The sequence below is a fragment of the Salvelinus namaycush genome, chromosome 17 (assembly GCF_016432855.1).
Source record: "Salvelinus namaycush isolate Seneca chromosome 17, SaNama_1.0, whole genome shotgun sequence".
NCBI classification, from domain to species: domain Eukaryota; kingdom Metazoa; phylum Chordata; class Actinopteri; order Salmoniformes; family Salmonidae; genus Salvelinus; species Salvelinus namaycush.
In genome coordinates, this window is record NC_052323.1 from 2073988 (window position 1) to 2304099 (window position 230112).

At 42.3% G+C, this 230112-nt stretch overlaps 1 pseudogene; it reads left to right on the plus strand.

Annotated features, from left to right (window-relative positions):
* Positions 1–94745: 94745 nt before the first annotated feature.
* On the plus strand, positions 94746–218826 carry LOC120061861 (annotated as a pseudogene).
* The last annotated feature ends 11286 nt before the right edge of the window (positions 218827–230112 follow it).

Consider the following 230112-nt stretch of genomic DNA (forward strand, 5'->3'; position numbering starts at 1 on the left):
ACTAGAAATCAGACAGCAATAGTAGGTCTGTGTAATGCTACAGAGCTTTGTTATCATTATTTTCTGATCTGTGTGCGTGTAGAAGCAAGGCCATATGAGATGTGGGGTATATGCTATTTTACTGATAATCCTGAGCATGCCATGGATAAATAGTGGTGTTGTGTGCAGTCTGAAGGCTTACTCAAATAAATACAGGTTAACTCAAATTGCAAATGCTGGGAGAGCTAATGAGGGTAGGGGTCGAGTTATAGCCATTGATTGAAGTGGGCCAAAAAATTACTGAAACAATGATTTCTGAAGCATCTATATAGGATGTTGAAATGTTTATGTCGGTTTTGGGAAGACTTTATTCAGCCTTACAATTTGTAGTTTCAGATGGGAGCAGAACTGTTCCGAAATAGGTACTTTTGATTTAAGGGAGATGCACTACTTTAATTCACCCAAATAGAATGCATTACAGATTTCAAATGAGCAATTTGAGGCTTTCTGAAACTAAATTAAGTCAAGCTGAAACAAAACAAGTATTTTTCATTGTCCCTCTTTCTAGACTAATATCATTACTGTTGATTCACAGTTGCAATGTGAACTAAAAACCCAAATTGCATTTAGGCAACATAGATATGATGCACATTAAATTTACATTTAAGGATTACTCTGGTGGCATCCAAATATTTGTGAGAGATACCATTCAAAAACACATTATACAAAGTCTAAATTATAAATAAGTGAGTCAATCTCAGAAAAAAAAATGAATGTCTCAGAAGAATATAATTAACATTTATTGAAATGCGATGTGTTTCACACCCTGTAACTTTTTGGAGTGGCTTGAAATTGCTGTTCTGGTGTCTCGCCGCTAAATCATTTATTTATGCATTATGTTTTCACGGTGAGGTTCTAAGAACGTGTTGGCGATCCCCAAATAGTTAACCCTATCAGTCCCGAGATCCCAGCAAAAATCGTCTTTTCATTTCTTTGGCTTTCATTTATTTTCATGTCCATACCTAATATTTAGTCTCCCAATTAAGTATTTTACCATTGTAATTTTTTGGTACAACCAGGGCGACAAGTACAACGCAAAACAATTTGACATAAACAGTTGCATTGACATTGACAAAGGTCAATAATAAAATATCTGCCAAAGCAAAAACCTGATAAAAATTATGTTTAAAGAACACTGTAAGTACAGACATTTTTGCTCACTGGGAAATGAATATCCAACTAGTCAGTGACTACTGTGTAGAGTTTGGAGTTTGTGACAGCAAATATGAGATTATTACCGTATTATAGACACTATGTCCTGGGATTTCCAATGATCTTCTATGTAGAAAAAACACTTACCTTCTAATGAATCTTGTGTAGCTTGTGAGCGTCATAGAGAAAAACAACAACTCCGTGTCCGTGAGAGTCTCAGCTTTTCATAGATAGCTTTTAATAGTTTGTAGCTCAAACAATTCGGACTTCGACAGACGTTTTTGTATAAAAGACCCAGCCCCTGCAGAATCCGCACTTGTCTCACAAACACCACTTTAGCTCAGCCACTGTAAATTACATAGGCAAATGGTTGGTATCTACGCATGTAGAAGAAATAAACCAAATCTGTAGCTCAAACATACAGTCTTTGAAAGGGTTAGAAGTCCAAAACATGCCAGCGATACGGTGGGACTCATTGGGTTAATTCCACTATCATTGGCATCAGCCTATGAGGCACATAGCTGATTCCTCTGCAATTTGATAGACCATTTTGTGTGTGATTTGCTTCCTGTGTTAATGGATCTGCAGGTAATGGATGTGTCAGTTAGCATTTAAAAAATAATTTATTTCATTTGGGCTGTGGAATTTCTCCCTCACAAATGGGCACAATATATTTCATCACAAGGTTAAAACATTCCAAATTACTTTGATGTTTTGTCAAGCACCTAGCACTGCCAATAAAATGTTCTTTGTATTATAGCAATGGCACGCCATGTGAGTGAATGTAAATCATTTTATAAACTTGTTTTTCTTCTCTAACTGACTGTGAAGACCTATCATACTGTTTATTAAACAGTTGGGGCGTGAATCCTTCACTGTCTGAGGCCATTAAAGGGGCAATATGTGACCCGTTTCAGGAAGCTAGGCAAATGTCAGGGGCGGCAGCTAGCCTAGAGGTTAGAGTGCTGGGCTAGTAACTGAAAGGTTGCTAGATTGAATCCCCGAGCTGACAAGGTAAAATAAAATGGTACTTCCCCTGAACAAGGCAGTTAACCCACTGTTCCTAGGCTGTCATTGTAAATAAGAGTTTGTTCTTAACTGACTTGCCTAGTTAAATAAAACAATAAAATGTTGCACATCAATACTCACAGGAGAGGCATTTGCATGTCTTTTTGGGGCAAGGGGGTCAGAAATGCAATCTGGAACATGCGAACTTTCATGTGCCTTAAAATAACACACTGTATTCCGTCTGTACATACAAGTACAATTGTTAAATTACAAGCCTAGTTGGTTTAGTCACAGAAAAAACAGGAACCTTCCCACTCGCTATGATTGGCTGAGAGAATGGATGGGCTGGACATGCCGGGAGATGAGATTGGATTGGTCTTCCATGAAGCATGCTTCTATAATGTGAGCTGCTCAGAATGTGTTGATAATCCTTTGTATTGCAGCTTTTTTGAAAGATAAAACTTTAGCCATTGAGAACTACAAGTGTTTTGCTACTTTTCTCAAGAACATTGATGCCCTGAATTTAGCAGGCACTATCGACAGATCAGCTGGGAAATGTTGTGTTGGGCTACTTTCTGCACACACCACGGAGTGACTTGACACAATGCTGGCCAAACAAGATGTATCTACAAACAAAATGGAGTTAAATGGTTCCAATCTTCCATGAAGCGCTCATCCATGTATACAGGTAAGAGTCTAGCTACATTTTCAGAATTATACGTTTCTAATTTTGTCAAAGTCATTTTCATTGCAAGTAAAAGCGTACTGTTCGCTAGCTGGTGAACGTTAGCTTTCTGGCTTCCTAGCTAATGTTACATGTATGATTGGAATCAGAAATCCAATTGCATTGCTAGCTATTGCCTAATGTTATCAAGCTAGCTAACATTGAACGTAGTTGGTTTGCTTTAGCTACATGCAGATTCATACTACAGCTATGACAAATAGTTTGTATCAGTAGTAGTATGATTTAGGATTATGCCGATTCATTGTGGGTAAGCGTCATCTAATAGTTATAAAATATTTGTATTTGGAAACTTTGTTTTTGATATTGCTACTATGCAAATATGCAAGTAACCATTTCATTGTACTGTATAAACCTTCTGTATCATGTGCATGTGACACACTTTATTTGATATAGTATGTGTTTACCAGTTATGGTAATGTAAAGAACAACATGATCTGCACCAAAGTCAGATTAGGATATAGGCCAATGACTAGATAAAGTGCTGAATGGGTGTAGAAAAAAGAAGAGCTCTCCAGTAGGTGTACCAAAACATTCAAGGGCCTTAAAAAAATGGAGGTTACAAATGTATCAACTTTCAAAGCAGATGTCACGTTCTTTCAAGATCGAACCCAGAAGCAGACCAGGACAAGGAGCGTAGGAAGAAGGTGAGTATTTATTTACAATTAAATGTGAACGGGTAGATATATCCAGATGGCGTAGCGGGCAGCGGTGGTGAATTGATGAGAGGAAATAGGTGAATCCAATGGAGTAGCGGAATCCTCCGTCAACCAGGCGGGAATGGGGTGAATGATCCGGGTGAGTAACTGAAGGCAAAACAAACGGAGGTAAGTTCAAGGCAAGCAATACGTAAACAAAAACAACAAAACAAATACTATCCAACTTGAGTCTGGTACTATGGCACAACATACTGTTCATGGCTAACGATCCGGCAGGGAATGGAAGTCAGGTCAGAGCTTTTGAAGGGGAGAGATGATGATCAGGACAGGTGTGCAGAATACTGATGGGACACAGGTGCGGGTGAACATCAATCTCCCAACAAGCTAATTCGCCCGGCAACCAGACAGGGTGCGTTCCAGGACACCTGAAACACACTCCAGGACAGACACACAGGCAAACCCAGACTCAGGAAGCGGGATTCGTGACAGCAGAATTACTTTCCCATTGTTCCTCAACTGTAATGTGTGAACTACCATTCTTTAGCTCTGAGTCTCTACTTTAATCCAATGTAGAAAACACCATTTCAAATTTTGCTACAGGTCACATAATGGGATTGATGCATAACTTTGACTTTTAGATTAATTACATTGTATTCGGAAAATATTCAGACCCCTTGACTTTTTCCATATTTTGTTATGTTACAGCCTTATTCTAAAATTTATAAAATAAAAATCCTCATTAATCTACAAAGAATACACCATAATGACATATTGAAAACAAGTTTTTAGAAAATGTCTCACATTTATAATTACTATATATACAGTACCAGTCAAAAGTTTGGACACAACTACCGATTCACGGGTTTTTATTTATTTTGACTATTTTATACATTGTAGAATAATAGTGAAGACATCAAAACTATGAAATAACATACATGGAATCATGCAGTAACAAAATAATTGTTAAACAAATCAAAATATGTTGTATAATTTAGATCCATCAAAGTAGCCACCCTTTGCCTTGATGATAGCATTGCACACTGGGCATTCTCTCACCAGCTTCATGAGGAATGCTTTTCCAACAGTCTTGAATGTGTTCCCAAATATGCTGAGCAATTGTTGGATGATTTTCCTTCACTCTGCAGTCCAACTCATCCCAAACCATCTCAATTGGGGATTGGGTGATTGTGGAAGCCAGGTCATCTGATGCACCACTCCATCTCTCTCCTTGGTCAAATAGCCCTTACACAGCTTGGAGGTGTGTTTTAGGTCATTGTCCTGTTGAAAAACAAATGATAGTCCCACTAAGCGCAAACCAGATGGGATGGTGTATTGCTGCAGAATGTTGTGGTAGCAATGGTGGTTAAGTGTGCCTTGAATTCTAAATAAACACCTTCTCCTCCATGCTTCATGGTGGGAAACACACACATGGAGATCATCCGTTGACCTACTCTGTGTCTCACAAAAACACTGTGGTTGGAACCAATAATCTCAAATTTGTACTCATCAGACCAAGGATAGATTTCCACCGGTCTAATGTCCATTGCTCGTGTTTCTTGGCCGAAACAAGTCTGTTCTTCTTGTTGGTGTACTTTAGTAGTCATACTTTGCAGCAATTCGACCATGAAGGCCTGATTCACGCAGTCTCCTCTGAACAGATGATGTTGAGATGTGTCTGTTACTTGAACTCTATGAAGCATGTATTCGGGATGCAATTTCTGAGGCTGGTAACTCTAATGAACTTATCCTCTGCAGCAGAAATAACTCTTGGTCTTCCTTTCTTGTGGCGATCCTCATGAGAGCCAGTTTCATCATAGTGCTTGATGGTTTTTGCGACTTCACTTGAAGAAACTTTCAAAAAGTTATTGAAATGTTACGGATTGACTGACCTTCATGTCTTAAAGTAATGTTGGACTGCTGTTTCTTTTTGCTTATTTGAGCTGTTCTTGCCATAATATGAACTTGGTCTTTAACCAAATAGGGCTATCTTCTGTATACCACCCTTACCTTGTCACAGCACAACTGATAGCTCAAACACACAAATTAACTTTTAACAAGGCACACCTGTTAATTGAAATGCATTTCTGGTCCTCATGAAACTGATTGAGAGAACGCCAGAAGTGTGCAAAGCTGTCATCAAGGCAAAGGGTGGCTATTTGAAGAATCTCAAATATACTTTGATTTGTTTAACACTTTGTTGGTTACTACATGATTCCATATGTGTTATTTCATAGTTTTGATTTCTTCACTTTTATTCTACATTGTAGAAAATAGTAATAATAAATAAAAACCCTGGAATTAATAGGTGTGACCAAACTTTTGACTGGTACTGTACATAAAAATAAAAATTTTAAAAGCCATGAGGTTGAAGGAATTGTCCATAGATCTCCGAGGCCGAATTGTGTCGAGGCACAGATCTGGGGACGGGTACCAAAACATTCAGCTTTGAAGATCCCCAAGAACACAGTGGCTTCCATCATTCTTAAATGGAAGAAGTTTGGAAGCACCAAGACTCTTCCTAGAGCTGGCTGCCCGGCGAAACTGAGCAATCGGCGGAGAAGGGCCTTGGTTAGGAAGGTGACCAAGAACCCGATGGTCACTCTGATGGAGCTCCAGAGTTCCTCTGTGGAGATGGGAGAACCTTCCAGAAGGACAACCATCTCTGCAGGACTTCACCAATCAGCCCTTTATGGTAGAGTGGCCAGACGGAAGCCACTCCTCCTTAAAAGGAACATGACAGCCCACTTGGAGTTTGCCAAAAGGTCCCTAAAGGACTCTCAGACCACGTGCAACAAAATTATCTTCTCTGATGAAACCGAGAATGAATTATTTAGCCTGAATGCCAAACGTCATGACTAGAGGAAACCTGGCACCATCCCTACGGTGAAGCATGGTGGTGGCAGCATCATGCTGTGGGGATGTTTTTCAGTGGCAGGGACTGGGAGACCAGTCAGGATCGAGGGAAAGATGAACAGAGCAAAGTATAGAGAGATCCTTGATGAAAACCTGTTCCAGAGCACTCAGGAACTCAGACTGGGACAAAGGTTCACCTTCCAACAGTACAACGACCCTAAGCACACAGTCAATACAATGCAGGAGTGGCTCCAGGACAAATCTCTGAATGTCCTTGAGTGGCCAAGCCAGGGCCCGGACTTGAACCCAAACATCTCTGGAGGGACCTGAAAATAGCTGTGCAGCGACGCTCCCCATCCAACCTGACAGAGCTTGAGAGGATCTGCAGAGAAGAATGGGACAAACTCTCCAAATACCGGTGTGCCAAGCTTGTAGCATCATACCCAAGAAAACTCATGGCTGTAATAGTTGCCAAAGGTGCTTTAACAAAGTACTGAGGAAAGGGTCTGAATTGTTATGTTAATGTGATTTTTCAGTTTGAATTTTATTTATAAATTTGCCAACATTTCTTAAAACCTCTTTTTGCTTTGTCATTATGGTGTATTGTGTGTACACGTTTGAGGGGACACAATGATTTAATCCATTTTAGAATAAGGCTAACTTAACAAGGTATAAAAAGTTAAGTGATCTAAATACAGTCTGAATGCACAGTATATATAATCATTGATTTTTAAAGAATATAACTTATAAAAGCCTAATCAGCTTAGTTCGACTGTCTTACTCCATCACAACCTCAAATATATGCTTGTTTTACTCCAAATCTTTACAATATGGTTAAAAACATGACTTTGATCATCTCATGGATGGTCAGGCCTTGCATCCATAGCTCCATTTATGCATTTGAGTAGTTACATTTCTCCAGCCCCATCCTTTAGCTGTTTACCAAAAACGTGATGGGATTACTGCTATGTTATTGTTTGAATCCCACATTGCCAAATTAAGAGATCACTTTACTATTTACAAAACATATAACATTAGATTCATGAGATTCATAGTTTTGTCATATTTCGTTGGAAAGAAAGGGCCTTTATTTTGAATCAGTAACTAGCACGCTTGCCGTCAGACACTTGCTATTCTATCACGTTTAGGTAAGACCCAGATGCAGACTGTGTCAAAGTAACAAAAGTTTATTACAACCACAGGGGCAGGCGATCGACAGGTCAAGGCAGGCAGGGGTCAATAATCTAGAGAGGGTGTAAAGGGTCCAGAACGGCAGGCAGTCTCAGGGTCAGGGCAGGCAAGGGTCAATAATCCAGAACAGTGGGGTAAGGTACAAAACAGCAGGCAGGGTCAGGGCAGGCAGAAGGGTCAAAACTGGGAAGGACTAGAAAACAGGAGCAAAAAACAGGCAGGAGCAGGGGAACAAACGCAGGAAGGTTTTACAAACAAGACAAACAGGTATAAATACACAGGGGATAATGGGGAAGATGGGTGACACCTGGAGGGGGGTGGAGACAAGCACAAAGACAGGTGAAACAGATCAGGGTGTGACACTATTCTAAATCATATCCGTTAACGTTTCAACACCTAGCAACCACGTCAAGAGGTTCTGATCTCTTGGTGTAATGGCTAAGGTGTTTGACTAAATGTTTGAGTGGCAGTCAGACTACCCTGCTGAATTTGCTGCAATATCATCCAGGTTAATGCCTATATTATATTAGAGCAGGTGTGTCCAATCAGAGGCTGAACGTCCGAGTTTGGATGCAAAGCATGTGGCTCTAGTGCAGAACGTGGATGGCTTAGTCCTATGTGCACTCCTCTCTGCTTAGACCATCAATGTAAGGTCTTACTCAGTCCTACTCAAATACGCACCATGGGTCCCCAGACACCCAAAATCTACTGGATTTAACAGATAAGCAGGGAAGGCAGCTGCTGACACTTATGTTAAATTAATAAAGCTTGCATATTTGGGTAAAGTCAATGTGATTTTGGCCCTGAAAAGACCTTGCTTAACGTTTCTGACCAGATGAATAGCATTAGCCAGGGGGAGCTTAGGCTGAGTTTACACAGAAAGCCCAATTCTGATCTTTTGCCCAATTATTGGTAAAATATTTGATCTGATAACTGGGCAAAATAAAAGTAAACGCTGCCTAACACTTCAGCTCCACTATAAGCTTTGTGTTGCTTTGCCATCAGCAACATTCTACCTGCTACACAGAGCACTTGTTTTGAGAGTGGAGAGAAGCAGATCATGCGTAAGTACAATAGCTTTGGTCCAGTTTTTGCAGTACTCATTCAATTGTTGCTTCTGGTTGTACTAAATGTAAACACGTTGCTTTTGTTTACATTGTGAACCCTAGCTAGTCAATGTAGCTAGCTAGCTTGTATTAGTAGCTTCTTGACTCCATAAATGTCAGTAAAATAACACGTGGAGTATGGTCGAGACAAATGTTTTTCGTCGGAATGAATACACCCCTGATCATATGCAAACAGAGTTCACTTTCATAGCAGCCACATACAAACAGCATGATCGCTTTGCTCACTGTGATTCCTTCTTGTATCTATGCGCTCTCTTCCTCTCTCACCTTTTCCCTTCACTTGTGGACTTCAGTGCACAACACATCAGCTGTCTGTGAGCAGGCGAAAAATCCTTTCCAAGCCAAACCTTCATATCATAACCACTAACCGCTACATACGGCCTACATCGTCACCATATCAGCTTTCATTTCAGAGTCAACATAGCTACTAGAACTAATGCATTAGTAAACCCGCTACAATCATGCAGTCCAGAGTCCAGTCAGCAAGCAGTTTAGCAGTTACACCGGTGTGCCCCAGTGGCAATACATTTATGAATGAAGGAGAAACTCTCATTTCTCCTTCATTTTTGAAGAAATGTATTTGTTCAAAACTGTTCAACTATTGTTTTTCTCTCTCTTTGAGTCAACAACTCACCACATGTTGTGCACTGCACTGCTAGCTAGCTGTAGCTTATGTTTTCAGTACTAGATTCATTCTCTGATCCTTTGATTGGGTGGACAAAATGTCAGCTCATGTTGCAAGAGCTCTTATGTGTTGGAGGACATCCTCCGGAAGTTGTCATAATTACTTTGTAAGTCTATGGAAGGGGATCAGAACCATGAGCCTCCTAGGTTGTGTATTAAAGTCAATGTACCCAGAGGAGAAAGAAAACTATGGTGCACCTACAGAGTGCTGTTGAAGCTGCTATAGACAGACCTGCATTGAAAAACAATGTGTTTAAATCAATTATTTGGTGACGTGAATACAATTAGTATGGTTTTATCTAAAAAAATGTAAACGAATTTCACTGAGGAGGATGGTCCTCCCCTTCCTCCTCTGCGGAGCCTCCACTGCTCAACAGTGTTATCACATCCGTATCAACATTTTCAGATGTGTGTGTGTGTGTGTGTGCACGGTGCGTGCGTGCATGGTGCCAGGGGCCTCCCATCTGTTTGGACTCCAACAGAGTTAGAGAGGGCTCCATCTCTCCACAGTTACAGTCACAGCTGTTCTCTGGATTTCAGAGATGGCACGTACAACCAAAGAGCAACCTCAAACCTTGTTCAAAAACCTATTTCAATTATGTCAGGATCATTTTTTATTTTCTTTGAGAGGTACTTTGAGAAGACAGCCCAAACTCCGGTAGATTACATGCTGTCCGAAGGTAAGGAATGGCTTGTTGTTTTATTGCCATTTCAATTTCCAACTGGCCACTAGAGGCAACATGAGTGCCTGTTACCTAAACTTAACCAAAATCTTGAAAATAATACCTGAACTTAATGTTGAGGTTTCAGTTGAACTTTTGCTCAGTTAACAGATGGAAACATACTCCGTAATTAAAACGGCAACATACATCGTAATCTACAGATGGCACCACACTCCGTAATTGACAGGGCAACACACTCCATAATCTCTGTTGCCTGCAGTTACAACAACTGTCTCCATTTGCCTTGCAAGAACATGTCTCATTTGCCCTACTGCACATCTTGCAAAGTAACATCTATTTATGATTATAAGAAGAAAAGGAAGTACATCCTTGAAGAAAAACATCTTATGACTGTATGATAGGGGACAAATCTAGAGGCTAGTTGTATAGCGCATTGAAAGCCCCAATGGCTTTGTAAAAGCAGTGGTGTGGGAAGCTCAAGATCCCACATGTGTAATGATTTCATAAGCGTAGACTGGACACGACTCAAATGATTTGGAGTTAAATTACTTATCTTCTGGGATCATGATTTTGTGCAATACTGCAACTACAACTTACACTGAGTATACAAAACATTAGGAACACCTGTTCTGTCCATGACATAGCTTTAACCTGGATTTCCCTGGTCTGTCTATGATCCCTTATTGATGTCACTTGTTAAATCCACTTCAGTCAGTGTAGACGAAGGGGAGGAAACAGGTTATTAAAGAATGATTTTTAAGCCTTGAGACAAGGTTTGTGTAAATGTGCCATTCAGAGGGTGAATGGGCAAGACAAAAAATGTAAGTGCCTTTCAACGGAGTATGGTAGTAAGTGCCAGGCACACCGGTTTGTGTCAAGAATTGCAAAGCTGCTGGCTTTTTCACACTCACAAATCAAGTATTAAGAATGGCCCACCACCCAAAGGACATCCAGTCAACTTGACACAACTGTGGGAAGCATTGGAGTCAACATGGGCCAGCATCCATGTGGAACACTTTCAACAGCTTGTAGAGTTCATGCACAGACAAATGTAGTTTTTGTTTTAGGGCAAAAGTAGGGGGGTGCAACTCTATTAGGAAGGTGTTGTCAAATAATTCATTAATTTATAGCGGACAATACACATTAATCAACATCAATATTACAATAATGCAACAGCCATGTAAACGTGCCGGGGTTAGCCAAAAGATAATTTGCACCCGTAGTTCCTGGACAGGTAAGGGCCTTCACAGAGCCACTAGACAAATGCTCACTAAAACAATACAAAATACAAATACATTACATCCACTGATACATCATTCTAACAACAACAACAACACTATCATCAACTGTTGTCTTGCATAGGAGGAACCACAGATAACTGTGTAGATTTGAGCCTTGTTTTCAATTTAAATTTGAAAATACAATAATCAGTGCAGCTTCCATTATATTGTAGCTCTAACAGAGAAGGCAGAATGACCGATTTTACTGTCGAAAAGGGACAAAGCACCTGGTGGTGCTTTCCTTGAGCATGATATACCGGCATAGGGGTGGAGGGACAAGACCATGCAGGTTCTTAAAGACCAGGCTTGCATCTACATACTGCTTAAAGCTATCCAGACTAAATCAATTATGTTTGTAAAGGTATCCTAGTGGTTAGAGCATTGGACTAGTAACCAAAAGGTTGCAAGATCAAATCCCCAAGCTGACAAGGTAAAGGTAAAAATCTGTCGTTCTGCCCCAGAACAAGGCAGTTAACCCACTGTCCCTAGGCCGTCATTGAAAATAAGAATTTGTTCTTAACTGACTTGCCTAGTTAAATAAAGGTAAAAATATATATATGCCAATGGCGGTAACTGTGTTTGGTTTGTTATCAAAAGTCTGTGAGTGATTGAATTGGTTTCAGAATAGTAGCTCCTTCTTGTGACCAGCATGTGAGGCAATATCTCAGATGTCAGAAGATCATAGCATGCATATATAGTTTGGCGGCCTCCAGAGGAAGGTCTTATAAACCTAAAGTTGGGCCTCCCGAGTGTGCAGTGGTCTAAGGCACTGCATCGCAGTTGCTAACTGTGCCACCAGAGATCCTTGTTCGAGTCCAGGCTCTGTCACAGCCGGCCGCGACCGGGACACCCATGGGGCGGGGCACAATTGGCCCAGCGTCGTCTGGGTTAGGGGAGGGTTTGGCCAGCAGGGATGTTGAGTTTATTTTTATAGGGACAGTGCACATTAATCAACGTTTCAGTAAAAGTGCCGGTTTTAGCCAGCGGGCTAATTTTAAACCGCAATCCCTGGGCAGGTTATTAAAAACAATTACAATAACAATACAGACAATCATTGAGCAGTGAGCACACACAGAGCAACGTAGGATAAAAAGCAACAAGACAAAATCCATAAAAGCAACAAAGTGTTTCCATACCTCACAAGCTACAGACAACATGGAAAGCAGCAACTAGGGATTATGTTCACAAATCTGATTGACCTTTAGCCATGTCATGTTTTTGGTGAAAGCGTGATAGGTGGTGCAGTTATGTGTGTCTGATGGCAAAGTATTCCAAACATGGGGAGCTCTCACAGAGAAAGCAGATTGACTAAAGGTGCTTTTCCTTAAGGGAACTATACAGTCACCTCATGGCAGACCATGTGGATCTGCTGCCATATGTTTGGGTTTTCTGTTTAACAAAAGTACTGAGTGGAGGGGGAGCCAGGCCATTTAGGATCTTGAATACAAGACATTCGTCGATGTATTGCACAAGATTTTTCCAACTCAGGAGCTCATGCTTTCTGAGGATGTAACGTGATGATGGCTATTGGCTTCCTATCAAGCACTTTGAGAGCCTGTTTGTAGACAGACTGAATGGGTTTTAATGTTGTCCAACTAGTCAAGCAGTATGTTAAGTGGGGGAGTATCATAGATTTGAAGTACAGTTTTGCTACCTCTGTAGTCAAACAATTCCGTATAAATCGAAAATTAGCTTGGTTGTATTTGGTTATTTTAATTACCTTTTTCACCTGCTTTTTAAAAGAGAGGTTGGAATCAAGTATGATGCCAAAGTACTTAAAATCAGATACCACCTGGAACTTCTCCCCTGACACACAGACATCTGGCTCAGTAGCATCAGTTGTCCTCTTTGTGAAGAACATGCAGGTTTTTCACATTGAGATGCAAACACGAGTCACTGAGCCACTTTGTAACCTGGACCATTACAGTAGTGAGTTCTTGCGCAGCTTGCTGTTTGCTCTTTGCATGCACATATATCACTCTATCATCTGCATACATTTGAACTTCAGACCCAGGACAGACAGAAGGCACATCATTAATGTACAGGCTGAACAGGAGAGGCCCCATTATTGACCCATGGGGCACGCCCACATCATAGCTAAGAGTGGGCGACAGCTCATTGCTCACTCTGACACACTGAGTTCTGCCTTATTAAAGGTATGATTTCATCCATTTTAAAGCATGTTCTTGCCCCATCACGCCCAGCGACTCCTGTGGCGGGCCAGGCGCAATGTACGCTGACACGGTCGCCTGGTACACAGTGTTTCCTCTGACACATAGGTATGGCTGGCAATTTCCGCCTGACTTACGTGCCCAAAGTAAACTGTCTGTTTCTCAGGCCCTGAAGCCATGGTATGCATATAATTGGTAACATTGGAAAGAAAACACTTTAAAGTTTGTACAAATGTTTAAACAACGTAGGAGACTATAACACAATAGATATGGTAGGAGAAAATCCAAAGAAAAACCAACTGGAGATATTTGTTTTAGATACCATGCTCTTACAATGGAAAGTATAGGGGCATACTGAATTCTAGCTCCCAGCATGCAATTCCTATGGCTTACACATGGTGTCAGCAGTCTATGTTCAAGGTTTCAGGCTTGTAACTTCCAAAACGAATAAGAAATATGAGTTTTAGTACAGGGACACAGTTTTGGAAATTCGTGTTTGGGCGCGCAATGAAGACAAGACGCACCTGCTAAAATCGGTTTCCTATTGAACATAATTCTTTCCATTAGAAATATTATAGTTTGATTATATTTTAGGGTATCTGAGGAGTAAATAGAAACATATTTTGACTTGATGAAACAAAGTTTAGCGGTAGATTCTCGGATTCCTTTCTCTGCACGTTGAACGAGTGAATTACTCAAATCGATGGTGCCAACTAAACTGACTTTTTGGGATATAAAGAAGGATTTTATCTAACAAAATGACACTACATGTTATATCTGGGACCCTTTGGATGACAAATCAGAGGAAGATTTTCAAAAAGTAAGTGAATATTTAATTGCTATTTGTGAAGTTATGAAACCTGTGCCGTTGGAAAAATATTTTGATGTGGGGCGCCGTCCTCAAACAATCGCATGGCATGCTTTCGCTGTAATGGCTACTGTAAATCGGACAGTCTAGTTAGATTAACAAGAATTGAACTTAAGGATCCGCCCCTTTTTTTCAAATTTCGCCTAAAATGACATCCCCAAATTTAACTGCCTGTAGCTCAGGCACTGAAGGAAGGATATGCATATTCTCGGTACCATTTGAAAGGAAACACGTTGAAGTTTGTGGAAATTTGAAAGGAATGTAGCATAATATAACGCAATAGATCTGGTAAAAGATAATACAAATAAAAAACCAACCGTTCTTTTGTATATTTTTTGTGCCATCATCTTTGAAATGCAAGAGAAAGGCATTATTCCAGCCCAGGTGTAATTTAGATTTTGGGCACTATATGGCAGCAGTGTACGTGCAAAGTTTTATACTGATCCAATGAACCATTGCATTTCTGTTAAAAATGTTGTATCAAGACTGCCCAAATGTGCCTATGTCTATGTCCTGGGAAATGTTCTTGTTACTTACAACCTTATGCTACTCGCATTAGCCTACGCTAGCTCAACCGTCCCGTGGAAGGGACACCGATCCCAAAGAAGGCATTCAACTGATATAAGACACTTGTATGTACCTAAATGTTTAATATCCATAATTTCTATGAATATTTATTTGAATTGCACGCCCTCCAGTTCCACCGGAAGTTCTCCCGCTAGCGGGATGCCTAGCCCAAACAGGTTTTAACAAGAACAGCTGGTTGGGAAGAATCAATGGATTTATTAGAGAAGTACATACAAACAGTCTTGTCAATATTTAAATGCAGGCAATAATTAGTCATCAATTGAGAAACATCACCATTGCTTCAGTTAACTTGTTAACATCTAGTTGTCTATTTTTTGACTGTACATACAGAACTGTATCGTCTGCATACATCTGCATGTTAACTTGTGGGCAAGCACGTGAGAGATGATTTATATGTATGGTAAACAGAAGGGGGCCTGATATTGACCCTTGTGGGACCCCAATGTTGTATTAAAGAGTCCAACTGAGTGTCCCCCAAACAAACCCTTTGACTTCTGTTGTCAGATAGGAATACATCCAACTAATAACTTCAGTGGACATTAAGGGAGGATAGTTTGGATAGGAGGTCTCAATGATTCACATTATCAAAGGCGTTTTTAAGATCCAAAAATACTGTGCCGACTTCACCACTCCAGAAAATAGCAATTGGCTGTTTCGGTAGAATGGTCAGTACTGAATCCAAATTTCATTTAATTTATGTCATTGCCCTGAATGAGGTAATCAGTCAGATAATCAGCCATCCATCTTTCAGCTACTTTGATAGCACTGGAAGAATGATTATAGGTCGGTAATTTTCCACCAGTGTTGGGTCACCAAATTTTAAAACGGGTATCACCGCAACAGTATTTAATGGACAGATTAACTAGATGTACAAAAGGGACAATCAGAGCATATTTCAGGAGTACAGTGTCTAGACCAAAAACAGGTTATGTTCTAGAGCTCCTTAAGAAGCTAATAATACTGTCCACTGATGACACTGAGATTTCAGGAATTCTGAATATTGGTTTATTATTATACAGTTGAAGTCGGAAGTTTACATACACTTAGGTTGGAGTCATTAAAAATAGTTTTTCAACCACTCCAAAAATGTCTTTTTAACAAACAATAGTTTTGGCAAGTCAGTTAGGACATCTACTTTGTGCATGACACAAGTCATTGGTACAACAATTGATATACAGACAGATTATTTCACTTATAATTCACTGTATCACAATTCCAGTGGGTTAGACGTTAACATACACTAAGTGCCTTTAAAAGGCTTGGAAAATTCCAGAAAATTATGTAATGGCTTTAGAAGCTTCTGATAGACTAATTGACATAATTTGAGTCAATTGGAGGTGTACCTGTGGAAGTATTTCAAGGCCTACCTTCAAACTCAGTGCCTCTTTGCTTGACAACATGGGAAAATCAAAAGAAATCAGCCAATACCTCAGAAAAAACATTGTAGACCTCTACCAGTCTGGTTCATCCTTGGGAGCAATTTCCAAACACCTGAAGGTACCCCGTTCATCTGTACAAACAATAGTACGCAAGTATAAACACCATGGGACCACGCAGCCGTCATACTGCTCAGGAAGGAGACACGCTCTGTCTCCTAGAGATGAACGTACTTTTGTGAGAAGTGCAAATCAATCCCAGAACAACAGCAAAGGACCTTGTGAAGACGCTGGAGGAAACATGTACAAAAGTATCTATATCCACAGTAAAACGAGTCCTCTATCGACATAACCTGAAGGCCGCTCAGCAAAGAAGAAGCCACTGCTCCAAAACCGCCATAAAAAAAGACAGACTTCGGTTTGCAACTGCACATGGGGACAAAGATCGTACTTTTTGGAGAAATGTCCTCTGGTTTGATGAAACAAAAATAGAACTGTTTGGCCATAATGACCATTGTTATGTTCGGAGGAAAAAGGGGGAGGCTTGCAAGCCAAAGAACACCATCCCAAGCACGGGGGTGGCAGCATCATGTTGTGGGGGTGCTTTGCTGCAGGTGCACTTCACAAAATAGATGGCATCATGAGGGAGGAAAATTATGTGGATATATTGAAGCAACATCTCAAGACATCGGTCAGGAAGATAAAGCTTGGTCTCAAATGAGTCTTCCAAATGGACAATGACACCAAGCATACTTCCAAAGTTGTGGCAAAACGGCTTAAGGACAACAAAGTCAAGATATTGGAGTGGCCATCCCAAAGCTCTGACCTCAATCCTATAGAAAATGTGTGGGCAGAATTGAAAAGGCGTGTGCGAACAAGGAGGCCTACAAACCTGAATCAGTTACACCAGCTCTGTCAGGATGAATGGGCCAAAAACTACTCAACTTATTGTGGGAAGCTTGTGGCTTATGTTGATGTTTTCTAGAAAAATAGGTATACTCTTTGTCAATAGCTGACAGAAATGTTCTGTATCCAGACTCTGGGTCTTCATTGCTAAACAGATCAGACCAGTCAATTTGACTTATAGCTGCATCGTAGTTACTCTGCTCACTTTTCAGGATTTTTTTTTATCATACTGTTGCACATTAATATGATTCTTAAATCTCTTTTTAGTGAGCTTTCTAACAACCAATGTGGCCAGATATGCAAGTTAGTAAGTTAGTGGACTTAGTTATTCAATCAGGTCTGTTTGTAAACACAAGATAAATGTAAGTCTGGGATGACTGTGTTACTCTGGTTGGACGTTGTATTATTTGAGTCAGGTTGAAATAGTTTGATCTCTTTAGGTTTTTTCCTGCAAGTTGTTTTCCCAGTTTATATTGAAATTTTCCATGAAGATGATCTTCGTCTTATTCTTCTTTATTCTTTAAGCATGGCATTTAGATGGTCACAAAACGAGATATCAGATGTTGGTGGTCAATACAATCCAATAATAGTGAGAGACATGAAGGGAGAGGAAGACATTCTGCCCCATGCATTCAAGGTCAATTATTTAACTTATCTAGGGTAGGGGGCAGTATTTTGACATCCGGATAAAAAGCGTGTCCAAAGTAAACTGCCCGTTACTCAGGCCCAGAAGCTAGGATATGCATATAATTGGATAGAAAACACTCTTAAGTTTCCAAAACTGTTAAAATAATGTCTGTGAGTATAACAGAACTGATATGGCAGGCGAAAACCTGAGAAAAATCCATCCAGGAAGTGGGATTTTTTTCTATTTGTAGTTTTCCATTGACTGCCTATACAGTATGCAATAACTTAGGACTCAGATTGCGCTTCCTATGGCTTTCACTAGATGTCAACAGTCTTTAGAAATTGTTTCTGGCTTGTATTCTGAAAAAATTAGAGAGTAAGAGTGAGTGGACCCTGGGAAGTCCCAGAGCTGTTATCTGCGCACGACCGAGAGCGCGCCTTTCTTGTTTTTCTTTTATATTGACGAAGCTATTGTCCGGTTGAAATATTATTGATTATTATGACTAAAAACAACATGAGGATTGATTATAAACATCGTTTGACACGTTTCTACGAACTTTACTGATTCTATTTGGATTATTCGTCTGCCTGTTGTGACTGCCTTTGAGCCAATGGATTACTGAACAAAACGCGCCAACAAAATTGAGGTTTTTGGATATAAAGAGGGACTTTATCGAACAAAATGAACATTTATTGTGTAACTGGGAGTCTTGTGAGTGCAACCATATGAAGATCATCAGGTAAGTGATTAATTAATTTTATCGCTATTTCTGACCTTTTTACTCCTCTACTTGGCTGTAATGTTTGTGTGCTGGGCACTGTCCTCAGATAACCGCATGTTATGCTTTCGCCGTAAAGCCTTCTTGAAATCTGACACAACAGTTGGATTAGGTTGGCCAGGTGGAACGGTAGCGTCCCACATACCCTTTAAACAGGTAGGCTAGTTGAGAACAAGTTCTCATTTACAACTGCGACCTGGCCAAGATAAAGCAAAGCAGTTCGACACATACAACAACACAGAGTTACACATGGAATAAGCAAACATACAGTCAATAATACAGTAGAAAAAGTCTATATACAATGTGTGAAAATTAAGTAGGATAATGGAGGTAAGGCAATAAATAGGCCATTTTGGCAAAGTAATTACAATATAGCAATTAAACACTGGAATGGTAGATGTGCAGAAGATGAATGTGCAAGTAGAGATACTTTGGTACAAAGGAGCAAGATAAATAAATAAATAAATACAGTTTGGGGATGAGGTAGTTGGATGGGCTATGCATGTAAAGTTATATTTCATGTACATAAGCAATCCACCCCCTCTGCCCTCTCCCCTGTCCCTCCTGAATATGGAATATCCAGGGACATTAAAGGCAGAAATAGGAGAAGATTTCTTCAGCAATGTCTCAGAGAAACAGAAAAAATATAGATTAGAGTCATTCAATAAATGTTGTACCTTTTCACTCTTAGAAATAATGCTTGGAATATTCAGATGACCTCCCAATATTCCTCTAGTCTTGGAACAAGGGTCCCAGAGCATTTTAGCCTTATTAACAGTTAGAAAAAGTTTCATAGTAGAATGTTTTGTAATAACTGGGTTAAGGAAACTGAGTTTCTGTCTCGAAGGCGGGTTTTGTTTGGGACATTTATAAAGAGTTGGCATTAAAATGTAATTGTCTGTATTCTCTTGAAAAGCCATGTTAGCAACAGAGATTATGCTCACATACACAGATGTCCTTCTCTGAACCAGATAATATAAGCTACTCAAATATTAATTATTTCAGTCATTCATGTTCCACCATTCATCAATGATTTCGGTCTGGATGGCTAATGTTTGGTATACTCCGTGTAGAAGTGGAGATGTTGAGTGAACCTTGCCCCGTAGATAAATTGCACAATAATTGGTTACTCAGGGAGTCCTCATCTCAGAGAGGATGTAATGTAGTTTACGAAAGTTCAATCACGAAGGCCGGTCTGAATGCCAATCTAACTTAACCCAGTAAGCATAGAGTAATTTCACTTTGTTTCCTATTCTAAGGGCATAGTGGGAATGAAAAAGGGTGAAGTGCTGCAGCAGCACTCCTTGTTTTCTCTCTTTGGGTGGCAAGAATGATGAAGACCTATAGGCTACGTGTGTGCACTGCGGATGCTAGTCAGAGGCTTGACCACTTTGGCCAATCAGAACGTTGAAAAAAAAATGTCTTGATGTTCATAAAATTCTACGGACCCCTCTTGCAGTGAAACCCAGAATGATATGTGACCACGGCAACACTGTTCTGCCGAGGACACCCAAACTTGAGTAGCCACCGCAAAGCCCAAAGATCGTGACTCTCTCTGGAAGTTGCTGTAAACCTGCTTGGGATATTTAACCTACATCGGCTATTGGTTGAGAAACAGTGCCCATTCTAGCTTGGCATGTCAGGGTGGGCAATTGGAAATATGAATTGGGCCAAGTTTGAGGTAGTAATGCATGTAGGTTATAGTTTATGGCGATGCATGAATACGCCATACCAAAAGCTTGTTTTATGACTGTTTATAAAACAAATATCCTGCAATTCTACATAGTAATCATTTATGTTCACTACTTGGTCTTGATTTGATAGCATGTTTTATCTATGCAAATAAATTCTATGAATTGATCTTACACCTCTCTGTTTTCTTGTATTTAGTAATATGGTTTATTGTAACCATGTGTTCAAGCTAATCAAATCAACATTTATTTATGATACCGAGTGTAAGCTACACCATACAATGAAATGCCTACTCGAAGTAAAGCTCTCCTCGCAATCAGTGCAATGATATTATGGAGTTGGTTCCCCTTTGCTGCTCTAACAGCCTCCACTCTTCTGGGAAGGCTTTCCACTAGATGTTGAAACATTGCTGCAGGGACTTGCTTCCATTCAGCCATGAGCATTAGTGAGGTTGGGCACTGATGTTGGGTGGTTAGGCCTGGCTCGCAGTCAGCGTTCCAATTCATCCCAAAGATGTTCGATGGGGTTGAGGTCAGGGCTCTGTGCAGGCCAGTCAAGTTCTTCAAAACCGATCTCGACAAGCCGTTTCTGTATGGACCTCGTTTTGTGCACGGCGGCATTGTCATGCAATGTCAAACAAGAAATGGCCTTCCCCAAACTGTTGCCACAAAGTTGGAAGCACAGAATCATCTAGAATGTAATTGTATGCTGAAACATTAAGATTTTCCTTCACTAGAACTAAGGGGCCAAGCCCAAACCATGAAAAACAGCCCCAGACCATTATTCCTCCTCCACCAAACTTTACAGTTGGCACTATGCATTCTGGCAGGTAGCATTTTCCTGGCATCCGCCAACCCCAGATTCGTCCATCAGACTGCCAGATGGTGAAGCCTGATTCATCACTCCAGAGAACACTTTTCCACTGCTCCTGATTCCAATGGCGGCAGGTTTTACACCACTCCAGCCGACACTTGGCATGGAGCATGGTGATCTTAGGCTTGTGAGCGACTGCTTGGCCATGGAAACCCATTTCATGAAGCTCCCGACGAACAGTTATTTTGCTGATGTTGCTTCCAGAGGCAGTTTGGAACTAGGTAGTGAGTATTGCAACCGAGGACATGTGATTTTTTTTACATGCTACGTGCTTCAGCACTCGGCCGTACCGTTATGTGAGCTTGTGTGGCCTACCATTGTTGCTCCTAGACGTTTTTACTTCACAATAACAGCACTTACAGATAACCGGGGCAGCTCTAGCTGGGTAGAAATATGACGAACTGACTTGTTGGAAAGGTGGCATCCTATGAAGGTGCCACATTGAAAGTCACTGAGCTATTCAGTAACGCCATTCTACTGCCAATGTTTGTCTATGGAGATTTCATGGCTGTGTGCTCGATTTTATACACCTGTCAACAACGGGTGTGGCTGAAATAGCAGAGTCCACCAATTTGAAGGGGTTTCCACACACTTTTGTGTATATATAGTGTACATGTATTTCTATTTACATTAGGTTATACCACATAGTCATTGACCTATTAGGCTGTAGACCTACTGCACATTATTGTAACGGGTGTCGTCGTCTGATGAGGAAGAATCGGACCAAAGCGCAGCGTGGTAAGTGTTCATGACTTTTATTGAACTGAACACTGAAACAAAAATAACAAAGTGAATAACGAAACCGAAACAGTCCTGTCAGGTGCAGAAAACACGAAACAGAAAATAACTACCCACCAAAACACAGGTGGGAAAATGCTACCCAAGTATGGTTCCCAATCAGAGACAACGATAGACAGCTGTCCCTGATTGAGAACCATACCCGGCCAAAACAAAGAAATACAACACGTAGAAAAATGAACATAGAATGCCCACCCAAATCACACCCTGACCAAACCAAAATAGAGACATAAAAAGCTCTCTAATGTCAGGGCGTGACAATTATTGTTGTTTGTTTCTGAACGGGCTGAATGGCAGAGCTATCCATCAGCACCACAAGTTGGTTCAACTTCTTTAACGTCATTGCATGATCCTGACGCTGTCCTTTCAACGCCAGAAAGGGCACTACGATCACTTAAAATTACATCTCATCAAGATTTGTTGCCTACCCTAATAGTCATACTCATCACTTATTATTATTATTATTATTACAAATAGAAGATTATGACTTCTCACAAGGATACTTGTTTAGTAAAGTTAGATCAAGGCTGAATCAATGTCTTGCAAGATCACATTATGATTGCTTAGCATTAACATAAGAGTATAATACCATAGCATAGTAGGCCTATAACGTTACTTTTATATCAAAAACACCTAATTTCTAATTAGATTTTAGAATGGTTGGCCCAAAACTCAACAGGAGCGCCACTAGTCAGGATATATGCACTGATTGAAACAGAATACCAGAAAGGCTAATAGTTTGTCAACACCATACACTCTAATTCGCTCACAAAACCATAGTTCAAGAAGATCTTAATGCATATTCCCCTGAAACTGATTGAGATCAATCAAATGATTGTCATGGAGATGCTGCTTGGACATTTCACTGGTAAAATGTGAAGAATTATCATTCACGATTGACAGTGATGGCCTATTTTGAAATGAGTTAGCCTATGCCTAACTTAGTGTTTGAGGGTATTAAACATTTAAAATCTTCTTCAGAGAATATGTGTGGGCTGGGGCTGACCCCAATTAGTCGACTGGTCGATTCCTTTGTCGTAAGGCTGTTTTAGTCGAGCAGTAATATAAATATATATAAATATTTGCACACTTCTCAGTGAACTAATCCATTGCGGAGCCCTAGACTAAAAACCAATCTGTGATTCGAAAATGTGGTCGGAGGCTCCATGTAGAGGGTGTGACGCAATTGCAGAGCCTCCAGGAGCAGGCAGAGTCGAAATCGAGCTCTGTACCACATAGCAATGCGCCTCCCAAATTTTGTTCCAAATACGGAGGGTGCTGTATAGCTCCGCATTGACATGATTGGTTAACGGTAGGTGGGGACGGTACATCCTGTATAAACACAAATTCACTCCCTTGTCAACAGATCTGCACTGCTCCATGAAGTGCAAGAAGTATGAATGCCCTGACTTCATCTGAGGCCTTTCTTGCCCTGACTTGTGAGGCCATATCACCATGAATGCTGCACGGCCAATGCAGTCAGATTGACCATGCGCCAATAGTTGCTACAATGTTTCAAGTTCTTTGCATATAAGCCATGTGTAGCCAATGTGATTTATAGGATATTTATTCTCTACCTGCAGGCTGCAATGTTTTTATTTGTTGGCTTTATTTAGGTAATTTGTTACACACAGTGCCATCGGAAAGTACTCAGAACCCTTGACTTATTCCACATTTTGTTACTTTACAGCCTTATTCTAAAGTTGATTAAATATTTTTTAAATCCTCAGCAATCTACACACAATACCCCATAATAACAATGCAAAAAACAGATTTTTAGAAATCTTTTAAAATGTATAAAAAAACAGAACTACCTTATTTACATACTGTAAGTATTCAGACCCTTTACAATGAACCTCGAAATTGAGCTCAGGTGCATCCTGTTTCCATTGATCATCCTTGAGATCTTTTTACAACTTAATTGGAGTCCGCCTGTGGTAAATTAAATTGATTGTACATGATTTATATATAAGGTCCCACACTTGACACGACAGCCCGCTTTGAGTTTGCCAAAAGCACCTAAAGACTCTCAGACCATGAGAAACACGATTCCCTAGTCTGATGAAACCAAGATTGAACTCTTTGGCCTGAATGCCAAGCGTCACATCTGGAGGAAACCTGGAATAGTCAGGGAGAAAAGGTGTAGATTCACGCGCAGAGCGCGGCAGGTGTTTATTTCTCCTTCGCAGAAGGCAGGAATCGTGGTCACAGGCAGGCAATGGTCAAACACAGGTAGGCAAACAGACAGGTGAATCCAAACTATGACTGAAGGCTATCACTGGTTCTCACAAACGAGCTAGGAAAAGGCTTGGTAGAGTCAAAACGAACAATACCTCACAAAGGCACAAACAGAATGAACTGAACTAAGGAGCTGATGAGACCAGGTGAGTAACTAACACAGGTGAAATCAATGAACAAAAATGAAAGACAGGGCTACATTCAAGAACACAAAGAAACAAGGCTACGTTCAAGAACACAACGAAACAGAACACAAGGTTGACTAAGAAAATAAATACAGAACCATACAATGGTGGTGGCAGCATCATGCTGTGGGGATGTTTATCAGCGGCAGGGACTGGGAGACTAGTCAGGATCGAGTGAAAGATGAACGGAATAAAGTACAGAGAGATCGTGGATGAAAACCTGCTCCAGAGCGCTCAGGACCTCAGACTGGGGCAACGACCCTAAGCACATAGCCAAGACAACACAGCAGTGGCATGGGACAAGTCTCTGAATGTCCTTGAGTGGCTCAGCCAGAGCCTGGACCCGATCGAACATCTCTGGAGACCTGAAAATAGCTGTGCAGCACCGCTCCCCATCCAACCTGACAGAGCTTGAGAGGATCTGCAGAGAAGAATGGGAGAAACTCCCCAAATACAGGTCTGCCAAGCTTGTAGTGTCATACCCAAGAAGACTCGATGCTGTAATCACTGCAAAGGGTTTTCAAGAAAGTACCAGGTAAAAAGTCTGAATACTTACGTAAATGTGATTTTATTTTTGTAATAAATTAGCAGCCATTTCTAAAAACCTTTTTTTGCTTTGTCATTATGGGGTATTGTGTGTAATCAATTTAAGAATAAGGCTGTAATGTAACAAAATGTGGAAAAACTCAAGGGACTTGAATACTTTCCGAAGGCACTGTAGTTGGCAATGGCAAAATAAGTTACTTTTTAGGTTTGTATAATTTTAATTTAGATTTGAATTGAATTTTGATGAACCACATTACAATGATTTTGAGATATGAAGACGTTGGTAGATTGATAGAAATGGTAAGATACATTGGCATTCCACATGACAAAGGTTGCCAATTCCTCATGTAGTCTATTACCTGTCATGATTCCACCTGTCACCAGAGGGTGGCAGAGACCATCATAGAGACATTAACGACACTCAGGTGTGTCCTATTTACTCATTATGATTTCCCTGTTAAAAGAGGTGTGTTTTCTGTTGTGCTTTGCTGAAGCTTGAATTACGTGCTGTGTGTGTTTGTCACCTGAGTGAGTTTTCGAGACTTAGTGTTTGTTGGTTTCCCAGTGTTACTGTGATCTTTCCATTACTGTTTCTCAGTAAAGTATTATGTTTATTCTTAACCGCTGATTCTTTGTCTGGTCTCTCTGCACCTGGGTCCAACCTCACCATGTCACAATACCGGCAACTTCAGGAGGGTAATGGCAGAATCTAAGAAAGCCAGCAGGAGTGGGAGGAGAATTGCCGAGTTAAGTTTCTTTTTTCTTTATCTAGATCTCTTGCGCTCAATGCACATAGTTGATTCCCTATTAGCCATGTGCGGAATTTCATTCAGCTATTTACCTTATAGTAGCACTCTGGGCTCCTTTTAACACCGGATTTACTTAACAAAAGGCACATCTCAATAGGTGGTCCAGGTAAATCATGACATCGCATAGCACCGTCACACCATCTGGCTCCGAGCAGCTTCCCTTGGAGACAAGGCCATTCACCAAACAATTGAATCAAATGTAATATTCCATTTCTTTGATGTTCATTCAGTTAAGCCTGTACACTGGGCAAAATGGTCTGAGGTAGAACCTCCAGAATAAGCTTGCCTGTGGCTTTAATAACACTTATCTCCTATTAGAGAGCCAAGGCAACCTCTAGAGTATTCCAAACAGAGGACTTTTTGGACATATTACAGATGGGAATGGTCTAAAATGGAATAGAAACATGCAATGAAGATATGATACATACAAGATACATGTAATGGATATATTAATGGAATAATACAATAGCAGTAGGCAGTAACAATAACATGGACAGCAAAGGGACTATACATACACTGCAACAGTGAATGGCAGGCTATTACACAGTCACAGGCAATAACAAAGGACTGTATGAAAGGGATAACAAATAGATATAACAGGAAATACTGGCTAATTGTTACTGAAAATAAGTAATAACACAATATTAATGAGATGAACAAACTAAGCAACGCCAGCTATACTAGTGCTAGTATAGCAGGCAGGCTTGGGGTCAGGACAGGCAGAGGTTCGTAAACTGTTCAGAGTCATGCAGGTAAAGAACGGCAGGCAGGCTCGGGGTCAGGGCAGGCAGAATGGTCAAAACAGGGGAAACAGCACTTGCCCATGCTCTGAGTATGCAGTGCTTCTGGGTTGTGATTGGACAGCCAGCCCAGCCCATGCTCTCACAAGGGCATAAGTAAATCCCATCTTGGATGGTCTTTTTCCTTCCTACGGTAATTCACGGTGAGAGAGCGTGGTTGAATTTATGGCTTATCTCCTCCGGGTCACTCACAATACCACTCCCATCAACCTAAGAGTGTCAGGGAACCACAGCGAGGCAATCCAATTTATGCTGATTTAAGTCTCCTCAGGTTCCAGTGGTATTGGGATTCTCTTTGCTCCAGCGACACAATCCCCCCATAGACTGGACTGCTGGTGCCTTTATGGGCTAGAGCCCGTTCTGCCACGGCCATTGTCGGAAGTCAGCGCAGCCTGCAATGGGACATCTTCCTTTGGGCTCGGAAGCTGCCCCGCACCTATCTGCCGTTCCCGCGGAGTACCAGGACCTCCGGGAGGTTTCAGTAAAGCCCGGCCACTTCCGCACTGACCCTATGACTGCGGGATCGATCTTCTCCCAGGCGCCACACCGGCCCGGGGACGACGGTACTCTCTGTCGGGTGTAGAGACCAAGGCTATGGAGACCTACACTACCAGTCAAAAGTTTTAGAACACCTACTCATTCAAGGGTTTTTCTTTATTTTTACATTGTAGAATAATAGTGAAGACATAAAAACTATGACATAACACATATGGATTTAAAAAGTGTTAAACAAATTGAAATATATTTTATATTTGAGATTCTTCAAATAGCCACCCTTTGCCTTGATGACAGCTTTGCACACTCTTGGCTATCTCTCAACCAGCTTCAGCTGGAATGCTTTTCCAACAGTCTTGAAGGAGTTTCCACATATGCTGAGCACTTGTTGGCTGCTTTTCCTTCACTCTGCGGTCTGATTCATCCCAAACCATTTCAATTTGGTTGGGGGATTGGGGAGGCCAGGTCATCTGATGCAGCACTCCATCACCCTCCTTCTTGGTAAAATAGCCCTTACACAGCCTGGAGGTGTGTTGGGTCATTGCCCTGTTGAAAAACAAATGATAGTCCCACTAAGCCCAAACCAGATGGGATGGCATATCCCTGCAGCCATGTTACCACAGCATTCTAAATAAATCACAGACAGTGTCACAAGCAAAGCACCCCCAAACCATAACACCTCCTCCTCCATGCTATACGGTGGGAAATACACATGCTGAGATCATCTGTTCACCCACACCGGGTCTCACAAAGACACTGCGGTTGGAACCAAAAATCTCCAATTTGGACTCCAGATCAAAGGACAAATTTCCACCAGTCTAATGTCCATTGCTTGTGTTTCTTGGCCAAAGCAAGTCTCTTCTTTATTATTGGTTTCTTTGCAGCAATTCGACCATGAAGGCCTGATTCACACAGTCTCCTCTGAACAGTTGATGTTAACATTCTCTGAAGCATTTATTTGGCCTGCAATTTCTGAAGCTGGTAACTCTAATGAACGTATCCTCTGCAGCAGAGGTAACTCTGGGTCTTCCATTCCTGTTGCGGTCCTCATGAGAGCCAGTTTCGTCATAGCTCTTGATGGTTTTTGCGACTGCACTTGAAGAAATTCAGTTCTTGAAATGTTCCGTATTGACTGACCTTCATTTTATAAAAATAAAAAATTGTTCTCAAGTTCTCATTTACAACTGCGACCTGGCCAAGATAAAGCAAAGCAGTGCGACACAAACAACAATACAGAGTTACACATGGAATAAACAAGTGTACAGTCAATAACACAATAGAAAAAAATAAAGTCTATATACAGTGTTTGCAAATGGCGTGATGAGGTAGGCAATAAATAGGCCCTAGTAGCGAAGTAATTACAATATAGCAAATTAACATTGGAGATGTGCAGATGATGATGTGCAAGTAGAAATACTGGTGTGCAAAAGAGCAGAAAAGTAAATAATAACAATATGGGGATGAGGTAGGTAGATTGGACGGGCTATTTACAAATGGGCTTTGTATAGCTGCAGCGATCGGTTAGCTGCTCAGGTAGATGGTGTTTAAAGTTAGTGAGGGAAATATAAGTCTCCAGCTTCAGCGATTTTTGCAATTCGTTGGCAGCAGAGAACTGGAAGGAAAGGCAGCCAAATAGGTGTTGGCTTTGGGGATGACCAGTGAGATATACCTTCTGGAGCGTGTGCTACGGGTGGGTGTTGTTATCGTGACCAGTGAGCTGAGATAAGGCAGAGCTTTACCTAGCAAAGACGTATAGATGTGGGTCTGGCGGCGAATATGTAGCGAGGGCCAGCCGACGAGAGCATACAGGTCGCAGTGGTGGGTGGTGCAAGGGGCTTTGGTGACAAAACGGATGGCACTGTGATAGACTGCATCCAGTTTGCTGAGTAGAGTGTTGGAGACTATTTTGTAAATGACATCGCCGAAGTCGAGGATCGGTAGGATAGTCAGTTTTGCGGCGTGAGTGAAGGAGGCTTTGTTGAAAAATAGGAAGCCGATTCTAGATTTAATTTTGGATTGGAGATGTTTATGTAATATGTGTAATATGAGTCTGGAAGGAGAGTTTACAGTCTAGCCAGACACCTAGGTATTTGTAATTGTCCACATATTCTAAGTCAGAACCGTCCAGAGTAGTGATGCTAGTCGGGCGGGCGGGTGCGGGCAGCGAGCGGTTGAAAAGCCTGCATTTTGTTTTACTAGCGTTTAAGAGCAGTTGGAGGCCACGGAAGGAGTGTTGTATGGCAATGAAGTTCGTTTGGACTTTTGTTCATGTCTTAAAGTAATGATTGACTGTTGTGTCTCTTTGCTTATTTGAGTGGTTCTTGACATAATACGGACTTGGTCTTTTACCAAATAGAATAAAATCCCTACCTTGTCATAACACAACTGATTGGCTCAAACACATTAAGCAGGAAAGAAATTCCACAAATTAACTTTTAAGAAGGCACACCTGTTAATTGACATGCATTCCATCTCATGAAGCTGTTTAAGAGAATGCCAAGAGTATGCAAAGCAGTCAAGGCAAAGGGTGGCTATTTGAAGAATCTCAATTATAAAATATATTTCAAATTTTTTTTAACAGTTTTTTGGTTACTACATGTATGTTTTATGTCATAGTTTTCATTATTCTACAAAGTAGAAAATAGTAAAAATAAAGAAAAACACTTGAATAAGTAGGTGTTCTACAACTCTTGTGTTTATCGAGGACTCCCTACAGTGGTTGCTCAACTAAAAGTTTTGCAATTATGCTGCGGGATTTAGAGGTAATTTGTGGTTTAGTACGATACCCTTCGTCACTACTTCATTGCTCCAGGCCAGCACAAGGGTGAGTTAGAGCACTGATTATGCTTTTGGGTCCCAAAGCAGTACTGTGTCTCTGACAATGAATGGGCGACATAAACCAAATAGAATCTGATTATTGTGCACGACTTCAAAATTAAATTTAACTGAATGATGAGGATGAAGACGGTGATTGAATTTAGAACAATCATGTAAGAATTGCTATTCCTCTGTCCTGCATGTGCACACTCTGAAAAATACACTTTTTGTTTCTACTCGTCAGTATTACTTACTAAAACTGTTGTTACACTAAGGTTTTTATTCTAAGAGAAAATTAGATTACTATTAAGGTGTGGAAATGTTAGGTTTATTTTGCTCTTACTGTAGTACTGTATTATTTAGGTATTAGGGTACCTAAGGTTTGATTATAAACGTTGTTTGACTTGTTTGGAAAAGTTTATTAGTAACGTTTGGGATTCATTTTGTATGCATTTTGATGGAGGGAAACTGGATGGATTATTGACTGAAGCGTGCCAGCTAAACTGAGTTTTTATGGATATAAAGAAGGATATTGTCGAACAAAAGGACCATTTGTGATGTAACTGGGACCTTTTGGAGTGCCAACAGAAGAAGATCATCAAAGGTAAGGCATTTTTTATTTAGCTATTTCTGACTTTCGTGTCGCACCTGCCTGGTTGAAATATTTTTTCATGCGTTTGTAGCGGGGAGCTGTTCTCAGATAATTGCATGGTTTGCTTTCGCCATAAAGCCTTTTTGAAATCTGACACAGAGGCTGGATTAACAAGAAGTTAAGCTTTGTTTTGATGTATTACACTTGTGATTTTATGAAAGATAAATATTTATAATACTGTCGTTTGAATTTCGCACTCTGCAATTTCACCGGATGTTGGCCAGGTGGTACGCTACCGTCCCTCCTGCCCATAAGAAGTTAATTGATCTACCGTTTCTATCATAGGCCACTGTAATCGATGGGGGCACTGGGCGGTCCCATTCTGCTCATCAGATGAAGGTGCACATGGATCATATGGAAACTTTGAAGACCGAGATCGAGTCATTGAAGGCAGACCAGCAGAAAGATAAACATTACCTGAGATACGGGCAGAGATACGGGCGACAGCTGATGCATTGGTCCAGAGCCAGGCGGTATTGGCAGAGGGTAACTCGTCATTGGCAGAGAGTCAGGTGGCATTGGCGGAGAGTCAGGTAGAGAATGACGCGTTGAGGAGGGAGAGCATCGAGATGGAGTCATAATCCATGCCAGGCACACCTGTGAGCTCTGGAACTCCACCTCCGAAAGGCAGAGTCAACATACCTGGCAGGTTCGTCAGGTCGTCAGTTCACCCTGACATTTCCATTCCTCTTCTGACAACAGAACTTGACCAACTGCTCACCAGGCACAGCAAGGGCCGTCCGGACCGCTATGCTGTTCTGCTCTTCCAAGGATGTGTAAACAAAGAGCAATACCACGAGTGGACACAGAATACCAACTGGGATGGATCCCGAGGCAAATGTGGCTTACGAGTGAACCTCCCGGGTGTTCATCATTAATTCTGTGTCTCAGAAGTTTCTGTCCATGACTGATGCAACCAGAAAAAACATTAAAAACATAGTTAATGAGTACTTGAGGTCACGGAGAAAGTCTGGACAGGGCCTGCTCTCCCATTTGTAAGGAATTAGGCACTTTACCATGTTTACTACAGTATGTACTGTAGGCTATGTTTACTTGTCAGAATGCACAGTGGCCTAATAAACAAATGCAGGCGGCTTCTGTCTTCAAAATGCTTTATTATACAAATGTTTAACGTGCATGTGGGCGACCTCATGCAACCGCAAAATGTCGGATAAAGCTTATACTGTACAGTACTGTATTTCTTCATCAGCATCTTTATGCTTTCGTTCATAAAATAATGATAAAAATACTCTTTCAAAATGCAGATGTTTATTTCCTTATGGATCCATAATGAATTACTATGGGAATAAATATCACTGAATGACAGAAATATTGGAACAAAGTAGGCTAATGAAGGTAAACAAATTGTTGCTTACTGGAAATAATATTTCTAAATTAATGGAAGCGAGAGCATTCAGAGGTCAAGACAGCGCTGCTCTTAGACAAGCATGGGGACTGGTCTTGATAAATCAACAAGATTTTTATTACACTGAATCTCTATTTGCGTATTGGTTAGACTACAATTAGGGTGTGGAAATTTTAGGATTATTTTGCTCTTACTGTAGTACTGTAGCCTACTCCCGACCGGTCACGTTGTAGAGCGCCATTATGGGCTATTAGCCTGACAATAAACTCTTGCCAAGAAGGAGGGTAGTGGGAGAATTTTATCGTCAAATGTATTTCTTAGATAGGTTGGCTGTATAACAACCGGGTGTGATTGGTTGCAATTTTTGTTTAATCAACCAGAAAAGACAGAACAAATAACAGATATTGTGGTTAAACTCAAAAATACTAATTAACAAAAAAATGTCTAAATTGGAACCTTTAACATGTGGAAGAGGGAAAAGGTATTACTGTTATTAACCCTGTTTTTCACAAGCGTAGCAGGCTGTGAATTCTGCAAATAACGTTTCTAGGATGGGCTATTAGCAGGACAATATATGTTGGTCATGGCTCCAGAGTGGCGCAGTGGTCTAAGGCACTGACTCTCAGTACAAAAAGGATCACTGCAGTCCTTGGTTCAAATCCAGGCTGTATCACATCTGACTGTGATTGGGAGTCCCATATGGAGGCGCACAATTATTATTATCAATTCATTTAGAATTATATAAAAGCCCCTTAGATATTCTCACAGATCAGATTTGCCCTAATGAAACATTTACTTTAGATATTAATTTAGAATCCTCCAATCCTCTAAATGTAATTATTGTGAGAGTCACGTCATTGAAAAAAATATTTGTAGATATTCTGTAGGCTTACCGTAGGTGACATGAGTCTCACTAGTGTTGAGACAAGTGGTGTAGGTCTTATTTATTTAAAAAGCATATTGAATTTAGAAGCAATAGGATTTAAAGCAATAGCCTACCCGCGTATGGTCAACTAGTACTATAGTCTACTCCCGACCGTCACGTTGTACAGCGCCATATTTTCCGTTCCAGCGCCAAGGCGGAAACCCTGAGGGTCTTATTTTTTTTCAACATTTTTCTTTGAATAGAAACACCATAATATTAATCAAATTAATTAAGCTACATTTCTTAAAATCAATCCCAAATACTATGTTCTCACAAAAAAAGGTTTCAAATTCTCTAGTACAGCTAATATTGAAGGCTATCAAATGCCCTCTGGTGGTCAAACTAACACTAACTAGCATTAATGGTAACAATGGCTGACAATGAAATAACGTGCCATAGAATTTGGGGCAGCCCGTAAGGTGTGCTGCAGTATGACGCAACTTTTAAAGGAATAACCACTGTAGCTGCCGGGTGTATCCGTCCTTCTGCCTCCCCTGCCGGTGCAGGGTTCTTCTTTTTTATGAATCTCTGCCTGTCCTGAACCCGAGCCTGCCTGCTGTTCTATACTTGATTAACTCTGCCCTGGATTACGGATCTCTGCCTGCCTTTGACCTGTTTTTTGACTTTCCCCTGTTTGGGTCAATAAACATCTGTGACTCTAGCTGTCTGCATCTGGTTCTTATCCTGAGTTCTCATAAGGTGAGGTAGCTCCTGCTCCCAGAAGCCACATGATGAGCAAGAGCGGATAAGGATGGGTGAGACCTAGACAACTTGGCACCAGCCAAATGAGGTAAACAAGTTGTAATTTTATAGTAAGATCCAGGAGGGGGAATTCTTTACAGGGTCCATGCTTTTGATATTCTAGAGAATCCAGACCATTTCCAATGCACATTGAGGGTTTTTTGGATTTTATCCTGACAAATTCTGAATCCAAATGTGTCTTTTAGACATATATTATTTTCGGATTACTCCGAGTATCACACATGGACATTTTCTATGGCTTGATATGGACTCATTCAATATCCTGAGATATGTGACATCCTATTTTCTCTTCAAGTTGACAAATACTGACTGAACACAGATATGTGATGTGTATTCTCAGCACAGTCCTATATGAAGCAACAGCATATTGATTACAGATATGCTTCTCTAGGCTGAGGTCCCTATTTGGATCTTGATATGCTTTTTGATATGCCTAAACTAATGAATTTAGTTCCTTTCTGAGTTCAGCACATGCTCAATAATTATAACTTTTGTATTCCCTCTGCATAAATGAGCGTGCAAGTTGCATGCAAAAAGTGCTGAAATTGATAGTCTAGCAACAAGAATAACGTATTTTCTGCTTCGGAGTTCCAAAAGTTATTTTTGAATTTGGGTGCCACAAATGAGTGTGTAAATGGTGTGTGTTTGAACTAACAACAGGAGAAACAAAGAAGTGTGAAGCTGTTCAGAAAATATCGCTTCCTTGCAGGCCTAAGAGCACAAACTGTTTAGTATGCTTAGATGGAAGATATGGCAAATAGGAGTGGCAATCTCGTCCACTATTACCCTCAGTTATTTTACAACCAAGTTGTCAGACCCCGGTGGCTTGTCATTGTTGATAGACAGCAATAATTGTTTCACCTCTTCTACACTCACTTTACGAAATTCAAAAGGATAATGCTTTTCTTTCATAATTTGGTCAGTTATACTTGGATGTGTAGTGTTGGCATTTGTTGCATGTCATGCCTAAATTTGCTAATCTTGCCAATGAAAAAATCATTAAAGTGTTTGGAAATACCAATGGGTTTTGTGATGAATGAGCCTTCTGATACAATGACCGATGGAGCTGAGTTTCCCTTTTTGCCCAAAATTTTATTTCAGGTGCTCCAAAGCTTTCACTATCATTCTTTATAGAATTTATCATTGTTTCATTTTATAGTTCTTCTTTTTATTCAGTTTAGTCACATGATTTCTCTATTTGCAGTACGTTTGCAAATCAGTTGTGCTACCAGACTTATGTGCCATACCTTTTATCTCATCCCTCTCAACCATACCATACCACATATTTTAAATTCCTCATCAATCCAAGGGGATTTAACAGTTTTTACAGTCATTTTCTTAATGGGTGCATGCTTATTAGTAACTAGAATAAGCAACCTCATTACACACCATAGACCACCAAATATAATTCACATCATCAACATAAGACTCACTACAAAACGTATTGTATTACATCTTATACACTATATTAGGCCCAGCCTTTGAAACGTTGGTATTCCTAGATATGGCTACTAGATTGTGATCACTAAATCCGGTGGATTTGGAGACTGCTTTAAAAAACAATTGTACAACATCAGTAAAAATGCGATCAATGATGATTTCATTCCTGTGCTGTTTGTAACTACCCTAGTAGGTTCATTGATAACCTGAACCAGGTGGCAGGCACTGGTTACGGTGTTAAGCTTTTTCTTGAGTGGGCAGCTTGATGAAAGTCAATATTGAAATCATATACATTATCAAGCATTTCACACATATTTTCCAGATACTGACTGTTAGCACTTGGTGGTCTATAGCAGCTTCCCACAATAATGGGCTTTAGGGGAGGCAGATGAACCTGTAGCCATATGACTTCAACTGTATTTAACATGAGATCCTCTCTAAGCTTTACAGGAATGTGGTCTGTATTTTCTGTATCATCAAAGGTATTATTTAAGTGAGTTTCAGAATATGAACGTCATCTGTTACTAGCTGGTTATTGACTTCATGAAGCTTGTTTCTTAGTCACTTCACCCCTACCTCCATGTACAAATTACCTCGACTAACCTGTAGCTCCGCACATTGACTCAGTACCAGTACCCCCTGTATATAGCCTCATTATTGTTATTTTTTGTGTATCAGGTGCGTGTCTTGAACGTATCTCAACCCAGATATCTACCTGGACTCATATGGTAGCACGGACATTTCTGAGGCCCGGATTGGAGAAATGTAGAAACTGTCCCATTACGAAGAATATCCTAGCTCCTTATATGAAATTAAGAACATGTGTATCTGGACCATGTCTACTCCTTATATATACTAAAATGTCAGATGTCCGGAAATATATAGATAAAGATATCCCCTGATTTTGACCTTTTTTGCACATTGGTACTCGATTGAACTAGGGTTTTCACGACTCCCCTTCCTCCTCCTAATTGCTAGTCTCTGTCAAGTCCCCTTGTAGAGGCACGGCCTAGTATTGTACATGAATTCAAGTGGTTCTGCAATGTTCCGCTCCAAAGTTGAATAAGCTGTTTGATACCATTAAAACAACATACTTTCAAGTATTATTGTATGCAGAACTTTCCCTCTTTACATTGTAATGAATTGTTGTGAATTAATGGGAAAGTAATGGTGACTGCAATGAAAATACCTTTCTGGCAAATTTTTCAGGTAGTGAGGGGGAAAAGCTTTTGAAAGCATTCAGAATACATACAACATTTTACTTAACCCTGTCACATGGGGGAGGTAAGGAAGCCCATAAAACCTCACACATACCCTGTCAAAGAGGGCCGCACGGCAGGCCAAGTGACATAGACACCCTTCTGATCGCTAAGTAAAAAGGGTGAGGTGTGTCATACCTTACAGTAGAGAGCATATAGGTTGGGCTTCCCATATCACACTCAAATGAAGACGCAAAGATACTCATAATCATAGGTGGTCTGGACGTGGCAGAGGAAAGAGGAGTGGGGAGAGAATACAATCCTGAGTAACCCCTAAGGTGGCACAACTCCAGTGCGCTAGATAGATAGACTGGTGTGATGCCTCCAGGGGAGAAACCATAGCTGTCAAACACAGGCTTTGGGAAACCTTGATGGGTGAAAACACAGCTTAGATGTGATCTGTAATATTGTACAGTATTAACAACGGGATAGGATGCTATTCACTCCAAACTATTTGTATTATCTCCCGTTAGGCTGGGATTTGCAGTTGACAGTATTGTGAGTGTTTTGAAGTGTCATTCTTTTTCTTACCGCAAGAGGCTCTCTTCCATAATTCCTTTAATACGGGAAGTGTGAGAGACACCATGATGAATATTTATGAAAAATTTGCTTGTTTTTGCACCTGGCTGGCTGGGCATTAATTCATAGTTGTTCCAGTTGTCTGCCCTTCAAGGACTGACGATGCCTCAATTCAAAGCTTTCCAACTGTATCGACCTACAGAAACTAGCTACAGTTGTAGCCATATTCACATTATTAAAAGTAAATGGTGGTACTTTTTCAAAAGTCTTGAACAGCTGTGCAATTAGTGACCAACCGCCTTGATTTGGTGTTTTTTACATTGGATAAAAGCAGAGACAAAGAGCTACAAAATGGTATATCATACAGTGCATTTGAGGAACAATGGGAAAGTAATTCTGCTTTGAAAGTTGATCAACTTTGAATGTTTTGGTACCTACTGGAGACCTCTTCTTTGTCTAGACCCATTCTGCATCGTTCACACCCTCTGAAGATTTAGCCCCACCCATCTCTTTAAGGGTAATCCGAGAATTCTGTCCTAACAACTACAGTCAAGCACTCAAGCTAACGAGAGAGAACCTTTCACTGACCATTTTACTCGCCCTAGCAGAGCTGGTTAGGCTGTTTTTATGTTATCCAGAGCGTTGGTGACTGCAACTGTGCTGCTGGTAAATATTTACGCTTTTTTGCCAACGTTTGCTGACACCGGCCATATATAACGGGTGTTGAGCGTTTGTAAATTTGTCAGTTATTCTGCACTCTGGCACACTCAGACAAGAGTGCTCTGAAATCGGAGTAGAAAGCCAGAGCGAATTTACCAGCTACATCTATCAAGAGTTGTCGCAGTGATATTCTATTGAAATGGTTACTTGCATAGTGGAGTCTTTTGTTAAGACATGTAGCTAGCTAGCTAGGTAAACAATGAACCATAATCGCAACTCATGACATTACTACCCTGCATGAATCTGCAGGTATGTAACCAACCAGGTTCAATGTTAGCTAGCTAACATTAGGCTATAACTAGCAAAGAAAATGGCTCTGACATATGAATAATAAGATCATACACTTAACGTTAGCTTGCTAGCCATTCAGCTAATGTTAGTTAGCTAGCTACACTTTAACTTGAAATGAAAACAACTTTGTCAAAATTTAAAATGTGTAATATCTGAAAATGTAGCTGGCTACACTATCTTACCCATATACATCATGGATGGACGCCTCTCCCTGTCACAGATGCCATGGTTGCCCTTAGTTTGAAGATGTAATCCGGAGACAGGTGTTTTCTCTATCTCCTTAGCTATCATACTCTAATTCCACTGATTTCAAAACTTTGTCCTCCAGAAAGTGGAGAGCAACACTTATGCATTTCTACTACGAGATACTTTAGACAGGATTACCTACATATACTGACCAGCTCAAATAGACAGAAGCGTGCTATATGGCAGACCAATCCGAACTCATCTCTCGGCATATCCAGCCCACTCATCATCTCAGCCAATCATCGCTAGTGGGAAGGTTGCTGACTTTTTCTACGGCTAAACCAACTGAACTCGTAATTTAACAATTGTATTCATATTTATTTAAAGTCCGTTAATAAGGCACATGAAAGTTCACATGTTCGAGAAGGCATTTCTGCCAAAAAATGCATTTTGGATTCAAAAATGCATTCAAATGACTCTCCTGTGTGACCCGCGGCATATGCCTAGCTTCCCGAAACTAGTCACAATTAAAGGTATGAAACCATTGTCTTAATTTTCTTTGTACCTGATCAAAAAAACACCTGTGCTTTCCAATATTTTATAACGCCTACTAATAGCCATTGCTTATAATCAGTGAGTATTGGTTGACATAGTACCCAGCACTTCTGTATGCTAGAATGCTTGCTGGCCATATCTAGCCAAGAATGTGCTTCTTCGTACCCATTTTACTTGGATATGGTTAATTTCATGCTAGCCTTTTGCTATGACATGCACCCCTCCTTCACTGATGCCTCTAATGTGAATGAGGATAGTGTAAATCAAGTGTGTCAATCCACCATGCGCAGCACATCGCTAACGGAGGAGAAGCATTTTGGCAATGCAGATAATTCCACAGTTACAGGCTAGAGACTCGTAGCATGGCTGACACGTCCCACGTGACTCACTGGTATGGACAGGAGGCCATGTAAAATGCAATATTTGCTCAGAATCTGAGCAAACATTTTGATTGGTTTGTTGGTCATACTTGAAGTATTGTGATCTTTTTGGGCCAGACCATGATCTATTAATGTTTAGGGTACATCATGCATTGCCAAAATTGGGGGGCAGGGAGGAAACTTGCCAGAAGTGAACATAGGTAGTACAGTAGTAGCTAGCTAAAAGGCATGGGTGAGTCACATTGCCCTACGTAAACAAAGGACATCCAAGAAGTGAATAACTTCAAATGAAATGAATAACTTCATTGGGGTAAGGAAATGTTCAGCCTATTATTAGCTAGCGAAGTAGTTAATTTATAACTAAAACATACATTTGATTAGCTAGCCAATTTCGAGTTCATAGCTAGCAAACTATTGGCTTCACTATACGCTGAACAATTTCTAAATCTTTTCTGGCTCAGGAATGAAAACAAATTATACTGAACAACATTAGTTGCTACTTGCTAGCCGCAAGATACATAACATTTTAGAGGTTGCAGTTGTCTAACATGTCACTTGTTTTAATGTATTGGGTTGTTATAACATAAAATATTTGATAATACACACCAATACATATGGGCTGGCTGCTTGGGAATTTCATGTTTTACATTCACAGCTGCACACAGGCAAATTGGGACATACAGCTTTGCATTTCTAATTAACATGGAATGTAATGAAGAAAATGCATTACAACTATAATGTGCCAGATTTGATTGGAAATTATACAAACACTGTTCCTTCTGTGAATTAAAAAAATTAAGATTGAAATACTTAACATCATTATAAGGCTGTACTGTATAGAAGCAGATCTAGGACTGTTACTTCCAGAGCAATGCTTTTAATCTTCACCTTTCTCATTCCCCACCTATACCCTAGAGTGCCATCCACGCTTGGCAGCAGGTGTGTGTTCCCATGCACATACAGCCCTGCTGATGTGGCTCAATCATATCTAATCAATGACTGGCATTTACACCCAGAGATATTATATTTGCCTTCTCTGTTTGGCCAGTATATAATCAAGCCCCTTCGGCCTTGAGCCCACTCTGGCCGAAAGGCTATTGCCATGGCGACCAGCCATTGTACCAATAGCCTTTGTGAGTTCTGCACAAAGTCTCCACATTAACCATAAAACGTCATAATAATGCTCATTTAGGCTTCATTAAATAAGCCTCGACAGCATTTTTGTCTATCACTACATCTTTACTGTCTTTTGGTAACAATGTCATTTTCTGGCCATAGAATGCAAGGATGACATCTTTTCAGGTCAAAAAGAAAAGAAGAATCATTGTTACAATGGCTGACTGCAAGCAACACAAGCTACTGACATGGCTTTTGTAAGTTATTTCCTGGATCAGAAATTAAAACAAATGATACAGACATGAAGGGACATATTTTCTTTATAAATGGATCCGCCTCTGTCAATAGAAGCACAAGGCTGTTTTTTTAATCATAAGTTGCAGCTCAATGTGTTCATCTACACTGAGTGTACAAAACATTAGGAACACACAATTCGTTAAGGCATGGACTCTACAAGGTGTCGAAAGTATTCCACAGGGATGCTGGCCCATATTGACTCCAATGCTTCCCACAGTTGTGTCAAGTTGGCTGGATACCTTTTGGGTGGTGGACCAATCTTGATTCACACGGGAAACCGTTGAGCTTGAAAAACCCAGCAGTGTTGCATTTCTTGACACACTCAAACCGGTGCGCCTGGCATCTACTACCATACCCTGTTCAAAGGCACTTAAGTATTTTGTCTTGCCCATTCATCCTTAACCTGTCTCCTCCCATTAATCTACACTGATTGAAGTGGATTTAACAGGTGACATCAATAAGGGATCATAGCTGTCATTTGGATTCACCTGCTCAGTCTACAGTACGTCATGGAAAGAGCAGGTGTTCCTAATGTTTTATACACTCAATGTATAGCTCCATCTATAGCTGGAGTTACCTAGTTAATCATTGCTGTCTGAACTGTTAATTTTTCACTACTTGTGCTGTGGTTGGATTTACAGTCTGACTTGGATAAGTTTCAGGGCAATTGGTGTAGTAATCTCTGGTTAATAGTGGGTGTGTCGTGGTGACCTATCTGTCTTGAGTATAAATTGAGCCCCTAGGCCCTAGTCCTACTGTGCTCCATCTACTGTATAGCTGAATGTCATTTTAATTGCTTGGTCAATTGAAGTAAAGTGCTGTCTCACCACTGTCTCACGACATCTTGACTGGCTGCATCGCCGCTTGATGTGGCAACTGAATAGCATCTGACCACAGGACACTACAGAGGGTTGTGTGTAGGGCCCAGTACATCACTGGGGCTGAGTTCCCTGCCATCCAATACTTCTATACCAGGTGGTGTCAGAAGAAAGAAATTGTCAAAGACTCCAGCCACCCAGTATGAAAAAGTATGAAAATATATACACTCACTACTCTGGATAAGAGCGTCTGCTAAATTATTATTATCTTTTATTTTAAAATGGACTGTTCTACTACTGATACACTAAGTCTGGAACCAACAGGACCCTGAACAGCTTCTACCCCCAAGCCATAAGACTGCTAAATAGTTAACCAAATAGCTACCTGCATTAAACTTTTTTGACTCATCACATATGCTGCTGCTACTGTTTAATCTATCCTGTTGCCTAGTCACTTTACCCCAACCTATATGTACAGTGTCATCAGAAAGTATTCACACCCCTTGACTTTTTCCACATTTTGGTGTGTTACCGCCTGAATTTAAAATTAATTAAATTGAGATGTTTTGTCACTGGCCTACACACAATAACCCATAATGTCAAAGTGGAATTATGTTTTTAAAATGTTTACAAATTAATTAACAATGAACGGCTGAAATAGCTTGAGTCAATAAGTATTCAACCCATTTGTTATGGCAACCTTAAGTAGGTTCAGTTGTAAAAATGTGCTTAACAAGTCACATAATAAGTGGCACGGACTCACTCTGTGTGCATTAATAGTGTTTAAAACCTGTTTGGGATAGGGGTTCCACTAGCGGAACGTTTCGACAACATCCGGTGAAGCTGCAGAGCGCGAAATTCAAAAAAATTATTAAAATATTTAACTTCGGTGCAATAGACCAAATTAAAGCTTAACTTCTTGTTAATCTAGCCACCATGTCAGATTTCAAAAAGGCTTTACGGCGAAAGCAAAACATGCGATTATCTGAGGACAGCACCCCATCAAACAAACACATTTCAACCCGTCAGGCGTGACACAAAACTCAGAAATAACGATATAATTAATGCCTTACCTTTGAAGAACTTCTTCTGTTGGCACTCCAATATGTCCCATAAACATCACAAATGGTCCTTTTTGTTTGATTAATTCCATCGTTATATCTCCAAAATGTGCATTTATTTGGCGCGTTTGATTGAGGAAAAACACCGGTTCCAACTCGCCCAGCATGACTACAAAATATCTAATAAGTTACCTGTAAACGCTATCCAAACATTTCAAACAACTTTCCTAATCCAACTTTAGGTATTTTAAAACGTAAATAATCGATAAAATTTAAGACGGGATAAAAACAACGTAAAGCGCGTGACCTGGAGCGTGCATCAAAACAGTATAGTCCACTCGGCTGGACCCTCGTTCTGAAAAGCCGTTCTTCTTCATTTCTATAAAGAAAAACATCAACCAATTTCTAAAGACTGTTGACATCTCGTGGAAGCAATAGGAACTGCCACAGAAATCTAGGTTCCCATAGAAAACAAATGGAAAACAGAGTCACCTCAAAATAAAATCCTGGATGGTTTGTCCTCGGGGTTTCGCATGCCAAATATGTTCTGTTATACTCACAGACAATATTTTAGAAACTTTAGAGTTTTTTTCTATCCAAATCTACCAATTATATGCATATCCTAGCTTCTGGGCCTGAGTAGCAGGCAGTTTACTTTGGGCACGCTTTTCATCCAAATTTCCGAATGCTGCCCTTATCCTAAAAAAGTTTACGTGATTTTTGAATGATTACCTCATTTCTGTACCCCACACACACAATTATCTGTAAGGTCCTTCAGTAGAGAAGTGAATTTTAACCACAAAGACCAGCAAGGTTTTCCAATCCCTCGCCAAGAAAGGCACCTATTGGTAAAAATATTGAATATCCCTTTGAGCATGGTGAAGTAATACTTACACTTTTGATGGTGTATCAATGCACACTGTCACTACAAAGATACAGGTGTCCTTCCTAAATCAGTTGCCGGTGTGGAAGGAAACCACTCAGGGATTTCACCATGAGGCCAATGTACTTTATGTCCTGAATAGAAATTGTTATGTTTTGGGCAAACACAACACACCACTGAGTACCAATCTTCATATTTTCAAGCATGGTGGTGGCTGCATCATGTTATGGGTATGCTTGTCTTCGGAAAGGACTTTGGAGTTTTTTATGATTAAAGGAAACAGAATAGAGCTAAGAACAGGCAAAATCCTGTAGGAAAACCTGGTTCAATCTGCTTTCCAAAAGACACTGCCAGACAAATTCCCCTTACAGCAGGACAATAACCTAAAACACAAGGCCAAATACACACTGCCGTTGCTTACCAAGACTACATTGAATGATCCTGAGTGGCCGAGTTACAGTTTTTACTTAACTTGAACATCTATTGCAGGACTTAAAAATGGCTGTCTAGCAATGATCAACAACCAACTTAAAAGACCTTGAATATTTTTTTAAAGAATAATGTTCAAATATTCTACAATCCAGGTGAGCAAAGCTCTTAGAGACTTACCCAGAAAGATTCACAGCTGTAATCACTGCCAAAGGGGATTCTAACATGTTAGTGTTTTATTTTTTTTCAAACGTTAGAATTTTTCTCCCACTTTGACATTACAGAGTGTTCTGTATAGATCATTGACAAAAAAATACAATTAAATGCATTTAAATTCCACTTTGTAACACAACAAAATGTGGAAAAAGTAAAGGGGTGTGAATACCTTCTAAAGGTACTGTACATGTCTACCTCAATTACCTCGTACCCCTGCATATCGACTCGGTACTGGTACCCCATGTATATAGCAAAGTTATCATTACTCATTGTTTATTTATTCCTCAAAAATCTCTCTGCATTGTTAGGAAGAGTTTTACAAACGTTCCCCACCCCATGGCTGCAACCCTTCTAATTAACAACCCATATGGAATTCCTAGTCTCTGGCAGCGTTTGGAACTGCCCTTAAATCCATACACTTTTTGGTCCTGACGGAGACATGGATTACCCCAGAGAACACTGCTACTCCAGCTGCTCTATCATCATCTGACTACGTGTTCTCTCATAGTCCGAAAGCATCTGGTCATCGCAGTGGTGGTACAGGGCTACTCATTTCTCCTAAGTGGAGATTTTCTCTTTTCCCCTGTCTATCTCCTCATTTGAATTTCATGCTGTCACTGTCACTTGTTCACTCAAGCTTTACATTGTTGTCATCTATCGCCCATCAGATGCCCTTGGAGAGTTCCTAAATAAGCTTGACACTTTGATAAGATAATTTCCCGACAATGGCTCACCACTCATTGTACTGGGTTACTTCAATCTCCTGACGCCCGACTTTGAATCCTTTCTTTCCACACTTTTCCTCTTTTGACCTCACCCTTTCCCAGTTCCCTCCCACTCACAAGGCAGGCAATGCGCTTAACCTCATCTTTACTAGAGGCTGTTTACATACTGATCTAACTGCATCCCCCTCCATGTCTCTGACCACTACTTTGTTTATTTTTCTCTCCTTCTCTCCTCCAACCCTACCCACTCAGCCCCTACCCAGATGGTAATGTGCCATCCCAATCTTAACTCTCTCTCCCACTACTCTATTCCCGTCTATCCTATCATCTCCACCTTCTGCTAATACCTTCTCTCTACTGTCTTCTGATTCTGCCTCAATTACTCAACTCGAACGGGACGAAGATTTTTTCTTTAATGAGTCTGACGCAAAGGATATAATGTTGCTCCCAGTCAAGGCCCACAGGGGGCGCAGATCAGGGTGCCTTGAGAGAATTTGTCAGCGAGTAGGTAACCAGCCTCTACCATCCATTCTATTGGTCAATGTGAAATCACTGGAGAATAAACTGGATGAGCTCCATTCGAGACTCTCCAACCAACGGGACATTACAAACTGTGATATCTTATGTGTCACTGGGTCGTGGCTGTACGACAACACGGATAAAATACAGTTGGCTGGGTTTTCTGTGCATCGGCAGGACAGAACAGCTACGTCCGATAAGACAAGGGCTGGCGGTGTTTGTCTATTTGTCAATAACAGCTGTCGCGCAATGTCTAAAGGTATTGCTCGGCTGAGGTAGAGTACTTCATGATAAGCTGTATACCACACTATCTACCAAGAGAGTATATCTATATTTTTCGTAGCCATCTATTTACCACCACAAACCGACACTGGCACTAAGACCGCACTCAAGGAGCCATAAGAAAACAAGAAAATGCTCATCCAGAAGTGGCGCTCATAGTGGACGGGGACTTTAATGCAGGCAAACAACCTTTTCATGCGTGAGTTCCAAATATCTCTAACGGTCGCCCCAGCGTGAGTTTTTTTTAATGCACGTGATATTAGAATGTTCTCTCCATTCCAGAATGTGATTGTTACACAACATTACATTTAATCCGCACTGCCCACAAACCAAGGCACGCAGCCTGTTTTTATTTATAGGCTGTTTTCAACTTGTCAATTTCAAATGATTTTTGTGATTCTTTTTCTAAGAAAAGTTTGAATTGAGGTGTGTTCCACCTCCTCATTCATTCACATCAAAGTAGTCCATTTTACTCTTGCGGACAATACATTTTTTGGACATTTCTGACCCGGACAAAATTCCTCAAGCACTTCCCAATTGTTTGTGCAGTTCAAGTCTGCAGACATTTGCGCATCTTCCATCAGAACAGGATCTGCACACAAGTGTTCACATTTTCTGTCTGTTGCCCGCATCGCAGTCATTGTTGTTTTCGTGACCAATAATAACTTTGGAAATGTGTGTGTTTCTATCAAAGTAAGTGCCTTATTACGTTATAATAGTTTATGTGCCTGAACTGTACGTCCAATTAAAAAAAATACCTTGTTCAGTAATCATCTCACCTGTTAGTTGGCGGTGAACTATTTGGCCATTGAGGGCAGCAGTGTCGATCAGATGAAAAAATATCTTCATATACCAGTTGGTCAATTTCCGTGTTCATTCCACAAAGCTGTTTATCATGTCCGCCTTATCCACTGCCCCATTTTGAGGTTATAGTCAAGCACACAGTCTAGTTTGATTTTTCTCTCTCCCGTCAGGTGGTCACCTTCCCTGTGGCCAACATGGTTGCTGTATGGACAGTGGAGAGGACATTGCCGTCTCGTTTGTCATGCCACTTTACTGCCAGCTGTTGACCGTTCTCCTTGAACTCCACCTCACCTCTCTGCATCTTCCTGCATCCGAATGCCGGCATCCCCTTCCTCTTCGATCTGACTGTGCCACAGGCCACTGTGCTGTTGGAGAACAGATGCTGGAAGGGTGTGGGACCGCTGTATCAATTGTCCACATAAAAAGTGTGTCCCTTTGCTGAGATGAGGAGCCAGCATGGTCATCACCACGGACTCAGACACTCCAAGCCCCTCAAAATGTTGGATGTCAGTGGTGGACCCTGTGTAAACTATAATATCCTGGACAAATCCTGCCTTCACGTCGCACATGACAAAGAACTTAACCCCAAACCTGTGCTTTTTGGAGGGAATATATTGACGGAACGCCAGCCTACCTGGGGGGGACTCATCAATACATAGGTCCTTGTATGGCACAAAGACCCGACCAAATGCTGATGTCAGGCTGGTAAGAACATTTCTTATTTTGTATAATGGGTCATTTAGGATGGGAGTAGCATTGTTGACGAAATGCAGGCATCACAGCAAAACTAGGAAGCAGTCTTGGGAAAAGAGGGTGGCAAAGAAGGGAGTTGCAAACATAGGATCTGTGCTCCAGAATTCACTTAGGGAGTTCTTCTTTACTATACCCCTGAGAAGGACTGTCACCAGGAAGGTATACATTTCATTAACTTCTCTAGGATATGGGGCAGCATTTTCACGTTTGGATAAAAAGCATACCCAAATTCAACTGCCAGCTACTCATTCGCAGAAGATAAGATATTATATTATTAGTAGATTTGGATAGAAAACACTCTGAAGTTTCTAAAACTGTTTGAATCATGTCTGTGAGTATAACAGAACTTATTTAGAGGGCGAAAACCCCGAGGACAAACCATTCAGATTTTTTTTTTTTGAGGTCACTCTCTTCAATGGATTTTCATTGGGAATCCAGATTTCTAATTGACCTTCTTGCAGTTCCTACCACTTCCACTGGATGTCAACAGTCTTGAGAAATTGGTTGAGGGTTTTTCCTTTGTGTAATGAAGAAGTAGCCCTGTTCAGAACGAGAGTCGAGTGAATTGTACTTTTTATTTTATTTTTTATTTTAACTGTACTTAAAAAAAAAAAATTATCCTGTATTGAACACAGATCATCCCGTCTTCAATTTTATCGATTATTTACGTTAAAAAATACCTAAAGTTGTATTACAAAAGTAGTTTGAAATGTTTTGGCAAAGTTTACAGGTAACCTTTGAGATATTTTGTAGCCACGTTTGAGCAAGTTGGAACCGGTGTTTTTCTGAATCAAACGTACCAAATAAATGGACATTTTGGATATATATCGATGGAATTAATCGAACAAAAGGACCATTTGTGATGTTTATGGGACATATTGGAGTGCCAACAACAAATGCTCTTCAAAGGTAAGGCATGAATTATATTTTTATTTCTGCGTTTTGTGTCGCGCCTGCAGGGTTGAAATATGCTTCTCTCTCTTTGTTTACAATGTTGCTATCCTCAGAAAATAGCATTGTTTGCTTTCGCCGAAAAGCATATTTGAATTCTGACATGTTGGCTGGATTCACAACCAGTGTAGCTTTAATTTGGTATCTTTCATGTGTGATTTAATGAAAGTTTGATTTTTATAGTATTTTATTTGAATTTGGCACGCTGCATTTTCTCTGGCTTTTGGCCAAGTGAGACAGTAGCGTCCCGCCTAAACTCAGATTTTTGGATATAAATATGAACTTTACCGAACAAAACATACATGTATTGTGTAACATGAAGTCCTATGAGTGTCATCTGCTGAAGATCATCAAAGGTTAGCGATTAATTTTAACTCTATTTCTGCTTTTTGTTACTCCTCTCTTTGGCTGGAAAAATGGCTGTGTTTTTCTGTGGCTATGTACTGACCTAACATAATCGCAAGGTGTGCTTTCGCCGTAAATCCTTTTTGAAATCAGACACTTTGGCTGGATTAACGAGAAGTTTATCTTTAAAATGGTGCATAATACTTGTATGTTTGAGGAATTTTAATTATGAGATTTCTGTTGTTTTGAATTTGGCGCCCTGCAATTTCACTGGCTGTTGGTTAGGTGGGACACTACCGTCCCACATATCCCAGAGAAGTTAATAGTGGTTGTCACCCATTTAGCGAGTTTCCCCCTTACTCCTGGCTCTCTCTTCTCCTTTAGCTCCAAGGCATAGCGATTTGGTCTTCTCTACTACAGTTGCTTGCGAAGGTATTCACCCTCCTTGGCATTTTTTTGAGGCCTTCCAACCTCAAATTAAAATAGATTTTTGGGGGGTTTGAATCATTTGATTTACACAAAATGCCTACCACTTTGGAGCAAAAATGCTCCAGCACCTTCAAGTCTCAAATCTCTGGAAGAATGAAACAGGTTTCCCTCAAGAATATCCCTGTTTTTAGCACCATCCATCATTCCTTCAATTCTGACCAGTTTCTCAGTCCCTGCCATTGAAAAACATCCCCACAGCATGATGCTGCCACCACCATGCTTCACTATGGGGATGGTATTCTCGGGGTGATGAGAGCTGTTGGGTTTGCGCCAGACTTTTCCTTGATGGCCCAAAAGCATAACTTTACTCTCATCTGACCAGAGTACCTTCTTCCATATGTTTTGGGAGTCTCCCACATTACTTTTGGCGAACACCAAATGTGTTTGCTTATTTTTTCTTTATGCAATGGCTTCTTTCTGGCCACTCTTCCGTAAAGCCTAGCTCTGTGGAATGTACAGCTTAAAGTGGTCCTATAGACAGATACTCCAATCTCCGCTGTGGAGCTTTGCAGCTCCTTCAGGGTTATCTTTGGTCTCTTTGTTGCCTCTCTGATTACTGCCCTCCTTGCCTTGTCTGTAAGTTTTGGTGGGCTGCCTTCTCTTTGCAGGTTTGTTGTGGTATCATATTCTTTCCATTTTTGAATAATGGATTTAAATGGTGCTCTGTGGGATGTTTCTGATATTTTTTTATAACCCAACCCTGATCTGTACTTCTCCACAACTTTGTCCCTCACCTGTTTGGAGAGCTCCTTGGTCTTCATGGTGCCGCTTGCTTGGTCGTGACCCTTGCTTTGTGGTGTTGCTGACTCTGGAGCCTTTCAGAACAGGTGTATATATCTTCTAGTTCCTCCCAAACCCGGATCCGGGAGCACCCCCCACCAGTAAAAAAGCTGACTAGCATAGCCTAGCATAGCGTCACAAGTAAATACTAGCATCTAAATATCATTAAATCACAAGTCCAAGACACCAGATGAAAGATACACTTCTTGTGAATCCAGCAATCATTTCTGATTTTTAAAATATTTTACAGGGAAGACACAATATGTAAATCTATTAGCTAACCACGTTAGCAAAAGACACCATTTTTCTTAGTCCACCATTTTTTCTCTCCACCAGTAGCTATCACCAATTCGACCAAATAAAGATATTGATAGCCACTAACCAAGAAAAAACCTCATCAGATGACAGTCTGATAACATATTTATTGTATAGGATAGGTTTTGTTAGAAAAATGTGCATATTTCAGGTATAAATCATAGTTTACAATTGCACCCACCATCACAACTCGACTAGAATAAATACAGAGAGCAACGTGTATTACCTAATTACTAATCATAAAACATTTCTTAAAAATACACAGCGTACAGTAATTGAAAGACACAGATCTTGTGAATCCAGACAATATTTCAGATTTTCTAAGTGTTTTACAGCGAAAACACAATAAATCGTTATATTAGCATACCACATGTGCAAACATTACCCCAGCATTGATTCAAGGCAAAAAGAGCGATAGCGTTATCATCACCAAAATATATTAATTTTTTCACTAACCTTCTCAGAATTCTTCCGATGACACTCCTGTAACATCATATTACACAATCCATATAGAGTTTGATCGAAAATGTGCATATTTAGCGGCACAAATCGTGCTTACACAATGGAAATACTGTCCAACTACTCAAGCAATCTGCCCGGCGCCATCTTGGAAAGACACCTATTTTTATCGAAAACTATTCATAAACTTGACTAAAAAAATACAAGTTGGACAGCAATTGAAAGACAAATTAGTTCTTAATGCAATCGCTGAATTACATTTTTAAAATTATCCTTACTGTGCAATACAGGGTGCGCCAAAGCGAAGCTACCCAAAAAAAAATGGCGACATATGCGTTTAACATTTTTCAACAGAACAACTATTTATCATCATAAATAGTTCTTACTATTAGCTGAGCTTCCATCAGAATCTTGGGCAATGTATCCTCTCTCCGGTCTAATCGTCTTTTGGTCGAAAGATGTCCTCTTGTCCTGTCGAAATGGCCACTAACGTTCGGCATGTACCGGAAAAGTGCCCAACTCTTGAAAGTGCGTCACATAGAAATGCCAGAAAATCGCAATAAACTGCTATAAACTGCTATAAGTCGGTTTAAATTAACTACCTTATGATGTCTTTAACACCTATAACGAGTAAAAACATGACCGGAGATATATTACTGGCTAAACCAAAGCTTGGAAGGAGGCCAGTCCGACGTCCATCGTGCGTCAAGCGCAGGGCAGAAAAGAAAGGTACTTCCGCATTTTGGTCTTTTATAAAGTCCCAGATTGCGCAATCGACCCCATTCAAATTGTCACCACTTACTGACATCTAGAGGAAGGCGTAGGCAGTGTTTGTAGCCCCACAGCATTCACAGGGACTTATAAACTGACCTGGGACCAGAGGCCAAGATTTCTGAAATCTCACTCCCTGGCAGGAAAAGTGCTGTAGAATGAGTTCTGTTTCACTCAGAGACATAATTCCAACGGTTTTAGAAACTAGAGTGTTTTCTATCCAATAATAATAATAATATGCATATTGTATGAGCAAGAATTGAGTACTAGGCAGTTTAATTTGGAGACCAATTTTTCTAAGATCGAAATAGCACCCCCCATAGGCTCAAGAGGATATACTGTGACAGATCATGTGACACTAAGTTTGCACACAGGTTGACTTTATTTAACTAATTATGTGACTTCTGAAGGTAATTGTTTGCACCAGATCTTATTTAGGGGCTCCATAGCAAAGGGGTGAATATATATCCAGGCACCACATTTCAGTTTATTTTATTTTATTTATTTCATTTCACTTCACCAATTTGGACTTTTTTGTGAATGTCCATCACATGAAATCCAAATAAAAATACATTTAAATGACAGGTTGTAATGCAGCAAAATAGGAAAAACGCCAAGAGGGATGAATACATTTGCAAGGAACTGTATGTCTCCTACCAGCTCATCTGTCAGAAACAACTTGAAGCACTCTGCCTCAGATGGAAATGGGAAGGGGCGTTGCACTCCAGACTGGGACTCATCAAAGCAAACGGCAGGGCCAGGACGGGTGAAATGGCTGGCAGCCTTCCAGCTACCACAGAACTCCTGTACTTCATCCACTGTCGGTCTGCCTCCATCACCACCAGCATCTTCAAAGGGACCTTTGACTTCGTCAGTGGACAAGGAGTCCTCAGATTCAGGGTTCTCAATGGCTGCAAGGTTGGGGGGCAGCTCTTCACTGTCAGAATATGATTCCTGACTTTCTTACTCAGAGTCATTGTCAGAATTTAAAAAATCTCCAGAATTTCCGGATTTGAGAGTTGTCTCCTTTTGAAAGACATTTCTAATGCTACAGATTATCTCACTAGCTACATACATAAACAACAACACTGAATGGCTCAGAGTGGGAGTGAGAGGTTACGTGATTGACTGCCTACACATGCCACTTGTATCAATTAATCACTATCAGAAAATGTTTTGTGGTAATTATTTCCAAAATTACTGTTTTATTCACATGTTTGCAAGTGACAAATCATGCATTCCGATCCTTGCATAGATTGTAATGGTCCTTGCATAGATATTATGTAGGTAAAATACTTTTTTGAAGGTTGTACTGATTATGATGAGCTACGCTAATTCCAGCTATGTGTGGAGCCATGTTTGTTGACAAACAATGCAATCTGGGTGTCACGTAATCGTCTGTCGGACCAAAAATGTTATATGAAAATGAGGTGAGTAAGGGTTCACTCATTTTTTGAGAACTTCTGGAAGTGAATGTTGAGATGTGAACGATGGTAGACGACACACTCCCTTCAACATGCATACTATAAACAGACCAAACTTATCTTGTCTTCTCTTATTATCTTTGGTATCTGTGAGAGAAAAAAAGCATGGCGGCGCGCAGAAACTACCCATCGTCAGATTACAATCGATTTCTAGAAAGTGTTTTACTCAATTATTTCGATCAATGGTGAGCTCACCCGTGATGTGATTAATTATAATAGTAATAATGGCTACTAGCTAATTGATATTGTAGTTTATGTCAGCCGAGAGTTATAAAAATATGACCGCTTGTGTTAAGTCAATCTTTCCTCAACTCGAGGACAAATGTAGCCTACATTTTTTTGGTTTGGATGATTGTATGATGCTGTAGATACTTCTGTGAATGTCTGAACATTGCATTCAAAAATAAACTGCTCATATTCTGGACAACTTTGTAAGGACTGCTGTGTTTGTGCAAAATGTTTCGAAAAAACAGTTGTGGCCAGCTCAAATGCTGATTGTTGCGCCATTCAAAACTGCCCATTCTAAATAAGCGTTCTAATCACACCGGTTTAATAGTACGCTACAGGGACCACTGTATAATGATCACACCTGTGTGTTGGTACGTGTGAAAAAGTTTAATCCGTTTTAGCTCATTTCTACCAGGATGTCATGTGCAACCAGAGGGGGAAAAACTCTAGACCACCTTTACTCCACACACAGAGATGCGTGCAAAGCTCTCCCGCCCTCCATTTGGCAAATCTGACCATAATTCTATCGTCCTGATTCCTGCTTACAAGCAAAAACTTAAGCAGGAAGAACCAGTGACTCGCTCATTACGGAAGTGGTTAGATGACGCGGATGCCACGCTACAGGACTGTTTTGCTAGCACAGACTGGAATATGTTCCGGGATACATCCAATAGCATTGAGGACGTCGTCCCAACAGTTACCATACGTACAGAAACCAGAATCCATGGATTACAGGCAACATCCCCAACGAGCTACCGGCTAGAGCTGCCGCTTTCAAGGAGCGGGACACTAATCCTAAATGACTACTGCCCCGTAGCACTCACGTCAGTAGCCATGAAGTGCTTTGAAGGGCTGGTCATGGCTCACATCAACACCATCATCCCGGAAACCCTATACCCACTCAAATTTGCATACCGCCCCAACAGATCCACAGATGACGCAATCTCAATCGCACTCCACACTGCCATTTCCCACCTGGACAAAAGGTGGGAAGAACACCTAAAAGAGAACACCTATGTGAGAATGCTGTTCATTGACTACAGCTCAGTGTTCAACACCATAGTGCCCACGAAGCTCATCACTAAGCTAAGGATCCTGGGACTAAACACCTCCCCCGGCAACTGGATCCTGTACTTCCTGAGGGGCTGCCAACAGGTGTTAAGGGTAGGCAACAACACATCAGCCACGCTGATCCTCAACACTGGGGCCCCTTAGGGATGCATGCTTAGTCCCCTCCTGTACTCCCTGTTCACCGACGACTGTGTGGCCAAGCACGACTCCAACACCAACATTAAGTTTGCTGACAACACAATGGTGGTAGGCCTGATCACCGACTATGATGAGAGCCTATAGTGAGGAGGTTAGTGACCTGGCAGTGTGGTGTTAGGACAACAACTTCTCCCTCAACGTGAGCAAGACAAAGGAGATGATTGTGGACAACAGGAAAAGGAGGGCCCAACACATCCCCATTCACATCGTTATACAGTTGCATCATCAAGAGCATCCTGACCGGTTGCATCACCGTCTGGTATGGAAACTTCTCGGCATCTGACCATAAGGCGCTACAGAGGGTAGTGCATACGGCCCAGTACATCCTTTGGGCCAAGCTTCCTGCCATCCAGGACCTATATACAATTTTGTGTCAGAAGAACGCCCCAAAAAATTGTCAAAGACTCCGATCACCCAAGTCATGGACTGTTATCTCTGCTACCGCACGGCAAGCAGTACCGGAGCACCAAGTCTAGGTCCAAAAGGCTCCTTAACAGCTTCTACCCCCAAGCCATAAGACTGCTGACATGTACAAATTACATCGACTAACCTGTACCCCTGCATATTTATTATATATATATTATTTTTTATTATTTTTATTAATTAATTGTACCCCTGCACATTGACTCGGTACCGGTACCCCCTGTATATAGCCTCATTATTGTTTTTTTCTTGTTACTTTTTTAAAATTGTATTTACTTTCATTTATTTAGTAAATCATTTCTTAACTCTATTTTCTTAACTGCTTTGTTGGTTAAGGGCTTGTAAGTGAGCATTTCACTGTTATTCGGCATGTGACAAATGTTTTTATTGATTTTATTTTATTGATTTGTATATGCTGCTAAAGCTACTTTCTATCACTCTAATTTCCAAGCTTCTTCCTTTAACCCTAACAAACTTTTTTCCACCTTCTCCTCCCTCCTTAATCTTCCACCGCCTTCCTCTCTGTGAATGACTTTGTCAACCACTTTGAAAAGAAGGTTGACGATATCCGTTCCTCATTCAATAAGCCTTTGAGTCCACTTATCCCACTCACAGAATAACCCTACACCTTTACCTCTTTCTCCCCTCTCTCAACAGATGAAATCCTGACGCCCGACAACCTGCCCGCTTGACCCCATCCCCTACTCCCTTCTCCAGACCATCTCTGGACACCTTCTCACTTTCCTCATCAACTCACCCCTAACCACTGGCTAGTCAACCAACACTCAACTCATCTGACGTCAAAAACTGCAGACCAGTATCCCTTCTTTCTTTTCGTTCCAAAATAATATATGACTAACTCTCTTGTTATCTCTCTCAGAATGATCTTCTTAACCCTAACCAGTCAGGCTTCAAGATGGCTCACTCAACTGAGACCACTCTCATCTGCGTCCCTGAGGCTCTCCGCTCTGTAAAAGTTGACTCTCTCTATCCTCTGTTCTCACCCTCCTAGATCGATCCACTGTCTTCGATACCGTCAACCATCATATCCTCCTCTCCACCCTCTCAGGGCTGGGCATCTCAGGTTCTGCACACTTTTGGATTGCATTTTACCTGGCAGGTCGCTCTTACCAGCTGACATGGAGAGGATCTGCACCTCATGCTCTCACTACTGGTTTCCCCCAGTGCTCAGTTCTAGATCCTCTTTTCTCTTTACACCAAGTCACTCAACTCTGCCATATCGTCACATGGTATCTCCTATCACCAACTACTTCCCACCCCCACTCCACATCAGCCCACATTATTGCACATGCCGCCAAATACCCCCCTCCCCCAGTGACTGGCGAGATATGGTCCTTCACCAGCTCATGTTTAATACAAATACAATATGTAAAAACACCACTGGAGATAAAACTCACCACTATAACTGTGCCTCTGCTCTAGCCATTTTGTTTGCCTCCCTGTTGTGCTGTCTATCGGTCTCAGCATCTTCTCTCCTGTCACTCTGTGCTTCTTCTTCTCTGTCTGCCTGTCTGTCTGCTTAAGCCTTATATATTATAAAAAAGCCAAGCTAACAACTTAGGCTATATTTCAAATGAATGCCTGTCATATGTCTTCCCCTGAGTCACGTAAAACATTTTCTCCTTTGCCGCCTTAAAAGGTGTCATGTGCCACAGATACATACAGTATGCTCAACCCTGGAGTATGCCGCTCCTGCTTGACACAGCTCACTGACCCAGGCCCAGTCTAATGACCTGGAGCATATTCAGACGAGAGCATGCTGCATCATCCCAGGAGGATGCTTTCGTAATACTGAGGCACGTCAGACCCTGTCCCTACCACGGCTTCATGTAAGACGGACGCAACTTTGCAATAACTTCACCGCCCGCCTCAAATCAGAGACTGGCTACCGCTTGACCAAATCTCAGTGACAGGCAGGAACATCCGCAGACAAAACAAACCTACTATACCAAAGTATAGAACTGAACGCTACATTAAGTAACCAATTCCATATTCCTGCTAATTGTTTAATGAGTGGCCTTATTGATAAAAATATATATATATTTTTTGGTTTTGTTGCTCCTATCCATTCAAATGTTGTATGCTCATGGATTTCAGTTTGTTTTCACTGCTATACGAGTATTTAAAAAAAGTAGCTGAAAAAAAACCTACCCTAACTTTATTATTACCCGAGAGTCAATGTCCACTCCCCTGCAGAAATTGAATTAGCATAATTAAACAATCCCCATAAAAAAAATCTGGTTCTTTTGTTGCATTGGATGCGTCTCAATCCACCACATTAGCTAATATCAAATTCCGCATCTGTGGTGATAGGTGACAGAGCTAGAATGGTGTTTGTCAGACCATGAGACATCCCGAAAATTGGTCTTCGCACAAAATCATCTGTAGCGTCCAAACAGTTGGGCCTACAACCCCCACAAGCATCTTGGAACTTTAATATGACCACTGTATGGAACAGTGAGACTCACACAAACATGTACATGTCAGCTGTTTTGCTTTAGGATAACCACAGGCCTCACAAGACTCGTCCGAAGAGCCTATGGTACCGTTGAAAAAAGAAGAAGCCACTGCTCCAAAACCGCCATAAAAAAGCCAGGCTACGGTTTGCAACTGCACATGGGGACAACGATCATACTTTTTGGAGAAATGTCCTCTGGTCTGATGAAACAAAAATGGAACTGTTTGGCCATAATGACCATTGTTATGTTTGGAGGAAAAAGGGGGAGGCTTGCAGGCCGAAGAACACCATCCCAACCGTGAAGCACGGGGGTGGCAGCATCATGTTGTGGGGGTGCCTTTCTGCAGGAGGGACTGGTGCACTTCACAAAATAGATGGCATCATGAGGGAGAAAAATGATGTGGATATATTGAAGCAACATCTCAAGACATCAGTCAGGAAGTTAAAGCTTGGTTGCAAATGGGTCTTCCAAATGGACAATGACCCCAAGCATACTTCCAAAGTTGTGGCAAAATTGTTTAAGGACAACAAAGTCAAGGTATTGGAGTGGCCATCACAAAGCCCTGACCTCAATCCTATAGAAAAATTGTGGGCAGAATTGAAAAAATGTGTGCGAGCAAGGAGGACTACAAACCCGACTCAGTTACACCAGCTCTGTCAGGAGGAATGGGCCAAAATTGCCCCAACTTACTGTGGGAAGCTTGTGGAAGGCTACCCGAAACGTTTGACCCAAGTTAAACAATGTAAAGGCATTGCTACCAAATATTAATTGAGTGTATGTAAACTTCTGACCCACTGGGAATGTGATGGAAGAAATAAAAGCTGAAATAAATATTATATTATTATCTGATATTTCACATTCTTAAAATAAAGTGGTGATCCGATCTGCCCTAAAATAGGGATTGTTAACTTGGATTAAATGTCAAGAATTGTGAAAAACTGAGATGAATGTATTTCGCTAAGGTGTATGTAAACCTCCGACTTCAACTGTATATGGAGACTATTTAGTGCCGAAAATAAAGGGTTAAATACATGTCACAAAAAAATATATATTTGTTTCTTAATATTTCTTAGTTCTCTCATATATAGGACAGACACTTCAGAACAAACTTAATTTGTATTTTGGGGGGGAGACTATCTGTTGTTCCATGTAGTGAATCTGTTATTCAATGTGTTTGTATTGGCTAATAGCAGTTTCATGAAATCATTTGTTTATTTTTCAGATTCTTTAAGGAGCTTAAAATTCAAAATCAAATAGCTAATTGATCCTTGGTATGACCTTCTTAAAACAGTTTCATATACTGTAGCTAAGTACAACCCATCCCCCTTATCTCTCTTCATAGAGGGCTTAGACTGTTATGGGTTAAAGGGCTCCAGATTAACGTTATCCACTGGTGTCACTGGTGCCACTAACTTTTACAGTTGGTGTCACCAGCCCATGATTTAGTCAAATATTTTTATGTGTAACCTAATCCAGTGATTGTCATGACTTTTGGGTAAAACATTTGACTGTAGTTGCTATTTTAATGTCAAAACAGGGCCCCAGAATTTTGTTCAATAGAGATTAATCTTTATGTGCACTAACTAATATCATAGGCTAATTCACCTGAGGAAGTTGAAACTCAAAACCTAGATCGCTAACTCTACATTTAATTCCCACTGCTATTAGTCATGTATTCATCCAACTGAAAATATAATGTCCTAAAAAATCTTTGCCAGTTTAGGCTACTACCCATGAGACCTATAGGTCTATGCCAGGGGTAGGCAACCCTGTTCAGGATTTTATTCCAATTAGGCACCACACCAGACCAACTGAGCTAATTGATCAGTTCAATGATTGACTAAATTCAACACACCTGATCTTCCAGGTCGGTTAAATCAAAAACATGAAGTGCCTGCGGCACTTCAATACCAGGGTTGCCTACCCCTGTCATGTGCCGTCACAATGGCCGGTGTGCAATGGCTGGTGCTCCATATCTCAAAGCCATATCAAATATCTTGGTTGTAAAATAGTTGCTTTTGAGTTGAATATTGAGAGTTGGGAATACCTACAGAAAGCTGAGACCCTCCCCTCTTTGACAGGGACAAGGAGACAACGCTTCCAAAGCTGTGTTTTTCCTGCAATTGAATTTTGAAATGTTATACGATCAGAATGAATTTTTCTCTCAAGCGCATGGGGGAGAGGAGAGTGGCTTGCTCATCACAGCAGCAGGCCCCAGCAAGGGCACAGGCACAGGGGAAGGGCAGACACTTTCATTACAAGAATCATGAGGATTAACACTATACTGTTTGACCAGATCATGGTTTTAGCCGCACAAAAAATGTAATGTTTTGAGTGAGGTGACGATATAGAATGTGTTCTTTCGACGTTTAAAGGGACCCTTTAGGTTCTTTACGATCCATGATCTTGGCTGTCTAACTGATGACAGAATCAGAGGAAGTCTCGCTGCTGATGTCGCATTTGACTTTGAATGTTGGTAGGGGGGCCGGCTGTTGCCCACTTAACAGCAAAAGGCTCATTATAGATTAGTGTAACAGAGAAATTGCTTATTTTTGGGTGTGTCAATTTCGACCAGCACACCCAACTATAAAATGGTTCATTCCATCTGGCATTTGCCAGAATTGCCAGCTGGCCAATTTTCCCCTGGACTAAAATGGAAATAATGTTCATGTGCTCAATCCATGGGGTTAGTCAAAACATCGGCGTGAAGAGGGGACGCAGGTGAAGCAGAGAGTGAAAACGGCTAAACATCTCAAATGTTATTTGTCATATAACTTCATAAACAACAGGTGTAGTCTAACAATGCAGAGTTAAAGATAAAATATCTAAAATAAAATGAGAAATAGTGACACAAGGAATAAATACACAGTGAATAACAAATAACAATAACAAGTCAAATCTGTAGTAAACGTGCAGCTGTGAGGTAAGCATGATTTTTTTGAGTGGGTCCCAAAAAATGTCCTCATGCCCTAGTCACACCATGTCCTCATCCCCCAGTCACATACTGTCCTGATCCCCCAGTCACATCCTGTGTTACTTTGAAAAGCAGATGGATATGCATGATTGGAATCTCTTGCACCTGTTCCATATTTGCTCGGAGTTGCACTCTGTGTTTCTTTGCAGATAAATAAACTATTTTCTCCAAAGCATTGCAGTTTCATACTTTGCACTTTTCCACTGAGAAAGGTGTGAACTCCAAATCTGTCAACCGCCTTGAGGTGTTTCATTAGTTTCATGTTTGCTAGACTCATTTGCATTTTTGGATTTATTGTTTACTACTTATGCAAAGTGCTATTGATAGACAACATTTTCACAGTAATGTGTCCCAAAGAATAAGCAAAAAAGGAATCCATTTGATACACTATTGAACTGAGATGCGCGTCCTACATGGCAATAGTAGAAATCCAATCTAGCCTCAGTGTCTAGTTTGAGTTGGCTTGCCATTGCCAACAACATGCCACAAAGTTCTCCATTTTAAATGTGCTGACTACAGTGAACTTTGTAATGAGTATTTTGTAGTAGAGCTCAACAGTGCCAGAGGAATGTGCAGGGGGGGTTCTGTTGAGAAGGCTTAGGAATGCGTCCCAGACTCCCTATATAGTGCACTACTGTTGACCAGAGCCCTATGGGCCCTAGTCAAAAGTAGTGCACTATATAGGGAATAGGGTGCCATTCAGAACGCAGCCTTAGACTGGATCTAAGGCTGCAGAGTGAAATTGCCTCATGGCCCAATGTCTGCTCTACCTTAACACTGGTGTCAAGTCGAATATACAAAGCTGCCACTCTCCAAGTCAGAACATGTGTTCTCAACTAAAGCTTTATGTGTTGTTTGAGTGTTTTTTTTCCATTAATGTCAAAGCAATAAACAGTAACAATGATTGAAAAAGTAATTCATTATTGAGGCTGTTAACTCATTAAGCGTGTGTGACTTACATTCATGATCCCCATGTGCAAAGGTTGTAAAACATATATATATATATATATATATATATATATATAGTCATGACTCTCCTGGCTGAGGATCCAAGGCCTCAGATCAGCTTGGCAAATGGCTGACGATGACCAGACCCCTCTCACACCAACAGAAGAGGAGGGGGGGGGGCTTTGCCGGTTTATTGACACCTCACGCCATTCATAAATTTTATGCAGTAGAGAACACTCTCTTGCTCTTTAGTATCAAGATTGGAATGTGCTTTGTTCACAGACTTTTGCCACCCAAAAACTCTTAGAGTGAACTTTGGAACAATATTGTCACATACCACTGAAGGTGGCTCCCCTTCCTGTTCGGGTGGTGCTCGGCGGTCGTCGTCGCCGGTCTACTAGCTGCCACCGATCCCTTTTTCCTTTTCGTTTGTTTTTGTCTAATTGTTTTCACCTGTTCCTTGTTGGGGTTTTGGGATGGGTGTTATTTAAGTTAGTTTAGCCCGCTGGTGTTTGTGCGGGCTTGTTGTTATTTTACGTTAGTGGTGTTTGTGTTCTTTTGGGTTTTCGCTGTCTGGTATTTTGGTATCAGTGGTTTTGGGTTTGTTGCGCCTGTGTTTTGGGCTTCACCCATGTTTGTAACTGGTTACTGTGCTAAAGAACATTTAAGCGTTTTTCCCGTCAACCTTCTGCTCTCTGCGTCTGACTCCACACCCATCACTCTCCAGACGTTACAAATATTTCAAAATAACCAGATGTGGGGAATGATGAGAGATGGTCTATGGAACAGTAATGTCTATTTTGTGAAGTAATTAATAATGGTATAAAAATTGTATTATGAAAATACTGTAACTTGGAAAGTGTACACACCGTTTATTTCAAGTTTCCATCCAATACGTGGTGTAGACAATATGAAAAAAGATTATAATAATTACATTTTTGTTAAGATAGGAATGTGATTTTAGTTTTATAACGAGATGATAGTTTTGATGATACGTTGCCCAATAAGCAGCCACGCCCCAAATGAGGTCAAATAGCTTGTCAGCGTGATGGAACCGCCCTTTTCAGCCAGAATGCTTAAAAGGACTGACTAAGAATTAACATATCATACCAGAGGACATGAGAATGTGGTCCACACATTGGAAACTCTGAAACTATCAACCTCAACATTAGATGAGAAGATAACCTCACCTATCATACCAGAAGACGTGAGACCGTGATCCACACGTTGAAATGGTTGGAAACTCTGAAACTCTCAATCTCAACACGAGGTGAAGAAGATGGTGAGTTTATACCCGAACATAAACAGGCTGCAGCTGTCCATGTAAAGGGGTTCAAACTCTGACTATCCACACAAGCTAAGAGCAAGTTCTGAACAAAAACAGCCCATTGGAGACCAGACAACTAAGAAGAAGGACATTGTGACCTCAATCCGAGCCTTACACGCACAGGAGAGCCCACCGAAACAACCTTCTGAGAGGGCTTGGTTCTGACCAAGATAGACGACGAATGAAGGCATTCAACACGTAAATACATTTGTTATTTTCTTACCCAAATGGGCAGTGGTTAATGTGCAAGGAATATGATTAATGTGAGAATAGTTATAGAATATATTCACGATAAATATCCCTTTTTCTCTCTCTCTGTTTTCCCCACCCCCTTCTTTGTGTAATAAGCTGTCATATCGTGTCAGTCCACTAGGGACTTTTGTCTCATGTAAGTGTGCATGTGTATTCTGTGTTATTATTTAGTAATTAAATAATTAATTACATTTGTGTAGTACTGAATGATGAGCAAATGTTGAGGTTCTTGCAGATCCAAGAGGGTGACAACTGTTCAGAATGAGACTGATATGAGGTAATGATTAATAAGTGACTTATCGATATATAACTTCTGTATCTTCTAGAGTTTAGTTCGGGAGATGGTAACTTGTTAAACAACTTCTTCCGTGGTGCTCCAAATTCCTAATGAGTTTATTGGTACATTATTAATTTAATCGGGTAACAATAAAACATAGTTAGTTGATTTGATACATAACAGTTATCAGATTAATGAGTCACGTCACGACAATATATTCTGTATACTTGTTTTTAAAAATATATTTATATATAAAATATTTAATTAACACTTTCCCACTTTTTTTCTATGTTTTTCTTTTATTTGTAATTTTTTAATGTTATTTAAAGAAAATAAAAATTTAATAAGATTTTCTCCAAGAATCAAAAGGTTGGGCTACATTTCATTAATTTATTGGTCCAAAAAAATGAATGTAGCAACTGCAGATTGCTTACTTAAGTTGCTTTGAATAAATATGTCCGCTAAATGGCATACATTATTGATGAAATGTTATTACTAGAGTAATTATGTTACTACACAGCTCATCTTACTCTTTCCCCTGTGAGAACAAACATCAGTTTCTATCTACTGGTATAACCTGTTAATTTTCCAATAGACTTCCCACTTTGAGTGCTGCATTGTTAAATACTATGAGAATCAAACTGCATCACACCTTCACATACTGTACATGCACTTCAGAAGTCACCAGTAAGCTTCCGTACCTTGTGCATAATTCAAATCCAAAGCTCTGCATGAATATCTAGACTGCATCCCAAATGACACCCTATTGCCTACGTAGTGCACTACTTTTGGTTAAAGTGGTGCACTTAATAAGGAATAGGTTGCCATTCGAGAAGCAGTCCTATTATTTTCCTCCTGAGAAATTAGATTTATAACCTGGTATGAAGTGTCACCGGTTCCTCCTCTGCCAGGTGCTAATACAGTATATTCTACAGCTGCTTCCTGCAGCTGGGCTGTGGTGGCCGTGGTAATGAGAGTATTGACAGAGGGAAGACAGCAATCACTCTGCATCCTCCTGAGACCTTCACATCACACCGACACAAGTCAATCAGGTACAATCTCACCTTGTTTAAACTTCCTAAGTAGGAGAAAAACATTTTTATTGTGAGGTATAGTGTCTTAAGTCTGTATCTCCCTTATTAAATGCAAATGGTTTTGTATGTGAGTCTATAGCAATGTGCAAATGATTGTTATCGTCACACCTATGTGTTTGACAGCAGACCTGGGTTTCTAATAGTAATAGTTTTCTTTCAAAGACTTTAGTTGTTCTTGATTGAGCTTGCCTGGTGAATGTTTTATAAATTATTTTACCTTTATTTAACTAGGCAAGTCAGTTAAGAACAAATTCTTATTTACAATGACGGTCAACCAAAAGGCAAAAGGCGTCCTGCGGGGACATGGGTTGGGATTAAAAGTAAATAAAAATATAGGACGAAACACATCACGACAAGAGAGACACCACAACACTACATGAAGAGAGACCTAAGACAACAACATAGCATGGCAGCAACACATGACAACACAGCATGGTTGCAACACAACATGGCATCAGCACAACATTGTAGCAGCACAAAACATGGTACAAACATTATTGGGCACAGACAACAGCACAAATGGTAAGAAGGTAGAGACAACAATATATCACGAGAAGCAACCACAACTGTCAGTAAGTAAGAGTGTCCATGACTGAGTCTTTGAATGAAGATATGGAGATAAAACTGTCCAGTTTGAGTGTTTTTTTTAGCTCGCTCAAGTCGCTAGCTGCAGAGAACTGAAACGAGGAGCGACCCAGGGATGTGTGTGCTTTGGGGACCTTTAACAGAATGTGACTGACATAACAGGTATGGTATGTGGAAGATGAGGGCTGCAGTAGGTATCTCAGATAGAGGGGAGTGAGGCCTAAGAGTGTTTTATAAATAAGCATCAACTAATGGGCCTTGCGACGGGTATACAGAGATGACCAGTTTAGAGAAGAGTATAGAATGCAGTGATGTGACCTGTAAGGATAATTTGGGGCAAATCTGATAGCCGAATGGTAAAGAACACTCAAGAGCACCCTTACTAGCCACTCAAGAGCACCCTTACCTGCCGATCTATAAATTACTTCTCTGTAATCTAGCATGGGTAGGATGGTCATCTGAATCAGGGTTAGTTTGGCAGCTGGGGAGAAAGAGGAGTAATTGCGATAGAGGAAACCAAGTCTAGATTTAATCTTAAACTGCAGCTTTGATATGTGCTGAGAGAAGGACAGAGTACTGTCCAGCCATACTCCCAAGTACATGTATGAGGTGACTACCTAAAGCTCTAAACCCTCAGAGGTAGTAATCACACTGGTGGGGAGAGGGGCATTCTTCTTACCAAACCACATGACCTTTGTTTTGGAGGTGTTCAGAACCAAGGGCAGAGAAAGCTTGTTCTACACTAAAAAAGCTTTGTTGTAGAGCATTTAACACAAAATCCAGGGAGGGGTGAGCTGAGTATAAGACTGTATCTTCTACATATAAATGGATGAGAAAGCTTCTTACTGCCTGAGCTATGTTGTTGATGTAAATTGAGAAGAGTGTTGGGCCTAGGATTGATCCCTGGGGTACTCCCTTGTTGACAGGCAGTGGCTGAGCCAGCAGATGTTCTAATTTTATACACTTCACTCTAGGAGAGAGGTAGTTAGCAAACCAGGCCAAAGACCCCTCAGACACCAATACTCCTTCGCCTGCCCACAAGAACGGAATGGTCTACCGTATCAAAAGCTTTGGCCAAGTAAAAAAAAATAGCAACACAACATTGCTTAGAATCAAGGGCAATGGTGACATAATTTAGGACCTTTAAGGTTGCAGTGACACATTTATAATCTGAGCGGAAACCAGATTGCATACCAGAGAGAATACTATAGACATCAACAAAGCCAGTCAGTTGAATATTGACAAGTTTTTCCAACACTTTTGATAAACAGGGCAAAATAGAAATTGGCCTATAACAGTTAGGATCAGCTTGATCTCCCCTTTTAAATAAAGGACGCACTGTGGCTGCCTGCCAAGCAATGGGAACCTCCCCAGAGAGGAGAGACAGGTTAAAAAGGTCATAGATAGGCTTGGCGATGATAGGGGAAGCAACCTTAAAGAAGAAAGGGTCAAGAGCTGCTTTAGCACCTCGGATTCAGTGACCACCTGCAGGGATAAACTTTGTAGGGGGCAGGGGAAAAAGAGGGAGAAGCATCGGGGATAGTCATATTAGAAGGGGTGGAAGATGAGGAAATGTTGGACGGGCAAGGAGGCATGTGCTCAGCCATGTGCTTCTTGTCAGTAACAACCACATCATCAACATTAAGGGACATAGGCAGCAGTGAGGAGGAGGGTTTATTCTCCAGGTCTTTATTAACCATGTTCCAGAACTTCTTGGGGTTAGACCCACATAGAGAGAACTGCCCCTTTAAAGAAACTAACTTGACCTTCCGGATAGCCTGAGTGCACTTATTTCTCATTTGCCTGAACGAGAGCCAGTCAGCCTGAGTATGCGTGTGCCGAGCCTTTCGCCAAATGCAATTCTTGAGGTGGAGTAACCACTGCAAGATCACGGTCAAACCAGCGGCTGAACCTGTTTTTAATTATAATTTTCTTTATGGGGGGCGTTTTTATTAACAATACCACTGAAAATATAAAAAAAGAAGGTCCAAGAGTCTTCGACAGCGGGGATCAAGCTGATTCTATACCAATTTACAGAGTCCAGGTCATGAAGGAAGGCTTGCTCATAAAAACAAAAATTGTAAGCGTCTATGACATATCAGGACTGGTCGTTTCACTGAGCAGCGATTACGAACATAGGCTGTAAAACAGTGAGAGCGAAGGTCATTACAGAAAACACCAGACTGATACCTAACAGGATTATTTGTGAGGATAAAATCAAGGAGAGTAGCCTTTTATGGGTGTTTGCAGTCATACCTTGTGGGATTGGTAATAATCTGAGAAAGATTTAGGGAGTCCCATTGCTTTAGGTTTTGGTCAGGTGGTTTAAGCATGTCCCAGATTAGGTCACCTAGCAGGACACGTTCTTAGTGTAAGGGGCCAGGAGAGAGCTTAGGGCAGGTAGGGTACAGGCAGGTGCTGATGGTGGACGATTACACCCAGCAACAGTCAACAAAGAGCTATTTGTTGTTTAATGCTTAATGCTTCAAACAGATTTGGTGGAGCCAACCGAGCACTGAAGGTGGTCCTTGGTAAAGATTGCCACTCCACCACCTTTGGAAGATCTGTCTTGCCGAAAAAGGTTATAACCAGAAAGGTTAACACTCTTTCTTAATCACATCTCAGTAATGAGCAACGCATCTGGATTGGAGCTGTGGACCCACACTTTCAATTGATACATTTTAGGTAATAAGCTCAAATAAACATTCAAAGTTATAAAGAGGTGGCTATACTGTATGTATGTAATGCTCGGTTTACGAAACTTTAATTAATGAATCACCTCCTTATAATGCACGTTGTTGAAGAAAAGTTTCAAACTAACACTGCATGATTAGAGTGAGGTTTAAGGAATTTCTTGCTCTTTGCACAGTGCTTTTGCTCTACCAAAATGTTGCACTGTCTATCAACTGTTTCAACACTGATGTCTCTTTCACCGATGTTTGTAATATTCATATTAATCAAAGTCCCTATTTTGTCCTGAAACGAAACCTTCAGCCTATGGTAGACCAGGACCATCAAGCCACCAGCTCCCCTTCCACCACCCCCATTCTCCCTCTCTGACACTGCAGAGTTGAGTCGGCTCCCGTTAATACTCTCTATGGTGAGCACACATACCTATTTGTCAGTGTTAAATATTAGGCTGATCGTGTGTTATGCATTACAATTAACAGTCATTGTCACTCCAGATGAGGCACTTAGCCGTTAATGAATTTCAGCCCGGGTGTGTTGCAATCAATCCATTTGATGGATTGTTTAATATGATCTTGTAGCTGTCAGCTCCTCAAAGGCACGGCTAAGCTCTCTCTCCCTCTCTCTCTGAAGTGCGTATGACATTATACTTATCTAATGTGCAAAGTTCTGTACCCATCTTTATTCCCTCTTTCCATTTTCTATGTGTTGTTTTGTAGTGAGTTGAATTCGTGCAACCCCACGTTTAACGATAGCTCTGGTCCAACCCCACTTTCAACAGTAGTTCTGGTCCAACCTCACTTTAGTTCTGGCCCAATAACGTGCTGACAGTTGAGGGATGTGTTGACAATCTTCTGTTTGATAAATATTCATGTGCATTCAATCAATCACTCCACACAAGTCAATCATTTTTAGAGATATTTGTTTTATGACATTCAAATGTTTTATTAAGCTCATTTAGTGAACATCCAAGGTCATCGTTACATATTTACATAGAAAGTATTCTGTTGACAAGAGGAATGGGAATATAACAAAAACAACATTTGGCACTAAGAGTCATTTATATATTTTGAGATATCTTTACATGCTCTGTAACCTATGTACTATGACTAGGACCTCCTAATTGCGAGCAGCGGAGGAAATTTGCATGCGTAACCCGACACTCCTAACTGGCATATAATTAAGATGCCACAATATCTATACATGCTCGGTAGCCTATGTAGTATGACTAGGACCTCCTGATTGCGGGCAGCGGAGGAAATCTGCATGCGTAACCCGACACTCCTAACTGGCATATAATTACGGTGCCAAGGATATGGCAACCTTGCCTGGAAGTATGTACGCTGCCTGGATGATGGCCGACTTGTGAAAGTCAAACAGCTACTTTGGAGTTGGAGGTGCATGCCAGTTGACATGAAAAATCTGCTTGCTGGCCTAAGGGCAGCGAAGAATGTTGATGGGGAAAGGTTGGAGGGTTTGGATTACTTCCTGAAGCGTGCTGCGCTTGGCGTGACGAGCTCCACAGGACTCGGACGTTCACAATGACCTCTGGACACTGGTCATATATTAGGACAGCCTCTTATAATCTGACAGATGCGTAGATGGAATGCCGAGATGGAGAGATGGAAGGGGAGGGGAAATAAGAGAGACTGTCATATGTGATGTTGTCTATGCATTTCAGAACTAGCGCTGTAGTAAATTTGACAATACTAATTTTAGTTCACGTCAGCTTCACTGTTTTAAGGATTTGTACAGATGACACTGATGTTTCTGTTTATGTCTGGGTTATTGGCTGTATATCATAGTTCAGATATACTGTAGGCCTGTGTTTGGTTATAATTGTCACATCCCAAGACCATCATTTCCTACAGCGAACAGTTAACACTTCTAACATTTCATATCAATCAATCAATCAATCAAGTTTATTTTATATAGCCCTTCGTACATCAGCTAATATCTCGAAGTGCTGTACAGAAACCCAGCCTAAAACCCCAAACAGCTAGTAATGCAGGTGTAGAAGCACGGTGGCTAGGAAAAACTCCCTAGAAAGGCCAAAACCTAGGAAGAAACCTAGAGAGGAACCAGGCTATGAGGGGTGGCCAGTCCTCTTCTGGCTGTGCCGGGTGGAGATTATAACAGAACTATGCCAAGATGTTCAAAAATGTTCATAAGTGACAAGCATGGTCAAATAATAATCATGAATAATTTTCAGTTGGCTTTTCATAGCCGATCATTAAGAGTTGAAAAACAACAGGTCTGGGACAGGTGGCGGTTCCATAACCGCAGGCAGAATAGTTGAAACTGGAATAGCAGCAAGGCCAGGCGGACTGGGGACAGCAAGGAGTCACCACGGCCGGTAGTCCCGACGTATGGTCCTAGGGCTCAGGTCCTCCGAGAGAAAGAAAGAGAGAAGGAGAAAATTAGAGAGAGCCAAGATTTTCAAAATGTTCATAAATGACAAGCATGGTCAAATAATAATCAGGAATAAATCTCAGTTGGCTTTTTATAGCCGATCATTAAGAGTTGAAAACAGCAGGTCTGGGACAGGTAGGGGTTCCATAACCGCAGGCATAACAGTTGAAACTGGAATAGCAGCAAGGCCAGGCGGACTGGGGACAGCAAGGAGTCACCACGGCCGGTAGTCCCGACGTATGGTCCTAGGGCTCAGGTCCTCCGAGAGAAAGAAAGAGAGAAGGAGAAAATTAGAGAGAGCCAAGATTTTCAAAATGTTCATAAATGACAAGCATGGTCAAATAATAATCAGGAATAAATCTCAGTTGGCTTTTCATAGCCGATCATTAAGAGTTGAAAACAGCAGGTCTGGGACAGGTAGGGGTTCCGTAACCGCAGGCAGAACAGTTGAAACTGGAATAGCAGCAAGGCCAGGCGGACTGGGGACAGCAAGGAGTCATCATGCCCGGTAGTCCTGACGTATGGTCCTAGGGCTCAGGTTCTCAGAGAGAGAGAAAGAGAGAACGAGAGAATTAGAGAGAGCATACTTAAATTCACACAGGACACTGGATAAGACAGGAGAAGTACTCCAGGCATAACCAACTGACCCTAGCCCCCCGACACAAACTACTGCAGCATAAATACTGGAGGCTGAGACAGGAGCGATCAGGAGACACTGTGGCCCCATCCGAAGAAACCCCCGGACAGGGCCAAACAGGAAGGATATAACCCCACCCACTTTGCCAAAGCACAGCCCCCGCACCACTAGAGGGATATCTTCAACCACCAACTTACAATCCTGAGACAAGGCCGAGTATAGCCCACAAAGGTCTCCACCACAGCACAAACCAAGGGGGGGCGCCAACCCAGACAGGAAGATCACGTCAGTAACTCAACCCACTCAAGTGACGCACCCCTCCTAGGGACGGCATGAAAGAGCACCAGATATTGTATATCAACAATATTTAATTACTTTTAACAGTCAATAGATTTACAATTATTAGCAACCTGACACCATCTAGAATGGTAGCCTTTGAGACTTTTTACACTCTTCCAGGAATTGGCTGTCGTTCCTTGTTCAATAAGTTGTTGTACATTCTGGGTTTTTGTTGAAGGATTCTTTGGACTTACACATCAAACTTAAACATCTGGTTCGAATGCCTTTATTGCAATTTATCATAAGCTTTGACATAACATACTTCGATGTGTTGCTTGTGGGTAGTGCAAACTTTTTACTGAAGCCCTACAATTGAGCATTGATCTTTTTTTCCAGTTTAAACGTAACAACGCAAGGACTATCGCAACTAAACTCTGGGTCAATTACTAATGGGTTTTACTTTCAAACATTTAAAGTGTTTTGCAATTCTCGCCATCAACTTAGCCTTACAGAATGATTAATATTTCAAACAGAAGGAGGACAAAATAACAATTATTTAATTCAAACTCAGAAATATCCCACTAATCACGGTCTAATTATATCACAGAGTAATTACACAGCAATTACAGCCCTCCATTCTGTCGGAATAGAGCACAGTTAGAGTAGAAGGTACATATGGGTTGATTAAAATTATACATTAGATCATTTGAATGACGAAATGTTATGAAGTGTAATGCTCTGTTCGTTCTCCATTCCTCTGCATATTTTAATCTGTTTAATTCTGTGTGATTAAATGTAATACATAGTGTGGGTATGGCAGCCCTGCCACGTGTTTACTATAAAGCTGAGCAATGGGGCTGGAGAAATGTAACCACTTTCAAATGAATTAGATGGACCTATGGATACAAGACCTGACAGTCCATGAAATCACATACCCTATAGGTAGTCATCAATAAAACTTCAAAATAGCGTTAGATTTGGCTGCTGGGGGCAAGGAGATCCCAGGTCTGTTAAAACCATTGACAACTATGTGCTGTTTTCAAGGGATTGTTAAATAAATGTTTTAACACCGCCTCTTGAAGAGCCTAGTCAGAACTAAACATTTCAGATTATTCCACATTTAGCTCTATCATCAGTTATACAGCGAGTACAGTGCCTTTAGAAACCTTTCACACCACTTGACTTTTTCAAAATGTTGTTGTGTTATAGCCTGAATCTAAAGCAGATTATATTTAGATGTTTCTGACTCTTATCAACTTGTAGGGACCGACGCCAGAGATGAGAAGCAAGAACGGGGAGTCAAACATTTAAACGGAACAGACATGGAACAAGACAGGAACAGCGTCAGCACACAGGTATACAATGACATATGACTATCAATGCTGAAGCAGGGAACAGAGTGGGGGAACGGAGAGATATAGGGGAGGTAATGACAGAGGTGATTGAGTCCAGGTGAGTCCAATAATCACTGATGCGCAATGATGGTGCCAGGAGTCAGTAATGTTGTGGAGCCTGGCGCTCAAAGAGCGGGAGCAGGCGTGACAGTACCACCCCCTCTAGGGGAGCCACCCGGCGTCCCACCTGAGCGAGCCTGACGGGCCGGCCGAGGCACAGGCGCTGGGCAAGCCGGCTGGGCGTGAAATCCCAACGAACCGGCAGAGGCGTGAGAGACTGGCGAGCCGGCTAAGGCACAGGAGCCTGACGATCCGGCTGAGGCATGAAGGCCTGTCGATCCGGCGGAGGCGTAGCAGCCTGACGAGCCAGCTGGGCGTAGAAACCTGACGATCTGGCTGAGGTCTGACGTGGGATGTGCACTTTCCGAGCCAACCGGGGCAAGAAACCTCTCGAGCCAGCTAGGGCGTTACAGCCCGACGAGCTGGCTTAGGCACCCCCGGTTCCATCGGTGGTGGCCCCCGGACCCCTACGTCACCACCAACTGGAAAGCCAGCACTCCTCAATGCTTCGTTTGGTGGCTTCAGCATTCTGGAGATGAGTAGCAGGTACGGGGAAATAATCCCAATAGTGTGCAAAGCTGTCATCAAGGCAAAGGGTGGCTACTTTGAAGAATTTCGAATATAAAATATATGTTGATTTGTTTATCACTTTTTTTTCATATGTGTAATTTCATAGTTATGTCCTCTCTATTATTCTACAATGTAGAAAATAGTACAAATAAAGAAAAACCTTGAATGAATAGGTGTGTCCAAACTTTTGATTGGTACTGTATGTAAATTTGATATTTAATTTTCACTAAATTAGCAAAAATGTCTAAAACATCTTTTCACTTTGTCATTATAGGGTATTGTGTGTCAATGGGTCAGATTTTATTTTATTTTACCCATTTTAAATTCAGGCTGTAACACAACACAATGTGGACTAAGTCAAGGTGTATGAATAATTTCTGAATGCACTGTTGAAGGTACATTATTTTACTAGCAGTACACTGTAATGTCCATTATTCCTCTGAAGAGTATGAATTAAGCTGTTTGAGAAGGTTTGAATCCTAAGCAGCCTGCATAGACATTGTTTGAAGTACAATAGACCAACGTACAATAGCTAATGTAGTAGGTCAAAGCTGTGGGCTGGAAAACCTTGGTAGAGCATGGGTGGAGTAGGCATTGTGGTACTCGTGAATTTCCTTATTTTGGGGGGCTTCAGACCAATCCCTACGTCTCACTTAAAATGTATTTTTTTGTTTTTAATTTATGTTTTTTTATTTTTATTAAGTTGATTATACATGCAAAAGGTTTCTTTCAAAATTGTAAGTTGCGCATCAAATTAGGTAAAAAAATGTATGTGTTTTGTCTCACATCATTTATTTTCCAGGGCCCAGTTTCCAAAAAAGTATCTTGAGGATAAGTTTATCGTTAGAACATTCGTAGGCTTTTCGTTAAATCTCTGAGCTGTTTCCCAAAACCATTTTTACTAAAAATGCACTTGAAAACAATTGCTGTTCACCCACTGCCTCAAACCACCCGTAGAACAGCTAAGTGAGTCCTTTGATGCCTTTTTGCCCTTCCATGTACACAATATCTCCGCTAAACATATAATCAAGATGTTTATCTGTCTCTCTGTGACTGCCTATAACTTCAGAACGATGTTCTGGGCAGAAAACTTTAATTCTTGTTAATCTAACTGCACTGTCCAATTTACAGTAGCTATTACAGTGAAAGAATACCATGCTATTGTTTGAGGAGAGTGCACAATGATGAACTTGAAAATGTATTAATAAACCAATTAGGCACATTTGGACAGTCTTAATACAACATTTTGAACAGATATGCAATGGTTCATTGGATCAGTCTAAAACGTTGCTCATACACTGCTGCCATCTAGTGGCCAAAATCTAAATTGCGCCTGGGCTGGAATAATACATTACGGCCTTTCTCTCGCATTTCAAAGATGATGGCACAAAAAAATACGGAAAAAAACGCATGAATTTTTCTTTGTATTATCTTTTACCAGATCTAATGTGTTATATTCTCCTACATTCATTTCACATTTCCACAAACTTCAAAGTGTTTCCTTTCAAATGGTATCAGTTGGATTAGGGTATGTCTTTTTAGGCGAAAATTTAAAAAAGGGTCAGATCCTTTTAACTCATTGATGGCTACTTCCCACTAAAGGGACTTGTGCCTTTTGGGATGTCTTTTTTTGGTCCTTTCCGGCCTTGATTTCAACGTCCACAGACGGGACTCCTTAAAAACTGACCACTTCGATACAAGTGACTTTTCGTAGCAGGTTAGGATAACATTTTAGCTAACCCTAACCCTTTTCCTAACCTTAACCTAATTCTCCTAAACTGTTACATTAATTCTGTTAACCTGCTGCGTAAATTCTCCCAACCTGCTTCAAAAAGTTGTACCTGTATTGAAGTGATGTGTTATTAGGGAATCTTGTCTACACTACACTACACTACATCTACACTACATGGCCAAAAGTATGTGGACACCCCTTAAAATTTGTGGAATTGGCTATTTCAGCCACACATGTTCCTGAAAGGTGTATACATTTGAGTACACATCCATGCAATCTCCATAGACAAACATTGGCAGTAGAACAGCCCGTACTGAAGAGCTCAGTGACTTTCAACATGGCACCATCATAGGATGCCAACTTTCCAACAAGTCAGTTCGTCAAATTTCTGCCCTGCTAAAGCAACGTCAGCACAAGAACTGTTCATCGGGAGCTTCATGAAATGGGTTTCCATGGCCAACCAGCCGCACACAAGCGTAAAATCACCATGCGCAATGCCAAGCATCGCCTGGAGTGGTGTAAAGCTCGCTGCCATTGGACTCTGGAGCAGTGGAAATGCGTTCTCTGGAGTGATCTGGCAGTCCAACGGACGAATCTGGGAACGCTACCTGCCAGAATGCATAGTGCCAACTGTAACGTTTGGTGGAGGAGGAATAATGATCTGGGGCTGTTTTTCATGGTTTGGGCTAGGCCCCTAAGTTCCAGTGAAGAGAAATCTTAATGCTACAGCATACAATGTTATTCCAGACTATTCTGTGCCTCCAACTTTGTGGCAATATGTTTGGGGAAGGCCCTTTCCTGTTTCAGCATGACAATGCCCCGTACATAAATGGTTTGTCGAGATTGGTGCAGATGAACTTGACTGGCCTGCACAGAGCCCTGACCTCAACCCCATCAAACTGGAACGCCGACTGCGAGCCATGCCTAATTGCCCAACATCAGTGCCCGAACTCACTAATGCTCTTGTGGCTGAATGAAAGCAAGTCCCCAACATCTAATGGAAAGCATTCCCAGAAGAGTGGAGGCTATTTATGCAGCATAGAGGGGGGGCAACTCCATATTAATGCCCATGATTTTGGAATGAGATGTTTGACAAGCAGGTGTTCACATACTTTTGGCCATGTAGTTTACGTTTCACAATATAGTTCCCAAACTCTCCATGCGGACCCCAGGTCGTTCGATATAATTGATCTATTCCAGAGCTAGCACAACTGATTCAACTTGTCGACTAATCCTCAAGCTCTTAAATCTCACCTAGCTATCTTAAGATGAATGCAGTAACTTTAAGTCGCTCTGGATGAGAATATATGCTAAATGACTAAAATGTATAAATGTAACAAAATGAAAAGCTTGTTCAGAGCTACAGCAAAATTGTTAAAAGTCTGTGGTACCCCGAGGAAAAGTTTGAGAACCACTGCAGCAGGGAACAGCACAGTGTAGTACATTACAGTACAGTAAAACAAAGTAGAGAAACTCTTTTCAACATTCATTCAGAACCGAAAATGAGCCTGATTTCAACATCTGGAAAATACGTCTTTTCAACGTCCGGAAAAAACATATTTTCACCGTCTAAAAATAATAACAATTCAACGTCTGGAAAATACCTGTACATCTTTTAAACTTCCTGAAAATATATATTTTCACCTTTCATTCAGAACCTCAAATGAACCTAACTTCAACATCTCCAAAAATACATCTTATAAATGTCATTTTGCTTACTGGGTTCCAATTTTTGGGAACACATTGAAAAGTAACTTGACACTGTTGATCAAAGTGCAAATTTGTATTTAAATGTCATGAAGAAAATTGCATTGACAGAGGAGTGAGTGTACTGATTTTATGTATCATAAGGTAAGGGCTGGAATTTGTTCTGGATGCTCACTACAATGTGCAGTCGATGTGCTACTTGCATGTGTATTGACCGGATTTAGATTCAACATAGCTACGTGTGCAGCCAGATGTCACTATCAGCACAAACAGCTCCTTGTTAGTGTACATTTCCTCAACCAAGACCAGCCTCTCACAATACAAACTGTAGCTGATAAAACAAATTATCTTGCCCATTGCATGTATTATAAGTTAACAGCGTGGCAGTTTCCCAAAAGATCCCAAAGTTTGGTGTTGACTATGAAATTTACTTAGCTAGCTATCTAGCTATGCTTTATGGAAGAATGTAGCTAATTTCATGACGTGGCCCTTTCTGGGTGTAGATCGTGGCTTCCCCCTCTCTCTCACTCTCTCATACACCCAGGTTCTGTTATCTCAGGCCATAAATTCCTGGCGGAGACTCTCTCCCCCTGTTCATGCAAAGAGAGAGACCACAGTGAACAAAGGATTTCACTTGGCCGAACTCCTAAATCCCCAAAATGGGAGATTTTAACAACATGTCCAATTTTGAGGGTGTGGAAATGGTCCGTGGACACTTAATGGACAGTTATGTTGAGTGTGTTTCCTTTGGTGACCTCATGAAGGACAGGAAACACACATAACTATATCTCTGAATGTGTACATTTCACAATTATGGGGTTTGCATCTAATTCTTGTATAAAATTAATGAGTAAATATGAAACTATTTGTGAAATGATGTAATGTGATGTTAATATTTTATTGGAAAGAATTGTATTCCATGTTAAGTTTAACTAGTCAGTGGCCACGCCCCCGTGAGCACCGACATGATCAGACGTCATGGAACCTCCCTTTTATATTGTTACAAATAAAACCCACTCCTGAGGAAATTCACATCAGACTAAGCAAACCCCCAGCGTGAGCTGTGTTTGAGAATATTAAGACCACAAAACTGTAAGCTAAGGTTGCAATGGTTGTTGAATTCCTAACCATACCACGTTTGTTGAATTCCTAACCATACTACGTGGAGCATTGGCTACATGGCTGGAAATAGTAAAACTCTGAGACTATCGATCCCTACAGAATAAGAGCAAATCATAGATACTAATTAATAGACTGCAACTAGAAATTATGTAAACCTAGGATGCGAATACCGACAACCGCCAAAACTTCTATCTAACAACAATGGACGCTTGACGTATCCATTACAACAGACACAATCAGGAGCCACTGATGAAGCTACCACCATGAAAGACATTGTGACTTCTGGGGAAGTAACCAAAGACTCTCTGATAAAACTGACTCTCCAGCAGACAGAACGACGATTCCAACAGAGAAGAGATATGAGCATAAATATATTGATTGCAATTATTCTCAAATGAGCGAGAGTTCATGTGCAAAGGATTAGCATTTCAATTAATATAATTTATTCATTTTGTCTTTCCAGCTCCTTTATCGGTCTGCTTAAAACATGTCGGACAGGGAAAGGTTGAAAATGTCAGTGAAGACATTTGCTAGTTGGTCAGCGCATGCTCGGAGTACACGTCCTGGTAATCCGTCTGGCCCTGCAGCCTTGTGATTGTTGACCTGTCTAAAGGTCTTACTCACATCGGCTGCGGAGAGCGTGATCACACAGTCTTCCGGTACAGCTGGTGCGCTCATGCATGTTTCAGTGTTATTTGCCTCAAAGCGAGCATAGAAGTAGTTTAGCTCGTCTGGTAGGCTTGTGTCACTGGGCAGCTCTCGGCTGTGCTTCCCTTTGTAGTCTGTAATAGTTTGCAGGCGCTGCCACATCCGAAAAGCGTCAGAGCCAGTGTAGTACGACTCGATCTTAGTCCTGTATTGAAGCTTTGCCTGTTTGATGGTTCATCGGAGGGCATAGCGAGATTTCTTGTAAGCTTCCGGGTTAGAGTCCCGCTCCTTGAAAGTGGCAGCTCTAGCCTTGAGGTCAGTGCGGATGCTGCCTGTAATCCATGGTTCCTGGTTGGGGTATGTACGTACGGTCCCTGTGGGACAACGTCATCGATGCACTTATTGATGAAGCCAATGACAGATGTGGTATACTCCTCAATGCCATTGGAGGAATCCCGAAACATAATCCAGTCTGTGCTAGCAAAACAGTCCTGTAGTTTATCATCTGCTTCATCTGACCACTTTTTTATTGATCTAGTCACTGTTGCTTCCTGCTTTAATTTTTCAATGTAATCAGGAATCAGGAGGATAGAATTATGGTCAGATTTGCCAAATGGAGTGCGAGGGAGAGCTTTGTATGCATTTCTGTGTGTGGAGTATTGGTGGTCCAGAGTTATTTTCCCTCTGGTTGCACATTTAACATGTTGATAGAAAGTAGGTAAAACTGATTTAAGTTTCCCTGCATTAAAGTCTCCGGCTACTAAGAGCGCCGCCTCTGGGTGAGCGTTTTCTTGTTTGCTTTATGGCGGAATACAGCTTGTTCAATGCTATCTTAGAGCCAGCCTCTGACTGTGGTGGTATGTAAACAGCTACAAAGAATATTGATGAAAACTCTCTCGGTAGGTAATGTGGTCTGCAGCTTATCGTGAGAAACTCTACCTCAGGCGAGCAATCCCCCGAGACTTCCTTATTTATTGTGCACCAGCTGTTGTTTACAAAAATACATAGACCGCCGGCACTTGTCTTACCAGACGCCGTTGTTCTATCCTGCCGGTACATCGTATAACCAGCCAGCTGTATGTTGATATTGTTGTCGTTCAGCCACAACTCCATGAAGGATAAGATGTTACAGTTTTTAATGTCCCGTTGGTAGTTTAATCTTCCCAATAACTTGTCCATTTTATTGTCCAAAGATTGTATGTTTGCGAGCAGAATTGAGGGGAGTGGGGGTTTATTCGATCGCCTCGTACTCCTCAGAAGGCAGCCCCTCCCTCCGGCCTCTCTTTCTCCTCCTTCTCTTCATGCAGATCACTGGGGTCGGGGCCTGTTTGCGAGGGAGCCGTATGTCCTCCACCTCAGGTTCGTCAGAGTCGTGAAAGAAGAAAAAGTACTCTGCTAGTCCGTGGTGAGTAATTGCAGTCCTGATGTCTAGAAGTTCTTTTCGGTCATAAGAGACGGTAGCGGCAACATTATGTACAAAAATAGTAAAAAATAAATTACAAACAACGCTGATAAACAAACAAAATACACAATCAGTTGGGGGCACGTAAAACGTCTGCCTTCTGCTCCGGCCCCATTTTACACAAATCCCCAGGTTTGATGGAAGTTATTTTCTGAACAAGGTTCTCCCTTCTTACTTGAAGACTTTTTAGAGAGTATTAAAAACAATGTTATCCCTCCTACAACGATTCAGGGGTTAATAACACTGATACCTAAGCCTAAAAAAAGAAGTGCTGCTCATTGATAACTGGAGTCCAATTTGTCTTCTTAATAATTACTATAAGATATTAGCCTTACTACTTGCGAAATGGATTAATGAAGTCCTGGATGCAATCATTGATGAAACACAGTCTGGCTTTATGAGGAACATACATATTTCTAACAATATCAGACTAGTATTAGACATACTTGACTACTCAGACCTAATAACCGAGGATAGCTTCATATAATTTTTAGATTTTTATAAAGCATTTAACGTATTTGACACAGTGGAGCATCAGTTCCTCTTCCACTCCCTTGAGAAATTTGGCTTTGGGATTTTTTCTGTAAGCTCTTAAGACTACACAAATGGTAACAGCTCTATAAAACTGAAACATGGCACCTCACCTAGATTTGAGTTAAAGAGAGGAATTAGGCAAGGTTGTCCTATCTCACTGTATCCATTTTTATTAATCACCCAACTTCTTACAAATTATTTAAATAATAGTCCTGTTCAAGGTATTTCCATAGCTGGTAAATAAATTATTATAAGCCAGCTGGCTGAGGATACTCCACTTTTTCTGAACGACGCCAGTCAGATTCCCATATCAATCAATGTGATAGACCAGATGCTTTGGAAAATGATTCTATGTTTAACACACCCTCATATTATGGTATTCCAGTGAAGGAAGAACTTACATATTTAGGTATAATCATTACTAAGGATCAGAAGTCTGGAGGCTTACTAAATTTTAACCCTCTTATTTAAAAAAACAGAAGAATCTAAATCAATGGGTACAAAGAGACCTATCTTTAAAAGGAAGAGTCCTAATAACCAAGGATGAAGGTATCTCTAAACTAACATATGTCGCTCTTTCTTTATATCTTGACAGTAAAAAAAGCAAAGCGATAGACCAGATACTTTTCAACTTTCTGTCAAGAAACTATACCCATTACATTAGGAAAACTGTTGTAATGAACACTTATGAGTATCGTGGGCTGAATTTTATAATACTTTTAAGATCAATTTGATAAAACAATTTCTAAGACCCAATTCTATGTGGATCTTTATTCCTCATCATGTCTTCTCTACTTTTGGTGGCTGTCACACCAGCCTTCGCTTTGGCTCCCCCTCCTGTCCAGTTCAGGCGTTCTGTGTCGCCGGCTTTCTAGCTGCTGCCGAACCTACTGCTGGCAAACGCCCTTTACTCATCAACCTCAGACTTGTCTCGTCATCATTACACACAACTGGTTTCAATCTCCACTCTATCACTGTATATATACTCCCTCTGCCATTTGTCTTTGTCGGTCATTGTAAATGTTACTTGATTTTAGCACAACAGTGTTTTGGTTTCGTCCCGCTTTGACCTATGGTGCTTAAATAAACTCAGTAGTTCTAAACCTGTGACTGCCTCCTGCTCTCTACAACAGTGACAGAATGACCGACCCAAGAAAACAGGAAGCAGCAGGACATCCCAGCAGGACATCCCGGAGCGAAACTCCACCACCACGACTCGTGCCTGGAGGGTCTCGGGACTGCCATAGACGAGATGCTCCGGGCTGTACGCCAACTGCAGGCTACACCACCTTCCCAGCTCCCCGCAGTCGTTCCAGCCACCCCACCACCATCTACATCACCCGGTCCGATCACCAAAGTCCACCTTCCCCTTCTGGAGAGGTTTGACGGCACCCCAGCTCATTGTAGGGGGTTTCTCCTGCATTGTGACCTCCACCTGGCCGGTCTGCCGGAACAGCCTCCGAGAGGTACAAGGTGACCTTGGTGATCTCGGTGCTGACATGCCAGGCTCTGGAGTGGGCGCATGCCGTCTGGGAGACGGACGGACCAGAAGTGCAGTCCTATGAGCACTTAACCCAACTCTTCCGTGCTGTCTTCGACCACCCTACAGAGGGCCGAGAGGGAGGTGAGCGTGTCCTCCGTTCAAGCCAGGGGTCCAGGACATCGTCGGAGTACACTCTGGATTTCCGGACGGTGGCTGCATCCACTGGCTGGAACCACCAGCCCCTGTTGACGTTTCTCCGCAGCGGGCTACAGGCGGACGTCCAGACCGAGCTGGCCTGTCGCGATGAGGACCTTACGCTGGATCAGCTCATCGACATGGCCATCCTCCTGGATAATCTCCTGCGTGCCCGTCGTCGCCCATCCCAGGGGTTTGGGTCTCTCCCAGGAACCTACAGCAAGACTGAGCCCATGGAGGTGGGCACGACGCACCTTCCCCCAAGGAACGTGAACGCCGCTGTCAACAGGGTCTCTGTTCCTACTGCGGGGAGTCGGACCACCCCTGGATCACCTGTCCCAGAAGGAGAACCAGGCGAAGAAGTGACAGGCCGAGGAGGGCTCCTGCACCTTCCCAGGTAGGTGTGGATGTGCCTTGCTCCTCTCTGTCTACACCGACCCGTCCTCCTCCCTGTCACCTTCCCTGACTATCCTTGCCCCCCACTGAGTCCTGCCCTAGTGGACTCAGGTGCTGCAGGCAATTTTCTAGACTGGTCAGTGGCCTTATCATTACACATTCCTCTAGTCCCTTCCTCTAGTCGCTTTTTCCCTAGACAACTGTTCCCTAGGAACAGAACTGGTGTGCCAGACCACGATTCCCAATTCCCACACAATTACTCCCAACCACCATGAACGCATCACTTTCCTCATCTTAGACTCTGCTGCACACCCCGTAGTGTTAGGTTTTCCCAGTTCCATAACCCCAGTATATCGTGGACAGAGAGGAGGTTTTTGGGTTGGTCGCAGGAGTGTCAGGGGAGGTGTCTCTCTGTGTCAATCTGTGCCTCTTCCGTGGAAAGTCCGGACTAGGCCACCTACGTCCCTATCCCGGAGGAGAACCGGGACATACAGGTGGCCTTTTCGAAGACTCGTGCCACCTGCCTGCCCCCTCATCGCCCACGGGACTGCACTATCGACCTACTGTCTGGTTCTACCTCTCTTGCATGCAGAGACCGAAGTCATTATTCATTAATGAGGTGTTTAGAGACATGTTGGGTCGCTGTGTAGTGGTGTACAAAGACGACATCTTGGTGTACTCCACTACACGCGAGCAACATGTCTCTCATGTCAGGTCTGTTTTGGAGAGGCTGATAGGGCATCAACTGTACGCCAAAGGCAGAGAAGTGCCATTCCTTTCAGCAGGCGATCTCCTTCCTGGGCTATCGGATATCCACCGTGGGAGTGGAGATGGAAGAATAGAGGGTCAGTGTAGTACGGTTGTGGCCTGTTCCATCCAACATCAAGGCGGTGCAGCGGTTCCTTGGTTTTGCAAACTATTTCAGGCGCTTCATTAGGAGTTTCAGCACAGTGGTGGCCCCTCTCACCTCCCTCAAAAAGGGAGGTCCTCGACAGCTGCGCAGGACTGGGGAGGCCTACGAAGCCTTCAGTGCGCTCAAGGAACGTTTTACTAACGCACCTGTTCTGGCTCACCCTGACCCGTCTCTGCCCTTCATCGTGGAGGTGGATGCCTCCGAGTTTGGAGTAGGGGCTGTTCTCTCCCAACGCACTGGATTGCCGCCTAAACTCCATCCATGCGCCTTCTACTCACGGAAGCTGTCTTCCGTGGAGCGGAATTACGACGTGGTGGATCGTGAGTTGTTGGCCGTCAAGAAGGCGCTGAAAGCACTGGCTGGGGGGTGCTAAATACCCATTCCTTGTCTGGACGGACCACAGGAATTTGGAGTACACTCGAGCAGCGAAGAGGCTGAACCCGCATCAGGCCAGATGGGCCCTATTCTTCGCCAGGTTTGACTTTACCCTCTCCTACCGGCCGGGATCAAAGAACGTTAAGGCCGATGCATTGTCCCAGGTGAATGACACAGAGGATCGGAGGGAGAAAGTGCCACCCATTATTCCCCTGTCCCGCAATGTGGCTCCTGTCGTGTGGAATGTGGACACGGACATCTGTTGAGCACTGCGACAGGAACGCTCACCTGCCCACTGTCTCGAGGGGCGTATCTACGTGCCCTCTGATGTGCGGAACCGTCTCCACGCCTCGGCAAACACAGCACCTGTGTCGGGGCACCTGGGTATAGCCCGTACTATTGACTGTCTCTCCACCAAGTTCTGGTGGTCCACCTTGGCCTGGGACATCCAGGTTTACGTTTCTTCCTGCTCCACCTGCACACAGAGCAAGACACCTAGACACCTCCCCTATGGCAAACTCCAACCGCTGCCGGTTCCACAACAACCCCGGTCTCATCTATCCGTGGCACACCACCATCCTGGTCATTGTGGACTGGTTTTCTAAAGCCTGTTGTTTGAATCATCTGCCTGGTCTCCCTACGGCCCAGCAGACCACAGAGGCTCTATTCTCTCACATCTTCTGGCACTACGGGATCCCGGAGGACATTGTCTCTGACTGTGTTCCTCAGTTCACTCCCCGTGTCTGGAAGGCTTTCATGGAACGACTGGAGGTCGCGGTCAGCCTCACCTCTGGGTACCGTCCCCAATCAAATTGGCAGGTGGATAGGGTAAATCAAGAACTGGTTAGATACCTTCGTAGTTACTGTCTGGACCGGCCAGGGGAGTGGGCTGCGTTTACGCTTTGGGCAGAATACGCACAAAACTCCCACCGTCACTCCTAACCTCACACCCTTTCAGTGTGTTCTAGGCTATCAGCCGGCCCTGGCACACTGGCACTGGAGTCAGGTCAAGGCTCCTGCAGAGGACGATTGGTTCCGTCAAGCCGAGGAGGTATGGAACACCACGCACAACCGTCTCCAGTACGTCGTTCTCCGGCAGAAGGTGCAGGCCGATCGCCACCACAGTGTGGCCACGGACTTTCACCCCGGTGACATCCGCCCGCGGTTTGTGGGGCCATTCAAAGTCCTGAGGAGAGTCAATGAGATGACGTACAGATTACAGCTCCCCGTTAATTACCGTATCTCACCCTCATTTCATGTATCTCTCCTCAGGCCAGTGGCAGCTGATCCCTTGGCTAGTGCTGGAACCCACAACGCACCTCCCCCTCCCTTGGACGTCAAGGGCCCCCGGCATACTCCATCCACAGCCTGTTGGACTCACGGCGTTGTGGGGGGGCTTCGCCAGTACCTGGTCGACTGGGAGGGGTATGGTCCCGAAGAGCGGTGCTGGGTTCCGACGCAGGACGTCTTGGATCGTTCTCTCATTCGGGACTTCCACAGGCGTCGTCCCAACCCGCACTGCGTCTCCGGGGTCACTTTGGCTCCCCCTCCTGTCCTGCTCAGGCGTTCGGCGTCGCCGGCCTTCTAGCTGCTGCCGAACCTACTGCTGGCAAACACCCTTCACTCATCAACCCCGGACTTGTCTCGTCATCATTACACACACCTGGTTCCAATCCCCACTCTATTACTGCATATATACTCCCTCTGCCATTTGTCTTCGTCAGTCATTGTAAATGTTACTTGTTTTCCTGAGAGGAATCTCTCCTACTATTTGGGTTCGCCCTGTGCCTTTTTGTTTATGAAGATATGTTTTGAGCACAACAGTGTTTGGGTTTCGTCCCACTTTAACCTATGGTCCTTAAATAAACTCAGTAGTTCTATACCTGTGACTGCCTCCTGCCTACTCCTCTCCACACCAGTGACAGGGGCCTTAACTTCTTGTTGGTTTGCAATTATAATATTGACAAAGTTCCAGTGAAACTCTCTGCTCTTCATCGGAAGGTTTTCTTATCGTGGTCCTTAATTTATGGGTTATGGTATGGGCAGGAATAAGCTACGGACAACAAACACAATTGCATTTAATCGATGGCAATTTGAATGCACAGAGATAAAGTGACAAGATCCTAAGGCCTATGGTCGTGCCATTAGACCGCTGCCATCACCTCATGTTTCAGCATGATAATCCTCGGCCCCATGTCGCAAGGATCTGTACAAAATTCCTGGAAGCTGAAAATGTCCCAGTTCTTCCATGGCCTACATACTCACCAGAAATGTCGCCCATTGAGCCTGTTTGGAATGCTCTGGATCGACATGTACAACAGCGTGTTCCAGTTCCCGCCAATATAAAGCAACTTCGAACAGCCATTGAAGGGGAGTAGGACAACATTCAACAGGCCAAAATCAACAGCCTAATCAACTCTATGCAAAGGAGATGTGTCGCTCTGCATGGGGCAAATGGCGGTCACACCAGATACCGACTGGTTTTGTGATCCACGCCCCTACCTTTTTCTAAAAGTTATCCATGACCAACAGATGCATATCCCAGTCATATGATATCCATAGATTAGGGCCTAATTAATTTATTTCAATTGACTGATTTCCTTATATGAACTGTAACTCAGTAAAATCTTCGAAATTGTTGCATGTTGCATTTATACTTTTGTTCAGTATAGTTATGTGCAGTATAGAAGTCCCCTAGTCGACTGATGAAAATAGACAATTACTCTATTAAAATAATTGAGGGTCTCGCTTTAGATAAAGACTATGAATAATGGTCCATTTGAATAGTCTTGCCCTTTGTAATTTGCCTCTACACTGTGTAATATATCTTTTAGAGGGAAATAAGTAATTACCATGTGTAATGAATAGGACTGTTTGCCCCACCTAAAAACATGAAACATAACTTCTTATAAGTCTCGGCCATGTCTCGCCTACATTCAATATTGATAAGCTTTAGTAGCTTTGGAAAAACCATGAATACATTTTGAAATAAGGATATAACACACATGTAAAGTCCATGATATGTGCTCTGCTGTTGTGGTATAGTGAACTGTAACTCTTCTTCACACTTCTAGAATACATCCCTACATTAAAATCTTCCACTATCTCACAATATACAGGGCATTTAATGTCCTCAATGATTTTGGATGTACTGTTTAGGTACGTACATTAGATATGAGGATGTTCCTTCACCGTTTCGGAGACAGTAATAGACATAAATGTCCTCCACGCATCACTTGATTGATTATTTGTTGAAACAGGACTGCTCTTAGGCTAACTTTATTACAAGACCAAGGCAGTCAACTACTGTAGGCTACTGTTATTATGACATTATTTGCCCTTTTCAATGTATTTTGTCTGCCTTTAAAAATTACTACGTAAAGGTTTTAAGTCTCCAAGGGTGCAGGTAGAAATCACAGGCTGTTGTCTTGGAAATCCATTAAGTCGATATTTCCCAGAAAGTGTGTCTCCACATGCCAGTTAATTTAGGCCTACTATATGATGAACAAAAGGCCTGTTTGGATATTGAAGAGGTAGCTTTCCTAATGATCACATCTCAATAGGCCCACTGCCGTCCTCCCCATAGCATCTCTGCAACAGTTGCTTAGGAACCACTATCCAGTTCCCTTCTGGCCCTTTTGTTTTAGCTCATTGTATGACTTTATTTATTCACCTTTATGCCCGGAGGCTTTTATGGGGTATGTGCACAGTTTAACTCCCACTGTTTTATAACTTTCTGCAGCAAGTTTATTAGCATTTGGCGAACAGTTGTTAACCTGCTCCAGTAGACGTAGCCAAGCCTCATGAGTTCCCTGTAGGGAATTAGGATTCCAAATGGAAATTATTTCACCTTATATAATCCAAGTAATGGATTTGAATTAGTCTTTTGACTCAATTTATCTCGGTAACATTTTTCCAGGAAGACCAATTTCCCATTCAAACACTGGCAAAATCCCCTCACAATGATCTCAAACTGTGTTTCTAACACACAATAAAATGAAACAAAGAATACCCCTTGCTAATCAGGAAACTCATGGGTATTTTGTGGTGGACTGCTATTACAATTGCTTGACGGGAACCTAGTAAAATGATGTTTTGTAGTGTAGCTAGCCACTGAATGGCTCTGAATTCACTTTCAGCATGCAGTCAAAGCTATAGTAACCACTTTAGGAACTAACTACAGCGCCTTGAAAAAGCATTCATCCCCCTTGGTGTTTTTCCTATTTTGTTGCATTAAAACCTGTAATTTAAATGGATTTTTATTTCGATTTCATGTAATGGACATACACAGAATAGTCTAAATTGGTGAAGTGAAATGAAAAAAATAACTTGTTTAAAAAATAAAAACAAACTGAAAAGTGGTACGTGCATTTGTATTCACCCCCTTTTCTATGAAGCCCCTAAATAAGATCTGGTGCAACCAATTACCTTCAGAAGTCACATAATTAGTTCATTAAAGTCCACCTGTGTGCAATCTAAGTGTCACATGATCTGTCACATGATCTCAGTATATATACTGAAAGGCCCCAGAGTTTGCAACACAACTAAGAAAGGGGCACCACCAAGCAAATGGCACCATGAAGACCAAGGAGCTCTCCAAACAGGTCAGGGACAAAGTTGTGGAGAAGTACAGATCATGGTTTGGTTATAAAAAAAATATCTGAAACTTTGAACATCCCACGGAGCACCATTAAATCCATTATAAAAAAAATGGAAAGTATACAGCACCACAACAAACCTGCCAAGAGAGGGCGGCCCAACAAAACTCACAGACCAGGCAAGGAGGGCATTAATCAGAGAGGAAACAAAGAGACCAAAGATAACCCTGAAGGAGCTGCAAAGCGCCACAGCAGAGATTGGAGTATCTGTCCATATTTATTTTTTATTTTTATTTAACCAGGTAGGCTAGTTGAGAACAAGTTCTCATTTGCAACTGCGACCTGGCCAAGATGAAGCAAAGCAGTTCGACACATACAACAACACAGAGTTACACATGGAATAAACAAACATACAATCAATAATACAGTAGAAAAATCTATATACAGCATGTGCAAATGAGGTCGAATAAGGGAGGTAAGGCAATAAATAGGCCATGGTGGCAAAGTAATTACACACTGGAATGGTAGGGTGTGCAGAAGATGAAAGTGCAAGTAGAGATACTGGGGTGCAAAGGAGCAAGATAAATAAATAAATACAGTGTGGGGATGAGGGAGTTGAATGGGCTATTTACAGAAGAGCAATGTACAGGTGCAGTGATTTGTGAGCTGCTCTGACAGCTGGTGCTTAAAGCTAGTGAGGGAGGTAAGAGTCTCCAGCTTCAGAGATTTTTGCAGTTCGTTCCAGTCATTGGCGGCAGAGAACTGGAAGGAGAGGCGGCCAAAGGAAGAAATGGCTCCTCGACTTCGGCGTTGTCATTTACAAAATAGCCTCCAACACTCTACTCAACAAATTGGATGCAGTCGATCACAGTGCCATCCGTTTTGTCACCAAAGCCCCATATACTAACCACCACTGCGACCTGTATGCTCTCGTTGGCTGGCCCTCGCTTCATACTCGTCGCCAAACCCACTGGCTCCAGGTTATCTACAAGTCTCTGTTTGGTAAAACCCCACCTTAGACTCTTATCTCCCTAACAAGCTTTAAGCACCAGCTGTCAGAGCAGCTCACAAGTCACTGCACCTGTACATAGCCCATCTGTAAATAGCCCATCCAACTACCTCATCCCCATACTGTGTTTATTTATTTATGTTGCTCCTTTGCACCCCAGTATCTCTACTTGCACATTCATCTTCTGCACATTCTACCATTCCAGTGTTTAATTGCTATATTGTAATTACTTCACCATCATGGCCTATTTATTGCCTTACCTCCCTTATCCTATATCATTTGCACATGCTGTATAAAGAGTTTTTCTTATGTGTTGTTGTATGTGTCGAACTGCTTTGCTTTATCTTGGCCAGGTCGGAGTTGCAAATGAGAACCTGTTCTCAACTAGCCTACCTGGTTAAATAAAGGTGAATTTAAAAAATGAAAATAAAAAAGCTGTGGATGTCATCATTCCACTCTGCCACATGGAAATGGTTGAAAAATCCATGTAATGTTGAAAATAACACTTAATGTAGACACAGTATCCAATTTAATTGGGAGGAAGATGCGAAATACATGAAAAAAAAGTTACACTTGCCCTGTTTGCAACTGTACTAACTTTCACTTATTTTGAACTTTCATATGCCTCACCTTGGTTCATTGTACTCCATTGCTGCGTCTAAGAAGCCAACAAGCAGACAAGATATCGCCGAAGAGTTCATCAAGTTCCTATCAAATGCTAGTCAGCAATGGAGCTTAGAGAGGGAAAGAGCAAATGTTTATTTTTCAAATTCTTCCAGGTTTGCTCTAGCTGCTCCCATCATCCCGCCTCTAATCTGTAGGTATCTGGCGTGTACTTGACAAATACATTTGATTATTTTCTATGGGTATAGAAGCCCGAGTTTCACCCTGAATGCTGTAAGGGGGATGGGGGTCTGTGGATGCTCGACTCCAATGCTGACACAACACAATTCCTGAAAGATCTGCTGCAAAATGTTACAGTAATTGTAAAGATTTCTATCAATAGGAAAAAGCTGACTAAGCGGCACGGCTATCAGATCTGACAGACAATGTGTGTCGGAATGTTGCCTGCCACACTAAAGTCCTGCTTGACCAGGTTTAGCCCAAATGATCTCCGTCGTACTGACCTTAGTCATCATTCCTCCTCTTCCTTATGCAACCTAGTGTTTACATTCTAGTAAAACAACACGGGCAACACCGCAACAATTCCATCGATGTGCGATCTTAAGAGGTTTTGACATTCTTTAAAGGCATTGCTGTAGGAGTTACATACTCTATGGACTATCAAGGATAGCCTTTAAGAGAAACATTAGTCCACTGTTGATACAATCCCAAAATGTTTTCCATGTCAGCAGCCAAGTTCTCAAGATATTGGACTTTGAAGAAGAAAGTGTCACCGGCCACATCAGCACGATGATGCAAAATGCAAATGCAAAATAACTTGACTGCTGACATGCAAAACATTGAGACTGGATCAACAATGGACTGATTTTGAAAAAATACCAGAATATCAAGGTTCCCTTCAACTCCCACACAACTTCAGGTCCTCCTTTGCCTGAAAGGTTGGAAATCTGACAGATCTTGCCAGATGTTCGATAGCTTAAAACTGTTTGCACAGTGTCACAGTGGCCTTAAGACTGTAAAGGTATTGAACAGCATAGTGTGTCAATGTATAATAGTGTTTCAAAGTGTGTCATACTGTGTTAAAGTAAGTTCTGCATGGAACAGAGGACCAGGAAATTAACTTTTTTCTGTTGATTTGTGTGGGAGCACCATCCCACACAGTGTTGTTTCTATTTGTGTATTTGCTGTGGTTGCTGTATTTGCTGGCGGTTGCATTCCTTTGAAAGAGCAGTTAGACAGCCAGGCTGGAGCACAAATTTAAAAATGTTCAAGCCTTCTCTTCCTCAAAAGATCATTGAAAAGAAAAATAATGATTTGTATATTCTCGTACACTTTCAAAAGTTTGCTCGTCCCCCTAGAGGCAGATAATTGAAAGTAAAATTAGAATAACTATCCTGGCTGTAGTGCAGTATCTCAGAGTTAAACATCTACCTCAGATATTCCATCCTTTGAATTTCGAGCAGACTTCGGCTGGAAACATCTGCTTTTCTTATAATGGAAATCAGAAGTGTTTAAGTAATTCCATCCCATCCCTCCCCTTTCAGTGCACTCTCAAATTACCAATGGAATGAAGTTTGGACTCTTACTTCTAGAGCCTCAGTAGTTTTACCAGCTAGGACAAGTGAATCTGAAGAAATTCTTCTCTGGGCTTGCATTATGGAAAATAGCTCTCAATCCAGCAGTCAACAGGCTCTATGGAAAGATGTGAGTTTTAATTGCATTCTTTTGTACTACTTGTTCATACTCTACCGACTGTAGAATATGGTTAGGATTAGGAGATGTTGGTAATAAGTGGCAATTAATTCAATATCTTCATTGAATTAATACATATCTTGATGCTTATGGACACATAATCAGTGATGTAACCTGGGGTCATTTGGTGTTTTTTTATTGGGTGACGAAAAGATAATGACTGCAATTAAAACGACAACAAATGTCAGTATTTTGTCATGCATATTGGGCAAAAACATCCTTTACAGACAAAACAACAATTGCAATTGGTATATTGTGAGTTTTAGGTGGTTTGAGGGGCTAAAAGATCATTGAGGTGTTAAGATAGATAAATAAAATACATCAGTATTTCAAATTCCTAGAGTTATATCTGACATAACACAGTGACCAAATGTTTGCACTTTGGAATTACAATTAGAATGGGACTTGATATTGGTGTCTGACTGAGTGCTTAGAGTATACTATTTTCCTCATCTTTCCTCTCTACCTTGCCTATCTTCCGTACACTCAAGTTGTACAAGTTTACCTGAGCTAGGGGACTTGCTAAATTCCTGAATATATCTTTTTTAATCATTTAGCTATTTTATTTTGAATTTTAGTACCCTTGTAGGTACATTTTTGGTGGGGCGGTAAAATATTGAATTTGGCCTTCACTACTACAACCCATAGAAGCACATTGAATTACACATTCATAAATGGAAAAACAGACAGTCCCCCAAAGAATCTCATGTGAAGATTGTGTCAATTGTTACAGCAGACTCACTGAGGGAATTATTACGATTCAAAAACCACCTGTGGCATTACATTTCTGAGGAAAATATCCAATAATTAAAAAGTGTGTATTGAATGCAAAGTGGACCACTCTTAGTCCAGTCTTGTGGAATAATTTAAACTAGTCTTGTGGACTAATTCAAATGTTGTGTTCATGTGTGTTACCTTAAGCAAAAATGTTAATCACATTGGATGTACAGTACATTAGCTCTTGCAGTGTTTTCTTTTTTCTTTCTTTTTTTAAAGAATGGCCTCCATCCATCCCTCTCTCTTTCTGTCTCCCTCAGAATAACAAGGGGCAAGATTGTCAACCCTTAAACCCGTTTAACACTGGTCGACTGGCAGTTGTCTGTGTGCACACTCTCTACTCCTTTCACTCTCTTCGGCTCTGCCTCCGCCTCCCCCCACCCCTATCCCTCTGTCTTTCTTTGAACAATTTATATTCTGTGCAGACAGAGCTTTGTCGTCAAGTGAAGTTTCCACTACATACTGTATGCAAGCTGTTGGAGGAGAGAGTAGACTTCGGCCACATTTTCATGATTATAAGGCCTTCTGTTTCCTATCCTCATTGTGAGGAGAGCTAGAGCCTTGGATGTTTATTGCTACTGTTATATCACATACAGGGCCTTCTGAACGTATTCAGACCCCTTGACTTTTTCCACACTTTCACGTTACAGCCTTATTCAGACATTTATTAAATCGTCCCCCCCCCCATCAATCTGCACACAATACCCCATAATAACAAAGGAATAACAGACATTTTTGCTAATTTATTAAACATAGAAAACAGAAATAACACATTTGACATAAGTATTCAGACGTTTTAATCAGTACTTTGTTGAAGCACCTTTGGCAGGGATTACAGCATTGATTATTTTTGGGTATGACGCTACAAGCTTGGCACACCTGTATTTGGGGAGTTTCTCCCATTCTCCTCTGCAGATCCTCTCAAGCTCTGTCAGGTTGGATGGGGAGCATTTCTGCAGATGTTCTGCTATTTTCAGGTCTCTCCAGAGATGTTTGATTGGGTTCAAGTCCAGGCTCTGCCTGAGCCACTCAAGGATATTCAGAGACTTGTCCCAAAGCCACTCCTGCATTGTCTTGGCTGTGTGCTTATTGTCGTTGTCCTGTTGGAAGGAGAACCTTCGCCCCAGTCTGAGATCCTGAGTGCTATGGAGCAGGTTTTCATCAAGGATCTCTCTGTACTTTGCTCCGTTCATCTTTGCCTCAATCCCGACTCCAGTCCCTGCCGCTGACAAACATCCACACAGCATAATGCTGCCACCACCATGCTTCACCGTAGGGATGGTGCCAGGTTTCCTCCAGATGTGACGCTTTGCATTCAGGTCAAAGAGTTCAATCTTGGTTTCATCAGACCAGAGAATCTTGTTTCTCATGGTCTGAGAGTCTTTAGGTGCCTTTTGGCAAACTCCAAGCGTGCTGTCATGTGCCTTTTACTGAGCAGTGGCTTCCGTCTGGCCACTCTACCATAAGGCCTGATTGGTGGAGTGCTGCAGAGATGGTTGTCCTTCTGGAAGGTTCTCCCATCTCCACAGATGAAATCTAGATTTCTGTCAGAGTGACCGTCAGGTTCTTGGTCACCTCCCTGACCAAGGCCCTTCCCCCCCCGATTGCTAAATTTGGCAGGGCGACCAGCTCTAGGAAGAGTCTTGGTGGTTCCAAACATCTTCAATTTAAGAATGATGGAGGCCACAGTGTTCTTGGAGACCGCAGTAATATTTTGGTACCCTTCCCCAGATCTGTTCCTCGACACAATCCTGTCTCGGAGGTCTACGGACAATTCCTTCGACCTCATGGCTTGATTTTTGCTCTGATATGCACTGTCAACTGTGGGACCTTATATAGACAGGTGTGTGCCTTTCAAAATCATGTCCAATCAATTGAATTTACCACAGCTGGACTCCAATCAAGTTGTAAAAACATCTCAAGGATGATCAATGAGCTCAATTTCGAGTCTCATAGCAAAGGGTCTGAATACTTATGTAAAATGTCTTAACCTGTTTCTGCTTTGTCATTATGGGGTATTCTGTGTAGATTGCTGCTGATTTATTTATTTTTATCAATTTTAGAATAAGGCTGCAAAATGTGGAAAACGTCAAGTGGTCTGAATACTTTCCGAAGGCAATGTACATGTGCATTATATGTGCATACTAAAAGTAGGGGTGGAAAGTACTGAAATAGCCTACTCAATTAGAAGTTTTGTTACTTTAATGAAAATGTAAAATTACTGCTGGTGTAAAGAAATGACTAAAGTAAAAGTAAAAAGTAGCTATGAGTTACTTTCAAAATAAAAACATTGAGCTTGATAATTAACTGATTTTGCTCAGGTTAGCTTAACGTTTTTACACATTAAAATGAAAAATGAAGAGGAAATTGTATTAATGTACAGTTTAAGTTCATTAATTTAATGAGTTGCAACAAGGCACATCTGTTGTCACATGACGACGCTGGAGAGACGAAGCAGGTACGAGGAGTAAAACATTTAATAAATAACGGACAAGGAACGAGACAAGAACGGCGTCAGCAAACAAGTAAACAAAGACAAAAGACAATCAATTCAGCAGTGGGGAACAGAGCAAGAGGACTGACAAATATAGGGGAGGAAATAAACAGATTGAATCCAGGTGAGTCCATTATCGCTGATGTGCGTGACGAGGGAGGCAGGTGTGCGTAATAGATGAAAGGAGTGAGTGATTCAGGGCAGCCTGGCGCCCTCGAACGCCAGGGGGGGAGAGCGGGCATCCCACCTGGTCGAATCGGCCAAGGCATGGGCGCTGGGCAAGCCGTTTGGTGCGTGGGAGCCCAACGAACCACCAGGAGCGTGAGAGCCTGGCGAGCCGGCTGAGGCGTGGAAGCCAGACAATCCGACTGAGGCAAGACGCCTGTCGATCGTGCTGCAGCGAGGGAGCCCGATGACCCGGTGGAGAGTGACGTGGGATGGGAGGCCGCCGCCAAATGAGGCAAGGAAACCTCTTGAGCCAGCCAGGGCATGAAAGCCCGATGGGCTGGCTTACGCACCCCCGGTTCCATCGGCGGCGGAATCCACTCCGACGTCACCACCAACAACAACAACAACAAAAAACTCCTCGACCGACTGGGCGAACAAGAACTTACGATCCGGCTGAGGCCCGACGTGGGATGGACGTCATCCGAGCCAACTGGGGCAAGGAAACCTCTCGAGTCAGCTAGGGCGTGGAAGCCCAACGAGCTGGCTAGGCACCCTCGGTTCCATCGGCGGCGACCCATAGCCGATGTCACCATACCAACCAGAACGCCAGTACTCCTGGATGCTTCGTATGATGGCTGCTGTATTCTGTCACATGGATGACGCTGGAGAGACGAAGCAGGTACGGGGAGTAAAACATTTAATACATAACGGACATGGAACGAGACAAGAACAGAGACAGCAACAAGTAAACAAAGACAAAAGACAATCAATGCAGCAGTGGGGAACAGAGCAAGAGAACTGACAAATATAGGGGAGGAAATAAACAGATGATGAGTGAGTCCAATATCACTGATGCACGTGACGAGTGAAGGCAGGTGTGCGTGATAGATAATAGGAGTGAGTGATGCAGGGCAGCCTACATCATTTACATATTAAGCTTTTTCTGGCCCCTCAAGCGCCAGAGGGGGAAAGAGCGGGAGCAGGCGTGACATCTGTATGTAAAAAAAGTATACTTTTAACATTTGAAAATAAATTTGCATTCTCTTTTTTTTACATGTAAATTAAAAAGAAAACCAAATATTAAAGTACATAAAGAATAAAGTTGCCAGACTTTAACCTCTCTGGGATACGCAAGCGTCCCACATGGCCAACAATTACTATAAAAATTAAACTTTCATGAAATCACACATGCAATACACCAAATTAAAGCTACACTTGTTATGAATCCAGCCAACATGTCAGATTTCAAAAAGGCTTTACAACAAAAGCACACCAAACGATTATGTTAGGTCAGTACATAGTCACAGAAAAACACAGCCATTTTTCCAGCCAATGAGAGGAGTCACAAAAAGCAGAAATAGAGATAAAATGAATCACTAACCTTTGATGATCATCAGATGAAACTCATAGGACTTCATGTTACACAATACATGTATGTTTTGTTTAATAAAGTTCATATTTATATCCAAAAATCTCAGTTTACATTGGCGCGTTACGTTCAGTAATGTTTTGCTTCCAAAACACCCGGTGATTTTGCAGAGAGCCACATCAATTTACAGAAATACTCATCATAAATGTTGATGAAAATACAAGTGTTATGCATGGAACTTTAGATAAACTTCTCCTTAATCTTGAGCCTATGGGGGGTGCTATTTCGATCTTGGAAAAATGAGTTCCCAAATTAAACTGCCTCGTACTCAATTCTTGCTCGTACAATATGCATATTATTATTACTATTGGATAGAAAACACTCTCTAGTTTCTAAAACCGTTTGAATTATTTCTCTGAGTGAAACAGAACTCATTCTGCAGCACTTTTCCTGTCAGGGAGTGAGATTTCAGAAATCCAGGTCCCTGTTCTGAGATCAGTTTATAAGTCCCCATGCAAGCTATGAGGGTACATGCACTGCGCCTTCCTCTAGATGTCAGTAAGCGGTGAGACTTTGAATGGAGTCGATTGCGCAATCTGGGACCTTATATTAGACCGTGGAACAGGAAGTACCGTTCTTTTCAACAGTGCGCTTGACGCATGAAGACATCAGAATGGCGTCCTGCAAACGCTTTCGTTTTAGTATTTCTATATCTCCGGTCATGTTTTTATTCGTTATAGGTGTTAAAGACATCATAAGGTAGTTAATTTAAACCGACTTATAGCAGTTTATAGCAGTTTATTGCGATTTTCTGGGATTTCTTTGCCACGCGCTTCCATTTGTTGGGCACCTCTCCAGTGGGTGGCTAACGTTTAGCGGCTAATTCGACTGGACAAGAGGACATCTTTCAGCCAAAAGACGATTGTTTTGAAGAAAGGACACCTTGCCCAAGATTCTGATTGAAGCTCAGCTAATAGTAAGCAGTCTTTATGCTTTTAATTAATTGTTCTGTTGTTAAAAGTAAAATGCATGAGACGCCATTTCTTGCAGTATAGCATTGCGTTATCGCAGCCTGTATTGCGCAGTAACGATAATTTTAAAAATGTAATTCAGCGATTGCATTAAGAACTAATTTGTCTTTCAATTGCTGTCCAACCTGTATTTTTTAGTCAAGTTTTGGAATAGTTACTGATTAGATTAGGTGCCTCTTCAAAGATTTCTCCTGCCATTTTCCTGGCAGCTTTGCTACTTTTCTCATTGTATAACACGATTTGTGCTGCTAAATATGCACATTTTCGAACAAACTCTATATGCATTGTGTAATATGATGTTACAGGACTGTCATCTGAAGAATTCTGAGAAGGTAGTGAAAAAATTAATATATCTGGTGGTTTATACGTTATTGCTATGTTTGGCTTGAATCAATGCTGTTGTAATGTTTGCTATTGTGCTAAGCTAATATAACGCTATATTGTGTTTTCGCTGTAAAACACTTAGAACATCTGAAATATTGTCTGGATTCACAAGATCTGTGTCTTTCATTTGCTGTACGCTGTGTATTTTTAAGAAATGTTTTATGATGAGTATTTAGTTATTCCACGTTGGTCTCTATAATTGCTCTGGCTGCTTCGGTGCTATTTTTGACGGTAGCTGTGATGGTAGCTGCAATGTAAAACTGATTTATACCTCAAATATGCACATTTTTCGAACAAAACATAGATTTATTGTGTAACATGTTATATGACTGTCATCTGATGAAGTTGTTTCTTGGTTAGTTTGGTTGGTTCTTGGTTAGTTAGGTTGGCTTTGTGCATGCTACCTGTGCTGTGAAAAATGTCTGTCCTTCTTTGTATTTGGTGGTGAGCTAACATAAATATACGTGCTGTTTTCGCTGTAAAACATTTTAAAAATCGGACATGTTGGCTGGATTCACAAGATGTGTACCTTTCATTTGCTGTATTGGACTTGTTAATGTGTGAAAGTTAAATATTTCTAAAAAATATATTTTGAATTTCGCGCTCTGCCTTTTCAGTGGAATGTGGGAGGAGTTCCGCTAGCGGAACGCCTGGGCTAGACAGGTTAATGCAACCGCTGTGTCAGATTTCAAAAAAGCTTTACCGAAAAAGCACACCATGCAATAATCTGAGTACAATGCTCAGAGCCCAAACAGGCCATACAGATATCCGCCATGTTGTCGAGTCAACAAAGTCAGAAATAGCATTATAAATAATCACTTACCTTTGATGATCTTCATCAGAATGCACTCCCAGGAATCCCAGTTCCACAAATGTTTGATTTGTTCGATAAAATCCATCATTTATGTCCAAATAACTCCTTTTTGTTCGCACGTTTAGTACAGGGCAGGTCCAGGCGAAAGTTCAGACGAAAAGTCATATTACAGTTCGTAGAAACATGTCAAACTAAGTATAGAATCAATCTTTAGGATGTTTTTATCATAAATCTTCAATAATGTTCCAACCGGAATAATGTTCCATTGTCTGTAGAATTGCAATGGAACGCAAGCTACCTCTCACGTGAATGGGCGTGACCAGCTCATGCCACTCTGGCAGACCTCTGACTCATTCAGCTCCCATTCCCCCCTCCTTCACAGTAGAAGCATCAAACAAGGTTCTAAAGACTGTTGACATCTAGTGGAAGCCTTAGGAAGTGCAATATGACCCCATTTCCACTGTATTTTCGATAGGCAGAGTTGAAAAACTACAAACCTCAGATTTCCCACTTCCTGGTTGGATTTTTTCTCAGGTTTATGCCTGCCATATGAGTTATGTTATACTCACAGACATCATTCAAACAGTTTTAGAAACTTCAGAGTGTTGTCTATCCAAATATACTAATTACATTCTAGCTTTTAGGACTGAGTAGCAGGCAGTTTACTCTGGGCACCTTTTTATCCAAGCTACTCAATACTGCCCCCCTGTCCCAAAGAAGTTAATATAACATAATTGAATAGCTCAGAATTGTTTTGCTTCATTCACTGAAAACAACCACCACTTATTAGAGACAGGATTCTGTTTGGTGGAGGGGGGTTCTACTAAGCTACTATATGGAATTGTTTTAAGATAGTCATTTACCAAGGATCATTTAGCTATTTGATTTAGAATTTCAGGACCACTTTATCCCGGGCTGTATCACAACCGAACGTGATCAGGAGTCCCATAGGGCGGCACACAATTGGCCCAGCATCGTCCGGGTTAGGGAAGGGTTTGGCCGGGGTAGGCCGTCATTGTAAAATAAGAATTTGTTCTTTACTGACTTTTCTAGTTAAATCAAAGTTAAATAAAAAATATACACTACCGTTCAAAAGTTTGGGGTCACTTAGAAATGTCAAATTTTTTGTCCATTAAAATAACATTAAATTGATCATAAATACAGTGTAGACATGTTTTATGTAAATGACTATTCTAGTTTGATTTTTAATAGAATATCTACATAGGCGTACAGAGGCCCATTATCAGCAACCATCACTCCTGTGTTCCAATGGCACGTTGTGTTAGCTAATCCAAAAAGTTTATCATTTTAAAAGGCTGATTGTTCATTAGAAAACCCTTTTGCAATTATGTTAGCACAGCTGAAAACTGTTGTCCTGATTAAAGAGGCAATAAAACTGTCCTTCTTTAGACTAGTTGAGTATCTGGAGCATCAGCATTTGTGGGTTTGAGTACAGGCTCAAAATGGTCAGAAACAAAGAACTTTCTTATGAAACTCGTCAGTCTATTCTTGTTCTGAGAAATGAAGGCTGTTCCATGCGAGAAATTGCCAAGAAACTGAAGATCTTGTACAGCGCTGTGTACTACTCCCTTCACAGAACAGCTCAAACTGGCCTTAACCAGAATTGAAAGAGGAGTGGGAGGCCCCGGTGCACAACTGAGAAAGAGGACAAGTACATTTGAGTGTCTAGTTTCAGAAACAGACACCTCAGAAGTCCTCAACTGGCAGCTTCATTACATAGTAACCGCAAAACACCTGTCTCAATGTCAACAGTGAAGAGGCGACTCTGGGATGCTGGCCTTATAGGCAGAGTTGCAAAGAAAAATCCATATCTCAGACTGGCCAATAAAAAGAAAAGATTTAGATGGGTAGAAGAACACAGACACTGGACAGAGGAACTCTGCCTAGGAGGCCAGCATCCCGGAGTCGGCTCTTCACTGTTGACGTTGAGACTGGTGTTTTGCGGGTACTATTTCATGAAGCTGCCAAGGCCGATATCGGCGGATGGGGTGGATTGAGATGCAGTCCATGCAAAAACTGATATCTCTAGCTTAAACAGGCTTATTATTATTATTATTATTTATTCTTTTTTTTTATTTTATTTTTTATTATGATAATTGGTTTCCATGGGGGCATGGACATCAACTCTAGGGGGTATTAATGCACACAGCTTTTGCTCAATACATTTTTCTTATGACTACCGCACTGTTTAAAGTCCCCAGTATTAATAGTATAAACACTATAATAAGACATCCATTGCAGATCAGACTTTGAAAGACTAAGCTGTCTATCACACACCCCTGATTTTGCGCTTCAGCACCATTGAGAGCAGTTGAATTTGTTGTTTTCTTTTTGGTGTCGCTATGGCTAGCAATAACATTTTTTTTAAGTATATTTAATGCACATGACTGTGGAAACATCAGAGCTGTGCCCATGGTAATCTCGTAAACAATTCATGTGCTAATGCCTGGCTATTAAAAGGGACAGGCAGCTATTTGAGACTCGCCGTTTAATTGAAGTTTTAGAGTACTTCAGACTCCAGAAATAAACATGTATAATTATTTCACCCATTAAATCTTCATTCACCCCTCTAATACTTGTCCATGGGACCGTCTGACATTCACTCAGTCACACTACTTCTCTCACTCACATTCATGAACAAGATATTGTGTATGAACTACATATACCTTTTATAAATGGCACCCTCATTTTGTCAAACGTTACCCAATCCACTGTAATAATTACAATCACAATAGAGACAACAAAGCTGTTTTATCATCGCTTTGCATGCAAGAAGCTGGCCCAATTATTTCAAAGAACAACTTTGCTAATTGAACTTTGCTCCGATATCTTCTTTTCATTGTCCTCGGAGACCTTCGATAGCGGCAGTGTGAATCAGAACATTTCATTCCCTCACCACTGGAGCTTTGTGGGGGAACAAAAGCCCTTCTTTATTAATGTGTGGCCTTGAGCCCAGGGAATTGAGTTTTAATTTGAAGAAAAGTAAAATAAACATGACCTTTTAGTATATCTGCAGTTCTGCAGATTTTCAAAATAATGATTATTTACTTTGTGCAGGCAAGTACACTACATAACCAAAAGTATGTGGACACCTGCTCTTCAAAGATCTCATTCCAAAATCATGAGCGTTAATATGGAGTTGGTCCCACCTTTAATGCTATAACAGCGTCTACTTTTCTGGGAAGGTTTTCCACTAGATGTTGGAACATTGCTGCGGGGACTTGCATCCATTCAGCCACAAGAGCATTAGTGAGGTCGGGCACTGATGTTGGGCGATTAGGCCTGGCTCGCAGTAGGTGTTCCAATTCATCCCAAAGGTGTTCGATTGGGTTGAGGTTAAACTCTGTTCAGGCCAGTCCAGTTCTTCCACACCGATCTCGACAAACCATTTCTGTATGGACCTCGCTTTGTGCACGGGGCATTGTCATGCTGAAACAGGAAAGGGCCTTCCCCAAACTGTTGCCACAAAGTTTGAAGCATAGAATTGTCTAGAATGTCATTTTATGCTGTAGCATTAAGATTTGCCTTCAGCCCCAATTCATTATTCCTCCATCACCAAACTTTACAGTTGGCACTATGAATTGGGGCAGGTAACGTTCTCCTGGCCTCCGCCAAACCCAGATTCATCTGTCGGACTGCCAGATGGTGAAGCGGGATTCATCATTCCAGATAACGCATTTCCACTGCTACATTGTGCAACGGCGATGCGCTCTACACCACTCCAGCCGATGCTTGGCATTGCGCATGGTGATCTTAGGCTTGTGTGCAGCTGCTCGGCCATGGAAACCCATTTCATGAAGCTCCGGACTAACAGTGCTGACGTTGCTTCCAGAGGCAGTTTGGAAATTACTTGTTGGAAAGGTGGCATCCTATGACGGTAACACTTTGAAAGTCACTGAGCTCTTCAGTAAGGCCGTTCTACCACCAATGTTTGTCTATGGAGATTACATGGCTGTTTGCTCGATTTTAACACCTTTCAGCAACAGTTATTGCAGACTGTGAGCATGTAGACAGGTGTCAAATTTGCATATGTGAATATTTCGATCTCCAACTCATCTAGCAGATGCCTTCTGGTTCTTCTCGAAATGCCTGCAGTGTTGTAGACGGTTCACAATGTTATGATGAATAGCAGAAATACTGATAATAAAAAAGTGAATGTGTGGGTGATAATATAATCCTCCCAGCATTTCTGCAACTTTATATAGTTTGACAGTTCACACTATGAATATGGGTTGCACGTTTGTCACAATATTGTTTTGAAGGTTCTCTTGAGGACTGGTGGCCGACTGAATGTTCTACCTAATGCTTTCTCAATTGGCACTGAAGAAGATTTACTCTAAAGTGTGTTATAGTGACTTGGAAACACAATGACATTTCTAAAGGAGGCAAATAATTAATAGGAAAACCTTTTGTCATCATTGTGATGTAGTCAGATTGACTTCAGATGTAGTGTAACATCCTCTAGCTAGCTAAGAGTGAGGAGAGAGTGCCGAAAGTTAGTTAGCTAACGTACTTTTGACAAACTTTGCTTGCTAATGACAACATTTCCATCTATCTAAAGTAAATTCGACGACCTAATGATGACAAAATTGTTTCCTACTAATTATTGATTTTCCAAGCCACTATAGTGTAATTTAGAAGAAACAATCATTTGCACTCATTCAGAGTGACTGGGCACCATTTGACTTTTGGGCACCACTATGGCTGAGCGCTTCTTGAAAACGTTGATATCAATGACTTGATGCGACCGAGTGATGGAGGTGAAACCCATAAATAGAGGCTATCTAGAGAATGATCATATTTTTGTAAGCAACATTAGGAATCTTGCATCTAATGATTGTCAGACATTATTTCACTTATGTCATGTTATAATGAGGTTATTACAATGTATATCATTGCTAATACCATTAGAATAACACATTTCTCAGTGCAGCTGTAGTGAAAATGTTAGTCATTATAGTTACTTCAAGGACAGTATGATATGTACATGAACCACTCTGAAGTGTGAATGGATTAAAAATGCTTCCCAATTAATATGTTCTCCTTAGGTGGAGGTGGGGAAAGAGAAGACCATGTACCGGAGCTACCAGCGAGGAGCCCTGATTCTGGGGCTGGTTTTCCTGGTGTTGACCTTGGGCATCTTCAGCCTTAGACACCTCTGGAGCCCAAGTCTGGGGAAGGTAAGGCCTGGCTCAGTAACAGCAGTATTGCTTCACAATCAACTAGTAAACTAGAGTCACTGTAAAGGTTTAGTCTAGGGAGGGTAAGTGTCAATAACAGGGGGATGTCATGACTGATCATATTGCTTCACGATCAACCAGTAGACTAGAGTCATGGTAAACATTTAGTCTGGGCATGGGGAGGGTAAGGCCTGTCGTATGTCAATAACTGTGGAATGTTATGATTAGGGCTGTGGTGGTCACGAAATTTCGTCAGCCAGTGTTTGTCAAGTAAATAACTGTCGGTCTCACAGTAATTGAGCATTAATTAACAGAAACACATTTAGCATCTCCTGGCTTTCACACATAGCCTACAAACCACTGACGCAGACCTTTGGAACATCTACATTTTTTAAAGTCTAATGAATCCATGTAATATAGCCTACACCTTCACGACAAATCTATTATTTATTTTAGACAGGTCTAAAGAAGCATGATATGAAGAAAATGTAGTCTATTTCAGAAGAACAGAATAGCATACTCTGAGATGTCCTTATGTTAGGTCCTGATGTGGCTATGCCAAATGGCTTTGGGCTACACTAGTTAATTTAGCAGACAAGATTTCCTTACAAATCCGTGGCATTATTTTATAATATTTTATAGTATGAATAATACAATTGAACAAAACAATTGAATAAAATATAAATATTTCCTCAATGGTTTGAGGGTGTGTGAACATGTGACTATTCTGTGTTGAGCATTTAACAATTTTATAAGTACTCCTATATACACCTAGGTACTCCTTAATATATAGCTATTAATGTAACTTTAGTTGTTCTACAAATGTTGGGCTATATGTTTTGATAAATTAATACATTTTAAGGCTGCATGATGCGACTAATTATGAATTGTAAAAAGTTGCTTGAAAGGCATGAGCTCTGCTTTGTTTTTTTGTGCAGGCTGTACACACTTCATTAGTCTCATTCACAATTTAACATGCACTTGATAATGCCCTTTGTGGCTGTAATGCACCCTAAAAAGAATCCATGTCTTTGTTGTGCCCTTCTCCCTGAGTGTTGCGTGCTCTCCATCACGTGATCGGGTCTTTCTCAAAGGCTACAAGTGAAGACAGACACATCGGGGATGCAACTGCGTGTGTCCTTATTGGATGAACTGTCCACATTTACTTTTCGGCAGCCAACAAGATGAGTAGGCCTAACGATTAGCAAAAGCACTAGCCTATGTCAATCTACTATCCCCCGTAGTACCACTGTCAACCTATTCTATTCTATGGGAGAAATAAATATTCCATCCATAGTCTGGGACAGTTGTGGGATGCAATAGATCCCAAATTAATACAACCACTAGCATCAAAAACAAAATGTTTAAGCAATGTGGCTGACACAACAGATCAGAACATTTAGCTTAAAATTTTGATAAACTATTAAGCTATTTCTTCACATTATAAGCGCAGCAATGGGCATATGGCAGTAGGCTATAAGCGGGAATGTTCAATTAGCGGGAAAACACCATTTTCAAAAGTGACCGCAAATGCGATTATGCATGTAATGCTTTTATTATAAAGGTGCATTTTTATGGTGAAAATTATCTTCCCCAAAATTGAAACTCATGCGCTGTTTATGTATGCCAGTTAGGCTCTACACCCCTTGTAAAGCGGGTTAATGTGCATACTTTTAAGAAGTTATTTGGCCACTTTAGCTGGCCTAGGCTACATGAAATGTGTGACTATTATTCGAAAAAGTTTCTTATTGCTGGGCATCATTCACAAGGGATAGGCTAATATTGTCACTCATCAGACTATTCTTGATTTAATCTTGTCTTCACAAATACTAAATAATATGTGTGTAAAATGTATTTTAATTTAGAATGGAACATTATCATGCACCTGTCTTGAAACAGCGGAGGTCGGAAAAAATACATCATCTATGCACTTAAATAGCGAATGGAGGATGCTTTTCCCGTGATTCATTTTCATGCCAGCCAGGTAGGCTATACTCCTGTTGTAAAAATAAGCAATATGATTAATTTTAGGAAAGTTGAGAAATAAATATAGCAGGTTAACCTAATAGAAAGCTGATGGGATCCTCCTCTTTTTAGTAGAGGCCATCACTCTGTTTTCTCACGCAATTGCATAGCCTATAGAAATGTAATGCAACATGAGCTCATTGGCTCTCATGAGTGTTTGATTTGATGTTCGATTACATTTGCATTGATGTCAGAGAGACAATAGAGTGCTAAGTAGCAGGCAGTTAGCAAGTTTGGTAGGCTACTAATGACCATGAGCAGCATCAGAGCTTTGAGAAGCCTAATTACCGTGACTACCGTCATTACCGTGGAATTTGACTACCTTCATGACTCGTGACCGCCGGTGTGGCAGTAATACGGTCATCGCAACAGCCCTAATCCTGATGACTCTTCATATTGCTTCACAATCAACCAGTAGACTAGGTTTCCATCACTCTTATCAAACAAGCTCATGTCCGACCTTGAAACAGGTTAACAGTTACACATCTGCTCATTCTTTTCTACCTGCTCATGAAAAAAAGCGATATCGATGTCCTGCTACAATGCTGTATGGCCCAGCTTTTAATGGAACATTTTAATTGCTAGGACTCTGGATAAAAGACCCACTGAAGCTTTTCCTGACCAAATCATATCTATGACTTTCATGGAAAATGTGTAAGAAATGGAAAGAGATGGTCACACAAAGAGCCAAAGACAGCCTCAGTCTGCATTCAGTGTATAATATAACGCAGTATAATAATACACTGAATTAAAAGCTCTATTGGCCATCGAAAAGACAGCCATTTTGAAATTATTATTTCAATGTCTTGGCTGTCAAGTATGTAATTTCAAGAAGCCTTTGTGTTAAACAATGACTTCTCTGGTTAACTGCAGTGTCATTTATCATTTTGTCTATTAGCTTCTCTCTACAAGCAGTGTAAATATGTTTAAGCAATTCGTGTTCCTGATACCTCTGTCCAAACAACCTTAATTGCTGTTGACCACATTGGCAGCACTAGAACTCAAGCCTCTTCATGATATAATTGGAGTAAACTCTTGTCCGAGCCATTCATCTTGTAAAAATCCAATTCACTCACTTTTGATGGAGAGCATTTTCATTCCGCATCTTTCCCACAGATTACCCAAGGGGGGTAGAAGCTAATTTACTCAAACTATGCCCCAAAAAATACATCAATTTTTTCTCAAGGACAATTATCCAGTATTTTTGTTCCAGGCGCTACTGTGAATAAGAGAAAATAACTGCAAATGATTTTGTTTCTTAACCAGAATATTAAGACTGATAATCAAACCACCTATATGCTATATTACTCAAGTTCGGGAATATCGTCAAATAATTCATATAAATTCAATTTTTATTTATAGTATTTATAAATATAAAAAAGACAGCATTATAGGGAGGGACAACTAATGCAATAATAAATCCCCAAATACAAGGAACTGGAACACAAAAGTACTAAAAAGCCTGAAATTAGGCAGGAATCAATGTGGCAATAGAAACAAAACAAACAGAGGACATAGGAGATACGGTATGTGAGTGAGTATATGTGGGGGGGAGTACAGGTGTGTTTGAAGATGGGGTGCCTGAGAGTTTGTGTGATTGGAAAAGTGTGATGAGTTGAAAGTGAGTGAGCAAAGAAAGTAGTTCCAAATGTCGGAACCCATTTGTGTCTGTGAGCAGAAGTTGTGACAGAGCGAGAGTCTCCACTTTTGTGCAAATATGGGATATATACGTTTATTTATTTTTGTCCTATCATGATGGATCGGTGCCCAACCCTACCTACAGAAGACATCCACCTCCGTGATCCTCTCACTTTGGAGAAGTCCTTACCTATACAATATAGTCCTACCGCAAGTAGCCTATGCAGCCAAGACAGAAAGATGAACGCGGTCAGAGATCCACTAAAGCAGCCCAGTCCCCTCAAGAGTCTGAGCATAATATACAAGGATTTTCTCAAAGCTGCTAATGAGAACCTTGACGACTTCGTACCTTGCTGTTGGGAATTCCGGTGGGGTAGCAAGAATGGTCCACCACCTAAAGGACATCCAGCAAACTTGACACAACCGTGGGACGCATTGGAGTCAACGTCTGCCGAAATGCCAGTAGAATGCTTTCGGCACTTTGTAGAGTCCATGCCCTGATGAATTGAGTCTGTTCTGAGGGCGTAAGGGGGGGATGCAACTCAATATTAGGAAGGTGTTACATAAGTATTCAGACCTTTTACTCAGTACTTTGTTGAAACATCTTTGCCAGGGATAACAGCTTTGAATCTTCTTGGGTATTACGCTACAAGCTTGGCACACCTGTATTTGGGGAATTTCTCCCATTCCTCTCTGCAGATCCTCTCAAACTCTGTCAGATTGGATGGGGAGCATCGCTGCACAGTTATTTTTAGGTCTCTCCAGAGATGGTAGATCGGGTTCAAGTCCAGGCTCTGGCTGGGCCACTCAAGGACATTCAAGACAACTCCTGCATAGTCTTGGTTGTGTCCTTAGGATTGTTGTCTTTTTGGAAGGTGAAACTTGGCCCCAGTCTGAGGTCCTGAATGCTCTGGAGCAGGTTTTCATCAAGGATCTCTGTACTTTGCTCCATTCATCTTTCCCTCGATCCTGACTAGTCTACCAGTCCCTGCCGCTGAAAAACATCCCCACAGCATAATGCTGCCACCAGCATGCTTCACCATAGGAATGGTGCCAGGGTTTCTCCAGACGTGACGCTTGGCATTCAGGCCAAAGAGTTCAATCTTGGTTTCATTAGACCAGACAATCTTGTTTCTCATGGTCTGAGAATCCTTTAGGTGCCTTTTACCAAACTCCAAGCGGGCTGTCGTGTGCCTTTTACTGAGCAGTGGCTTCCGTCTGGCCACTCTACCATAAGGCCTGATTGGTGGAGTGCTGCAGAGATGGTTGTCCTTCTGGAAGGTTCTCCCATCTCCACAGATGAAATCTGGAGCTCTGTCAGAGTGACCATTGGGTTCTTGGTCACCTCCCTGACCAAGGCCCTTCTCCCCCGATTGCTCAGTTTGGCTGGGTGGCCAGCTATAGGAAGAGTCTTGGTTGTTCCAAACTTCTTCCATTGAAGAATGATGGAGGCCACTGTGTTCTTGGGGACCTTCAATGCTGCAGAAAAGTGCCTCGACACAACCCTGTCTCAGAGCTCTACGGAAAATTCCTTCGACCTCTTGGCTTGGTTTTTTCTCTGACATGCACTGTCAACTGTGGGACCTTATATAGACAGGTGTGTGCCTTTCCAAATCGTGTCCAATCAATTGAATTTACCACAGCTGGACTCCAATCAACTTAAAGAAACATATTGTCGTGACTTGAACATTAATTTGGGAACTGTTATTTATCTCATCGACTGACTAACAATTAACTCATTATGATATGGGGCACCACGACAGCGGTTCTTTAAAGAGTTACCATCTCCTGAATTCAACTCTAAAAGGTCTTTACCTATCTCATGTATAAACAGTCAACTTATTAATCATGACCTCGTATCATATCATAATTCTGAACAGTCGAATACCTCCTTGCATCAGCAAATTTGTTTTATTATTTACTTGCTATTTAAATGGTAATACAGGAAAAACATACACACTTAATATGTTAAGAACAGGTCCCTAGCAGACTGACAACAATATGGTTGCTTGTTACAAAAGACATGGAGAGTGCGAAAGAGAGAGATGGACAGAGACACCTAACGTTGGTACATTTAGAAACTACTCTCATTTATAGAACTCCAATACTTTGCACACTAACCCCCACCCGCTTGTAGTAAGAAATCATGAAATTATTTTGTGAAATTCCTTGGTTCGCCGTGTATCTCTGTCGGAACCAGGCCCTCTTGGAAAGGGGGTTGGGCCTTTTCGCGGCACGCTTGTAAGGCTCTGATGGACCAAAAATGGTCCCAAAAAGTATTCTACTGTTGTTCTTCTCTGCAGTTGTCTGGTATCCGGTGACTTGTTGTGTAGTCCTGAACAGAACTACAGACTTGATTTCCCTTCCATTCACTCTGAAAGATGCCTCTTTGAAGATAGGCTATCCAGCCGTGTCGATGGTTCCCTGTGGGGTGATGAGAGTAGAGTAATATGATGGTTTGAGCAGAGTAGTAGAATGGTCCCACTCAATTCGCTTTTCTAGATACTTTACTTAGGACAGTGATTGTCTGGGAGGTGAGTTTATCATCTCTACCTCGTGTTGAGATTCAAAGTTCAAACCACTTTAAACGTAAAGCTGCAGCTCTACGTCTCCCTGGTCTGATATGTTCATTCTTAACCCATCATTTTATGCAGATTGTTCAAAATGAGCGGTTCCGTCAGGCTGACACACTCTCTGACCTCACTCAGGGATGTGACGTGTCACTGTGTAAAGCTTATGTAAAACAATTATCTCTTGTAGTTTCTCAAAAACAAACAAAACGACAGTGTTCTGTAGATCGCCTCTGACCATTCCCCACGTTCTATGTTAGAAATATTGTTCTAGTAGTATAATTTTGAATGTGTTAGAGTTTGGATGTGAAAAAATATTATTGAAATAAAGCATATTCCTTGGGTGAATTTGGAGAGGGAGAACAGAATGTTCTGTCCTTGATTTCCAACAGGTTAACCCCCTGCAGTAAATGTGATATTTGTAATACATTTGCAAAAAATTCTAAAAAGCTGTTTTTGCTTTGTCGTTATTGGACATTGTGTGTAGATTGATGAGGGGGAAAAAACTATTGAATCAATAAGGCTGTAACGTAACAAAATGTGGAAAAAGGGAAGGAGTCTGAATACTTTCTGAAAGCACTGTACAGTACAACTGAGGCGATAGCGTTAGAAATGCTGTCGGCTGCTTATCTGGTTCTGTTCTGTAGGTAGCACTTTGTGCTCTTTTCAAAGGTTGGGTCCCAGTCTCTGGGAAGCCCTAGGGTCCTTGTGTGCAGGGGTGGTCTGCCAGTCATGGGGACGACAATCCAACTGGGGATGGGGGGAGGTTTTAGCGGGTGGAATATTGGAGGACAATTGGAGTTTTACTCAGTCGCAGCAACAGTATGCTTAACATTGCACATATCATGGTACATCTATATGGACACTAAATCATCATGGTACTTTTTAATGGTAAGTTTACAAATATATATTATGGTAACTACAATTGAAACTTGTATCTCATTACGGTAAGTGGTGAAATAAGTATAGCTAGTTAAAATTGACATGGCTTAGCTAAGAAAAGGTTGTAAGTCTTTACCTGCCTAAAAGAGAAGGAATGTGTCAGAGCTGCTAGGAGTACTGGGTGGAGGAGTCAAGCGCAGAGAGCAGGGATTCAAGAACGTGGATTTATTTTCCAGTAGACAGGGAAAAACGATCATGCCCTAAACACACGGGCGCATGAAAATACGAGTCCAAAAACACAGGACTAAACTGTCCAGAAAAAATAATAAATCCACAATACAATCCAACACCAAATAACAGAGAAACAAGCCCGCACAAAAGCCAGCGGGCTTACTGCCCTTAAATAGCCTACCCACAAAACTAAACTCAAAACAGGTGCACCCAATCAGCCCAAACTAACAGAAACAAAAAGAAAAGAATCGATGGCAGCTAGTAGGCCGGTGACGACGACCGCCGAGCGCCGCCCGAACAGGAAGAGGCACCATCTTCGGCGGGATTAGTGACAGAATATAATATCTAATGTTTACAGGAAACTCATTCTACATTTTTTGATGAAGTTGTGTGGAAAAAGGACAGGGGGGTGAAATATACTTCTCCCATGGACAAAGTAACTCAAAAGGGGTGATGATATTAATTAACAAAAACTTAGATCCAAATGTGCACACTGTCCAAACAGATCCGCAAGGAAGGTGGATCCTTTTAAGTGTACTATTGGACGATAAATATATTTGTCTCGATCTAGTGAGATATACATGGTGGACGCTCCACCAAGCTAGTTGTCTTGGCTACTGTCTTATACCATTGCTGCTGGCACCCAAAGTTGTTAATTAATATGGGACAGAATGCCATTAAATAATTGGCATACACATTACTCTTACGGCATTTCCACATAGGCGATGATATTGGAAATGTCACAACTCTCTCTCTTGGGTGAGGATCATAGGCGCCAGATCAGCTCCCCCCCCCCCCCCCCCCCCCCCCCTCTCTCTCTCGCTCTCTCTCTCTCTCACCAGAGTTTTATTACTTAACAACCGGATCGTAAATACCTTGCAGAAACTCCCTTCTGGTTTTGGTTTTAAATATACTTAAGTATCAAAAGTAAAACTATAAATCATTTAAAATGTCTTAAATTAAGCAAGCCAGATGCCACGGTTTTCTAGTTTTTTTTAATTTATGGATAGCCAGAGTTACAAACCAACATTGAGATATAATTTACAAACAAAGCATTTGTTTTTAGAAAGTCCGCCAGATCAGTGGCAGTAGGGATGACCAGGAATGTTTCTTTTGATAGGGATGTGAATTGGATCATTTTCCTGTCCTGCTAAGCATTCAAAATGTAACGATTACTTTTGGATGTCAGGGAAAATGTCTGGAGTAAAAAGTATATTATTTTCTTTAGGAATGTAGTGGAGTAAAAGTAAAAGTTGTCAAAAATGTAAATACCTCCAAAAATGACTTAAGTATTTTTTACTTAAGTACTTTACACCACTGCTTTAACCTACATAACATGGGTGCAGCAGAAACCCTTTTTTGTATGGGACACTTTCAAATGTTTCTTTAGACGCCATGCAATTCAATACTCATTTTTTTTCAATTATGTATTTCCAGTGCCTACAGAATCCCTTGACTTATTGCACATTTTGTTGTGTTACAGCCTGAATTCAAAATAATAAAAATAAAAAATCATCCCACCAGTCTACGCTACACACAACACCCCATAATGACATAGTGAAAATATGTTTTTAGAAATGTTTAATCATTTCTTGAAAATGACAAACAGAAATAGCTCATTTACGTAAGTATTTACACCCCTGAGTCAATACATGTTAGAATCACCTTTGACAGCGATTACAGCTGTGAATCGTTCTGGGTAAGTCTAAGAGCTTTTCTTACCTGTATTGTACAATATTTGCACATTATTATTTAAAAAATGCTTCAAGGTCTGTCAAGTTTGTTGTTGATCATTGCTAGACAGGCATTATTTAGTTGTGTCATATTTTCAAGCCACTCAAGGAAATTTTTATTTTTTAAATAATGGGGGGGCATCCACTCCCGAGGACAAAAATAAACTCTGTTTTTACAGCTGTTTCTTTCGTACATGTACATTGTACACACATTTTACATACATGTCACTTTTTTTCTCTTTATTTCTTACAGTAGCTACATAAATTCATATAACATTTTAATATACAGTGCTGTGCAAAAGTTTTAGGCAGGTGTGAAAAAATGCTGTAAGAATGCTTTCAAAAATAGACATGTTAATAGACTTTGTATCAATTAACTAAATTCAAAATGAGTGAACAGAAGAAAAACCTAAATCAAATCCATATTTGGTGTGACCAACCTTTGCCTTCAAAACAGCATAAATTGTTGTAGGTACACTTGCACAAAGTCAGGGATTTTGTAGGCATATAGTCAGGTGTATGATTAAAAAATTATACCAAACAGGTGCTAATGATCATCAATTCAATATGTAGGTTGAAACACAATCATTAACTGAAACAAAAACAGCTGTGTAGGAGGAATAAAACTGGGTGAGGAACAGCCAAATTCAGCTAACATGGTGAGGTTGCTGAAGACAGCATACACCATGACAAGACTGAGCACAGCAACAAGACACAAGGTAGTTATACTGCATCAGCAAGGTCTCTCCCAGGCAGAAACTTCAAATCAGGCAGGGGTTTTCAGATGTGCTGTCCAAGCTCTTTTGAAGAAGCACAAAGAAATGGGCAATGTTGAGGACCGTAGACTCAGTGTTCGGACAAGGAAACTTACTGCAGCAGATGAAAGACACATCATGCTTACTTCCCTTTGCAATTGGAAGATGTCCAGCAGTGCCATCAGCTCAGAATTGGCAGAAAACAGCGGGACCCCGGTACACCCGTCTACTGTCCGGAGAAGTCTGGTCAGAAGTGGCCTTCATGGAAGACTTCCGGCCAAAAAGCCATTCCTCCGACGTGGAAACAAGGCCAAGCGACTCAACTATGCACGAAAACACAGGAACTGGGGTGCAGAAAAATGGCAGCAGGTGCTCTGGACTGATTAGTCAAATTCTTTAAATATTTTGCAATAGCAGAAGGCAGTTTTTTCGCCGAAGGGCGAGAGAGGTACACAAATGAGTGTCTGCAGGCAACAGTGACGCATGGTGGAGGTTCCTTGCAAGTTTGGGGCTGCATTTCTGCAAATGGAGTTGGGGATTTGGTCAGAATGAATGGTCTTCTCAATGCTGAGAAGTACAGGCAGAGACTTATCCATCATGTAATACCATCAGGGAGGCATCTGATTGGCCCCAAATGTTTTCTGCAGCATGACAACGACCCCAAACATACAGCGAAAGTCATTAAGAACTATCTTCAGAGTAAAAAAGAACAAGGAGTCCTGGAAGTGATGGTATGGCCCCCACAGAGCCCTGATCTCAACATCACCGAGTCTGTCTGGGATTACAGAGAGAGAAGCACCTGAGGCTGCCTAAATCCACAGAAGAACTGTGGTTAGTTCTCCAACATGTTTGGGCCAACCTACTTGCCGAGTTCCTTCAAAAACTGTCTGCAAGTGTACCTAGAAGAACTGATGCTGTTTTGAAGGCAAAGGGTGGTAACACCAAATATTGATTTGATGTAGATTTTTCTTCTGTTCACTCACTTTGCATTTTGTTAATTGATAAATATAATATATTAACATATCTATTTTTGAAGCATTCTTACTTTACAACATTGTGTCACACCTGCCTAAAACTTTAGCACAGTACTGTACATTACATCTAGATAGATAGTACATATACATACAAAATTGTGTTTTCAGTCATAACTATTATAGAACATGAGCTTTTAAACCCACCTCTCAGCTACTCTCAGTAAACCACCCTCTTATGATTTCCATGTGCCATGATGGTTTACATAAATTCTGAACCTGTCTAATAGCAAAGTATCTACAGATTCTAAGTTAAAGATACAGTTTTTATTAAAAGTATTATTATATTGTTGATGGATTGACTATGGTTTTCCAAATCTCACAATAATGCTATTTGTAGGGTTCATTTTAGATACATGTTGTGTTTCCTTCCTTTCCAGCAACTGAGTTAGGAAGGACGCCTGTATATGTGTAGTGACTGGGTGTATTGGTACACTGTCACGGCCGTCAAAGAGAGGAGACCAAGGCGCAGCGTGGGATGCGTACATACTAAATTTATTTAAAGAACGAACACTAAACAAACTAACAAAATAACAAACGAACCGTGAAGCTATACAAAAATTAGTGCTGACAGGCAACAACACATAGACAACTACCCACAAATACAGGTTGGAAAAGGCAACCTAAGTATCGTTCTCAATCAGAGACAACGATAGCCAGCTGCCTCTGATTGAGACCCACACCCGGCCAAACACACAGAAATACAAATCATAGAAAAAGGAACATAGAATGCCCACCCAAATCATACCCTGACCAAACCAAAATAGAGACATAAACAGCTCTCTACGGTCAGGGCGTGACATACACCATCCAAAGTGTAATTAATAACTTCACCATGCTCAAAGGGATATTCAATGTTGCTTTTTTTCACCCATCTACCAATAGGTGACATTCTTTGCAAGGCATTGTAAAACCCTGGTCCCTGGTCTTTGTGGTTGAATCTGTTTTAGAAATTCACTGCTTGACTGAAGGACCTTACAATTATCTGTATGTCAAAGATAACCCTGAAGGAGCTGCAAAGCTCCACAGCGGAGATTGGAGTATCTGTCCATAGGACCACTTTAAGCCGTACACTCCACAGAGCTGGGCTTTACGGAAGAGTGGCCAGAAAAAAAGCCATTGCTTAAATACAAAAATAAGCAAACATGTTTGGTGTTCGCCAAAAGGCATGTGGGAGATTCAAAAACATATGGAATAAGGTACTCTGTTCAGATGAGACAAAAATTTAGCTTTTTGGCCATGAAGGAAAACGCTATGTCTGGCGCAAACCCAACTCACCCAGCATGGTGGTGGCAGCATCATGCTGTGGGGATGTTTTTCATCGGCAGGGACTGGGAAACTGGTCAGAATTGAAGGATGGCGCTAAATACAGGGAAATTCTTGAGGGAAACCTGTTTCAGTCTTCCAGAGATTTGAGACTGGGACGGAGGTTCACCTTCCAGCAGGACAATGACCCTAAGCATACTGCTAAAGCAACACTCGAGTGGTTTAAGGGGAAACATTTAAATGTCTTGGAATGGCCAAGTCAAAGCCCAGACCTCAATCTAATTGAGAATCTGTGGTATGACTTAAAGATTGCTGTACACCAGCGGAACCCATCCAACTTGAAGGAGCTGGAGCAGTTTTTCCTTGAAGAATGAGCAAAAATCCCAGTGGTTAGATGTGCCATTCTTAAAGAGACTTGCAGCTGTAATTGCTGTAAAAGGTGGCTCTACAAAGTATTAACTTTGGGGGGAATGAATAGTTATGCACGGTAAAGATTTATTTTTTTGTCTTCTTTCTTGTTTGTTTCCCAATAAATCATATTTTGCATCATCAAAGTGGTAGGCATGTTGTGTAAATCAAATGATACAAACCATCAAAATATCCATATTAATTTCAGGTTGTAAGGCAACAAAACAGGAAAAATGCCAATAGGGGTGAATACTTTCACAAGGCACTGTATATTTTTTTTTTTATTAAACAAACTGGATGGTATATGGAAAAAAATGCAAAAATAAATATTATTAAAATTATTCACAGAAATGTCCCTTTATTCAGATTACAACCTCTCACTTTCGGTTATTTGAAAATGAATTAATCTCCAAAATATAGCTATTTAGCCATAGAAAGCTGGTTGAAATTTCAGTTTAATCCACCAGGAAAAAAACAGAATAAATATTGCAACAAATATTATTGTTAAACTCAAATATACTAATTGATAAAAAAGACATTACAAATAAGAAACAGAAATACAGTGTAAGATTACATACACCTTAGCCAAATACATTATCTCAGTTTTTCACAATTCATGACATTTAATATTAGTAAGAATTCCCTGTCTTAGGTCAGTTAGGATCACCACTTTATTTTAAGAATGTGAAATGTCAGAAAAATAGTAGAGAGAATGATTGATTTATTTCAGCTTTTATTTGTTTCATCACATTCCCAGTGGAAGTTTACATACACTCAATTAGTATTTGGTAGTATTGCTTTTAAATTGTTTAACTTGGGTCAAACGTTTCGGGTAGCCTTCCACAAGCTTCCCACAATAAGTTGGGTGAATTTTGGCCCATTCCTCCTGGCAGAGCTGGTGTAACTGAGTCAGGTTTGTATGCCTCCTTGCTCGCACACGTTTTTTCAGTTCTGCCCACAAATTTTCTATGGGATTGAGGTCAGGGCTTTGTGATGGCCACTCCAATACCTTGACTTTGTTGTCCTTAAGCCATTTTTCCACAACTTTGGAAGTATGCTTGGGGTCATTGTCCATTTGGAAGACCCATTTGCGACCAAGCTTTAACTTCCTGACTGATGTCTTGAGATGCTACTTCAATATATCCACATGATTTTCATTCCTCATGTTGCCTATTTTGTGAAGTTCACTAGTCCCTCCTGCAGCAAAGCACCCCCACAACATGATGCTGCCACCCCCGTGCTTCACGGTTGGGATGGTGTTCTTGTAACGGTTGTCGTTGGTGGAAGGAGAAGAGGACCAAAGTGCAGCGTGGTACGTATTCATAATAGTTTTAATAAAGAATGAATACTGAACAAAAACAACAAACCGACAAACGAACAGTTCTGTAAGGTGCAAACAAAAAACACTAAACAGAAAATAACTACCCACAACCCATAGTGGGAAAACAGGCTACCTAAGTGTGATTCTCAATCAGAGACAACGATCGACACCTGCCTCTGATTGAGAACCATACTAGGCCAAACACATAGAAATATAACGAGTAGAACAAAACATAGAAAAACAACATAAAATGCCCACCCCAACTCACGCCCTGACCAACTAAAATAAAGACGTGACAGTTCTTCGGCTTGCAAGCCTCCCCCTTTTTCCTCCAAACATAACGATGGTCATTATGGCCAAACAGTTCTATTTTTGTTTCATCAGACCAGAGGACATTTCTCCAAAAAGTACGATCTTTGTCCCCATGTGCAGTTGCAAACCGTAGTCTGGCATTTTTATGGCAGAGCAGTGGCTTCTTACTTCCTTTGGAGCAGTGGCTTCCTCCTTACTGAACGGTCTTTCAGGTTATGTCGATATAGGACTCGTTTTACTGTGGATATAGATACTTTGTACCTGTTTCCTCCAGCATCTTCACAAGGTATTTTGCTGTTTTTCTGGGATCGATTTGCACTTTCGCACCAGAGTACGTTCATCTCTTGGAGAGAACGCGTCTCCTTCCTGAGCGGTATGACGGCTGCGTGGTCCCATGGTGTTTATACTTGTGTACTATTGTTTGTACAGGTGAACGTGGTACCTTCAGGCGTTTGGAAATTTCTCCCAAGGATGAACCAGCCTGGTAGAGGTCTACAATGTTTTTTCTTAGTTCTCGGCTGATTTCTTGAGATTTTCTCATGATGTCAAGCAAAGAGGCACTGAGTTTGAAGGTAGGCCTTGAAATACATCCACAGGTACACCTGCAATTGACTCAAATGATGTCAATTAGCCTATCAGAAGCTTCTAAAGCCATGACAACATTTCGGGAATTTTCCAAGCTCTTTAAAGGCACAGCCAACTTAGTGTATGTAAACTTCTGACCCACTGGAATTGTGATACAGTGAATTAATATAAGTGAAATAATCTGTCTGTTTCACGCCCTGGCCTTAGTTATCTTTGTTTTCTGTATTATTTTAGTTAGGTCAGGGTGTGACAGGGGGGATGTTTGTGTGTATTTGTCTCGTCTTGGGTGGTTGTATTATATAGGGGGTTTTGTAGAGTGTATGGGGTTGTGTTCAGTGTAGGTGTTTAGGATAGTCTATGGTTGCCTGGTTTGGTTCTCAATCAGAGACAGCTGTTTATTGTTGTCTCTGATTGGGAGCCATATTTAAGGCAGCCATAGGCATTAGGCTTTTGTGGGTAATTGTCTATGTCTAAACGTTAGTAGCTTTTGTGTGCACTTTCGTTTTGTAGCTTCACGGTCGTTTGTTGTTTTTGTTTAGTTTTGTAAAAGTGTTCGTTTCGTGTTTTCATCTCTTCTAATAAAAGAAGATGTATTTGTATCACGCTGCGCCTTGGTCCACTCTTCCTCATCAAGACGATCGTGACAGTCTGCAAACAATTGTTGGGAAATTACTTGTGTCCTGCACAAAGTAGATGTCGTAACCAACTTGCCAAAACTATAGTTTGTTAACAAGAAATGTGTGGAGTGGTTGAAGAACGAGTTTTAATGACTCCAACCTAATTGTATGTAAACTTCCGACTTCAACTTCCGACTTCAAAGCATTCAGATCCTTTGCTATGATACTCGAAATTGAGCTCAGGTACATCCTGTTTCCATTGATCTCCTGTGGAAAATTCTATTGATTGGACATGATTTGGAAAGGCACACACCTGTCTATATAAGGTCCCACAGTTGACAGTGCATGTCATAGCAAAAAACAAGCCTTGAGGTTGAAGGAACCACCAAGACTCTTCCTGGAGCTCGTCACCCAGCCAAACTGAGCAATCAGGGGATAAGAGCCTCTGACAGAGTTCCAGAGTTATTTTGTGGAGATGGGAGAACCTTCCAGAAGCACAACCATCTCTGCAGCACTCCATTAATCAGGCCTTTATGGTAGAGCGGCCAGATGGAAGCCACTCCTCAGTAAAAGGCACATGAAAACCCTCTTGGAGTTTGCCAAAAGACACCTAAAGACTCTCAGACCATGAGAAACAAGATTCTCTGGTCTGATGAAACCAACATTGAACTATTTGACCTGAATACCAAGCATTATGTCTGAAGGAAACCTGGCACCATTCCTACGGTGAAGCATGGTGGTGGCAGCATCATGCTGTGGGCATGTATTTCAGTGGCAGGGACTGAGATAAGTCAGGATTGAGGTAAAGATGAACGAAGCAAAGTACTGAGAGATCCTTGATGTAAACATGCTCCAGAGCGGTCAGGACCTCAGACTGGGGCGAAGGTTCACCTTCCAACAGGACAACGATCCTAAGCACACAACCAAGACAATGCAGGAGTGGCTTCGGGACAAGTCTCTGAATGTCCTTGAGTGGCCCAGCCACAGACCGGATTTGAACCCGATCGAACATCTCTGGAGGGAGATCTCTAATAGCTGTGCAGCAACGCTCCCTATCCAACCTGACAGAGCTTGAGAGGATCTTTAGAGAAGAATGGGAGAAACTCCCCAAATACAGATGTGCCAAGCTTGTCGTGTCATACCCAAGAAGACTCGAGGCTGTAATCACTGACAAAGGTGCTTCAACAAAGTACTGAGTAATGGGTCTGAATACTTATGTAAATGTGAGATTTCAGTTTTTTATTTTTAATAAAACAATTAACATTTCGAATAACCTGTTTTTGCTTTGGTATTGTGTGTCGATTGATGAAGGGAAAAAAACGTTTGAACTTTGTTCCTTGTGTTCCTATCTCAATGTCAGCAAGCAGACTTGCTCTGTCTCTGATATTTGACTTTTCTGTGTCACTGAATCAATAAACAGTTCATCAGCGTTTGACTCTTCACTCACTGTGTGTACTGTTTCTCCACGGTAAGCTCTGCACACTTTTGCAAAGTGATTCCATTTTCCACATTTAGTACACTGTTTGCCTTTAGCTGGGCAATTTCCTTGTTCGCCATGCACTTTGTATCCACAATATCCACATGTTTTGGGGTGTTTTGAGTCTGTGTCGCTCTGTTTTGGAGTTATGTCTCTCTCTGTTCTAAAACGCGCTCTCTGTGCACCGGAGGTGTGCTTTGATGTCTGCCTGACTGCTGTGCACTGCTTGTTCACGTGATGCGCTCGTGCTGCCGCGCGAAATGGTTTTCATCTGAGCCTGTGCTAGCTCGTGAGATCTGGCTATGTCGATAGCTTTGTCCAGCGTTACCTCAGACCCAACATTCAAAAGTTTCTCTCTCACTCGCGGTGAGTGTATTCCAAATACAATACGGTCCCTGACCATCTCATCCTTGTTTGCATAATCACAGTCTTTCACAAGCAGACGCAGCTCTGTCACAAACTGTTCAAAAGACTCGCTAGCTCCCTGTACTTTCTCATGGAATTTGTACCTAGCGAATATCGTATTGGTCTTCGGCACAACATATGCTTCAAAACGATCGTAGTATGTTTTCAGTACCTTTGATTCAGCCTCGGTAAGTGTCCATGTGTTGTAAATATCTCTCCCTTTTTCACCGATCCAGAGGAGCAAGTAGCTGCACTTTTCCTCTTCTCCTTTGTCCTTCAGAGGACCCGTGAACATTAGCTCCACATGCTGTTTGTACTTACGCCATGCATCGGGTAAGTTTGTAGACTCCCAGTCCATTCGAGGTGAAGGAACTCCAGAAAAATCCATCTTTTAAGACCTTTTACTCTGACACCATGTCTTGTTTTGCACGCTTTGTACAAAATAATAAAATGCAGTACTACAGGATATTTCTTAACGTAGCTCTTTATTAGCTAGCTATAACTGGCATGTTCACGTATCGCCAACCAGGATCAAACTGACCATGACCTAACCATTTGGGTGGTCTTAACTAATCATAGCACAGTATGATATGGCGGTAAAATGCATCCAATTATAATTCAGTATGTTTACACATATGAATATTACAGACAGGTGTAGCTAGATAGCTGGGTGTAGTTAGCTAACTACGTATTGTTCATTCCTGTCTCTGCCTGGCTAGCTTGCCTAGCAGGCAAACATTAAATTGCAGGGGAATCATGTGTTCAGTTCTACTTTAATGTTTGCTGACGATGCATTTTTTTGGTAAGCTAGGTAGCTAATATGTTACCTAGCTATTTCGGTAAATATAAAACTTACACAAAATGACAAAGGTTAGAAACAGCGCCGAGGCGAGTAAATGCAATGCTAACTTACTAGCTAGTAACATGCCCACCACTAGCTAAATATACAAACATCACGGCCGTTAACTAGGTAGCTTATCAACGTGAAAATATATAACGTACTCTGGCAATATAGCCAGCAAGAAGAAATTCGTACTTCAAGAATATTAGTTAAAGTTTTCCACAAATATTTTTGAAATTTCATCGAAAATATGTGTAGAGAGATCCAAACTACATTCCAAGTTGCATGGCCATTCCAGAGGAAAAAGATCAAGACGATGCCCATTGAAATGTTCCAAGCACAATTTACGTTCAGAACTTGATCTAGCATGTCAGTCCAACATAATAATGATAATTTGAATATCATATTTTTAAGATGTTGGTTGTTACTTAGAAATATTCGTTCAAATTTAGCAGCATATTACCTTGGATTTTCATTTGCAAATGCCAGTCTTTTATACGTGTTGTAAATTAAGTAGAATATTCAAAAATGTAAGTAAAACCAGAAACCTATTATTTTAAGTAAAAATCATTGATTTTCTTTTGAAATATATACTAAGCCCGTGGGTAATTTTTTACCGTGCAGGCCCTAACCCGATGTATTATTATTTTTATTTTTCATTTTTTAATTATTTTTATTAACAACAAATCAATACAAAAAGTGCATGAGGGAACACAAGTATATATAGATTATATACAATGGACAATCGAGCTAGGGGTACAATATCACATTACAATTACACAAGGACCTTAAGGGACATACATACACTTACAATTCGAACAGCTTTTTTGTTAGTAGAGTATTTAACTGTCTTAAAATACAGTTCAATTTATTTTTGTAGGGTAAGAACATGTGTTTTTTTGTTTGTAAATTTATATTTGTGTATATGAAATTTGGCCAAAAGAATAATGAAATGAATTACATAAAAATGTTTCAGCTTATTTCTATCATATGTAAAGAATCCAAGCAGTACATCTATCCACAATAGTGTAAAGGAAACCTCCTTAATTTTGTTAACAAGTAGGTATGTGTGTGGCAACATCCAAACTTTTTCCCAACAGATATTATCAATAAATCCATTCCAATAAGGCATGACATAAGGTATAGATACAACATCCTGCTGAAACAAGGTTCGTATCACTCTGTTGTTGAATGGGCCAAAAGAGAAACAAATCTTTCCTACTGATGAGTCAACAGGGTCAATAGAAGGTAGGCTCTGAGGGTCAGGTCTTGACACGTTCCTGAATAACAGAACAACACCTGAGGGAATGGCGTCTAAAACAATTGCAAAATCTTTAGGTGTTACAGGGACCTTGTAAAGTGATAAGAATTCCTTATAACTGAGCAAAAGACCCTGTGCATTTACCAGTTGGCTCACCAATAGGATATTATTTCGGAACCAATATTCTAAAAACAAAGAAGTATTTTTATACAATATATCCCGATTATTCCATATATAATATCTGTGTGGAACCCGATGTATAATGTCGAGGCCCGCCAGGCTCTGATCGGGTAGCAGAGCTCTACGTGTGTGTGTGTGTGTGTGTGTGTGTGTGTGTGTGTGTGTGTGTGTGTGTGTGTGTGTGTGTGTGTGTGTGTGTGTGTGTGTGTGTGTGTGTGTGTGTGTGTGTGTGTGTGTGTGTGTGCGCGCAGATAAAACAGCCAGCCCTAAGAAGCTATTGGAATAATATTTAAGATAAAGTGCTTTTTTTGTGTAAAATGTAAAACTTACAAAATCTGGACCTCTACAAAATCAGCCGGGCTAGACAATCTGGACCCTCCCTTTCTAAAATGATCTGCCAAAATTGTTGCAACCCCTATTACTAGCCTGTTCCACCTCTCTTAGGTATCGTCTGAGATTCCCAAAGATTGGAAAGCTGCCGCGATCATCCCCCTCTTCAAACCCAAACTGCTACAGACCTATATCTATCCTACCCTGCCTTTCTAAGGTCTTCAAAAGCCAAGTTAACAAACAGATTACCGACCATTTCGAATCCCACCGTACCTTCTCTGCTATGCAATCTGGTTTCAGAGCTGGTCATGGGTGCACCTCAGCCACGCTCAAGGTCCTAAACGATATCATAACCGCCATCGATAAAAGACATTACTGTGCAGCCGTATTCATCGACCTGGCCAAGGCTTTCGACTCTGTCAATCACCACATTCTTATCGGCAGACTAAACAGCCTTGGTTTCTCAAATGACTGCCTCGCCTGGTTCACCAACTACTTCTCTGATAGAGTTCAGTGTGTCAAATCGAAGGGCCTGTTGTCCGGACCTCTGGCAGTCTATGGGGGTGCCACAGGGTTAAATTCTTGGGCCGACCCTTTTCTCTGTATACATCAATGATGTTGCTCTTGCTGCTGGTGATTCTCTGATCCCCCTCTACGCAGACAACACCATTCTGTATACTTCTGGCCCTTCTTTGGACACTGTGTTAACAAACCTCCAGACGAGCTTCAATGCCATCCAACTGCTCTTAAATGCAAGTAAAACAACAACAAAAAAATAATTATTTATCCGTTATTTTACCAGGTAGGTTGACTGAGAACACGTTCTAGTTTACAGCAACAACCTGGGGAATAGTTACAGGGGAGAGGAGGGGGATGAATGAGCCAATTGTAAACTGGGGATTAATTAGGTGACCGCGAATGGTTTGAGGGCCAGATTGGGAATTTAGCCAGGACACCGGGGTTAACACCCCTACTCTTACGATAAGTGCCATGGGATCTTTAATGACCTCAGAGAGTCAGGACACCCGTTTAACGTCCCATCCGAAAGACAGCACCCTACACAGGGCAGTGTCCCCAATCACTGCCCTGGGGCATTGGGATATTTTTTAGACCAGAGGACCTGAAGCTGGAGACTCATATCTCCCTCACTAGCTTTAAGCACCAGCTGTCAGAGCAGCTCACAGATCACTGCACCTGTACATACCCCATCTGTAAATAGCCCATCCAACTACCTCATCCCCATACTGTATTTATTTATCTTGCTTCTTTGCATCCCAGTATCTCTACTTGCACATTCATCTTCTGCACATCATTCACTCCAGTGTTTAATTGGTATATTGTAATTACTTCGCCACCATTGCCTATGTATTGCCTTACCTCCCTTATCTTACCTCATTTGCACACACTGTATTATTATTATGTTTTTCTACTGTATTATTGACTGTATGTTTGTTTATTCCATGTGTAACTCTGTGTTGTTGTATGTGTCGAACTGCTTTGCTTTATTCTTGGCCAGGTCGCATTTGTAAATGAGAACTTGTTCTCATCTAGCCTACCTGGTTAAATAAAGGTGCATTTTTTTTTTAAGCAAGTCAAGAATTCCTATGTGCATCAAAATGGACCTTTTAACTTCACTTGAGGGATAGTACTGGAAGGTTACAGAGCACAGGCTAATCAAGGTACAGAGAAACTTTTTGCATGGAAGTCCACCTTCTCTTCCTCCCTGCTCACCAGATATAAATCATCTTTGAGTCCGTCTTCTTTGTCCTTGTTAAGTATTTCATGCCGGAGAAGGAGGAGTCATTATTTCCACTTTAGTAAGCTGTGATCACTCTCACATGGCACATAATACCTCAATCCCAAATGGCACCCTATCCCATATTTAGTGCACTACTTTTGACCAGAGCCCTAAGGGCCTTGGTCAAAAGTAGCGCACTATAATGTGAATAGGGTGCCTTTTGGGACGCACACCAACATGTTGATGGCAGAGGCTGCCCAGTCATTGGACATCAAACCTGTGGGCCCTCAGTTCCCCTTTAATGGGGTCTTGAGGGGGAGGCCTCGTTCTCTGGCCTCAGTGAGAAAGATGGAGCCACTTCAAAGCCCAATTACCTGTCTGTCTGCCTGATGGGAAGCCCCCTTAGACACACAGCAGTAAAATACACCGAATTGTATCCTCGCCAAGCCCATCTGGGTCCTGAAGGAGAGTTTGCACAGAGGATGGGAATGTGTGTGAGAGAGAGAGAGAGAGAGTTAATTAATTGATCAAATGTTATTTTTGTGTCAAATCGCCAGCTGGCAACCGATCCCTTATGGGATTAATTGATACATAAATAAACATTACAATAATTCACATTGATAATTTAGTCATTCTTCCGGTGTTCTGTGCAGTGCGCACCGCATAAAGAATGAAAAATAAATTAATACATAATAGTAAATAAGGTTATTCAAGCAATAATAATGACCCTAGAGCAGTAAAAATAATATAAAAGCGAATAAATGAAATGGAAGGCGTTTGAACCCGGTCTGACACAGATTCAAGTGTGATACAGGCCAACACAAAATCTATATACATTTGTGCCCTTTGCTACATATCTGTAGATAAAAAAATTATAATTTAATAATAGGTCACCCTTTTTCTTTTATTCCAGTCTTTATCTACAAATTCCCCAAATGGAAATAATCAATGGACAAAAAAACAAGTATAAGCGTATACAGTGCATTCGGAAAGTATTCAGACCCCTTCACTTTTTCCACATTTTGTTACGTTACAGCCTTAATCTAAAATGGATTAAATTCATTATTTTCCTCATCAATCTACACACAATACCCTATAACGACAAAGTGAAAACATGTTAAGAAATTTTAGCAAATTTATACACATTTAAAAACAGAAATAGCTTCAGTATTCCGACACTTTGCTTTGAATATCGAAATTGAGCTCAGGTGCATCCTGTTTCTATTGATCTTCCTTGAGATGTTTCTACAACTTGATTGGAGTCCACATGTGGTAAATTCAATTGATTGGACATGATTTGGAAAGGCACACACCTGTCTACATAAGGTCCCACAGTTGACAGTGCATGTCAGAGCAAAACCAAGCCTTGAGGTCGAAGGAATTGTCTGTAGAGCTCCGAGACAGGATTGTGTCTAGACACAGTGTCAATGTAACAAAATGGCGCCGGAGGAGATGGCCGCCGTTTTAAGGTTTCCTAACCAATTGTGCTATTATGTGTTTTTTCCCCGCGATATTTGTAAATTCTTTTGTACATAATGTTTCTGCAACCGTATCTTACGGAAGAAAAGAGCTTCTGGATATCAGGACAGCGATCACTCACCTCAGATTACACAAAGATTTCTTCAACAACACAAACAACAAGCAGGACTCACACGATATTCTCTAAACACCCCGCAGGTTATTCTCTAAAGGAAGCGACGCAGAGGACGAAGAGCCGGATGCCTCATCCGGACCCGCAGAAGGCAACTAGGAAAGCTGCCGTTACCGTCAATATTACTCACCAACGTGCAATCATTGGACAATAAACTAGACGAAGTACGATCACGAATATCCTACCAACGGGACATCAAAAACTGTAATATCCTATGCTTCACGGAATCGTGGCTGAATGACGACATGGATATCCAGCTAGCGGGATACACGCTCTACCGGCAGGATAGAACAGCACAGACGAGGTGGGGCGGTCTGTGCATTTTTGTAAACAACAGCTGGTGCACGAAATCTAGGGAAGTCTCTAGATTTTGCTCGCCTGAAGTAGACTATATTGTGATACATTGCAGACCACACTACTTGCCTAGAGAGTTCTCAGCTATACTTTTCGTGGCTGTTTATTACCACCACAGACAGATGCTGGCACTAAGACCGCACTCAGTCAGCTGTATAAGGAAATAAGCAAACAGGAAACCACTCACCCAGAGGTGGCGCTCCTGGTGGCCGGAGACTTTAATGCAGGGCAACTTAAATCAGTTCTACCAAATCTCTATCAACATGTTAAATGTGCAACCAGAGGGAAAACAATTCTAGATCACCTGTACTCCACACACAGAGACACGAACAAAGCTCTCCCTCGCCCTCCATTTGGTAAATCCGACCACAACTCTATCCTCCTGATTCCTGCTTACAAGCAAAAATTAAAGCAGGAAGCACCAGTGACTCGGTCTATAAAAAAATGGTCAGATGAAGCAGACGCTAAACTACAGGACTGCTTTGCTCTCACAGACTGGAACATGTTCCGGGATTCTTCCGATGACATTGAGGAATACACCACATCAGTCACTGGCTTTATCAATAAGTGCATTGAGGACGTCTTCCCCACAGTGACTGTACGTACATACCCCAACCAGAAGCCATGGATTACAGACAACATTCGCACTGAGCTAAAGGGTAGAGCTGCCGCTTTCAAGGTGCGGGACTCTAACCCGGAAGCTTACAAGAAATCCCGCTATGCCCTGCGACGAACCATCAAACAGGCAAAGGGTCAATACAGGACTAAGATTGAATCATACTACACCGGCTCCGACGCTCGTCGGATGTGGCAGGGCTTGCAAACTATTACAGACTACAAATGGAAGCACAGCCGCGAGCTGCCCAGTGACACGAGCCTACCAGACGAGCTAAATCACTTCTATGCTCGCTTCGAGGCAAGCAGCACTGAGGCATGCATGAGAGCATCAGCTGTTCCGGACGACTGTGTGATCACGCTCTCCGTAGCCGATGTGAGCAAGACCTTTAAACAGGTCAACATACACAAGGCTGCAGGGCCAGACGGATTACCAGGACGTGTGCTCCGGGCATGTGCTGACCAAATGGCAGGTGTCTTCATTGACATTTTCAACCTGTCCCTGATTGAGTCTGTAATTCCAACATGCTTCAAGCAGACCACCATAGTCCCTGTTACCAAGAACACAAAGGCAACCTGCCGAAATGACTACAGACCCGTAGCACTCACGTCCGTAGCCATGAAGTGCTTTGAAAGGCTGGTAATGGCTCACATCGACACCATTATCCCAGAAACCCTAGACCAACTCCAATTTGCATACCGCCCAAACAGATCCACAGATGATGCAATCTCTATTGCACTCCACACTGCCCTTTCCAACCTGGACCTATGTGAGAATGCTGTTCATTGACTATAGCTCAGCGTTCAACACCATAGTACCCTCAAAGCTCATCACCAAGCTAAGGAACCTGGGACTAAACACCTCCCTCTGCAACTGGATCCTGGACTTCCTGACAGGCCGCCCCCAGGTGGTGAGGGTAGGTAGCAATACATCTACCACGCTGATCCTCAACACTAGAGCTCCCCAGGGGTGCGTGCTCAGTCCCCTCCTGTACTCCCTGTTCACCCACAACTGCATGGCCAGGCACGACTCCAACACCATCATTAAGTTTGCAGACGACACAACAGTGGTAGGCCTGATCACCGACAACGACGAGACAACCTATAGGGAGGAGGTCAGAGACCTGGCCGGGTGGTGCCAGAATAACAACCTATCCCTCAACGTAACCAAGACTAAGGAGATGATTGTGGACTACAGGAAAAGGAGCACCGAGCACGTCCCCATTCTCATCGACGGGGCTGTAATGGAGCCGTAAGACTCCTGAACAGGTAACCAAATGGTTACCCGGACTATTTTCATTGTGTGCCCCCCCAACCCCTCTTTTACGCTGCTGCTACTCTCTGTTTATCTTATATGCATAGTCACTTTAACTATACATTCATGTTCATACTACCTAAATTGGCCCGACCAACCAGTGCTCCCGCACATTGGCTAACCGGGCTATCTGCATTGTGTCCCACCACCCGCCAACCCCTCTTTTTACGCTTCTGCTACTCTCTGTTCATCATATATGCATAGTCACTTTAACGATACCTACATGTACATACTACCTCAATAAGCCTGACTAACAGGTGTCTGTATATAGCCTTGCTACTCTTTTTTCAAATGTCTTTTTACTGCTGTTTTATTTCTTTACTTACCTACACACACACACACACATACCTTTTTTCCCGCACCATTGGTTAGAGCCTGTAAGTAAGCATTTCTCTGTAAGTTCTACACCTGTTGTATTCGGCGCACGTCACAAATAAACTTTGATTTGATTTGATCAGGGCGTGACATGAAGCTGGTGGAGAGAATGCCAAGAGTGTGCAAAGCTGTCATCAAGGGCGGCTACTTTGAAGAATCTCAAATATAAAATATATTTTGTTTTGTTTAACACTTTTTTTGGTTACCACATGATTCCATATGTGTTATTTAATAGTTTTGATGTCTTCACTATTATTCTACAATGTAGAAAATAGTCCAAATAAATAAAAACCCTTGAGTAGGTGTGTCCAAACTTTTGACTGGTACTGTACAGTATGTTGCAATGGAGGCCTGCCATCGTTCTCCCTGCCGGTGTGTGTTTAAGTGTGCAGGCTGGGCTGCTTCCTACATCCTCTGTTGGCTTCAAGTACATTTCTGTCTGAATGTTTCCTGTGTGCTCATTATTTTTCGCAGGGGATTTTGCTTCCTAATATACTGTTATTACCAATATCCAATGGTATGTCCATGGATGTTATATAGTGTGCTTTTAGCAACTCAGAAAATGTAAGTGTGATAATGACTTCACACCTGGAATCATCAAGGGATTAGCTGTGGTGAAAGATGTGTGTTTTTGATGCATTACAATGGATTATAGCAGGTTTTGTATTATGCTGGTATTTCTTTGGAAGGCCTTATTGCAGATAATTCCTCACTTCTTCGGCAGTATTTTTCTCTTTCGCCTCACGTTGTTCAAGTGATTGCTTTACTCTCCAAAGCCTCTTCAAGGCATGAAACAATTTGGGGGCAGAATAACTTCTCGGAAGGCAACAAGCCACAGAATAATTGTGAATCGAGAGTCGTTTGTGAACCAGTGACTCCAGGGGGAGCCCAAATAGCTCACAGGTGCTGGTGGCCCGGTGTAGTGAAATTGCCTTAGAATCACAGGAGTGTCAGGCTGAAAGGAAGCACTCCATTATTCACGCTCCAATTGCATTGCTCACCTTGATGTCTCGCCCCAGTCCCCGGGCAGTCCCTCACTCGCCTCCCCTGATCGCCTCTTAAAGACTTCAGTGTCAGGCTGGGGTTGCCTAATGAACAGTCTTGCACCTGCTCTTTCTAATGGTCACAGGTGCAGGGCTTTCTACTGCCCTCCTGAGTTTGTTTGTTTACCGCTCGTGTCCTGTGTCTGTTTTGACAATCGCATGTTTTGTATTCAGTGTCATCCTACCAACCCATCATATGGTCACATTTCTTCAAGAAGGGGAGAAATGCTCACTCACTCCAAGTTCTCTTGGACCCAGTGTCTTCATCTCTGTCATGTCGTGTGCATGGAATAATTATTCTAATGGAGCAGTTGGCTATTGGAACAGCTGCTTTTGGCAGGACACACTGGGATCTCCTTGCCTTCAGCCTGTAATCTTTTCAGATTTTTACATGTCGAGCTCATTCATTCATTAAAATGCCCTCCCTGTGTCCACTTTCTCCTCAAGCTGGCCTGCGAATCTCTCATCCTGAGATGATGCATTATACCTTCCATCAGGCGAAAAGCAGAGGTAGGGTAGGAGAGTTGAGGAGGGAGGGAAAAAGTATTTTCCTTAAACCCTGCCCGTCGGCAAGCCCAAGATAGTGACTGTGTTGTGATGTGTGAAGGAAGGCACGATGTCAGCTGTGGCATGACCCCGCGTCTGGGAACTGGGAGCGCTTCAGCTGTAGCTTCTGCTGGGAGCATTGAGAACACTGCTACAAAGCGTGCTGGGAACACTCGTCGAGGCCGTGTGGCCTTTCAATGCGCATCTGTGCATCTCCCTCTCCCAAGAAATGTGCATTTCAATGGCCGGCAGTTTACTTCCGAATCTCCAGGCACCTTGTGTGACGTATTGTACAGTCTGTAAACTCAGTCACTGAGGCAAGGCTGGCAGGCTCACTCCCTCCATTCCACTTCTCCCCTACTCTCCCCAAGCTCCCCCATCTCTTAATAGAGCAATGCCAAGCAGTCTTAGTCTCCCCTCTGTTTTACAATTTGGAATCTGATTGAACTTTCACATCTTGTTGGCTCTCCCAGTGAGGCTGGTCCTCTGCTTCTGTCACCACGGATTCTCTAGCCAAGTGTGGAATAAGAGCACACACTCCATACTCTCAAAGTATTATTGCTGCTTTTCCACATCTGCAAGTCACAAAGGCCCAGGGTCTTGACATTGACAAATCTAGTTTGACATGGAATGAAATTGTATTCATTACAACGCTTTCCATTGTGGGGTTAAACTAAGTAAAACTGAATGAACAATTCTTTTTGAGTTTTGCATTGAATATGAACTGAGAATCGAAGCCGACAAAGACTAATGTTACATAAATCTGACAGTAACTCTGTCTCGCCTTATGTGTTGTGGTCCTATCAGGCTCTGTCAACATCGCTGCACTTGTATGCAACGCAGCATCTCAACTGGACTAAGCCAGATGCGGGATGCTCTGTGGTTGTTTCACGTGGCGTGACTTATCAAAGGTGGAGTGCAAAAGTCCCCTTTGCCCGCCAGATGTCGGTTGCTTTGTCAGTCAATGTTAATAAAGCTTTGTGAAGATCTATAATTTGCTTCAGAAGCTCAAAGTATGACATTTGTATGGCACCTTCCCAAACAAAGCAGACATCTTGAAAGATAAGCATCAGATCTGGATATAAATAAAACATCAGACGGCATACACAGAAGCAATCTCGGCAACAAATGTATTTAAATTGATTATTGCATCATTTATGAGCTCCCAAAGACTGAAATAAGATAAATATCTCTTTTTGAGTGCACTTGAAATATGCAGCTTGCAATACAAATTGTCTTGATCGTATGAAGAGGTAACTACGTTGACCACTTTGCCAATTTATTGAAAGATATCTAATGTTCCAGTTTGACTAGACTACAGCTGCATATGCATATTAGCCAACACAGCATATCCTACACATATAGCATACCTTGTAATAAAATCTTCTCTAAAAACAGATGGGCAAAATGTATACAATGTGGTCTGCAATCAAATGATCAGAGTTTGATGGAGTTGTCAAATGTCAGCAGCTGTCCAATACCATGGTGTGCGTACATAATGTTGCATGCTTTGCGAATGATGAACAGTCTGTAGGATTATAGAAAAATAATTATGGTAAATTAATGTTTTAGTTTCAAATACTAAATGTTCAGTGAATATAAATATATGTTAGGTGGTTTAAATGATTAGTCTAGCTTTCCAACTAACCTTCTAAAAGTTGACGGTGCCAAATTCTTGCCAGTCCATTATTCTACTACTAACTATGTCTATTGCATGTTTTTTTATAATGTATGTTTTATGCATATACATTCGAACAAAGAACACCATCACATATAATATTTCACCATTTTATTGAGTACGAAGTCAAATAGCAAAGGTATCTCAGGCAGTATTTGAAGTAACCTACCAATCAAAGAGAGAGAAGTGCGATGGGGGGGTCACAATCGTACAATGTTGCAGTCAAGAAATGCGTGCTAAACCATCTATGTCAAAAGCCTGAGCCTCTAATGGTGACAGTAGAACTGTCATCAACGCATGCTTCAGTATTTTCCCCTCTCTCTAGAAGCATCCGTGCTCCCATGCCCCATAGGTGTATCGAACGGATCCCACCCTGGTCACCAGCTGATGTATATAGAGAGAAGTGTCTTAGCGGAATGCAATCTTAAACCTGTGTCACACAAAGAAATGTGGACACAATACAAGTTGCCCACTTTGATTGCTTGCAATGTAATTGCTTGCAATGTAATTTGACTGCTACACTATGCAATTTGAATGCAATTTGTTTGCAATTAAAAGTGTACCAACTTCACGCAATCTCCAATGAAAATAAGTATACTGATAGCAATCAGACAGGCGCTGTGGGTTGAGATGAACAATGTTGAGTGTGCAGAAAAAGTGTGCATTAAGTGCACTAATCTTAATAGATACTATGGAAGAGCAAGGGAACAGACCTAAGAAAGAAAGAAATTGGTGAGGAGCTGGCTTAGGAAGGCGGGATAAGAAGGGTTCTTCAATAATCTTCTACGGGGAGCTTAAAGAGGAGGATCGAACCAGCTACGGTTGAGCGCATGATAGCAAAGAATATATATATACATACCAAGGTTGTTTTAAGCCTACTTGAACTCCATCTATCCACCTAGTTTTATCTTGAGTGATATCACCAAAATAAAACTATTATCATATGATCATATCTCATGTATCTCTTGTTTTTTTTTTATCTTGGATGCGGATCGATCTGGGAAGTTGTGAGGAGTTAGTGAGGATGGTGACACCTCTAATTGAAAAGGAAGACACGGTAATGAGGGAAGCAATCATCCCAGCACAGAGATTGTCTGTCACCTTGCAATTTTTGGACACCGGGGAGACATTCATCTCCCTGTCCTTCATGTTTATAATCAGCCGGCAAGCCATTTTTGGAATAGTGTTGGAAACATGCCAAGCACTATACAAGTTGCTAAAAGGTAGCTACCTGTCAGTACCGAGGCGGAGTGGCAGGGTGTTGCAAAGAAGTATCAGGAGCTTTGGCAATTTCCACACTGCATAGAATCTTTGGACAGGAAACACGTCAGCATCGAACCCCCCAAACACAGTGGATCCCAATACCACAATTACAAGGGCAACCACTCCATTGTACTAATGGCTCTAATGGATGCAGACCTCAAATTTACCTATGTGGAAGTTGGCACCAATGGTAGAGTGAGTGATGGGGGGTCTGGACAAGTGTTCCCTCAGCCAGGCACTAAAGGAAAGGTCCCTAAAAATCCCTCAGCCATCTGCCCTCCCATCACGGAGTACACCTGTCCTCTATGTGGTGGTAGCCAATGAGGCTTTCGGCTTGAAGAAATCAAATCAAATTTTATTGGTCACATACACATGGTTAGCAGATATTATAGCGATATGCTAATGCTTCTAGATCCGACAGTGCAGCTGTTGTATCTAACAGGTAATATCTAACAATTCCACAAAAAAAACAAATATCTAACAAATTCCTCAACAAAACCTGATACACACAATCTAGTAAAGGAATGGGATAAGAATATATAAGTATAAAATATATGGATAAGCAGTGACAAAGCGACTAAGATGCAATAGATAGTATACAGTATACATTATATACAGTTGAAGTCAGAAGTTCACATACACCTTAGCCAAATACATTTAAACTCAGTTTTTCACAATTCCTGACATTAAATCCTGGTAAAAATTCTCTGTCTTAGGTCAGTTAAGATCATCACTTTATTTTAAGAAAGTGAAATGTCAGAATAATAGTAGAGAGAATTACTTTTTTCAGCTTTCATTTCTTTCATCACATTCCCAGTGGGTCAGACGTTTACATACACTCAATTAGTATTTGGTAGTATTGCCTTTAAATTGTTTAACTTGGGTCAATTGTTTCAGGTAGCCTTCCACAAGCTTCCCACAATAAGTTGGGTGAATTTTGGACCATTCCTCCTGACAGAGCTGGTGTAACTGAGTCGGGATTGTAGGCCTCCTTGCTCGCACACGCTTTTTCAGGTCTTCCCACAATTTTCTATAGGATTGAGGACAGGGCTTTGTGATGGCCACTCCAATAACATGACTTTGTTGTCCTTAAGCCATTTTTCCACAACTTTGAAAGTATGCTTGGGGGTCATTGTCCATTTGGAAGACCCATTTGCGAGCAAGCTTTAACTTCCTGACTGATGTCTTGAGGTGTTGCTTCAATATATCCACATAATTTTCCATCCTCATGATGCCATCTATTTTGTGAAGTGCACCAGTCCCTCCTGCAGCAAAGCACCCCACAACATGATGCTGCCACCCCCGTGCTTCACGGTTGGGATGGTGTCTTCGGCTTGCCAGCTTCCCCCTTTTTCCTCCAAACATAACGATCATTATGGTCATTATGGCCAAACAGTTCATCAGACCAGAGGACATTTCTCCAAAAAGTATGATCTTTGTCCCCATATGCAGTTGCAAACCATGGTCTGGCTTTTTTATGGCGGTTTTGGAGCAGTGGCTTCTTCCTTGCTGAGCAGCCTTTCAGGTTATGTCGATATAGGACTCGTTTTACTGTGGATATAGATACTTTTGTACCTGTTTCCTCCAGCATCTTCACAAGGTCCTTTGCTGTTGTTCTGGGATTGATTGGCACTTTTCACACCAAAGTACGTTCATCTCTAGGAGACAGAACGAGTCTCCTTCCTGAGCGGTATGACGACTGCGTGGTCCATTGGTGTTTATACTTGCGTACTATTGTTTATACAGACGTTTGGAAATTACTCACAAGGATAAACCAGACTTGTGGAGGTCTACTATTTTTTTCTGAGGTCTTGGCTGACTTCTTTTGATTTCCCCATGATGTCAAGCAAAGAGGCACTGAGTTTGAAGGTAGGCCTTGAAATACATTAACAGGTACACCTCCAATTGACTCACATGATGTCAATTAGCTTATCAGAAGCTTCTAAAGCCATGACATAATTTTCTGGAATTTTCCAAGCTGTTTAAAGGCACAGTCAACTTAGTGTATGTAAACTTCTGACCCACTGGAATTGTGATACAGTGAATTATACGTGAAATAATCTGTCTGTAAAAAATTGTTGGGAAAATGACTTGTGTCATGCACAAAGTAGATGTCCTAACCAACTTGCCAAAACTATAGTTTGTTAACAAGACATTTGTGGAGTTGTTGAAAAATTAGTTTTAATGACTCCAACCTAAGTGTATGTAAACTACCGTTTTCAACTGTACATATGCGATGAGTAATGTGAGATATGTAAACATTCTTAAAGTGGCATTATTAAAGTGTTCCATTTATTAAAATGGCCAATAATATCAAGTCTGTAGGTAGGCAGCAGCCTCTCTGTGCTAGTGGTGACATTTTAACACTCTGATTGCCTTGAGATAGAAGCTGTTTTTCAATCTCTCCTTCCCAGCTTTGATGCACCTGCCTTCTGGATGGAAGCAGGGTGAACAGGCAGTGACTCGGGTGGTTATTGTCCTTGATTATCTTTTCTGCCTTCCTGTGACATCAGGTGTTGTAGGTGTCCTGGAGGGCAGGTACCAGGCGGTGATACAGCCCGACAGGATGCTCTGTGCACCTATAAAGGTTTTTGGTGACAAGCCACATTTCTTCAGCCTCCTGAGGTTGACGAGGCGCTGTTGAGCCTTCTTCACCACACTGTCAGTGTGCATGGACCATTTCAGTTTGTTGGTGAAATGTACAGTACACCGAGGAACTTAAAACCTTACACCTTCTCCACTGCTGTCCCGTCGATGTGGATAGGTGGGTGCTCATTTTGCTGTTTCCTGAGGTCCACGATCATCTATTTTGTTTTGCTGACATTGAGTGAGAGGTTATTTTCCTGACACCACACTCCGAGGGCCCTGACCTCCTCCCTGTAGGCTGTCTCGTTGTTGTTGGTAATTAAGCCTACCACTGTTGTGTCTTCTGCAAACTTGATGATTGAGTTGGAGGCATGCATGGCCAAGCAGTCGTGGGTCAACAGGGAGTACAGGAGGGGGCTGAGAACGCACCCTTGTGGGGTCCCAGTGTTGAGGATCAGTGGAGTGGAAATGTTGTTTCCTACCTTCACCACCTGGGGGTGGCCCGTCAGGTCGAAACCCAGGGTCTCAAGCTTAATGATGAGTTTGGAGCGTACTATGGTGTTGAATGCTGAGCTCTAGTCAATGAACAGTATTCTTACATAGGTATTCCTCTTGTCCAGATGCGATAGGGCAGTGTGATGATAATTGCATCGTCTGTGGACCTATTGGGGCGGTAAGCAAATTGAAGTGGGTCTAGGGTGACAGGTAGGGTGGAGGTGATATGACTAGTCTCTCAAAGCACTTCATGATGACAGAAGTGAGTGCTACGGGGCGATAGTAATTTACTACAGTTACCTTAGCTTTCTTGGGAACAGGAACAATGGTGGCCATCCTGAAGCATGTGGGGACAGCAGACTGGAATATGGATTGATTGAATAAGTCCGTAAACACACCAGCCAGCTGGTCTGCACATGCTCTGAGGACACGGCTAGGGATGTCTGGACCGGCAGCCTTGCGAGGGTTAAGACGTTTAAATGTTTTACTATCGTCAGCCACGGAGAAGGAGAGCCCACAGTCTTTGGTAGCGGGCCGCGTCGGTGGCACTGTATTGTCCTCAAAGCGCGCAAATATATTGTTTAATTTCTCTGGAAGCAAGACGTCGATGTCCGCAACGGGGCTGGTTTTCTTTTTGTAATCCGTGATTGTCTGTAGACCCTGCCACATACGTCTCGTTTTTGAGCCGTAAAATTGCGACTCCACTTTGTCTCTATACTGACACTTTGCTTGTTTGATTGCCTTATGGAGGGAATAACGACACTGTTTGTATTCTGCCATATTTCCAGTCCCTTTGCCATGATTAAATGCTATGGTATTTCAGTTTTGCACGAATGCTGCCATCAATCCACTGTTTCAGGTTGGGAAAGATTTTAATAGCCACAGTGGGTACAACATCTTCTATACACTTACTTATAAACTCGCTCACCGAGTCAGCGTATACATCAATGTTATTATCTGAGGCTACCCGGAACATATCCCAGTCCACGTGATTGAAGAAATCTTGAAGCGTGGAATCCGATTGGTCAGACCAGCGTTGGATAGACCTAAGCATGTGCGCTTCCTGTTTTAGTTTGTGCCTATAGGAGGGGAGCAACAAGATGGAGTAATGGTCAGATTGCCAAAAGGAGGACGGGGGAGGGCCTTGTTATCATCGCGGAAGTTAGGGTAGCAATGATCAAGCGTATTACTCGCTCGTGTACAGCAATTGATATGCTGATACAATTTAGGTAGCCTTGTTCTCAAATGAGCTTTGTTAAAAGCCCCAGCTACAATAAAGCAGCCTCAGGATATATGGTTTCCAGTTTGCATAAAGACCAGTGAAGTTCCTTGATGGCCATCTTGGTATCCGCTTGCGGGGGGATATACACGGCTGTGACGATAAACGAGGAGAGTTTTCTTGGGAGAACAGTGAGCGGGAAGTAGTTGCAAGCAATTCTTGGCAATTTTTGGGGAGTGACAAACGAAGCGAGCGAGATGCAACTTAGTTGCAAGCAATAGAAATTGCATCCAGATTGCTTCATGTGACATCGGCTTTAAGATCATGTGGGACACAGACGAGAACTACCATCTACAGCAAAAGCCTGGGCTCCTGATGGGGACAATAGAATTGTTATCACTACATGTTACAATAGTAAAACATAATCTGTTTGTAACCTTGTCAAACTAATTCTATATTGAATTTTGTCTTTGAAATGCTCTAACAAGCATGCGTATCTGCAGTTGGTGCCCTTCAACTCTAAAATGCACTAGACTGTGTAAGACAAAACCCACAAAGAAAAGACAACAGGCAAATGCATATGTTTTCTCAATGTCAAATAGTGACGGCAGGGCTAGTTCAAGCTACAGTAGGATGGTTCTCCTCACAGGCAGGGGTGAAAGTAAGGTGGTAAGGTGCAGTACGGCGTTCCGGCAAAATAAATAGTGGGGGTATGCCGTCCCTATAAAACATCAGCCTATCACAATTAATACAACATTCCTAAAAAACTACAGTCTATTACACAATGTTTCAACATTACTGCATAGCCGCATTAAAAATGTGCGAATTGACAGGAAACCGGGTGGTATACGCTCCAAATTGTGTTGTGGTTTGAGGAGAACACTTACATTTTGTCAAGGTGGAGATGAGCAGTGGAGGCTTCAATTCAGGCTACAAGTGTAGGTCTAATGACAATCGCAGAATGTCATTACAATACATGTAGGTGTTTTGTACAGATGTCTCTTTCCATTTATCAAATTGGGGGTGCGCACAGTGCACAGTTGGGGTCTGGATGCTGAAATTATTTTGTGAGTGGAGGAATGTGCGTGGGTAGCCGACAGGAGCACCTTTGTTGAGTGATTGTTTGAAAATCAGATGAAAAAATTATGACTGGTTGTGTTTTGCCACATTAAAAGGCATAGGCGGTGTGTCCATAAGGCTAGGGGAAGCTAAGCTTTCCCTAAAGTAAATGTAATTAAATAGCTAAAATGATATAGCCTAATTACTTTACTCCTGTCTATAGAGAAATAAATAAAATCATTCAAAATAGGCTACACCAGAAAGCATGCTTTTTTAAAGCTGTGGATTGTTTTAAATCGCATAGCCTATAGTCGGAAGGGCCTTGCAATTTGCAAATACCAAATGGCTGATTGTTGAGTTGCGACTGTCAGTGAAAAGCAGTCCCAGGCAGGCATTTTTGGAAAGCAAATAGCTATTGCTGTAAAGAGATGACAATGAAAGTCTCCAATCTGTCTTTAAGTTATCAAAATTCTTAACTTAATTAAGCAAACAATGGCCTATCTTATTGGCACCAGCGAAGAACATTGGCCAGTCCCCGGTGAGTGTGCATTTTCACTGTCTTTATCATTGGGTCAGTGCCACTTTTGTTTGTTTTTGGACAATAATTTCCTCCTCCAGGTTAGATGGACTTCATATTGTATTTGTGTTGCCCCTTTTCGTAAGACGATTATATGGATCAGACATCGTTTTTATTGATCTGTTTGTCAGTGTCAGCAGCGTAGGCTACCCTGTAATTTTTGTAGTATTACAAAAAATGCGTACTAGCACTTGGGTGTCCAGTACCGGTAACAATTACAATTCAGAATAAAGACAGCTATTCATACTTCACTGTGGAAATTAGGCCTAAATACCTGTCATGTTGACATGCTATTCACTTTGCTGAAATATGACTGGTTTCACATTTGTCTCCAGCGATCATAAGGTAAAATAGATCTAAAACAATTGTCATTTACATTCCCCTCATCCAAATGGATTACTCATTCACCTAGATCTTATCAATACCTTTTAATTTATAAATTACAGTACAAATGGGATAATATATCCATAGTGGAATATAATGACCTCACATTATTTTAATGTTTCACACTTATCTTTGAATCCAGGCAGAAAAGCTTAGGGACTCACAGAAGGATTCATAAAATATGATTCTAAATTGTGAGCATTTTAGACTATCTTCTTGGGACATGGGCCTTTGAAAGATTAAGAGCTTGAGAAGTTGTTCATACAGCTCCCATCCAAGGAAAAGTGTCCAATCTCCTCAACCAGCCCCGTAATAGGTTCTTTAAAATGTTAAATGCTGACATACACTGTGTGTACAAAACATTAAGGACACCAGCCCTTTCCATGACATAGACTGACTAGGTGACCAACTATGATCCCTTATTGATGTAATTTGTTAAATCCACTTCAATCAGTGTAGATGAAGGGGATGAGACAGGTTAAAGAAGGATTTCTAAGCCTTGAGACAACTGAGACATGGATTGTGTATGTGTGCCATTCAGAGGTTGAATGGGCAAGACAAAAGATAAGTGCCTTTGAATGGGGTATGGTAGTAGGTGCCAGGCGTGGGGCTGTTGCGGTGACCGCATTACCGCTACACCGGTGGTCACGAGTCATGAAGGCAGTCTAATTCCACGTGACCGTTTAGTCACGGTAATTAGGCTTCTCCAAGCTCTGATGGTCATCAGTAGACTACCAAACCTGCTAACTGCCTGGTACTCAGCGTTCTATTGTCCCTCTAATCATGCTGACATGAGCGCAAATGTGTACAAAAATCTAATCAAACACTTCATTAGAGCCCATGAGCTCATGTTGCGCAACATTTCTACAGGCTATGCAATTGCACGAGGAAACCGAGTGATGGCCTCTACTAAAAAGAGAAGGAGCTTTCTATAGGCTATGTCTACTTTATTTATTTCTCAACTTTCCTAATATTATGCTCAATGTTATTCTTTGCAACAAAAGTATAGCCTACCTGGCTGGCATGAAAATTAACCACGGGACAAGATCTATTCGCTATTTTTCAAAATGCCAAGGCCCTCCACTGCCCTACCTTCTGCAAATCTGATCATGACTCCATTTTTCTCCTCCCTTCCTATAGGTAGAAACTCAAACAGGAAGTACCTGTGCTAAGCACTATTCAACGATAGTCTGACCAACCGGAATCCACGCTTCAAGATTGTTTTAATCATGCAGACTGGGATATGTTCCGGGTAGCCTCTGAGAATAACATTGACGAATACAGGGATATGGTAAATTAGTTTATCAGGAAGTGTATAGATGTTGTACCCAGTGTGACTATTAAAACCTACCCTAACCAGAAACTGTGGATAGAACCAGAAACTGTGGATAGAACCTGAAAGCGCAAACCACCGCATTTACCATGGCAAGGTGACTGGGAATATAGCCGAATACAAACAGTGTAGGATCATACCACCTCTACCTTACCTGACACACTAGACCCACATAAATGTGCATACCGCCCCAATAGATCCAAAGACAATGCAATCGCCATCGCACTGCACTCTGCCCAATCCCACCTGGACAAGAGGAATACCTATGTAAGAATGCTGTTCATTGACTATAGCTCAGCAACTGGGTCTTGGACTTCCTGATGGGCTGCCCCCAGGTGGTGAAGATAGGAAACAACACATCCACTTCGCTGATCCTCAACACAGGGGCCCTACAAGGTTGCGTGCTCAGCCTCCTCCTGTACTCCCTGTTCACCCTTGACTGCCTCCTCACGCACGCCCTGGGAGTGTGGTGCCAGGAAAATAACCTCTCAATCAATGTCGACAAAACAAAGGAGCTGATCGTGGACTTCCTGAAACAGCAGAGGGAGCACACCCCTATCCACATCAACAGGACCGCAGTGGAGAAGGTGGAAAGCTTCAATTTCCTTGGCGTACACATCACTGACGATCTGAAATGGTCCACTGAAATGGTCCACCCACACAGACACACCTGCATTGCTTGCTGTTTGGGGTTTTAGGCTGGGTTTCTGTACAGCACTTTGAGATATCAGCTGATGTACGAAGGGCTATATAAATACATTTGATTTGATTTGACAGCGTGGGGGAGAAGGCGCAACAGCGCCTCTTCAACCTCAGGAGGCTGAAGAAATGTGGCTTGGCACCTAAAGCCCTCACAAACTTTTACAGATGCACAATTGAGAGCATCTTGTCGGGCTGTATCACCGCCTGGTACGGCAACTGCTAAGCCCGCAACCACAGGGCTCTCCAGAGGGTTGTGCGGTCCCAATGCATCACCGGGGGCAAACTACCTGCCCTCCAGGACACCTACAGCACCCAATGTCACAGGAAGGCCAAAAAGATAATCAAGGACAACAATCACCCGAGCCACTGCCTGTTCACTCCGCTATCATCCAGAAGACAAGGTCAAAACAGGTGCATCAAAGCTGGGACAGAGAGACTGAAAAGCAGCTTCTATCTCAAGGCCATCAGATTGTTAAATTAACATCACTAGGTGGCTTCCACTCGGTTAAGTAACCCTGCACCTTAGAGGCTGCTGCCCTATATACATATACTTTAAAATCACTGGCCACTTCAACAACGGAACACTAGTCACTTTAATAATGTTTACATAATTTTGCTTTACTCACCTCATATGTATATACTGTATTCTATTCTACTGTATTTAATCTATGCCACTCCGACATTGTTCATCCCAATATTTAATTCCATTCTTTTACTTTTAGGTTTGTGTGTGTTGTGTGTATTGTTGTGAATTGTTAGATATCACTGCACTGTGGAGCTAGAAACACAAGCATTTCACTACACCCGCAATAACATCTGCTAAACATGTGTATGTGACCATGTTTAGCATAGATGACATGTATTTTTTCCCACTGACCCTGTTTCGAGACAGGTGCATGATAATGGTCCATTCTAAATTAAATTAAATGTCACACAATTGTTATTTAGTATATATAAAGACAAGATGAAATCAAGAATAGTCTGATGGGTGACAATATTTGACTATCACTTGTGAAAGATACATTATCACTGAATGATGCTGTCACGACTTCCGCAGAAGTTGGTGCCTCTCCTTGTTCGGGCAGCGTTCCGCGGTCGACGTCACTGGCTTTCTAGTCGCCACCAATCTACTTTTCTTTGTCCATTTGTTTTGTCTTGATTGTACACACCTGGTTTCCATTACGTTATAATTTATTCCCTGTTTTAACCCTCTGGTTCCCACATGGTTTTGTTGCGTGTTTGTTATTTGTTAAGTGGTTGCTCTTTTGTGTTGAGCTGGATTGTTTTCCCTGTATGGAATTAGTTTGTGATTTATTGCGAGTAAAGTACGTTTTTACTCAGTTCTGTGTCCTGCGCCTGATTCCGTCCTACCCGCTGCACACTGACACTTGACAGATGCCCAGCATAAGAAACTGCCTTTTATTTTTTGCGACTTTTTATAATCATAGTTGCACACGTCATGTAGCCTAGCCCATAGGCCTATATGTTTTGATAATGTTTGTATCACAACTAAAGTGGCCAATATCTTTTTAAAATTATGCACATTAATCCGCTTTACAAGGGGTGTAGACCCTAACTGGCATACATAAGCAGCGCGTGAGTTTCAAGTTTGGGGAAGATCATTTTCACCATAACAATGCACCTTTATAATGAAAGCCTTACATGCATAATCGCATTTGCGGTCACTTTTGAAAATGGTGTTTTCTCGCTAATTGAACATTCCCGCTTATAGCCTACTGCCATGTGCCCATTGCTGCGCTTATAATGTGAAGAAATAGCCTAATAGTGTATCAACATTTTAAGCTAAATGTTCTGATCTGTTGTGTCAGCCACATTGCTAAAACAAATGTGATGGTAGTGGTTGTATTAATTTGGGATATATTGCATCCCACAACTGTCCCAGACTATGTTTGGAACATTGTGAAGGTGTAGGCTATATTATATGGATTTATTAGACTTTTTAAAATGTAGATGTTCCAAAGGTGGAAGCCAGGACATGCTAAATGTGTTTGTTAATTAACGGTACCGACAGTTATTTTCTTGACAATCACCGGCTGACAACATTTTGTGACCGCCACAGCCCTAGCCAGGCGCACCGGTTTGTGTCAAGAATCTCAACGCTGCTGGATTTTTCACGCTCAACAGTTTCTTCTGTGTTTCAAGTTGACATCCAGCCAACTTGACACAACTGTTGGGGGGGGTGTAACTCAATATTAGAATATTTGGAATATTTGTAGACTCAGTGTAAAGAGCCACTCAATAAACTCAATGTATTATTAAAAGCTACAGAAATACATGCAGTAGGTGATTGAGAATTGCTGGGATCAGGTGGGTAGATTTATTCAAACCAATTCTTATACCCATGTCATCCATTCACAGTCGACATGGAATCGTGTTAGTCTTTGCACCTGTGAGAGTGGGGCCACTGAGGGCCCTTGTATGCCAGACTCTCCCATATGAAGGCCCAAGCTAGTGCTGACAGGTTGTGCCCACGCACCCAGGGGCCATGGCAACAGATCAGGGAGTTATCCTCATCACCACCACCAACCACCTGCAGGGCCTCAGTCAGAGGGCTACAGCGTGACTGCTGCTGCACACAATGACTTCCCTTTATTGCGTCTTCAAGGCAGCAACTCGGTGTGAACAACGTTTGAACAATTATGAGGCTGTAAATCTCACAGTGGTCTCGAAGGTATTGTCCCCTACAGTCTACCTTGTTCAAGGGATAGCATGTTATGTAAGTAATAAGGCAGAAGTGAAGGTAGTGAAATACTCAGCCCTGTGGGAACTGTTGTGCTCAGAATATCAATAGCATTGTAGAACATTAAAGGGGAGAGAGACATTTGCTGAAAAGATGGATAGTCATGCTGGTGTAGATGTTCAATGGAAAGACATTGGGAAGAGAGTGTTTTGATAATCATCCAGTTTCTATGAACGTTTGAGATTGCCAAGTTGTGATCACGTGTAATGTGTTGTGCTCCTCTGCAACACATGCAGTTGACAAGCTTTGGAGCAATATATGTAACTCCCCTACCCCTGTGGAGAAATCCCTACTTAAAAGTCACAAACCTGCTTGCTAATGACTACTGAAGTATCTTTCACGCCTTCTCCTCGCGCTACCATACAGAAAGGCTTCATTAATAGTTCCTTCTCTGTGGAGTAAGAATGTTTGGTCCTTCTTAGCAGCTAATGCTGTTCACCTGGCTGTGGCATGGACAGTTGAAGTCGGAAGTTTACATACACTTAGGTTGGAGTCATTAAAACTCGTTTTTCAACCCCTCCACAAATTTCTTGTTAACAAACTATAGTTTTGGCAAGTCGGTTAGGACATCTACTTTGTGCATGACACAAGTCATTTTTCCAACAATTGTTTACAAACAGATTATTTCACTTATAATTCACTGTATCACAATTCCAGTGGGTCAGAAGTTTACATACACTAAGTTGACTGTGCCTTTAAACAGCTTGGAAAATTCCAGAAAATTATGTCATGGCTTTAGAAGCTTCTGATAGGCTAATTGACATCCATCATTTTAGTCAATTGGAGGTGTACCTGTGGATGTATTTCAAGGCCTACCTTCAAACTCAGTGCCTCTTTGCTTGACATCATGGGAAAATCTAAAGAAATCAGCCAAGACCTCAGAAAAAAATAGTAGACCTCCACAAGTCTGGTTCATCCTTGGGAGCAATTTCCAAATGCCTGAAGATACAACATTCATCTGTACAAACAATAGTACGCAAGTATAAACACCATGGGACCACACAGCCATCATACCACTCAGGAAAGAGACGCATTCTGTCTCCTAGAGATGAACGTACTTTGGTGTGAAAAGTGCAAATCAATCCCAGAACAACAGCAAAGGACCTTGTGAAGATGCTGTGGGGAACAGGTACAAAAGTATCTATATCCACAGTAAAACGAGTCCTATATCAACATAACCTGAAAAGCCGCTCAGCAGGGAAGAAGCCACTGCTCCAAAACCGCCATAAAAAAAGCCAGACTACAGTGTGCAACTGCACATGGGGACAAAGAGTGTACTTTTTGGTGTCCTCTGGTCTGATGAAACAAAAATAGAACTGTTTGGCCATAATGGCCAGACCATCATTATGTTTGGAGGAAAAAGTGGGAGGCTTGCAAGCCGAAGAACAACATCCCAATCATGAAGCACGGGGTGGCAGCATCATGTTGTGGGGGTGCTTTGCTGCAGGAAGAACTGGTGCACTTCACAAAATAGACGGCATCATGAGGATGGAAAATTATGTGGATATATTGAAGCAACATCTCAAGACATCAGTCAGGAAGTTAAAGCTTGCTCACAAATGGGTCTTCCAAATGGACAATGACCCCAAGCATAATTCCAAAGTTGTGGCAAAATGGCTTAAGGACAACAAAGTCAAGGTATTGGAGTGGCCATCACAAAGTCCTGACCTCAAACCTATAGAACATTTGTGGGCAGAACTGAGAAAGCGTGTGCGAGCAAGGAAGCCGACAAACCTGTCAGGAGGAATGGGCCAAAATTGTCCCAAGTTAAACAATTTAAAGGCAATGCTACCAAATATTATTTGAGTGTATGTAAACTTCTGACCCACTGGGAATGTGATTGTTCTCTTTCCTTCAATTCGCAAGAGGCTGAATGTATCTCACTGGAGAAAACATTCAAGTGAGTGAAACAGCGCCTTGCTGTCTCAATATGTGTAGGCGATCTATCTGATGCAGTCTGGTCAAAAAGAGTATGAAAAAAAGTGTATTGTTGCCACCCGTAGCATTGGATGCAAGAGAAGCCAGCGAGTACTTGGCCTCCCTTGATATATTTTTTTTTTAAATAATAATACCCAATCAGCGTTGAGACAAACTGAGTGAGCTCAACTGTGAATGGTCCTGGTGCACCCCAAAAAAAGTTGAGGGAATTTGGATTTTGCTTCACATCACATCAAATGCCAAACTTAATTGACATTCAGAAAACTTGAATTGTTGCATCTCGTTGTGTTGTTGTCTTCCAGTGGCTAACTAGCTTGTCCCTTTCCTAAATTAGCCATGGTTGGAGATAGGGATTTGGACTTGTGGTTTCACTCAATTCTCCATACTGGCCAATGATTATAAAGGCGATTCTAATCCAACCATAAATTCATACATTGTGCCCCTGGCCTGAGAGAATGGAAGTTCAATAAGTAGCTAGATGTAGTAGGCTAACGTTAACTAGCTGGCCCATCGTTGCCCATGAAAGGAAGCTAGGCTAGCGAGCAAGTATTTTAGCCAGGTAGCCTAGGACAACAAAAAACTAAGAGTCATACACCGTTTGGGAAACATGAAAGAGAGGGGGATGGCATTGGCTTTTCTCTACAAGTAGGGTGAGTCAACACGTTTTTTATACGTACGCTCACACACACACACAGAAATCAGTACCATGGACAGCCACATGATATTTAGCTTACGTTAATTGGACTAAATTGTTTTTGGTATATTTTAGTTGTCACTATATTAGACTAAGCATAGGTGATTTGATGATATTGAAATGTAGATGCCCTCAATCTCACACAAATCATCAAGGAACCCACCAGGTACAACCCTAAATCCATAAACATGGGCACCCTCATAGACATTTTCCTGACCAACTTGCCCTCCAAATACACCTCTGCTGTTTTCAATCAGGATCTCAGCGATCACTGCCTCATTGCCTGTATCCGCTATGGGTCCGCGGTCAAACGACCACCTCTCATCACTGTCAAACGCTCCCTAAAACACTTCTGGGAGCAGGCCTTTCTAATCGACCTGGCCCGGGTATCGTGGAAGGATATTGACCTCATCCCGTCAGTCGAGGATGCCTGGTCATTCTTTAAAAGTAACTTCCTCACCATCTTAGATAAGCATGCCCCGTTCAAAAAATGTAGAACTAAGAACAGATATAGCCCTTGGTTCACTCCAGACCTGACTGCCCTTAACCAGCACAAAAACATACTGTGACGGACTGCAATAGCATCGAATATTCCCCGCGATATGCAACTGTTCAGGGAAGTCAGGAACCAATACAAGCAGTCAGTCAGGAAAGCAAAGGCTAGCTTTTTCAAGCAGAAATTCGCATCCTGTAGCTCTAACTCCAAAAAGTTTTGGGACACTGTAAAGTCCATGAAGAACAAGAGCACCTCCTCCCAGCTGCCCACTGCACTGAGGCTAGGTAACACGGTCACCACTGATAAAGCCATGATAATCGAAAATTTCAATAAGCATTTCTCAACGGCTGGCCATGCCTTCCTCCTGGCTACTCCAACCCCAGCCAACAGCTCCGCCCCTCCACCCCCCCCCCCCCCCCCCCCCCCCCCCGCAGCTACTCGCCTAAGCCTCCCCAGCTTCTCCTTCACCCAAATCCAGACAGCAGATGTTCTGCAAGAGCTGCAAAACCTGGACCCGTACAAATCAGCTGGTCTAGACAATCTGGACCCTCTCTTTCTAAAAAAGATCCCTAAAGATTGGAAAGCTGCCGCGGTCATCCCCCTCTTCAAAGGGGGTGACCCTAGAACCAAACTGTTACAGACCTATATCCATCCTGCCCTGCCTTTCTAAAGTCTTCGAAAGCCAAGTTAATTAACAGATCACTGACCATTTCGAATCCCATCGTACCTTCTCCGCTGTGCAATTCGGCTTCCGAGCCGGTCACGGGTGCATCTCAGCCACGCTCAAGGTACTGAACGATATCATAACTGCCATCGATAAAAGACATTACTGTGCAGCCGTCTTCATCGACCTGGCCAAGGCTTTCGACTCTGTCAATCACCGTATTCTTATCGGCAGACTCAATAGCCTTGGTTTTTCTAATGACTGCCTCGCCTGGTTCACTAACTTTGCAGACAGAGTTCAGTGTGTCAAATTGGGGGGCATGTTGTCCGGACCTCTGGCAGTCTCTATGGGGGTACCACAGGGTTCAATTCTCGGGCCGACTCTTTTCTCTGTATATATCAATGATGTCGCTCTTGCTGCGGGCGATTCCCTGATCCACCTCTACACAGACGACACCATTCTGTATACTTCTGGCCCTTCCTTTGACACTTTGCTAACTAACCTCCAAATGAACTTCAATGCCATACAACACTCCTTCCGTGGCCTCCAACTGCTCTTAAACGCTAGTAAAACCAAATGCATGCTTTTCAACCATTCGCTGCCCGCACCCGCCCGCCCGACTAGCATCACCACCCTGGACGGTTCCGACCTAGAATATGTGGATAACTGAAAATACCTAGGTGTCTGGCTAGACTGTAAACTCTCCTTCCAGACTCATATTAAACATCTCCAATCCAAAATCAAATCTAGAATCGGCTTTCTATTTCGCAACAAAGCCTCCTTCACTCACGCCGCCAAACTTACGCTAGTAAAACTGACTATCCTACCGATCCTCGACTTCAGCGATGTCATCTACAAAATAGCTTCCAACACTCTACTCAGCAAACTGGATGCAGTCTATCACAGTGCCATCCGTTTTGTTACCATATCACCTTATACCACCCACCACTGCGACCTGTATGCTCTAGTCGGCTGGCCCTCGCTACATATTCGTCGCCAGACCCACTGGCTCCAGGTCATCGATAAGTCTATGCTAGGTAAAGCTCCGCCTTATCTCAGTTCACTTTCCACGATAACAACACCCACACGTATCACACGTTCCAGCAGGTATATCTCACTGATCATCCCCAAAGCCAACACCTCATTTGGCCGCCATTCCTTCCAGTTCTCTGCTGCCAGTGACTGGAACGAATTGCAAAAATCGTTGAAGTTGGAAACTTTTATTTCCCTCACCAACTTTAAACATCAACTATCTGAGCAGCTAACCGATCTCTGCAGCTGTACATAGTCCATCTGTAAATAGCAGACCCAATCTACCTACCTCACCCCCATACTGTTTTTATTTTATTTACTTTTCTGCTCTTTTGCACACCAGTATCTCTACTTGCACATCATCATCTGCTCATTTATCACTCCAGTGGTAATCTGCTAAATTGTAATTATTCGCTCCTATGGCCTATTTGTTGCCTACCTCCTCATGCCTTTTGCACACACTGTATATAGACTTTCTTTTTTCTACTGTGTCATTGACTTGTTTATTGTGTTATTGGCTTGTTTATTGTTTACTCCATGTGTAACTCTGTGTTGTTGTCTGTGTCACACTGCTTTGCTTTATCTTGGCCAGGTTGCAGTTGCAAATGAGAACTTGTTCTCAACTAGCCTACCTGGTTAAATAAAGGTGAAATAAAAATAAAAAAATGTTGAAGTTGAAATGGTGCTGGAATAATTCTTTGCTACATTGGTAACTCTCCGGTGTTCTAAATCAATAGTTGATAAGTAAAAAAAAAAAATGTAACCTTTATTTAACTATTAACATTAATTTGATTGACCATGCTGTAGGTCATGTAACTGTTTGTTACATGCAATACGCTTTGTGGACTTCACCAGACAGATGTTGCTCTCCAGTTTAGTGATGAAACAAAGGTGTGGTTGAATTTATTCTGCCAATGTCTTCTTATTCTCTCAGCCTTAGGCCTATACAGTATATCACGGTGGCAAGGCATATGAACAACCAGGTTATAGAGCAAACAACGCAATTACCACAACATATAGGTTGTAATATGGCTATTTTGGCTTCCCCAGTGATTTTAACCACGCACCGCTACTGCATCTGGCCAAATGATCCCATGCATCTAAACGATCTAAAATACAGACTTACAGCTACTCACAAGCTGTTCCTAAATGCTGTGGGAGAGCAGAGCACACTCTTGTCGATTTATTAAGACGTGGTGTGGCCGGGAACCAAACCAAAGTGACAGAGAGGCATATCCACTGTAGAGGTGACCCCCCCTGATGGCTTTCCTAGGCTTATCATTCAGTGACTCTCGTGGACATCTACCTCAATATTTGGTCTGGCCAAGTTTGTTTGTCATTTATGGAAATGCATCAGTGTGTCAAAATCTTGGGGGAATGACTTTGATGAATATTTCATGCTACATCAACTGTTGTTTTATTAGCAAAGATTGTAGGCTGTATTCAAAGAGTGGAAATGTATTTAGACCAAAAATCTGCAACAGGATTCATTCAATATGCTCCTCGTGAGGAAAATGGCACTCGCCGGCCATCACAGGGTAAAAAGAAAGCAAGAGAGAGAAAGAGAAAGTAGAGAAAGATAGTCAGTGAAAAAAAGAGAGATGAGAGAGAGGCACTGAGGGGGTAGAGAAGAGAAAGCATAAGAGAGGAATGAAAGAGAACGGAGAGAGAGAGAGAGAGGAGAAATAAATAGTTGTTTTTTCTTAGATTTTGTGTTAGGATCATAAAAACAAGTAATGCTTTAGACAACTGTGTCACGGTCGCTGAGTTTGCCAAACAATAGTGGGCTGACCATGAAGAGATGGAATTGCTCCCAAAGCCCCCCTTGTTCTACCCACACCTGAACATAGCTCTATTACAGGCATAGTAGCTCATATCAAGGTGATTTATTGCCAGAGAGGGCTCAAGTTGTTTAAAATGGCTGTTGCCATTAGTCATATATGTTCCAGAGCTGAAAAAATGTGGACATAGTTGCCGCTGGAAATGTAAAGCAGCTGTAAACGGTAGTGGACCACAGCAAACGTGGCAAGAGGCTGAGAGTCGCTGGGGAACAAGGAGAAAAAGTGGGTCATTACACTCCTTTCAGGAATTAAGCGGGGAAGAATAGAGTTGCGTTCAACATCTAGAGAGCCTGCACACCAGCTGCCAAAACACCCATTTCATTCCAGGAATATAAATACAGTAGAACAACATAATTTCTGAATGATGTTGAAATTGGTGAAATGGCTCTATAATAACCCTACATTTATGCTCTGAAATTGCCACATTTTTATTTGGTATTATATCTACAATTTGTCTTGGGTAAATTCTCAAACTCAATAGCCCTCAGCTCTAAATCCAGTCTAAATGCCACATTGAGCAAATTGAAACATTGGAACTTGTATGACTTCTAAATACACAACATTTACCAATAATTGGTCTTAGGTACAGGTATGCTTGCAACCTTTATTAAGGATGTAGTACACTTGAGGATACATAGTAAATCACATTGGCTTTCAGGTGATAGTCCGGAATTCCTCAGTTTCTCCAAACAATGTTTGGTTGCAGAGCTTACTCTTAGGGTTTCAGTGGAGTCTTAACCAAAATGGCTAGGCTTTTGACAGTGCTGTTAAAAGAACTTGGAGAGGTGCATATGTAACGGATGTGAAATGGCTAGCTAGTTAGCGGGTACGCGCTACTAGCGTTTCAATCAGTTACGTCACTTGCTCTGAAACCTAGAAGTAGTGTTGCCCCTTGCTCTGCAAGGGCCGCGGCTTTTGTGGAGCGATGGGTAACGATGCTTCGTGGGTGACTGTTGTTGATGTGTGCAGAGGGTCCCTGGTTCGCGCCCGTGTCGGGGCGAGGGGACGTACTAAAGTTATACTGTTACACATACTCAAGCACAGCCTTTCTTTTGTTAGCATCCCTATATGTATCACCGCAATTGGGAAGACCACAGAAAAGGATATAAATAGAATGGATCACAAGTGGTTATTTTTAGAATATTTACACGCTGCTCCTGATTTTGTGTCCTTTCATTGAAGAAATGTTGGCCGATTTTTAACTGGTGTCCATTGAAGAATAAATACAATGTTTGATATATCACTAGAAAGAGTGGAAATGGAACTGTTTGTTTTTGGTACAAATTTGTTTTTTACTGTTTTGTTCAATGGTCTAAGTTTGAACTGACTAAAGAACACAATATAGTAGTGTAGGTAAATAAAGTTAAAAGACAGAATTACTATTTCAACAATGAGTATATCAAACACAATAAGATGTGTGTGAGTAGAAAGACCACACTGGAATAGAAAATTGGCCCTGTAAACTTTCCCTTCGCAAGTTGTGACCATTTTTGCCAGTGGTGACTAAGTAACTAAGTCAAAAATACTTTGAAGTACTACTTAAGTCGTTTTTGGGGGGTATCTGTACTTTACTTTCCTATTTATATGTTTGACAACTTTTACTTCTCTATATTCCTAAAGAAAATATGTACTTTTTACTCCCATTGGCAGCCCCAGAGCATTCGCCACTCCATTTATCCATATTCTCCAGGCCTTGGGAGCTGACAGCCCTGTAGGACAAAACCTGGTTGAAATATGTATTCTCATGACTTCTTATTCTGGTCACAAACTGGTTGAAAATGTTTTACTGATCAGAATATTATGTATTTTTCTGACCGTCATACAACCAGTTGGTGATAATTGTGACCTCTATACTGACCAGCTGGTCATAATTCTTACAACTATAATATGTGCTATATTATGTAGCCTACTAATCATAGTTAAGATAAACCTGGTAAAGACCACCTGGCTACAGCTTATTACCTATACACTCTTAGAAAAAAGGATTCCAAAAGGGTTCTTCGGCTGTCCCCATAGAAGAACCCTTTTTGGATCCAGGGAGAAGCCTTTTTGGTTCCACATTGAACCCTTTTGGTTCCCATGTAGAACCCTCTGTGGAAAGGGTCCTACATAGATCCGAAAAGGGTTCTACCTGAAACCAAAAGGGTTCTTCAAAGGGTTCTCCTATGGGGAGAGCCGAATAACCCATTTTTTTCTAAGAGTGTACTATAAAAAGTAGTGCAGAGGATAAAGTTGGATATTGAAAACATTGTTCATTACATTTCTATTTGTTTTCATAGTAACCAATTCAAGTTAATCTGCAACATATTCTCACATTTAAAATAGATCAAACAATGGCAAAAACAAATCTACATTAAAAAAAATGACATCTGCATAGAGTAATTGGTTCATAATTCACCCACAGAAACTACATGCATAGAAATACTGGGAGTATATAAAGGCCCATTGTTTCATTTGATTAATACGAGTGGTGTGATGCGTAGATCCTCATCAAGGACCTCTGAACACAAAAGATGATCTGGAGCATAGTGGCCCTCTTGAAAAGTGGTGTGATGGGTCTGATCTGATCTGATCTGAAAAGAATCAGCGCATTACAACTTTATCTATTTGAGATTTTATAAGCAAACTAGAAAAGGCCCAAAAACTTTGTGTAAACGTATTTCCATGGTACTAGTTGAAGAATTTTGTGGCAGTTACAGCTTTAAAAAAAAGCAAATTGCTCATATCCATACTTTGCATCCTTCTCCAATACGGCCCAGGAGCCTATTTGAGGACTTTCCAGAGGTCCCGCAACACATCAACATCCTGAGTTGTCTGTCTTTTCATGACATTTACTGTTAGAATAAAAAATAAAAAATATACATTTACGCATAATGTGGACATGCAGGACATGACATCACAGTAACGCACAGTAAAATATCTTTAACAGTCAGGATCTACTGAAAATGGTAGCAAAGGCATGTTTGCTCCTCTGTCCCTTAATATTGAAGAGGGACATTAATTCAATCTGAAACATTTTAAGAAAGAGGTTTCAAAATAAGACAGTAGTTGGATAATGAAAATGTTTAACTCATCTCTAAATGGTCAAGTTTAGCTGAAACCTAATGCATGTTGTAATATCATGTTGTAATATTCAAACAACTTTTTCTAAACACACTCTCCATAATCCTGAGGACATTGTCCCGGACAGAGGTTCCCCAATTGAGGACAGCGTGGCAGTCTTTTAAAAAAATTGTTAAATGCAAATTGTGTGTAAAGGCAATAAAGACACAATAAAATATTGTATTGTTCAAAAGTTGTCTGTCATACCATTCCTGCAACAAACAGTGTTAGAAATGGGTGTAATTGGCAAATCTCTTCCTCTTCTCTGCAACTGCACACGTGTGAGTTTGAGTGAGCGACAGGGAGAATGAGCAAGAGAAAAATAGGAGAAACTTTACATGACTTGAATCAGGACAAGAGGGTTTTGCAGATGAAAAAAAAAGCAGAATTAAAATAGGAGTAGATTTGCTTTACAATCTTATATTATTAGAAACGGTGCTCGTTCAATTGGATTGACTTCAATTGGAACCAATTTTGGTTCCTGGTAGAACCCTCTGTGGAAAGGATTCTACATGGAACCCAAAATAGTTCTAGCTGGAACCAAAGGGTTTTACCTTGAACCAAATGGGGATCTTCAAATTGTTCTCCTACGGGGACAGCCCAATTAAACCTTTACGGTTCTAGACACCACCTTTTTTTCTAAGAGTGTAAGATCAGACAATCATGGGTAGCTGAATAGCATGTTTCTTGGGGAATCCAGTCTCAGTGAGACCTGATCCAGAGAAAAACCGTTAATGATCATCTGCATAGCTAGTACAAACCTAGCTCTTACCAAGCTGGTTAGTAGGAATCAATACACATTGAAATCAGAGTATCAACATCAACATTTTGCACACAACTTACTGTCAATGAGTATGGATTAAAGGAGTGGTGGTTCTGGTCTCTCCTTTCCCTTGGATATGGCAGCATAGGTCAGTCGTAAATGAGTGGGTGGCCAAGAACTGCTATAGAGGCCATGCATCAGGTCATTGACATGTTTCAGGAACTGTAAAGACAGAGACGAATCATGATGAACCATTACCTAAGGTCTTCACTAAATTAGACTTAGCCTAGCAGGTACATTGACTATGTTGCCCCTCGTCAATCTGGCAGTGAGGCAGACAGATGGAGAGAGATAGAGAGACAGACAGCAAAGCATAGGCTATTTCCTAGTCAGCAGGCTGGAGAACTTCTGTTCTCCTTCCTTTTGTTCCATCCTCCATCCTTCCAAATCCAAGCTAGAATATTCCTGCAAAAACAGAGAATCACGTTAGAATGTGTGTTAGTCCAAATGTATGGTATTGTCAAATACAAAATACACATAAATACAAGGATATCTAATGAATCAAGAAAATCTTCACATCCATATTGAGGGGTAGAAGTTTCAAGAATTAGCCTAGCTTGCTGTCTTACACACACAAACACTCAATGCTTCATTCTCTCTCTCTCTCTCTTCTCACTCACTCACTCACTCACTCACTCACTCACTCACTCACTCACACACACACACACACACACACACACACACACACACACACACACACACACACCCAAACACACAGTTAGCATGACAACGTTGACATCACAATGTTTTCTAAAGTTATTGTGATCATCTCTCTCTCAGCCTCTCACTCTCTCACCACACACACATTTACTATCATTAACTAAACAGAAATCAAAATGTTAGTTAGCTAGCTATAACCAACGCCTATAACCACAGCTGTACATTTCAAGAAACTGTCTTTGTTTTCCAGCCGTGTAGATTCCCGGGTGCTCTGTCCCAACTGCCGTATGGATGTAATGTTGACGGATGCGCTCGAGCAGGCTGCCTGTGGGCAGAGATCTATTTCTGCGCTTGAAGCACAGATTCCAATCAACGTTTTAGCTGGAACTTCTGCTTCTTCTTTATTAAGCTTTTGTGGCAGACTTCACCTATTGGTATACTACTGCCACCTACTGTACAGGGTCATGAAACAAAAAATACTCCATTGCTTTATTTAACTAGGTAAGTCAGTTGAGAACAAATTCTTATTTACAATGATGGTCTACCCCGGGCAAACGCGGTCGACGCTGGGTGCGCTTTACCTGAAAATGCTATGCCTACCTCCTTATTTAGATACTGAAATGAAAATACAATTACTGCACGCATTGTTAATTGCTTAAAATCTTTAAGGAAAAATATAATTTTTATATTTTCAGGGTCAAATTCAGGTGCAATAATATTGGACTAATTATTGATATGCGATAAAAATGTTTTTTTGACAACTATTGAACCGCAGAGACATTTGAGCTTTTAACTATGCACATGTTTATGTAGATTGGTTTCTCTTAATTGAGTAACTTTTGGACAACTGGTCAGTAATTTAATCAGATTTCAACCAAAAAACAGATATCAACCAAAATAAGACGTATTTTTTCATGACATAAAAAAGACGTCATGACGAAGACGTCTTAATCAAATCAAATCTAAATGTATTTGCCACATGCGCCATATACAACAAGTGTAGACTTTACCGTGAAATGCTTACTTACAAGCCCTTAACCAACAGTGCAGTTCAAGAAGAAGAAAATATTTACCAAGTAGGCTAAAATAAAAAGTAACACAATAAGAATAACAATAACGAGGCTATATACAGGGGAGACCGGTCCCGAATCAGTGTGCAGGGGTACAGGCTAGTTGAAGTAATCTGGTCGTAATCTGGTTTCATGACATCCCGATCAGAATTCAACCAGTAAAATACGTCTATCACATTGTATGCCCACTGGGAGGCCTTGTAATCAATGTACACAAGCATAACCCCCCCATGTCTCATGACACCTATATGTAACCCGCATCTGGATTTCTCTTCCATATACCCACAACAGTACTAGAGAGAGACAGCTACTGTGTGGTGTTATCTAAAGCTTTCCTTGAAAGACTGGTGCCATTTGTAGGTCTACCCCTTAGAGAAGAATTCTCTGAGATGGCAAGAAAGAATGTTTGTGTATCTGCCTGATTCATTGTACAACCTATGACAATGAAAATGTGTTTTGAAGAAAGCACCAGCTGTGCTGAAGTGAGTGTGCATTAGTGAGCTGATTTCAAATGAATGATCTGCGGGGACACTTTGAGGGTTTACAGGAGTATTATTGCTTTTCAGCATTCTATCCGCCCACGGTAGCTGATTGGGTGGACTTTGACATGCATTCAACACATGTGAATGCCATCTGTGCTCCTGTCTCCGCTGGATCTATAATGGTTGAAGTTATCTCCCTTGTGGTTCTTCATTTTCCAGCAATATGTCAATAGGTACCTGGTTTGACTTTTTTTTTTCTATCCCTCTCTCTTGACTGTTTAATTTCTTGTGTTTCTCTGAATCTTCTCTGGTTTGTTTTCTTCCTCTCTCTTCTTGTTTGTCTTGCGGTTTCTACCCACCTTCTGTTTGAACATGCTGAAATCCCCCATGGGAGAGGAGCGGAGCTGTAGATTGAATTCAGTGTCTCTAAATTTCATCATTCTTAAAGAGCGGAGGAAGAGTCGGTGGTGGTGGTGGTGTTGGTGGTAGTGTAAGGGGAAAGTGTCGGGTTTCCGTGTGTAGAGGTTGTTTCAGTGGTTATTTTCAATGTCTCTAACAGATATGTCCATTTCCATTTGAGGAGGGGAAAACTCTAATAAAACAACATTGTGGAGAAGCGAGTGCAACCCTGGGGAGACATTTTGTTAGTTCTCATGTGACTGGCCATGCGAGGCAAGAGTCTTGAGCTCAGCTAAATCACCATGCTGCAGTTTTCTGGAGGACAAGGAGCTAATGGTGGGGCTTCTGTGTGCAAAAGGAGAAAAGAGAAAAGCTATAAGAGAGAGCTAGGGAAGTTTCCATTCCGATAGCTCACTGTTGGCAACCAACGAAGGCTGAACACTAGACTCTCCTCTCTCTCCTTATACAGCTGTTTTGACTTTATGCTCCACCTTGGAGGAGTCTGACTGATTTATCTACCCAGGAGACCATCTTCTGTAATAGCAACTGTGGTGCTTATGTCATTTCCCATTGTTTTATACATCCACCCATTAAACTTCCTTCAGTAACAATGAGAGGTTCAAACAGCATGACTTGTAATTGCTATCCTTCACCAGTCGGCCCTGTGCCACATGGAAGACCTGCCCCCTGCGCCCGCTCACCCCTACTAGCCCCCCGCACTAAGTGACAGGCGTCACGGTTCTGCTCAAGTGGAAGGAAGCCTGTATCTCACAGCCTTCAAGTACAACTAGGGGACATGTTGTCATCAGCAGCACATACACACACTCATACTACGCATAGCTCACTCACACCACAACACACACATGCACCCTCTCCATCCTTTGCGTAATATCCTCTGTTGCCACAGCCAGATAGAGCCCCGTTCACACAAACCTTCACTGGCCCCTTTTGTGGCTCTATGTTTGAAACCATCTGGGTTGAGGTTGTTGAGGACCACCTCGGAGATAAGGCCTTGTAGTGGTTAAATAAACAAGGCATTGTCAGGAAATGCTTCCACAATTCGCAGTGTCATGTTCATGCATTTCCCGCTGTGGAACTTTAGGTTTTTGTATGTCAACTGATGATGGTGAGAGGCATGGGGTTATGTGGGAAACCTGAGCCATTCTTAAGGAGAATGGGAGATACTGATGGTGGTTTTTGACAAGTGCAATAGGAGATCTAGCCCTGAGACTCCGTAAATCTTAGATTCAGCAGGTTGTATGGAGTAACGAAGGCATAATAATGTGTACTGTGACATTCATAGAAGTTATCATAAAGTCACTGGCGTAACACACCCACGCAACTTTATTTTTAGAATGGAAAATATTTTTGGGGAACATACTTCCAATATTATTGTCGTGTCTTTGGCTATGCCGGATGAAGTGATATGACATGCTATTCTATATAATAATTTCTCTGTAAATAATATTACCCGATTAAGCTAATCAGGTAAATGTAATTAACTAGAAAGTCAGGGCACCACAAAATAATGTTTATAGAGCTGTTATCTTCTGAATAGCACTCAATATTTAATCGTCACTTTATTCAGTCTCATCTGAAAGTTGTAAATTCTTCACGAACCCTGGCTAACAAGTTGAATCAGCAATACAAAATTTGGTTTAATCATTTATTTACTAAATACCTAAATAATCACACAGAATTACATCTACACAGAATGGATATACATACATACATACATTGATGACAAATTATGTAATAAAGGAAAACGTCCCTAGCGGACGGAACAGATATGACAGCTGGTTACACAAAGAAAGGGGGTGGGTTTTGAATGAAAGAGCGGGAAGACAGAAACTGTCACGTCCTGACCATAGTTCTTATGTGTGTTGCTTGTTTTAGAGTTGGTCAGGACGTGAGCTGGGTGGGCATTCTATGTTGTGTGTCTAGTTTGTCTGTTTCTGTGTTCAGCCTGATATGGTTCTCAATCAGAGGCAGCTGTCAATCGTTGTCCCTGATTGAGAATCATATATAGGTGGCTTGTTTTGTGTTGGGGATTGTGGGTGGTTGTCTTCTGTCTTTGTGTTCTGCACCAGATAGGACTGCTTTCTGTTTTCACATTTTCTTGTTTTGTTGATTGTAGTGTTCTCATGTATTCTTTATTAAATCATGTTGAACACTAGCCGCGCTGCGTGTTGGTCCTCTCCTTCATCCCAGGAAGAAAACCGTTACAGAAACAAAGGGAGAAGCTATGCTATCGTAAATACAGAATCTTATGTATTCTAAATAACCGAACATTTGGAAAAAGGAAAATCCAATAAATATTTACTCTGAGCTGCTCCTCAATAGGTTGGTCGTAGATGGAAGGCCGGGTTGCCCAGCAGGGATCTCTTGTCCTCTGAAGAATGTCTCTGGTGGTAAACTGGGTACGTTGTAGTATTGTTGTGTGTGTTAGACTGGATATGTCGTCTGTCATTTCCTAGCCCACGTTTACAGCGGCTGCTGCTAACTCAACGGCTAGGAGGTATCACTTCTGGAGTGAATAAGAGTTCAAAGTTCATACCAAGTTGCCATACTTTTAAGCTTGTGCTATATTCTGGCTGGTATAGTCGAAATTCATCCTTTCGGCGTGTCGATTGTCACAATGAACACGATGCTAATTTCGGTTATTATCTGACCCCTTTTAACGTAGGACCATCATCATCACATCCTCGGAACAGAAAGTAGAATTTTCTTCAACGGGTTTATATAGTGGTGAAAGAAGGGCGTATTTCATAGTTTACAACCAAAGTCTGTTCACTTGGGCGGGGCCTCTGAGTCAGCAGAGTTTCTCTATGACAAACCGTTCTCTCATTTAAGAAGCTAAAATTACATTTCATCTTTTCACAAATAGTTTCATATTTAAACATTTAAATTGCACAACAATTCCATGTGAATCTGATAACTAGAATGTGTCGACTTTCCAAGATACAGTTTATGTCATCCTGTCATTAGTAGTAATGTCTCAGACAACAGCTGATCTGAGATCATATTCATTAAGTACCAACGCATATTTTCAACTGGTTGGATTACCGAAATATGGTTCCATTTCCCACCTTTCGATGTTACCAGACTCGCTATGTTACAAAGGCTTTACAAGAGTCAACTCTATAAAGTAGAGAGAGAGAAAAGGGGAAAGGTATTTATGGGGGTCATAAACCTCCCCCAACAGGCCAACGTCATGACATTATTCACTTCAATAACGGATCGATGCCTGGAAATGCCCTTTTCCCGAGCAAATTATCTCAATTTCAAACTCTCCCAAAAAGTGTTTAATGGATATTAACTGAAAGATGATTTTATTTTATTTTACCATTATTTTACCAGGTAAGTTGACTGAGAACACCTTCTCATTTACAGCAACAACCTGGGGAATAGTTAAAGGGGAGAGGCGGGGGATGAATGTGTCACGCCCTGGCATTAGTTATCTTTGTTTTCTGTAATATTTTGGTTAGGTCAGGGTGTGACAGGGGGGATGGTTGTGTGTATTTGTCTCGTCTTGGGTGGTTGTATTGTATAGGGGGTTTTGTAGAGGTTATGGGGTTGTGTTTAGTGTAGGTGTCTAGGTATGTCTATGGTTGCCTGAATGGTTCTCAATCAGAGACAGCTGTCTTTCATTGTCTCTGATTGGGAGCCATATTTAACCTGTCTGGCTCTGGCGTTCCGCCAGCGGAACTCCTCCCACATTCCACTGAAAAGGATTACGGATTACGGATTACGGATTACGCCAGCGAAATTCAAAAGATATTTTTTTGAAATATTTAACTTTCACACATTAACAAGTCCAATACAGCAAATGAAAGATACACATCTTGTGAATCCAGTCAACATGTCCGATTTTTAAAATGTTTTACAGCGAAAACACCACATATATTTATGTTAGCTCACCACCAAATACAAAAAAGGACAGACATTTTTCACAGCACAGGTAGCATGCACAAAGCCAACCTAACTAACCAAGAACCAACCAAACTAACCAACAAACAACTTCATCAGATGACAGTCTTATAACATGTTATTCAATAAATCTATGTTTTGTTCGAAAAATGTGCATATTTCAGGTATAAATCATAGTTTACATTGCAGCTACAATCAGAAATTGCACCGAAAGCAGCCAGAATAATTACAGACACCAACGTCAAATACCTAAATACTCATCATAAAACATTTCTGAAAAATCGATGGTGTACAGCAAATTAAAGACAAACATCTTGTGAATCCAGCCAATATTTCCGATTTTTTAAAGTGTTTTACAGCGAAAACACAATATAGCATTATATTAGCTTACTACAATAGCCTGCCACACTACCGCATTCATTCATCAAGGCACGTTAGCGATAGCAATAGGCACGTTAGCGATAGCGAATAAACCAGCAAAAGATATATAATTTTTGACTAACCTTGATAAGCTTCATCAGATGACAGTCCTATAACATCAGGTTATACATACACTTATGTTTTGTTCGAAAATGTGCATATTTAGAGCTGAAATCAGTGGTTATACATTGTGCTAACGTAGCATCTTTTTCCCACAACGTCCGGATATTTTTCTGACACTTTTTCTGACACACATATTCTGACCAAATAACTATTCATAAACATAACTAAAAAATACATGTTGTATAGGAAATGATAGATACACTAGTTCTTAATGCAATCGCCGTGTTAGAATTCTAAAAATAACTTCATTACGACATCCAGCTTAGGTATAGCGAGAGAGTACCCAAAAGCTGGGCGCAAACGACTAGTACAACATGTTCGACAGATATATGAAATAGCATCATAAAATGGGTCCTACTTTTGCTGATCTTCCCTCAGAATGTTGTACAAGGGGTCCTTTGTCGGGAACAATTGTTGTTTGGTTTTAGAACGGCCTTTTTCCCTCTCGATTTAGCAAGCACACTTGCCAAGTGGCGCGAATCTCTCCATCGTCAACAAACTCAGAGAACGGAACACGGCAAAACTCCCGAAAAAATTTCAATAATCTGATTAAACTATATTGAAAAAACATACTTTACGATGATATTGTCACATGTATCAAATAAAATCAAAGCCGGAGATATTAGTCGTCCATAACGACAGCTTATCAGAAGGCAAATCCAGGTCCCTTCTCGCGCTCTCCAGAAAACAGGAAACTGGTGACACGTCATACAAAGAGCTATTATTCGAGCCCAGATCAAGTTACACACTCAATTTCTTCTCTCACTGCTTGTCGACATCTAGTGGAAGACGTATGAAGTGCATCTAAACTAATAAATATCAAGGACTTTAATAGGCAGCCCCTAGAACAGTGCATCGATTTCAGATCTTCCACTTCCTGTCAGGAAGTTTGCTGCAAAAGGAGTTCTGTTTTACTCACAGATATAATTCAAACGGTTTTAGAAACTAGAGAGTGTTTTCTATCCAATAGTAATAATAATATGCATATTGTACGAGCAAGAATTGAGTACGAGGCCGTTTAAATTGGGCACGATTTTCCCCCAAAGTGAAAACAGCGCCCTCTGTCCTCAACAGGTTTTAAGGCAGCCATAGGCATTAGGCTATTGTGGGTAATTGTCTATGTGTAGTGTTTAGTGTCAGCACTATTTGTTTGAATAGCTTCACGGTCGTCTGTTTGTTGTTTTGTTCGTTTATATAAGTTTTCGTTTTCGTCTTCTTGATAATAAAGAAGGATGTATTTCTCTCACGCTGCGCCTTGGTCCACTCTTCTTCAAAGTTACGACGATCGTGACAGAATTACCCACCAAACCAGGACCAAGCAGCGTGAAAGGAGGGAACAGCGCTTTGTGGAGGAATGGACCCGGGAAAAGGATGAGTGGAGAACAACCTGGGAAGAGATAGACAGGTGGGCGTGCGATCCAGAGAAAGTGCCGGAGCCCGCCTGGGATTCGCTGGAGCAGTGCGAGGAGGGTTACAGGATTATGGAGTTGGAGAAAGGAGCACGACGGCGCGGTAGGAAGCCCTCGAGGAAACGGCAAAAATTTCTTGGGGAGGGGCACATGGGGAGTGTGGCGAGTTCAGATAGGAGATCTGCGTCAACTTCCCGTGCTACCCGTGAGGACCCGAAGAAGGAACCAGAGCCAGTCGGGCTGATATTGGAGGTGAGCAATGGGAATGATACAGAGACTGTTAAGGATTTATTGGGGAGTTTGGAGGAGAGTGAAATGAGGGAGCTGCTGTGTTGGTGCGTTAGGCACAACATCCACCCGACAGAGCATGTGCGGGATGTGATGTTACCTGAGTCAGCTCTCCATGCTCGTCCTGAGGTGCGTGCTAACCGTCTGGGAATGACAGTCCCACGAACCAGGCCTCCTGTGCGCCTCCCTAGTCCTGCACCTCCTGTAGCAGCCCCACGTACTAGCTCTCCTGTGGCAGCCCCTCGTACCAGTCCTCCAGTTCCGGCACCACGCACCAAGCTTCCTGTGCGTCTCCAGAGTCCAGTACGCCCTGTTCCTCCTCCCCGCACTAGCCCTGAGATGCGTGTCCCCAGCCCGGTACCACCAGTTCCGGCACCACGCACTAGGCCTAATGTGCGTCTCCAGGGTTCAGTATGCCCTGTTCCTCCTCCCCGCACTAGCCTTAAGGTGCGTGTCCTTAGCCCGGTACCTCCAGTTCCGGCACCACGCACCAGGCCTACTGTGCGCCTCAGCCGGCCAGAGTCTGCCGTCTGCCCAGTGCCGCCTGCACTGCCCGTCTGCCCAGTGCCGCCTGCACTGCCCGTCTGCCCAGAGCCGCCTGGGCTATCCGTCAGGCCAGCGCCGTCTGAACTGCACGTCTGTCCCGAGCCGTCAGAGCTGCCCGTCTGTCCCGAGCCGTCAGAGCTGCCCGTCTGTCCCGAGCCGTCAGAGCTGCCCGTCTGTCCCGAGCCGTCAGAGCCGCCCGTCTTTCCCGAGCCGTCAAAGCCGCCCGTCTGTCCTGAGCCGCTAGAGCCGTTCGTCAGTCAGGAGCCGCTAGAGCCGTCCGTCAGTCAGGAGCCGCTAGAGCCGTCCGCCAGACAGGAGCAGCCAGAGCCATCCGCCAGACAGGAGCAGCCAGAGCCGCCCGCCAGACAGGAGCAGCCAGAGCCGCCCGCCAGCCAGGAGCAGCCAGAGCCGCCCGCCAGCCAGGAGCAGCCAGAGCCGCCCGCCAGCCAGGAGCAGCCAGAGCCGCCCGCCAGCCAGGAGCAGCCAGAGCCGCCCGCCAGCCAGGAGCAGCCAGAGCCGCCCGCCAGCCAGGATCTGCCAGAGCCGCCCGCCAGCCAGGATCTGCCAGAGCCGCCCGCCAGCCAGGATCTGCCAGAGCCGCCAGTCAGCCAGGATCTGCCAGAGCCGCCAGTCAGCCAGGATCTGCCAGAGCCACCAAAGCGGGTATTAACTATGGTGGAGTGGGGGCCACGTCCCGCACCCGAGCCGCCGCCGTAGGAAGGCCCACCCGGACCCTCCCTTTCTGTGTCAGGTTTTGCAGCCGGAGTCCGCACCTTTGGGGGGGGGGGGGGGGGTACTATCACACCCTGGCCTTAGTTATCTTTGTTTTCTGTAATATTTTGGTTAGGTCAGGGTGTGACAGGGGGGATGGTTGTGTGTATTTGTCTCGTCTTGGGTGGTTGTATTGTATAGGGGGTTTTGTAGAGGTTATGGGGTTGTGTTTAGTGTAGGTGTCTAGGTATGTCTATGGTTGCCTGAATGGTTCTCAATCAGAGACAGCTGTCTTTCATTGTCTCTGATTGGGAGCCATATTTAAGGCAGCCATAGGCATTAGGCTATTGTGGGTAATTGTCTATGTGTAGTGTTTAGTGTCAGCACTATTTGTTTGAATAGCTTCACGGTCGTCTGTTTGTTGTTTTGTTCGTTTATATAAGTTTTCGTTTTCGTCTTCTTGATAATAAAGAAGGATGTATTTCTCTCACGCTGCGCCTTGGTCCACTCTTCTTCAAAGTTACGACGATCGTGACAGAATGAGCCAATTGTAAGCTGGGGATGATTAGGTGACCGTGATGGTATGAGGGACTGCTTGGGAATTTAGCCAGGACACCGGGGTTAACACCCCATCCCTACTCGTACGATAAGTGCCATGGGATCTTTAGTGACCACAGAGAGTCAGGACACCCGTTTAACATCCCATCCGAAAGACGGCACCCTACACAGAACAGTGTCCCCAATCACTGCCCTGGGACATTGGGATATTTTTTTAGAGCTGAGGAAAGAGCGCCTCCTACTGGCCCTCTTATGTAGTTTCTTGCAATAGCCGTCTGTGACTTAAAATAATATTTATGTCAAAACTGTTATTCCTAAAATATGTGTCTCAGATTTGTCTAAAACCATGAGCCGGCTCAGCTGTACCATAATGACCCCCTATTCATGTCCTCATTGCATGTAGTGCAACAAGACCAACCATGGTATGTAAATTTCTCTACTTTGATAGATTTAAACAAACAATATTCAAATCACCATGGTCATAACCATAAACTGTCAACTCCATCTCATAAATGTTCCATATGCACAAAAAGCTTATTTCTCTAAAATGTTGTGCACACATTTGCTTACATCCCTGTTAGTAAGCATTTCTTCTTTGCCAAAATAATCCATCCACCTGACAGGTGTGGCATATCAAGAAGCTGATTAAACAGCATGATCATTACACAGGTGCCCCTTGTGCTGGGGACAATAAAAGGCCACTCTAAAATGTGCACAGATGTCTCAAGTTCTGAGGGAGGGTGCAACTGGCATGCTGACTGCAGGAATATCCACCAGAGCTGTTGCCAGAAAATGGAATGCTAATTTCTCTACCATAAGCCGCCTCCAAAGCTGTTTTTGAGAATTTGGCAGTACGTCCATCCAGCCTCACAACCGCAGACCACATGTATGGCGTTGTGTGGGCGAGCAGTTTGCTGATGTCAATGTTGTGAACAAAGTGCCCCATGATGGCAGTGGGGTTATTGTATGCATGGGTACAGACAACGAACACAATTGCATTTTATCGATGGCAGTTTGAATGCACAGAAATACCGTGACGAGATCCTGAGGCCCATTGTTGTGCCATTCAGCCGCCGGCATCAGCATGATAATGCAAGGCCCCATGTCGCAAGAATCTGTACACAATTTCTTGAAGCTGAAAATGTCCAAGTTCTTCCATGGCCTGCATACTCACCAGACATGTCACCCATTGAACATGTTGGGGATGCTCTGGACTGACATGTACGACAGCGTGTTCCACTTCCCGCCAATATAAAGCAACTTCGGACGGCATTGAAGAGGAGTGGGACAACTTTCCACAGAACACAATCAACAGCCTAACGTCTAACGTCAACTCCGTCAGAGTGCTGAAAGATCTGATAGAATGGTTGTTTTTATTGGGGATTTTCAAATGAAACATTTTTTTTGAGGAATAAATATGTACGTTTTGAGTATCTGTTGTCAACACTGTTAGTGGCTTGTCAACTCTGTCACTGATGGAGTCAATCATTTTTTGTCAATATTCAGAAAAAGTATTTGAATCACTGTTCTGCAACATATGCTTAAACAACGGATGTTTTTGCTATGCTAGACCTAAGGGACAATGTTTGCCTTTATAAATATTGTTTTATGTACTAAATCTAGAAAAATATACCAAAATGCTAACAAAATTATCCCTGGCGCATTTATGAGCGCTATAAAACAAAACAAAAAGAAGTTTGGAGATTTGTATTACCTATTTGAATAACCTAATCTTAGAATTAAACAATCAAGGCCATTAAACACGTGTTGATCAATAACTGTAAAAATGAAATTACGTTTATGGTGTCTGATGGAGTTGACATGAATCCAGTTAGTTGCATTTTATGAAGAAAAAAATATGTAATTAGGAGGTTATTCCTTTAGATGGTGTGATAGCTGATTCTTTGGTAGATCAAAATATACACTGCCGTTCAAAAGTTTGGGGTCACTTAGAAATGTCCTTATTTTTGAAAGAAAAGCTAATTTTTTTGGTACATTAAAATAACATCAAATTGATCCGAAATACTGCGTAGACATTGTTAATGTTGTAAATGACTGTTGTAGCTGGAAAAGGCAGATTTTTTTATCGAATATCTACATAGGCGTACAGAGGCCCATTATCAGCAACCATCACTCCTGTGTTCCAATGGCACGTTGTGTAAGCTAATCCAAGTTTATCATTTTAAAAGGCTAATTGATCATTAGAAAACCCTTTCGCATCATCATTATTTTATCGTTCTCAGGCTTTATTTCACACTGGATCTGTACATAAATGTAAAAATGTCTAAAGAAAATTCATTTTATCAGTTCCACTGATTTGAAATGTGTCCTCTTGGTGTAGTTATAGAGAAAGAGAAAGTTAGGTAACTGCGGTTTCATTTAGAAAATGGTGCTGTTTCTCCATGCCGAGAAATGATTACATCCTGTAAAGTACAGCGATTTGTCTGTCAAGGTAGGCACTAATTTAAGTTTGTTTTGCTTGACTTAGTATGCAAGGGGAGAACGTGAGTCACCCACTTTCACTAACATGCACTTGACTTTCTTTTGAGAATTGTTAGCACAACTGGAAACGGTGGTGCTTATTAAAGAAGCAATAAAACTGGTCTTCTTTAGACTAGTTGAGTGTCTGGAGCATCAGCATTTGTGGGATAGATTACAGGCTCAAAATGGCCAGAAACAAAGACTTTCTTCTGAAACTCATCAGCCTATTCTTGTACTGAGAAATGAAGGCTATTCCATGCGAGAAATTGCCTAGAAACTGAAGATCTCATACAACACTGTGTACTACTCCCATCACAGAACAGCGCAAACTGGCTCTAACCAGAATAGAAAGAGGAGTGGGAGGCCCCGGTGCACAACTGAGCAAGAGTTGTGCTTTAGAGTGTGTAGAGTGTGTAGTTTGAGAAACAGACACCTCACAAGTCCTCAACTGGCAACTTCATTAAATACTACCCGCAAAACACCAGTCTTAACGTCAACAGTGAAGAGGTGACTCTGGGATGCTGGCCTTCTAGGCAGAGTTGCAAAGAAAAAGCCATATCTCAGACTGGCCAATAAAAATAAAAGATTAAGATGGGCAAAAAAACAGACACTGGACAGAGGAACTCTGCCTAGAAGGCCAGCATCCCAGAGTCGCCTCTTCCATGCTCAAAGGGATAGTCAATGTCTGCTTTTTACCCATATACCAATAAGTACCCTTCTTCGCGAGGCATTGGTTAACCTCCCTGGTCTTTGTGGTGGAATCTGTGTTTGAAATTCACTGCTCGACTGAGGGACCTTTCAGATAATTGTATGTGTGGGGTACAGAGATGAGGTAGTCATTCAAAAATAATGTTAAACACTATTATTGCACACAGAGTGAGTCAATGCAACTTATTATTTGACTTGTTAAGCATATTTTTACTCCTAAACTTATTTAGGCTTGTCATAACAAAAAGGTTGAATACTTATTGAATCAAGACATTTCAGCTTTTCATATGTAATAAAAAAATATATATTCCAAAAAAATTATTCCATTATGGGGTATTGTGTGTAGGCCAGTGACAAAAAAATTCCAAATTTAATAAATTCTGAATTCAGGCTGTAACACAACAAGTTGTGGAAAAAGTCAAGGGGTGTGAATACTTTCTGAAGCTACTGTATTTGGTAGCATTTTATAATAACTCCACGTAATAAAACATTTATAATTGGTTAGTAAATAGTTTAGTCATTATCTATTAATCGTTACTCCATTCAGAGGATGTTTAATATAGGTCCTTATAAACCATGTACTAATCACTAGTTAAGTCTTATTGTGCCGCCTCACCTAAAGGATGGGCTATTTATACTTTATAAATACTTGATAAATGTTTTGAGTGACCAGCTTAATTTCTCACAAAGTGCTAGACATGCCATTGATAGGCATTCCATCAGTACCTGATGCTCCTTCAGGTCTGAAAATAGCCTAGAACATATCAATTGTAAAAGAATAACCACACAATGCAGGATGTTTAAGGAAATATACATACATTTTTTTGGCTCTTCAGATGAACTCAGGAATGGGGATGGAGGCAGAGAAGTAGTTCTAAACGCAACGAGTTATTTACTGAAAAGTTTTACGCCTTTCGATACTTCAGGAAGTCATCAAACAATTGACAGTGAACAGGATTGTGTTAATATTAAGGAAAATATTTGTTGGAAAAAAGTTGTCCCGTTTTTCAAGAATCCCTGAGCTCTAAAACAGTGACATTTTCTCTCAGCCTCATGGCAAAATGTGTAAAATAGCATTAGATTGGCGAAACTGCGCTACGCCACTGCATACAGTAAATTACAGTGCCTTCAGAAAGTATTCATACCTCTTGACTTATTACAGCCTGAATTCAAAATTGATCCAAAAAAATACTATTCTCACCCATCTTTACACACTACCACATAATGAAAAACTGAAAACATGTTTTTAGAATGTTATGCAAATTTATTGAAACTGAAACACATAAATATCGCATTTACATACAGTGGGTATTCACACCCTTGAGTCAATACTTTGTAGAAGCATCTTTGGCAGCGATTAGAGCTACGAGTCTTTCTGGTTAAGTCAACAAGAGCTTTCCACACCTGGATTGTGTGACATTTGCCCATTATTCTTTTCAAAATTCTTGATCATTGCTGCACAACCATTTTCAGGTCTTGCCATAGATTGTCAAGTAGATTTAGGTCAAAACTGTAACTCGGCCACTCAGGAACATTCACTGTCTTGTTGGTAAGCAACTCCAGTGTAGATTTGGCCACATTTGGCAACATCGCTCCTTCCACTGGTCTTGCAAAATCCAGGTGAATGCACTGTCTCGGGCTCTCCGGCCAATCCCAGGGAAGCAGTGGTGCTAGGCTTGGCGTGTTTCGGATGGTTTGACATGACGGGCAGGATCTGGCTTTGGCTTCAATGTCATGGTCTAGTCCCATCCACCAGAAATATCTACGTGCTAACTCCTTCATCCGGACGATGCCACAATGTCCAGAGTGCAGCTCATTCAGGATAGGTTTCCACAGCTTTGGCGGTATGATGACACCCATACCGCAGAGTTGGAATCCAGCTGTCACTGTCAACTCGTTTCCCCGTGAAAGGTAAGGCTCCGGCGGCGCATCAGCGATGCGTGACAGATCGCTTCTCATCACTCGGTCAAACACTCTGGACAGTGTTGGATCTCCTCCTGTTTCCTTCTTGATCTGGTGAGCTGTCACAGGTGTGTTCTCCACCATGTCGAAATAGATAATCTTCTGTTCACTACTCTTATGGCAGTCATGCGGAGGAGACCTGCCGCACGCTTCAGACCTCCGGTACTTGATGTCATAGTTATGAGCACTAAGGAGTAGCACCCAAAGCCGCATTCTGCTTGCTGCCAGAGTTGGTATGCTGGAGTACCAAAGATAGGTCAGGGGACGATGGTGCATCAGCAAGGTGAACCTCCGTCTGAACAGGTAGGTGTGGAACTTTTTGATCCTGAAGATAATACCCAAGCATCTTTCTCAATCTGCAGGTTTTTCACCTCCACTTTGCCTCAAGTCCAAGACGCAAAGACAATGGGATTCTCTTCTCCTGTTGGTGTGATGTGAGACACGATGGCCCCAACTCCATATGGGGAAGCTTCGCAGGCTAGTTAAATTTGCAAGGATGGGTCGAAGTGAGTCAACACTGTCTTGTCAATCAACATTGCCTTTGCTTTCTAGAAAGCAGCGTCACACTCATTTATCTACGATGAGGTATTGTTCTCTCTCAGAAGCTCATGCAAAGGCCGTAGTAGTTCCAGAGGCCAAGGAAAGACAGCAGCTGCCTGACATTCTCGGGAGCAGGAGTCTCTGCAGTCGCTGTCACTTTCGATGGGGATGTATGGAGACCGTTGGCATCGATCACATGGCCTTAGTACTCCACAGCTGGCTTGAAAAAGTCATACTTGTCTTTCCGAACACGCAAACCGTACTGTTCAAGTCCTTTTAGAGTATTTTCAAGGTTTAGCAGATGCTCCTGTGAGGAGGATGTCATCAAGGTAACACTGTACCCCAGGGAGACTGCTCAAGATCTAATCCATGGCCCTCTGGAACAAGGCAGATGCCGACGTGATTCCAATAGGCAAATGGCACTGTAGACTCCCCTATGGGTAGTGATGTGAGGTACTTTTGTGACTCTTCTTCTACATGAATCTACAGGTAGGCATGGTTGAGATCAATCTTGCTGAATTTCCACCAGCCAACCCTGCGAACAGTTCCTCAATAATGGGAAGTGGGTATTGTTCCACTGTCAGTACAGGATTAATGGGCACCTTGAAATCGCCATACAGGCGAACGGAGCCATCATGCTTGATCCCTGGCACTACAGGTGTGGCCCATTCACTGTGTGGGACCGGCTCCATTACTCCTATCTTGACCAGCCGTTGTGTATCAGCATTCACCTTCGGTTTGAGGGCATTAGGGAACGGTTCTAGCCTTCATGAACTTTGGCTGAGAGTCTGGCTTTAGCTGTAGTTTCACCATACTTCCCAGTTAAACCTTAAAAACAGCAGCATGTCAATTCAGCAAAGCTGACAACCCTGTTTCTTCAACTGACACTGCATTCACCTTCGTCCAGTCGAGACAAATCTTTGCCACCATGGCCAGCCTATCAGAGCTAGGTAGTCTCCTTTGAACACGTAGATGGGAAGTTTGGCTTTAGGTCCATTTATTTCAGGGGTCTCCAACAGGTCGATTGCAAGCTACCAGTAGTCGCAGCCCACCTATGAGTAATTTTCCAAGCATTTCTGAAAGTACATGCAATTTTCACATTTTCCACCTTAAACAAATCTAACAAATTCTAATTTCAACCATACAGGCCAGAAAACGTGAGAGCTTGCTCTACACGTGAAATGTTATGAACTCTGAACTATTGATCACTCAAGAAGAAGTGAGTCCTAGGTTACAGCCTAACAGACTGCAGCTGGAAAGGTTGCACATCTAGTAAGAACATTGACCAACGCAGAAAACCACAATATCTCACTCCATGACAACCCAGAAGAATCCACAAAGGACAATGGCGACCTCGACTGGGCAAACCAGAGCCTCACACCACCAGCTTTACTATCGAAGTCAGCTTCACGCAAATACAATGCATTACCTTTCTCTGAACGAGTGATCGTTAGTGGCATATGTATTTATGTGAGAATAGCTTCCCATGTCCAATAGAGACCCATTCCTTAGTCTTCCTTCCAAACCACCCCCCCCCCCCCCCCCCCCCCCACTTCACCTCTCTCTGAATCTATCGTGTTATAACCAAACTGTTTGTGTTTAGTCCACTAGGGACGGTATTTACTGTATAATGTTATTATGTATTGTATATTCTGTAATTGTTTAATTAGTTAGTAAATTAATAATTGAGCTAATTTGTGTATAGATGATTCATAAGTAAAGGCTGGCTTTGTGCAGATAACCAAACATTTTACAACGTTCAGATGAGACTGATATTAGGTAAAGAATAATTAATGACTGATTGACTGCTATTGATATAAAAGATCTTCAGATCTTTAAAAGTGGATTCGGGAGATAGCCGCTCTATATAAACTAATGCTTCTGTGGTGCCACAGGTTATTAATGGTTTAATTGTTGCATGGTTTAATTCAATCACGTAATCAATTAAACGTTAGGTAACCGATTTGATAAATTAATGAAGTCAGAGACACGACATAGGTAACTTTGGGTCTTCCATTCCTGTGGCGGTCCTCATGAGAGTCAGTTTCATCATAGTCAGAGACACGACATAGGTAACTTTGGGTCTTCCATTCCTGTGGCGGTCCTCATGAGAGTCAGTTTCATCATAGCACTTGATGGTTTTTGCAACTGCACTTGAAGAAACTTTCAAAGTTCTTGAAATGTTCCGTATTGACTGACCTTTATGTCTTAAAGTAATGATGGACTGTCATTCTCTGTCACGATCGTTATAAGGAGTAGACCAAGATGCAGCGTGGTATGTTTCCATCCTTTATTTTGGAATAGAAAACTTAAAAGAACAGGACAACAAAACGAAAAAACGAAACGTGAATTTAAATAATAATGCTCACAGGCAACTATTCATAGACAAGATCCCACAAAGCACAAAGGGGAAATGGCTGCCTAAATATGATCCCCATTCAGAGACAACGATAAACAGCTGCCTCTGATTGGGAATCATACCAGGCCAACATAGATGTATAATTACTTTTATGACCCACCCTAGTCACACCCCGACCTAACCAACATAGAGAATAACAGGGCGTGACATTCTCTTTGCTTATTTGAGCTTTTCTTGCCATAATATTGACTTGGTCTTTTACCAAATAGGGCTATCTTCTGTATACCCCCCTACTGAATTTCCGCCTGACTGACGTGCCCAGTAAACTGCCTGTTACTCAGGCCCAGAAGCCAGGATATGCATATAATTGGTAGCATTGGATAGAAAATACTTTGAAGTTTGTATAAATGTAAAGAAAATGTATGGGACTATAACACAATTGATATGGTAGGCAAAAAACCAACCAGAATTTTGTTTTTTTAGGTCCCAGGCTCTTATAATGGAAAGCTATGGGTCCTATGCAATTCTAGCTCCCAGATTGCAATTCCTATGGCTTCCACTAGATATCAACAGTCTTTGCTTAAGGTTTCAGGCTTGTTTCTTCCAAAATGAGGAAGAATTTGGAGTTTTGGTACAAAGAGTACCAGTGGAAAATCAGTCTGTCGGTGCGCCTGCTAATTTTACTTTTCTATTGAACATACTTCTTTCCGTATGAAATATTATAGTTTATTTACATTTTAGGGTACCTGAGGATTAAATATAAACATAGTTTGACTTGTTTGAACAAAGTTTAGCGGTAGCTGTTTGGATTCCTTTGTCTGCATGTTGAACGAGTGGAATACTGAAATCGATGGCGCCAACTAAACAGACTTTTTGGGATATAAAGAAGGATTTTGTCTAACAAAACGACCATTCGTGTTGTAGCTGGGACCCTTGGGATTGCAAACAGAGGGAGATTTTCAAAAGTAAGTGATTTATTTCATCGCTATTTGTGATTTTATGAAGCTGGTTGAAAATATATTGATATGGGGCGCCGTCCTCAAAACAATCGCATGGTATGCTTTCGCTGTAAAGTCTATTGTAAATCGGACAATGCAGTTAGATTAACAAGAATTCAAGCTTTTAAACTATATAAGATACTTGTATGTTCATAAATGTTTAATATTACGATGATTTATTTGAATTGCGCGCCCTTCAATTTCACCGGATGTTGTCGACAAGCCTAGCCTTAAGAAGGAAATCAATTCGACAAATTAACTTTAAAGAAGGCGCACCTGTTAATTGAAATGCATTCCAGGTGACTACCTCATGAAGCTGATTGAGAGAATGCCAAGAGTGTGCAAAGCTGTCATCAAGGCAAAGGGTGGCTATTTGAAGAATCTCAAATATAAAATATATTTTGATTTGTTTAACACTTTTTTGGTTACCACGTGATTCCAAATGTGTTATTTCATAGTTTTTATGTCTTCACAATTATTCTACAATGTAGAAAATAGTTAAATAAAGAAAAACCCTTGAATGAGTAGGAGTTCTAAAACTTTTGACCGGTTGTGTATATCATGAGTAAGCATATAATTTGTATTTATTGTTATTTGTAAACCTTGCCATAAAATAAGCAGCAGCAGTACAAAACCATAGCTAGACTGGCACATTAGACGGCACATTACTCACTCACCAGATGCGCAATTAAAGGGGAATTACACACAAAAAATGGTGATTTAAGAGTTGACATGGACTCATAACATCCAATTTCGTTGTTTCTCTTTGAACAATTAACATTTTTAGAGTGAAAAACAAAAAAAATCTCAATCCAGGAAAAATAAAACAGAAAACATAATTTGGGAAAATATAAAACATAATTTGTTGAAAAAAATCACAGCACTACTTTTTTCTTGTACACTAAGGACCTGGGGAAGAGTTGCAGGGGAGAAGAGAAGAATGTGCCTATTTGAAAGCAAGAAAAAATGAGTAGCTCGCGACATGTTTCATTCTACTAGTTCCACCAGGACCTCCGCCTTTCCAGCCATGGGGACGGTCTCTCCCGTATAGGTCTTTAGCAGGGGTTTGCATGTGTCAGTGAAAGGTGGTTCAGCCTTTCTTTGAATAGCTTTTCTAAGATGAGCGAGACATCTCCTCCAGTATCTATTTCCATCTTGTTTGGCAGTCATTTGACACCATAGGCTGTAGTGCCTCTTTTTTTCTGTCAATTTTTACCTTTATTTAACTAGGTAAGTCAGCTAAGAACAAATTGTTATTTTCAATGACGGCCTAGTGGGTTAAACGTCCTTGTTCAGGGGCAGAACGACAGATTTGTACCTTGTCAGCTGGGGGATTTGAACTTGCAACCTTTCGGTTACTAGTCCAATGCTCTAACCACTAGGCTACCTTGCCGCCCCAAATACCTTGATGGGTAGCTTCTCTTAAGAGTCTGTGTCACTATTGCTTGACTGTTCCTGCTTTACAGCATGCAGGTGTTTCTTCTTGGTACGCCAGCTGGTTGTTTTTCCTTTTCCCAATTTTTTCTTATAGGTGTCCTTCACTGGTGTCTCTATTTTCTCTTTACCAGCTCGCACAATGTGTCCTTTCTTTTCACAATAGCGACATGTCAGCTCCTTTGCCCAGCATTCCGATAGGTGATGACCCTGTTTTCCACGTTGGTAACACTGCAAGGAGCTTGATTTTTGTTTTTCCTGCGCTCCTGCTACACTGCACTCTTGATGCAGCCCCCAGCTGCTGTTCTTCTTTTCCAGTTAGCTCCATTGATACAGCAACCTCGACTGTTTTCCGTAAGGTTAGATTGTCTTCAGAGAGTAGGTGCTTTTGTATTGCCTTACTCCTTAAGCCACACACAATCCAATCGCAGATAGTGTCATTCAATGTTGCATTAAACTCACAATGTTCAGTTAGTATCTTTATCACTGCAACATATTGAGCAATGGATTCACCTTCCTCTTTGTTCCGTTTGTGAAACCTGAATCTCTCTGCAATTACAAGTGGCTTGGGGCAAAAATGTCCTTCCAAAGATTTCACAATGTCCACAAATGACTGGTCACATGGTTTCTTATGGGGATAATAATGATGACAGAACCATGTGAATTTGTATTTAGAATTGTGTGGTCGCTCATTGAGATTTGTGGTTGCAAGTACGATTCGCAAATGTGTAAATAGATTTTGCAAGCTTGTATCATAATGTGTGAAACATTTAACAACGGTTGCAAACTTGTAACTTGACATTTGAATACATTTAATGAGATTTGAAAGCATCATTTATTTTCAGAATTATTACAAGTCCATTTACAACTAAGAATATTCTGCTGTGAATCGAAAAACCACTTGCAGATGGTTTTATCTGCACGTGCTCTGAGTTCTGTCACTGTTGTCGCGTTACCAAGAGATTTGTGGAAATAGATTTGCAAGTACATTTTTTATTTGAGCAGCTCTGGGGGCAGGACCTTTTACTCCTGACAAATCAGCCCAAAACCGCAGCCGCCTATTGCTGCAACCATTGGCTGGATTGTTCCATCAATCAAATCTCAGAAAGTAATTTAAAGAAGAGAAGAGGTCATTTCTCCAAAGTAACAACGTTACTTACTCCTTGGCCTGAAGAACTAGAATGAAATGGTCTACTTGAAGGTAATAATCTATGTTATATGTGAAATGGCATGACAGTAGTTTGTGTAAAGTGAAACATGATGGTACATTTCAGATGAAATTGACAGCAGCTAATGTTAGCTTGCTGGCTTCATCCTAGCTTTACTATTATCTGTCAAGCTTAATCAGACAGCTTTAAAAGCGAGGGGGAAAAATGTATAATATTTGGAAGTTAACCATCTCATTGATAAAGTTGAAATAAATGCCATTAGCTAGCTAGCTAAATTGAAACTTGTTCTTGGAGTTTATTCACAAGGTTAGATTAGAAATAGATCCACACGTTATTCTTTATCATGCAGAATTGTAAACTTGTAACTTGGGAATCTAGTTCAGTAATACAGACATCAGTGATTTCTGTCCCAGGATACTGAACTGTGTGCAAGTGTTTTTTCTCCAATTTAGATTAGTTAGTTGAATGACTTGTTAGTCAAGTGCCGGAACAAAAACCTGTATACTCCTGTGTAAAAAAACTGTGGCTGCAAATGACTAAATACAGGTACCATTTTATTTATTTTTCAACCTATGCAGGTTTGTCAATTGATTCCCAATGTCCTGCAGGACATTTCCCTGCATCCAGGTTGAGGACTGCTACCAGCGGGAACATGGAGCACTCCATGTCAGTGTCAGTAAGTCATGCATATGTTTTATATATATATATATATATATATATATATATATATATATACTGTATAATACTCCAGCTGAACCAAAAGGAGGTCAAGGGTGAGGGCTTAGGGGGAGTGAGAGTGAGAGTGAAGTTACAGATATGAAGATACAACTTGAACGGCAGAGTAAGGCTGCTTTCGAAACAAAATGCTTGAAACACACGTCTACACAGCTGTTTGGTCAGTAAAAACCCTGTTCTATGTTTTTAATTGGTTGAAGAATAGTCTGACAAACAGCATAGCAGAAGCCTCTCCCAACACAGTCCTCCCTTTTTAAAGCCTTTGAGGTGCTGTGTCTTTTACACAACCATTTGTCTGATTAGAAGGCACCCTGATAGTCCTCAGTAATCAACCATGTAAATGTTAACCCTCTTGCTCTCTCTTTCAATTGCATTCAGTACCCCTATCCATCTCTCTACAGGTGCTACAGAGACTTTTAGAGGGGAGACTTTTAGAGGGGACCTCCAGAGCCTTCTGACCAACTACCTGCAATCTCTCCAGAGCAGAGTAAGCCGATGTTCCGCTGATGGTAATATACTTTATGCATTATGTAAACCTCCTTTCACTATGGCTGTCTGTCTGTGTGATGACATACATGTATAGCATATTATCCAGGACTACTGGTTGGATTGGATTTGCTGTACTCACACCAAAACGCATGCCATCTCCTCCCTCTAAAAGTCTCCCAGCCAAACTAACATGTGTCCAACCCCCTATCCCCAGGTGAGTCTGCTGGGCCATGGAAGTCCAGAGCAGGACATAAAAAAAACCTGCCACCCTGTTGTCAGCTGAGCTATCAGCAGAACAGTTCCGTGTGGAAGGATGCGACTATCAAGCCTTTTCAAAGGCCAAATTTGGGGGATGATAACCAAATGCAATAAACCTTTGTATAAACTACTCATGATCATTGTTTAAAAGCTGTTACAAAACTATACCTTTTTCATAGCCTGTTCTTCACATTTTAACTAACTACTATGGTAACTTAAACATCAAACAACATGCAGACTTTCTCCATCAAGACAACACTTGGTGCGCTTGACTCCAAGGTCTAAAATCAATGCAAGTCTCATGTCCAGGTTAAATACATGTTTATTCATGTATATAAGGACTTGTAAGTGAGCATTTCACGGTAAGGTCTACACTTGTTGTATTCGGCGCATGTGACAAATAAAGTTTGATTTGATATAAGACATCACACAGGTGTACCAACTACAATATACACTGCTCAAAAAAATTAAGGGAACACTAAAATAACACATCCTAGATCTGAATGAATGAAACATTCTTATTAAATACTTTTTTCTTTACATAGTTGAATGTGCTGACTGCAAAATCACACAAAAATGATCAATGGAAATCAAATGTATCAACCCATGGAGGTCTGGATTTGGAGTCACACTCAAAATTAAAGTGGAAAACCACACTACAGTCTAATCCAACTTTGATGTAATGTTCTTAAAACAAGTCAAAATGAGGCTCAGTAGTGTGTGTGGCCTCCACGTGCCTGTATGACCTCCCTACAACGCCTGGGCATGCTCCTGATGAGGTGGCGGATGGTCTCCTGAGGGATCTCCTCCCAGACCTGGACTAAAGCATCCGCCAACTCCTGGACAGTCTGTGGTGCAACGTGGCGTTGGTGGATGGAGCGAGACATGTTGTCCCAGATGTGCTCAATTGGATTCAGGTCTGGGGAACGGGCGGGCCAGTCCATAGCATCAATGCCTTCCTCTTGCAGGAACTGCTGACACACTCCAGCCACATGAGGTCTAGCATTGTCTTGCATTAGAAAGAACCCAGGGCCAACCCGCACCAGCATATGGTCTAACAAGGGGTCTGAGGATCTCATCTCGGTACCTAATGGCAGTCAGGCTACCTCTGGCGAGCACATGGAGGGCTGTGCGGCCCCCCAAAGAAATGCCACCCCACACCATGACTGACCCACCGCCAAACCGGTCATGCTGGAGGATGTTGCAGGCAGCAGAACGTTCTCCACGGAGTCTCCAGACTCTGTCACGTCTGTCACATGTGCGTGTGAACCTGCTTTCATCTGTGAAGAGCACAGGGCGCCAGTGGCGAATTTGCCAATCTTGGTGTTCTCTGGCAAATGCCAAACGTCCTGCACGGTGTTGGCCTGTAAGCACAACCCCCACCTGTGGACGTCGGGCCCTCATACTACCCTCATGGAGTCTGTTTCTGACTGTTTGAGCAGACACATGCACATTTGTGGCCTGCTGGAGGTCATTTTGCAGGGCTCTGGCAGTGCTCCTCCTAATCCTCCTTGCACAAAGGCGGAGGTAGCGGTCCTGCTGCTGGGTTGTTGCCCTCCTACGGCCTCCTCCACATCTCCTGATGTACTGGCCTGTCTCCTGGTAGCGCCTCCATGCTCTGGACACTACGCTGACAGACACAGCAAACCTTCTTGCCACAGCTCGCATTGATGTGCCATCCTGGATGAGCTGTACTACCTGAGCCACTTGTGTGGGTTGTAGACTCCGTCTCATGCTACCACTAGAGTGAAAGCACCGCCAGCATTCAAAAGTGACCAAAACATCAGCCAGGAAGCATAGGAACTGAGAAGTGGTCTGTGGTCACCACCTGCAGAACCACTCCTTTATTGGGGGTGTCTTGCTAATTGCTTATAATTTCCTCCTTTTGTCTATTCCATTTGCACAACAGCATGTGAAATTTATTGTCAATCAGTGTTGCTTCCTAAGTGGACAGTTTGATTTCACAGAAGTGTGATTGACTTGGAGTTACATTGTGTTGTTTAAGTGTTCCCTTTATTTTTTTGAGCAGTGTATATACCAGACAAGCCTGAAGAATAGGACAAATAGACAAGTGAATATAAGTCAGTTATTGTGTCTGTAGCAGTTTGTATGAATGACTGGTTACATAAAATACATGTTGATGTTAAATGGCTGCGAGACAGAGATAAGGAGTCTCTTGCTGTAGTGTCAGGTAAGGTACCACTGAAGGCCCCGGTATTCAGTCTGGCAGCTGGAAGCATATGTGTCACCATCCAGGCCCATGTCACAGCATGCATAGGCCTGATGGAGAGATGACAATAAGTACATGATGTACCTTTCATCACCAAAGCCATGTTAGTATTTACTGCACATGTTGCTGAACAATCCAACCATTCTGTTAGTGTCATTGCTATAAATGGGCAATTCGCATACAATATCCAGTTCATAAGCATTGTCTGTAATACCTCTAGAGATCCTGTGGCTGTCTGGCAGCATTCTACTTTCTTGTGATCTTACTCCCTCTCCACCTGAAATGCAATAATAACAAAAACATGAATAACAATAAGCCTAGTCAGTCAGTAATTTGGCTAACTAGGCTAATTAAACACTTGTAAATATGCACAAGACTATTCAGCCATAATTGTACCAAAACAATACAGCCTATTTGCAGGAGGGGCATAATTATTGTCAACTTTTTCGATCAATAAACAGGCAGTGGAATTAAGTCGTTTGTCAAAAGCGTTCAAAAGTCAGTAAAAAAAGTATTTGAAATATAGCTAGCAAATATATTGTTTTTATTTTCTAGAATCCTAACATTATTCGCTACAGTGATGATGGTGGGAGTTTTTCCCCAATTCTATACTGAACAAAAATATAAACGCAACATGCAACAATTTCAAAGATCTTACTGAGTTACAGTTCATATAGTGTAAGGAAATCAATCAATTGAAATAAATAAATTAGGCCCTAATCTATGGATTTCACATGACTGGGCAAGGGTGCAGCTATGGGTGGGCCTTGGAGGGCATAGGCCCACCCACTGGGGAGCCAGGTCTAGCCAAGTTTTCCCCCACAAAAGGGCTTTATTACAGACAAAAATACTCCTCAAGGTACACCTGTTCAATCAGCTTCTTGATATGCCACACCTGTCAGGTGTGAATTTGTTTTCCCCTCGCATCTAAAGCTGCCTGATGAAGCTAATGGTAGCCAGTTGATCGTAAAGCTAGGATGAATGTCAGAATCCAGTAGCTAAAGTTAATTTAAAATGTACCATTTATATTTCACCTGAATATATTCAGGTATATTTCACTTGCAAATCCCTTTCTACAAACTAACAAAACTTTCTACAAGCTTATGAACCTCTAGGTAACGTGACAACAATGACGGAACTCAGAGCGTGCCAGATAAAAAAAATTATCTGCACGTTTCTGTTTGATTCACAGCCTAATATTCATAGTTGTAAATGGACTTCACAAGTTTGCGACCGCTGTTACATTTTTCACAAAACATGATACCAGCTTGCGAAAATAAATTACACATTTGTGAATCGTATGGTACTTGCAACAATGATGCTTAATGTGCGACCACGAAATTCAAAATACAAACTCACATGTTTCTGTCATTATTATCCCATAGTTTCTCAGGCTGAACCAAGCTCCTTAGCAAGTTAAACATTTTAGCTCCCATCACACTAACGAATGTTGCCACTTTAACTTAATCTTTATTGCCATTGGCTGTCACATCTCAAATGTTCTGTGTAGACACTCCATTGCTCCACTGTTTCATCAAACTGACCAAATGCTCCGATTAAAGACACTTTATCACATTTCCTTCTTCGCTATCAGGTTTGCTAGTAAATTCCTTATACTAGTTTACTTCATCCTCCTGTTTTCACTCTTTGTTTTCAGTTTTTTTAATGATTTTCTTCTACTTGTTAGAACTTTTACTAACTTTGACTTCCTGTTTCTCCATTTATTTTCATTCAATCTGTTGCGACTACTCTCCTCCCCCTTGAAGCTCAAGCACAATGCAGCATTCAGTCAACAAATGGCGGATTCAACGATGAACGAACAATGGAAAGATCTTACTTTCATCACTGTCGTCATCCTGGAAAAATGCAGCATAATTCCATCGAACCTCGTCGCCAGTTTCTTTGTTAAATTTAGTCTAATTGTCACGATCGTCTTCGTGAGAGAGAGAGGACCAAGGCGCAGCGCGTGAAAAATACATCTTCTTTTAATGAAGGAAAAACAAACACTTACAAAATGAATCAAAACAAACGATCGTGAAGCTAAACCTGAACTAAGTGCACACATGCAACATAGAACATAGACAACACCCCACAAAAGCCTACTGCCTATGGCTGCCTTAAATATGGCTCCCAATCAGAGACAATGAATGACAGCTGTCTCTGATTGAGAACCAATCCAGGCAGCCATAGACATAACTAGACAACATTACTCTACTCTGCCCCATACACATACAACACCCCTAGACACTACAAAACACATACATTCCCCATGTCACACCCTGACCTAACTAAAAAACATAAAGAAAACAAAGAATACTAAGGCCAGGGCGTGACAGTACCCCCCCCCCCCCCCCCAAAGGTGCGGACTCCGACCGCACAACCTGAAATAGAAAGGGGAGGGTACGGGGTGGGCCCCATCATGGCGGCGGCTCGGGTGCGGGACGTGGCCCCCACTCCACCATTGTCAATACCCGCTTTGGTAGCCTCCTCCAAATGGCCACCCTCCAAATTAACCCCACCGGACGGAGGGGCAGCACCGGACTAAGGGGCAGCACCGGACTAAGGGGCAGCACCGGAATGAGGGGCAGCTCCGGACTGAGGGGCAGCTCCGGACTGAGGGGCAGCTCCGGACTGGCTGGCGGATCCTGGCTGGCTGGCGGATCCTGGCTGGCTGGCTCTGGCGGATCCTGGCTGGCTGGCTCTGGCGGATCCTGGCTGGCTGGCTCTGGCGGATCCTGGCTGGCTGGCTCTGGCGGATCCTGGCTGGTTGGCTCTGGCGGATCCTGGCTGGCTGGCTCTGGCGGATCCTGGCTGGCTGGCTCTGGCGGATCCTGGCTGGTTGGCTCTGGCGGATCATGGCTGGATGACGGCTCTGGCTGGTCATGGCTGGATGACGGCTCTGGCTGGTCATGGCTGGATGACGGCTCTGGCTGGTCATGGCTGGATGACGGCTCTGGCTGGTCATGGCTGGATGACGGCTCTGGCTGATCCTGTCTGGCGGAAGGCTCTGGCTGATCCTGTCTGGCGGAAGGCTCTGGCTGATCCTGTCTGGCGGAAGGCTCTGGCTGATCCTGTCTGGCGGAAGGCTCTGGCTGATCCTGTCTGGCGGAAGGCTTTGGCTGCTCCTGTCTGGCGGAAGGCTTTGGATGCTCCTGTCTGGCGGAAGGCTCTAGCGGCTCCTGTCTGGCGGAAGGCTCTAGCGGCTCCTGTCTGGCGGACGGCTCTGAAGGCTCATGGCAGACGGGCGGCTTTGCAGGCTCATGGCAGACGGGCGGCTTTGAAAGCTCAGTACAGACGGGCGGCTTTGAAGGCTCAGTACAGACGGGCAGTTCATGCGGCGCTTGGCAGACGGACAGTTCAGACGGCGTTGGGCAGACGGGCAGTTCAGGCGCCGTTGGGCAGACGGGCAGTTCAGGCGCCGTTTGGCAGACGGGCAGTTCAGGCGCCGTTGGGCAGACGGGCCGTTCAGGCGCCGCTGGGCAGACGGCAGATTCTGGCCGGCTGAGACGCACTGTAGGCCTGGTGCGTGGTACCGGAACTGGAGGTACCGGGCTAAAGACACGCACCTTCAGGCTAGTGCGGGGAACAACAACAGGGCACACTGGACTCTCAAAGCGTACTATAGGCCTGGTGCGTGGTACCGGCACTGGTGGTACCGGGCTGAGGGCACGCACATCAGGGCGAGTACGGGGAGAAGGAACAGTGCGTACAGGGCTCTGGAGACGCACAGGAGGCTTGATGCGTGGTGCCGGAACTGGAGGCACTGGGCTGGATACACGCACCACAGGGAGAGTGCGTGGAGGAGGAACAGGGCTCTGGAGACGCACTGGAAGCCTGGTGCGTGGTGTAGGCACTGGTGGTACTGGGCTGGAGCGGGGAGGTGGCGCCGGAAATACCGGACCATGCAGGCGTACTGGCTCCCTTGAGCACTGAGCCTGCCCAACCTTACCTGGTTGTATGCTCCCCGTCGCCCGACCAGTGCGGGGAGGTGGAATAACCCGCACCGGGCGATGTAGGCGAACCGGGGACACCATGCGTAAGGCTGGTGCCATGTAAGCCGGCCCGAAGAGACGCACTGGTGGCCAGATGCGTTGGGCCGGCTTCATGACATCCGGCTCAACGCTCAATCTAGCCCAGCCGATACGTGGAGCTGGAATGTACCGAACCGGGCTATGCACGTGTACAGGAGACACCATGCGCTCTACTGCGTAACACGGTGTCTGCCCGTACTCTCGCTCTCCACGGTAAGTACAGGGAGTAGGCGCAGGTCTCCTACCTGACTTCGCCACTCTCCCTTCTAGCCCCCCCCCAAGAAATTTTTGGGGTTTACTTACAGGCTTCCTTGCTAGTCGTGTACCCTCATAACTCCGGTTCCTCTCTCCGGTTGCCTCTGCTCTCCTAATCGCCTCCAGCTGTTCCCATGGGAGGCGATCTCTTCCAGCCAGGATCTCCTCCCATGTGTAGCAACCCTTTCCGTCCAAAACATCCTCCCATGTCCACGAGTCCTGTTTTTTTCTCCCCTGTTGCTGGTTCCTCACACGCTGCTTGATCCATGGATGGTGGGTAGTTCTGTCACGATCGTCTTCGTGAGAGAGAGAGGACCAAGGCGCAGCGCGTGAAAAATACATCTTCTTTTAATGAAGGAAAAACAAACACTTACAAAATGAATCAAAACAAACGATCGTGAAGCTAAACCTGAACTAAGTGCACACATGCAACATAGAACATAGACATAGACAACACCCCACAAAAGCCTACTGCCTATGGCTGCCTTAAATATGGCTCCCAATCAGAGACAATGAATGACAGCTGTCTCTGATTGAGAACCAATCCAGGCAGCCATAGACATAACTAGACAACATTACTCTACTCTGCCCCATACACATACAACACCCCTAGACACTACAAAACACATACATTCCCCATGTCACACCCTGACCTAACTAAAAAACATAAAGAAAACAAAGAATACTAAGGCCAGGGCGTGACACTAATTCAGGAATATGGACGGAGAAGTAGTTTTAAATGCAACGAGTGCTTTTCTTTCTTCTTCGTCTTCTTCTTCTATGGTATATTGGCGTTTGCACAATTTAGTGCGCCTTCTGCCACTGTGCAGGATGGAAACAGGATTCCCCCCAAAATGTAACAAACTACAAAAAAAATACTAATAAACTAAATCAAAAAATGTTCTGTAAAAAATAAAACCAATCTGATTTCTACACGGGGGAGCCTGGGAGTGCGGGTCGTCTTCAGATGTAAAATCCTTAAGTCCCAAAATCCTTTCTGCCGCAGCCACATGAATGTCCAGTTTCTCTTACTTCTTTGAGACTTGAGCCATACAGTTTGTAACTGTGGCAATGAGCGCCACAAAATCCACCTTTTTAACACACATGGTATCTTCTGGCTGGCAGCAAACACTTACTACAGTCTGTGGTGCATCTACTACCATACCTTCTCTAGCGTCACTTGTTTTCTCAACTCTTTTATATCGCCTCCGCATAGGAGATTCGTTAGAGCGGTCAAACTTTTGCCACCTCAATCTCCTTCACCCTTACAGGGCACTCCAGGAACTTGGGATCACAATTGCAACACCATCGTCCTTTTATACATCGTTCTTCAGCATACTCTGTCCCTCTGCACACACTTGAAACATGGCCAAATCCTTTTAAAATTGGTTTGAGGACGAAAGCTAATACAGCATATCTTACATAACCAAGCTTCACATGTACAGGCAGGTGCTCTTTATCAAAAAACAACAGAACCAACAAACTTTCTTATTTTTCTCCATTCACCCAGCGGGTCAGACGCCGGGCACCAACCACAGTGTCACGACTTCCGCCGGAGTCGGTCCCTCTCCTTGTTCGAGCGGCGCTCGGCAGTCGACGTCACCGGCCTTCTAGCCATTGCCGATCCACTTTTCATTTTCCATTTGTTTTGTCTTTGTTTTCTACACACCTGGTTTCAATTCCCCCATTACGTGTTCATTATTTAATGATTTCCCCCATGTTTGTGTGCGTGTTTGTTCTATTGATCAGGCTGTTACTGACGGCTGGTATTTTGTAGCAGGGTTTTGTTATTACGCCCGTTTATTTCGTGGTACCGGTATTTTTCCCGCACCGTAGTATTGTGTTTATACTGGTGTTATCTTGTATTAAATACCTTGTCCACGCATCTCAGCTCTCCTGCGCCTGACTCCTTTCACCAGTTACCCACAGCCTTGAATTCCCACAGCAGGAATTCTCTTCAGGTATTTAACCTGAACATACAGTACCAGTCAAAAATTTGGACGCACCTACGGTTTTTCTTTATTTGAACTATTGTCTACATTGTAGAATTATAGTGAAGATGTCATAACTTTGAAATAACACATGGAATCATGTAGTAACCCAAAAAAAATCCAAATATATTTGAGATTCTTCAAAGTGTAACGATAGTCTATATCGTCCTCCTCATCGGACGAGGAGAGGCGAGAAGGATCGGACCAATATGCAGAGTGGTTAGTTTCCATGGTAATTTAATAACACGAAAACAAATATGCGATACAAAATAACAAAATGAAACTACCGTGACAGTCCCGTGTGGCGAAACACTAACAAGGAACAAACACCCACAAAACACACGTGAAACCCCGGCTGCCTAAGTATGATTCTCAATCAGGGACAACGATTGACAGCTGCCTCTGATTGAGAATCATACCAGGCCAAACACACAAAACCCCAACATAGAAAACAACACATAGACAACCCACCCAACTCACGCCCTGACCATACTAAATAAATACAAAACAAGGGAAAACAGGTCAGGAACGTGACAGAACCCCCCCCCCCCCCCTCAATGTGCGAACTCCGGGCGCACCACCTAAAGCTCTAGGGGAGGGTCTGGGTGGGCGTCTGTCCGCGGTGGCGGCTCTGGCGCGGGACGTGGACCCCACTTTAACAATGTTTTTGTCCGCCTCCTTAATCGCCCCCGTGGCCTCCTCCTAACAACCACCCTCCATATCAACCCCACAACCCCACTGGGGCAGCTCCGGACTGAAAGGCAGCTCATGACTGGCAGACGGCTCTGGCTGGCTGGCTCTGGCAGCTCCTGGCTGGTTGGCTCTGGCAGCTCCTGGCTGGCTGACGGCTCTGGCTGGCCATGGCTGGCTGACGGCTCTAGCGGCTCGGGACAGACGGGCAGCTCTGACGGCTCGGGACAGACGGGCAGCTCTGACGGCTCGGGACAGACGGGCAGCTCTGACGGCTCGGGACAGACGGGCGGCTCTGATGACGCTGGGCAGGCAGGCAGCTCAGACAGCGCTGGGCAGGCAGGCAGCTCAGACAGCGCTGGGCAGGCAGGCAGCTCAGACAGCGCTGGGCAGGCAGGCAGCTCAGACAGCGCTGGGCAGGCAGGCAGCTCAGACGGTGCTGGGCAGGCAGGCAGCTCAGACAGCGCTGGGCAGGCAGGCAGCTCAGACGGTGCTGGGCAGGCAGGCAGCTCAGACAGCGCTGGGCAGGCAGGCAGCTCAGACTCTGGCTGCGCTGGAGAAGAGGAAGGCTCTGGCAGCGCTGGACAGGTGGGAGCAACTGGAGAGAGAACCCGGAGAGACAGCCTGGTGCGGGGGGCTGCCACCGGAGGACTGGTACGTGGAGGTGGCACCGGATATACCGGACCGTGAAGGAGTACACGAGCTCTTGAGCACCGAGCCTGCCCAACCTTACCTGGTTGAATGGTCCCCGTAGCCCTGCCAGTGCGGCGAGGTGGAATAGCCCGCAATGGGCTATGCTGGCGAACCGGGGACACCATTTGTAAGGCTGGTGCCATGTACGCCGACCCGAGGAGACGCACTGGAGACCAGATGCGTTGGGCCGGCTTCATGACACCCGGCTCGATGCCCAACCTAGCCCTACCAGTGCAGCACTGTACTGGGGACACTGTGCGCTCCACCGCATAACACGGTGTCTGACCAGTACGACGCCCTCTCACTCCACGGTAAGCACGGGGAGTTGGCTCAGGTCTCCTACCCGGCTTTGCCACACTCCGCGTGTTCCCCCCCCCCCCAAGAAATTTTTGGGTCTGACTCTCGGGCTCCCAACCACGTCGCCGCGCTGCCTCCTCATACCAGCGCCTCTCTGCCTTCGCTGCCTCCAACTCGGCTTTAGGACGGCGATATTCCCCTGGCTGAGCCCAGGGTCCCTTGCCGTCCAGAATCTCCTCCCACGTCCATGAGTCCTGGATTTTTCTCCGCTGCTGCTGCTGCTGTCGCTGCCCTTTTCCACTCTGCTTGGTCCTTTGTTGGTGGGTGTTTCTGTAACGATAGTCTATATCGTCCTCCTCATCGGACGAGGAGAGGCGAGAAGGATCGGACCAATATGCAGAGTGGTTAGTTTCCATGGTAATTTAATAACACGAAAACAAATATGCGATACAAAATAACAAAATGAAACTACCGTGACAGTCCCGTGTGGCGAAACACTAACAAGGAACAAACACCCACAAAACACACGTGAAACCCCAGCTGCCTAAGTATGATTCTCAATCAGGGACAACGATTGACAGCTGCCTCTGATTGAGAATCATACCAGGCCGAACACACAAAACCCCAACATAGAAAACAACACATAGACAACTCACCCAACTCACGCCCTGACCATACTAAATAAATACAAAACAAGGGAAAACAGGAACGTGACACAAAGTAGCTACCCTTTGCCTTGATGACAATTTGTAGAATTTCTTTCCTTATTAATGCGTTTGAGCCAATCAGTTGTGTTGTGACAAGGTGCGGGTGGTATACAGAAGATTTTGACACAGAAGATGATACAGAAGATTTGAAGTCCATTATGTCAAGAACCTCTCAAATAAGCAAAGGGAAACAAAAGTCCATCATTACTTTAAGACATGAAGCTCAGTCAATATGGAATGTTTCTTCAAGTGCAGTTGCAAAAACCATCAAGCACTATGATGAAACTGGCTCTCATGAGGACTGCCACAGGAAAGGAAGACCCAAAGTTACCTCTGCTGCAGAGGATAAGTTCATTAGAGTTACCAGCCTCAGAAATTACAGCCCAAATAAATGCTTCACAGAGTTCAAGTAACAGACACATCTCAACATCAGCTGTTCAGAGGAGACTGCGTGAATCAGGCCTTCATGGTCGAATTGCTGCAAAGAAAGCACTACTAAAGGACACCAATAAGAAGAATATACTTGCTTGGGCCAAGAAACACGAGCAATGGACATTAGACCGGTGGAAATATGTCCTTTGGACTGGTGAGTTCACATGATTCTATATGTGTTATTTCATAGTTTTGATGTCTTCACTATTATTCTACAGTGTAGAAAATAGTAAAAATTTAGAAACACCCTTGAATGAGTAGGTGTGTCCAAACCTTTGACTGGTACTGTACGTTATCATCCCTGAGATGACTCCTTTGATGGGTGCTCTGCTCTGAAGTTCAAAGCACGATACCTCTGTTGTCCCGATTTGTTTTGAGGCCCACGACAATCTTCCTTTGTTCTTCAGAAATACAATTAATCAGAATAAGGCCACTCCTGGTCACTCTAATAGACTCCACTTCTCCCAGTGCCTACTTCACCATTTCACACCTCAAATGGGTCTCCCACATATGCATCCTTACTCAACAAACTCATCCCAACAACAAACAATCCATTATCATTCATACACATATCCTGCACCCCAATTTTATACAATTTCACTTTTGTAAAAACAATTGACACTACTGTTGTCCATTCAGGACATTGATCTTCACCAACTTTGCTCAACTCGCTGCCTGATTCAAACTCTGTATCCACTTCCTCCATCTCTATCCACTGAGTTCTTTACCTCTTACAATACTTCAGCAGTGTGCCCTCTGCGGCCACAGATGGTGCACGTGAAGCCCCCTCCTCCAGCCTCCCTACCGCAGCCCCTCCCAGCTCCATGGGCACCGGAGCGGGAGTGCTGGAAGATGGAACCGACAGAGCCCCCTCTGGACGTCCGCGGGTGACCAGCAGGTTATCCAACCGGATGGACAGATCCACCCATTGGTCAAAGGTGATGGTGGCATCCCTGCAGGCCAACTCCCGTCGGACGTCCTCGCGCAGGTTGCATCGGTAGGGGTCAATGAGGGCCCTGTCGTTCCATCCTGCTCCAGCGGCCAAGGTCCAGAATTCCAGTGCGACCTCCTGTGCGCTCCTCGTCCCCTGCCTCAAATGGAAGAGCCGTATGGGGAGAAGGAGACGCGACGTTGGACCACTTCGAGGAGTTCACCCGCCGCTTCCGGGCTGTCTTCGACCATCCACCCGAAGGGAGAGCGGCGGGTGAACTCCTCGAAGTGGTCCAACGCCGCGTCTCCTTCTCCCCATACGGCGTTTGCCCACTCCAGAGCTCTCCCCGAGAGGCATGAGACGAGGGCGGACACTCTCTCCCTTCCCAAGGGAGCTGGGTGAACGGTGGCCAGGTATAAGTCCAGTTGTAGGAGGAACCCCTGGCACTGTGCTGCCGTCCCGTCATACTCCCTGGGAAGGGAGAGACGCATCCCACTAGAACTGGATCCGGACGGGACGGGTAGAGGTAACCCCTGTTGCGTTGGTCGAGGCGCTGGAGAGACTTCCTGTCTCTCCCAGCGGTCCATGGTCTGGACAACGCGATCCATCATGGCACCGAGATGATGCAGCATTGCTGAGTGTTCCTGGACGCGCTCCTCGACACCTCTGACCGGGGTACCTGCTCCTGCAGACTCCATGGTGGGTGTGTGATTCTGTCAATGGTGTGCGTACTGGGAGCGAAGTCAGGTGCAGGAGAGCAGAGCGTTGTGAACAGGCGCACACTTTATTTAGGCAGGAGAAACCAACAGACGGACGCCACTGCGTCGAAACCTCCATCCAATATGCCAAAGTGCAAAAACGCGCAAACAGTCACAATAATAAAGTACAAACAAATAAACATACCTCGTGAACATAAAACATGGAATAAACGCACACCAGAAATCAAAAATGACACGTAACACGAAACATTCACACACAAAGACATGAGTGGGAACAGAGGAATAAATACATGTAGTGTGATTGGAGAATGAAAACCAGGTGTGCAGGGAACAAGACAAAACGAATGGATAAATGAAAAATGGAGCAGCGATGGCTAGAAAGCCGGTGATGTCGACCACCGAATGCCGCCCGAACAAGGAGAGGAGCCGACTTCGGCGGAAGCCGTGACATCTACGTTATCTACTTCCCCAGAGTCAGATGAACTCGTGGATACCATTGTATGTCTCTGTGTCAAGAAGAAAGGAAGAGGTAGTTCTCAAGCCAATGCTAACTAACGTGGAGTCCTATCATTGCACTAATGCTAGTTAGCATTGGCTCATTGCCAATCCTGATGTATCCCTTTTATAGTAACTCTCCAGTCTTTCCATATTTCTATGAAATATGACCTATAATTAATTGCAATATGAGTGAATTTGTTTTCCTTTCCCAAAATGTTTTAATTAAGTATGTTAAAAAGCAGCTTTTCTGTGTTGGAATGGTGTGGGCGTACCCCAACAACAGAATGGTGTGGGCGTATACTGGTCTAATGCGAGTAGACCGCTCATTGGCCAGCTTATCCTCCTCACAAGGATGACATCAAATTCTATGAGGAAATAGCAAGCATTTTTGAGATACAAATCTGTTTGAGATACAAATTTGAGGTGGGATTTTAGAAGTGGGTTTTTTTTCATCAAATTTATGCTTTGGCCACATACGAGTATAGGACGAGTCAGTAACATTATTTAGGTATGAGTTAACAGAATATTAACTTTTAAAAGTAAAATTTTCACTGGAAGGTTACTTTAATAATATTATTACAAGTTGAACAATACTGCACGTGCCACAAACCCAATGATCCACGGAAGCCATCCATTCCCATTTTCTAAACAAAACGATAGCAACATTATGCACCTATTTAAAACATTGAACAAGTCAAGTCAAACAGTCCAGTTATGATACATACAGATGAGGACAATCTCACCGCTGGAGTTTTATCAAAAGTGTTTTAGTATAAATCAAGTCCTAGGAATCCACTTTCCCGTTCCACCTATATGTTAATATAAAACAAAATGCTTTAATATAACTGTAATCCCACTGCAAATTCTCCCAGACTGTTTAATAGCTCGACATTTCACATAACTGCTCAACTGATACTTGAATATCAGGTCCAATCTTCATTTGGCTGCATCTTATGACGCAGCCAAATGTTAAAGTTTGGGTTCCTTTCTGAGCCAAGGCCATTTTGATCAATGTTAATGGTTATTTACATTGCAGAGCCATACTTGCTGTGATCTTCTGTTAAGAATTATATCCCATTAAATCATTATTGCTCCACTATTTTAGAGCCTGGTAATAAGTGGGGCAGGTCATTTAAATGTCAAAAGGATTGTGTGTTAGCGACCATGTTATAGAGCTTTAACTAGTGTTACTGTAGTCACTAGACCATAGACCAGCATATGGGCATCAGACAGGGACATTGTAGTCACAAACACCAGAAAGAAACGATATTTTTCACAGGGCTTGGGTTATTTTTGCATTCAATCCCTTAGCAATCAGCAGACCCTCACATGTTGATTGGGAATATTAATCTTAATTGATTTCGTTGGCCACCTGCCTGTATCCATTAATCAACTCTCTCATTGGTACAGTATGGGGCGCTTTGATTCACCACCACAACAGACGAAGATGAACTCAGCAATAAATATTTCTCATTATAACACCACACTCGACATAAATATTAATAGCGTCGTTTTCAGCTTGTGGGCATGAATCATTTTTGTAGACAGGGAATTTTAACAGCCAGCCATGCATACCCATAAACAGTACATAAACAACCAGTGCACTAAGGTACAGCCAAGAAAAAAAGAAAAAATAATATCCAAGCCACGTATTCAAAGTGCCATTTATTCGATGTAGCTACTCACAGTACCTACGCAGCCTCTGTGGATGTACAAATCTTCATTTGAACTTGCGGTTTGTCAATAGCAATGTACCAACAATGACTCAGTGTTATCTCTGATCGTGTTTATGAATGCTTTGGCACTTTACAAATGTCAGCGTGGCGGACGCCGTTCACTGCAGTGGTGTATTTCTTGCATTGGTCATATGTTGTGTGTTACGTTGGACACGATGCTTTGAAGAATATGACATAAATCAATGTGATTGCATCAAGTGCGTATTGGCCTCAAATCTTTGTACTACAGTATTTCTCTTTGGCTTATAACACCCTTGCCACTGCATATTAAACCAATTTTAAAGGGGGGTGATGGTGTATTAAGCATAGATAAATGCTATTGAAAGGCTACAGGTATATGAAGCAGTAGTGATGCTTGGGTAAAATCACTTGGGAAGCCAAGCCAGGGGGGGAAAAGCAATATTACAACCTATGTGTTGTGATAATTGTATTGTTTAAGTAACAGAATAGTGGCAAAATAAATTCAACCACACCTTTTTCATCACAAAACCTGGAGAGCAACATCTATCCACAAAGCATCTTGCATGTAACAAACTGTTACATGACCTACAGCACGGTCAATCAAGTTAATGTTTCCCGAAATGTTCGGACTACCAAACAATTGTTGATTTATAACTACCGCAAGTCGCAAAGAAAACAGGAGCTGCCTCCACTATTCCAGCACCACTTCAACTTCAACATTTCAACATCATCAAATCCCCTACAATACATGACCAAAGTAGGTGGACACCTGCTAGTCAAACATCTCATTCCAAAATCATGCGCTTTCCACTAAATATTGGAACATTGCTGCTGGGACTTGCTTCCATTCAGCCACAAGAGCATTTGTGATGTTGAGTGATTAGGCCTGGCTCACAGGCCTGGTGCACGGTGGCATTGTCATGCTGAAACAGGAAAGGGTCTTCCCCAAACTGTTGCCACAAAGTTGGAAACACAGAATTGTCTAGAATGTCATTGTATGCTTTAGCATTAGAATTCCCTTCACTGGAACTGAGGGGCCTAGCCCGAACCATGAAAAACAGCCCCAGACCATTATTCCTCCTCCCCCAAACTTTACAGTTGTCACTATGTATTGGGGCAGGTAGCGTTCTCCTGGCATCCGCCAAACCCTGATTTGTCTGTCGTACTGTCAGATGGTGAAGCGTGATTCATCACTCCAGAGAACACATTTCCACAGTCCAATGGTGGCGAGCTTTACACCACTCTAGCCCGACGCTTAGCATTGCGTTTGGTGATCTTAGGCTTGTGTGCGGCTGCTCGGCCATGGAAACCCATTTCATGAAGCTCCCGACTAACAGTTCTTCTGCTGACGTTGCTTCCAGAGGCAGTTTGGAACTTGGTGGTGAGTGTTGCAACTGAGGACAGACGATTTCTACGCGCTGCAGCACTCGGTGGTTCCATTCTATGAGCTTGTGTGGTCTACCACTTCGCGGCTGAGCCATTTGTTGCACCTAGATGTTTCCACTTCAAAATAACAGCACTTACAGTTGACCGGGGCAGCTCTAGCAGGGCAGAAATGTGATGAACTGACTTATTGGAAAGGCGGCATCCTATGATGGTGCCACATTGAAAGTCACTGAGCTCTTCAGTAAGGCCATTCTACTGCCAATGTTTGTCTATGGAGATTGCATGGATGTATGCTTGATTTTATACACCTGTCAGCAACAGGTGTCGCTGAAATAGCCAAATCCACTAATTTGAAGGGGTGTCCACATATATACTGTATGCTTATATATACTGTGTATATATATACACTGCTCAAAAAAATAAAGGGAACACTTAAACAACACAATGTAACTCCAAGTCAATCACACTTCTGTGAAATCAAACTGTCCACTTAGGAAGCAACACTGATTGACAATAAATTTCACATGCTGTTGTGCAAATGGAATAGACAAAAGGTGGAAATTATAGGCAATTAGCAAGACACCCCCAATAAAGGAGTGATTCTGCAGGTGGTGACCACAGACCACTTCTCAGTTCCTATGCTTCCTGGCTGATGTTTTGGTCACTTTTGAATGCTGGCGGTGCTCTCACTCTAGTGGTAGCATGAGACGGAGTCTACAACCCACACAAGTGGCTCAAGTAGTGCAGCTCATCCAGGATGGCACATCAATGCGAGCTGTGGCAAGAAGGTTTGCTGTGTCTGTCAGCGTAGTGTCCAGAGCATGGAGGCCTGCTGGAGGTCATTTTGCAGGGCTCTGGCAGTGCTCCTCCTGCTCAAAGGCGGAGGTAGCGGTCCTGCTGCTGGGTTGTTGCCCTCCTACGGCCTCCTCCACGTCTCCTGATGTACTGGCCTGTCTCCTGGTAGCGTGTGTGTGTGTGTGTGTGTGTGTGTGTGTGTGTGTGTGTGTGTGTGTGTGTGTGTGTGTGTGTGTGTGTGTGTGTGTGTGTGTGTGTGTGTGTGTGTGTGTGTGTGTGTGTGTGTGTGTGTGTGTGTGTGTGTGTGTGTGTGTGTGTGTGTGCGAAAGTAGAAAAAACACGTTGACTCACCAATGCTATCCTCCTCTCTTTCATGTTGCCAAAACAGTGTAGGACTCTGTCATACAGTAGCCTACACACTTTTCGTTTTTGTTGTCCTGGTTAAAATGCTTGCTCGCTAGCCTAACTTCCTTTCATGGGCAATGATGAGCCACTACATCTAGCTACATATTGAACTTCAGACCAGGGGCACAAAGTATGAATTCATGGTTGGATCAGAATCACTGTTATAATCATTGCCCAGTATCGAGAATTAAGTAGAACCAGAAGTCCAAATCTCTATCTCCATCTGTGGCTAATTTAGGAAAGGGCCAATTTTAGCTAGCTTGCTAACCACTGGAGGACAACAAAATGAGATACAACAATTACGTTTTTTTTTGTCAATGACGTTTGGCTTTTGTTGTGATGTGATTGGTGTGAAGCCAAATCCAAACTGGCGCCAGGACCATTCACCGTTGAGCTCGCTCAGATCCTTTCAATGCTGATTGGCTATTATTTTACTGTTTTTATCAAATGGAGGCCAAATGCTCGCTGGCTTCCCTTGCATTCAATGCTACGGCGGCAACAATATCATACTCTTTTTGATCAGACAGCATCAGATAGATGGGCTACGCATAGAGACAGAGGGGCGCTGTTTTGCTCGCTCGCATGTTTTCTCCGGTGCCTCTTGTGAATTGAAGGAAAATTATGAAACACAGAGACGAAAGATACATTATTTAGGTTTTTATATTTCTTTATTGGTAAAGTTTTTGGGGAAGCCTGCCTTCCCTTGGCATCCATGAATACACGTCACTGATATTAAGCCTATTGAAAGGCTGTAGATTTGAGCTATTCAGTTAAGTTGCCCCACCCTCATGTATTATTGGTTAAATGACCTGTCAGCTAGGCTGAGGATGTTTCTGATTGGTCCTGTGTCTCCAGGTGTACGACCAACATTATAAGGCCGTGCTGGACGGCATGGAAACAGACAGCATCATGGAGATTGACCCCACCCACCGCATTGAGATCTTCAGGATGGGCAACGGTAGCAATGAGGTCCTCGAGGTCCATGACTTCAAACATGTAAGTATTGACAAAATACACATTATGTACAGTATACTTTATGCATACTTCATTTACAGTCACTTTTTTATTATTATTATAGTTTTTTTGCAGAATGATTGAATTTGTGTTTGAGCCCTTTCCAAATTGTTCTTATATTGTGTAAAAGCATTTCTGTTCTCCTGAAATCATATCTTCTTCGACAATACCCTGCACTCTCTCCTGTTTTTTTCTCTCTCTCACACAGAAAAAGCTGATGTGACAATGCGTGTCATAAATAATACTAAATAACTCATAACAAGAGCTTTCAACTCCCTCTCATACACCATCCCTTACCCAACACGCACACACACAAAAAGTGCTTTCTAGAACCTAAAAGGGTTATTCGGCTGTCCCCATAGGAGAATCCTTTGGAGAACCCTTTTTGGTTCCAGGTAAAAACCTTTTGGGGTCCATGTAGAACCCTTTTCAAGAGGGTTCTACAATCTACATGGAACCCAAAAGGGTTCTACCTGAAACCAAAAATATTTATCCTATGGGAACAGCTGAAAAACGTTTTTGGAACACTTTTTTTCTATACAAAACGAAATATCTAATAACAAGAGGTCTCAGTTACGTCTCACACTCATACTCACACGCAAGCACTTGCGCGCGCACACACACACAAACATACACGGAAAGCACGCATATTGCTGGTTCCTCCTCCATCCCATCCAGTCTGAATTATCCACTTCTGTCGGTGAAGCAAATTCACTAAGAAAATGCATTTGATTCCGAGCACTGCCACGGGTGATGGCGAAACAAGTGAGCGAGCGGAGTAATTCCAGCCATTTTGATTACAAAAGAAAAGAAGAGAGTGGAGGAAAACACAAACCTTATTATAAGTTATACTAAGTGTTAGCTGAGGGGGGGGGGGGGGGGGGGGATTGAATAGACTTTTTAAAATAAAGGATGTTTCAAGTCATTACAAATTCAAAAGCCACCTTAAAAACCATCTCCGTCAAGCTCAAGGGCTGTGAATGAGGAATTGAAATGGGCAGATAATGTCGCTTCTTTTGTTCAGGTTAATACAGGGAACATGCTGCAGGACGAACCTAGGGAACAAGAAGTGGAGATAAGAATACCAGTAAAAGACAGGACTGGCAATTCAAGCATATTCAACAGTAATGTATTAGAATCATTATGGTCACATAGTGCAACTACCACCAACACATCTAATGTATTTCAGTGTAGCTCTTCTAAAAAAGATATATATTTTGATGCAATTCGATGCAAAAGACAGCATCTATGTATTTTGAAGGTTACTCTCTTTTGTTAAAAATGATATCTGGAACTAGAGTAAAGCTCTAAATCATTCCTATTACACAATGAATTACTTTCGAACCATATCAAAATAAGCAATAATACAAGAATACTTTTCAAATAATGATGTAGAATTAATTTGGGGGAAAGAGTATAGATGAGAGTAAGCCAGAACCTTGCGCTTGACATCAATACAAACTTGTGTTCTACAAATTGATTCAATCTAAGACACTGATCCTTTTTATGTGAAGTCTTCCAGGTTACCTTTATGAGCAACACACAGTTCCTCGTCATATCAATCAAGATTCTATACTGCAATTATCTGCTTTACATTTAGTCGTTAAATAATCTATATTTTCCTTAAACGACATACTGTTTCTCAGATATTCCAATATTGTTTACGGCAAGCGACATTAATCCTGGGTTGTGTCCATGAGGCTCAAAACAGAGGGAAATGGACTGAAAGAGGAAGGCACTACCTTAAGTTGTCCAAAAACAAACGATAATTTATATTGTCCGTTGTGAAAAGTTTTTCCAGTTTTGTGCCTTAAATGTGCACGACCCTGAACACGACTGTGAATGAAAGGAAATCACAAACAGAGGTTCAGCGACTCAGAGATAATATTTCATGGCATGGGTTTAGGGCCCCCTTTAACAGGAGCCGAGGGGAGAGTGTGGAGTTAATAACTGATCATTTATTAAAGGTAGAACGAGCATCCATGTTTGTTTCCTCAACACATTACCTGGGCTGACACTCACAAGATGCTAGATGCGGGAAGAGATGGTAATATAGAGCCCAAGTGACAATGATTAGTACAGCGTCCCCTAACCTTTCTCTGCAATGGCAATGCAATGAGCCCTCCAATCAAATCATTGTTCAGTTGGAAAGCTTAAAGCTATCAGTATACGTGTAGCATGTTTAATCAGGGATGAATAGCGAGCCGGTATTCTGACATTATTTTATAAACCTTGCATCCTTTTCCCATTTATTATCCCCATAATGATGTGTATTTTCTTTATTTTCTGGTTGACCAACTCCGTTAATCATTGCGTCACGTCACGAGATTGTCCTTTTTCTCTCTCTGTAGTGGCGCTCGCCGTTACAGTAAAATACACCGGGGCTCATCACAATAAAGTCAGGCATAAACATTATACGTCTGTGTCGGCGACTATTATTGCGGCGTTTTAAAGACAATTACAGACAAAGGGATTATGACAGGCTTCATATCATGTCGTCGTGTGTGACCTCTAAAGGCAAGTGGAATAGAACTACGTATTTCCAAGTTAACGCTAATTTAAAGAAGTCAGAAAGGTTATTAGAGCTCTACGCCATGGAGATGTAATTAAGTTATGATTGAATCAAGTCCATTTTCATGCCACCACTTACCGTGATACAATGTTAAGGCGAGCGTGGCCGGTGAAGATCCAGCACTCTATTCTCACATGCACATGACTCAGGTAGCCCTAGAGACGGCACGAGTTACAATCTCATATGCTTTCGTGGGCTTTCAGACTTATTCCAGCAGAACTACTTAGTCAAACAGATAATTGCACACAAAGATAATTAACAGATATGTCTGCTTTGTTGAAATAGGCTTTCTCCTGTCGTCGTCAAATTGAAAAGGCCCTGCATTCCACAAGGTGGGGGATCATCAATGGAGCTGAAAAGAGTGGCTCTTCACTAGGCTGCACAGATTAAGAGAGTGACAGGAACCTATGACTGACTAATTCAGCGGGGGCAGCCTCCGTAGAAACACTGGATGCATTGCAAATATCACCCTATGCCGTATACAGTAACTTCCGAAAGTATTCACACCCCTTGACTTTTTCCACATTTTGTTGTGTTACAAAGTGGGATTAAAATGGATTTACATTTTTAAAAATTGTGTGAACAATGTACACAAAATACTCTGTCAAAGTGGAAGAATAAATATGAATCATAAAACACTGATATATCTTGACTAGATAAGTATTCAACCTCCGGAGTCAATACATGTTAGAATCACCTTTGGTAGCAATTACAGCGGTGTCTTTCTGGGTGCTTCTCTAAGAGCTTTGCACATCTGGATTGTACAATATTTGCACATTTATTATTTTAAAAAATCTTCAAGCTCTGTGAAGTTGGTTATTGATCATTGCTAGACAGCCATTTAAGTCTTGCCACAGATTTTCAAGCCGATTTAAATCAAAACTGTAACTAGGCCACTCAGGAACATTCAATGTCGTCTTGGTAAGCAACTCCAGTGTATATTTGGCCTTGTCTTTGCCAATGACAAGCATACCCATAACATGATGCAGCCACCACTATGCTTGAAAATATGAAGAGTGGTACTCAATGATGAATTGTGTTGGATTTGCCCCAAACATAACATTTTGTAATCAGGACAAAAAGTTAATTATTAATTTTGCAGTATTATTACTTTAGTTCCTTGTTGCAAACAGGATACATGTTTTGGAATATTTGTATTCTGTCAGGCTTCCTTCTTTCACTCTGTCATTTAGGATAGTATTGGGGAGTAACTACAATGTCGTTGAACCATCTTCAGTTTTCTCCTATTACAGCCATTCAACTCTGTAACTGTTTTAAAGTCACCATTGGCCTTATGGTGAAATCCTTAAGCGGTTTCCTACCTCTCTGGCAACTGAGTTAGGAAAGACGCCTGCGTCTTTGTAGTGACTGGGTGTATTGATACACCATCCAAAGTGTAATTAATAACTTCACCGTGCTCAAAGGGATATTCAATGCCTGCTTTTTTTTAATCCATCAAGCAATAGGTGCCCTTCTTTGCGAGGCTTTGTAAGGTCCCTCAGTCACTGCTTGACTGAGGGACCTTGCAGATAATTGTATGTGTGGGGTACAAAGATGAGGCAGTCATTCAAAAATCTGGGTTGAACACTATTATTGCACACAGTGAGTCCATTGAACTTATTATGTGTCATTATTATTAAGCACATTTTTTATACAGTGGGGCAAAAAAGTATTTAGTCAGCCACCAATTGTGCAAGTTCTCCCACTTAAAAAGATGAGAGAGGCCTGTAATTGTCATCATAGGTACACTTCAACTATGACAGACAAAATGAGAAAAAAAAATCCATTGTAGGATTTTTAATGAATTTATTTGCAAATTATGGTGGAAAATAAGTATTTGGTCACCTACAAACAAGCAAGATTTCTGGCTCTTACAGACCTGTAACTTCTTCTTTAAGAGGCTCCTCTGTCCTCCACTCGTTACCTGTATTAATGGCACCTGTTTGAACTTGTTATCAGTATAAAAGACACCTGTCCACAACCTCAAACAGTCACACTCCAAACTCCACTATGGCCAAGACCAAAGAGCTGTCAAAGGACACCAGAAACAAAATTGTAGACCTGCACCAGGCTGGGAAGACTGAATCTGCAATAGGTAACCAGCTTGGTTTGAAGAAATCAACTGTGGGAGCAATTATTAGGAAATGGAAGACATACAAGACCACTGATAATCTCCCTCGATCTGGGGCTCCACGCAAGATCTCACCCCGTGGGGTCAAAATGATCACAAGAACGGTGAGCAAAAATCCCAGAACCACAAGGGGGGACCTAGTGAATGACCTGCAGAGAGCTGGGACCAAAGTAACAAAGCCTACCATCAGTAACACACTACGCCGCCAGGGACTCAAATCCTGCAGTGCCAGACGTGTCCCCCTGCTTAAGCCAGTACATGTCCAGGCCCGTCTGAAGTTTACTAGAGAGCATTTGGATGATCCAGAAGAAGATTGGGAGAATGTCATATGGTCAGATGAAACCAAAATATAACTTTTTGGTAAAAACTCAACTCGTCGTGTTTGGAGGACAAAGAATGCTGAGTTGCATCCAAAGAACACCATACCTACTGTGAAGCATGGGGGTGGAAACATCATGCTTTGGGGCTGTTTTTCTGCAAAGGGACCAGGACGACTGATCCGTGTAAAGGACAGAATGAATGGGGCCATGTATCGTGAGATTTTGAGTGAAAACCTCCTTCTGTCAGCAAGGACATTGAAGATGGAACGTGGCTGGGTCTTTCAGCATGACAATGATCCCAAACACACCGCTCGGGCAACGAAGGAGTGGCTTCGTAAGAAGCATTTCAAGGTCCTGGAGTGGACTCGCCAGTCTCCAGATCTCAACCCCATAGAAAATCTTTGGAGGGAGTTGAAAGTCCGTGTTGCCCAGCAACAGCCCCAAAACATCACTGCTCTAGAGGAGATCTGCATGGAGGAATGGGCCAAAATACCAGCAACAGTGTGTGAAAACCTTGTGAAGACTTACAGAAAACGTTTGACCTCTGTCATTGCCAACAAAGGGTATATAACAAAGTATTGAGATAAACTTTTGTTATTGACCAAATACTTATTTTCCACCATAATTTGCAAATAAATTCATAAAAAATCCTACAATGTGATTTTCTGGATTTTTTTTTCTCATTTTGTCTGTCATAGTTGAAGTGTACCTATGATGACAATTACAGGCCTCTCTCATCTTTTTAAGTGGGAGAACTTGCACAATTGGTGGCTGACTAAATACTTTTTTGCCCCACTGTATATATAATTTAGGCTTGCCATAACAAAGGAGTTGAATATTTATTGACTCAAGACATTTCAGCTTTTAATTTTTTATTAATGTTAAAAAAGAAATACAAACATAATTCCCATTTGATATTGTGGGGTATTGTGTGTAGGCTAGTGACACCAAATCTCAATTGAATCAATTCTAAATTCAGGCTGCAACACAACAAAATGTGAAAAAGGGGTGTTGATGCTTTCCGAAGGCACTATCAAGGGAAAAGGGTGCCATTTGGGATGCCACTGCTGCTTCGCCCTGGGATACATCGCTTGGCTTTCCTGCTTGAGACATCCTCTCTATCAAGTATTGTTTAGCCTGGAAGAACCCTTCGTTTTTTACTCAATCTCTTCTGAAAGTGAGGTTTGTGTTGCGGGAGCTAAATTGTCTTTGAATGTGCTGTAATCTAGAAGGAGGTAGAAGAAAAGAGGTAGAAGGAGAAAAACAAAGATTAAGAAAATCAAAAGGCACCCTCATTAGGTTCTAACTTCTGTTAGTTATTAAGAGCTTAGATTTTTCTTCAAGGGACTGAAGAAACGTTTTTGAAAAATGATATCGCCCCATCGCTATGCTGTTCCACATCGCAGACAAAATAATAAATGATACGTATCAAAATGTTGTGTTATTCCATCGCGCTTTTTCCACTCAAAGGGAATCACAGGTATCCGGTTCGCCAAACATCAGAGGTGTTACATCAAGACCCAGACCAGGGAGCTTCCCAAAGTGACAGAGGTGGCGACCTTGAACACGGAGATACTGGTACAGTATGAATATCTGCATCTCTCTGACTCAGTGTGTGTGTGTGTGTGTGTGTGTGTGTGTGTGTGTGTGTGTGTGTGTGTGTGTGTGTGTGTGTGTGTGTGTGTGTGTGTGTGTGTGTGTGTGTGTGTGTGTGTGTGTGTGTGTGTGGAGGAAAATATGTATTTTGCAGGGGTAGTAGGAATAAACAGAGAAGACGAGTCGGGGGAGCTGCGCTCAAACACTCACCCTGACCATCCGCTCTTCTCCGCCCTCTCCCGCTGAAGTATAAGCTCTGTCTCCAGCACACATGAAACCGTCTGAAAGCTGCCCACAAACCCACCAACCCCCTTTGTGGATCACATCAAATGGTGTTTGCTGTCAATCTTGAACTAATATATATTTGTAATCATACTCCTCCAAAGGCTTGACCAAAATAGCCTAAAGGGGTAAGTGTGAAAGAGAACGTAAGAGAGGGATCTGAGGAAGAGGTATAAGCCGTTAAAGGGTGCGTACATTACTTCGAGCGATTCATTTCACTTCTCCTGGCCTAAGAGCTGTATATGAAGTTCGGCAGATGAATGCCTCACAAAATATTTTCAGCCTCTACCATCCTCCACTCTCATTTACATTTTACAGATGGCAATTACCAGCTACATCATTAAAACAATGTTTAAATGTTGCTCCATTGTCATGTTAAGTAAATCCCAGATATCCCTTTCTGACTTTAGGAACACAAGCTGTTTAGACGGAGAACCAGGCTGCATCCCCTTCTCTCTCATCTTTTGAATGTCTGGTCCCTGTTTACAGAGAGTAATTGTCCAGCCTACTACTTTAGCTCATACTAATTAATATACAGTTGAAGTCGGAAGTTTACATACACTTAGGTTGGAGTCATTAAAACTCGTTTTTCAACCACTCCAAAAATGTATTGATAACAAACTATAGTCTTGGCAAGTCAGTTAAGGCATCTACTTTGTGTATGACACAAGTCATTTTTCCAACAATTGTTTACAGACAGATTATTTCACTTATAATTCACTGTATCATAATTCCAGTGGGTCAGAAGTTAATAAACACTAAATTGACTGTGCCTTTAAACAGCTTTGAAAATTCCAGAATATGATATCAATGCTTGAGAAGCTTCTGATAAGCTTATTGACATAATTTGATGTTGTCACGTTCCTGACCTGTTTCCTGTTGTTTTGTATGTGTTTAGTTGGTCAGGGCGTGAGTTGGGGTGGGTATTCTATGTTGTGTGTCTAGTTCGTCTGTTTCTGTGTTCAGCCTAATATGGTTCTCAATCAGAGACAGCTGTCAATCGTTGTCCCTGATTGAGAATCATATAAAGGTGGCTTGTTTTGTGTTGGGGATTGTGGGTGGTTGTTTCCTGTCTCTGTGTTTGTGTTCTGCACCAGATAGGACTGTCTCGGCTTTCACGTTTGTTATTTTGTTATTTGTTAATGTTCATTGTTTATTGGTTAATTAAACATGTTGAACACTAACGGCGCTGCATTTTGGTCCTCTCCTTCATCCCAGGAAGAAAGCCGTTACAGATGTATTTCAAGGCCTACCTTCAAACTCAGTGCCTCTTTGCTTGACATCATGGGAAAGAAATCAGCCAAGACACCAGAAGAAAAAATTGTAGACCTCCACAAGTCTGGTTCATCCGCAAATGGGTCTTCCAAATGGACAATGACAATGCATACTTACAAAGTTGTAGCAAATTGGCTTAAGGACAACAAAGTCAAGGAATTGGATGTGGCCATCACAAAGCCCTGACCTCAATCCCATAGAAAATGTGTGGGCAGAACTGAAAAATTGTGTGAAAGCAAGGAGGCCTACAAACCTGACTCAGTTACACCAGCTCTGTCAGGAGGAAAATTTTAATAAAAACAATATGGGGATGAGGTAGGTAGATTGGGTGGGATATTTACAGATGGGCTATGTACAGATGGGCTATGAAATATACATCTCCAGCTTCAGCGATTTTTGCAATTCGTTCCAGTCATTGGCAGCAGAGAACTGGAAGGAAAGGCGGCCAAAGGAGGTGTTGGCTTTGGGAATGACCAGTGATATATACCTGCTGGAGCGCGTGCTACGGGTGGGTGTTGTTATCGTGAGCAGTGAGCTGAGATAAGGCGAGGCTTTACCGAGCAAAGACTTATAGATGACCTGGAGCCAGTGGGTTTGGCGACGAATATGTAGCGAGGGCCAGCCGACTAGAGCATACAGGTCGCAGTGGTGGGTGGTATAAGGGGCTTTGGTGACAAAACGGATGGCACTGTGATAGACTGCATCCAGTTTGCTGAGATGAGTATTGGAAGCTATTTTGTAAATGGCATCGCTGAAGTCGAGGATCGGTAGGATAGTCAGTTTTATGGAGGGTATGTTTGGCGGTGTGAGTGAAGGAGGCTTTGTTGCAAAATATAAAGCCTATTCTAGATTTAATTTTGGATTGGAGATGTTTAATATGAGTCTGGAAGGAGAGTTTACAGTCTAGCCAGACACCTAGGTATTTGTAGTTGTCCACATATTCTAAGTCAGAACCGTCCAGAGTAGTGATGCTAGTTGGGCGGGCGGGTGCGGGCAGCGAACGGTTGAAAAGCATGCATTTGGTTTTACTAGCGTTTAAGAGCAGTTGGGGGCCACGGAAGGAGTGTTGTATGGCATTGAAGCTCGTTTGGAGGTTAGTTAACACAGTGTCCAAAGAAGGGCCAGATGTATACAGAATGGTGTCGTCTGCGTAGAGGTGGATCAGGGAATCACTCGCAGCAAGAGCGACATCGTTGATATATACAGAGAAAAGAGTCAGCCCGAGAATTGAACCCTGTGGTACCCCCATAGAGACTGCCAAAGGTCCGGACAACAGGCCCTCCGATTTGACTCACTGAACTCTGTCTGAGATGTAGTTGGTGAACCAGGCGAGGCAGTCATTTGAGAAATGTTACGACCGTGTGAACCACAGAGTGGTTAATTAAAAACAAAACAGATTTTGCTGCTGCCCAGCTCAGCCAAGCTGCGGGCTATGTGAATGTGGGCTCAGTGGTGGACGTCTGGGGCCTCAGATTCTCAGAGGTGAGATGAAAACAATGCAGCCGGTGGTGGAGCTGCGAGTGGCTGATAAGGAAATAAAGCACCCAGGGAGTAGAACCAGGTGACAAACATGAATTGTTTGCCGCCGGTATCTTCGGCCATTTTCACTTTGTTCCTCATATGAAATGATGGGAGGCTGTAATCCCTGAGCCTTCCCTAGTATCCCTCCAGTCTTGAAGCTGATGAAATTCCCGTTGTCCTCCTTCTTCAGACAGTAGAACAGTGTGTTATTGGATCTCTTCTTCCTCCTCAGGGTAACCACTTAATATGTATTGCCACAACCAACCTCGCTGGCAAGGAAACCTCCCACTCAGATAAGAAAAACACAAACAATTGCCAAACAATGCATGGAAAAACCACAGATTCTTGGAATTATATGTAGGTAGGTAAATGTCATATGACTAAAACAAAAAGTTGTGTGTCATTTTGAACATGCGGAGCATTCACATTTTTAAAAGTGTGGGTAACACTTTACTTGACACCCAGCGTCATAACACATTATGACACGGTCATAACCATGTCATGTGTCATAGCAGCTGACATAACTTGTTATAATATGGTCATAAAACACTGTCATGACAGATATATTTACACCTGTTGTGACATATAGTGTTATTTTATGGCTGGTTATGACACCTACATAAGAGTGTCAAAACCCACAAAACCTACCACACAAGGCGAAACATTCCATTACACCATAGCTTATGTCGCAACATCGTTATACAATTATTTATTTTTTTGACCATGTGAAATTATCATTGTAATTGGCACACATTGATGTCAGACATGCACCTACCCCAATGCTCTGTTGCTAATGACTGGGTTAAATGCAGGAGCAGATATCAGGAGCAGGTCAAGACACACTCTTTCTGACTGATGACTGATATACGGTTGAAGTCGGAAGTTTACATACACCTTAGCCAAATACATTTAAACTCAGCTTTTCACAATTCCTGACATTTAATCCTAGTAAAAAGTCCCTGTCTTAGGTCAGTTAGGATCACCACTTTATTTTAAGAATGTGAAGTGTCAGAATAATAGAGAGAATTATTTCTTTCAGATTTGATTTCTTTTATCACATTCCCAGTGGGTCAGAAGTTGACATACACTCAATTAGTATTTGGTAGCATTGCCTTTAAATTGTTTAACTTGGGTCAAACGTTTCGGGTAGCCTTCCACAAGCTTTCCACAATAAGTTGGGTGAATTGTGGCCAATTCCTCCTGACAGAGCTGGTGTAACTGAGTCAGGTTTGCAGCCTCCTTGCTCACATACGCTTTTTCAGTTCTGCCCACAAATTTTCCATAGGATTGAGGTCAGGTCTTTGTGATGGCCACTCCAATACCTTGGCTTTGATGTCCTTAAGCCATTTTGCTACAACTTTGGAAGTATGCTTGGGGTCATTGTCCATTTGGAAGACCCATTTGTGACCAAGCTTTAACTTCCCGACTGATGTCTTGAGATGTTGCTTCAATATATCGACATAATGATGCCATCTATTTTGTGAAGTGCACCAGTCCCTCCTGCAGCAAAGCACCCCCACAACATGATTCTGCCACCCTCGTGCTTCATGGTTGGGATGGTGTTCTTCGGCTTGCAAGCCTCCCCCTTTTTCCTACAAACATAACGATGGTCATTGTGGCCAAACAGTTCTATTTTTGTTTCATCAGACCAGAGACATTTCTCCAAAAAGTACTATCTTTGTCCCCATGTGCAGTTGCAAACTGTAGTCTGGGTTTTTCTGGCGGATTTGGAGCAGTGGCTTCTTCCTTGCTGAGCGGCCTTTCAGGTTATGTCGATATAGGACTCGTTTTACTGTGGATATAGATACTTTGTACCTGTTTCCTCCAGCATCTTCACAAGGTCCTTTGCTGTTGTTCTGGTGTTCATTTGCACTTTTCGCACCAAAGTACGTTAATCTCTAGGAGACAGAATGCGTCTCCTTCCTGAGCGGTATGACAGCTGCGTGGTCACATGGTGTTTATACTTGAGTTCAATTGTTTGTACAGATGAACGTGGTACCTTCAGGGGTTTTGAAATTGCTCCCAAGGATGAACCAGACTTGTGGAGGTCTACAATTTTTTTTTCTGGCGTCCTGGCTGATTTCTTTTGATTTTCCCATGATGTCAAGCAAGGTAGGCCTTGAAATACATCCACAGGTACACCTCCAATTGACTCAAGTGATTGACTCCAATTGACTCCACCTCCAATTGACTCAATTGACTCAAGCCTATCAGAAGCTTCTAAAGCCATGACATAATTTTCTGGAATTTTCCAAGCTGTTTAAAGGCACAGTCAACTTAGTGTATGTAAACTTCTGACCCACTGGAATTGTGATACAGTGAATTATAAGTGAAATAATCTGTCGGTAACAATTGTTGGAAAAATTACTTGTGTCATGCACAAAGTAGATGTCCTAACCGACTTGCCAAAACTATAGTTTGTTAACAAGAAATGTGTGGAGTGGTTGAAAAACAACTTTTAATGACTCCAACCTAAGTGTATGTAAACTTCCGACTTCAACTAAGGGCATGTACGTGATAGGCATATCTGGCTTAATATGATTATAATGGTCAAAATTCCTTCTCGATCGTCTCATAACGTGTATTTTCTTAATCCAAGTGAAGTGACACAGAATGGTCGTAATGCTTCATGGCAGTGTCATAAAGTGTATTTTCTTTTAAATATGATGAGAAAAAAAACATGGCTGAAGACAATTAATTACAACAACAAAAAAGGATTTAAGACGAACTTTCAAACGAAAGGAAACTTCTTATCAGGGAAAAAACTCATTTGAATAAATGTTGGTTTTTACACTCTTATGTAGGTGTCATTACCAGCCATAAAATAGTGCAATATTTCACAGTAGGTGTAAATATATGGGTCATGACATTGTTATGACATGGTTATGACCATGTCATAACGTGTTATGCCACTGGGTGTCAAGTAAAGTGTTACCAAAATGTGCCATGGCTTTATAGTATGGGAGACAGCCAGATGGGAAGTAATGTCCTGTACAGTTCATGTATATCCAGGGTCTTATGGTGTCATGAGAAAATATGAATTGATCAATGACAAACACAAGTGACCTACAGTATAAGCTTGAGTCACAAAGTTGCACCCTTAAGACATTATAGCGAGAGAGGGCAAGTGTATGTTCATTACAGCATGACACTGAATGTGTGTGGAATGTAGTTACATAGGCTCCGAGCTATAGTAAATAAATAATTAGTCTGACATCTAATACAAAATATCTTTACTTAAGCAATGTCCAATATTAGATACAAGTCAGCTTCATTTATGATATAACTGCATCATAAAATCATTATCGCATCGTCTTTGTACTTGTCAATTGGTCTTTTTAAAACACTATTCCACACTAGCCATGATAAACTTAAATATTGCCCAGAGAGCAGTCTCCCTTTGCAACTTATTGGTCTTGTGTCTCAACTGCAAAGTAAAAGTCATATTACAGTGCTCTGTGTCGTGACCTCCATTTCCTAATTTCGGGAAGGTTTCCTTAGTTGCTCCTCTTCAGCGGTTCTGCAGTCCAATTAGAGAGGTCTGTTTGTGTTTCCTGGCCTTCATTTTAATTTCTGTAGTTCAGGAGGAGCGAACGCCGCCACAGTCCCCCTAGTCCTCCTCTGAGTTGTCATTAGCTTAGCCCGATCCAGACCAGGCTAAAAATGAGCTGAAAAAAAGAGTGAGAGCAAACTGTCAAAGGCTTGACTGCTTGTCTAAGCGCAAACCCGGTCGACTAGCACTTGAGTGGCCACGCCGCTAAGCTAGGTATTCTTTCATCTGGCCGGAATGGGGTGCGAGTTCATCTCCGCAGGCTCATTGATGTCATGTCACTTCACAACAAACAGTTACAGCGAGACTGTAGCGCAGACCGTAAATTAGAATAAAGCGAGAATCAGCGAGGGGTGAGAAGGGAATGGAGGGAGAGTCGAGAGTGCACAACCTAATATAAATGATACCGGCTCCAACCATAGCCCCGGGATCCTACATCAAGATCAACTAATGTGCAATTAAGCTTCAGACTAGGAGAGAATCACCTTGTAAAAACATTTGTCAAGTAAACTGTTTTGCTGTTCTATCCAGCTGCTAATTAACGAGGCACTGGGAAGAGGGGTTTGTTTGCCGACGTATTTACATATACATAAAGAAACACATCAGGCACGGTAGTGGAATGCGGCATTGCCAAAGCCCCTTTTATACATCTCTTAGATAGCAGTGACACGTATTCCCTATCATTAAGCACTAATAGTTTACTTTACAGCTCATGAACTACAGTATAAACAAATTAAGCATGTCGCTAGTGCTGTGAGCTGAATGTGGTATTAGGGGATGTGTGAGGGAAGAGGACGCTATATGCTTTATTACTGTGTCTGTCGGATTTAACGATATTGCAGCCTTTCGTGGCGCAATAAAGTATAAAGCACTACAAAGTCGTTTCAAAGTCAAATCTATGCCGTTGTTGGATTCTTGTGTTGTTGTTGTCTGGGAGAACGGGCAGCCTGGGGGCCTGAGAGGAAGAGACAGAAAACGAGGAGGAAGTCCAGGCTAGCGGGAGTCAGCAGGAGGCAGGAAGTGGCGGTACTCCCGTTGGGCCATAAGGGGTGGTGAATAAAAGGACACGGCCAGGGCTCTGGGAAGAGAGGGCTGAGAATGCAGAGGGCATAGAACTGAGGGCTTGTGTGTGTGTGTGTGTGTGTGTGTGTGTGTGTGTGTGTGTGTGTGTGTGTGTGTGTGTGTGTGTGTGTGTGTGTGTGTGTGTGTGTGTGTGTGTGTGTGTGTGTGTGTGTGTGTGTGGCCATGGGTGGGTGTGTTTGATACTCACTGTGTTTGATACTCACTGTGTGTGTGTGTGTGTGTGTGTGTGTGTGTGTGTGTGTGTTTGTTTCCTCTCCCTGACAGGTGGGCATCACAGAGGGCATGGACATGCAGGTGGTGGAGGACTCCCAGGTGTGGGTGCCTGCTGAGGAGCCCATCGCTAACCCAGCTTTCCTCTTCAACTCCAAGATCTGGGAGATATGCCAGGAGCTACCCATCCACTGGATCCATCCCTCACCCATGAGAGGTACAGGGTCACCGGGGTCTCTCCACCCCTCTCCTCTCTCATTCTTGCAGCACTTTGAAAATGGTGGGATGAGAGATTTTTTTTGTAAAGTTGTATACTGATTGTAAAAATATGCTTTAGGCTTCTTTTTAGCGACCAGAAAAAGATGTCTACCTGGTTGTAATCTGGTTATCTGACCGTATAACAACCAAAATATGACATTGTTCCCAAGCAGCTTGACGTTATTATAAAAATACATCTTACCTGGTTGTAATCTGGTTATATGGTCTATTCATCCAGAATGACATCATTATGACATCCCATGCCAAATTCTCTGTACTTTATACACTGCAACAGTTTAAAGAATGGTAAGCCTCTCAGAAAAACAGCCACATTCATTTACAGTAGAAGGCAAGCTATTTTCCTTCGGATCGCCTCAAACAGGAGAAAAAAAATAGTTTCTGCTGTGATCCAGTAAAGTACATCAACAGCTGTTCTGTGTACTTCCTCCTTTTGGTGCAGATGCTGAGTTCCACGAGGTGGAGGACGATGAGGACATTCCTGATGCTGAGGTCGGAGGTCACCGTGTCGCCCGTGACATCCTGGACCAGGTTCCTGTCAACGACTATGTACGTACTGTACTGGGGCTGCATCTGAAATGGAACCCTATTCCCTACTGTATATCATGCACTTGGTCAAAAGTATACTGAACAAAAATATAAACGCAACATGCAGCAATTTCAAAGATTTTGCTGAGTTACAGTTCATATAAGGAAATCAGTCAATTGAAATAAATTCATTATGCCCTAATCTATGGCTTTCACATGACTGGGCATTGACACAGCCATTGGTGGGCCTGGGAGGGCATAGGCCCACCCACTTGGGAGCCAGGCCGACTCACTGGGGAGTCAAGCCCAGCCAATCACAATGAGTTTATCCCCACAAAAGGGGTTTATCACAGACAGAAATAAAACATTGGTGGCGGCTTATGATAGAGAAATGAGCTTTCAATTATCTGGCAACAGCTCTGGTGGACATCCCTGCAGTCAGCATGCCAATTGTACGCTCCCTCACAACTCCCACTGTGGCATTGTGTTGTGTGACAAAACTGCACATTTTAGAGTGGCCTTTTATTGTCCCCAGCACAAGGTGCACCTGTGTAATGATCATGCTGTTTAAGCAGCTTCTTGATATGCCACACCTGTCAGGTGGATGGATTATCTTGGCAAAGGAGAAATGCTCACTAACAGGGATGTAAACAAATATGTGCACAAAATTTGAGAGATATAAGCTTTTTCTGTGTATGGAACATTTCCAGGATCTTTTATTTCAGCTCATGAAACATGTTGTATTTATATTTTTGTTCAGTGTATATATAGGGTTTATACACTGAGATTACAACAATTAAGAACACCTGCTCTTTCCATCCAGGTGAATGCAATGATCCCTTATAGATGTCACTCGCTATGATCCCTTATTGACGACAGGTTAAAGAAGGATTTTTAAGCCTTGAGACAATTGAGACACGGGTTGTGTATGTGTACCATTCAGAGGGTGAATGGGCAAAACAAAAGATTTAAGTGCCTTTGAACGGGTTATGGTAGTAGGTGCGAGGCGCACCAGTTTGTGTCAAGAACTGCAACGCTGCTGGGTTTTTCATGCTCAACAGTTTCCCATATGTGTCAAGAATGGTCCACCACCGAAAGGACATCCAGCCAACTTGACACAACTGTGGAGCATTGGAGTCAACATGCGCCAGCATCCCTGTGGAATGCTTTTGACACCTTGTAGAGTCCACGCCCCGGCGAACTGAGGGCAAATGGGGGGGGTGCAACTCAATATTAGGAAGGTTTTCCTAATGTTTGATATACTCTGTGTATACAGTAGTTCACTACTTTTGACCTAGTGGATGCACACCAGACCACACTAGGAGATACGAGCCACGGTGGTGCCCGAGTTCTCCTTCGTTTCTTTGTGCATGGAAATCGCTCGCTAATTGATGCTGACTTTCATGGCATAAAACGGACTTGTGTTTGTGTACCACAGGGCATAGAAATTGCTCTATATATCTGTTTAAATGCACTTGCCTTGCTTAAGACTCCCTTAATGTCTCTCCATTAATGGAGAGGAATATCTAGCCTTCAAAGGCAGCAACTTTTTCCCTACAGTCTCAGCTGGAGCCTTTCTTGTCTTTTTTCGGGCGAAGGCAAGCAGCTAGCGACGTACAACGCAGCGCTCCCAAGGACACTCATTACTGAATAGATAGCCTACATGTATTAATTATGCCTTAATTATCAAGTCAAGTAAGAAAAGAGTCTAGAGGCCAAAATGCCATATTTTTGTGCATGTGAGCGGCTTAGTACTCTATGATTAATTACCCTTGACACACACATACACGCAAAGGTAAACATACATACTGGACACACCCACAGTGAGGTGGGCCAGTATGCATGCATGCACACCACAGCCATAATATTAACATTTATCAGGCTGGGCCCAGAAATACCTGCCTGCCTCCATGCACTCTCCTCCTGTCCACCTCTCCTCCTCCCTGCTCATCCTCTATGGCCGCAGCTGCAATGCTATGTCCTGTAATTAAAGCATACCAGGAGATGAAACTCGCTCCCCTTTTTAAGGTAATACCGTACATAGCTAAAGCTCTCCCATATTATGGCCACAGCCAGTCAGTGTTTGTGGGCCCGGAAAATAACAAAGGCCTTTGTGACCAACGGAGGGGAAAGCGATTCTGACCCCAGCAGCCCTCCACCTGATCTGGCCTCCACCGTGGCCCCTTGCCTGACTGCCACTGGAGCCCCTGATTTCGTATTTACACGGGTTATTTCGATGCGGACTGACTTTTTATTTTTCAACCTGAATAATCATTTGAGTATCAGTGACAGAGGTGGGTAGATATATGGGGCCAACCTATAGCTAGGGCTGCCACGGTGGAGCAACCGTATGGCGTTGAGGCAGCGGCCCTGGATATCTCTCCAACGGAATAACTACCATCCAACATCGCTGGAGGAGCCACATCACTGTCCTTGACCTAGATAGGGGAAGGATAAGCCTTCGGATATGATTGGGCAGCGGGACTCAGTCGGTCAACCCGGCACTCATATGTTCTGGGCCAGTTTTGGGCCAGTTGGAGGTTGGCGGTTGGAAGGTTGGTGGTGGGCCATCGTGTGACACTGTACCTCTGCCCAGCCTTCTTTGGCATCCAAAGCTAGCATTGAAACAACAAGGCTTCCCATGTATGAGTGGGCAGTGATGGTTCACAGGAAACCGAGGGTAAACAGAGGCTGTAAATACCTCCTCTGCTCCCTGAGCGTAAGCTACACCAAACCGTAAACACAGTTACTGCCTGGGCCTGTGTGGTTCAGTTGGTAAGAGCATGGTTGGTGGTGCGAATGATGCCAAGGTCGTGGGTTCATGTCCCACAAACTGTACACCTACTAAAAATGTATTCAAGTTGCTTTGGATCAAAGCTAAGTGGCATATTTGACTAATATGTTTAATATTACATTTCCCCTTGACTTTAACCATTAGAGGTTTCACCCTTGCCTGCATAATGAGAAAATGTGGCTTTTCATGTAGATGATGAGACCACACAATTAGCGTTGGGAGTACAAAGCAGTACCTGCTTCATATTCGTCGTCGTATCTTGATTCTCTTCCTCCTTATTATTGAATAACTGACTGAAAGTTTTCAACTTGACAGACCGATCAAACCTCTGATATGATGTTATGCGCGAGGTGCCGTGTCGGTGTGTGATGAAGTCAAAAATCCGACGGAGTCGAGGGTAATGACTTTTACCCATGGTTAATGCTGCTTTCCCAGGGTGCCCCATTCCGATCATCCGCCACCGTTGAAGAGGGGAATTTAAAGCCAAAAGGATTAATACACGCTTTAAAAAAGGATGCCTTTGATTAATTTGTCTCAGAAGTACAATGCCAACCTATTGTCTGTTTGTTTTTGTAATCACCAATTATTTGAATAAATATATTTCCCTTAATTGTCCCTAACTGAAGCTCTGGATTTGGATTTCATACCGTCACAGTTTTAGCTGTGAGGCGGCTGACAAGATTATTGTCTATGTTGTTTCCATAATAGATTGTTGCCTCGCAGCTGATGACTCTAAACTTGACTAAAATCATCAATCAGTAATTGCCCACCAGACTTTGTCAGAGTCGTAAATCAAACACACCTTTTGCATATCATCCTTTTTTTCTTTCTGAGCTGTTAGTCCCCCATGTTAGGAGTATGCAATGTTAGTCCATTTATCATCTGTGACAGCAATTGTGATGGCTGATTCGTGATTTGAATCCTACTTACTGCACTGTTTGTGTTGTGTATTTATTATGCTGGCTCCAAAAGTTATGGGAGCCTGAATGTAGCTTAACACCAGCCACAAACACTAGAGTCAACAATATCTGTGAGACCCTGGACCATTTAGTGCCCTATAAACTATTTCCTGTGACTAATACTGCTTTTCTAGGAAAGTAGCCAGACAACTTCCAGTTCACACTGCCCATAGTTTACAGTAGAGGAGAAATTAGAGTCAGAGCTATGTTCCTATGGGTTCCAGGCCTTTTCAAGACTGGGGTGAAACAATGACATTGCATTGTTCCCCCTCTCAATGGATTTCTGTTCAATTTAGTTTGTCTTCTGTTAAGAAAGGCCGACTCGTAAGGAAAGCATCAGGTAAAGTCCGAAGGGGGGACGATTGGTCTCTTTCATCAAAGCTATTTAACCAGACAGTAATGGATTGTCTCCGAAGTTTTAGTCAAATTCACTCACTACGGGAGATTGAAAACGTTGTCAAATGCATGTATCTGTGCAGCTCTGAGAGGGCTTTAAGTGGCACTTCTCTGAGTCCAATTCAGAATTGCCCTCGATCAAAGGCATGGCACTCAGCCCTAACTCCGTCTGGAGAGGGCACGGGCCCGGGGGACTGGCACAATGGAAAAAGCCAAGGGCCATTAATTCTACCCAATTTACCTTTCGTTTGGGTTTCATTTGGCCCTTATATTAATTCACACCCATTTGGCGCGAGCAAATAAAAGGATCCTTGTTAGTCGATCATTACATGCCTAATTGCTTTAGGAATGTGCCATCCACTTAAAGTCAAGGTCAGGGGGAGGGCGCCCAAGATGAAGAGCCTCTCATTTGTAGGCTCTAATGGAGGAGTGGCGGCCATTTTGGCTCAGCTCGCATGGGTCACAGCAGGGGGAGTGGGAGGTCAGAGATGAAAAAAATACTGTACATTTCCCGGTAACCGGCAGTGTCAGTCACTTTGACTGAATATAGCCCTGGGACAAAGGGGCCGAGGACTCTGGGATGTGTGATGGAGCTTGGTAAAGCTCAGAGTAATGCTACCACTGACATAACAGAAAGGTCAAGGGTATTGTGTCATGTTTTATGCTCCCGGATCGAGGCGGCCCCGCTTTCCACTGCTATCTTGACCCGTGTGTCACGGTCGAGCGTGGAACCATTTTGACCGTTCATTTCCTTGGACATCCATTTTGATCTTTCTCTTCTGTTTAGTTGCTTCATGGCATTTTTTCTGACCAACGACCGAAGCGGGAACATCAAGTCACCCAATCAAATCCTCTGTCCTGACTGTCCCTGCTCTGGGAGTGCTGCTATTCATCATGTGTGTGACCCTACTTTTGTGTCCTTCACAGGGAAAAGAAAAGGAGATTGATTTTGCTTGATAAATATTGAATTGAAAGTATACGTGCAGACCTTACTGAACAGAAAATTCCAAAGCCAAAAGAAAGAGAACCATTTAGCACTTCATTTTCGAATAAGTAGCTACCGCAGAAGAATACACCGTGTCAGTGCGGTGTATGCATTCCACACTCCACCTACACTTCCAATTAAATGTTCTCAAGATCGCTGTGTGTCTTTCTCTCTCTCTGGCTCTCCCTTCTTTGCATCACCTGCCCTTTGAAGCACTTCATTTCTTTCCTTCCTTTCATCGACTTGCCACTTGTCCTTCACAGAGAGACATCGGAGTCGAGCTGGATAACCGTCTAGATGACCGAGGCTACTGCTGCCAGCACTGTCGTCGTGGTTACCGCTATTGCCAACGCTACTACGAGCCACTGGGGGGTTTTAACCCCTACCCGTACTACTACCAAGGAGGACGTGTCATCTGTCAGATCATTATGCCCTGCAACTGGTGGATCGCCCGTATGCTCGGGAGGGTATGATTGGATGGTCAAACTGGATTCACTATGTTTCAGCTCACATGATAGGCGCATTCATTTTGAGGCTGGATTTACACTACACTAGGCGTAGAGTCCCAGCAACCACTTTGTGACTTCACCATGTACAACACAGACTTTGGTCCTTGCCAGAATTTGTAATAACTCGACACAAGCATCAGTTACGTTTTGCTAAGGCGTACGCTTGGTGGTGTGTAAACCCAGCCTAGGCCCACCCAAGGCACCAGGTGGGTGGAGTTCGCACATTTGAGACCATTCCATCAGTGCACACTCAGCCCAACTGGTGCGCTTGGTGAGGTAAAACGAATGCAACCCTTGCTACTCCCCAATCAGTATTCCAAAGCTTTTGTGATAGCAAAACATTTATATTACACAATTGTAATCCATCCTGTCTCAAAAATAAGCAAATTGACTGTCAGTCTTAAGTCTAAATTGAGTTTTGGGAGTGTCTGGGCGATATCTCTAAAAGGCATTAGATCTCCCGAGCTGTTACATTGTGAATGTTTACCTAGCCATCAAATTCTGGTTGTGTGGCCTTGTTGTGTCTGTGCACTGAAGTGCAATTTTGCTTTCAACATGTCAAAGTGCAACGTTTGGCTGTTTCTCTCATTGATGCATTTCTTTCTCATTTAATTTTCTTCTTTATGTTTATTATAGGTGGCACGTAACCGACATTCTCTTGCTTGTGGAGCAGACCTGGTTTAAATAGTATTAGATTTCTATCAAATACTTTGCACGCTTGATTGAGCCTTCCTGGAGCGACAGATAGGGAATGGTTTGCACTTTCCCGGACTATCCCAGTGGTGCGCCATATAATCTCAGTCAAACACAGCTTAAGTATTTAACAACAAAAAAAATGATAATATTTGAACCCAGGTCTGCTTTGAAATATGCTAACCAACAATGTATATAGAACTGTAGCCTGTGTAGGCTGTAGCCTGCTCGCTCTGTCAACCCTTTCTCAACGTTATCGGTTGAACAAAAATAACATAAGTCCTTTTTTTGTGAATTACTTATTTTGACTATTGTTACCACCGTTAGCATGTTACCTTGAAATAGTGTGTATTGTATGGATGAGGTATACAAAAACTTTGTTTTTACTATCAGAATGAGTCTACTACTAATTATAATAAAGCAATAGTGCATGTATATGCTGCATTCTTCTAATTTAACTTGTCCATATTTATTTGATGTAAACACATTTTTGTTATTTTATGCAGCATTGTTTTAACTGCAATGGCTGTAAATGACTGTAATAGTAGCACAGTTCAATTACCATACAGTAATATAATCTTTGCTAATTTTCCCATTTGCTCAAGCTCACGATAAGTATGCTCTGAACAGTGATTCTACCAGCATGGTTAGGCCTACAAGAATAAGAGAGATTTCATGGCTTGACATGCTTAAGTGATCAACAAGTACATACAATTAAAATGTATCTTGAAACTAAATGACATCTAATACCCACTCATATCAAGATAAAGAACTGATTTTTCATTCACAGTGAGTATGGTGATACGGCATCCATATTAGAACGTTTTATCTGGTGACTATTGGAGTTTCGCCTGACAATTGAGGAACTTCCTAATGTGGATGCCAAAGTAAAGTTTCGACTTGCTGAAATTCCAACATTGGTTGATAAAGGTCAAATACTACACATTCAACTGGTCCAGTGCTGCAGTTAAATCATATCTTAACCTTTTGAGGGTCAATCTATCACTTACTGTATGTCCTGACTCCAAAATTGATTGATTGATTATGTCATATTCCACTTTGCTTCATAAAGCATTATACACCCTGTTCATAATGCTCTATGGAAGTAGTTATAGATGTTTATGAGCACTGTTATTCGCACCGATGTTCTAATGTATTATAGAGGTAGTTCATAAGAGGTGTTACTGATATCCTTCCTCGAAAAATAACCCTAAGTAGATGCTCTTTTATCAAAACAATAAAAAGGGTAAACATGCAAACTTAAAAAGACAGATGAGAAACGATAGAACCGGTTTCACTTTGAGTCATGTTTTTCTGAAGTACATCCAATGCCTTTCTCTGTACCCTCCCTTCCAGGAATGTTCCTTTAAACATAGGTTCTCTTGATTATACCTCTACATTTACAATGTTGAGAAGAACGTTTAAAAAATAATCAACCTCAAACTAATTATAGGTACAATCATCCCTTAGCCATGCAAAGATCAGCCATAAACTTGTCTCCTCTTCCCACACCTGCTCATAGTTACAAAGTAGAATTCACCTGGGCTGTGTTCGTTAGGCACCAAAGGGAAGAAAACTGACTCAAACAGGGAGGGACTACCTGGACTTCTCCAATAAGAAACAGTCATTTTGGTTTCACTGCAGAGTGCCCTGCTGAACATGACCCTGGCCAGGTATGTGGAGTGGATTTCATCTCGATCTCATCTATGTTGAACGACAGATGTTATAAAATAATTTTTAAACAATCTAACCACTGATCACATAAACCTTATTCTTTACAGGTTAAATATAAAAAACTAGTGGAAATATGAACAAGTGCAACACTCACCTTAATTATGCTAATGTTTTAACAGGTGGAAGCGAAGAACTTGGAGTTCAAGCTGCAAACACATTGTATTTTCAAATCAGTTAACAAATCAGATAATTGCAAACATACTTCAAATGTGCTGACAGGCAGCTCCGCCGTGCCCCAAGGCGGTTCTGAAAAGTGCATGAAATCTGTGTTGATATATATTTTGTTTCTCCCTATATTTTTCCCTTATCACGTCAAATGCTGCTGTGTTTACTGAAGCTGACACAATCACTATATTCTAGCAGCAGACACGCCAAATGACTAAGAGAGAAGGGAAAGGAGAGGGGGAGAGAGAGAGGAAGAGCTGTGGACGGAGACTGAGAGAGAGTCAGAGCGAGTCAAATAGAGAGAGGATGGCCTGATGGACTGACTGTGTATAAAATGGTTAGGTTATCTGAGCACTAGCATTTTATTTTTTCCCCTTTTTCGTGATATCCAATTGGTAGTTAGTCTTGTCCCATCACTGCAACTCCCGTACGGACTCATTAGAGACGGAGGTCAAGAGCCATGCGTCCTCCGAAACATGACCCTGCCAAGCCGCACAGCTTCTTGACACGCTGCTCGCTTAAGCCGGAAAGCCAGCCGCACCAATGTGTCGGAGGAAACAACGTACAACTGGTCAGCGTGCATGCGCCCGGCCCGCCACAAGGAGTCGCTAGAGCACGATGGGACAAGGACAAACCCTCCTCTAACCCGGACGACGATGGGCCAATTGTGCGCCGCCTCATGGGTCTTCCGGTGACGGCCAGCTGCGACACAGCCCGGATTCGAACCCGGGTCTCAAGCACTATGATGCAGTGCCTTAGATTGGTGCGGCACTCGAGAGGCCCCTGAGCACTAGTATTATTCTTGTATGTTTGATAACCAGCGTTTATCATGCATTGTCAATCCAACAAATTTCCCAGGAGATTCAGAGCTTGGCTATTGTGCGGTTGTGAGAGTATATTGCCCATGGGAGCCTTGAGAGACATTTTGAATTGGCCGCCTCACCCAGACGGTGGAAGGTGATACAGATAGTACAGCGATAGTGTTACCAAGAACGTTCCACGCCTACTTGGGAGTCTTGGCCAATGAGTAAAGAAGACCATGAAAGTCAATCTGTATTATTCACCTCACAATTAATCTTACTGTTGTTCTCCCCTCATAAATTCGTATTTCTGAAGGTAAACAAGACAGGTGAAGGTTGTTCTATTAGACGATGATTTGGTACAATTTCCCCAACTAATAATGAGTGTATCAATGTCAATTTGGTCCATAACTGTCAAATTGGCCAAGAATAAAACCTCAGTTGTTTTCCATCTTGCTATGAGAGAAATACATTCGTATTAATACCTGATTCGTGAGTGATGATGGAAGAAATAAACATTTTGAGAAGAGAGACCGTGGGCAAACGTTGTTCGGCTGTTGAAATTCATGTGAAATGTGAATTTTCCAATTTGTGAGTAGGTGTATCATTACTCAACAGATACCCACTCCAAATGACTACAAGCTACACATTAAAATCTGTATCTATGACTTTGCTCATACTGTAGTAAACATCAGAATCGGTCATTTCAAAGGCAAACCCTCATGCCCGTGGTCCTCGTGCAAATTATTCAGCATCTTGGGAAAAATCCCTGTAAGCTTGTTTAGCATTGTGAGCAGAGCAGGCATACAAAAGAGAAACAGTGCTCTAGGATCCATGCAACCAATAAATTCAGTCCACTAGGTTAACAGTGTTGAGAGGGAATTGCTTCGCCTGACTGGCCCAAAGATAAGTAACAGGTACTGTAGCCCTCTAGCCCACACTTGTGAATTCTCTCCTTTTGTTATCTCAGAGCTAAATTCAGTCCTTTTGCTACCTCAAAGCTGTTTATTTTGGTTTCAAGCATTACTTGTCCATTAATTTAGTTGTGCTGGGTAGTTCTTGGGGAAATTGATTGTAAACGAAAAGGCTATGCGGACATTATGAGAGAGGGGGAGAGCCGTATTTGGCTTGTCAGGTGGATAGTGTTACAGATGTGTTGCTAGTGCCATCTTGTGGTGTCATGAGAGAATGGCCATTTTAAGACATTACCAGTGTTGCTTTTATGTTATGACTACCTATAGGGGCCCTATGCTTTCACTTGTCATCTTGAGTACATAAATGCCTTTCTTTGCCCTTTCTAACTCAAACTTTAAAGCATCAGTAAAATTCAAACAACAGGACATATGAACGTCTATGGCCACTGTGCTCTAAATCATTTCATATAAACAGAGCCCAGTGGTCCCTCAGATGGCTATCAATATTACAGTCAACGCAGGTTGCTAGGCAGAGCACAGTGCATGGCAGTAGTACTACTAGGCCATGAGACAACAGACAAACGCTACTATGCTGGGGCTGTATTGTGAGGTCAGTGCGCATGGTCCATGATGCACTGACGGTCTGGTGTTTGAATAATCTCTCCGCCATGGTTCCCAACACAGGCTGGCGGCTCTTCCATGTCAGTTGTCATCCTTCAATAGCTCCCCACTCCGCTTGAGAGAGGCATGCGGAACGGCAGTGAACACTCACTAGCGCTAGCTAGCTCGTCTCACACTGTCACTGGCTGCAGGCGACGCAGGAAATAGCCTTCTCCCCTCCCAGGACCCGGCTGGGCTGGCTGGCTCTCTCTCTGGGCCTCTCTGACTCACTGCCAAAACACACACACACAGTAGCTCGCCTTTCATTAGCTTTATAATCCCACTAGCATCTTGCTGGCTTTGAATTCTAGACACCACCACAGGTCTATTCAGGTACAGTGAAAAGGTAGGTAGCAGTTCACTCTGTGATGCTGTTGCTGTGATATGAGATAGCATGAGACATGTAAAAGGGGACGGTTTTGAAGTATCACATCGATATGGACAATGGTCAATCGGCAATGACTTATGTTGTCATTGTTAGTGAGAGGAAGTAGTATTGTAGCTGGCCTTCTGTGTCATTGTTGTGCGTTAACCCTTGATTCGGTCTTATAAAGCAACATTTGAAATTGTGTTATTTACATTGGATAAAAGTACAGACACAGAGCTACAAAATGGTATATCATACACTGCATTTCAGGAACAATGGGAAAGTCATTCTGCTTTGAAAGTTGATGAACTTTTGAGAAAATGGCCTTTGAAAGTTTTGGTACCTACTGGAGAGCTCTTCTTTGTCTACAACCATCCAGTATCATTCACCACACTCTCTAAAGCTTTAGCCCCACCCATCTCTACTAGGCGTCCCACTAGCGGGACAACTTCCGGTGAAACTGCAGGGCGCGCATTTAAAATAAACAATCATAAAAAATTATGGATATTAAACATTTAGGTACATACAAGTGTCTTATATCGGTTGAAAGCTTAAATTCTTGTTAATCTAACTGCACTGTCCGATTTACATTAGCAATTACAGCGTAAGCATGCCATGCGATTGTTTGAGGACGGCGCCCCACTCAAAATATTTTTTCACCGGCATAGGTTTCCTAAATTCACAAATAGCGATTAATTATTCACTTACTTTTTGAAAATGTTCCTCTGATTTGTCATCCAAAGGGTCCCAGCTATAATATGTAGTATCATTTTGTTATATAAAATCCTTCTTTTTATCCCAAAAGTCAGTTTAGTTGGCGCCATCGATTCGAGTAATCCACTCGTTCAAAATGCAGATAAAGGAATCCAAAAATCTACTCCTAAACTTTGTTTCAACAAGTCAAAATACATTTCTATTTGCTCCTCAGATACCCTAAAATGTAATCAAACTATAGTATTTCTTACGGAAAGAAGTATGTTCAATAGGAAACCGATTTTAGCAGGTGCGTTCTATCTTCATCGCGCGAGAATACAAACATTTCCAAGACTGTGTCCCTCTACTAAAACGGTTATTTCTTGTTCGTTTTGGAAATACAAGCCTGAAACCTTGAACATAGACTGCTGACGCCCTGTGGAAGCCATGGGAATTGCATCCTGGGAGCTAGAATCCAGTATGCCCCTATACTTTCCATTATAAGAGCATGGGCTCTCAAAAAAATAAAAATTCCGGTTGGTTTTGCATTTGGATTCTCTCCTACCATATCTATTGTGTTATATTCTCCTACATTATTTCAACATTTCTACAAACTTCAGTGTTTACTTTGGGCATGTCAGTCAGGCGGAAATTGAGAAAAAAGGTGCCTAGCCCTAAGAAGTTTTAAGAGTTGATCCGAGCGTTCTGTCCAAACAACAGCAGTCAAGCACCAGTCAAGCACTAACTGGCTGATGTTTGCTAGCTTGCTAGCTACTTCCAGACACAAATGAGAGAACAGCTCACTCTGACCATTTTACTCACCCTAGCAGAGCTAGTTATGCTGTTTTTATGTTATTCAGAGCGTTGGTGACTGCAACTATGCTACTGGCAACAATTTTTCAGTTATTCTGTGCTCTAGCACACTCAGATAAGAGTGCTCTGAAATCGGAGTAGATAGCCACGTCTATCAACAGATGTCACAGTGACATTCTATTGAAATGGATACTTGCATAGTGGAGTATTTTGTTAAGACATGTAGCTAGCTAGCTAGCTAAACAATGAACCATAATCCCAACTCATGACGTTACTACCCTGCATGAATCTTCAGGTAGCTAACCAACCAGGTTCAATGTTAGCTAGCTAACATTAGGCTATAACTAGCAAAGCAAATTACTCTGAGATACGAATAATAAGAGCATACTTGTAAAGTTAGCTAGCGAGCCAGCCAGATAACGTCAGCTAGCTAGCTAACAGTACACTTTAACTTGAAATGAAAATGACTTTCTGTCAGAATTAGAAATGTGTAATATCTGAAAATGTAGCTAGACTATCTTACCTGTATACATCATGGATGGACGCTTCTCCCTGTCACGGATGCCATGGTTGCCCTTAGTTTGAAGATGTAATCCGGAGACAGGTGTTTTCTCCATCTTCTTAGGTATCATACTCTAATTCCACTGATTTCAAAACTTGGTCCTCCAGAAAGTGGAGAATAACACTTATGCAGGTCTACTACAAAATACTTTTTTTTAAATCCTCGTTAGACAGGATTACCTACACATACTGACCAGCTCAAATAGACAGAAGCGGGCTATATGGCAGACCAATCTGAACTTATCTCTTAGCATGTTCAGCCCACTCATTATCTCAGCCAATCATGGGTAGTGGGAAGGTTGCTGACTTTTTCTGTGGCTAAACCAACTCGGCTCATAATTTAACAATTTTATTCGTATTTACAGATGGCATACAAGTCTGTTGTTAAAGCACATGAAAGTTCACATGTTCCAGAAGGCATTTCTGCCAAAAAACGCATGTTCATAAAAAATGTTTCTCCTCTGAAATAGTGACCCGCGACATATGCCTAGTTTCCTGAAACAAGTCACCTATGGCTTTGCGGGAGTGTGTGGTCCACAGCTTTCTGGGGAGAGGGTGTGGGTGTCGTGCAAGTGTGTGCAGCAGCCAAACCCAGCTGCAGTAGGCCACAGCCACCGCTGTCCCCCAGCACAACTGGACTAGCCGCATCACACACATACTAATGTATGTATTTGCCAACAGCAACTGGAGGAGGACTCCGAGGTATAGTCCAATCAGTCCCTTCAGCCTGCTAAAGGCTTCATTCCAGTTTCATAAAAAGGCCTTTTCTTCTCCTCTTCTTCAAATGCCATGTTACAGATTGTCCCCCTACTACACAGCACAGCACTATGTCTCTCTAACTTCAAAGCTTCGAGCTACTTCAATACCATTATGCGTACAATAAAATCACTTTAGAAACCAGCAGCACAGCTGCTTCTGCTATTTTCTAGAACATACATTTTTGTCTGTCTGTCTGTCTTCTGAGCTGAGCAAATCAAATCAAATGTTATTGGTCACATACACATGGTTAGCAGATATTACTGCAAGTGTAGCAAAATGCTTGTGCTTCTAGTTCCGACCCTGCAGCAATATAAATAAGTAATCCAGCAATTCCACAACAGCTACCTAATACACATAAATCAAAGTAAAGGGATGGAATAAGTACATAGGCACTAATCTATGGATTTCACATGACTGGGAATACAGCTATGCATCTGTTGGTCAAAGATACCTTAAAAAAAATCGTACATCGTACAAAAATATGTACATATAAATATATGGATGGGCAATGACCGAGCGGCATAGGCAAGATGCAATAGATGGTATAAAATACAGTATATGGGATGAGTAATGCAAGATATGTAAACATCATTATTAAAGTAGCATTAATAAAGTGACTAGTGATCCAATTTGTTAGAGTGGACAATAATTTAAGTCTGTATGTAGGCAGCAGCCTCTCTGTGTTAGTGATGGCTGTTTAACAGTCTGATGGCCTTGAGATAGAAGCTATTTTTCAGTCTGTCGATCCCAGCTTTGATGCACCTGTACTGACCTCGCCTTCTGGATGGTAGCCGGCTGAACAGGCAGTGGCTTCGGTGGATGTTGTCCATGATGATCTTTTTGGCCTTCTTGTGACACCGGGTGCTGTATGTGTCTTGGAGGGCAGGTAGCCTGCCCCCTGTGATGCGTTGTGCAGGCCGCACCAACCTCTGGAGAGCCCTGCGGTTGTGGGCAGTGCAGTTTCCGTACCAGGTGGTGATACAGCCTGACAGGATGCTCTCAATTGTGCATCTGTAAAAGTTTTTGAGGGTTTTAGGTAACAAGCCAAATTTCTTCAGCCTCCTGTTGTTGGTGAGGAAGGAGCTGTTGCGCCTTCCTCACCACACTGTCTGTTTGGGTGGACCATTTCAGTTTGTCCGTGATGTGTACGCCGAGGAACTTAAAACGTTCCACCTCCTCCAAAGCTGTCCCGTCGATGTGGAAAGGTGTGTGCTCCCTTTGCTGTTTCCTGAAGTCCACAATCATCTCCTTTGTTTTGTTGACGTTGAGTGAGAGGTTGTTTTCCTGACAACCCACTCTGAGAGCCCTCACCTCCTCCCTGTAGGCTGTCTCGTCATTGTTGGTGATCAAGCTGTTGTGTCGTCTGCAAACTTGATGATCGAGCTGGAGGCGTGCATGGCCACGGAGTCATGCGTGAACAGGGAGTACAGGAGGGGGCTGAGCATGCACCCTTGTGGGGGCCCCTGTTTTGAGGATCAGCGAAGTGGAGATGTTGTTTCCTGCCTTCACCACCTGGGGGCAGCCCGTCAGGAAGTCCAGGACCCAATCGCACAGGACGGGGTTCAGAACCAGGGCCTCAAGCTTAATGATGGGCTTGGAGGGAACTATTTTGTTGAATGCTGAGCTGTAGTCAATGAACTGCATTCTTACATAGGTATTCCTCTTGTCGAGATGGGATAGGGCAGTATGCAGTGTGATGGCGATTGATTCGTCTGTGGACCTATTGTGATGGTTTGCAAATTGCAGTGGGTCTAGGGTGACAGGTAAGGTGGAGGTGATATGATCCTTGACTAGTCTCTCAAAGCACTTCATGATGACAGAAGTGAGTGCTACGGGGTGATAGTCATTCAGTTCAGTTACCTTTGCCTTCTTGGGTACAGCAACAATGGTGGCCATCTTGAAGAATCTGGGGACAGCAGACTGGGATAGGGAGAGATTGAATATGTCCGTAAACCCACCAGCCAGCTGGTCTGCGCATGCTCTGAGGACGCGGTTAGGGATGCAGCTGGGCCGGCAACCTTGCAAGGGTTAACACGTTTACATGTCTTACTCACGTCGGCCATGAAGAAGGATAGCCCACAGTCCTTGGTAGCGGGCCGCGTCGGTGGCACTGTATTATCCTCAAAGCAGGCAAAGAAGGTGTTTAGTTTGGAAGCAAGACGTCAGTGTCCGTGACATGGCTGATTTTCTTTTTGTAGTCTGTGATTGTCTGTAGACCCTGCCACATATGTCTCAAGACTGAGCCGTTGAATTGCGACTTCACTTAGTCCCTATACTGACATTTCACTTGTTTGATTGCCTTGGTTCGGGCTTTCAGTTTTGCGCTGATGCCGCCTTCTATCCATGGTTTCTGGTGAGGGTAGGTTTTCATAGTCACAGTGGGTACAACATCTCCTATGCACTTCCTTATAAACTCGCTCACCGAATCAGAGTATAAATCTATATTATTCTCTGAGGCTACCCGGAACATCAAAACAATCTTGAAGCGTGGATTCCGCTACAATAAATGCAGCCTCAGGATATATGGTTTCCAGTTTGCATAGAGTCCAGTGAAGTTCATTGAGGGCTGTCGTGGTATCAGCTTGAGGGGGGATATACACGGCTGTGACAATAACCAACGAGCATTCTCTTGGGAGATAATACGGTCGGCATTTGATTGTGAGGAATTCTAGATCAGTTGAACAGAAGGACTTGAGTTCCTGTATATTGTTACAATTACACCATGAGTCGTTAATCATGAAACATACACCCCCACCCTTCTTCTTCCCGCGGGAAATGTTTATTCCTGACGGCGCTGGACCAACAGCATTTCCCCAGAGAGCCATGTTTCTGTGAAACAGAGTATGTTGCAATCCCTGATGTCTCTCTGGAAAGTAACCTTTGCCCTAATTTCGTCTACCTTTTTATCTAGAGACTGGACCTTAGAGAGTAATATACTCGGAAGCGGTGGGTGGTGTGCCCGCCTTCGAAGTCTGACCAGAAGGCCACTCCGTCTACCTCTTCTGTGGCGACGTTGTTTTGGGTCAGCCTCTGGAATCAGTTTGAATGCCTTGGGTGGTTCGAACAAAGGATCCGCTTCGGGAAAGTCGTA